At 44.5% G+C, this 266,907-nt stretch overlaps 6 protein-coding genes across 6 annotated transcripts in view; 2 read left to right on the top strand and 4 right to left on the bottom strand.

Moving 5' to 3' along the window:
• Positions 1-23,398: 23,398 nt before the first annotated feature.
• On the bottom strand, positions 23,399-50,480 carry ATG4C (autophagy related 4C cysteine peptidase). Its single transcript, XM_082483641.1, has 11 exons — positions 50,284-50,480; positions 46,807-46,937; positions 45,413-45,496; positions 44,520-44,753; positions 41,121-41,451; positions 39,058-39,128; positions 37,444-37,580; positions 33,715-33,793; positions 32,966-33,042; positions 28,539-28,658; positions 23,399-24,670 (listed from the first exon to the last, which is right to left on the bottom strand). Exons 2-11 carry the CDS (start codon positions 46,880-46,882, stop codon positions 24,500-24,502), a joined length of 1,380 nt encoding a protein of 459 aa, XP_082339767.1. The 5' UTR covers positions 46,883-46,937; positions 50,284-50,480; the 3' UTR covers positions 23,399-24,499.
• A 10,303-nt stretch (positions 50,481-60,783) lies between these two features.
• DOCK7 (dedicator of cytokinesis 7) lies at positions 60,784-167,817 on the top strand (the record flags this gene model as incomplete). The annotated part of the gene is made up of 49 exons (XM_082483646.1): positions 60,784-60,821; positions 70,682-70,787; positions 85,211-85,386; positions 85,583-85,651; positions 87,889-88,018; positions 88,125-88,337; positions 88,750-88,835; positions 90,975-91,041; positions 92,282-92,431; positions 94,382-94,462; positions 96,743-96,908; positions 97,581-97,723; positions 99,959-100,052; positions 101,578-101,740; positions 121,830-121,947; positions 122,542-122,612; positions 123,445-123,583; positions 123,782-123,883; positions 124,157-124,243; positions 125,004-125,235; positions 126,536-126,700; positions 127,618-127,787; positions 131,652-131,744; positions 132,962-133,051; positions 134,074-134,169; positions 134,273-134,413; positions 134,563-134,676; positions 135,717-135,887; positions 136,657-136,796; positions 140,350-140,519; positions 141,347-141,501; positions 142,399-142,581; positions 143,061-143,196; positions 144,397-144,493; positions 146,872-146,968; positions 147,483-147,617; positions 148,316-148,468; positions 149,606-149,764; positions 150,014-150,114; positions 151,073-151,265; positions 151,702-151,845; positions 152,794-152,925; positions 159,817-159,951; positions 161,350-161,439; positions 162,144-162,380; positions 163,540-163,683; positions 164,571-164,677; positions 165,737-165,904; positions 167,310-167,817. The coding sequence occupies 49 exons, from the start codon at positions 60,784-60,786 to the stop codon at positions 167,350-167,352; spliced, it is 6,390 nt and encodes a 2,129-aa protein (XP_082339772.1). The 3' UTR covers positions 167,353-167,817.
• Positions 103,862-112,445, bottom strand: ANGPTL3 (angiopoietin like 3; the record flags this gene model as incomplete). The annotated part of the gene is made up of 7 exons (XM_082483645.1): positions 103,862-104,043; positions 105,402-105,674; positions 107,547-107,642; positions 109,083-109,196; positions 109,975-110,092; positions 110,993-111,103; positions 111,948-112,445. 7 exons carry the CDS (start codon positions 112,443-112,445, stop codon positions 103,862-103,864), a joined length of 1,392 nt encoding a protein of 463 aa, XP_082339771.1.
• A 3,391-nt stretch (positions 167,818-171,208) lies between the features above and the next one.
• USP1 (ubiquitin specific peptidase 1) lies at positions 171,209-184,658 on the bottom strand. Its single transcript, XM_082484299.1, has 9 exons — positions 184,527-184,658; positions 183,990-184,228; positions 182,755-182,878; positions 182,288-182,395; positions 181,580-181,740; positions 180,368-181,086; positions 179,110-179,280; positions 177,745-177,946; positions 171,209-172,823 (listed from the first exon to the last, which is right to left on the bottom strand). The coding sequence occupies exons 2-9, from the start codon at positions 184,157-184,159 to the stop codon at positions 172,091-172,093; spliced, it is 2,388 nt and encodes a 795-aa protein (XP_082340425.1). The 5' UTR covers positions 184,160-184,228; positions 184,527-184,658; the 3' UTR covers positions 171,209-172,090.
• Positions 184,659-197,029: 12,371 nt separating this feature from the next.
• KANK4 (KN motif and ankyrin repeat domains 4) lies at positions 197,030-222,100 on the top strand. The gene is made up of 10 exons (XM_082484688.1): positions 197,030-197,083; positions 208,758-208,840; positions 210,271-212,229; positions 213,180-213,291; positions 214,694-214,924; positions 215,505-215,592; positions 216,016-216,235; positions 217,515-217,657; positions 219,257-219,457; positions 220,366-222,100. Exons 2-10 carry the CDS (start codon positions 208,825-208,827, stop codon positions 220,465-220,467), a joined length of 3,072 nt encoding a protein of 1,023 aa, XP_082340814.1. The 5' UTR covers positions 197,030-197,083; positions 208,758-208,824; the 3' UTR covers positions 220,468-222,100.
• A 9,997-nt stretch (positions 222,101-232,097) lies between these two features.
• Positions 232,098-266,907, bottom strand: part of PATJ (PATJ crumbs cell polarity complex component) — a gene marked incomplete at its 5' end in the record, with an annotated part of 149,132 nt that continues 114,322 nt past the window's right edge. Inside the window, 14 exons of the mRNA XM_082484225.1 lie at positions 232,098-232,290; positions 234,071-234,194; positions 235,898-236,001; positions 239,446-239,550; positions 240,666-240,788; positions 241,059-241,099; positions 242,638-242,755; positions 245,244-245,330; positions 246,492-246,639; positions 248,380-248,573; positions 250,582-250,665; positions 264,644-264,777; positions 265,374-265,491; positions 266,016-266,087. Of these exons, the coding sequence (XP_082340351.1) occupies positions 232,144-232,290; positions 234,071-234,194; positions 235,898-236,001; positions 239,446-239,550; positions 240,666-240,788; positions 241,059-241,099; positions 242,638-242,755; positions 245,244-245,330; positions 246,492-246,639; positions 248,380-248,573; positions 250,582-250,665; positions 264,644-264,777; positions 265,374-265,491; positions 266,016-266,087 (1,599 nt within the window). The 3' untranslated portion in view covers positions 232,098-232,143. The remainder of the gene's footprint in view (positions 232,291-234,070; positions 234,195-235,897; positions 236,002-239,445; positions 239,551-240,665; positions 240,789-241,058; positions 241,100-242,637; positions 242,756-245,243; positions 245,331-246,491; positions 246,640-248,379; positions 248,574-250,581; positions 250,666-264,643; positions 264,778-265,373; positions 265,492-266,015; positions 266,088-266,907) is intronic.

The following is a 266,907-nucleotide window of genomic DNA, read 5'->3' as shown; positions in this document are numbered from 1 at the left end:
TACAAGTCCTTCATCCATTTATTTGACTTTTCTGAATATTGCAAAATTACTCGCTTCACAACTGAAGGGAATTCCTGGGGTTAAATGGCCCCAGCACCTTCTGCTATTCCAACATCTAAACTAAAAAATACATCTTTTCACACTCATCAAATATTTTGCTATGATATTATATATTTGATCCAAGAAATGTCAGAATACAGTGAATATCCTGGTAATCTCAATAGGCATGCTCATCTCAAATGCATAAGTCCAAAATCTTTTTGAGTAGCATGGTCAGGTAATGTTTTTGCAGTGCAATTCTTTTAGCGATGCAGCAATCTATAAAGTGACATTAAATCAAAAATATCCCAGGGTGGAAAAAAGAGAAAATGCTGATGCATGACCAAGGTATGCTTTGCTGGAAAATACATAGCTTTTCTGCTATGAAGAAATACGTACAACTATTCTATATTTTTCTAGATTTTTATCTATAATCAGGTCTGTTGAATCTCAAATTTCTTTTTTATTGAAGGATCAGCTTCCAAGAATGCTCAAGTGAATTCAAGGTAAACATTTATATTTTTCTTTTTATAAAATGTTATTTTGTATTTATGTAAATTATTTTGTCATTTAAATAATCACCAAAGTATGATAATGTTTTACAGACTACTGTGAATAAAGGACATCCTTCTGAGGTTTACATTTTACACATCGGGTCCAGGATGAATTACGCTGTTCTTATGACATTTAAAAAAATCAAAATCAGTGAAATATCTGTTCTGCGTGTATAAAAAAGATATAGAGACTGAGATATTACTCTACATCATTTTAAAACTAAAGAGAAAAGTGTACTGGTACTCCAGAGCCAAAAATAAAAATAAGCAGAAATAAAGGCAGAGCTGATCAGTCTCATTTAGCTGTCTAAAATTAGTGAAATGCAAACAATAAATTAGATGCAGGATTTCAAGGAAATTGTATTTTCAAAATTCCATTCAGTGCTAAAAACTATGGGTTATTAGTAATAAAGCAAGCAAGATAATAAATTATTTCAGCATAACATAAAATTGCACTGTTAGCCTTAGAGCCAAGGAGGAAATTACAAACAATCTACCCAGCTTCATACGTTGGATAAGCAAATGAAACGCCCTAGCTGACCTATTTCTTTTTGTACAAAGATTCACATGATGTACATATTCTTTGTGATCCCTTCAAATTGCAGTGCTGCTCTCTTGACCAGGAAAAATGCAGTAACAAGTCGTACTGCTGATACTCTTCTCTCTCTCCTTTTTTTTTTTTTTATACACCTAAATGTTTTAGCAAATGGTACAACTGAGTATTCTGTGACCAAAACTGCTGCGCACAGGAAAAAAAAGGCGCAGTCAAGTCCGTATTGCTTCCATGTTAATTTGCGTTTATGTGGTTGGTTTACATATTATTAAAGCCACCCATCTGATCTATAATGGCAGCCCTGCTGACACTGTCTGACCCAGTTTGACAATCTGGATAGAAATTGTAGGGCTGGCTGTTCAATGTCTGTGACTTTAACAGCATTGCTTTGGGCCTGGAATCAATTCTCTCTGTTTACAGACCATTTCACAGCCCTTTACCTGCAACATCACTTGTGTCAGTCCCATAAATACTTTGGTGTATATAATGCTTGAATTAGCATAATGGTTTAGGCACAGAGCTTTAAGCACAAAGAAGGACATGTCAACATGTTCTCTTCACTTAAGCAATTAAGAGCCATTATGCTGCTTCAGTGGAAATATCATCAAGGTTAAAGACAATCCCAAACACCCCTCTAACCTTTTTATTCTAAGTCTAATAAATGAGGCATAGAAATTGAAATGTTAGTAAACAGTGCTACTTGCAAGCTCTTTTTGCATCATGTTTAATCAGACCTCTCATTCACCACTTGTGAAGTGTAAGGAAATGTGCGCGTTAAGCATGGTCACAAGTTAAGAGGATTATTTATCTTTTTGCAAAAGCTCCCCTCTCTGCAAAGCTTTGCTTTACATCTAATGTCAAGTTCTGAGTGCTCTGACATGGCAGCGTAAAAAAATTAAAGTAAACGTATGCATAGGTAACACAGACTGGGTCAGACATAGTAATTCTTGCCAAAATCTTTGTATGTGCAGGTGGGTATCCTCTGATTTTTTGGGGGTGTTTACTTCAGGCTTTGTATTTTTCTCTCCGCTACTTAGGAAAATGACGCAGTGGAAATTATAATGGCTTTATTTTTATTTTAAGCTGGCAAGATTCAGCTAAGCCCAGAACTGAGCTGCAGTTGCTCGTGTGTAATTCTGGTGAGAAGGAACCTAGGCCTTCTCATGGCTTGGTTTTGGTGTGGGTGGTGGTTTGTTTGGGGTGTGTGTGAGTTCATTCATAATACTCAATCCCTTGATTCTGCAGGCTTTGAAAAGTCTTAGGAAAAAGTGGGAGAGAAAGTGAGCAGCTGTAGCAGAGAGAGAGAGAAAGCTCTGGAAGGGAAAGGCCCTAACAGCGCAGCAACACTCCTACAGATGACCCTGCAGACAACAGAGTAGTGTGAGAGCAATCATTTCACTCTGAGGCTGCCCTTGTGCCTGAAGACAACAGAGTAACCACTTCAAAGCGTGGTGGAAGCAAGGTAACCTCTAAAATCATGATGACTCGAAGGGAAAGAATTGCTTCCCTTGGAAAGGTTGACTGGCACCACAGACCCCAAAATCTGTATACCCCCTCCTGCAGCAGCACATGCAGCCCACAGTGTGTCATTAGATTAGCTAGGCAGCCTAGCGCCAGCGTTTGCACCTCACAAGCTTCATCTTTAACCAAAATGGACTACTTTGGTGATCAAAAGAGCCGCTCAGCCTCCAAGCTCGGTAGTCTTGAGTTGGTAACACCCAGGATGCAGTTACCTCCGTGCTTTCCTAGACTATGTCTATCTACCGAGCACCCTCCTAAGCTAAATACTTCTTTTCCTACTACAGTATTTGAAGTATTCCATGTTGGGGAAATACTTGAGCTCTATTGTAGGCTAACATAAATGTTGGAGATGAAACAACTTTCCTTTATTAATGCTTTGATTAATTTTTAATTTTTTTATTAATGCTTTTATTAAATTTTAACTAATGTTTTGAGTCACTTCCCCAAATCTTTAGGAAAAAGAGAGTGAGTGGGCAGTGTGGGCTACCTCAGTTGTCTAAAGGCTGTAACAATTATATGGCAAGCACATGTGGTGGCTAAAAGCCAGGCTTCTCAGACATTCATTGCAGTAGTTGCTCTCCAACAATTACACTCTTCCTACTTGCACCTCTGTAGGCTGTACTCCTCTTAGCTTTCCTATCAGGAATCTCAGCTGGCATCTTGACTACTAGAAGCAACACTGCTGAACACCCAAAGGACCAGTAGTCAGTGGCAGCTCCCTTCCTATTACCCTAGGGAAAAGGGCGATGGTCCTGAACCGTCTAGCCGGGGCTGTGCTTAGCAGTCTCACAAGCTTTGTGGGCACAACAGAATCTGCAGAGTCTCAACTTAATTCTTAGAGCTTTTTTTTTAAAGCATATGATTTTTATGTGCTCCGAAGAAGACAGTTTGAACCACTCTAATTTCAGTTTTCAAGAACCTCACCATTCTCCAGGAGAACATGCTGAATTTTCGTATGGATCATCTCATCCCGCCTGCACCTAAACTCCATCCCCCCTCCCTACTGCCACTCCACGCTGAGATATGGCAGCAGCTGGAAATGGCTGTTTCACTCCAGAAGAGGTTTAAACAAATCTCACCTTCATTTCAATACCATCAGCTTAAGCTGCAAACCCAGAAGCCTGATGGAAGTGAATTGCCTTCTTATTTTATGCTACCCCCTCAGGACCATCCTGAGAAGATTGCCAAATTACAGCAGAGATTTCCTCAGAACGAGGCAGAGCTGAAATTAAGTTAGGCTCACTTGTAAAGAGATCCAGCTATGGTAACTTTATAATTGAGCCATTTTGTTCTGCTCTCCATCAGCTTCAAATCGAAGGACAAATTGCTCAGAGATAGCATAGGTTGCAGTTTGAAAACTGACAATAATAAGCAAACATTGCAATCTGATTTGATCTGCTTTCACTCCGGTGTAATAACTTTCTTTGAAGGTTGGTTTGAGATACATGGTAATGCCTGGAGGCCAAGAACTTGATTTTCTTCTTACAAGTTCTGTGCGCTGCAATCTCTGTACTATATATCAGAGGGTGCTTGGCAGCTTCTCTTGACTAACCATGAGTGTCATCCACATTCTTCAGGTGAGAGAATCATAGAGCATATCCAAGCTGCGCTGAGGCATCAGTGCGTAGCCATCCATATTTCATAAACCATGTGGTTTGATAAAAAGCTGCAGATTGCACGTGCAAGGTGTACAGGGGCACCGGGGAAGCTCCTGCAACAGGATTTCTGTTCCGTGTTCAGAACTCATGAGGCAAGTTGTGCTCCTTCCCATAAAGTGATGTTCGTCTTCCATTGCAAGTGTGCTTGCTCCCCTGTTTCCTGAAGAAAATAGGCTAGAGGAGAGTCATTTGGTAGTGTTTGGAGCTTGGATGGGAATAACTGTTTTACGGAGATGAGAGTCATACAGAAGGGTCATTGCACAAAGGTCTCTGCTTTCAGGAACAGAGGCAGTACATTATACACTCACCCGGTATGCTTCATACAGCACCTTCCAAACCCACAGCTAGTTAATAGTCCCTTTTCTCTTCTATGTTTAGAGCTACAAAGATTGTTTTTAGTATATAGTAACACTTTAGCACCTTTTGAGGTTCTCAAAGCAGATATTAATTAAGCTTCCTAGCACCTATGGGAAGGGAGTAAATAGCCCAATTGCCACTTTATAGAAAGGAAATGACTAGCCAAGGTCATCCACTGAGGCAGAGCCAGGAATAGCATATAGGCGATAAAACAAGAATTACACAGCTGCCTTTCTCCAAAGAAAGATGGCCCAAAATAAGAGCTCACCTGGACTTTTTCTCAAATTTGGGGGGAAAAATGGGCAAAACAATTTGTAAGAATTTTCTCATCTACACCACAAAATCTCTGTTACATTTTCCAGCCCTAAATCTGAATGCTCTCACTCCATCTGAGACAGGACCTGTGCTTGATGAATGAATACAGCAGATATAATGCTCCTGGCAGGAGTCCTTGATAAGTAATTTTACTTTTTTTATTTTAGCCTGATTTCCTAAACATATGGATACATGAAGATAATGTTAATTCTGATATGTTTTCTGTAGCTAAGTATTAGTCTCATTTACCCACTACAACAGCCTGCAATAGATCCAAAATGATGAATCTACATTATGCCTAGGAATTTCCTAGTTGATGAAAAAGAAGGCAATAGCAAAGGATTATGACTACAACTGCGGATAAATGAAAAGAAGGACTTATGAATGTATTAGTTTGCAAGTCCTTTCAGGACCCAAACAGTGTTGACCCATCCTCTACAAGTTACAAAGATAGAGCTGTATTTGCTTCCAACCAGCTGCTAGGATCTAAACGCCTTAGTAGAAATAAAAATCAGAGCAGTCCCTGCAACACTGTAGAAACTGCTTCTTCTGTTGTCTTGGGCTGGAAGTGGTTCGGTAGTTACTTTTCAGGGTTGTTCTCAGCAATGGAAATTGAAAACTTGAAACAGAATCCAGAGAACATTTTGAGCAATACAGCAGATCTTTGACTATTTGAAACTTACTCGTTAGAGCTCCATAACAGCAGCTGTGACTCAGATCACGTCTTCCCCTTCTGAAGCCTAAATACCTGCTGGTTGCATTCAGGTAGATTTACCATCTTCTGTGGGACCTACCAGAAGAAGTCATTCCACCCAGAAAGAAAGAGCAGGCATAGCCAGTAACGTTCTCGTTATTTTTTATCATCTCATTTGTCATTCAAACATCCCTGTCCACTTACACCCTATAAAAGAAATCCTAACTGAAAGCATCTTTGTATGTTTTGAGGCTAGAAAGACCCTGTGATCATTTAGCTTTATCCAGGCTTTAACAAATGCTGCCACAGATGTTTATTCCACTTTTTTTCTGCATGAAGAAATAAGGAGCGCTTTTACAAATGACACGTATGTCAATCTTCAGGTCAAAATACTTCCTGCAGTTGTATCCCAAGTAGGAGACATCAAGCTAAAGGCATTTAAGAATTAACAGTCTGTACCCAAGACAGGAAATGGAGTTTATAAAACAGGTGGGTGAAGACCAGCATTTACTTGCATCACATTAAAGCAAATCCATTTTTATTTTATTTCCTATATACTGACTTAGATGTGCATTTTTACCATAATCAGACTCTGCAGTTTCTGTAGGGTATGTGATATTTGCAGGTGGATTGGTATGGCCTGGTAGACCTTCGATGTAAGAAATGGTCCACCAGAGGAGAAGAAGGAGACACTGTCGAGACAATTCTGTAACGATCCACCAACTGCACCAGCCAAGGGTTTGTCTTTCCACCCTGAATCCACACATAGATCATAGGATTTGCCTGTAATGCCCTAAGTTGTACTTAAATACAGGGAAAAGTTAGCACCCGGTGCTGTAGGCAGTGACAGTTCTCTCGGTTTTTGTACAACTGCTCACTTGCATTGGTATTGCTATCCTGGGTGCGTATTAACCATGATTGAAACAACGCCCATTGGAAGTCTTAAAACCTTAACCACCAGTTTTACTTCTAAAATAAAGTAAACTGCCAAAAGTTCTGATAAAAGTGACAATTTATATTTTTAAGTAGTACGTCCGGAATTTTCCTATAGCTGTAGACAAAGGAATTCTTACCCAGATAAGTATAAGAGCACCAATAAATTTAAGGTAGCTTATGCAAGTTAGGCACTAATGAATGTCATCTTCTGTTTTGTCATGAAAAAAGATCTTTCTGCTGCTAAAGGAGACTGATTTAGATTATGAATAGCTGTAGTGATTTGCAAAAATGGCTCCAGAGAGATAGACTGAGATTCCATATACTCATGGCACTTGAGGTTTCTGCCCTTTTTGTTGAAAATTAATTTGTCCTGTGGGTTATTGGATTCTAGCTCAGCCAATGTATATTGCTCAGTCATCACAAATTTACTTAAAATTTAGTGGAGCTGAAGTTCATTCAACAAGACAAAAGTCTACAGTTGAAAGCTTCTGAAAATCTTTTTAAAAAACTGGCTAACAGTGTAATTGAAAGCATGAAAATGCTTTGCAGGTATCAATATATGGTTTATTATATTAAAGAGACTCTTCCGTTTCCTCTTTTGATGGTGAAAACAAATGGTTGTTTTACTGTCCCCATGAAGCAAGGGGCTTTTAGTCTTTGGCCCCATGCCTTGAACCCAAAACTTACTTACATTTCTAAAACGAGAAAAGGTGCCTTGTAACATATTCTACAGCTTGCCACACTACTTTAATTTGACACATATTCTTTTTTATGGAATAGGGAGAGAAACTCCGGTTATGAAATGTCAAATGTCTCCCCTTATATACTATCTCTTTTCTTCTTTTACTTTCCTCCCCCCCCCCCCCCCCCCCATCTTTTCTTTGTTTACCTTTGATGCATGAGTAGAAATGTTGCTTGTATTCTTGGAATCCCCATCTAGTTAGTGCGTTTACTTCCCAGGATTAAACATTGCTGATGCTGGTAAATCTGATGTCCCAAAGACAAATAGGTTAAGGTTAAAAAAGAAATCTAATCCTGTTCAAATCAGCAAGCTTCTTGTTTAAATTAAAAGGCTGTAACTAATTTGATTGATGGGTCCAAGTCATCTGTTAGCCTCCATGTTGGTGGCTCTGACTGCTGAACCACCACCAATAGGCATCCGGAGGTAAAGGTTATCCAAAATACAACCGCAGAAAGGTAGCTGTGGTGCAAAAACTAACATGGGCAATGATATAAGGAGGGATGATTAAAGAATAAGCAGATCTTAAATGTTCACAGGAGAGTGGTTTTTCATTAACTATAAAGGATAAAAATCTTCTTGAGGAGAAATAATTCTCCTTATTTTAAGCTTTATCGGAAACAGTTTCATGTCTCATTTAAATGATGGGGATTTTTAAAAAGAAAAATATAAAGGCAAATAGAACTGATGGCATATGGGAAAAGCTCATTTTGTGCACAACTACTGTGGATGGTTCCCAAGTAGTAAGTCTATAAACAGTTTGTTTGTGTTCTTTCTACCAGGAATTATGCTTTAAAGAGACAAACAAGAATTTAAAAATCAGTTAAAAATTAATAATAAAATCACTTCATACACATCTCAGTAAAATAAGAGGAAACATTCTGAATAAAAATTCGTGCACAGTCCAAATCTCTGCTCAGCTGGCTATTTTTTATGTTTCAATTTATTATTTTTTTTTATTCCCGGCTCTAGTGATATATCTGAATACAACCGATCAAGTTTAAGCCATGAGGCTCTCATCTCTTTGCTTGATGCACAAGGCTTATACAATTGCAAGAAATGAGATACAGTGCGATAACCAAATCATGACACAATGGACTGGAAATTTTAGATTAATAAACCTCTTTCGGAAGAGAACTAAATAACTTTTACAGTTTTATCTATGGCTATTTGTTTCTTTGAAGATTTATGGTCCTTGCAACAGATATGCATCTTTCACTCTTCAGATTAAAGGAAGATGATTTTAAAGAGGCTTCTGACTGGCATAATCTGGAATTGCAGATGATCTTCCTTTAAAAAAATGCTAAAAGTGAACTTGCAAGTCAAATGAGAATATCATTACATATGTCAGGGGGTTTGAGAAAAAAAACCTGCATAGAGCTAAACAAGATCTAATCTTTATTATCGCGACCCGGTGTCCTCAGGCAGCACTTTATCAGCCAGGTGCAATCTGTAATGCTTAACATGGAATTAAAACTTTTCATGCTGCTGCTGCTTTAATTGATTGATGCTAAAAGTTTAGAAACTAAAATCTAACCAGCTATTACAAAGCTCCTTTAACCAAGCCTTCTCCTTTGAAAGCGGGATCCTCAATTGAAACTGGCAGCCCACATTTTTAGGTTTCAAGCAGCTCTGTCATTCTAGGAGGAATGTGTCTGCCACTTCACACGATAGCTTGAGCTGAAAGACATGTACTTTGAATCAGAGAATCAATAGAACACTTAATGGACAATTAGGAGAACAGCTGTAGGACTGTCAAAGGCCCATCTGTACACAGCTCAAACAGCCTCCGCCTGGACAGGGCACGGAAAACACAGCTTACTGCCCCAGGGCACCCGCTCCCATTACAAAATCCCCCTTTCATTTCACATTTAATGTTAATATAGTATTCTTTTTTCACTACAAATTTTAACACGTGTAGAAAATTATGGAAATTGCTCGGGCCATTTGTCAACTTATATCATGTGAATTGATCAATAAATATCACCACTTTGTTGTTAATGTAGATAAATTTTGGCATTTAATTAAGCTACAGCGAAAATGTGGCCACTTTTAATTTCAGCAGATGCTACCTTTTCATCTGTAATACAAGAATACATTGGCAAATACAATCCAATCGCTAAATATTTATAGACAACATGACAATTCCTAAAAGAGTTATCATCAATGATTTTGGTTCTGAAACAATTAACATTGTTTAAAAGAGCTCATGTGGAAAGCTGAAATAAATTCTGAACAGCAGATTAAATTACGGCTACACAGATACATTGCATATATATAAAGCACATAAATCTACACACGTTATAGACATGTATGCCCACACTGATTATTATAGGAATACTGTCTATGGCATATATGCTCACAAACATATGTAAATTCTGATAAACCAAGATACAAATATGCATAAGTACTCATGCACTGCACATACATCTTTACAGATATCTCTATGATTTAGACCCGTACAGTGATATTTATCTTTAACGGAGCTGCTTTGCAAAAATGTAATGAGAGATTGATCTCGGGAAGTAACATCACAGAAGGAAACATTTCATACATAAACAGTTTATGTAGAATAACTAAGCGTTGACAAAGGCATTGTAGTTTATAATAATAAATGTATTTAACTTCTTAAAATACCAAGTACATTTCTAAACCACAATAATCAGGGATTAGCCTTTAAACTTCTGAATATTTTTTAAGCGCACACAGATTTGGCCAGACAATAAGAAACATAAATGAACATTTTAGGCTTTCTATATGGCCTTAGGGACCCCAAGATGAAATCCTGCCTCTGACAGCCAGAGGCCCTAGACACAGCACTCAGCAGCACGGCTTGACATGATAAACTGCTGTATCTCATTTGAGTGGGTAGGGGGAGGAGGTTGCCTGGTGGTGATCTTGCCAGTGCCTCTGGGGTAGGAACAGCCTTGAAATCCCATTGCTGGTTTTGCTATAATCCCCTTGACCAAGCAGGCTCCCACCCTGACCCGCAAATTTTGCTAAAGAACTTGCTTAGCATTTAGAGGAGAACCGTGCTGGCAGCATGAACTTGTGTACGGGAGAAACCACGGAACAGGGACATCAGTGGTGGTCACACACACCTAATCCTTATGAAGGACTCTTAGTAACTTGATGCGGACATCAGTCATGGACCTTGCATCTTCCCACACTCAGGCAATGAAACAGTCCTATATTCAAGCACCAGGCACATCGGCAGACATCCAGCATCCCATAAGTAAAATTCCTTTTGTTTGACTCCATTGTGAATTTCTCAGTTTTCACTTCTAGGTGAAATCATCTAACAATAAAGGGGGGGGGGGGAGGGGGAAGAGACTCACTCAGACACACCAATCATTTTAAAGTGGAGTTTCTGTTTTTGTGGATTTGTCACTGCTGCAGCATGTTTTATTTTCATGTTTCCAGAGAAACTGGTCAGCAGATATCTTGAAGTTGTTGGGGAGCATAGGGAAGAGGACTGGAATACTGTTCAAACTGAGACTAACTGGCTTTTAGCCGAGGATTTCCAATTCACACAGAGACAACAGGGAATCCAAATGCAGTGACTGTGGTTTATGTATGGTATTTGAACCACAGGGAAATATCTGGACAGTACAGAACATACTCAATAAATATGGAACATTCTAACCAAATCTTGAGTCACTGAAATTATCTCATTGGCCTTCCCTCTTAAACAGAAAGCTTTGTCTCAGCTGACCAAGGCTTGTTTTGCATTTCACAGCAAAGGCATTTACTCCTCCTGGACTGGATCAACACATGAGCTCATCAGTGCATGCCTGCGATTCCTGTTCCTGCCGGCACCACGAGGCCGCATCTCCTTCTGCCGAGAAGGAGCGCTGCTACGGAGGAGGTCTCACCACGGCTCCTGCGATGTTCCACCCAGCCTACTTGCGCATAAACGGGCTCTCCTGACGCAGCTACACTCCCAACACCCTCCTGTGGATATATATGTAAAGAGCCTGTGCATATGTACGTACAAACACTCACTTGTACGCAAGCACACACACAAGGAGGAGAGCAGTTCCTGTGGAGGATGATCCAAAGAGAGATGGTGATGCGTCTCCGCAGCTTCAGGCCAGACATTGTAACTTCTGTGTGACATGACACTGGTGAGTGGAGGGAGGCCTGTCCAGATGGTACATGCAAGTTACTTTTTTATCTTTTTTGTGACCTGGTATGATGGTGTGTTTCATGACAATTTTTTTTCTGGTCAAATTAGAAGAATTTTGAAGGACCTCCCAGCTTAAAGGTCTAAAAAAAATCTTGGTGCTGTCTGCTGCAGTTTACATTTCATGTACACCCATAGTGGATCAATGATGATACATGCTGCTAAGCTGTTTTAACACTCGCCCTTCCTCCCCATTTCTCTAGCAGAGGCAGTGAGCAGTGTGACAGGCCCCATCCCAGCCAGCGGCACAGCACCAAACCCCTGAACCCTGCCTTGGAAACTACGGCTCCTACATCACGCAAGTCAGCCGTGCCATAGAGTCTTCTTCATTGAAGTGAAAAATGCTTGAGAGTTTGAGACAGCAGTGTTTGGTTCTCAGCCTGATGGCCTTATAAGGAATATTTACCAAGTTTTTAATTATGAAGACCTAAACTCTAGATGGGAGGGAATGACAGTAGAATGAGCAACAAAAAAGTCTGCTAAATAATCTTTGTTTTTAAAAGATCTCAATAACAACAAATCCATTTGGCTGTTTCACCAGCAGAGCATTTTTGTGGGTGATCCCTATTTATCTGATTTATTAGAAATGCTCCATTGAGACACAAAGCATTTTTCTAATAAACCTAGAGGTTAGCACTATTGTTTTCAGTACAGCTGACCCTTGGATTTGCTGTAAAACCAGAATCATTAGAAATGCTCCATTGGTTATATTGGAGCATTTCTAATGAATCAGAGGGTCAGCTGTATTGAAATAATGTAAAATATCTAGATTCATGAGAAAAACCCCATTGAAATGCATGGAGCGTTTCTAATAAATCCAGATTTTAGTGGAGCTCAACCCTGAATCCATTAAAACGTTATGAAAAAATAGTTACCGAGCATGCACCTTAAGTACTTTTTTCTGTGTTAATCTCTCATTTATTTTAAAATGCGTTGTAAAAATAGCAAAAGGCATCAGTGAAAATTTGTTATTTAAAGTCTGCCGTTTCCTCTACTTACATATGAGCAGAGAGCCACTGTTGCCACCAGAAAGACAGCCCCTGGTACTTCGTAAGATGTGCTTGGCTCACGTTGCGCTGGGGCAGCTTCCAGGAAGGGGGACGCCCAGGCCCAGGGCTGGGAGCACATCGCACCGCAGCGGCGGCAGCACAGCCCTGCACTGACTGCGGCATCCCCGCCAACAGGCGCGTACCAAATGGGGGTGAGCAGCGTGAGAGTTACAGAGCTTCAGGTTGCACCTTTCTGGAGAGGAGCTGTTTGCCAAGAGCTCTCTTTTCTCAGTGTGGGACTTCACTGCAGGAGAGGTCCTAGTTTTCTCCCCAGCCACTGAACAGAGACTGGAGCAACGCTGGTGTCAGTTCCCAGTCCCCTTGTTCTGGGGTTGCTTTGAAGGGAAGGTCCAATTCCTTAGCTGGATATTTAAATGCCAATTTTCTATGGCAGCTTGAAGGCAGTTAATGATCATAAGCAGCAGGTTCATGGGTATTCTCTTCCCAGGAATATATTGTTCCTGACTCCATAAAGGGCCAGCTCGCTAAGAATAAGAGAAATGCATGTATGATGGAGGGCAGGTCAGAAGTGTTTGGCTTGCGTATCCCATGAAGGAAGCTGAGCCTGAAGTGTCTTATCCTTTACTGAATAATAGATGTAGAAGAGGATCTCTCTATATTTTCAGGAAGGGGCATCTTAAGTAAAAGCCTCAGTACCCGATACAGGTGTCATGCACTTAAGGCACGTCTCCCAGGGATGAGTTGCCGGGTACCTTGAGGCTTCCACAGTTTACCGGTGTAATTACTGATGGAGAGATTATGTTGTCTGCACTTAAAAAGAAATCACAGCCAGCTTTCCCCTGCAAGTTAGATGTTTATTCTTAATTTACAGTCACAAGGCCAGCAATAGAATGAGATTTTTTTTATTACCGCCAAGTTGAATTGGCTTTTTCTACCATTTTTACTCTACAATACTATTCAAAGCCTGGCGGACTTTCAAGTTTACTTTAAGGCAGATTCAACAGCTGTAATCTTCTAAGAGTGTGTGTCCTAAAGATGAGACGGTTTTGGCTCAATGCAATTTCAAACTTTGTTCTTGCCAAACAGCTAAATTACATATCCATGGCAGGTGACATCTGTAACCTGTTTGTCTATTCAACGTTGTGGGCTTGATAACTCCCTGAAAACTGAGGCCTTTGGTAATAAAAATTAGTTATTAATAGTACAATGTTATGGGCCAGAACATGAAAAAACAAACAAGAAGTCTTTCTAATTTATTGTTTTACAACATAACAAGAAGAAGTAAACATTGGCAAATTTATTTTAAGGGCACGCATGAGTCAGTCCCTCAGTGCCTCTCTTGACGGTCAAACCCCTCCTCAGAGCAGAGTTGAAGCTAATTTTGTCAATTTTGCAGATGAACTTCACGTGAAAGTTGCTGGGGCAAGTTTTCATGATGATGATGGCAATGATAATGCCCACTTCTCTCTTTTTTCAAAACTAGTGCTTTATTATTGCACCTCTTATCTTCCAGAATACTACTGCTGAAATGCAGCTGCTATAGACATGGCGCTGCATGTACCAGTCAGGTACAGCACTGGGGAAGAGTTTTGAGAAGGATTTGGATCAGCGACCCTCTGACAACCCCCTGCTCTCAGGTAACACATCTCAAAAGCTCTGAAAACACAGGCAAAAGGGATGTTTGTATTTATGGGTTCAGCCAACAGACCCTGAGTGAGTGGTGTGGCGTTCGTATACCTGATGCAGTAGGTGAAAGAGCTGGATTGATCGTGCTGGAATTCATTAGACCAACGTTACGTTAGGTTATTTTCTCCCTGGTGTTTATGATGACTGTCTGAAGGCAGGGTAAGAAGGCACCTGGAGGTTTGGGCATCGCTGCTCTGTAATCCATGGCGCTCTCTAGCCCAACTCCCAGTTTCAAAGCAATTGGAAGACATTGTAGAAAGCTTCTTTTCAGTTCAAGGGCAAGGCACGTGCCACTGAAAAACAGCAAACCAGTTTTGGACAAAGGAGAATCTCCTCTATGCTGTGTAACACCGGAACCTCCAATACCGCATATTGGTTGTTAAGGGGCCACAACGGTAGCCTCACCGGGGCGGTGAGCAGCAGGGCTGTGAAGTCCTCAAGCAGCTTCTCACTGTTGCAGCTTTACAGCCTACCTTAAATGTATTTCAGAATAGTTTGCTTAAAATTAAGCACAGAAAGACACTACATTCATCACATCTTCTTTACAAGGCTGTTCAAGGAACTAGGCTTGTGTGTGTCGTAGCGTTTTATAGCAACTGTCTTTCTATAGGTCCCCATGCTTTCAGCGAATAACAGAGAAGCTGGCTCGCCTCGCATGCAGACTAGGTTCTGTTTGGTTTATGAACGCATACAGTCAGTGTATCTGCAGTTTGTCAACTTATGGTGCTGTTCGTTTAGCTGCTCTGTACCTATACACACATATATACATAAAATGTGTATGAAAAGTATATTAATATAATTCTATCTCAACAGATTTAATTCTTAAATGCTACATATACTTGTTTAATCTCTCATTTTAGAAGTAGGAAAGGTTAGATTATAACATCAGGTTAGCTCTCTTTGAAGCAGGTAATAATTAAGTTGATTCACTGTTGCAATTACTGTCAAATCCCCCTTAATTACCACGGATTTTATAGCAGCTTCATTATACGTCTGCTGTAATGCATTGTGGCCCAAAGGAGAAGTGTTGCAGGAAATTCTGCATAGCATGTATAATTCTAACCTGCAGTTAAAGCTTCTAGTGAAAGCCTCTGCACTAAATTTATCTTTTTTTGACATTTTCCCCCCTATTATTTAAAGCAGTTGAACTGGAGTAACACCACTAAAATATACACCTAACTTCATAAGTGAAAATTGATCTCTTCACAGGTATTAGGAATAAAAATGGAGAAATGATAAAATTAGCGGTGAATTGTTCTTGGGAAACACTGCTCAGCGAAAAGGAAGAACGCTTCTGGTCTGGCGTCATCGGGCAGAAGTTTTCTACCCCATCCTGCAAATCACATACCCCTGAACAACCTTTCCTCGCTTGAGTAGTCCCGCTGAATACAGCTTTGAAGGTGGTAAGAATCTGACAGATCAGTCTGCTATACATCAGTATTTTCATCCATTGTGCATTTTACGTTTTATAAACTGGATTAGACAAATGTAAGGCACATGCACAACCAATAGGTTTGACAGGTTTTATTTCACCTGCATATTGAATGTGCTGTTACAGTATATTATAAAAATATTTGATGAAAATAGCAATTTGGACAATAGCAACACCTATTTTATTATCAATTATCAATCACACAAGAATTTTTAAGCAACTCTTCTTTAGAACTGACCTTCCAACTAACTTTTGTAACTGCACAGCCTCGTGAAACTGCTGCTTTATGGCTCATGTGTCACTGCTTGTTTCCATTGGAAAAATCTTTACAAATCAGGGTCTGTAAATTGAGCCTGCAACAGTTCAAAACAGATAACTGAATAAAGTGTCCCATGGATTCTCTTGTAATGAAGGAATTTACTCCACAGAATATATTAGATGCAGAAAGGGCTTCAGTGTCAGTGACACTATTGGCAGCTGTGTTAACAGTTAAGGAGCTGGCTTTGTACAGCAGTACAGTTATTAAATTTCTCCAGAGACCGTGACTCATTAATCAAATATTCATACATCTCTGTAAATACACACTGAACAGAGAATACCCTCAGAGTTGAGCATCCCAGCACAAGTGCTCTTTCATGTAACACTGACAAAATCCTGAGAACATGCGGTCATGTTTTGCATTTCTAATGCTGTATGTACTCTTTAGTACCCCAATTCCTAAAAACAGAACACAAATGTTCTTACTGATCGCAAGTGTTACACAGTCACAATTAAAATTGCTTCACTATTGCTTCATACCATCTTTTTAAAAGTGAAGACAGTGAATCAATTCTTCTGTTCTTTGTTTACCATCAGACAAGTAACTTTTTCCCATACGGATGGAGAAACCCAAGGCCATGCTCCTATTAATACAAGAATTTGTATTAGCATGAAAACAACAAACCACTGGTTGAACTGTGAAGGCCAAAGAACTTCATATATTTGCAAAGACACGAGCTTGTTGTATTTGACAAATACTGTATTTTGTGTTTCCACACTGCCATAAAACGGCACTTCTTCTCACCTGCTCCAGGGGAGGCACAAACACGTCTGAACTGAAGTTTTGACCTTGGTCAGGTTGAGATCACAGTTCAGAGCTGAAGCATCTCTCTGTGATCAGCTGAAGCTCTTCTCTATAAGCTTTTGAAAAAAATCAGTTTTCTGTTTGAACTCCCCATCCTAATGCATTCATATCTAGGACTTTGGGTTTGACTGTTGCAAGTTCTGATTTATAATTCTGATTCAGGCTCTCTGTGGGTTGAAGTAGTCAGATGCCTTTATATAGTGTTATTTGTAAATGGGGATTATCATATTGCTGAATGTAGATTTTTAAAATCCTGTACTATTGTGCTCTGCTGAACTCAAGGAGACAAGGGGATGGAAGGGAACAACCTGAGTCTGCAAGTCCAACCTCCTGAAAATGTGCCCGGCACAAAATCCCAAATGATCTTGAAAAGAGAAGGGGGATTTACAGATATATCCTGGAAAGAGGTGAGTCTCAGATTATATTCCTTTATAGTTTTCAGAGGCTGGGATATAGCATTCACCCCTGGAGCCAGTCCCTAACTGCAGATTTTGAGGGGAAATTTGTAAACTTGCACAACATCCTTATAGTCTGTATGTAACTTGCAAATGGCCCAGTTTAAGGATTGAACTCTGATCAGAAAATACTTCCTTTTTCAGTTCCCTTTCCAATAAATATAGGTACTCTAGCTTCAGCACCTCCACAGTTCCTACCACAATAACTTCAGTGCATTTTAATTTTCTTTAACAAGGCTTGACATTTACATTTTAAAAAGAAAATCCTCTCCTATATTTAATTAGGGCACCGATTGAGACAGGTTGGCAATAACCTCCCGCACTTCTGTATAAGACAAAACCCATGCCACCTTGCTCCCCGAGTCAGCATGTGCCAATAAAGCAGTTGTGGGTATATCTGCTGTGTGCCGTGCAGAAAGCAGCAGATGCCCCTTTCCTCTTGTCCACTTAACTACAGGGCCCCAATCCTGGGCATCCTACGGGTGATCCCACTACCCTGTGTGACCTTATCCACTGACCCAACAAGCTGCTGGATGTGGATAAATACCTGAAACGTTGACTTTAATAATGTTCCTTTGGGGCACAGGGATTCACTGGAAGGATCAGAGCGTAGGAAAGGAAGAGACGGAAAATAAGAATAATGTGTGAATGCTGAGCAGAGAGCCCACAAAGCCTTGGTTTTAACACATGCCTAAACACCCACCAGAGCTAGGCGAAAACAGCAAACATTTATTTGCACATCTTCTTGCATAAATAAAACCCTGCTGATTTGCTTTGATGGCATTTACGACCACATTTATTCATAAACATTAGAGTGAGCAAGTTTTTATTTGCAGGAGCGTTCATAGAAAACAAAAGCATCATGAATTCTGGTGTGAATAAATACCAGAGAGCTCTCACACGAGAAGAGCTTCTGCAGTCATTAAGTAAAGCTCTTTTTACTATTCACACCGTGGATTCAAACAATTACAGCTGCCCGTGAACTGCTTACAAACAGGGAAGGGAACTGTTTATAAAGCTCAGTTCATCCAATTAGGCAACAGAAACCATCTCTTGGAGGTACCAATCATAGGGTCAAACGATGATTACTCAGGGCTCAATCCTGACTCCCTTGAACCCTTCTTTACATCTTTTTGTCAATGCAAATAAGTTACCAGCGTTTTAAGGCCCCTTGACATCATGTTGGCAAGACAGTGGGAGGCTGTAACACCTTTGTGCTGCCAGAAAGCAGCTATGGGCTAACGGAGGCTCCAGCCGTAGGGATCGCATATGGAGCGTGAGGCTGAAATACTGCTGTGTGTTATACCTGCCTGTGCTCTGCAGCCTTCCGTGCAGGGCTAGGGAAATGCGCTCCACGCACTGGGAAGAAATGCATCCATACTCCCATAGTAATCAGCTGCAGGCTGGTAAAGGACTGTAAAGTAACCCGGCGTATTCTGCCCTCTTGGAGGCTCCCGGTAGCACAAGATGAGCTGGTGCTCCAGCCTCCCCGAACAGCCATACCACTTTGGATGGAATTGTTGCATAAACAGAACGCGGGGCGGGCTGGATTTCAGATATGCTGTTTGTATTCCTTTGTGGCATTATTGACCTTTCATAACTCACTGACAGTTGCTTTTCATTCCATCATTCCAGTTAAGGGATTGTCAATACCTCTGGAAATAAATCAGGTTTCTAGAGTGAGTCCATTTTCTTACTGTAATTAATGGCAAACAGGAGATCCCTTCCCTGCCTCCCCAAGAGCCCTGTGATGTCCTTCTGGCTGCCTTGTGCATATCGGAACTGCTTGCCTGCCTCTCATTGCCAACGCTTCTGGGTTTGGAGGGGTAAGTTAGAGAAAAAAAAAACAACAAACAAAACACAAAAGACTTCCTTACAGTAAAAAATTTGTAAGCCAAGGGCAAACCCCAAGACTGGAGCCTGTTGTTGCCTCTCTAGCGCAGCCGGGCAGTGGCACAGTCTGCCCATGGCCACCGCGCAGCCAGGCAGCGCTCAGGGGAGGAGGGGGACTCCCTCTGTCACATCCACACTCCCTATTTTCCAACTGCATTTTCATGCCGAGTGCAGATAAATGAACCTGGTGTTTAAGTGACAGTTAATGTGCATAGACCAACCACTTGTTTGCTGTTACTGCTTTAAATAGCATGTCACCATGCTAAATGTCAATCAATCAGGTGTATTTGCCACATATTTTTAAAAATGCAAGGTCATGTATTCTCCTCTGGGAGCCACTGAACTCGCCACGAACAGGTCCAGGCTCACATGGTCTTGCCTTGTGCAGGAACTGGGGAGGAGCAGGTTTTGTTCCAAACACGAAGCCAGCGTTGGCTTTGAAAATCAGGCAAGGGGATGCATCGCATCACCTCACCTCAACAGCAGTTGCCACCACACCAGTAAGGAAATACAGCAGCTGCCTTCATGTAGTTCTTACAGTTAGCTACTCACATTCTTGTTTAGTGGTGTCTCATTAATACTGTGGCAAAAACGTAACTGCCAAGGAGGACGTGCTTGGGGGACTCCCACCTAGCTGTGCTCGGGAGCAGAGCTGCTTGGAGACCTTCACGTAGCAAATTAGGTTGGCCTCAGTTTTACAGCTCTGCTGAAGCACGGGGGACTGGCAAGAGGGAAAACAAGTCTTCAAAAAAAGGCACGGCAAAGAATCAGGTCTGCTGGTAGCCACAGATGGGCACTAACTCAGTAACAGTGTTGAGTATCTTTCCCTTTCTAGGCCTCTGGAAGTTGGTTGACAATTGTCCAAGCTCGGTTTCCCTCTGAGGTCAGTTGTCTCTACCAACCTTAGTAATTAACCCCCTCTCCTAAACAGCCACTTTTCTGTTTCATGAGTCGTTACGGGGCAAAACCAGCCTCATCTCTCCTGAGAGCCATCGCTGAGGGTCTGCTGGCTTGTTCCCGGTGGAGTTAAACCAGCGCATCAGGTTTCTCCACCAGTCACACAGCTGTCACACACCAGTCCTTTACTTCACACCACGGGGGCTACCCGAGCTCCCAGTCCCAGTTGCAGCGCTGCTTGGGGAGGGACCGACCCCAACACCTGCACCAGCAGTTCTGGGTGTGGTGGGGTTTTGGTCACTGGTCATATAGAGGAAAGTCAAAGAGGAGCCTGAGCTCTCACATTAGTTCAAAAAATGGGGCCAATACCTTTGCTAGAAGGGGAAGGCAGAGTCCCAGCTCATCATTTAGAGTCTGGAGGTTGTGCCAAGCTAATATTAGATATTATAAACACACAAAGAAATGATCCTTCTGAGGAAAAATGCCAGAAAATTAAAAGAAAAGGTTATTAGGCGATTGAAAGCTCAGACTTTGAAAAAAGCCACTATTTGCCACCTTCTGGGGTCCGTACAGTCTGGTTCCGTCAGGCAAGCGAGTGATCAGCCAGTGATTTGTGGAAGTCCTTTAAGAAAACAGGCCACTGCTGGGTGTGTGAGTAACTAATGCTCATTTGGTTTGTGTTTGAAGGCAGCAGCAGCAACAGTGATGACACAAATTAATTGCACAGTTTTCAGGAGATAATGCAGACGAGGTAAAGAGAATTACTATGCGATTAACATAGTTTCCAATTAAAGTCCCCTGTAGTTACTGAAAAACATTAATTTCTAGTAACTTGGTAATTTAACTTGTGTCACCACTGTACACGAGTGCACCAGGACAATGTATGGGCTTGTCTATGCTTAAGCCTTGTATGAAAAACACGAAAAAAAAATCTCAAAATAGCCATTAATTTTTAACAACTATTTGTAGCAGGCTTCAAATAAAGCACCGCTGTAGTGAACTAAGGATTTGCTAACAGATTAAAGGACCAAAACCCAGGTGCTGTTCTAGCACTGAAGTCTTTCTTGCTCTTAGTCAAAAAAGGAAAAAAAAAAAAATCCAGTATTTAAGTAAACTCAGCAAAGGTGTTTCAACCATTACGGTTCTTTATCAACAAGTCACAGAAAGACCGAGACAAACGAAACTCTTTCGCCCTTCCAGAGAAGTTTGCTGTTAGGATGGCAGACTATATTTTTAACACTTACATACTGTAGCTCTTATATTTCCCTTAGACCATTTCCATTACAAGAATACCAAACCAAAGGTCTTTTGAAGAGCAGCTCATTTCAGGGGACACAGCTAGCTTAGGTGGGTACGTGCACATGGGATTTTCTACGGTACCCGACATTCAGCCAGGGCAGTTCAGGAAGAAGGAAAATTCATCCTTTAGTTCCCATCTCAGATAAAGCTCGAAGTGTCCTCAAGACAAGACACTGCTGTCCCGCAGCAGGACGGAGCAGCCCATGATGTACTTGTGAGTGTGCAGCAGACCAAGAGGTACAAAAGCTTAGACGTGGAAAGCACACAGAATTATCAGGCCTGAGCAGTTTTGGTTTCGTCTGATGACAAAATGCAATCAGCAAGTAGCGTCATTACCGTTTTTATCATGTGCATTTCCAGAACATCCGTCTCTTCTCCCGCTGCCTGTTCCAAACCGTCAGTGTACGGGGCGAGCCTCATGGGAAGAGTTGTTCCTTTGACATCTTCCCGATTGCCAGGCTTCTTCCCAGGCTGACGGCTGCAGTGGGGTAGGATGGATAAAGTCTTTCAAGAGAGATGTGGGTCTTTGTCTGTATGACTTGAGACATATATCAATGTTGTACAGTAACTTTCATTAAAAGAAATAAAATTGGGGAAAAAATGGTAAAAAAGAAACATAATTGAGGAAAAAGGTCCACTGTACAGCTATATATTTTTGTTAGTTTCACGTAATTCAGCACCATTTCAACATCATTACAAATATCACCCACTCCTGTGCATTAAAGCCTCTGAAGCTTATTACATTTTATTATTACTACAACAACAGAAGCTGTAAATGGGAAAGACGTTATTGATTTGATTCAACTAATCTGCTGAACGCAGGTTGTTTTACCGCGCATTTGTTAGCCTTTGGGCCAGCCTGGTTTTTAACCAGGGTTCTGGGTGAGACTATCACCCAGCCCTGTATTCCCCTGCAGGAAGCTTTTCCCAGAGCATCTTCTCCTTTCCCAAAGATTTCTGTCCTTTTACCGGTCCCTCAAATTCCTCTCCCCCTCACCAGTGCATACCCTGTTGCAAACCGCAGCGCTTCCCTCCCTCCCTAACCGCGCTCTTCAGCCATGGAGCAGCAAAGCCACAGAGCTACAAGTTAATCTTCCTTAAATCTGTCCCTGCGGGCTCCTGATCATTGTCCCTGTTCTTCTGTGCACTTTAATTAGTTAAAGCCTTCCTCGTGGAAAGGTGAGCAGAAAGGAGAGCACCAGTGAAACCAGATTATACCAATTATATCCCCCTGCTCTGTGACAGAAGCTTTTAACGCTGCAGCGTAGGATTGCTTTTATTTTTTTGTTTTAAATGGGAAAGCAAAGTACAACTTCATGTTTAATTTCCTGCCCGCTGCTACCCAAAAGAACCACTCAACTGTTTTGCATTATTTTTGCTAAAGCTACATTAACTTGTGCTTTGCTAAACAGGAATCTTCTATTTTCTAGCTCTCACTGACATTCACAATTCTCCTCATTTTGACATCTAAATTCCATAAATATGTTGTTTACTCCCTCTTCTGGGCTATTAATGGAAAATATTAAGCAAGATCAAGCCAAACACTCTCACATACATGCAGCATCTAAAAGTAATATTATGCCAATTATTAGTAGGATTCAACAGTGCAGAAGTTACTAATTTAGACAAATGATGTGCGGGTTGCTTTTTTTTTTTCCTGAAAACAAGTGAACACAATCTCATTTTGGCTTTTTTGAATATTAACTCAATTAACACATGCAAATGCATACGCCAGCACTGACACATACACATATTTGATCTAGTTCTGCCTGAAATGTATCTATTAGTCACTTCTTTCTCATAAAAGGGAAAAAGGTGCTTTAATGAATACATGTGATGCTTATTATTTGGATCGGCAACATTTGTGCCTCCTGTGCCTGAACAGCACTTAGAATAGGTTAACATTTGGTTTACAACACAACAATAAAATTTGCCTTTATTGCAAATAAACAGAGTATTCACACCTTACAATATTGTTTTAGAAGCAGGATTATATTCACTCTTAGAGAATCTAATATTAATATAAAAGACACATGCATTTAACGTTTTCACACCTTTTTTATTTTCCAAGCAGTGTTAATACGTATTTTAAATATTGCATTTTACTTTGTTAAAACATGAAACTATTTATGTACACTTGTTTGCAATCTGAGAACACATACCATCAAGTAATCATTTGTACAGTAATAACATGTATCAAAACAAACAAACAAAAAAATCACAGCCCAGAATTTTTAACAGCCACCCCCCCATTTGCTTTGATTTAAAAGCTGTGCTAACAGGAGAGAAGCCTCAACATTATAGTACTTGAAGCAGGAAACAAACACCGCTCTCTTCTAATAATTGTCTTTAGCTGCTTTGATTGGTTGCAGTTAATATTAATAGTATAACCTTTAAAAATTGTGGGGAAAGGTAATACTTTATCTTCACTCCTCGTATTAAGGCTCCAAAGCAAGCTTAATGAGAAACCATTATAAAATCATACTGCTAAATAGTATCTTAACTCACAATTCAGCCTATATAATTATATCAGTATTGCAACTGACAATTACTACTGATATATCAAACTTACCTTTCCTATGCTGTGCTGCTCAGGATGTGTGTCACGACTACAGCATTAACTATTATTTGGGCTTACGTAGCGAGACAGACGAGAGTTCTACCCTTACCCACATGAACACAGAACTCAAATTTTGCTTACAAACAGAAATAACACAGTCTCAAAACCTACGGATATGCGGCTGCAACATAAAATCCACATGCGTCTGGCAGCCTCTGCTCAGGATTTGTCCTGGACTGGCACCACATTAGGGTGACAAGTTCAGCTTTAGGGACTGGCCATGCTTTTTAAGAGGGCAAGACCAGGACGTAGGCACACTGCAGCACACCTGGCTCGAATCAATGCCTTTTGTCTTCACCGGCACAACAAACTCATCCAACTAGGAGTAACCAAAAATAATTAGCAAGTGCGTTTACAAATGACATTTTAAAGACTATTAACATATAAAACATTATCATCTCTATGAAAATAGACCAATTTCAGAACAAGCTTGCCTTTCGGGGGAGGAGGACACATACTTTTTTTTATTTTTTATGTTTTAAAAGGCAAGTGTTCTCTTGGACAGCTGCCAATAGTCCTGTGTAAAACATCCTTAAAGCAAGACAAACTCCTCCGTACTAAATCTTTTTAATCTTTTCTTTTCGTCCTCAGAAAAAAGGTGTTTTTCTTCATGGAGTGGACTGGAAGCAAAGTCATAGTCTCTGGAATGACCCTTCACAAAAGTAAACAAGGGATATTTCTCCTTAGACGAAGATTTCAGCATCTACAATGTAAAACACATACCAGATAAAAAGTTAATTGGAAATGAAGAAATACAGTAAGTAGTGATATTTATCTGACTGTGACTGCAAAGTAAAAAATTGCATTTTTTATTTTTATTATCATCATATTAAAACAAAAGCTTTGCACAATCTAAACATCCCCTCCTCCCGTTAAACAAACATTGACTTCCGTTTCTTCTTCAGGTAGCTGCTAATTTGATGCCTAACCCTGCCTCTCCTTCCATATGGATCACCTCTACCTGCTGTTTGTTTCACTGCAGCTGGAGCTCTCGTAGGAAGATAAAATACTCGACAAAATAGTTAATGGCCGTAACGTTCTCCTCAAATACAGGTATGAATTCTGCGGCAACTAAGCATCTCAGAGAGGTATTTTTATTGTAGAATCAGCGTCTACAATAATCAATGTTTTTATTAAAAGTTTAAACACATACACCTATGTAAATAAGCCAGTCAAGAGCACATGGCTACAACCAGATTGATGACAGTAACAGGCTGTGGTAACCAGGGTGCCAAAAATCTACATTTATAAATAAGAAAACTGAGCATGTAGAAAGCAGGTGGTGGGGAATGATAAATACTAAAACAGATCAGCAAAATACCTTTAATAGCTGATAAAAGTCATCCAAATACTGAAAGACATTTCAGCATTTCAGGCTGTTTTGGACACTTAATTGTTCACCGATTATTTTTTTTTTTAATAATATTTTTTAATGTCTTACCTGCTTTGAAAAATCAGCACAGTGATGCAATGACATGCAGAACTACATTAGCCTAGAGGTACACACTATGTGGAAGTAAAATCACTACACCTGATTTCATGAGAACAATTAATCTAAAACAGTACAAAAACCTAAATAGATCTTTAAACAGTAAGAAAAAAAGACAGTCAGGGACAGGTGGGTGTTTAAAAAAAAAAAAACAAAACATCACACTCACAGTAAAATCCTTGATTTTTACTGTGGTCTGAAATTTTCAACTTTATTCTAGTCTATTTTAATTGCATTTGGCTATTGTAATGTGAAACCTGGGTAAAAGAGCAAGGAGATACAGGAGAGACATGCACACAGTAATAACCAAAAGCAAAAGAAGAGTAACAAATAAGCATTAGGAAGAATAAAAAGTTTGTAAGACGTACAGTGGCTTTGTTTCTTGAGAAGACTAGATAATTGGATGCAAACCCTTTCATCTCCAGGGGCTGAATACAAGTGGGCTTAGTAGGAACAGAAATTGATAGCCACACGAAGGCTGTTCGCTGGTCTGTGGAGTGCACGGGTGGACTTAGGCCAGCTCCTAATTGCAAGTTTGCAACAGAAAACTCATCATGCATCCCAGGGAAGGCAGGGCGACTGAACAACCACCACACCTTTAAAGGTGGTCCCTCCAAATTGGAACAGAAATACACCTGCAGTTCCACTGCCCTTGTCCGTGTTCAACCCTCCCTGAAACCTCCTTTTCTACAGGCAAGTGTAACACCTCTCACTGGGCACTATGGGAGGTGATGAAATGCATAATGTAAACTGGGCAGACAGAGAAGTGCTTAAACAAGAGTCGAGTGGAACTTGGTTAAGATTACTGCAGTTATTATCAGGCTATATCTCACTCAGCGATCACAGATAATTTGAAACTCTAAAGAACTCGCAAGTTCTTTGGATACCACTGTGATGATTTCTCCAGAGAAGTTTATTGATAAATATCAGTATTTTTTAGTATTTCAGTGTTAGAGTCAGACTGCCACTGTTGTGGCTGCGACAATTAATTCTTTGTGCTGAACTGCGTCCAAGTTCAACACTCACTCAGTCCAGTTCTTCAGACAACTTTTCATTTCTGCTGAGAACCTGCGCTCCAAACAGTCCAACGCAGTTGTAGCCCAAGCAGACTATTTATTTGCTGTCATGGGTTTCGACAGGGAAACAATTCACTGCATTAGCAGAAAGACAAGCCTGGTACTAGTTAAACAACAATGTAAAGTAGCAGCAGAGGCTGTGGCCAGGAAAAGGCAGAGCCATCCCGGGTGCTGAGCAAGGCCAGGGCTTCTTGCGGACCTCCTGAATTTGCCACATGGCGTTGAGAAGCCCAGCAGGAACTAATGTGCCTGCTTGGTATTTGTGCTGGAAGTGCGAGACAGAAGACTACAGCCAGTCGGTAAATCCATCCTTCTCAATCCTTCTCCTTAATCTATCAGCTATTTAATTCCAGGTATTATTAAACTACTTAATGATAGCTGCCTAACTAGCAAGTACAGAAACAAAGGGTAACTTGAATGTGATTTGAACGGAGTTTCACCAATCGTTCCATTTGGGCCCGTGATTTCAATGCCCTAATTTCTCTATCATTCAATATATGGCTCATAAGGTTTATCCTCAAGTAATACAAGCTAAATCTTTTCTCCCACCTCTTCCTGCCCAGAAAAGGAGCTAGAACCTCAATGTTTTAGGCTAGCCTACATAGCGCACACGGGGAGTATACTGCAATTTATAGTTGAAGAGTTATCGCGCTCAAATTGCGAACAAAGGGAAAAATAAGGGAAGAGCAGGAAAAAGCAATGGATGTGAAAGATCATAGAATGTTTCTCACATTGTATTTGTATCCAAACTTTCCTCTATTTTCAAACTTACTGTGCCTGAAATATATTTATATAAAATAATGTTATTAATATGAAAGAACTTCTATCTAAAGTACCAGGATAATAGCTCCAAGACTTAGATCAGCCATGAGCATTTTCTCTACATATGTTCAGAAAAAGAAATGTACTTAATCCCAAACTTGAAAGAAAAGAAAGAAAGAACTTCCAATGCAACTGATTTTGTAGTTAGATTTTTTTTACCATGTTACTACATTATTTCTTATACACAACAGAACATGAAAACATGGAAGAATAGAAATGTCACTATTTAAACTTTCCATACATCTGTTGCTTAGGAACTTCTACTTCTTTAAATCTATTTTCTACCTCTGTGAAAATCAAAGAAACAACTTCAGCGTCAATCAACATCTACTAAAGATTATATACAATTAAATAAGGTATTAAGTTTAAAATCAATTTTTTGCTATCATTTTAATGCCACTTAGCAAGAGATTCAGAATGCTGTGCAAGCATTCTTTATGCTGTTGTGATAACCACTGTGGTTAGAATATTAATATTGTGACCACCTTCCGCTGCATCCTTTCATAGTCTTTAAAAAAAAAACAAACAACCCAAAACCACAAAACATAGTTATTTGCTACCACTGCTAATCCAACATATTAATAAAGCTGTACTTCATGCACTCACATGCTGTAATAAGCAAGGAAAATAAGTCAATTACATTTGGACCTAAATGCACTATACTGACGTTTTTCAAGTGGAAGGATGTGACCAGACAGATTTGCTGGGTGATACGTTCTCTGTAGACTTCAAAACATTGTCACCAAATCATAAACAAGCTGCTTTACACTGAAATGCCATCAGAAAAAGCACTAACGAGAAACCATGTACTATTTTGGCTTGCTTAAATTCTTCCACTGGAACCCCCTGCCTGCCCAGGGCCCGCCCGCCTTTTCGGCATTCCCGCCGGGCAGGGGGCAGTCCCGCCGCTCGGAGGGCCGCCGCAATATTCCCATTTCACGAGTGCCACCTCGTGGGCCCGCCTGTGCCAGCTCGGCCGCCCAGGTTCTCCCCTGCTTCTACCTATAGGTAAAATCGGATAAAACGAAAAGCCGTCTCGATTTCTCATGATTATAAAAGCAGCAATAAACATCAAGAGAATGATGTCTATTTAGAAGAGCGAAGCCGATTCTCTCCCCTTATCCATACACAGTACACACACGCCTTTCTGGCTGAAGAATCGATTTGGTGACTTCGACACCTACCTTCGTTATTTCTTCAGAAGCCTTCTCAAAGTCCTGCACAGTTCTACAATAAAATCCTATTGTGCAGCTCGGATCCATTTTTTTGAATGACATCTTTTTGGGAGAAGGACAGTGGAATGACTGCAAGTTTCAAGATTAAAAAACATGATACACGGTTAAGGTTGAGAACGGTACAGACCAATGCACTTGCTTTTTTTTCCACCAAGAGCTTTACCGTACAATCCCCTGTATCACTTGAATTAAAACCCAGCACACGCTTCTGAAGTTATTTCTTCCAACCCCCCCCAAACGTTCAAGTAATTCCGCTCCTCTCCCCATGTATAAAACCTCCTGCTGTTTACACTGTATTCCCCAAACTTGCACACACCACCACGCTAGTTTGAAATCTGTCAAAGGTCTGCCGCTCCGAGCACTACTTTATGAATATTCCCAAGGCATAGGAGGTGAATGCTCTTCTGCAAATTGAATTTGTAACAGCTTTTGCACTATCTTATAATTACTGCTTTACTACCACCGCCCATTGCCCCTTTCCCTCCCCCAGCCTCTATAAGAGAGACATAATGGAATAAACCGACCTCATGCATTTTCCTTCAGTAAATGAAATGGGTTAAAAACCCCACAAAAACTACAAAAGCAAAGGTATATTACAATAATCCACAAGTAGGAAAAAAACAAACAACATGCCCTCCGTTATAAATGTTTTTTTCCTAACGTGAAATCTCTTTTCAAGACAGATGATGCTGTGAACCGATACTCTCAGCAGCCATGCTATAAGAAAAACCAAACAAATACAAAAACCTCTTCCCCACACTTCTCATTCACAGGTTTTTAAAGAAAAGGTAAGTATATGCTATCTACCCTGACTACGTGTTTATTTATTACAGGAACTGGAGTTTTGGTAAAGCTCATTGTCTAATAACTGAAATTATTTCGTCACCGCTGTCTCTCAAAGGTAGTCTTCTTTATTCCGCTTCTAACATGCAGAACTACCCCGTCATCCGACCGCTATTAAATCGCTAACAACCCTGCTGCAGCTGCTCAGTAACAACTGCGAACACACCATGTCTGCACCGCGCTGCAACGGGGATAGCGCTGTACTAAAACACAGATTTTGTTTTTCATGAACTTCCCCCAGTGATCGATATTCTCCAGCGGATATTCTGTGCTATTCCCTTTCACGTTTACACGCAAGCCGTGCACAGCTCACAGCTCCTCTGGCACAGCGCCGGCCAGCACAGGACCAGGACAGCTTACCAACGCAACCGAACACCAGGACAGAGCAACACAGCTCATTTCTTACCAACACCAGTGTGTTCCTCTGTAAAGGATCGCTCACAACTGCTACAATCTAATTTGACTACAGCAACAGCAGCCCCTGACAGCTAACATCAAGCAGTCTGGATATTAGAAACCCTTTTTATCTTTTTTTTTTTTTTTTTTGCCAGTCAGAAAAGTCAATCTACAGAAGACGACAGTGCGTTACCTAATCTGAGAGTATCTGTCAGTGTAACAGTTTTACATATTGAAGTATATTGGTTCTTTACTTGTGATTACAAATCTAAGAGAGGTATTTCTATAAAAGCTCTGCTAGAAAATATAAGCAAAGATGAGAAGTTCTATTACTATGAGATTAATTTTAATCACTGTTTTTTCTCCTAATTCTGGTCAAATTTTATATGCAGAAATTCTATTTTGAATATTCATTCCTGAGTCATCAAATACATACATCGAACCCTGCCTCGCATACCACATTTCGGCAACAACACTGTAACTACAGTTGTTCTGTGCTGTTCAGGGCAGAAGTCTTAATGCTACACAAATCACTGTACAACAAAGAAGTGGGTAGGCATTTTTTTTTCCCCACTCCTCCAAACAAATGGATTCTGGAAGCCAATACAGAGTGGATTGATTTCCAACTTATTCTGGACAATTTGTCAATTTTGAAAATACTCCCTACAGATAAATCTAACAAGCAACTATCCACACTAAGAAAGCAATTTCTGTTTACTTTTGACATTTCTGGACAAAGATATAATACTATTAAATGCACTAAGCATTAAATTGCAATATATTTTCCGTCTGCAGAAAAGCATTAGGATGCGATCAAGCCAAGCTGGCAGCTCGCGTAGCTTCAAAATACATTTTAAAACCTTATTATTATTTGGAAATTCATATTAATGCCAGCCTGCAGCACAATCTGGAGGATTAGTCATAGGAACAGAAACCAAAAAGCTGTATATTTTTTGTAGCTTGCCCACCGAGCTACAGTGTGACCTTAAGGAAGTCACTTCAGCTCTGCTTCTTTGTGCTCTTCCTATCTTTTCTCTGGCTTACCCAATTAAACTGTAAAATCTTCAGAGAAGGCACTGTATTTTACTACCGTTATTAGCATAAACGGGCGAAGATCTTGGTTATAATCTCTAGCCGCTGCCACAACACAAATAAATAAGAGCTGGGGCTCACCAACTCTTTTTCCAAATATCTCAATGGGGTAAATCAAAGGCATCTCTAAAAATAATGAAAGTTTCTGTCTAGGATATTTTTTTTATATATTTTGCTGCTATGTTCTTTTTTTTTTTTAATTCATAACCCTCTCATTTTCTAGAGAATCTTATACTCCTACATTATTTGTCACGCCAATTAAAGCATCTTGTTAAGCATAAATACTGAAAGAAAAATGTCGTGTTTGCTTTACGTTGGACCTAGAGTTTAACGTTAGCACTGTATAAACCCTTTCATATATATAAGCATTTTTCCTAAATACTATTTGATGGTACTTTGATTAAGGTATTGTGATCAATTTCAATGTCTGTTAACAAATCTTTCTTTTCATGACAATAATAGACAGGACCATTGCAGTTCACTGTTCTCAGTTCAAGTTAACTCTTGGCTGCTATACAAAACAGAAGCTATGAAGATATGTAACTTCATTACACACCATTTGACTTACATTCTAAGGGTAAACAGTCAATATAAGACCACCTATTCAATTCCTCAGGTGAAAGTCCAAGAGTTGCGTATGACTCGCTTCCACTGTTTACAGGACTTTACTGCAAAACTAAGAATTCTACATTAAGTAACTAGTATTTCAGGGGTGATGGTGATACATACATAATCTTCTTCCTTATTTAAATGCAGTGTGTGTTTTCTGAAGCGGTGTTTACATGTTTAGGAGTACTTAACTTCACAGAACGCAATGGCATGAAGAACCACTACTAATAACCAACTCTGTTCTAGAGCAGTTGATGCTGTCCTAAGCAGTGGATGCACCCAGAGAGTGTTTCTACACTGACTGAAGAGTTGCTCCAAGGAGGCTGCATGTTCATGTGAAAGTTGGAGACAAGATCAAGAAGGAGAGTTTGTATGGATGGCACCGAGTACTTCTACTGTGAGTACTGTGGCTATTGAACACTTACTTCTGCCACTGATAATGTTTTCCCATGGTACCTGTAAATTGAGTTCTTTAATAACCTCTTTTAGCTCTATCTATTTTCAATGCAAGTTATTTGGCAAGAGGTTAAAGAAAAGGGAAAACACTACTGTAAACAAAACAAGCATGATTTTTAAGACCTAGGTGTAGCCTGAAAAGATGCATTCACTACGTCTAGATGTGCTCAGAAAGTCGTGGCCTCGAAAGGGGTCGGGGGGAAAGAAAGAACAAATGCAGCACCTACACTTTCAGACCTGTCGGTTTCCTGGAAACCACTATTCCATAAAAGTAGCTTGACTAAAAATAATAATAAAACTTGTTAAAAGAAACAGTTCAGAAGACTTGAGTAAAATTCTTCTAGTAACCACAAACTTCACTGATAATCAGCCTCAAAAATTTCCACTTGTATGAAGATAAAGAAATGACCTGCAAAATTGTTAGGAGCAGAAGTTACATTTAAAATGATAAGCACCTATTCCAGTATAGAAACATTACACATTCCTGGATCAAGAAGCAGCAGGTGAACCTATAGGAACTCTGATTCCAACCTGACAACAGACTCCTACTATTATTACAGTAATTCTCTCCATGATGTTGATTGCAACTTGAATTTAAAATAAAAGAAAAATGACCAAAAAGACGAACTAACAAAACCAAATCCAAATAACTCAGGTTTAAGTACTCCAAATATTGTCTATTTTCTTTGATGGAAAAATAATTAAATGAAGTGATAATCTATTTTTGAGGTTTTCTGTCATTAAAAAGAAATTGACGAAGATTAATGAACGAAGATTAATGAAGTAAAAATTAAAACCCCATATTGAGTTTTTAACCTCTGGTCATTTTTGTTGATTATAGGCCTATAAAGAAGGGCAGAACTTTGATAAATAACATGTAACTGTAAACCCATAAAGCTGCAGCTAGCGAGAACATCTCTAAATAATTAGTGTTTGATTCATATGGGAAGAAAACAGTGCCAGGTCTATATCCATACTACCTCAAGAGGGAAATCCTTTATGCTGACATCTACAAAAGATTGGCAGTAATGAGGATCCATGTAAATCAAACTGTCATCTACAAGGACAAAACAGAAGACAAGTAATTCAAAAAACACCTTATTATTACACTGCTTACAATCCAATTTCTATGCAGAACAGCTGAAAAAAAAAAAAAAAAAAGCCAGCAAGGAACTGCTTGCCAGGCTGATATTCATTGACTGAAGCATAGGTTTTTGCAGGACAGATTAACTTTTGCATAATCAAATATGCTTGTATAAGCAGAATTTTTATAAAGTGATGAGACTGTCATTTAATTTTTGGTGATAAAATTACTTTTACAAACACACAATTATATTCTGGAGTTTGCATATGAAAAATGTATTGTGCTACTTCATCCTGACAGGAAGAATATATTGCTTGTCATTTAAGCATCAAGTAACACCACTTAAACTAGTAAAAAGTAAATACGTAAATAAGAACTGCCAGATAGTAACAGCAAACGCTCCTGAAGTTCGGTGAAACAGATAAATTATGCCTTGTTTATGCAACAACGGAAATTAAATGTACATTCTACAGAATCCAATTACTATATGGGGTAAATGACAAATGACTGGACTTTGGTAGATATGATGAATTAATAAGGTACTCATTTTGCTATTTTAATCATGCTATTTCCCACTGGTTTGATATTAACTTCCTAACTCTTAAAGAAAAATACTGAAGAGACATAACATATTAAAACACTAACCTTGAAATCCAGCAAAGTAATACGACTGCTTGGGTTTGCCACCAATAATACCAACACAATACTCAAGGCTTAAGATTCCCTATAAGCAGAACAGTAAACAATTAGGACAGTATTAATCACATTAAAATATTTGCTCTTTCTCTACTGTTTTTAGGCAAATAACTTTGGTTTTGGGGTTTTTTTTTTGGTTTTTTGTTTTTTGTTTTTTGTTTTTTTTTTTTTTTTTGAAGACTGACTTCATGATTTTCTGGGGCTTAACTCAATTTTTAGGAGCTTACAACTGACCAAAGCGAAAACATGCCAGCAGATATTCCAGACAAAGTCCTCCCTTTTCATGAGATGCCCATACATTGAGAGAATTGGCAGTATCATTTTCAGGGAGGAGACAAAATGTAATGTCATACAAGTTGTGAACAGGTTGCTTGGTTAAAAGATACCAAAGTAGTCAGATTTACGGAGTTCATATACATTTACATTCTGTGGCCCTGGGGGTTCTCTTCTTTTTGCATTCAAATGCAGAGGTCTGTCTAGAATATAAACTTTTACATCAGAGGGAGAAAGGATGGTTGAAGTTAAGAGTGGTTACAAGATACAGCTCTAAAATCAGCAGCCCAAAATACAGGAGGAGAGACACACAACACCCCCCACCCCCCCCCCCCCAAGCCCCATAAATGTTACTGGATGCCGACTGTGAGGGTAGAGGAATCGGAGCCATCGGTATGTAGCAACTTTGAGAAAGAGACATTGCTAATATACCTAATGGGATTTAAAGAGGGACGTGGGGTGAAATACAGTAATCTTTTCAGTCTGGAGGTGTAAAGGAAGAAATAATACACCTGCAGCCACTGCAAAGCAAGGAGCCGCCAAGGACAGAAAGAGTTGGGATATCAGCCGTGGGGTACAGCCACACCAGTGCTGCCAGTGTATTTCTGTTCATCCAGGATGAAGAGAGTTGGGTTCTGTTATCCATGTGTCGGTGCTGGCACACAAACCTAGCAGACGCAGCATTACATAAGAAAATGTTGATTTTATGGATATACCTGCTAGTGCTGGGTAGAAGGATTTACCCATCCACTCACAATTTTGCCAAAGTAAGAACACTGCAGTAGTTTAACTGACTGCAATTCCTCTGTCACCCACGAGCTCTGGATGCAGTCACAGACTATGGACACCAAAGAAATCACCCTTATGGTTTCTCTATTGAAAGAAGTACCTAGCAAAGGAATGGAAGAAGGCACGGAGAGCTTTTGTCCCTCTCCCTTCAACATATTTCTACTCTTCTCGCTTTCATGAGGTTCTGTTTCTTAACAGGGCTCATTAGGATTTTTGTGAGTATTCAGTCTTGGCTTAACACAGTTCTCCATTAGTTATCCCACCAACTCCAGTGGGAGCTGACTTTTGCCAACATTAAGTACTTCGGAAAGCTGAGCCCAACTGTTCTAATGCAATTGAAGCCCAAGACCGTTAAATACTCTGAAAACTGAACAGCCTTTCAATGTCCATAAATCACAGTGCTTTTCTTGGGGCACTAGACAAGTGGTGGGTCCAAAAACTTGGATGCTGGCCCAAACAGGGACAGCAATCTGGAAGACTATCAGTGGAGCTAAAGTGAAATCTCCATCAGCTGGCAGTCATTATCTACATCTTTGCCTCTATGAGATCAGCCATTAAAAGCATAACCCCTATGTTATCATTATATAAGTAGGGAAAACTTCTCTCAAAATTATTGCTATTTCATGTACTAATAAGATCAAAGCTGTTCGAGATAAAATGTTCTCTGCGTAGTAATGCAACTAACAAAAACTGTTGTGCTCCTCACCTGAGATGCTAACAGAGTCAACTTCAGCAAGGTTTATGTGGGTTAAGAGAAAGTGCTGCCTATTTAAAATATGAATGAGAAGACTTTTTTAGAAAACGCTCCTCAATGGCTGAGCACTCAGAGCATTTAGGCTGATCAGAGGCAAAGGCTGAAAAAGCTATGGAGGACACATCCTCTGCCAGTGAAACAGAAAGGGAGCAAAGCTACTTAGAGTAATGAATAACTGTTTAATCTATGGGAATTTTCTTGTAGAAGTGAATTATAAAAAATTTATCAATTTTCATCCATAAATATAAAATCCTTTGTAAAAATTACCTCTTGTACTACATTTGAAAATCTGCATTTTTAACTTAAATCCAGACCCCCAGAAATTTAGTCACTTCTTGTGAACAGTCAAGCTAAAGATTGGAGTGAGTAATATATGCAATTGAAAGCTCTCTTATCACAGTCTCCATTATAAAAGACTGCAAAAGGCACTACCAGGCTTGGTAAATGAGCAGCAGAAATCACGCCGGTAAGGCCAGTTGTACAAGGCAAGCTTAAATAACGTGACTCTGCTGTGAAACCCAGTGCCACGCAAACATATTTTACTCTGGCAAAAGAGCGTTTTTGAGAGCTAAATTGAGAAAGCCTCTGCAGGGTAAAACTAGCCAGGGATCCGTCAATAATAAAAGCTGGCATTAAAGAACTGGAGTCACTTTTCTTTTGCTGAGAAAGCCTTATGAAAGTTGCAGAAGCAACTGTTTGTTAGCTTACAAACGAAGGCACTCTGTGTTTTCCTGGACCTGACTGATTCAAAGACTTTTTTGCAGTTAACATTGAAAGTAAAGTAAGGTTGCTGTAGATCATGTCTGAGACCACAGGCTTATCTTAACCGTAAGAATTAAACTTGTACAAAACCGTCTGAAAATACAAGGAAAAGAATCAGGAAAGAAAAACAATTTAATATTTCATTGCTAAAATAAAATGCTTCTTTGCTCTGTCTCTCCATGCCATTAAAAACAACTGTTTTCCTAACATTTTACAGAGAAGAGACAGTCACAATAAAAAAATTACAGACTCTCAGATTTTGTTCATGCTACTACTACACTTGTGGTATTTTAGAAATTAAATGAATTTAAAGACACAAACAGCAGCACGGAAAACGATAAAGCAGCAGGGCTAGGAGAACAATCTCTTCCCTAAGAGAAGTATTCTTGTGCTGAAGAGGCAGGATTACCGCGTGTCCTCAGGTGTTCACACTATAAGCAGAACCTCTGCTGAAAGAAAAAAGGGGACAGCATAGACTTTCCTCCCCTCTGCTTTCTCCTCGAGTTTTACTTTTCTCCCGTTCATTTTTATTTGTGGTAACTGCTTGCTACTCTTGCATCACTGTCCTTAGAACATTCATCCTAACATCCAGATAGTGAAAAAAACCAACTTGAAGTAGTGACTAAAGATATCAAAAAGTTATAACCCCTCTCTTAAGGGGAAGAAAAAGACAAAAGAAAATGGAAAGAACAGACAAGCAACAACCTTAAACCATTTGACATTTAAGAAAATAAGAAACAGAATAAGGAATTTGGTATATTTATGTTTTAAAATGCTGACTGATACTTAATATAGCAGAACTCTAATAGCATATGTAACTAAATTACCATTTGTAATTTAAGCCGCTGCATTAATGTCTTTTCAGGTAGCTACTTTAGGAGCAGGACAGTTATCACTGCTTTACCAAGGGACATCATGTGCTCTGCAATTATGCCTGATCTTGTAATAGGGAAATTTAAAATCTGTAAAGTCAAACTTTACAACCTTCAACTGTAAAATCACCACCACACATTTAATAGGTAGAAGATTACCATCGTGAAGTCGCTTTTCATATCACCTAGTCCTACTATTTAAAAAATGATTGAACTCTCATTTCATACCTTTACAAACTCTAAGTAGTCCATGTTTGTTCTCTCTCCACCGAGTCTCACAGGAACTAATATAATTACAGCTTTTGTGTCTGCTTTTCCAGAATCCATAAAAGAACATTGTCTGTCAATAACATCTGAACTGTAGACTGAAAGGAGACACATGCAAATGTTCATATTTAAAATACAATGCTTACCTTTTACAAAGACACACCTACAACCTGTCAATACTTAGTTTGACAAACTAAAACTACAGTCTTTCAAAATATTACTGTCCTCCTGAAATCTAACTCCTGAGTGGCTGACGAAAAACAGCGTTATGCCACCTTATTTGTAGCAATATTCTGTAGAATGGTAATGTGCTGCTGCTAAGATACACTGTCAGGAAAATGCAGAAGGGGTAAGTTAGGAGAAAACCAATAAATATTTACTCACTTGATATAAACTTCTAAAAGGAGTAACTTAAAACTTGAAAGCCTACACCTAACAGAAACATCTACATGTTAAAGGAAAAAAAAGACAATAATTGATTTTAATAAATACTCAAAGTTCACTGTCTAGAGTTAACACAACACAGTCACTGAAAAAGAATGAAAAAAATGTGGTACTACTGCTTATTCCCTCCAAGCTAAGAGAGATGCAAAAAATCATCACCAGAACAAAGAAGCGAAAAACTAATTGAATTTTAAAAGTTGCCACTGTAATAGTAAGTCAGGTGAAACTGGTTTGTAGTGTACGATTAAACAGTATCTCTTTAAAACCAGCTTGATTGATTACCCAGGGATGTCGGTCTCGTCTGTCCCATCCCAAGATCAGTTATGACATAACTAGAATTTCTGGCAGCTGAACATGGCTACTGAAGTAATACATTGTGCTTAGCTTTGAAAGACTATAGTCATTAGCGTAAAGTTTCACTACACATTTAGTTTATCTTGTCATCATTTTCTGCTCTTGAACATCCAGAGCTCTAAGCTCCTCTGCCTGTTATTGATTAGTTAAAATGCCACGTTGGCGCAGAAGAAAGATTACCACTGACTCGAGTTCACTATCCTGCTCACATCTTTGAACTCCAAGTGAGAATGACCTCTTACTATTCTAAGGGACTGGTGCAGTGGTTGTTTCCCCTCTAGAAAAATGGATAAGAGAATCTTGTGATGCAAAAGACAAAAAAAAAAAAAAAAAAGTAACTAACAAATCTACTCTAACTGAACTGAAGTATTTTGCAGTTGTTTGGGGGGGTTATTTTTAATAAGATGGAAGTTCTTACTAGCTAATTGCTAAAACAACATTGAAGCGTGTACAAAACAGATTATTAAGTGATTTAAATCCAACACAAAAAATTACAACAGGCAAATAGTAAGAAAAAGTTATCTTGCTGGATTTGGAATGCCACTCTTCCACTGTAAGATACCAAACAAGATACGTACAAAGCTTTCAAGTTGTGATGTCTGATTCTCAAAGAGAATAAACATCTGCATGTATCAAGAACCCCTTTGTCTACATAATTTCAATTTTGAGGATCCATTTTTGACTTTATTTTTACCTTTAGAGCTCTATTGTTACTTACTGAAAGGCATAAAAAGCATCTAAAATATTTGCAAAAATCTAGATAATCACAACATTTACCTGTACAATCCTGAGCAACATAGACTGTTACTCCTTGTAGCTCAGGGTCTCTTGCTTCTTCAACAGCTTTTCTAAGTACAAACACAAAACTATTTAACTCATCTCTGATTTTAAAGAAATTAACAGTAAATAAATAATTTGATTTTTAGAAACAGGTTGGTTTTAATTGTTTGCTGTTGGGGTTTTGGGGGGTTTGGGTTTTTGGGGGTTTTGTTTCTTTGTTTTTTTTTTTTTTTTTTTTAATTCAAGATACCTTCCCTTTCTGATACAGATTCAGGGGGTGGGTGGTGGGTGGGGTGTGTGTTTGTTTTTAAACACTGGATACCAAGATCCGGTGTATATGGCAACACAGTATTGCCAAGCAAAGATGACAATGTCTGGCTTTTTAGAAGAAACAATGAAAACCACACAAAAAAAAAAGCCCAAAGAACACATTAAATTATAATGAAATTTGTATTCACTACCTAATTTCTTTCTGTTTGTAACAATTTTCTGTCATGTACATTGGGATAACAAAGGCTAAATTTGCTGACAAAAATATTATTTTCATCTCAATAGATCTCTTTAGTTGACCTCAGTTCATCTAACTAGCCACAAATTAGCACCTCATGTCTATGGAAATAAAGGCTTGCACATAAAAAGCTGTAAGGTTTCACCAAAACTTTCAAAAAGATAACTGCAATACTAGGCTACCCTCAAAAGAGTAAGAGTAATGGACCTAAAAACTAAAAAGAAAATATATGTCGATAGTCTAAAGCATGATCATCAATCAAGGACAACATATGTAAAGAAATTAAACTGTTCAAAATAGAAGATTAGCCTTTGACTTCAATACCTGCTTGCATTAAATGGTCACTATCCCTTTATTTCACCATATATTTTGAGGAATCATTTAATACAGTCGTTCTCAAGTTATGAGAGAGCTATACATTGTTAGTGCTGCTGTGAGAGAGAAAGGAGATGTAGGAAAGGAACCTTTGCAGTCGGAAATCACCAGTGGGCTTGTGTTGAATGGAATTCTGAACCAAATCCTCCCACACCCCCTGCTCCAATTAGGTAAACAGGCTACTGTAATTTAAAGCAAGCAAGAAGAATTCTGACAGTTCCTATCATTAGAAAAAAAAAAATATAGAAGAAAACACGTGAATAATGCTAACCTCTCTCATCCTTCTATGCATTTGCATGTATGCACACACACCCCCCTGATTATTTCAGTACAGGTTCACTTAAGATTAATGTACTTTTATACTAAATACTGAATTCTTCTATTCATATATATAGATATATGCTATATAGATAGTATGAACGCTGAGTTCTGCAGCTTAAATGACTTATTAGTGATTCAGTTTATACGTAAACTGGAATCCACTAAGAGCATAAGCATATAAGGCTATAAAAAAACCAAACCAAACCAATCAGTAGTATTCAAAGAAATGGCATGTAAAGGCACATAGTATGGAGAAATTTGACTTTCGACTTTTTTTTTTTTTAACCACACTGAATGTCACAGACCCTTTACTTTTACTGTGATATAATTATAATATTAATAGTCCCATACATTTACAGTTTCACAAGAATTTGATGTGTGCAAAGAAATGCTGAAAACATCAATTTTAGCTCTGACATTTCATTACACTATCAGTACATTACAGCCCCCAGGTTACAGTATAAAAAAAAAAAAAAAATCTATAATGTTATGCATGTTCCAAGGTTGAAAGAGTGGTTAGTTTTTAGAACATTTCATTAAATGCAGCTCTACTTAAAACCCTCAGTTTGGGAGAAATACTTGGGACTTCTACTGCCCAAGGTATGGGAAAACAGGAATGTTGTTTTTTTCCTGAAATAAGATTGAACAAAGGCTGAGAGTTCTGTTTCTGCACCTACCGCTATTTCCCTTCCTGCCTGTGAAAAATCTCTAGAATTGCTACTAATATGGACATTTTACAAAGCCAATAATGAACAGTTAGATGCTCAATTAAGCTGAAGTAATCTCATGACACTTTGAAATGCTTCTCCTGTAATGTGTAAGGCATGGTAACAACAAAGAATAAAGGTATTTTTACCTTAAAATGTGTGCAACAACTGCAGGCCCGTACCAATCTCCAGCAATTTTTCCAGACTTCTTTCCATATTCTATTAGCTGATGTAAGCCAAAAGCTGCCAGCGGAGAGTCGCCAAACCAAGAAATTATTTTTCTATGATAAACTTCATTTCTCTTTTCATTGTCATCACAGTTTCTCTTTAATGTTCCCTGGTGATGATTTGACAGGATCTTGGGTTCCCTTTCTGCTGTAAGCGATGCTTCGAATGATGCTGTCAGCTTTTTCACTGTATGGGCTGTCCACGATTCAGAATCTGAATTGTCAATGTCCAACGCATCTGGCCAGACCCAGGCTGCAGCACAAATTTCAAGATGCATATTAGACTTAATATTAACTTTTTAGTATAATTAGCAAGGCACATCCCCTTCTCCCCCATGTTCCCCAAAACAGTAATATGTCTGTTAAAATGTAAGCAAAGAATTCAAGTGAAATATACGATGTACTTTTATTTTCTGCTGAATGATAGGTGAAATGAAATACTACTAATAGTACTTTTTTTAGCGGTTTATGCTATCTGAGACAGTAGGTCAGACTCCACGATCCCAGTCAGTCAAGATACACAAGATATACAAGGCACAGGTTAGAACTATCTTACATATAAAAAATATGAAAATTAGCTATTAAGTACCATCTAAGAAGTTTTATCCAAGTCAAACAAGCAGGTTCAAAAGCTGTTTTTATTTCTTCTGGTTTGTCACATTATTAAAAAAATAAATAAATAGACAAACCTGAGGAATTATTCATGTAAAAGCAAACACTTGTTCCTGCCAAAATGCCAAAGGAGATCAGCAGAAAAACAGACAAGATTTCTTTATTCACTAAGTTTGTGAATTCTTTACCTAGATTACAAGACAAACTTGTTGAAATATTATTCAGCACAGCATATACAGTCTGCATTTCCAGCGAAAGGTTTCTCTAACAATGCATCCTACACGCAGCATTCCTCTTACAGCATAATGGTGGTTCAGCAAATCTAGAGAACAGCAACGCTTCCCTTGTCGGATAATGGAAAAATCACTCCCACAAGTTCAAACAACTACTTGCAACACAGAGCATGTGAGGAAACCTCCGCAGCACAGTGACCACACTGTTAGACCAGAACGCATCCTGCAGTGCACATCCCAGCAGGCAAGGGGAAGGCTGCCACCTGCAAGCAAGGAACAAACCCTACGGATGAGGTGCTTTCCCTCAGCCAGTCAGATTTGGGTAAGCTCCTGGAGGTTCAGAAAGATGCCATTATCGCAGTGAGAGGGACCTTTCCTGACAGAGAGCAAGAACCGCAGCCCTCCTCGTAACTCTTACCGAAGTATCCTTGTAAACGTCTTTGAGAAACAAAGAGGAAGCACAGAGGCAACTATATTCTAATTGTAGCATCTAACTTAGGGTTCCAGTAGTGTCACAAGTATTGCTGGTAATGGCCATAATCCATGTCACCCACTCATTACAGTGTGACAGCCACCCCACATCAATGCCCCTCACCACAAGTGACACCCCTCTGTGAAGCCTCATGTTAATTTTTCGCTGCAGACCCAGGCAGACACATGCATAAGCTCATTGAAACATCACAGGCCTTGCTACTCCTGTACTGTGAGCTTCAAATTTAAGTCAGCGTCTTTAGCACAGGCATTTCAAAGTAAAGCTTACCAGTACCTTAATATCTAAAATAAAAACTCATTTACAACATCATTCAACAATATCTGGAACATTCCACGTAGCAGTGGAAGTGGAAGTAGTAACTGCAGTCAAGTTTTGCTTTGTAACAGAAACAATACCATTAAACTATAATGAAAACATCTCTGGGAAAAGAGTAAACAGCGATGAAAAACTTCACGGAAACACTTAAATATGTTTGAAAAGCTACCCAGACCTCATAAAAAGCTTTTCAAAAGATAATTCACCAGCTGTCAGAAGACTAGGTGATGAGAAAAGTACTCCAGAAAGACCATACATATTCCATTTTTCTACACATTTGGATTGCCACCGAAACACTAGCACTCTGGAATCACCAAATCACTTTCCAAATTAGGATGCATGGGGGACAGTGCAAGGAATTCTTTATAACCATGGATTTTAAAGATATAAACCTGGGGCTTTTTTGTTTGGGGTTACTTGAGAATGAGCCATTATGCATTCCTACTCACAGGTAGTCTTCTGATCAAATTTTTTTATTTCTTTAAATGTATGTATAACAAAAGCTGTATTTAAGGGATTTGTGTTCTCAGCAGAAGTATTTTCATACGTTCTGATATTTGCAATCAGTCAACAGGGATAATGTATGTTTTATGACTTAAATATCTACAGCAAAAGGAACATTCAGTAAGCCAATCTGACAGTTCGGTCATGACACTGCCAAGAAAGACGACTTTGTGATGCAGCTGGTTTGGGACTCTGTTCACAGCTTACATCATATTTGCACAGCGAGTACAAAGTATTATCAAAACAGGCTTTCAGAACTATCTTCTGCTAAAGTATTCCTGGGATCCAACAATTTGCTGAGTAAACAATACACTGTATTCTCTCTAACTAACATGCCTGGGTGGCATCAGGCCCATGCCCTGGATCATTTTGACAACAAGCAGCGGTGACAGGGCAGGACCAATTGTTTGAAAGGGGCAATGTGGTCAATTACGAAAAGTATGGAGAAGAGGATGGCAAGAAAAGGTGGTTAACTATGAGAATCAAAAATACCCCTATGCAGGACCTGGCTCAGCTTGGAAGAATGGGGAGGATGTGCACGCCTTCCGAGTCTCCTAAAGCTATTTCTTTAAAACAGCTGTGACTGAGGGAGGACTTTGAGATAGACAATGATAGGGAAAAAAGGGAAGTTCCTCTGTGAGTACTCGTGGGGGAAGGGAGGAAATGAAATAGTGAAAATTTCAACACTAAGAATGATGTATTGAAGTTAGATTAGAATCCCTCTATTAACTCAATATATGAATACTAGAAGAATTGAATAATGTAAAACTTTAGAACTGATAAAAGAACACCACTTTTGCCATAGCCCACAGCTATGGGCTGTGGAACCTATTTCCACACCTTGAGTTCAAGGAATGAGCAATATTCAAGAGAATCCCAGGTGTGGGATCACAAATTTTTGTGGTATTTTACTTCACGGTTAGCTTCGGTGGAGTTTCCAGTATCTTCCTTTGCCACACCTTGGTATTCCCTTTCTCAGAAATGGAAAGCAGGTCAGCTACATCACTGCTCTGATGGCATGCAACAATTCCAGTGTCAATGAGAGGAAGTCCAGAACCAAAACCAGCACGCCTTTTCAATTCTGGCTACATAAAGCCCATCACACTCCCTGCAGAACACCTGTGCTTATCATGCCAAACATAGAGCTCTTCTCTCGTAACTTACCTCTGCCAAGAAAATGAAGCATAAGACCTTGAGCCAGCAGCATTTGACCAGTTCTCAGCGTGCAACCCCAACCACAGTCTGTTGTTAATGCAGACCCCTTTATCTGAGGAAATTCCTCTCTGTAAGTCAGCCATATCCTAGAAATAAAGTCTTTACGAAACTCCTCAACATTGCCTGAAATCTCCGTGTTGATTTTATCAAAATTGGACCCATCTGTAGAGAGTTCACCAGATTCTGTAAGGCAAAGCACAGTTTAAGTTATAACTTCTGTTATTAGAAGGTAAGTAAAAAACATGCAAGCATTCTATTAGAAAAATGGGGCAAACTTGCAAAAGTAACAATCACTTCAAATACAAGAAAGGAAAATTAGAAGGCAAATGTAACAGAAATGTGCCAGCTGGGAAAAAAAAAAAAAAAAAAAAAAAAAAAAAAGAGCAATGCAGCCAACATCACTGTGCCAGTGGAATTGCTGACTTGCAAGTAAGCAACTGCTTCATTCACCTAAACGTAAATGGTCAAATAAAGAGAGATTCTTAGAAAACTGCATGCTGGAAAATGATAACGAAGGTGTTGGTGTAGTGACTCTTTGTACAGGTGTTGTCACTATTTCATTCAGGAGTTTTTAGAAAGAAATAGGTAAATGAAGTGAATTGCAAATTACAGCACTAATATTTACAGAAAGAACAAGACTTCAGTGTAAAATCTGAATAAAGCAGGTTCGGATGGGTTGCATTAGTGGTGGCGTTAGACATTTAAATGAGTACTTTCTAGGATTTTCATATTCACATTTTGAATTGGGTAATTATTAATGGTGGTCTTTCTAGAAGATTAAAAATATATCCACAGAGCTCCTGCCGAACAAGATTGGAATGAGTTAAGTGCTATGTACATACCATCAGTTTTGAAGTGGTAACATTTTCCCAGCAGAAAGACCGGAGAGTTTCTACTGAAGTAAGTTTTTGTTTTCAACACCCAACCTAAAACGGATGCAAAAAAATACAAATTTGTGACTAAAGTATTCCGAAAAGGAATTTCTAATAGCATCTGCTTAAGCCAAAGGTAACCCATGAAAGAGGAATATAGAGAAAATATACTGAAATTGGGTTTTGCTTTCATAAATAACAAAGGGTTTAATAGTTCTACAAAACACAGATTAAAGTTCTGGTTTAAAACTAACAATGTTACCCATATATGAATGTCTGAATATGAACAGAATGGTACTACTGCGCAGAAATCGTTAGGACACAGAAATGCTAACGCTAAGCTTAAGTTGTTTTGTCTCTATTGTGAGTTCATTACTGCATAGTTTGATTCTTGAGGTTTCCAAGTCCTATAATAACATACAGTAAAATTCACATATGACCACTGAAAATGGATGAAGAGTAGTGCTTTTCCCGTAGGATTAAACAAATATATTTCATCACAAAATTAAATTGCAAATTTCAACACAAAAAGAGTAGCATACGTTGTACAAATTCAAAGGGACAAAATTTGCTTTTTAGGTTTTGGCAATGTCCCCAGACAGTAGCTTTTTTCACTTAAGTCTAAATCCTATGGTGTTTTATATCCTAGGTCCATAGAGTTTCTTGAACTTTTCCCATGACATATAGGGTGTAATGACTACTATTCCCCTTTAGCCATGTGATAGCCTTAGAGAAAGTAGAAGAAAAGTATCTTTTCATCTTGCCAGACATCTCCAAGGCTCAGTTATGAGAATTAACAAAATTTATCAGAAGCCTGATGGTAAATCTGAGCAACCTCAATCCTAGAGAGAAACTAGAAAAAATAAGGTTAAGAACAGATTAGTGAAGGGCACACCTGAAAATCTGGTTGCTTATAAACAAATTACTGATGTTCAACTGTGAAAAAGTATGTTACTCAAGTGTATGCAGTAGATTCTTCAAGTGGAGTTTGTATTTCACACACCATCCTATTTTTTCCAGAAAGGTATATATAAAAAATAAAATATCTTTGCACAGATGAGTCCATATTATCCCTGTTTAAGAGTCTATGCAAATCTGGGGTCACGTACACAATGTATTTACCATTTTCAAAATAAGTCATTTAAAAAAGTAATTATGCAAATTTATTTGAAAAATGAAAAGCTAAACAAGTTTGCTTACTCAGGCTGTTTATTATATCAAAGTAAAAATGGTTTCAAGGGCCATATTGCATTTTTATTATTAATATTAGTTAAGTTTCTGAATCATTATCCCATTCATGTCAAGAAGTAACATTCCATTCATTTCAATGGAGACAGGATTTTACTGTTCAGTGTTTCACTTACTGTATTTCATGTTGTGCCATGCAGACATAAACTTTGATTTTATCTTTTCTACTTCATCTGTCCCTGTGGCCTCCATATTCAAATTCTAGAGAAAAAGCCATCGCTGTCTTGTAAGATGTTCAATTCCGCTTCTGTAAAAACAAAAATATAAACATATCCATGGGCACTGAGAACACAGGGTATCGTATCATCACCAGCCCACTTCGGCACTTAAGCCTAACATGACCAGAAACAGTAATAAACTTACAGAATCTTCCACTTCCAGGGACCGAGAAGCAATCACATGTTCCATGAATAAGTAATAAAAACATTTAATTCCAAATACACACCAATAAAATTACTATACAAAGCTAAATAAAATATAATGTTCTCCAACAGCTCTCTATTGCACAACAAACTGATCTATCGCATATAAACTGTGCTGGCATACGAGTACTCTCTTTCTAATTGGCAGTGAAATGAAGAGCTACAATGCATTTCACTAAATAAGAGTCGGTGCTATTCTTTTCTGCTGAATAGAATACAATAAGCACTTTTTTCCCCACATCAGGGTTCCTGAGCACCAATAAACAAATCTTGATTTTTAAAACAGCATTGGTTTCAGATTTCTAATAATGACTTTTCTAAGCCAAAATTTACATGCATTGGAGGAACTGAAATACAAAGTGCAAGATGTTTTGCTGTACGGGTACAAGGCAGAAAGTGCATAGTACTGAAAATGTGTATAGTAAGTGGCATAATTTTTTACCGAATTAACTTGCTAGATAGGTAACATCAAAAGATTAGCAGAATTCTGTCATAAAATCAGTGTTTACTTTACATCCCTTTGAATTATCACTTGCAGTGCAAAAAAGGCTCTCTTCTGATTTGATCGTGTTGTCTACAGTTGTCCAGCTGTATTACAAGAATGAGAGTGGTAAAATGGTGGTGAAAACCACTACAGTGCAGATTAATTTTGTAAAAACTGCTCACAAATTTTTGGGGGGAGGGTGCTGAAATGCACTGACTCTGAACTGCAAGACAAGACAGACTTTACCTTAAAAGCAACCTAAACTGGCAATAATACAGAAAGAATATATACTACCTTTATCCGTTTCTAAGAAATATGAGAAAACGGGACGGAACTCCCTTTGTAGTCCACCTGCACCACTCAGTAACCTGCAATTTGCTATTAATTGACAGAGCTCCCTTCGCTGCATGTATTCTGTGAATGGTTCACTTTAAAACAGTTGACACAGGTTTTCTTGATGATATTTGGTAGCCCAAACCCTTGTATAGACAGCTGAAAAATTAAGAGCTCCCTCTTCAACAGTACCTCTTGTGGGACATCAAAAGTTGATCCAGTGATACATCACTGCAACCTTCACCATATTTTTAGCTAAGTTCTGGTAACATCAGATGATGATGTGAATGAAAGTGAACTATCTCATGTAATTAATAAACTTGGACCAGGAGCACACACCATCACTGATGCTATACATACCCTCCTCACTTTAAAAGAAGAATCTAGAACTGTGTTTACTTTTCCATGTGTTAGTCCCACTGAATTGGGATCAAAAGCAGGACGGAGACTAAACCACGTTACTTAAAATATGCTCCCAGTGGAGAGAAGTAAGTAAAACCTAACCACTGATGGTGTAATTGAAGAGAGTGGAAGATGTCAGGGTGCCAATGTCTTCAGAGCCTGAAGGTACTCGCACAGATGCACTGCTTCTGGGATCTGTAGGTAGGGCAAGGAAAACAGCAATCTACTGCCCAAGCCATTCCTAGAATGTTTTTCTACCATTCCACTGTATAATTTCCTAAAAGTCTGTCAACAACTTTTTGACGGCTCAAGAGGCAATGTAAGCTCACAAACATGGGGGAAGACTGACATTTTTTTGCTAGTGAAAATAACAAATGCCTACAACCTGATTTACTCTGATTAACCTTGTGTTAAACTGGGTTTTTGTAGGGGGAGGAAGGCAATTTAAGGTTGGGTTTTAATTTCTTGTCTTTCCCCCCCCCTCTTTTTGTTTAGGAGAAAAAAAGGAAAGACTTTGCAGATGTGTGTCACTGACTCCAGCTGGCAAAGCTGGTAAGATTAACTTCTCCAGGAGGTGTGTTTGGTCCAGCCTGTCCTCACGTGATCATTCACTAACAGTCATTTATGCAGGGGCCACTCATTGCCTTAAAAGCTAATACCTGTAAAATCTCCCTCTGGCTAAAATTAGGAATGAAACAAACTCTACTGTTCCGAAAGGGCCTGAAGGAAAAATTATTGAAATGAGGAAGAAGCTCATTTTCCTTTAAAAGACAATGGTCATTGCAGCACATTTTTCTTCCATCCCGTTACATTTCTTCCTCAGCATTATGCTAAAGATGTGAAAAGGACTTCTAAGAAGAATGCTAACACAAAACAGGCACATTTATTCCACTGGAAAAAATGCAGGCTCTTCCCATCAACGCAGGAAGGTATCAGTAATAGTTCCACTGAAATTAATGGAACAGCATTAGGAGAAGGTCACAGGGACTGCGGATTCAAGCCCAACGGGCACAATGCAACCCCTGTTATTAAATCTAAAACTAATGGGTTTATACTGAAGTTGCCTCATTTAAGAAGTTATCTCGAATGGACATTACTGGGATGGTGTTACTCCACGGAGCGGCAGGACACACCTCTGAATGGAAAGTGAAGTCCTGTCCTGTCCTCTCAGAGCCCCCATTACCCAGTCTCTGAGGAGGGACAATTACAGCATGGTGGCTGTTTGTTAACAGTGATGGAAAAAAAGCTCCCTAACAAGAAAATTTGTTAATTTTCATTAACAGAAAAAACAAGCTAACCTGCCAATGCAACTATAACAAAAGGGATGAATGAAGTCTAAATGTGAGTATCGTTATTAATTTAAGAACGAAGACCCCTTTCACTTCCTTCCTACCTGGAGAGAACCTGAACTAGCAGCAGCGACAGCAAAATCCACACAGAAGTCCCGGACGGACAATAACGCCAAGAAGTCATTTTTAAGGCGAGAGTCCTTTCTAGCTGTAAACACACATTCACACGGTTAGAAATAATACTTTGTAAAGGGCAGGTGAAGAAAAACAGCTTGTTTTTTTTTTTCCTTCGTTAATCCTGAGCGAACACCGAACGTTTTACCCACGCAAAGCCAAGCCGGAGCCACTGGCGGAGCCGCCGCCTCCCTCCTCGCCCGCTCCCGCCCCGGCCCTCCGCCGCCGGGGAGGCCGCTCTCCGGGCCCTCCTCACACCGACTCCTGCGGGCTTTGTCCCTCCCGGCGGGAGGCGAACGCGGCCCCGCCACCGGCCACACCGCGGTTACCACAGCCCGGCCGGGAACGCGGCGCCGGGCCCGGGACGCCGCCCGCGGGTCCGCCCGGCAGCGGCCGCCTCTCTGCCGCCACTCCTGAGGCGTTCCAGCCCGCCCGGCGCCGCAGGTCGCACCACCCCCGCCCCACGTCCCTCCGCCGGCCGCCGCTCACCCCTCAGGGAGCCGCCGGGCGCTTAACGCTTCCCCGCTCCCGCCATGGCCGCGGCCCTCCGCGGCCGCCGTAAAGGGGGCGGAGGAGCCTCTCGCACGGCGACCCGCTGCGAGTCCGCCGCTTGCAGCCGTAAGGCGGTGGGAACGCCGCTTACTCGCCCGGTGAGCTCCGTGGCGCAGCCGACTGGGGAGCGGCCTCCCGCGGCTTCAGCCGTGAGGGAACGGCGCGGGACTACAGCTCCCGGTGGGCGCCGCTGTGGGAGCGGGCCGGGGCCGGCGGCGGGGCCGCACGGGGCATGCTGGGAGCTGTAGTCCGCCGGTGGGGCCGGGAGTTCCCTGTGGAGGGAGGAAGGAGCGCAGAGGAGGAGGAGGCCGGGCCGAGGCGGGCCGGCTCCCCCCGGCGGGACGGGCTGCGGCCCGGAACGAGCCCCCGGGAAGGCGGGCGGAGGGCGGGAGGTCGGAGGCTGTGCGCGGAAGGCCGTCCCCGCCGTCAGGGCCCGGCCCCTCACGGAGCCGCCCGCCGCCCTTCCAAGGTGGTTTGGGGTTTTGTGTTTGTTGTGGGGGTTTTGGTGTTGTTTTTGGTTGTTTGTTGTTTTTATTTATTTATTTATTTATTTTATTTCTGTCTTTTGACTCCACTACAGCAAAATGGTTTCAAAATCTCCAAATTCTCTGGAAAATACACCAGTAACCGCATCCCCTCTCAGTCTCCTGGGCTGGACGCACTGAGGGGTTTGGGGTTTTTTTATTCTTTTGTGAAGTATGTTCTTCGTTAATCTGTTTGTCTTAAGCTGCTTAAAAATAATCATTGGCTGTATCAGGAGCCAAGGTTTTTTTTTTAAAAAAAAAAAAAGTGCAGGATTTGGGAAGGATGTGACTTGAATTTGTTGAATGTCTGGAAGTGGCGTTACTGCCTAACATCCTACAGAAGGACGATGTCCCTGCGTTCTCCCTGTATTCCGGACTCAACAGCACAAGTTTGGGTTCATGCAGAAAGTTAGGTGGTTTTTTCCATTTTGTGATTTTACCGCCTTCTGCTGGTCAAAGGTGATCACACAGAGTTTAATTTTTTATAATTGACACAATTGTAGCACATGATCTGAAAGTAAGCTGCAGTACAAATGCCAATAATAGTTGTTCTGTGTATTTCGTGTTGGGTTTTGTTATGGCTGTGTTGTATTTCACATAGTAGGGTCGATCAGTAAAGAGGATCGTAGGTATTAATGTGCAAAGCAGAGGACATCTTGTTTCTAAGGTCTGGCTATTGGCTTGGAGTGGGGATGCAGGAGATCACCTTTCTAATCCTCCCCTTGCCTTTCAGCTGACTGTTTGCCCTTGCTAACAGCACTTCATTTCTGTGTTCCTATAAATTGGCAATCACAGTCCTCATCTCTTTTAAGAATCCTTCAAACTCTAGCAGCAAGCATCTTTGTATAGCAGAGCTATAGTAGTAACACTACCATGATAAAATTTAAAAAATCCTGAAGAATGGTCATATGTAGTTATTGTTCCTTTTCAAAACTGGAAAGGAGAGATGATACACAGAAAGCAGCACGCATGCCATATATGCCTTTATATTCCAAGTAAAGATAAAGATTTAAAAATAAAAAACATTTGCTGTTTGTACTAAACTCGTGAAAGACTGTTGCCCCACAGTAGTGGGTAATCTGTCAGTGCAAAAGGAAATGGGCCTCCTGCCTTCAGAATTTTATGACCTGTTTTAGGAGGAATAGTTCTTTAAAGTTTCATCTTTGCTTTTATTCTCAAAGACAAAGATGAATGTGCTTGTCTGTTTGTGTATGGTCTGGAATATTGAGAGCTGAGTAGCTAACATGGCTTGGATTTGGCTAAATGTTGAACAAAGAATTATTCAGTTGATCGAATGAAATGACTATTCCCTTGTCTGAAATCAGTTGCCTGCACCTTCCTGCTCTGAAATTTAATAACCATGCCCTGATTTGATAGGCCACACAATACGCCATTGGGATATACATTGTAAATCCCTCAGGCAATCAGGTTATGAGAATGAAGATATTTATTTTCTGGGTTTTACATCAGACAGATCATGCAAAACAAAGCTTTGATTGCAAAATAATTACTCAGGCAACCGTAAATAACTATCTGTAAAGAGAGGGTTTTCTTCACATTCACTAATTCCTATTTCTGTAGGAAAGATTTGGAGAGGGAGTGGGAGAGAACACATTGCATTCAACAAACTTCTAACAAATGTCGCAGAGTTTACACTTTCAACATTTTAATAGCATAAAGGCCACGCAAACCACCTTTGAGCTCTATTTGTGCTAAATTAATATAGTACTAGTAAGGAAATATTTAAAATGTGTTCATGGAAAATATAATTCGTCTTTGCTTTTTTAATAGATAAACCAATTGGGTAACACCAAATGGCAGTGTCAAGAAGACTAAAAATTAGAGAAGATACTTTCGGCTTTATGGATCTTGGAGACACCACCACGGTTACACAACGTTTACCCACCAAATACTGCAGAATGGTAAGATAACACTGAATTGGTGGGCAGCCAGGGGAATGAAGCTTCTACTCCCGTATCTGCCACTAGCCTACTAGATCACCTCTGGGAAGTCATCTAAGCATTCATCAATAATCTGCAATATGTTTGGAGAAGTCCATTAAACATTTGGCTGATAGTATGTGCTTTCTAAAACACCCGTTTGTCTGTTGTCTTAACAGGGCAGACCTTGGGTGAAGGAGCTATAGGGAAGGGAATTTTTCCTCATTTATTTTTAGGTTCATTTCCTAGGGAAGTAAGCCACCTGTGATCTGTTTCCCTCTGGAAAGTTTTGAAACCGCTCTGCAATTTAATCCAGTTTGTGGAGCCTCAGAGCTACTAAATACCTCCGGTTTTTGTGGAAATAGCTGCTCAGGTAAAAAGAGACCCTGGAATAGGGTAAAGGGAGAACACTGGAATCCAGGTTCTGTTAATTCTGCCGCTCACAGAACTACTTGTTAAAATAGGTTACAGCAAGGTTGCTTCCACCTATTTAAGAACAGAAAGCCTCAGATGCACTTGTGGAAGGGTTGCTTGTGCTTAGCAACACTACTGGAAATAGAATGGTTAGATAAATGATACAGAGCTTTATAAAGATGAGGAGCATTATTGATTAAAAACTAAAAGCTATGACAACTACTTAGTCTCTGAAGCAAATCCGTTACTCCAGGACACCATGGGTTTCACACAGAAGTCAGGATCTTCAGGTTTAATAGTCAATGCATGAACACTGTGAAGCACAGAAGCAGCATGTATGCTTGAGGGATCCTTTCAGGGAACAAATGATTCTCCCAAGCTGCTTCTTGAGACGATCCCACCTTCACGTACAGACTCTGACTACGCTGTCTGCTGAGGGTGGCCCCGAGGTCCTTCTGCAGACTAGACTCACCTATCTACCCAAGCCTGAATCTGCTCACATGTGCCTGGTATGGCGATCTGTCTATGGAAATAACTGTGGCAGTAATTTGTGCACCACCCTTTCAAGCAGTAATGCAGGATGAAAGGGACAGTGTAAGCATACCCCCTCACTAGACTGCTGATTGCTTTTGAGGTGTTTGTCTCCACTGATTTAGCTAGTTTGCTTCTGCTCATACCACTCACTCCACCCAAACCCAGATTTTCTTACTCTATCCCAGGATTAGGCTAGGGAAGAGGAGGCTCCGGTAGGATACCAGTAAGAATCTGTGCCAAGGCTACCCTTAATTTAAGATCTTAGTTAAATATCTGGAAGAGCACATTAATGGCATTTACAGAGTGTTAAACTGGGAGAGATTGAAAGCTGTATTCGGGGTAGAAACATAAACTACCTGAAAATGATAAACATGAGCAGAAATTAGTGGAAGCTCAGTTGGGAAGACTGCAAGTCCTTATCTGAGGAGATTTAAGTTCATGAATTCATCTACTAAAATGAAGAAATCTGAATGTAATAGTGCCAGGAGACAAAGAATAAAGGCAAAAATGAAGCAGACATTGAATAATGCCACATGAGGAAGCTGCAGAAAGGCTAGTGCAGTTGAACATTCAAATTTCCATTTCTTCCTCAAAAAGAAGTAGAAGTGTGAGTCTGGCCACCATTCCTGTTGCAGTGTCTGCCAGGCTACCCAGCTGCTCCACCTGAAGTCGTGGAGGTAAATCCAAGAGGAATTGAGGAACAGGGCACCACCGCTGCTTCCCCCATCCTCAAAGAGCACTGGTGCCTGGAACTGCCATGCTTCTCCCTGGGAGAGGAAGTGTGACCCTCCTGTGGGTCGGGCTCACAGGCTGGGAGATTTTGCTCTAGGCAGAATTTTCCACACACTTTGCTTTGCTTCGTGCAGTAGTTGATATGATTTGATTTGGTATCCAGAACTGCAAAGTATCTCCCTTCCTTGCTGTGAGGGTCCTTTGTGATCTTCAGATGTCTGGGATGAAGAACACCATTCCCTATGAAACTGGTCTTTGGAACTCTGTACTTGGAGCACTCTGGCTCTGCTTCCAGCTCTACTTTTGGTATGCCTGGCTTGAGCCATCTATAAAAGAAATAATTTGGATGTGAGGGATGTAGTGAAGGCTGCAGAGACTTGGAGAGTCCTTGCTCCTTTTTTACGCTCCTGGTTTGTCATCTCCTGGCAGAATCTGCGCACTGCATAAACGAGGCTGCTCCTTCTTGCTCTGAGAACACCAGCACCTTCGCTTTTGCCGAACATGTCTTGAGACGATAATTATGCTTGTACAGTTTACATTAACCATGTGTAGTTCCTTATCTTCAAAGAAACTATTTGCAAAAAGGGGCAGAGAAGATTTGGCCCTTAATGAATGTAATTCGTTTCACTTAGCTGCCAGTAGATGGCTCTCTGAATTTGCAGTCCCTTATTTACTACATTGTTTATTGAATTATGTTGGACACATATTCAGTGGAAAATATTTTCAATGTGTTTGCTTTGAGGAAGTTTACGTAAGAACAAGGAAGCAGTGGACCCAGTAAATAGACTGCTAATAAACAAGACACAAGATTGGTTCACTTTTTGCAAAATGTTTTATGGCTACAATCCAAAAGATTTTTTTTTTGTGCAGGACCTAATCTCATAACTATCAGGCTCAACGAGTTATATCTGTGTTCACAAGATGCATTTACCAAATTTGATTATAACCGAGTAAAATTTGTTCTCAATAAAAAAAGCCCTTTAGTCACATATTTTAAAGGATGCATGTGGTTTATGGACAGGTACCCTAGTGAACTAATGGAAACGCTTCTTCATTCATACCCCTTCAGTGTGAGAAATGTTGTTTCACAGATACACGTGTGTCAACAGAGCACTGTGTCTAGGCCATGAGCATGCTTAGCCCAAATACAGCTCGCAGGTGTAGATTCAGCTGTTAATTCCTCACCGTTTTGTTACATGGTTTATCAGAGAAGACTAAATGGTGACTTTCAACATGACGGTCTATGTTTTGATAAATTGCTGGGCTTTTCTGCCAGCCCCCAAATTAGCAAGGTAAACTAGAAGGGAAATGCAGCAGCTGTGGTGAAGACCCATCACCTTTCACAGTGTCCCTCAACTCCCAGTGTAGTATATGCTCAGTCTTTGTCCCAGTGGAGTACTAACGCACCCAGGACAAGTGAGTTCTACCACCGGAATATGGTGTAGAACAAGCTAGGATCCTTCTTTGCTTTCTAAAACATGAGGTATTACAATGTGTTAAGGCAGAGTAATTACTCAGTATCCTCATAATGCTGATAAAGTTCCAGGTTTTAAATTGGTTACTAGGAATATGTAACCTCTATCCAAACATTAATTTAAATTAAGCTGGGCTGTATGGAGCTACTAATTGCAGTGTACACAGTCCCTCCACTGAAGTTAGTCTTGTCTCCACCTTCATTCTGGGATACCAGTCACCCTTGAGGACAATACATATGCGCAAACAACTTTATGAAAAATAAGCAGCATAACACTCCTAACATCGCATACAATTTAGCCCTGATTTAAAAGAAAATAGTATCATTTTCTACTGCAAGTAAAATTTGCCACACAACAGTTGGGTTTGAATCAGAAGCAGCTGCTGGCTCCTAAAGAGATGCCTGGAGAAATTTTTTTTGCGGACTGAAATCCCACGTAACGGGTCTCTGTGTCCAGTTGGTCACATTCTCCTCTTTGCAAAGCATGAGTTTGTTTCTTCAGACAAAACACTTCCTTCCATTAATTCTCTTCACTTTTAAGATGAGAAAACAAGAGGCAGAAAGGTGACTCACAGTGCCTGTCAGTGGCAGCACTCACCTTAGTACTTGAAATAATACAGCGACGCCACAACATCAATCACACTGACTTGCCGGCGATATGGAGGCAGGATTTGTTGATACCGTGAATTTTAGTGTTTGGTGTTATTGGATTTATAATGGTAAAAGACTGCGTTTTTCTTCCTCACATTTCTTCGCTTTTTCCATGACTTCTTTTGGTTCATGCTGCACGCACTGCAAAATTTAGTCAAACTACAGCAGCTCTTGGTTCTCTTCACAGGGTCATGTGCACATTTCTGCCACCCTCAGTGATCTCTTACTAGTTAAAGTCATTGGCACTGGCTTTGTAGACTTTTGCTGGGCTGTTACTACCTGAAAAGTAGGGAGAAATATTTCTGTTATTTTTCTGAAATTCACTTGTTGATGTTGACTCTTAAATGAGTTGAAGGATTTTGTTCATATTTAGACCAACTATATGGAGAAGGCCTATTTCTCTGCAAAGCAATACCTTCCCACTGAGAGCACATAATATGTACTCTATTTGGTAGATATCTATTGTATATCCATTTTGTATCTTTGAATCGGAAATACATTTTTTTTTTCTTTTTGTACACAGATGTTCCACATTAGATAGGGTGGTGTCAGGGTTTTTTTCCATCTCTATTGATACTTCTCTAAATTTATGTACAAGATAACTAAGAAATAATTGGTAAAGAGGTGGGCTCATGTCTCCTGCTCCGTTTTAGCTCTATTGCCTACTGCAGTGAGAATGTACAAGTAGTGCAAAGGCCCTTTGCTCTCAAGGAGAGACTACTGCAGTAGTTTAAAGCTTGACTGCTCCCAGTTATTGTCCTGCTCTTCCAGCAAGGTTGTGGCCTTTCTGGCACAGGTGGCAGAGCAGGATGTGTGTCCCCACCTCAGCTAGCAATTCCAAACTCTGCATCCACGCACAGACTTCCCTTCCTCGCAGTTTCAGATGTCAGAGCACATCTGTCGGGTGCGGCTGAGGTGCAGGCACATCTCATCCGACTGCCCTTTCGTCGGTCGCCTCCAGCACAGAGGTGGGTGGGCAGCTGGAATCAACTCTGCCAGAGCTCCTCTGGCCAAGCTCTAAGCTGCTGAAGAAGTCAGGGAAGAGCAGGGCACTGACAGATGAGCAAAGGTGACATCCAAACTCAGCAACCAACTGCCTCAAGCCCCTGTGCTATAGACTTTGAAGATGTAGGAAGCAGCTGACATACGGCTGGGACGCCTGTGCAGGTGAGGCAGGCAGTATGGATGGGTGGTGGGTGGCTGTTTCAAGCTAAGCCATCCCTGCTCATCAGACAGAGACCTAAAGTTGCCCATGTTGTTATGGCATTTTGAGGTGTACGCTTGGTCTTTAAACAGCCCATGCTAACAAACCAGTTGTAGAAGGCTCTTAAACTATACGTAGCTTTGGTGGATTATACTGAGCTGACTTTGTGTCCCACAAATTAATCAACTTCCGTCAATTACTGTAACTGACAGGAGGCGAAAATGAAACCTAAAATCTGAGAGGTCTCTTGATTGCCCTTGGATACTCTGCGCTCTGTATATCAGGGCTTCTGGGGCTGGACTGCTCTTTGCACCTTCTGGCAGTGATAGGAATTTCCCTTTTCAGAAATGCAGGAATCACAGTTTCAGTATGAAAGAGTAAGGCAGTGACATTTTCCCTTAAGGCAGGACTAAATTAGCCCTCCTGCATCTCAGACTGATGCCATTTTGGAAAGGGAATTCCATAAGGGATGGGGGATGGGAAAGAGGAAACATTTCTGGTGGTCTCTCATGCTTAGCTCTGTTCTTGTAAGCACACACGCTATATATGAGAATTTATTTAGATCACAGAACCATAGAATGGTTTGGGTTGGAAGGGACCTTTTAAAGATGATCTAGTCCAACTCCCTGCCATGAGCAGAGACATCTTTCACTAGGTCAGGTTGCTCAAAGCCCCATCCAACCTGAGCTTGAACACTTCCAGTGATGGGGCAGCCACAACTCATGAGGATGTAAGAAGGTAAATAGCTCATGGGCTTATCCTGCCCACTCTGAGTGAGGGATTTACCCCGTGTGTAATTCTACAGGCAGGAAATAAATCAAGAACAAAAGGCTTTGTCTCGGCAGACGTTTCTGGGATATTTTCTCCCCTCCCCTTGGAGAAGAGCAGCCCTTTCTCGGGGGCATACAATTGGTCTTTGCTTTGCAGTGTCTCCATCTGCGTGCACGTGTGTGCCTGCATCTGTGTAACGCATGACAGCACATTTCTGTAGCGGGCCACAATCTTACCCGCATGGGATTGGCTTTATATAGGCAGAGAGTCTGATTAACTCCAGTGGGATTACTCACATATTTGCTCACATATATTTGCAGATTTCGGGGCCTGACATTCCCTGTGTAAACACATACAAACAAAAAACGCAGAATAATTATATGCAGCTGGAAATCGGCAGCTTCTGCTAGTGGAAAAACCGGTGTACTCAGATTGCAGTCGCCATGTGCTGGAAACATTCACACAATGCAAACAGATGGAATCGGATGAATTAACACTCGCTACTTTTGGACACTTCCTGGATTACTATTAATAGTTCTCTGGTTTAGATTAATGCACGGCATATGTCATGTAACATTGACTTTGAATTATCTGCTAGAATGTGTCCTAGGCTTAATCTTTTTTTGAAGTCCCAAAATAGGATTATTTTTTTTTTTAACCCTCTTCCCATCAGTGTGAGCACCTCAAATCAGAATCACGGAATGATCAGGGTTGGAAGGGACCTCTGGAGATCATCTAGTCTAACCCCCTGCCAAAGCAGGGTTACCCAGAGCAGGTTGGACAGGAACGCATCCAGGCGGGTTTTGAATATCTCCAGAGAAGGAGACTCCACAGCCTCTCTGGGCAGCCTGTGCCAGTGCTCTGCCGCCCTCAAAGGAAAGAAGTAAAGAAGTTGAGAAGTTTTTCCTCACGTTGAGATGGAATTTCCTGTGTTCCAGAAACATACAACACATTTACGGAGGGACTGGTAGTAACGACCTGTTTGGATGGAAAGATGGTTGTCAACACTATTCCAGCCATCTTCTAAACCACTGTTAGGGAGGACTTCTATTTGTGCAATCCCATGCACAACTACAGGCTGGGCAGAGAATGGATGGAGAGCGGCCCCGAGGAGAAGGACTTGAGGGTGTTGGGGGATGAGAAGCTCAACGTGACCTGGGAATGTGCGCTGACAGCCCAGAAAGCCACCCACATCCTGGGCTGCATCCCCAGCAGCATGGCCAGCAGGGCGAGGGGGGGATTCTGCCCTTCTGCTCCACTCTGGAGAGACCCCACCTGGAGTACTGCGTCCAGCTCTGGAGCCCCCAACATAGGAAACACATGGACCTGTTGGAGCGGGGCCAGAGGAGGCCATAGAGACGCTGCGAGGGCTGGAGCCCCTCTGCTGGGAGGACAGGCTGGGAGAGTTGGGGGGGTTCAGCCTGGAGAAGAGAAGGCTCCACGGAGAGACCTTATTGTGGCCTTCCAGTGCCTAAAGGGGCTCCAGGAGAGCTGGGGAGGGACTCTGGATCAGGGAGGGGAGCCACAGGACGAGGGGGAATGGTTTTAAACTGAAAGAGGGGAGACTTAGGTTCGATATCGGGAAGAAATGTTTCCCTGTGCGGGCGGTGAGCCCCCGGCGCAGGTTGCCCCGAGAAGCTGTGGCTGCCCCATCCCTGGAGGTGTTCAAGGCCGGGTTGGACGGGGCTTGGAGCGACCTGGGCTGGGGGGAGGTGTCCCTGCCCGGGGCAGGGGGGTGGCACTGGATGGTCTTTAATGTCCCTTCCAACACAAACCATTCAGTGTCTCTGTGATTTTTACCCTTTCTGAAGGAAAAGTTGGTGCCACGCAGGGTCTGACAGACCGAGAGCCCAGTCCCGTCGCTGCCGGCACTCGCAGCGCGGCAGTCAGCTCGGTGCCGCACCGGGTGGGGGTACGGGTGGCCGCGGGGCCCGGGACCGCCCGGGGCTGCGGAGCCGGCCCGGCATCGGGGCCGCTCGCCCCTCACCGCGCCCGCCCTCCCGCCCCGCCGTATGTCTGCGAGGAGCGGCCCCTACCCGGGAAGGGGGAGGAGGCGGGCGGGCGCGGCGAGCGCCGAGGGTGGGAGCTGAGCTGGCTGCGCCGCGCGGGTGCGCGCCTCCGCGGAGCATTACGGCTCCCATTCCCGGCTCCCCGGCGCTGAGGAGCGGCCGCGCGGAGCCCCGCAGCGCGGCCATGGCCGAGCGCCGCGCCTTCGCCCAGAAGATCAGCAGGTAGCGGGGCCGCGGGGTCGGGGGGGGTGCGCCCGGTGTCGAGCGTGAGGAGGGGCGGGCTCCCCGGCCCGGCCGGAGCGGGGTGGGGGGAGCGAACGGGCCCGGCGCGGCCCGCGGGCGCTCGGCGCCCCCACGGCCTTCGGGGCTGCTGACAGGGCCGGGCCGCGGCGGGGCCGGGCCGCCTCGCTGGGCCTTGTCGTGAGCAGCCCCCGGGCGGGCCGCCGGGCAGGGTCCGCCCAGGCCGGCGCCGCGGGGCTGCGGTTGCCCCCTTCTCCGTCCGCAACAAAGGGGTGGGGGATGCGGCCGGGTGTGTGCGCCGTGTCCGCCTCCCGCGGTGCCGCTTCCCTGGGGAAAGGGGGGAAGGGGGGAGGGAAAAGGGAAAAAAAAAAAAAAAGGGGGAGGAAAAGAGCTGTTTGGTTCAGCTCCCTGCGAACAAAGGCCGGGCCGGCGCATTGTGCGGTCCCCGCTCGCCGCACAATGGGCGGCCCCGCGCTCCCGGCGGCCCGGCGGGGGTTCTCCTGCCCGCGCTGCCCGGTGCCGTGCCCCCGTTCGCCTCCCCTCCTCTGCCGGCGGCGGGCAGAGCCCTGTCCGGGCGTACCTGGGAGCAGCGAACCTGCCTGCTCGCTCCCTCGCTGCCTGCAAAATGGAGAAGATAGTTCCCTTCCTTTTGTGTGGGATAACCAGCCGGTTAACGTTAGCACAGCTCCTCGAACGTGCAAAGCTGTTTGAGACTTGCAGCGCTAAACATCCTTCTGTTTTACAAAGTTTTGTGTTTGTTTTTTGTTTTTTGTTTGTTTTGTTTTTTTTTAAGAAGAATGTTTGTAGGAAATTCCCTGCTAATACCAGGTTTCTGCAGATCTATATTCCAAGTTGGGCGTGTGGTTCCAGGTGGGAACCACAGTTTTTCTGTTTGCAGCTCTGACCAGATAGCTTTCGTTGACCGTGGTGCCTCGCCTAGCTGTAACTAGCAGCAGAGCGAAAGTGGGAACCATCGGTTTTGCTGGTGCTATGCAGGAGGCTGTGGACAGTAGTGAAAGGAGTATCATTTTCATGCCATTGAATGAGAAAACTGTAGGTACAAATAGCTGCAGTTACAGAAGCTGCGATGGAGGAGGGTCACGGACAAAGAGAAAGGAGGTCAAAGGAGAAGGCTAGGTTGGAGGTAGAGGAGAGGCATCGATCCCACCCTGCTTGGGATCTGCAGACAGGGGTGAAAACAGCGCTCCTCTCTGTGTGGTTCTCTGCCAACTTTGATGTGCACCAGCCAGGGGTTAATGTGACAGATCAAGGTCTCAGGAATGGAGAGAACTGGGTTTGCTGCCAGACAATTTTTCCTGGTTCTTGATTGTAGTCATAGAAATAGTCACATGAGAGACAAGTACTAGAAGGGAGCACATAAAGAGTTCTGCAGGAAGTTGAATAAAATGGCCCTGGGCTTACCACTGAGGGTGCTCGCAGTGTTTCTGCCTGCGTCGGGCACTAGCTCGGTGCAGTAAGTTCATCAGACAGTAGCACAGATGTGCCACCTTTGTGTACCTTTTGATTTAATCCACTCAACGTGTTTTCAAACCAACCAAACGCAGCAGTTTGTGTGTGCAGGCAGAGGTGGTCTTTTCAACGGGTCAGATTCATTCGTGGATTTTACTGTTCATGCAGGCTGTGCCTGTGGAAGGACCCAGGTGGTCTGCAATGAGGTCAGCTCCTCCTGGAGCAGGGCTGTTGCATCTCCAGCTCTTTTACACTTATTTTATAAGAGTGCTGTATTTCTCTCTGGGATTTCCCATATTGTAGTGTTGCCTTCTGAGAAATCTCCAGTTCCTGGTTCATGGGCTGTGCATCCAGTGCATGTGAAGGCAAAAACTTGTGGGCAGAAGAGATGTTGTACCCAGAGGTGCCCAGACTGAGCTGTAGCCCTCCTTGTGCCAACACAGAATATGCTGCTGTGAATGTTATTCGTTCAGAGGATGAGAGATTCAAGCAAGCAGCATGCGGAAGTCCCAAGAGCTGTGTTGGTGGTTGCTGGAAGCCCGCCCCAGTTCCATTGTTTAAAGAAGAATAGATCCATCCCATTTTCACACTCTGCCCTCCGTTTTTGCTTATTCATCGAGGTAGAGGTAGCATTTGTCTTATTCACAGGAAATAGCCATGCTGCTCTTGGTTTGCCTGATAGCGTGTAATTCAAATGGGATGCAGTTCAGATCTACAAAGGTAAATTACTTTAAGACCTACCTACCAAACACATGCTGGTTATTACAGTAGTGGTAGAAAAAGAAACATGAGATTGGCTGTTCTGTTTCTTAGAAAGACCACAGATGTGGTCTTCACAGCCCTGATTTACTGCCTATGCTTTCTTCAACCAGTGCGGTGCACCTCAAGTGTCTATACAGAACTCCAGTGCCATGCGGTGTCTGTTTATTGCTACTGGAATCTTTAAATATTGGAGACAGCAGCTATCAGTGACTGCTACAGCAGTTTCAAAATATCTTTTTAAGACTCTCTGTTACAAGTATCTTTCTTATTAGGTCACGCTGCATTTTTATTGGAAGGTTTCCAACTAGAACAGATTTTTAGCCTGAACTTTGGCTATCACATGTACTTACTACTTCTTCTTGACTCCATCAGAAGAAACTCCTGAGTTAGACTTACTATAGTGGGTTAGTAATACCTGAAATCTTGCCTGAAATTGTTAATTTTTAATTGGAAATATATTGGTAATAATTTTTTTATTAAACTGTATTGCAACGTGTCCTTCTGCAGCATCATACTACTTCTGTACCTGCCTGTATGCTATTGTTTCCATCTCAGCGTAAAAACAGATGCACTTCTATTTAGTACCCCTGTTCAGCTCATACGGTGTTTGGGGGACTAGAAGAGAGTTAGCGGAAGGCAGCATCCACACCGGCAGAGATGAAGTTCACTCATTAAGATGTCTCGATAAAAACCAAACAGTCAATACGTTATTCCTGAGGAACCAGCTAAGCTGCCTGTTCACCCTCGGCAGGGTTGGGTGTTCGGTACCAACCAAGCCAAGCGCCGTGTCTGGCCCCTCTGGGTTTGTCCCCACTGCTGTCTCCACTGAGCACTCACCCCTTCACCTTCGTGCGCTTCAGATTCCCAGTTGCATTATCCCAGTACATTTTCTTGCTTGGGGCTGCTTGGCAGACAAATGGGATGTGGAAGGCTCACCAGCAGAAATGTCAGTTCTGAGTTCCTGAATGTCCCAGTAATGGAAGCGTGTTGTATCTCAGCATTCCAGTCTTTCCAGGGGCAGGCAGAGGAAAAAGTGTGCAGGCTTTTTAGAGTTCAAATACAGAAAAAGAAAAAAATCACCTGTTGAACATCACGCAATGTACACAGTTCAGGCAAACTCATGTAGCCTTTCATGCGAGCCCCTGTCTCAGTGCCTTGTCGTTGCTCTTGGACCATCCTGAGATGGCATTATCTAGGGAATCCAGAATGCTTCTTTGGACAGATCGTCACCATTTTGAAAGTGTCTTTCCTTGGAAAGCATTTTGCTCTTCCTTTACTGCTCCTACAGTTAAAGAGGATTTTTCTGACTTGAAATAACATACTTGCCTTACCCCCTACTCTAGGCATTTCAGCCTCATGCAAAGCCCAGAGTGTGATTTTTACCACTGGTATTTATTCTCTTGCTGAGAAGTCTCAATTTTCCTGTCCCCAGCTCTCAATGGAGTCTGGAGAAAATTGTTTTCATCCTGGTAGGTCCAGTCCCTTCCGAGGTGCTTCTGTGTGAATGGGAACCTCACGGTGCCATGAGATGCGGCTGTCTGGGGCTGGGGGGGGTCTTCAGCAGAGCCCTGGCTGAAGGGGGGTGACCCTGCTCTCAGGCATTCAGTGCTTTGGAAATTCCCCGTCATCCAGGGCTTTTACGTTGTATATGGACAGATTTCTGGAGTAATCACAGCTTGTCTTTATGGTTTTGAATCGAGGGGAAAACACTTCTGTTTGCTGCATTCAGAGCTAGTATCTTATTTCTGCTGAAGCTCCCTTTACACTGATGGGGTACTGTAAAAGGTGACTTGGGAAGACTAAATTTACATTTGTGTTCATTTAGAGCCCTTTTACATTGCCTGAACGATGTGTCAGGGAGACTGACAGCCGCCTTTGCCCTGCCTCAGGGTAAACAGGGATGGTGTGAAACCTGCACCCACTGAAACCGATAGCAAAGCTGTCACAGGCTTCCATGAGCACCAAATCAGGCCAGAAACGTAGTGGTTGCAGCAGGATATTCATCACAGTTTATTCCCTTCCCACATCCAGATGCCATTTGCATTGTCAAAACACTATCACAGATAATTGAATGTATTTTTAACAGAAACTTCAGAGCAGCTTTTTCCTGTTCTCCAAAAGTCACGTTGTCTCCCCCTGTTCAGCCGTTGTGGACGTCTCGTGGACATCTCGTCGACGGGAGTCGGCAGCGCTCTGGGAAGCCTAAGAAAATCTCTTGACCGCTTATAGCAAGCGAGAAGGCAGGGAGAACAGTTCATCTCTAGGGCTGCGCTACAAAGCTGCTTCTTTGTACGAGGCTTCCTCGTTTGGTTGGGGTTTTTTAACATGAGATGTGACTTTGATCTCTCCTGAAGAATCCAGACCTGTGGTGATTTTCACAGTAAGGTGTCTTGGGAGCTCATTCCCTTCGCTGCAGCCTGGGGGTGATGCTTTCAGCCTTAATAATCAAATATCAGAAGAGCACTACAGGCAGCGTTGTATGGTGTTTTCTGTTTTAATCAATGGTAAGGAAAAAGGGAACGTGTTGTTTGCTCATCTTCTGTGTTAATTTACAAACCCAGAGTTACCCCGCAGCAGTCAGGATCAGGCTGGGTATTTCCTCAGCTTCGGGTTGTAAATCAAACCCATTTCACTCAAAGGGGAAGGCGTTCGCTGCGAAGGAAACAGGAGGAAGGCTGCATCCAGGGCACGGCTGAGCTGGCAGGGTAGCTCAAGGCCAGAGCTCTCCCTCGAGCAGGTTCCCTCATCCACTGCCGTGCATACCTGGTGACTCACACCGTGGTTCAGGCCTGGATGGAGCCGTCTGTTCCGCAGGCAGGAGAGCCCAGGCGGAGCACGTAGGGACAGAGGGACAGGTCACCTCAACTGCCGCGGCAAGGTGGACGCTACCGGCCAGTGCCGTCCGGCTTTGGAAATTCAAACCCAAGCATAGTGGATATAGTAGGATAGACGCCTCCAGCCATGTGCAGAGTTATACACGAGTGAGCCATCTGAACAAAGAAGGATGTTTTCACTTTGAAAAGTAAACTAGGTAAATACAATTTTATCTGCTCCAGAGGGAACAAGCAGCTTCGCTATGGATTGCCGCAGATGCCTCACTGTACCAGGCTGTCTTTCTCCAGAGGCAAAGGCCCACTGGATGTAGAGTCACTGCACGTGACGCACAAGATGAAGAACAGGCAGGAGTAACTGTTTTGTAATTAGCGGGATGGGGAGAAACAAAAAATTTGCATTGCTCTTTCAAAATGGGGAGGGCTGTGGAAAAAGGCGACTTCCTCAAATCACTGCAGCAGATGATCTAGATGACTGTATCCTGACCCACCTTCTCTGTGAAAGGGAAGAATTCTTAACCTTGCTCGGCATAACTGCACAGGTCTTGGTCAGCCTTTTCTTGGGAAGGCAGAAAGAAGAACTGGTATTTTCAGTATGCTGCTTAAGCTTAAAAAAAAAAATTATTTTTGGTTTTGACGGGGTAGGCTGCATAGAAACAGAAATGATTTTTGTGTAAGGAAACATGGAAGTGCAAACAAATGGTTTCATTTTGTTATTTGTAGCTCAAAGTACTTTGAGAATGACCAGTCTTGTTTTGCTTTAGAAGCCAGTTCCAAGGGGATTTTTTTTCCTCTCCTTAGTTTTTTTTTCTGCGCGAACCTCATGCACACACAATAATTAACCAGTGAAGAAGGTCAGAAAGGAAGTGACTAGTGAAGATGTACTTTAAACACAGACATTCATGAGGCTGTGGGCTGTAATTAAGTGGAATGTTTGTCTAAGGATCCCAGGTTACATGTTGAATATCAGATAGTTATTAAAGAGGCGGGTTTTTGATTTGTCCTTTTAATGATCAAGAGCTTTAATGGCTCTTCTGTTCTGCCAAATGTTTTTTTTTTTTTTTTTATTTCATTTGGAGGCTATTTTAAGATTTAGTTCTTTTTTTCTGGTTGGGTTTGGTGTAATACCCTTTTTAACGTAGGCTGGTTTAGGAGGCATAGGTTCTAGTCAGAAGTAGTATTCAGGGTTATAACATAATATGAACTTAGTTGTCATGAATAGATGGCGTTTGTCATGGACAAACAGCTTTTGGAACTGGAGGAGGAGAAGGCAAGCGTATTGCCAGTTTCAGGGAAACTGTGAACCTCTGCGATGAAGCAGTGAGAAAGCAATCCTAAAAGTAGTCAGCTGAGGTGTTTTCTCAACAGGAAAATACTCATTTGGTTCTATGAAGCCCGGCTCAGGCCTTATGTGGAGTGAGCGAGCAGGATGAAACAGTGTTAAAAGGTGTGATTGCCAACTGGAACAAATGTGGAGACGGGCAATCAGGGGAGCAGAAAGCCTGTTGCAGGATCTGACCTTGCTTAGCTTTGCAGAAGGAAGGCTGGGAGGGGATCTGACCAATTTTTGTGAGTACCTTGCAAGTAGGAAGGAGTGGGAAGAGGGCTATTGAACCTGACTGATGGTGTTGGCACAAACCCAAATGGGTATAGATTACCCATAAATACACTTGGTGATCAGATTACAGTAGAAGGTGGTTTCTAAATGTCAGAAGCATGATGCTTTCCAGTAGGGGAAATGGTGTTCAATACATTTGTGAATGCAGTGATAGAGAAAGGTAGCCAACAAGAGCTGCGGAGTAAGTAGTAGTAAGCCTGCAGACTCCACTCAGGAATTTCGAGGTTTAGACAGTAGCCAGATCCTTCATGTGGGGAGAGGTTTGATTGGTAATTGCAAAAGCTCGAGAGGTAGGACCACTAAGACTTGAAAGTAATGATGGTGTCTTTGTTGAACCCGTTGGAGATTTTTCAGTTCTGACTTTCTGTGATCGTGCTTCAGGGCAATTTTTAATATCCAGTGGGGTTATTAATGGGGCAGCAACGTGGAGCTGCCACTGACGTACAGCACATGGTCACAAGCTGTGCTGATCAGTGCCATCCTTTTGTTGTACTGTGTTTCTCCCCCTATTGCATCGAATGACCTTTTCAGCGGGGTTGATGTCAGGCAGTGTAATAGCATCCATGCAAACTCATAGTGCCCCTAAGCAGCGCTATAATTCAGCAGAGCTTGCTTCTCCTCCAAGTTGGGGTAAAGTGCAATCGTAGCTGGAGTTAAGGGTGTATTGACAGGCTGTGCCCCAAATACAGCACAGCTCCCGGCCGCTGCAGAGCCGCCAACACGCAGAAGAAGAAAGGACCGAGACCCCCTCTGGAATCTACCACAGAGCATGTCTCAGGTTCATAAGGAGCCACCGCACGCCGGAGGAGCCGCACTGAGTAATATGGCTAGGCATCAGCTGTGGGATGGGTTTCCTCCTCTGGCTATACTTTCCATCTGGAAACAATGTATGTCTTGAAAACGGGGAAAGATTTTTAGTTTTTCCTGTGTTCTGCTGCGTGGCGAAATGTGGTTTCTGACTTTTCCTGCCAGCCACGCAGTGAAGGGCTCTCTTCTGCGTATCGTCAGGAATTACGCAAAACACACACCGAGTAAAAGATTTGGTTTAAAGCAGAGATCGTCTGCAACCCGGGGGCAAGCTTTTAAATCTTGTCAGCCACAGATGCGTAGTGTTTTCCATGCCAAGCAGCCATTTTAATACATTCCAAATTTTCCTATAAATGCTAGCAGCATGCGTGGTTTGTTCTTGTGTGTGGTGTCTGTGAGTGTGTGCGTGTGCATGGTGGGAGCAGGGAAGATGGTTTTTCTGAGGGCAATCGGACAGTCTGAATGTTGTCCATCCCCAGCAGGAGCTGTTTGGTCTGCTTTCAAAAGCCACCCTCCAGAAGTGAAAACATAGTCTCCTGTGGATAAAGGCAAACATGAAGCAAATGACTTCTTGCAGCCAGAATACCTAAAACTTTTTTGTTTTCCTTCTGCAGTCCACTTTTAAAAAACACAAAATGATGTTTCCTCTAGCTAATCTTACTCCCATCCTCTGGCCTAAGGAAACATCTGCTCTCCATGGTAAGCTTGGTTGTCCCACCTAGTTCCCTTTTAGATTTCTCTTCTCTTCCACTGAGATCAGTTGCCTCCACCTGCCCCCATTCCTGCCCACCAGCATTCTCTGCCACAGCAGTCCCAGAGCGAGGAGCCCACCCTGATGTCGAGGTTTTGCTCAGGGGAGGTTTAACCATCTTTACTTGACAGGGTTTTAGCAGCTCGTGCACCATGCTGATACACAGCGCGTTCCCCTGAGTGAGATCAGGAGTGAGTCTGTTAGCCATGACGCTGTTCCCGCAAAGATTGCTGATACGGCAGAAAAAAAATCACCCTGGCCAGTCCCGTGTCCTTGCAGCCTCTTCATTTATGTTATGCACTGGCTGTTGTCTCTCTGGAGCTGGGACTTTGTTCTGGGAGACAGAGCAGACCGTGGTGCTGCGGTGAATGACAGTTGGGAGCAGGTTTGTCACTAATAAATTGGTCAGTGACTCCTGGAGCAGAGCACTGTCGTGTTGGTGAGGTCCTGTAGACCAGGGCTAGTCAGCAGCTCTTCAGCAAAATGTTTTTTTGTGGAAAGAAGCTGGGCTTTTGGTTTGCTTTTGAAACAAAACCATTTCCATACTCAAAAACTTGGCTGTCCCAGCTCTGCTGCCGAGGTGAGCTGCAGCTCCATTACAAGATGGAGCACTGCGGATGGCTGTGTTAGGGCTTGGCCCGTGGCTGCTTGTTAAGACAGTCTTTGACTATTGGCATTTCCCTCTCTGATGTGCTCTTCCTTTGCTGAGATGTTCCCTTGATGGGTTTACCTAACTGTTGTGTTTTCAGGCTTACCAGTGACAACATGGCTCTTTGGGGAAAATAGAAAGCCCCAGGGGGCACAGTGTGGATTTTACCCTCCAGGCATGGAAGGACCGATCTGTGTTTTTCCTTCCTGGTAAGAAAAGTGGCCCAGTGGTGGGATTTGTCTCTGGCAGAGACCATAAGGCATTATGCCCTGCTAGCCAGTACATCACGTCTCCCCTCTGCTAGTCACCATAGACCCACCACTACCTTTGCCATGTGAAAGAGGAAACAGTGTTTTGTTCTGACCCGGTCGGTTGTGTCCCATGTGTCATTCCCTGGACGTTTCAACCCACCCTGCGTGGGACTGCTTTTCTGCCCCCGAGCTGGGTGTTGAAAGGGTTGGATATTGGGTGGAAAGTGGCTGCTGGTTCTCATCTCTGTGACTGCAAAAACCGAAAATAGGCGAGGGATGAAAATGAGAGAGCAGAGCGCAGGAGCAGATGTGTGACCGGGCTTGGAACCGCTGAGGGGTGCAGAGAGCACTGGATGAGAGCTTTCCTTGGTAGGAACTGGAAGGAGCCTGCTGGGAACAAGTTTATTTGTGCTCAGTGTCACATGCATTTTATTGCCACAGATGTGCACAAAAGAGCAGTTCACCAAAGGAAAAAAAAATGTAATTGCTGTTAAGAACGTGTATATGCAGCCTTGCGAGAATTTTGTGATTCTCTGGGAATTTAATATTCAAGGTCTGTTCTCGCCGGCCGGTGACACTCTTATTCCAACCAGCGCTCTAAGTATTTGGTTTCATTCCAACAGCAGTGTAAAGCATGTTTGATATATCATCTTCATTGTAATTCTTTTACAGAGATAATGATGTTTTCCCTGTCTCATTTCAGAACTGTAGCTGCTGAAGTCAGGAAGCAGATCTCAGGGCAGTATGGAGGGTCTCCCCAGCTTCTCAAAAACCTCAATATCGGAGGCAGCGTCTCTCATCATACAACTGTAAGTAATGCTTCAAACATGGAAGACTGAAGAAGCTGTGCATAGTTATTTTGATTACCATTTGGAAAGAAATTGCAGTGCTGACAGGTTGTTGGCCTAAGCAGTCCTGATAACACTGAGGAAAATAATTCCATGTAAAACCTGCTAATTTTGGAGGTCTCTATCTTGCAAGCCAGTTGGTGTGGTTGACAATTTGTGTTTCTGCGGAATCTTTGTAGGGCGAGGGGCTCCCTTGACCAGGTGTTAGTTGTTTTATCCAGGATTGCCTGGACTGGGCAATGAATTCCACCTGTATGTGTGGTTCTCTCCATGAAGAGCTCTCTGCAAGCTCATGCACTTGTAGCTGTTTTCTTGTTTCTTTTCACTCTTGAGAGTGGGACCACAGCAGCTCATCTACTCTTCAGAGGTATTTTAAATGCTATTGTGAAAGTTGAATGTGGTTATTCTTTGGGAATGTATATTTACTTACAAGTTTATGGTCTACTTTCAAGACCGGCTCAAGTGTGTAGGCTGTGTTGCCAGAATCTTGTTCTCTGAAATCAGATTTTCTTGCATGGCCTACCAGTAACCTTCCAAATTTATTCAGCGCGGTGATACAAATTTCAAGAGTTCAGCAAACTTTTTCAGGCTGGAACTGTATTTTTGGAAGTGTTCCTTTGATTTGGGTTGTTGCTTCGGGTCATAGCAGTTTCTTTTGCAGCAGTCAACTTAGAAAACAAATATTATCACATCTTGTTTTCTTCAAGGAGGGCTGATTAGGTCAGGCAGTGCTTGAAATGTGCCCTGAATTTGATAGTCTGTACAAACGTTGTGAATTTACAAGAATTCTTCCCTTGGTTTGGAGTAGGGTCCTGTAGAGTTTCCCCAGTTCATGTACGCTCTGTGTCCAACCTAATGCGGTAGAGCATTCTCATGTAGAGCACAAATGCATTCTTGGAGCTAGTATCATCTCAAAAGCAATCTCCAGGACTAAGTTGACCTCTAGCTTAGAAGAATGACTTCTCTACAGGCTGAAAGTTCATCTTTAAGGAGATCTGGCTGTGGCAGAGTCACTGGGGATTGAAGAGGGCTGGAATTCCTGTCATTTCCCTCTGCATCAGCTGTGTGAGTACAAGGAGACCAGAAGGATGGCTTTGTCAGCTGTGTGCCCGGCCTTAATGCTGAGTGAGCGCGAAGGAGGAGGGGTTAATGAGAGCGGTGTGTCCAGGGCTAATGCTTTATTGCAGCAGCGCTCTGTAGGGGTGTGGAGTGATAAAGCAAAGCCCTGACTTGGCAGTTCTGTATAGTCTTTTGCATAATCCAGTATTAGGTAATAGGGAGGGACCCCTGCTATTCCCAGTGTACACTGGATGGAGCACTCGGGGTCTTTGAATCCACTTCCCTGCAGCAATGGATAGCTGTGGAATAGAAGCCTACTTTTGAAGAATCCATTGGATGTCCGTCCCACAAGCTTCTGTGCCTCACTTGTCTCACATGTGGTTTCATCTTGGAACAAGTTGGCTGAATTGCCTTTCTGCTCCCCATTGCTTTCATAAAGCAAGATCTCGTCTGTGTACCTCTCCAAGCTGTTCCTCAGCCAGCCATATTTTTGATAACTGTTTTTCCTTGTATCACCTCCTTTTGCTCCGAATTGTCTCTTCTGCTTTTTCTTCCTATTTCTAAGGTTTTTCCATTCTGCCGTCCTCGCAGTGTGCATGCTGAAAGCTTCAGTCTTGTTGATCTTCACATCTAATTCTTAAAGCAGGATCAGATTTGTTGGTCACAGTATTGTCAGCCCTGCCTTCAGTTCTGGTATCTCTCTGCTGTGTTTTCTAGTAAATACATGCAAGAGTCTATAAAAATCCTGGAAAAGGTCATGCTAACTGTAAGCAGGCTCTGAGCCTTTGCTATCAAACTGCATTGCGTGATGGTTGATGTGATAAGCTCCTAGTTTGTCATATTAAATTCTGGGCTGAGCAGAGATGCCCTTCAGAAGCATGTTTAACATGGAGCGATAGTTCGTAGGAGATAGTCTGTAGGAAAAGTATATTTAGTTAAGTCATGAGTCTATATCCTGAGGCTGCATAATATGACAGCGGTTCGCTTGTACTGAATTTTGGGTTAATTTCTCTCCCTTAGGCATCCGTCAGAATCAGCTGTGCCTGCTTGTCCTGGTTTGATAACAAACATTATGCAGAGAGAAAGCATTACTGCTGTGAAGCTGAAATAGCTATTTGCTCTGGAAAAGTTCAGAAGTTTGTGTGTCATTATACTTTTACAGAGAAGAAACAGAAGGCCCCGAATCTGCATGGCAGTTTTGTGTAGCCATACTGGTTTGAAAGCCTAGTGTAGGGCGCATAGTGTGGGTTTAAATAGGAAGTTTATGCTAAAATGTATGGATATATTAATAATGCCATGTGACTGAGTTTCATGTGAGTATGCCATTTCACAGTGGCAGCAAGTTGCACTGTTGAGAGCGCAGCGTGGAACTGGAGGAATTTAATGATAATGATGGTGTGGTCTCTTCTATCCAGTGCACCTTGCTCGTCGTGTTGAGCACTTCCACAGATGGTTATGATCCAGAAGAGGTCCGCACTGATTCTCTGTTGACAGTTGCCAACAGTAGCTGCTTAGGGTAATTCGTCTGAGAGTCTTAGCACACGCGGTCTGATGGAGACATTTTTTATGGAGAAATGCATGCTTTTGTGAATGCGGGGCCCTCGGCACTCTGCTTGCTTCAGCCTTTTGTTTCTTGTTGACTGAAGCCGGTGCGGGGACTTTTCACACCCAACAGAATTGCGTGTGGTTGAACCTAAGGTAAACGCAAAAACTTGTCAGCTGAATTTTAGCAAGGCTCTTCCCTTTTGCTTCATGCGCAGCAGACGAAATGCTGCCAGAACTGTTTCTAATTTAGTATCTGGTAGAGCTGGGGAGAAGACACAGCTTTCAAATGACTGTACAGGAGTTTGTGGTTTATTATTGTCAGCCTCCACCCTTCTGCCACTTCAGGAGCAGCTGATTTTAATTGCACATTTCTCAAACCACAGATACAGGTCCAAAGCCTTCAGAGGCTTTTCCTGTATAACCTAACGTGCTGAAGTGGGACTCCTCGCAGGATGCAGTCCTTGCAGCACTGAGCTTTTATTTTTGAAATCCAGGACAGAAGGCACAGACAGTTTGTTACTGAGAAATAGGAGCTGGTAAGGTTGTAGAGTTAGATGAAGGAGATTTTAATTTTTGAAGTTACTTTTGCTAGTCTCTCTAAATCCACTGGTAAATCCAGTGTGTGTTTGCTCCTTGCTGTTGGTGTCTGGGTTGTAAGCCATGTGCTGCGCTCAACTTCGGTGCATCGAGAGGTTCCATACTCCCTCGTGGGAGCTGGGGCTTCTCGCCGCCAAACTCCTTGATTGAATGCACCGAAAGCAGGGAGCTTGCACTTCCTTCCAAAGAATTCCCCAGCATCTTGCAGGATGGGGTGTTTGCTTAGTTTATTTGATGAACTGGACTGTTTACTATGGGCTATTATAGTCCCTGGTGACTAACCACTTTCTTTTCTTTCCAAGTTTGTTTTTTCTGTTGAGCAACTCCTTGTTCTATGGTGCTTGTTAACTCTGTCTGCTCACCCTCTGTTGCACTGGTCATTTCTGCTCGTTGCTGGATGCTGCAGTGTGGCAGAGACCCCATTCCTCTCTCTGGATTCCTGCAGTAGTTTTACCTGGATGAAGCTGGATTGTGCATTGTCAGGGATTAGCATGAGTTACCTACGAAGGGACCCAAAGGTTTCTCTGAATTGGGATGTGAATGCCTTGCTTTGCTGTTTAATGGCTGCTTGTTATGCTGCTTTGGTGGAGGAAGAGCAGAATTTTGGTTTGTATCTGCAAATGGACTTGTAGTCTGTTTTTTCCCCTGTGTGTGCTGTCCTTTATGAGGGCAAATGATGTTATCAAAGGACAGAAAATAATCACTAGGTGGCTGGACCTCTCTTCGATTGTAGCCCAGCTGTTTCTGTGTTTTGTTCTACGTTCAGGAACTTTTGTTGCTCAGTGATATTTACATTTTTCAAATTAGATAAAATCTTGGATTTCTGAGTACTTCACTTTTGAGTGCCAAAAATAGTCCTTGAAATGTTTTTTGCTGTTGTCCAAAACTTTGATTTCCTTAGGAAAAGGAAATAAATTTTTCTTAATAAAAAAAAATAATCTTTAGAGGTATATTTTAATTAGAAGAGCAACGTTTTACAGAACTTGCAAATAAGCAGCATGGATGTATACTCAGTTATTTTACAGAAAAATCACAGCTGTTTCCAAAGGATCAGGGGTAATATATTCTGTTGGTGTATGTTACGGCATAGTTGAATGTTAGTATGAGGAGGAACACTGTTATAAGAGATGCTAATTAGTCTGGGAATAAAGGGGTCTGGATTCTTGGACGTGATGTGATCCGACCATGTCCGCTCTCAGCGCTCCATTTTCTGGATGTAAAATAAAGGTGCTGACATTTACATGTCTTTGTAAAGCACTGCCGGGTTTATGGGCATTATCTGGGCTAATTGAGCCTTTGTCTTGGATTTATTGGATGTCAGACTTCGGTTGTGTATTCAAAGATAGTATCTAATTATTCAGTAAGAGAATATAGGTTCCTTTGTACATTTTCATTGTTTATTTTAGCATCATTTAAAAGGAGAAGAAAAGATAATTTGTGCAAATGAATGGAAAACACTGCAAGGGAAAACATGACAGTATCCTATGTAGCATGGAAAAGGGCGTTTTGAAGTGTTCAGAGCCAAGTAATTTTATCACCAAAATCACTAAAATGAAAAGGAAAATGAGCCAAGTCTTAATGCTCTCTCAAAGCTGATTAAGGCTTAATAGTGACTCCCATTATATGTATTTCCTGGAGGTTTTGCCCTGCCTTGCTGAATGGTGGAGCCTCATCAGACAGGGGAGGATGGGAGAGGCATCCACATCCTCTTCCCTGCCTCCTCCCATTAGGGATTGCTCACAGTTAACTCCGCTCTGGTGCAGGCGCTCTCTTTAGTAGATTAAAACTGCTACGGACTATTTCTAAAATCAGTAGCGAGTCCTGTTGCAGAGGTCACGGGCATTTTATGGGTTGAGTTGGTTAGTCTGGTACCCAGTGAAGGGTCGCTGAGTCGTTTATCTGCAATAACTTAAAGAGTTTATGCCTTAGCAGAGAGAACTAACCTTAACGAAATGTTATTATACCAAGTAAATTTGGTTACTTAAACAAAGCATTTGCGACAGGCCTGTTAATAAGTAATCAGAATCTAAAAAAATGCCATTAAGTCCTGTTCTTTGTTTATTAGTTCGTTGTGACGCATCTTTTTCAGGAATAAAGTGCATAAACAAACTGATGCTTAGGAAACGCTGCTAATACCCTGAGCTGCAAAAAATTCTTAATATTGCATGCAAATTGCAACGTAAAAATTTTCAGTCCGAGTCCCTGTTGGTCTGCTTGCAGTCTTTCACACTCCTGCTGCCACGGTCCCAGCAAGCAGCGGAGGATTGGAAGACCGGCGCTTCACGATGCTAAATTACAGCTGCTTTCTCCTTCTCGTCCGCTTGCCTCCGAAGGCTCTGGAGAGCAGGCGCAGCGTGCTTTAGTGCCGGCTGTGAGAGCGCATGAAGGAGTAAACCTATGTCAGAGGACACGTGAGCATCTAAGGTGTAGGTGCGCCGCCGCAGTAGTTCCTTTGTATACACGCGCTTGCAGTCTTTTGCAGTCATCATGCAGCTTAAATGCATTATTAGCCTTTTCAGCGCTAAGCTAATCTGAATGAGACTCACGCCTCTATTCTCTGGGCTAGCGGGGTTGGGTGGACGCCCCCGGGCTTTGCACCAGCCTGGCCAACGCTGTCGCGGTGCAGGGACACTCGCCTGGCTCTGCAGGGCCAGCTGGGAGCAGCAGGCAAGGAGGCTGGAGGTCCCCTGTGGTCCCCAGAGCATCGGTGGACGGGCAGAGCCTGACTCCGTGCCGGCCGTGCCGCTGCAGGGGCTCGTTGCTGGCGTCTCCAGGCAGGGCTGCTCGGGTGCAGAGAGCCGAGACGTTGGGACTGTCTGTGCCCGAAGGCGGCTCGGACCTGCATGGTTTGGTAGGTGAAGCTTTGCTCCCCGTGAATGTGGCAGAGGCAGTAATTTCTTCACCTGGGCACGTGTACAAACCACTTCAGCTCCTCTTGTGCTGCTCCTGAGCTAAATAGCGTAGGCAGCTCTACGTGACGTCTCTGGCGTCTTCGTGTGTCTCCTGGTTAATCCATACATTGGATACATTGTCCACTGATAATTGAGACGTGACTGTGCCAAGTATTTTCCTCTCAGAAGAGCACGTGCGTTCGTGGTTACCACGATTCGGCTTGCACAGTCCAGAGCCACCGCGGTTTGCCTGTGTGAACCCGGAGGGTCTGGAGGGGTCCATCTCCACTGAGCAGATGTAGTGTTTCTGCCGAAAGTGGGAAGTCTGTGATTTTTCTGCAGTCTCTGGTCAAACTGTTTGGCTTTTTCATTTCTTTAATAATGGAGCTTTGATGTTTTTGTCGTTTCAGTCTCCGCGCTCTCAGTTTTGGTGCAGTTTATCAGATCTTTTAGATCAGTCTCAGCACTTGTGTTTTCTGTATCAAAGTCTTTGTGTTCTTCAAATACTCTCGGTGAAATTACATGATTCTTAGTCATCAAAGAAGATACTGTCTTTCTTCTTACCCATCCTTGGAGGCATAACTTGTGTCTTTCAGGGTTTGGTAAGAAATTGCTTTAGTATTCCCAGATAACTAATTAATCTCTGATTAATATTAATATTTCTATGCCCAAATGGCTTCTTACATTAGCAACCAGTTATAATAGCAAATAACCTAGCAATATTTGTACATAAAACATCTCACTGGTTTTCTTGCTGGCTGTTCCTTCTTACACGTAGGATCACTCTTTAGGTAGGTATATTTACAAATAAATCCTTTCATTAGAGGCTTTTTCCCTTTCAAGCGTTGTGATATTACGTGAATTTGACACACATTGCAGATCATTGGGCTTGTTTGTAAAAAGAATCCAGAACTTAATGCTAAATATTTTAAGATCTTAAAAATGGAGGCATCAGACTATTTCTAAAACAATTTTTGTCGTAACAGAGAATGCTTACAGAAGTTTTTGAGGCACGTTTAAAATTTGAAAGGAAGGACTTTTATCAGCTATTTTCTATAGTAATTACGTCTTTCAAAACACCATGCAAAAGAAGTAATAAGAGCTAGAGCAAAGCAGGAGATAGGAACTGCATTCCAGAGGCAGTACGCATGTATGTGGAGGTAACCACGGCACTTGATGGCTGGGGAGGTGCCATCCCTGTTGAGGGTTGGTAGCAGTCTGTGGTTGATGAAAAGCAGAGATTGCCTAGGAATCTCCTTGGTTCACTTGAATATTTCCATGTATTATAAATGCAGCCAAAAAATTAAAAGCAGGAGTTCTCTGTGCTCAGCAGTCATCAGGGTTATGAAATGAAGGGTATGGGTTTTCTGAAGTGTGGTAGGGGCAGCAGATGACTGTGACTCTTAGAATTTAGATCCAGCGATGACCATTGTTGGACTAAGTGTTTAGGTGAGAGAAAATGTTTATGAAAGTAAACCATGTTTTTGTCAGTGGTTACTATTGCACTGTTCATGTTTCAGAACCTCTTAGAGTGGCTGTGGCCTGTAGTTCATGCTTAAAAATAAATCCGATGCCTCTGTTTAGCAAATGTATTTCTTTAAACCATTACCTTCTTTAGCTTGCCTGAAAATTTTATTTTTTTTTAGTATGTTAATTTCCTGTGTTCTCAGATTTATCTGTCCTTCCTACAGTACATCAGATTTGACTCCTGTTGCAGTTCCCTGAGATACCAGTGTCCCTTTAAGGGTGCCGGGGATTTTGCTACAGCAAGAACAGGCCATCTGCATTCCTGAATGCTCAAGAAGGGAAGTGAGTGTTTGCCCTGGAGACCTAGCGATAGCTGGGAGAAGGCTGGCGCTCAGCTTTGAAATGTTAATCTGCCGCTTCAGTCCTTCCAAGATTTTGCCCAGGGAGGCAGTGGGTGGGAAGTTGGTATTAATTTAGAATTTGAAGCTTTGGCGCAATCTGTTACAGTTTTAGCACATTATAAAGTGTTTAATATTTAAGGAAGTATTGAAGTTAAGATGGAACTTTGTCCTACTTTCAAAATTGGCAAGAAATAGCACCCTGATTTTGAAGAAGCGCTTAGCCACCAAGTAAAAATAGTAGTCAGGATCCTCCCTGTGATGAGGAGCTCTGCAAGGTTAGTTTTTCAAGGTCCCTTATCGTATCCTTGCAGGGAATTTTGCTCCCACACAGGAGGCAGGAGGTATAACCTTCTAGGCTTTGCCATTGTCATTTTGACAGGGGCCCAAATTGTACTGTGATCCTCACAGAGACTGGGTCTCTGCCCTTGGGAATTATGCATCTTATTTTAAATAAAAGGAAAATTGGTCTTGGATTGAGCAACTTGGGTTCAAATCCTTGTTCTGCCAGATGCATCCTGCCAAGCCATCACGTCATAACCATTTCAACTGCCGTTGTGGCTCCCCGTGAGAATAAGCATCTTGGGAGGGCAGAGGTGAGGGAGGGAGAAGGAAATGCGAGGGACACGGTGCTTTTGACGGCTGTGCTGACATGTGCTAGCTGGAAGAGTCTGCCAAATCTTAGCTGGGACCAGTGTGTTGCTTAGAGCGTGTCCCACAAGACTGCTCTTGTGTTACTCAGTATGACACATATGAGTTAGGCAACAAAATTCTGGAATAGGACCTAGAAATATCCCCTCTGCCCAGCTGTTCGTGTAGGGGAGGGATAGGTTAAAGTCCTTCAGGCAAAAATCTGGATGCCTGTGGACATCAGGGCACACAGCAGTGATCTGCACAGGACTTCTTCTGTGCTTCTGTCAGTGTCTGTGAGATGGAGGTAATAATTGTCCCTTTTTCTGCCCTAGTTGCTACTGTGATCCCTTACTGAGCTTCCGCACAGTGCCCGGGAGAGCAGACCTTTCGTCTTGAGCTACTCGCGTAGGTGTAATTGGTTCGGTAAGGCGGCAACTGGAGGGGGAGGCTGTTCAGGCACGGGCACTTCGTGATGGCTGATTAAATGGCATGCTAATTAAATACTTATCCTTTGGTCGTTTCTTGAGTATGATTGAAACGTGCATTTGTGGCAAGTATCCCCGTTGCCTTCGTTAGTGAGGCAGCCCTGCTGCCGGTTGAATCACCTTGCCCTGCACACGTCTGCTTGCTGAGCTCCCTCTGAGAACGGCTCCTGCCTTCCCCGGCAGTTGTACAGGGGCAGCACTGCCGCTCGGCAAAACCCTGGTCCTTGGGACATGCGAGAAGTCCTGCTTGGCAGAGGGTCTGCTCTGTGCACGAGGGAGATGGTTGCAGTCATCTCTTCTCAGGAATGACATGATAGAGCAGGTCTAATACAAATCTGCCTTTTGGATTTCATTTTTTGCTTCCTTGGTGGGGTGGAATAAAGCCATGAGCGTTGCAGTGTGGTGCCCTGGGTGTAGCTTTCCCTCCTGTTACCCCTTTGCTCCTGGAGCTCCGTGGGTGAGATGCTTGGCTAAAGTAACTGGGGGTTTGTGTTAGCCTCCATGGAGTTATGCCATGTCCCCAAGCAGAGGCTCCTGCCCCTGTCGCCAGATTTGTGCAGATGCTTCTTCTGTAACTGATGATGATGATACAGGTAGGTGCTCAAAAGAAGGACATAAATAGGATGGAGACATGTTTCGGCTAGTGGTGCACTAAAACTACAGCAAAATACAATGTTTGCTGTCCAGAGAAGGACAAAGTCGATAGGAAGCGAAATTTTATTTTCAAGCTTTTAAGGGGATATAACAGTGAAGAATAACACAGCCTTGAAGAAGAAAGCTTGACTGTCCCTGTTGCAGGAGAGTTGTAAACCTTTGAAATAGGGTTTCGTAATGCAACTGCTGAGAGCCATAGCTGCAACGACGTGGATGCACCTATGGAATGTGTCTGTTAAACAGTTCATATAAAGCAAATCAATCCATCTGGTGTCAGTTAAGAAGCCGAACCGTGTGTCTCTGGTTGGGTTAAGGACATATATATGCAGAATCATTACTTGCAAGCGATGTGTTTGATTTGGGGTAATTGGGCTGTGTAAGTCTGCAAAAGACAGAGCCCCATTTGATTTCTTCTGGACTCTCAGTTTATCAGTACGTTGTGTTTGGCGTTTATGTCGGCAGGCTATGCCCCTTGTACTCATACCCAGCGGCCCCTTTCTCCCCGGGTAGTCTTACTCATTTTAATAGCACCAGAATCACACTTGCCCTGAGTGATGTGGCAGTGCCTGATCCTGGGATAAAGACTGAGTGAAAACTGCGTGAAGGAATTGTCTGAAAGGTTGTTCAAAATTCGATCTGTCATTACAGCTCACACAAAATCAAAGAGTATCACACAAAATCGAAGTGCTCTTCTAAAGAAAAAAGACCAGTAATCGTGTTTCTGGGAGCAGGCTTTCCTTTGCATATTTTTAGCGTGTCTTTGCCATTAATTTAGACTATTCCATAGTCCTGGTTTGGGAAGACAGTCAGAGCCCCGGTACAGCTTCGGTTTCTGGAGGGCCTTAATAAACTCGTCTTGCAAGAAACGGACACCCTGTCAGTCATTTCTTACAGTAACGCTCCAGTATTTCCCCGTTAGGTTTATTAGCTGGTTGGTGGGTGGACTGCACGTTTGCAAATACCTGACTGAAATCATCCCTGTGCCTTTGGAAGACAGATGAAGAAAAACCGGCTGCATTTCATGGAAGAGATGCCTACTGCTGCTTTCTAGGAGCTATCGGGAGGAATCCAAAAGGCTTTTCCTGGAAGCGGGATGAAGACTGCGTCGAGGATCGCTGTCTGCAGCCTGCCAGCCAGCAGGGCTGTGGGAGAGGACAGCTTTATAGCTCCTCAGCTGTTCCCCCATTTCTGTGGCAGCGGATTTCAAAACCTTTTAATATGCAGCTGGAAGTGAGCCTTGCTATTTGTGTGATAATCTGGAGATCAGCTGTGCATCGGAGCGGTGCACCAGGATCAGGGTGGAACTTCTGTAAGCTAAGGAAGTATCACAGCCCTGCTGGGCCAGGGGAGTCGGCGGTTGGGTGCCTCGTTATTTTTCCTGGTGCCACGAGGAGGTAAGCTGGGCCTGGAGACTCGGAGATGAGATGATAGAGCAGGTTCTGCTCCTCCATCAGTGGTGAGGCTGGGACGAGGAGGTTGGATAACCAGGTCTTTATCGGAACTCATCCGACTCCTCCGGTGTGTGCGTTTGATCTGATGGGTTCGTGTGATGATTTCAGGAGGCTTTGGCCAGGTTGCAGATAACACGGGAATAGCCCCTTGTATGCTGTTCTGTTCCTGGCCTCATCCACAACTTCAGAGGGATGCAGGAGGGAGGTATGTTTAAGGCATCAGCAGTGAGAGCCATGAGAAGAGCTGTCGAGGTTCAGTTCAGACACCGGGACACCAGTTGGGTTCATTTTGCTTTTGGTGCATTTGTTCATCCTTATTTCCTCCTCCTCTTTCATCACTTCTTCCCCCACAAATATCTAAAGCTTAAAATAATGTGCGTGTCTTTTATCTGCCAATAGTCTGACACGAAGTAGTTCCTCTTCATAACCATGAATTTATGTTTGGCCTGTTTACTCAGGTGCTAGACAGTATTTCTGGCTGCACAGATGGTGAGTCTAATACAGGCTTCTGGGTTTGACTTTTATGTTTGTTTACATCTTCATGGCACAATAGTTATCCGAGGAGACAAACTGGAAAATTGTGAAGAGTAACCTTGGGCCTAATCCAGGGATGTACGAAGGGCTTGGAAGGCCCCGGAGCGCAGAGCCGGGACCCGGTGGTGGACAGCCCCCCAAGCACTGCCCGCCTTTCCGGATCAGGGGGTTTTTAACTAGGTAGCCTGTTCCTTCCTCTGTTGTCCGATATGATGTTACAATGCTCTAGTTGGACAAGTGACATCTGAGATGTAGAATGCCAGGAATGGGGAAAGACGGCGCGTTTGGGGCGTTGGCAATCTCTGCCCTGTGTCTGCTTGGTCCTGCATGTCCCCTTCATCTCTGGGTCAATACAGAGCTTTTTTCGTTGTCTGTTGTAATTTTCTAATGTTTATCGGGATGAAGGGATTAGAAAGATGGGAGGGAATGAGGAAAAGGTTCCTCTTTGTTAGCCTGGGGAGATGCACAGGCTAATGAGTTCACCTGGATTGAAGCCCAACACTTTCATGGTCACCTCAGTTTAGCTGAGCAAACGCCCTGGATGGTGCCTCAGCTCTGGAGCTGCCAGTGTGGAAGGGAGATCAGCAGGAGGCCTACAAGTGAGTCTTAAAATGGTAGGCCTTAAACATAGGGTCAGTTAGGCAGCTTGAAGTCACCGTCCGAGGCTACCCTAACCCTCATTTGCAAGGAGTCTCCATTTCTGGGTTCTTACTCTTCTTTGGGTTTGAGGTTTATCGGTGGAGAGGATTATCTGCTCGCAAAGTAGCAGTAGTAGTACGCAGCAGCTCTTCTGAAAAAACTTGCACTCTTAGCAATTCCTCAATAATAAACTGTCACACTTCACTGCTGTGCGTTTTGTCAGTGATCTGGTGCCAAATGGAGCTGGGCTGTCTGTGTGTCAGAAACAGATAGCGCGAGGTGATGACATGTTAGCTGTAAATGCGGGAAAGCGCAATGACGAGTCCTGCTCATTGTGAGATCTGCGGTGATGAAAACAGTTAAAAGTATCTGTTCTGTATTTTCAAAATTCTCCAAATCGCATGCTTTAAGTTAATTTCAAGAGTTCGGGATTAGAAGGGGGGAAAAAAGTTATGGGGTCAGAGTTAAATAGATGATGGTGCATTTCTTGACACAGAAATTAATTTGTATCTTTTACCTAAATTGCAGTTTCTAGACATCGTATCTTTTTGGTGGACCAGATTCTTATCTGGCATAAAGGCATCTCGTCCAACTCACCTGACTTCATTGGAGTCACGCCATTTTTCTGCTGAAGGATTTGCCTTCTGCATTTTAAATAAATTGCAGTATTCATTGAAGTTGGCTGTGATAGGAGAGAATCTTTCAATACCCGCTGTGTTAGCCAAGTCTTTTTCCTTGAATAAAAAGTTGATTCATTTCAGAACTTTGTGGCAATAGAAGTTTAAAAATTGGAATTTGGGATTGGTATAGCAATTTTTCTGAGCAGCGCATTTAAAACTTAAGTAGTAAGCGTTCTTTTTAAAGTCATCTCCAACAGAAAACACGCTACAGGATACTTCCCTGTCCCACAGAAATCTTCTGGATGACAGGAAAGAGGAAGTAGTAGAGAAAAATTGCTGAATTTTGATCTGTTTTTGTGACTCATTAAACCACTCAGCCTCGCTGGGATGTGCCAGGGAATTCTAGGAAATCTGTCAGTTGCTGCAGAGACAAGTCCCTCAAAACTTGTTTTCAGTCTTTTATTTTCTTAATGTCTATGTTTATGTATAGCCTCAGCATAATGATCTCATATCAGAATATATATATATATTTATACAATATACATATGTAAAAATACATAGTTATGCAATGTGAGTGTGAATCCAGTTTATGGATTTTTTTTTTTTTTTCCACGTATCTAAAAAGAGCTCACTTTTTTCAGTATGGTGAGATCAGTACTACCAGTGAAATCTACTGTTGTCCCGCACGTCTGTTTGCTCAGACATTCCTTGGGCTTCAGGTGCAAGCTTTGTGCCCAGGAAAGGTGCCGTTTTATTTAGAGCCGTGTCCCTTCCTGGCGTGGGCACAGTCATCTTGGCACTAAAGGCCCTAATAATCAGGGAGAAGAGGTGGTTACCCTTGGACCTGTAGAAGACCAACACTGTGGTTTGTGTTCCCCAGAGAAGTGGTTTAATTCAAGTTTGAGAGTTCTGTGGTTTCCTGAGTTCGTGCTAAATCCGCCCCTGCTCTGGATTCCTGTCTGGGGGCCGTGCCTGAGGGTGAAAGGGTTCTTGCATCTTGGATCAGGGTGAAGGTTCCCTTTGTGATCAGAGCATGGTAAAAACAAATAGAGTAATACACATGGGGAAAAAAAGTGCAAAATTTTCTTTTGATGCAAACTGATGAATTGCTTGAAAATAGACGAAATCCTTTGTTTTTTCTCAATTTATATTTTTTTTTTTAGGTGATGATGGTACGCATCATAGAAATATCCAGGGAAATATCAGATAAAAGATAAGACATGAAAAATAGCTTTGTGATGTGTATTAGCTAAAGTTAACACTACTAAGGTTAATTATTGTCTGATGTTACATCAAGTTTCCTCAACAAAGCAGAAAAGCTGGTTTAAAAAGAAAGTAGAATATGTGCATGTGATTTTTCTTTTTTCTTTCACCTTGTTTTAAGACCTTTCCATCGCTTGTCTTTTCCCAGGTACCGCTTACAGAAGCAGTGGACCCGGTTGAGTTGGAGGACTACCTTATTACACACCCGATCTCAGTGGAGTCCGGACCTCTGCGAGACTTGCTTGAGTTTCCTCCCGATGACATCGAGGTTGTGTACACCCCCCGAGAATGTCGAACGCTTGTGTCGGCCGTGCCCGAAGAGAGGTAGGAGGTGACAGGGCGGCACCTCGCTCCAGGGAATGAATTGCTCTGCATTTGAGTATCTGCAAGGCTGAAGCCTGGATTTTTTGTCTCTAAATGCCTGAAAGAGTAAATACAAACCAAAGTGGAAGTATGTATGTTTAAGAAGTCATTATCATGGCTGTGATTTTGACGGTGTTTGTTTTTATTCTTTTAACAGTGAGATGGACCCTCATGTGAGGGACTGCGTGAGAAGTTACACGGAAGACTGGGCGATTGTGAACAGAAAGTGAGTTCTCCTGCGGGATTTGTCAACTGGATTGCATATTTAAATTTTTGCAGGATGGATAGCTGGTATGAGGAGGCTCACAAATTAGTGTCTGGGCTACTGATTCCATGTGCCCTGGCTTTTAGTTGTTCAGCTCAGCTGAACTGATGCTTTGTCTTTAGATGAAATGAGGCTTTGTGTTTTGAAAATTAGATCTCGGACGTCAAAACCCCGTGGGGCGTTTTTGAAAATCTAGGCCATTTTAGTCAACGGTTGCTCCTTTAGGGTGGTAGAGAAATTAGGGTATGCAAACAAGTAAAATTACTTTCGGCATTTGTTTCTTTCTTTGTTCCATGTCTTTTTAGCTCTTTTTAGAGAGAAATTGCATTAGTTTTGTAACAAAGTAAGATTTATGTGCAGTCACAACCACCTGGTAGATAAGGTGCCCTCTGCAGCTTTCATTTGTTCCCAAAGAGACTTGGAGAAAGTACATAATTTAAACAAATAATTTTTAGTATGTGAACTATCACAACATTTACCTAATGAGTTAACAGTTTAGAGAATGTGCATGCATTGATTAATTTATGCAGATTAGCAGGAAGGTTTCTGAGTAGCTTTCCTTGGAACATACACTCTCTCGGATGATTGAAAGTCTGATGACTTCAAGAGCTACTGTCAAGGAGTAAGTGATCCGTGTGATGTGCATCACCTACAAATGACTTGACTACAGCTACAGCTCTGCCCTTGTGGCAGTTGCTACAATTCACTGGTTTAATGTTGTCCCGAGAACCACTTCAGGGGATGCTGAAGATATGCTGTGCAGTGCTAAGATGACCTAATAAAAATGTGTTTTGTAATCTCATACCAAAAAAAAAACCCAACCCACCCAGAAAGAAACCCTTGAGAGAGAGAGAGATGCTTTATTAACTACCAGCCTTTGTGCGCAGAGTCTAGAAAGCGCAGTAGGCTTGGGCAATGTGACCCACCCAGCCAGCACAACTCTTGGTTTCTCAGCGACTTTCGCTGGTGTCTGGAATACCCGGCTGTGATTCCTGCACTGAGGAGGTTTCGTTGGAGGCAGTAGAGCCTTCTGTCCTGTGCAGATCAGCTGCAGGTTGCAGTCTGTGTCAGGGAAGGTATGACGCTAAAGATATCAGAGTTGCCTGAGTGAGGCGAAGGTATGCTGAGTGATTGTTGAACTGCAGTCAAAGGTTGTCTAGCCTCTTCAGAGGAGGAGAGGCTCTTCCATAAATATCCATAGCAGTTGTTACTTGGATCAAATCATGACACTGGTCTGGGTAGAAACAGAAGGGATACTGCTGGAGCAGGGGAAGAACCCGAAAGCCTGGCTGGGAAGGACTGAATTGTTTTTCAAGTAAGGATGGTAACAGGTTTCTCAGTCCATCCTATTGGATGGTTACAAGTGCTTTGGCTAGCTCTGGGGACGCAAAATCCAGCTGTTCTAGGTTTAGAAGAACATGACTTCTGATGTGCTATCCTTCTCTCTCCCCCACCCCAGGGGAAATGATGATTAATTCTAGTCGTGACCCCAGCACTACTTTGGGAACTGACTTAGAGAGCGTATTGTAAGGAGACTGTGGCTCTGGCCATATGCGTGTGTAAATATAGACACAGTGCCATTTGGTATCCAAAAATTTGTTAGTCAAAGAGATCTGGTCTTGTCAGCAACAGTAGACAGACTGTTTACTAGCAAGCACTCTTACACCCTGGAAAGCTCTGAAGGACCCGATTCTGCTTATAAAGATGCTGTAGGAAGATGCTCATTTTAGTTGAGGTCAAAGTCGTATGTTTTCCAGAGGTAGTCAGGACCTCTGCATTTCGTGCAGTCCTACCTGAAGTTGGTGTTTTGGTTTTAAAGGTATTAACACTGTCTGCTCCAAGTCAGTTCTTGCTCCAGCAGAACCACTGGCCTTCCATCCCTGTGTTCTTGTCCTGTTTTAAGCGTGGCTTCACAATTGCATGTTTTATGATGACCTTAATTGGCCATTGATAATACTTCTTTTGACATCACCCAGGGTTGTTCTATAGTTGAACAGAGTCACATTGTAGTACTGGAATATTGGTTGATGGGTTATTACCCGGCTACAGTGGAGGATGACTGGAAATACTGTTTGCAGAGAGCAGTTTATGCTTTGAGAGGACCCACACTGATAATACGGGGTTTGTTCTGTAATTCTCCTTCTGGGTTTGGGGTCAAAAAGGATGCTAAGAATGCATTTGAAATACTTTGTTTTCAGATATCACAAGCTGGGAACTGGATTTAATCCTAACACCTTAGACAAACAGAAGGAAAGGCAAAAGGGGCTCCCCAAACAGATCTTTGAGTCTGACGAAGCTCCAGATGGCAACAGTTACCAGGATGAACAAGTAATGTACCTTTAAAACCTTGCTACATAAAACCTAATTTATCGTCACATTTTAAAAGTGCAGTCCCTTTCCCATTATAAGTTGCTTTTAATTTGTTGAATCTCAGGATGACCTTAAACGACGTTCAATGTCGATTGACGATACTCCCCGGGGCAGCTGGGCGTGCAGTATTTTTGATCTGAAGAACTCGCTTCCAGATGCCCTTCTCCCAAACCTACTGGACCGAACCCCAAATGAAGAGATTGACCACCACAATGAAGATCAGAGGAAGTCCAGTAGGCATAAGGAGCTTTTTGCACTACATCCGGCGCCAGATGAGGTATTTTTATATACACATGGGCGAGACTAAAAAATATAGGATGTAGGGAACATGACAATTGTGTCTGCCATGGATTTAAAGGAGTTAAGATCACCTATGTTTAATATCCCCGAGAACCTTGGCTATTTTGCAGGTCACATGTTTTTTAGCATATTGTCTTGCCATAGATGCTACTTTCTGAAGATTGGCTTTCCTTTATGGTTATGCAATCCCCCATAATGTAGAAACATTAAAGGGATTTAATTTAGCGTCTTTATAGCTGCTGCTGAATGCAACATGCTGGTAAGCCTCGGATTAAATCAGTGCTAGTCCCTTCGAAGAAAAAAGTGATACGTATGTTTGATTCATAATGGTATTAGTGGTTTGTACAAGTGTCGTGTCTCTAAATTGCTGTTCCTGTGACAAATTTCAGGAGGAACCTATAGAACGACTTAGTGTCCCTGAAGTACCCAAAGAACACTTTGGCCAAAGACTCCTGGTGAAGTGTTTGTCCCTTAAGTAAGTATCACTCCAACAGGCGGCTGCCTTACAGAAATTGAGAATTTAAATCCGCTGTTGTATCCACGTGTGTCTGGAATAACTCTGCCGCCTTGTTTATTACCCTTGAAGGGATGTAACATTGGTTGGTTGGTCATAGGCTTAAAGGTTAGTTCTGTAAAGGATAAGTTACGCAGTACTGTGCATCAGACAGTTTTATCTTCAAGACTCTCTTTAGTGGTGTGATACAGAGTGTTCACCTTCCTTGGCCTTTCTCTGTGTTGCTTTTCAGCCAGTCTGTAGCTATACCTGTTCCATGTAACTAGCACGCCTGCTTCACTGCGCTCGTCCAGGGCTCTGAAGTTGGCCAGTCATTGGTGTTCAGCTCTGTAATGGGGATGCTTAAGTGGACAAAAAAAAGATTAAAAATTATTAAGCCTTGAAACATAAGGCAACCAAAGATTTGCCAAAGTTTAGGCTCAACAACCTTGAGTGTGTCCCTTTAAGACTGAAGACTCTATATACTTAGCAAGCATTAACTGGAGGAATAGAAACCTGTTAAACAAGTTTAATGAAGTGGAGCTCCTGAATATAGGGTTACCTGCAGCTGGTTCATTGCCTATAACTCTTCTCTAATAACACAAGGTAAAATTTTACTGTTATTCCCTTGGAGAAATAAAGCACAAAACTGATTTTCCACACTGCTGTATTCATCTTCTGTGTCCTCAGTTAGGTCAACCCTTCTTATTAGAGAGCTCCGGTTAGACTACATTGCGGCTCATAACTGAGATATATGTGTGGGACGTATCTCCTGCTCGTAGGGTACTCCAGGACCTAATATAGCCATAGAGATGAACTGATTTTGCAGCCTTTTATGAACTGGAACAACATAATATGCAGTAGCAGTGGAGCTTCCTCTCCAAAGGATGGTCTCTTTAGCATAAATAAGTCAGATGCTGGAAATTAATGATTTCTGCTATTAAAGCATCTCTTGCTGACTGTAAATTTATAGCAAATCTGCCCAAGTACATGCTTGTTTGTGTACCAAAGTAATCTCTGAAACTGTACTTGACAGTTGTGATAGCGAGCATCCAGGATCATGCTCTCTTAGTGGCACAAAAAGGCGTATGTAGTCTCTTCCCCGGGGAGAAGGCTAAGATGACCTAAGCAGGGTCATTTTCAGGTTAATCTCACCTTTGTTGCAAAACTAGAGAGAATACCTGTTTGATAATGCAGTCCTGTATGTTATTCTTCTCCCTGTTGGCAGGAAGAGTTCCAGGCTGAAAAGCTGAGAGCTCTGTGCGAGGACGGGGTGCCCCGTCCTGGGGGCGTCCCACCGTGGATCGGGCAGTAATTTCATGGGGAGGCTGTGCAGACAGGAGAATGGCATTTCAGGCCCTGCTCTCTTTGGCGTAGGGACAGGTTTTGAACATTTTTCAATTTCTTTAACTTCCCAGGTGATTTAGCAATAAGTTTAGCTCTATTTCGTAAGTTAGTGTTTTTGTTGGAAGTGTTTCAGTTAGCATAAATACTTGATAACCGTTACTCTGTAAGACTGACACCTTTCTCAGAGAGTTTTTGAGATACTGGTATTTTCTGACAAAAGTTAGGCATTGAAAATTGCCAAAATAGCTGTCCCTGACACTCCAGAGGAAGGAACTTTCTGGTCGGTAATGCTGAGAGGAGCAGTTGGCCATTTAGCCGTACCAACAGGTCAGCGTAGTAAGTTAGCACATAGGACAGCTTCTCAAGGTAGTCAGGGGAGCTAAGTGGTCCAGCTTTGCTCAGCTTTCAAACCACACTTGAAGAGGATCAAAACATTTGTAGAAGTATGCTTTATGTCCTGTGCCCCTAATCCCAACCGTTCTGTTGGGTCAATGAGTTGAAACGGCTTTTAGAAAATCCGGGGAGCACCAATGCGTGTCTTGGTGGAAGCGAGCAGAGTCGATGCAGAGGAAGCAGAACAGGAGAGGAACCGGGGGGAAATTGGGGAGGAAGACCTCTTTTCAGCAGGAGGGCGCCCTTAGGTTGGCTCAGCTGTTCCTGACATCTTGGCTTAACAGTGGTCAGGCATCATCCAGGAAGGGTTTGGGGAGAGGGTAGATTATTCTTTCTTACAAAATGCAAGTCAACTGACGTTATGTGTTTCTTTCTTTTAAGATTTGAAATAGAAATTGAGCCCATTTTTGCAAGTTTGGCTTTGTATGATGTTAAAGAAAAGAAAAAGGTAGGTTTTTAATTACTTGAGTGATGACATTTCCGCTAAACATTACAAACCTGTATTTAAAAAAAGAAAAAGGAGGAATTAATTCTGGAAACAAACCTTTATGAAGACAATGAAGACAATGACATACTAGTGGTTGGAAGAATGATGAAGGCATTTTATAAACCACCTTGTGTGTTCTTCTTCTGCTTAGTAACACAGTTGAAGTATAACCACTTTTCTAAAAATATTATCTAATATGTGAGTGCCTGAAATCAGCATATATATATTGTCCAATCTTGGCTTTCAAAAGTCTCTTCCCCAGGGAGACCTTAAGTAACTGAAACCTTTTTTTTAGATTAAGTTTTTATGACTTTCTTAATCTCTTTTTCATGATTCAGCGTAGTGTGTGTCCAAGTAACATTTTAATAATGCACAAGGAAGTCATACATGCTAAAATTGAAACAAAACTGAGCAGTCTTTTAAAGATCTAAGTTATAGGAAATGCAAAATACATTTATTCCCCTATTTATGTTCTATATTTAATATTTGAGGAGTCTCTTAGTTTTCCTAATTCAAGATATTAGCAGTAGTAGAGAGAATAATGTTAAAAATATGCATTGTGACATTTATCTCTTTAAGACTTGAATTTAATGCATTGAGTTTTAAGTTATGTAGATGAGAGTATGTGGGATATTATGTGAACTTTGTTTAATATTTAAATCACATTTCATAAGCCAATTTTATCATCTCATTGCTCTATTTTTTTTTTTCCTCTCATGTAGTAAGTTCTTTAGTGACCTCTGGTGTTGATAACCAGCTCACATTCACTTTGGCTTTGAAGCCTTGGTATAGTCAAGGATTTGGTGTTTCAGCGCAGAGAGCTCACTGTCTCTCCTTCGAGATGTGTTGGGTTTTTTTTTTTCTATGAATGATCTTAAAGATCATTTTCTATTTTGATACTTTGATATTTTCAATTCAGATAGCAATTGTGATTTCTAGTCCTGTGATGGAACTACCTACCTCACAGGAGGTAGAGGAAGTTTTATAGGTAGCGTGTATTGCTTGCTCCATTTCCTTTTTCCCTTCCCACTGTCTTGCCTTGATTTCTTAATGAAAAAGCCTTTTTGTTTTTCTTTCTATGCATGGTTTGAAAGGAGACAATGTTGTTAGCTTTTTTACTTGTCTGTTGTTTTTATGAAGAGTTTACAAAAAAAAAATTATAACTAATGCTTGAAGCTCTCCAACTCAACTTCTTCTATAGATTTCAGAAAATTTCTACTTTGATTTAAACTCTGAACAAATGAAGGGAATGCTTCGTCCACATGTGCCCCCTGCTGCTATATCCACGCTGGCCAGATCTGCCATTTTTTCTATCACTTATCCCTCTCAAGATGTCTTTCTGGTAATAAAGGTAAGAAATGCCAGAGAAATTTACATTATTATTGTCTCTTGTTTTCTATTTAAAATAAAATATGAACAAGTCTGCCTGACTGGTTGACTTCTTATTTACATTTGGAGACCAGAATTCCATTCTCAAAAGCGTAAACACTGACACCACAGAATCTGTTTCATTTCAGATATTCTCAGTATGTGTAGTTCCTTTGTAACAGAAACATTTCACTGGAGATACGCATTGTTGTATTATTGAGAAATTGAAAAAAGCACAAAGGTTTTCTTGATATAGAGCAGCTTTCTGGGGCTTGACCTTGGCTTTTGTATGAAACAATGTGCTGACTCCTTAAGATGACAGATAAGTGAGTGATTTAAAAATACATATTGATCTGAATCTCATTTCAAAAATGATATATGCCCTTAAGCCAGATTTTCAAGTGTCTTTAAGAATCGAAATTGCTAAGAGAGTGAAATCCCTAACTGAAATAAAGTGCCACATTGGTCACTCCTGGAATAAAGTATACAAAGATAAAAGTTATTTTCTCTTCTTTCGTTTGGTTCAATGAACACACAAATGTTACTAGTGCAGTTTGGCATTTGAATCAGGTTTTTTGGCTGGTGTCTGCATAAAAACCATCCTTTTGTAAAAAGGGGAGTTCAGTACATGCTTCCAGTTCACAGGGAGTGGTTACGCTGCCTGCTAGCTATGTGCTGTGTTTTGAGAACCCTCTTGACTGAGGTTTGTGCAAGTTCTTCATGAACTGCTTCTCACATGAGGAATAAGCTTTTAAAAATGAATTAGGCCTTTGTGGCACGATAAAACAGTCCGAGGTAAGAATAAGGCTTTCAGTAGTGTTGGAGCATATTCTGATCTCCAATTTTTGGTGTGATTCTCTGAATTCCTTCTAAAAATCATCTTTTGCCTGTGCACACATATTCACTCTTCTGATTTTTACAAGATAGGAGGAAGAGAGAACCCCGTATTTATGAGATGGGGATCTGACCGAAAGAGCTTGTGACTGCACATTAGTGCTCGTAAAACCAGTGATCTAAGAGGAGCTGGTGGCTTGTGCGATTTTTGGATTTGATGATGAAAAGGATATAGTCCGGGATAAATAAGACAGATGCATAGTGTGCCTCATCGGGTGAATTTTCACACGGGTCTTACTGGGAAACCACTTTTCAGACAGCTGAACAGCTCATAAACTCACCAGGGAGGGCAAGAATTGATGGAAGGTAGTTTTGTTCTTTATATTGTGGTAGCCTCTTGGAGTTCCACTGGTAGACAAGTATGAATGGCGTTTTATAAGCGTGGGAGAAGTTTAAAGGTATTCTAAGCTAATAGCAGCATGTGCACTGTCGCGGGCGTGGGAGGGAGGGCCGGGATGCTTCTGGAAGAAACAGTCTTCATGCCTGTGATAGGGAAGATACTTCTATTAGAAACTAAGTGTTAAGCAGTTTTGTGTTCAAGAGGCATTGAATTACTTGGAGACTTCAGAAGCAAACGCATAATCTTTGGCTAGTTTAAATTATTTCATTATTTGATTTGAAAACACACTGTGCTTGTTTTAGCTGAGTGCATCTGAGTCACCTTTCTGTGCTGCTGCAATAGGTCCTTAATATGGAGAACAGAAATAAGAACAGAATTCTGAAAAAGATGATGCTGAGGACAGCGTAAGATGTCTTTAAGACCTTAAAAATGAACTGAGAGTGTCTCTAGAATCGTTCAAACCAAAGTGACGTGGTATATGTTCCCTTTGAACCTATATCTTACACTTGTGATTCAGTTACAGCTGGAGATCTGGGAACTTAATGGCTCTAACAACTTGAGTGCAGTGCTTGTTCCCTGACTCACAAAGGGAAATCAAGCTTTAACTCTTGAAAGAATGGTTTTGCTTCCTAGTGTTTGTTTAATTTAACAATCCTTGCTGGATACATGTCCTTATAACGGTTCATTTTCCCTTCTCAGCTGGAAAAAGTATTACAGCAGGGAGATATTGGGGAGTGTGCGGAGCCTTATATGATCTTTAAAGAATCGGATGCAGCGAAGGTAAGACTTTTTTTGATGTTTTGATTAAATTTGGCTACAAGCACTTTAAGGTATTTTGTTGTTAGCAAATTCAACATAAATTGTTTTCTTTCACCTTGGACTTAGCAGCCATTGATACCGTTCCTGTTGTTAAAAGGATCCATTTTTAATTAAGAATCTAGTCAAATTCTAAAGGCCAAAGAAGAGTCCAAGACCTTGAATCTTGATGCCTTATTGGGGTGGAGTAGTTAAAGGTCATCAGCTTTTGTAGCTGACAGAGGAGATGTGTGGTTACCATCAAACTCACTCATCTGTGTTTCCCTGTCCCAAAGGATCAGCTGTGTGCTTATAGCTGGGTCAAGTGAAGGCAGTCTTTGATGTGAATTTGCAGTAAAATTTCAACTTTTCCATTGCTTCCGGACCTTAACCCCATCACAGTACCTCTGCCATCCTCTAGAAAGGTTATAAAATGGATGAAATATGTTAACAGGAGATTCTCCATCAGGCCTGGTTTTGAATTGCAGCGCATTTCTGGTTGGGTTTTTTTTTCTGCTATTTTCTGCTGATTTTTCTTTTTTCTTAATACTGTAAAGAAGGGCACACTCAACAGCAGGACGAAGCTGTCATTTTTACATATAGTAAGAGTAATTTTAAATTTTTATACCTTAGTGTTTGTTTTTTTCATTAACAATGTTCCTTTAATTCCTGCCTCCAACAGTTTGGGCATTGTCCCGTGTAGTAAAGTCCTGGGTGTTTTAAAGTGCAGTGGATGGCATGAACCTGCCCCAATTTGACTGATTCTTTGTCTTTCCTTTGCATGTTTAAAAGCAGCCTGTCTCCTTGCAGGACTAAAAGCAGAGGTTTCCGCACAGGAGAGAATGCCATCTTATTCCCTGCCGTTGGCAGCTGATTGCTCGTTGTAGTGTACGGCAGTCTGGGTGGGAATTGCAGGTTTGGTAGGTTCAGGAGCGGACAGGAATGCTGGTAGCAACTTCAGAATTCAATGGCACCTGGACTATAGCCTTTCCTCCACCTTTTCACTCACGGGCTACTGTTTGCTTTTCTGAAGTGCTTTCTTCAATACAACAGAGGTTATAGCATAACAAATCTCATTTTACTAGCAGTCAGAAGGAGAAATCTCTTAACTTGAGCTCAGTATGTTATTTTACAACTCCTGCTTGTAAGATGTGCAGGAGAGCTTGGAAAGGCAACCCTGGGTACATAGAATGTGAAGCATTGCTTATGAGACTCAGAAATGGTTCCTAATTTCTTGTACAATTGGGCTGAGCCCAGTGAAGATTAAAAGGTAATAGTGAGGACTGGAGGAAGGGCAGAACAGAGATGCCAGCCCTTCCTGTCATCGAGGCTTTCCATTACGCTTTTTTGAAAGGAGTTGGGATATTCGTTTGTTCCGATCAAACTCTTAACAAAGTTTTGCCTCCCTAAAGTTCTAATATATTCTTAGCTGAAGAAGTTCAATTTTTTTGTCTATCTCTGTCTTTATGTCACTGCACCACAATATGAAAAATGGATATGTTTCACCTCAGGTATATAGATAACAAAAGTGAAAAACTACATTGCCCGTGATCGCTAGGTTGACATTTACCTAGGTGAGATTTTGGAATTGGATTTGCGGGGTGCTTGGGAATGCAGGTGAAAAGGTGATTTTCCAAGGTCTTCTTCCCAGCAAGGTGCATAAGCCTGTCCTGAACTAGAAGAATGTGAGTAGCAGAGCGCTCTGGTGTTATCCAGCCCCCTGCCTGGGAACTTCTTAAAGGCCTGTAGGTAACAACCTCTCTAAAGCAAAAAATGCTCTTTAATATGCAGAATCATGGAAAAGTTATTTCTTAATCCTTTTTTCCCCCTCAATAAAACGAGTATGATACTGCTTATCTGAGGAATGTTTTCCGTTTGCTATGCAACTCTAGATGATCTGGGCACCTGCTGCATAAAGTGACGTTAAGAAAGACCATTTCAGACTTCACCGAGTAAAATTCAGCTTTTCTTAAAGGGGCAGTGGGCAGATGAGCTCACTGAGATTTGACGGGCTGTTCAGGAGGCTGAAGAGCATGAAGCCAACCGCTCTGACTCGCGGGCTGTCCTGTGTCTGGTACCCTTGGCCTGATGGCCCTTTTGTGAAGCAGAAGGCTGTTTGCCTGGCACTTAGCGATCCTCCTCTAGAAGGTGCTATTGAAGCACAAAATCGTTGCAAGTTAGACAAGATACCGATTTTGCTAAATGAACCTTTTTTTTTTCTGTTCCTCTCCTTTTAATCTCTTGGATTGAATATTTTCTTCACAGAATAAGGAGAAGTTGGAAAAACTGAAATGCCAGGCAGAACAGTTTTGCCAAAGACTAGGCAAGTATCGAATGCCTTTCGCCTGGACAGCCATTCATTTAATGAACATCGTGAGCAGCGCTGGAAGTTTGGAAAGAGATTCCACGGAAGTAGAAGTTGGTACAGGAGGTACAGTATCGGGCATCTGTGTGAGGGAATGTGGACAAATCCAGAGTTTACCGAAGTCTTGATACATCCCCCGTAGCTGCCATTTCTCCTTTTATCGCTTTCCTCCCCCTGCCCTAGGCCTTCTGATAGTCGTGGGTCATGGTTGAAATAAAAGAGAAAAGTCCACGATAACAAATGGATTTATCTTTCAAGGATTTTACAAGCAAACCATCTGTTATATTATTTAAAACCAAGCTTCTAAGACAGCGCGCGTTACAGGCTGATGAACATTTTCCAAAGGAGTGGATTAATCTTCGCGAACCACACAGCTCATCTGAAACTGCTCTTCAGCATCCCCAAAACTGCCAACTTCATCATCTTTCAGAGCAAGAGAAATACATAAATCTCCACACGATAAAGACTTTTATAATAGCAGTAAGGCACTGGGGTGAGGTTGCTGTGAGAGGAGCAGAAGTAGTCAGCTGTGCTTCATAGCCTCCTGATGCCTCAGGAGTGTGATTGTCTTAGCATAACCACCTCTTCTATCACGCTTATTGCATAATTTCCAAAAGTAGCAGCTATCTTCTTGTGTAGAAAACCCTGGTTGGAACAAAAGTATGCTCTTGGACAATTGTTTTTCTTCTTTTTTTTTTTTTTTAATTCCTCCCCCTTTTTATTTTATATTTTTTGAAGAACGTAAAGGATCGTGGTCAGAGAGGCGGAATTCCAGTATTGTCGGGAGGCGTTCGTTAGAAAGAACCACAAGTGGGGATGAGGCTTGCAATTTGACCAGTTTTAGACCAGCTACTTTGACGGTGACGAACTTCTTTAAACAGGTATTGTATGAAGCTATCTAATTAAGGAGTTGCTTCTTGGACAGAGTGATTTGATCATGTGAAATCAGCTTAGACCTGAATGATTCGTTTCTGATGCTTTCAATGCATGTAATGTCTGTTCCCTGATCACAGGATAACTTTGAACAGCATACAGTGGGTTTATTATATCAAGTGCTTAATTCTGCCTGCAGTGGGTCCACCGTCGATTGGTGGATTCTTTCAATAAATTTACTGTTATTACGTTATGTAATTTGAAATTATGAGCTGGTTCTGACTTGAATGATAATGCATCATTATGGCATAGTGACTTAACCGCTCCAACTAACAGAACTTGGTCTCCCCAGAAGAACACCAGTTTGTTTTGCTCCGTTTTTTTCTAACGTGCATTGGAAAAATCACTGCCCGGTCTTTTGGTAAACATATTTGAAAAAATGCTCATAGAAGCAAGTTCACAAAAACTGAGGATAACTTCTTTGGGTTAGTATGTGCCAAAAAGTATTCTGGATGTTCGCCCTAGTGTAAGAGTTGCTATCATGATGGTCAGTTGACTCCTTTGGTTTCATTGGGTGATAGACAATCCCACTGAACCATCAACTGGCTGAGAACCAGGTTCATCAGTGTGGTCTGAGGTTGTCATCAGTTCCCTGGATACATCCAGGGATGCCTGAGAAAACAGAGCATTTCACTTCTGATATGGCTTTGCTGAGTGGCAGATTTTCTTAGCCAGAGCTTGGGATTTTCCTGAGAAGCAGTAGAAAACATGATTGAACGGAATAAACTTTTTACTTAAGCTTAGAAAATGGTTTCTGTTCATTAATTTTTGCTAAGATTTGCTTAATGTCATATCTGGTTAAGGAAAATTGTTATTTCAATGTCACCTTTGTGTATAAAAAGGGATTTAATAGTGTACAACCAGATATCTTTTGGACTGATTTCTCAATCACTGGGAATACAAAGATTTAAATTCTATACATTGAAAGTTGGTTAAGCTCTTTTTGGTTTTTTTTTCTGATTGTTTTGGTTATGTGCCGCTTTCACTGTGGATAGGCATCCAAAGTCTGCTCTGAAATATAGCAGTGTAAATAAGGACAAATGTCATCAAGGGCATGAAGTTATCGTGGTGCAAACCATGTAAGTGGAGGGTGACTCACGCCTCTGCTGCTCCGTGCTTTCACGAAACTCAGTATGACCGAAATTGGGCTCTGCCAATGGTATCTCTGAGGTCTCGGTGACACAGAGCAGCGCAGGAAGTTCCTTTAACTTGGGAGGTTAATAAAATCCACTTCTGTAATGCATTCGCCCAAGATGCAGAAAGTAAGAAAAAGAATGTATTACTAATGTATGGCTAATGCAGCCATTCCACTGACCGTGTTCTGCAGCGCTCTGTAATACACACCAGTTCACTAAGCTAGTAATGAGTTACAAAAGCATATATTTATTTACTTTGTCGAAATTGTTTTCACTTGACAACTTTGAAACAGTTTGTTTTGTTAACTCGTCCTTTAAAAATTGCTGAACATTGATTTAAGATTTTAAGTTTCTCATTCCTCTGTATCTTTTTATTTTTTTTCTTCCTTTTCTCCCGTTGAGTACAATTAATTGAATACTACCCGGCGTTTTTCTCCTTCCATTTGCTTCTTTTTTTGTATTGTGATTTATTAACTTTATTATCAGATATCTTCTGCTTTTGGATAGTTAGCGGGTGGCAGAATCACATTTTCTATAATGTTTCTAAAATTAATGAAATTCTGAGCTACTAGAATGCGGCAGAAGGAAGACTGACGGTGGACTTCTTCCACTTCCCACCGTTTCTTAACACTTCTCCTGAAAAGTAACTCTTTTAGACTCACACCAAAGAAAAGGCAGAGGAGAAGGAATGAGGATCACTACCTGAGTGACGGATACTTTTTCAAACTATTATACTTGCTAAAAATGGGATATTTTGGGGAAATCTTTTAACAGCCATTCTCAGTTTTGAAAAAGATAATATTAATGGGCAGAGAAAAGGTTTTCGATGAGAAGTTCCTGCAGCTGTCATGATGATTAATAAGGAAAAAAGGAAGGAAAAAGGATGGAGAAATGAACAGCAATTTAGCATGTTAATCTTAACACCTCGTTCTGGGAAGGTACATTTTAATATCAGAGGAAAGAGACTATAGTATTAGATGGTTTATTTATTCTCTCGTGATCCTGAAGGGTTGTATAGATAACCATTTTCTTCCCAACATCCAACAGGAGGGCGATCGCCTGAGCGATGAAGATTTGTACAAGTTCCTTGCTGACATGAGACGCCCATCATCAGTGTTACGGAGACTGAGACCCATCACAGGTATTGAACGAGATCTGTTTGCCTCACGTGCGTTAAGGTGTTTGGTTAGGCCTTCCCAGTTGCCACCCAGTTCTTAGAAGTGAGCAGATGGAAAAAACCCGAAGAAGTCATCAACAGCAATCCCTGGTAGACCATGAGCACTAAAGATGGCATTTTGGCAGGATTTTCCCTGGTACGTATGCACATGCAGCTCCTGTCGTGCTGAGAGTAGTACCTGTGAGAAGAGGATGCAAACTCCAAAGCCGGTTTAAGGGCTGAGGAGCCTCTGTTTTCCTGAGTAAAACACCACTTTCTAGCTGAGAGGAGATCTCTCTCCTGACTCCCACTTGGTTAATAGGAACAGACTCCACCTCTGTTTGAGAAAGGGAAATAAAAAGGCTGGCACACCAGCAGTGAAACATCACTGGTCCCTGACCTGTGATATTCCTGACAATATTTACTTAACCTGTTCTTAAAAATCTCCAGCGACAGCAATCCTGCCGCTTCCTTAGATCATCTCTCCTAGCACTCATCTGTCCTTGTAGTGAGGTTAGGTATTAAGAAAACTTTGCAAAATTATCTTGCTGCAAATTAATCCCATTGTGGTCTGTCATGCCCTCGGGGCAGTTATCACAACCTTTCAAGTACTTGAATACTGTTATTAGTTCACTCTCACTCCTTTTGGTAGCCTAACCAATCTCAGGTTTTTTCAACCCTTCGTTGAAGGTTGTGATTTTAAAATTGTCTGTTACTCTCCGCTAGAGCTTCTTTAATCTGCCCGTGCTTTTCTTCAGGCACAGTGCTCTCAACTGGTTATGCTGCTTCTTTTAAGACCTCATGCCAGGCAAAGCAGGCGAATTTCTCCCCAGTGGCACTGCACTTAGAATGGTTGGCTTATTGTCACTGCTGTCACCCAGCCCTTTTCCACAGAGTTGATCCACGCCAATTATTTATTTTTTAATGTTTGTATGTTTGCCTTCTCCTTCTTAATGCAAGTCCTTTGCTCTTGCTTATGTTTCACCTTAGTGATTTGACGCCATTTCTCCAACTCTCCTGTCTTCCAAATTTTTACAATCATTTCAACCTCAGTGCCATCACCAACAATAAGTGTGTCAGTGCTGTCAGCTGACTTGCTAAGGAAAATATTCACTAATCTTGATGCAGATTAGCTTTCAGCAACTCCTGATGTATCCTTCTGGTGGTTTGATAGGCAAGATTCCTGATGAGACTTTGAGCATATTGTTTTTAACTATAGTTGGGCCTCACGGTGGCATTATCTAGACTGTATTTCCCCAACTTGCCTATGAGAACAGCATTTGGGACTTGATAAGATGCATGATTTATGTTGGTTCTTCTTAACTGGTACCCCAGACATCACTGATTCACTGTTACAGGTTTTTAACAAAACCACGTTGGCTGTAATTTATCATTTGTTTACTTATGAAATTAATATATAAGATATTAACCTGAAGAAACAAAACACGAATATGCTTTTTGATTTAAATTAACTTATACTTATTGTAATGAAGTCATTTTCTTCTTACAGCTCAACTAAAGATAGACATATCTCCAGCTCCGGAGAATCCCCATTACTGTCTAACTCCAGAGTTGCTGCAAGTCAAACTTTACCCAGACAGCAGAGTCAGACCTACAAGAGAAATCCTGGAGTTTCCTGCCAGGGATGTCTACGTTCCAAATACCACATACAGGTTAGAGTTTTGAAATATGTTGCACATTTCAGGGCCTGAGACTGGCAAGTCCAGAAATTCCTCCCTTATCTGATGCGTTGCAAAACTTGCTGTATCAGTAGATCTGCTGTGCCAGAGGCACAAAAAAAGGGTCCAGATTGACACAGCAGAAAATACACAGTTGTGAAGGGATGATTATATTTGCATAAAACCTGGCTGTGAACAAGAACATGAGAGAGGTTTCTCCATTTCCCGAAATTCACAGGGAAATCTAGTTGAATTCTTTTCAGTTTTATGTATTTTTTTTTTCTTTGTCTGTCTGCTACAGTCATTGTTCTCTTACTGTTTTTATTACTTTCTGACACTTCCAGTGACTTACTTTTTTTCTTTAAAGTGGGGGAAAATGTGTAATCCCTTCATTCATATTTCTATTTTGATTTAAAAGCAATTTCTTTGTTTATAATGCTTGAAAAAAAAATCTGAAGATCTGGAAGATAAGGAATTTTTCTAAAGTATCTTGGAAAACAACCACCTTTCTATAACTGTGCCCGGGCAGGGAGCAGATTTCTTTTCATTATGTACCACTGTTCATTTAAAGCTTTTTCACAGTATTTTTGAAGACATTACACATCTGAGTGGAATTGTCGTCTTCAGCTGAGTAATTTCACCAATTTACTCACCAGTAATTTACTGTTACTACTTGTTGTGAAAGTTAGGTAAATGCAAACCAGGTTTTTGTAAACCAAAGCTTACAAGAAAGAGTTTAGTCCAGTTGCATATCTCGTGTCTTTTCAAAAGATTTGTTAGTTAGTTAGTTAGTTACAGAGGTTGGACAGGTAAGTTAACATTACAATACACCAGTACAATTAAGCAGCACTGTGTGATCTCATCTTTTTAATAAATCCGTGAGAAGTAAAAGTATTTTTGGCATTTTTCTGTAATTAGTACATTCTGTTCACAGTTGTTTCACTCTGACATATTACAATTTAAACCCATTTTCTCTGTGGTTGCAAACGTTCAGATAAAAAACCCGTACTGTACAAGGGTTAGGTAAGATATACAAGTCAATATGACTCAATGTAACTGCAGAACTGGGGTCTTGGTCAGTCAACACTTCCACGGCCGGCCATCCACAAGCATGTCAATAGTCCTTATGCCATGGAGTATTCTGCAGCTGAAGTTAAACAAATGTGACTGTGTTCGCAGGAGCAGGACCAACACTGTCAGTAGGTTGTGCCTACTGAGTTTGTTGGTTGGTGTCATTGACTCCATTGGAGTTGTCCCACAGGCAATTGTATTTGAAAAGTGTTTTGTTGTGTGATTTAATTTCTTAGTTAGGTGTACTAAAAGGTCGCAAAGGGATGGCTCTGATTCCGTTTCAAACAAGAAGAAAAGACCTCTTAGTCGTTTCAGTAAGCTTTGAAACTTAGCTCTTAAGACCTAAACTTTCTTACTGAAAGTTAAGTTATTCTTCAAAGTGTGGTATGTAAAAGATTAGGCCTGAGCTGTGGCTTACTTGATGTGTGTGCACGCGTCCTAGCTGCGTGAGTACAGTGCTTCTGTGAAGATTGGCCTGAGCTACACTGCTGAAAATTTGTCTGGAAATACACAGAACCCTAAAATGGGGAGTTACCCATCTTTCATTTGCTCATAGAAACATTCTGCAACAGTAATGTGAGCCAAATATCAAATGAGATACTTTACGAAACAAAATTTCCTTTTTTCTCTATAGATTAACACCTAAATGTCTTCCATAGCATTTTGCCAGCCCTTCCTTCACTGAAACACTTTGTGTTCCCCACACAACCCCGAAATTAATGCAACAGCCTGAAAACCCATTCCTCTAAGCGATGCTAGCTAATGCACGAGTAGGCGGTCGATTCCTAGGCATTAGAGTTTCATCCTGGGTAGGGAAAAGCTCCATGAAGGTTACAGCACATTGACATTGGGGCTACGGGGAATGAGAATACTCACCAAACATACTGTAAGACCATCACAAATGCCTCAGGTTTATGTATTGAAGAACACACCATACAGTGTATGGATTTAGACCTGCATCTGTTGTTAAACATAACATGGACTTCTTTGATGTAGTAATGTTCAGTGTACATGTTCTGAATTAAAATGCATCAGGTTGAGCATTCAGTCAAAACTTTTTAAATCTGTGGGGTGTATCATTATTTTGGTTGACTTGAGCAAGTAGTATCTTCCTTTCTTAGGCTTCCAGTATAAGCCTTTTCTTCTGTCTAGTCTTCCTCTTGACCTTGGTGCGACGTATTTCCCGTTGAGGTTGGTTTCCTCACATTCACTGTGCCACCAGCCTCCTAAAGAAACATTGTAATGTCAGTTACCGTCGGTTGTACCTTAACATACCGCGCTCAGTTTCCGAGCAAACAGCTCCTGTTTGCAACATAAGTCGTCTTTAGACCAGTTCCAGCAAAAGGGACGATTACCCAGTATACCCAAATGAAATGGTGCTTGTCCGTATACCCACTTACAGTTGCAAGCCGAGGGCCAGCACAAAGATGATGCGCTCCCCGTTATTGCCTGCTTCACATAAAAGTAGTGGTGCATAGAAAACTGCACACGCAAATGCTGCCACTGAATCGGGACACCTACGAAGTTAGCTCCACACTTTCATGTTTCCCGTGACCCTCTACAACTGACTTTCTGATTTGCTGATGTTTTTCTCAGGTACAAATAGTTAAATCTCTGCATCTGCAGGAGGCTGAAGAGCCTTCAGTACACAAATTCTCTTTTTTTGTTGGCTGGTGTCCTTAACCACAAGCTGAAATTGTAAGCCCAGTTCTGCTTGCAAAGGACTGGCAGTGACTCTGTGCTAAAAATGAAAGTTTCGCACTTTGGAAGTCATTGGCCATCTGCTTTATGGTCACTAGAGCTGAGTAACACTCTCAGCATCGTTTCAGACATTAACAATTTTCAAGCCTAGAGTGACGTACAAAATGTTTGTTGCATGAAGCAGGTGTCTGGAGGGCAATTCTCTATCCTGTGGTTTAATCATTAATTGCTTTTTCAATTGTTTGCTTTTTGCTATAAACTGGCAAAACATAAAAGCTTCAGAAATTCAAAGAATTAGGAATCCTTTAACCAAATTATCTTCAAGGAGAAATGCCTTCAGCCTTGTGTCTCTCTTGCTCTTTTGAGAGTGATTATATCAAGTATACTTGACAAACAGCTGAAATCTGCCTTTGAATGGAAACTCGCTATCATACTTAACTTTTGGGTTGTGGCCAAAATGGAGTTGAGAGTCAGTTTGTCTTTCGTTTTTTTTTTTTGCAAGGAGTGATTAAACAATCCAACCTAGGGCTGCCACACCAGACCAGCCATCAGAGGAAGGGCTGCCCTTTACTTCGTAGCTCGGAATCTCATCCAAGGGTTTTATTTCAACCTGTGCTGCTCGTTCTGTTTCTGATGTTGGGCGTATGCGCAGCCTCACTATACTTTTACCTAACTATAAAATAGAAAGGCGATACCTCACTGTAGGACCCTGCTGTCTGCCAATGGAAGACATCTTCTGCCCTTTCCTGCAAGCGGAAGGATGCTGCTACCCTCTCTTTTCTGTAATTAGCCAGGCTAATATCAGTAACTGCCCACTAAAGCATCCTACCATCCTTCATGTAACGAAGGCATTCCCGTGTTAATGTACCCAGCCTACTGATACCTAGGTAGTTTTCTGGACAGTTGAAGTCATTTATTATGTCCACGTCATGGTCCACAGTTGAGAACCTCAGTTCTGTCTGCTCCGGCAGGGCATTGGGGATGCTCCCAGAGATCCGTGACAGCTGGAGAGTGTAGTCTGTTTCGGGGCCTCCCAAGCTGAACGCATACTCGACGTAACGTTTATTATCTTTCCAGTCCTTCAGCTCAATCCGTAAGATGTAGTCCCCTTGTTTGGTAATGGAGTAGGTCTTGTTCAGGCCGAGCCAGAATTCCTCTGCGAAGTTGTAGTAAATAGATGTTATTAGTATGGAACGAAGGCATGAGCACACTTACCGTGTTTTTCAGATCTCTAACCCCTACCTCCGATAGCCCATTCACCTTTAAAATATCAGTATTTGAAAATATGTGTTCAAATAAGCTGTGCAATGTCAGAATCGAGAGATGTCAGAGGTGAGGATTAGGGGACAGAAGTCACCGGGCAGAGAGTTAGTGGGGAAGGGGTTACGTGATAAACTTTCCCTAAAACCCCACATTGCTCACACTGCTATTGAATTTGTTTTTACAGATAACCTGCAGGTAGCATGTGTGAAAATATAGTATTTAAAAGGATTTATTCATTGCTTTAATTAAATCAATAATATGAGTCTTGGGGACTGTTGATCTTTTCAGAGGTCCCCTGCTACATTCTTTTTGTTTACCTCTTCTTAATTGCACACCGGTGATCAATAAAAGCAAAAGATATAAATGAACTGGAGCTTCTCTCTTAGCTTTCCCACCTCTTGTGAAACTCTGAGAGGGAACTCAAGACATTTAAAACATGCCTAATTGGAACTGTGTGACAAATGAAGCAAATGACATATATAAAACCTAATTGCAATTGTTGTCTTTTTTTAAGGAAAGAGCTGCAGAACTAAACTGAGGTTTCGATACCCTTGTGTCCCAAGTGAATTTAACTTGAGCATTTTTCTTTTGCTAGTATTCTTGATAATTAGTTTAATTAGTATCATAAATTATATTCATTAAGTAGCTTATTATCAGTGCTGCTGGTATCATGTAGGTAATTGCCACGTGTAGAAATAGTGCAGCTGAATGTGAGCACCATACACGCAGGTGGCATTTGAAGCAATAGAAGACAAGATGGTTGAGTAAAATACTCCCACAATTTACAGGTGAGGAGCAGTAGCCTGTTACATTTTATCACCTTAGAATACGCAGCACAGGGCTGAGTAGGACGTAGCCAAGAGTGATGCGATCGTCTGCAAAATCTTTCTGATGCTGAAAAGATGTGGCTTTGTGTTGGTGTAGTATATGGCAATTGCAGACCAGTCAAGGAGCAACTATAGCATTCAACGTGATCAGACAAACTGCACGGGTAAAAGTCAACCTCAGTTGTGAGCTACTGTCCCAAAATGCGGGAAAGGTTGAGGTATAGCAGCCTGTTACTGTAAAAGAGGTGGAAGTTAAGTCAATATTGCTGCCCCCCCGGTGAGGTTTTGATCTGTGCTGTCCCTAGAAAGAAAGAATATTTTCTTAACAAAAGTAGACTCATCTCATTGTACGACAAAAATAGGAAAAATATTCTGGAGGAGGAGGCAGTTGGGCAGCACTTGGTGCTACGAATTCTTTGGAATTGATGATTAACAGAGCAACGTGGGTGTTTCCTCACCCTATGCAGCCATGGAGGGGATTGGCCACCGCGTGGGGAAGCCGGAGGTGTCTGTGCAGGGCAGCACACCCGGCCGCGGGCTCCCTGCAGGTTGGAGGAATTGGTGTGGCGGTTTTAAGGGAAACAGGACAGCCGAAAGTTTGAGAGAATGTAGTAACAGAAACTTGTTGAGGTTCTGCGTTTGTGCTTTTATAAATAGTAAAATCTGGATAATTTAAACAGCATTTAGAGCATTCTGGCCTTGATCCAGCTAAAGTTTCTAAAGACACACATTTAAAGGTGTGTCTTTGAGAATTTTACTGAGTTATGTTTTCTGGTAGGTGCTTTCTGGTGTTGTACTAATTAGGTAAGCTGTTCAGGTCTGATTGCAGGTTTTGCCTGGTCCCATGTGAACACCTTTCAGTAAGAAGATTCAGCTTCTCAAATCAACTGATACAAAGAAAAGACAAAAAAAAAAAAAAAAAAAAAAGGCATTTTTACCATTGAGGTCACCAAAACCGTTTGTATAGGCATCCCAGGTTTGGTTGAAATCCAGTGATCCATCCACTCTGTTCTGGATCACAGTCCAGGAAGTGCCTGTGAATGCAGAAGGGAAGTAAGTCGCGAGCCCGGCTTAAGTGTTTAAAGCATTAGAGAGAAGATGGAAATAACTGAGACCGTCCGCCACTGACCCTGCGGGCTGCTCTGCTGTGGCTGCCCTTAGGTGAGCTCACTCTCTACTGCAGTGGGGAAAAAAATGGGTTTGCATTGAAGGTGGCTCCATATGAATCCCACTTACTTGTCATTTTGCAACAGACTTGAGTGCAAACTTGAGCTATAAAAGCCTCTCGGCTGTATAGAGAGCAGATGCTCGACTCCTCTTGGCCTTGGCCTTATTAACTGTCCCTGAGCGTGCTCTTGTGTGCTCCAATTTTGAGGTAGAATGATTTAGCCTAAATCGTCATGAAAGAAATTCCAGTGAGCACAGCTGATCGGAACACGGAGCCGTTCGAGTGTCCTCCACTACACTTGCGGTGACTCAGCTCACTGGACTTATTTTGTTAAGCTGCCTTCACTGGGTTTCATTTGTTTATGAGGGCTGAGAAACGCAAACACACCAAAAATGATAAAAAACAGATATGAAACATTGCAGAGATTTCATCAGATTGTCAGACTCTCTACTGATAGTGCTTGACCGCTGGGGCCGCGGCTCCACAGAAGGTATGAAGCGTTGGAGGTCGTGTCCACATTAGGGCTGCAGTGGGGTCTTTCTCCTGACCAGGTCATGACACCCTTCTTTCACCAGTTTCAACAAACGTAAGCAAAGGAGCTTTTTGCACGGGGCAACCCCATGCCGCTCTGTTTACACACCCAAACAAATCCCGCGGCCCTGCCGCGTTTGCATCAGCGTGGTCCCAGGCTCTCTGGGAACAGTGAACTGCTCAAACCATGTGTGCACTCTGGGTGGTGGCAGAAGGAACAGACCAATGGGTTTCTCGCAAAGACAGAGCTTGGGTAGGTGCTGTGGAGAATTCTGGACCTACCCGATACACAGCTACTGACTCACCCAAACATGATACAGGAATCTTGTCTCCAGGACTCACCCCTTTGGGTTAGTTTGGTATATCGAAGTCTCAAGCAATAACCCTTGTTAGTGAAAGAAAATTTTACCAAGGTATTTACTATTTACTGTTTGTTTTATTTGGAAAAGCTATTCATGGTTGCGATATAATGGCATTTCTAATTGCCATTTTCATTACCTATAACTAAAGGGGCTTGGGGTTTTTAATATACTTAATATGTCACATGGTTGAAAGTCCTTTCTTCAGTATAAACAAAAGATGAGTAAAGAATGAAAGCGATGTTAAGGAGACTTCGGGATATAGGAAACCTGAGCACAGACAGGCCGGTATAAGAACTCAAGAGGATACACGAATCACGATAAGTTGGTGTGTACTTTGGGATGACGCAGAGTTTTTTGGCTTACAGGAAACTACTTATGTGAAAATTAGACTGTTGTTAGCACAGCTGTCTTACCGAATTTCATTTCACAGTAGACATCGAAAGATTCTGAGCCGTTGGGCTTAATAGTGTAAACCCCACTGGACCGCGTGCCGCTGTTATAAAGAGCAGTGCAGTCAGGAGCGGCACCTGGGAAAGCAAAGAGCAGACAATCACAAATCCTGGTTTGGATGTGGTAAGTTTTAATCCAGCTTTGTAACTTAAATTTCTACGTGGGACAGAGCCAAAACAAAAACTAGAACAATCTTTCTGGTAGTTTTATTTTACAGTAAATTGTCATGAAATGGAAAAACTGCTTTAGGCTCGGTAGTACAGCTGCCAAGTTGTACGTAGGTTGGAGCACCCATATTTTTTAAGTTAGGCAAGGTTTCAATATAGATAATTTTGGGAAGTTTGCAAGGCCTAAGACTAGACTCTGGAAAATGGACTTTCCTACCCCCTGTAAAGTTCCCAATAAATACCGTTCCCATTGCCGCAGTTGGAAAGTGCCTCTCAACTTTAAAGAAAGCTCTTCCAAGTCTTAAAATTAGCCAGTGTGAAGTAAATCAGTTCCCTGTTCAGAGACAGAGCAAGACAGGCATCGGCAATGCCAGAAGCGGCAGTAAAAGGCTGGTCCCAGCACGTGCTTACAAGGGGTGAACGGAGGCTGAAGGCTGAGGACAGGATTACTGCATTATTGGACGTTGTTTCCGTACGTCACCCCTGAAACAAGTACACGTATAGTGGGGCTAAATAGGTGATGACATTTTTCAGAGCAAGAAATCCAGCAGCTCCTTCCCACAGCGCTGTATATAATGCGAGTCTTTTGCTTTTAGTCTTTGACTATTAAAAACCAGCGCAAAACTTTCACAGAGAATACTGCAAATGCAACGTATTGTGTAGTCGCGTCTAAGAGATAAGGTCTCACCATCAGATTTGTGTGTTACAGCCGTGGCGTTGCGCACAGGAAAGGAGATGGCCTCTGGTTCTGTTTGCTCCCCCGTGAAGGAGTTCTCTGCAAGTTCCTGGAGCTCTATATGGTTTAGCTGAGAGAACCGTAATTACAGAGTGTTAATTTCCCAAGGCTGTGAAATGATGAGGTTCATGTATCAAGCCAAACAATGTCATGCAGAGAATTATTTTTCTTGTGAATGTAATCCTTTAGAATACCCAATTTACAACATAAAAATAACTTTAGAACCGCTCTGGTGGATTTCAGTTGCACCAATGTCAGCTGCGCCGCTGCTCAAACAAGGTAGGATTCATGAGGTGAGTAAATGACCCATTCTCATGAGGTGCACCTTAATGGGCAAACAGATTTAACTTATTTCCTCAGGTGACATCACTTAGACAAATAATACCAACACCTAAAGAGCACAGAACCCACAGTTCCTTAGGCTGAAATGCATTTTCCTTTTATAGCCTCCTCTTAGGAATAAATTAAATATGAGCGTGTCAGTTATACCAGCGTTACGGTGACACATGTTGAACTGCAGAACATGGTTATTTACTCGAGTGGAATATTGGAATATTGGAAAAGAAGAAAAAGATATCGGAACAGAAGAAAGATATTGGAAAAGAAGAAAGAGAGAGAAAGTAATGATACCTAAAAGACCAGTGGAAGAACAATAATATGATAGCTAATAAGAGAAAAGAAGAAAATTAGCAGTCAGAAAAAGTGCAGCAGCCTGATATTGATGGACGGTAGTTCAAAGCTGTGTTCTTGGTCGTTGTTTGCCCTGGCCACAGCCCCCTGCCTGGCAGCACAGCAGTCTCGCACCCAAAAGGGTACCTGTTTGCGGTCAAAATTGTTTGTACCCTCCTCTACACCCCCAAGCTGTGAGCAGGAGGGATGGCTGACCTGAACGGAAGGTTGGGCCAGTGACTCCCTCAGTGTTAGGAGAGATGACAAATTCTGAAAAGCGAAATAGAGGTGGTTCCTGTACCTTGTCCTCCAGCTCCATTATTTGATTGTGCTGTCTGTCAAGTTGTACGTGCTGGTCCTCTACGATTTTGAGAAGTTGCTTGATGTGGTTATCCTGCTGCTCCATGAAAGCCTGAGGACAGGGAGGGAGGGAGGTTGTGGTTAGAAGCAGCAGAAGACCTTCACAAACTTTTGTTGTTATTTTCCTTCCCTTTTCATGTCCAGGACGATTATGTTCTGTGAAGTTGGCCCTTCATTCAAACTAAATGTATGCCACCGGTCAAAAAAGGGAATGGTTCCCAGCGTTTAGGATATTAACTTGGGGTTTGGGAGATCCAGATTCATCTTTCTGCTTTGAAATTAATATCTAGTATTTTCTCACACAAATAGCCTTATTCCACTTCTGCAAATTACAGTTAATAGGTCCTTTTCTGTAGGAAACCTTATACATGCCTAAATACTTGCATTGCATTGACATTAAGTCTGTTAACACTTGCAAGGTTCTTTGGTCCTGGAGGTCATATAGGTACTATAGAAGTACCTCTTTAAAGGTTTAAACTTCCTGGGTTTATACTGAGCAGACAGTTCCTAGTGCATTGATTTGCAATGAGCTGATGACCTACAAACCTATGGGCTTGCTAATCACATCGCTTTCCTGATTGCAATTTTTTTGATCGTTATTATTACTACAGAATTTCTTACAACTGATTTGCAAAAAAATACTGAAAAAGATAGAGAGGCTTATAACGTCACGATTTTCTCACTGATTTCACTGGGGAATTTTACTGCAAAGTAAACAGTATGTTAGATTAAGACACTGATTCTTTTAAGATTATCGCAGTGATTTGTTTCTCAAAATACAGGTAGTACTACAGTGAAGATGCAGGGAAGACATGAGCTTCTGTTGCATAACTACCGATAATAGCATTACAGTTTACTTGGCTTTGTGTGTCAGGGGCTTTCACAAGTCTACTTACTTTGAGTGAAGAAATCTCTTTTGTCTCTTGCACTGAAGGCTGGATAATGGCCAGTTTCGTGACTTTGTCTTCCAGTCCCCATACTTTCTCTTGCAGCTGGATTTTGTTTTGTATGAGGTCTTCAATCTTCGAATTCATCTCCTGTGAGAGATTCTTTATCTCTTCATTGTTGATTTGCAGTCTGGCCGTAGTTTGTCTGAGCTGTTCTTCTTCTTCTTTGATTTCACTGGTTTGCAGTGAGAGCTCATAAAAGGACCTATCAAAAATGTAAAGTTTTTGAAAGATGTCATTCATCTGCCCCTTCGTCTTATGGACAAAGTCTTTAAGACCGTGTCCGAGCTGGAGGAGTCCGTTGGCCAAGATTCGTACGTCATCTAACATGGCAAATCTCGACTTCGTCTCGGGCGATGCAGCAGAATCAAAGGAGGAATAATCCTTCTCAGCTGTAGCTGAAAGAGCAAGTGGGGCAATGAATAGAAAGACTAGAATGATTTTCATGTTTTCTGCCCCTGATACTCTTTGGTTGTTCAGGATGCAGAGACTTTTCCTACTAACAGTTTTTGCTGTGTGGCTGTTCTGGGTTGAAGAATTTGATCTATTTATACTCCTCTTCATTTTAGAAGAGGCAGACCAAGGAGTTGATCATTAAACTGGGTGTATTTGAACGAATGTAACCCCTCTTGAATGTAGGTTGATATCTGGGAAGATAAAACTGTGAGACGGGCATGTTGCTGATTAAACTGGTTCTGAACTTTTCCATCTGCCAGACCTTCTGTTATAAAATGTTATTGGTGACATAGTGTTTTTCACACAAGGCTTTTTAATAGATTAATTTTGGGTCATAATCTTGATAAGGGCCTAAATTGCTTCTTGTTTGTGTTGTATGAATCCTTTTATTGCCTCAGGAGTATAAAAGGGATTACCGTGCTTAAGAGCACTGGACGCTGTATTTCAGGTTGTGCATCTCCATGATAAGATGTGGAAGCGCAAAATATTCCCGGGTGATTCACACAACCCGATTCTCATCTTGTACCATTTTCTGATGTAACTCATTGTGCTGCAGTGGATTTACTTGTCATCTACTGCAGATTAAGTGAGAAAGAGGGAATTAGGTCCAGAGATTGCCTGGATGTGATTCTACTATGTTAAGGTTTGTGCAGTAATTTACACCATATAAAACTTATTTTTTAAGAGCTGCTTTCTAGACGTGGGTGAGATAAATAACACCTCGCTTACATTTCTCACCTTACCATTCTCCTTACGGTTTAAGATTCACACTACATAAAGCAAGTCTACAAGTACTCGGAAATAAATGTCCTGTTCTGCAATGGGTCTCTGCATGGGGGCATGTATGTTTTTTGTGTAGTATTGAAGTATAAATGAAAGGTATTTTTCTTTCTGGAATCACTCGTAGCAATCCAAGAAATCCATCCACGCATAATATAGTCTGTACTTTGGAGGGTTTTCAGGTTTTTGCTAGTTTCTTTTATGTTTAGTAATTCTTCCCCTCGACTTTTTGTTTTTATTGGTCATGTGCATATGCACGTATGATATGAAGCATCAATAGAAAAATTGTTGTGAAAATGAAGTTGTCTTATACGTTGAACTTCCTGTGTGATGAAAGGTTGATAATATGTAGGTAACCTCCCCACCCATAATTAAATAACGTGAAAATATTTTAGAACTCCAGTTAATTGGTGATGAATATTTTGTACCGGTATGATTTGGATCAGACTTACTGGAGTATCTGCACAAAGTATAGAAAAACAGCAGGAGCATGTGGATCACCAGGCCCGGCACCGGGAAGAATGGGGATACGTTCAAAGAGAATCTGCTGGCATAGAGTGGAAGCAAATGTAGGAATTATCCTTAAATACAAACAATAATCACTATTCTGTGCCAAGAAGCGGCACTGCATTTTCACAGCCCAAAGGTGCAGTTCTGTCCCATAAAAAAAACCAACCCAGAAATTTCTGGTCTTGCAAGCTGTCCCACTGCAGCAGGCATTCTTAAGGTCTTCATCCTTGTACACTGATCTTTGCGAATTCACAGCATCGTAAAGGGCTGTGACCAATCAGGAACTGTCTCGCAAACATAATTTTAAAACACCTAAGCAGTGAAACAAAGTAATGATTTAAAAATCCCTGAACACGGAGAGTTTTGAGGATTTGGGCCTGAGGTCTCAGCTCTGGCTGCACCATGCAAAGAGTCAGGGAAGAGGAGGGCAAGGACAGCTCTGGGCTCTGGATCAGAGCAGCCTTTGCTTCATTTAAATTTCAGCTTGTTGTCAGCCGGCTCTTCAGATACTTTAGCTGAACAGTCCTTTTGGCTTTCAGGACAGACTGAAGAGCTGCGAAGAGGCCTGAGATACGTGCAGGCCCACGCAGATACCGCAGTGCTCGCTTAGTTCAGCTCAATTCTCTGCAGCTTGCATTAAATCGGGTCAGAAGTGTGCACATCTAACGCAGAATGAATGGCTCCTACCAGCTAAATGCCCGTCTGGTTCTCTGTTGGTGACTTGGAAAGCCACAGCTAGCTGAGCCCGGCCAGCTGAGGCTGGGCTGTATGCTCGCTGTTGGTGGATGAAATGTGGTGGAGAAGAGTTATTTGCTTAATTACTCCTTTGAGCCTGGAAGGCTGTAAGCAAGCGAGGAGTTTGGTTATGGGCTTTTCATTATAGCTCCTGTGTGTCCATTCACTTGCTGAGCATTTATTTTGCACTGAATATTCGATGCATTGATGAAAACATGATGGCCTCTTTGTTCAACACAAGTCGCTCATTGGAGACTGACTGGATGTAAACAAGCATCCAAGAGGTGAGCAAGAGGTTGTTTTGGACCCCTCACCACAAGAAGGACATTGAGGCACTGGAGCATGTCCAAAGAAGGGCAGCGAAGCTGGTGAGGGGTCTGGAGCACATGTCTTACGAGGAGCGGCTGAGGGAACTGGGGGTGTTCAGCCTGGAGAAAAGGAGGCTGAGGGGAGACCTTATCGCTCTCTACAGCTGCCTGAAAGGAGGTTGCAGAGAGGTGGGAGTCGACCTGTTCTGTCAAGTAACAGGGGATAGCACAAGAGGAAATGGCTTCAAGTTGCTCCAGGGGAAGTTTAGTTTGGATATTAGGAAGAGTTTATTTACTGAAATGGTCCTCAGGCGTTGGAACGCGTTACCCAGGGCAGTGGTGGAGCCCCCATCCCTGGAGGTATTTAAGAGTCGTGTAGATATAGTGCTCAGGGACATGGTTTAGTGGTGGGCTTGGCAGTGTTAGGTTAACGATTGGACTAGATGATCTTACAGGTCTTTTCCAATCTAAGAGATTCTGTGATTCTGTGAAAGTGCTAAGACTTCTGCTGTGCCACAGAGCTCATGCCACTCTCAGATCTGCAGGTGAGCAGTGGGAGTAAAGTCATTTTGTGCCGAGAAATAAGAGGGAGTTAGGACTGTGCGTTTGTTTCTTCTCTGATGCGTAGGTACAGCCGTCCACAACCCAAGACCACCAGTGACTGCACAGGAGCATCTCACAGGTTGAAAGTTATACACGTATGTGTTATTCTGTGTTGGGAGTTGAGTCAGGTTTATTATGGTTGGTGCTGCTTATTCAATGGAAAAATATTCCACTGGCTTTGGCCAGTGGGGAGTCTGCTGTGTTCCTAAATGAGATGCTTCTCAGTGGTGTTGCAGTTGGGCTGGACGGGTGTGTCATCAGGCAGAGCAAAGTAAAAATATTCCAGTGATGCCGTTGGAAAGCTCAGTCTACATAGAGATGCAGAACTGAACAGGGACCTTGGCTAAAATGAAACACAATTTAATTTTTCTGCTTCTGCCTTTTTATCGGCACTTTATTTTAACTCCACATGTAAAAGTCTAGTAAGTAGGGCTCAAGTGGTGATCGTTATATTAATTCTTAATTTCATTGTGATAATGAGTGTTTATCATGATTAATTCTCTGACCTGCATGGCATAGGGCTTTATTCCAGCGACCTAGCTGTGGCAGTTGATGGCTTTCACAAGGGATGGCCATGAGGCTCTGGTCTATGGGAAGCTGCTCAGTGGAAGACTATCATGCCTTATAAAATTAGCAGTTTTTTCAGATTAGTTTCTAAAGAAACTCATCAAATCAGTATTTACTCAACCTTCTAAAATTCTGTTAGAGTGTTAGAACATTCAGGGTTATTCATGGGACAGTGACCAGCCTTGAGGGTTTGCATTGAGTCATCAATGTTTAGCCTGGAGAAGAGGAGGCTGAGGGGAGACCTTATCACCCTCTACAACCACCTGAAAGGAGGTTTTAGAGAGATGGGAGCTGACCTCTTCTCCCTGGTGACAAGTGATAGGACAAGAGGAAACGGGTTCAAGTTATGTCAGGGCAGGTTTAGATTGGATATTAGGAAGCATTTTTTCACTGAAAAGGTTATTAAACATTGGAATAGGCTGCCCAGAGAGGTGGTGGATTCACCATCCCCGGAGGTGTTTAAGAAAAGGGTAGATGAGGTGCTTAGGGACATGGTTTAGAAGTGGTGGTGTTTTTATCAGGGTAGGTTAACGGTTGGACTTGATGATCTTAAAGGTCCCTTCCAACCTCACTGATTCTATGATTCTATGATTCTATGATCATTCCTGCAGCGTTTTCTCGTTCGGTAATATCCATGGAAATGTATGAAGAGCACTTACATTGTATCTTTGTGGGAAGTTGTTTGGGTTCTTAACACTTTAACTCTGACAGGTTTGATAGTTTTTGCTTTGAATGGTAGACCAAATCCATCATACCCGACAACCCTATTAAACACTTCCAATGTTTGAAAAAGTAAGATAAGCATGTGTTTTGAAGGGTTTGTATTTTTTGTAGGGAAACTCATTGGAGTTTCACTTGTGTAGATGAAGTTTGGGTGTGGTTTTTGTCTGGGCCTGAAACCACTCTGGAATAGGGAGCAAAGTCCAGCCTCTGGCATCTGACACAGGGATTTTGGGGTGCAAAACTTGGAAGAACTGGTTGCAAAATTAAAAAAAAAAAAAAGTATAGACTTACTATAGTCCACTTCAAAGTACTTATATGGCTTTGGTTTTACAGGATTTCAAATGAAAAATTTTCTGTTGTTTTAGCTTCTTCTTACAATAAGTCTTTCTCAGTTTTGTTTCGAATAGTTTCGAATTCTTCCTAACACCATCACCCCCCAAAATCTTTATTCTTGACTTAGTCTTCAGAAAAATATAGGAAGTTACTCAATAAGTAGCAATGGCCGAGCAACTGGAGATCAGGCATTTTACCAGGTTTCTGCAGCTGGAGAAGATCCTGCATGTCACCCCGCACTGCCCGTTCCGGTGCCGCAGGAATGTTGGGGCTCAGCCGACGCGTGGTAACTCGGCACGCTACGGGAGCTTGCTTGTGCCGGGGCGCTGCTCAGACATGACACTGCCCTTTAGAAGGATTTGTTTTCCAAAGGGGAAAGGCAGTCAAAATGCCCTGATGTCAAATATTAAAAAAGCACAAATAGCTGCCAAGCACATTTCCATATTAATGCCAGTGCCGATAAAGTCAGGCAGTGATAAGGTCACTACAAAATGCCACCCTTAGATGTCACAACAGTCACAGAGTCCATCAGCAAAGCAGGACACAGGAAAACAGAGGGGAGAAAAACTTCTGGTATGATTAAACCGTAAGATTCAGGGGCTGTGGAAACCCTGAGGGGGAATCGTGCCTCTGAGAGCTGTTAGGCCCAGTCAAGAAAAGATGCATATAACAAACATGATCCTGAAGATCTTTCGTGCACCTGGGTGACCCTGATTAAATGGGCTTTAAATGATTTTTATAGTAGGAATAAAGCAAAGAAAAAGGTCTCTGGGTTTTACTGAAAAGGGAAATTTTCATAATAGTTGGACATTCCCTCTAAGAGTTAGGATCAGCTCTTAATGTTTTAATACCTTTGTGAAGGATTTTGGAAAATGGCTGCAATCACATTATATAAATATTTAGAGGAGGTCCTGGTGCCATTATTGCCGTGGCTTGGGAAGCCTTTACACTTTAGCAATTCATTTTATGGAAGTAAAAGTACTTTTGAGATCTTTTTGGGATAATAGTATAAGCTTTGCATACATTTTGCGTAGAATTTTAATAAAAGCTCCAGACACAAGTCCTGGGGTTTAAAGCCTCTGGCTGAAACTTTCATTGATAGAAATCTGCTGATAGTATCATCAAGAAGTATCTGTTACCTGGAAGCATAAGGAGTAGCGGTCCTTTTGTTTAATCAGTGTATGCTTAGCCTGGTTGTTGGTGTTGCGGTGTTACTTTCGTGGTCCCATCTCCTCCCTTTATCCCTTCCATATGGAATCGAACACTGTCATATGAGACCCTTCTGCGATCTCTGCCCCACCAGAAAGTTGCTCTCTCCTCTTGCTTCCCCCTGCTTGTGTATAATACAGGGCTGGGGTTGTCCTCTCCTGATTTCTGGAGACTACGTTGAGCGCCGTGCCACTTACTTTGCCTTTAAAAGCCCAGCAGCTTTGATGCCTGTCCTCTCTCCCGTGCACTGAGGCAGCTTCTACCATCACTTTGCACAGAAGTCTCGTTCCACTTCTTTCAGAGAATGGTGGCTCCACCTCTGGTGTCCTGCAAAGGCTACTGAGCCCAGGTATTTGTGCACACAAATAATGACATGTAATGAATCAAAGGAAAGCGGGTAGCAGAGGAGAAACTGAGAAGTCCCCCTCCCAGGGTGGCTGTTAGACAGGGGCATCGGTTCCTTCAAGACATTTGTAATGTTCCTATCACTTTTTCAGCCCTCAGTCTCTTTCGGTGGTTCCTGTAACTGTGCTTATGGCAGACAGGAAGATCTGCAGCTTATACCTATGTAGGGAAAGGTAAAATAGGATTTTTCATTTGAGGTCACATTCTGGTGTGAGAGCAGGGGAATTTTTTCCCCTCTCTGTATGTAAATTCTCAACAAAAGGATGATGCCTGTGATAGGAAACCCTCTAGAGAAGCTGCCTGAACAGGAGCAAGCATCCCGCTCTCCCCTGTCTTACAGGGGGATCTCTGCATCTGAACTCCCCTAAGCACCATCAGCTTCTTCCTAATGAAATGCAGGATAATTGCCCTCTGAGCCTTTCACGTGACAAGGGCTTGAAAGGCGATGAAGAGGGGACCAGCCTGTGCATTTCCTCCAGTGCTTGTCATGAATGTACCTAAAGCCCTGCCTGACATCCAACGTCAGCTCTAATATCTGCTCGTAGGTCTCTAGCACCCTCTTTCTAGAGCGGCATCAAACTGGTGAAGTGTCTCCTTTGCTGCCAGGACACCAAGCCCGAGCATGAGAGGTGGTAGGAGAAGTGCAAGCTTGGTGGAGGCTCATCTCTGCTATTCGGCATAAATCAGTCCCAAGCATAGGACTGCTTTTAATATAGGGATCCTGTAGCCTGGCTTCACAAATACATTAAATCCTTCTCTTAAGCACTAATAATACTTAATAAAAGTTTTATGAGCAATGTACATTTTAGAGTAAATTTTCTAAAATGAAAATGGATATGAAAGAACATCAAGGAGCAAATGTATTCGTGCCAGAACAAAGTAATTTAGTGGAGTCACAAAAACGGCACGGGCCCCCTCTGAAATAGTAAGAGAGCTTTGATTAGGCAAAGTGACCAATGAGGATGGGATTCAAAAACTTAATTCACCATGAAGGACTTGAAAGGGAAGAAATTCCCACGTGCCAGCTAAGCAGATTCCTCTGCCTGGAGGGGCTTCGTAGTGCTGCCCCGTACAGCCGCCTGGAGCCGTACAGCCGGACTGCTCTGTATAGGTGCTGACCTGGAGGAGGTACCTCCTTCTTCAGAGACTCTTAGAGTATTCCTTGGATGCCGCCAAGTCCTTGAGTGGGATGCTTTTGCCGAAACATTGACATCTAGTGCCGTTTCAGACAGCCTAGGGCAGCCCACCTTTCCAGCTGCTCCTCCAGGAGAGGACCCCGCTGCCCGCTGTCGGTGTTCAGGCTACCCATGGCATCTAAAAAGGCACCAGGTGGCTTCACTCAGTGACCAAATCACTGCCCTCCTGACAGGCAAGAAAAAGGTCTTTTTGTTTTCAATCTACCGTTTCCAGCGCTCTGTAGCGGCTGCTTTATTAGGCTTAAAATGTTGTCCTGCTGCGCTCCTCACTGCAGTTTTCTGTGCCCATCTGTTGTCTCTTGTCTCTCTGGGACAAGGAACAGTTGGAAACTACTTACAAATTGTGTTCAGATTCGCTGAATAGATCCCGGAGGAGGACAGAGGGGAAGGGAACCTCCTCTTTTACCTCCTGCCTTACAAGCGGGTTACAGAATTGGTTGCTTCAGTGTTTGGGGAAAATGCGACATGCCAGGCTTTTATCCCTAGAAGATGTAAGGCAGCGCCCTGAACCTCTCACCTCACCATCGGGCATCCCTCTCGGTCCCTCCTGTTGGAGCCACAGGAACCAGGGTGTCGGAGCGGGAATGATGCCGGTCTGGTGGGCAGGGCTGTGGGGCAGATGGAGAGGGCATTGCCAGGCTGACTTTTTAAAGATATATAATCATGCATACACTTTTACTTGTTTGGGGGCAAAAGAAGGTGTATTTCCTTTGAATAATTATGTTGAGTGGAATGGTTCAGAGGCTGTTGTCTTTTTTGTCTTTATAGGACCATGCAAGGGACTTTCTGTGGTACCAGTTACTTGCTCGTGGGGCAGGCGGGGACTTGCAGTGGACAGTTTTGCTCATGTTGTGTGAATCCAGCTTGCGCTTTGTCAGCAGGGAGTCAGGGCTAAGAGCACGGAAAATTGCAGAATTTTGCATCTTGTCACTGTTGTGTTTAAAGTAATCATAGACTTGGAGAATGCACCTGGAAGGGGCCTCCAAAATGTGCCCCTGGTGAAAGTTGAGGTTGTCTATAAACCGACCTGGACAGCTGTTTGCCTCACGTGTCCTCAAAACCTCATGGAAAATGGAGATTTCACGCCCACCCCGGGCAATCTGTTCTGCTGCTTAACTAGTCTTACGGTCAGAACATTTTCCCTCGCATCTCACCTAAATCTCCCGTGCTGCAATTTCAGCCCATTACGTCCTCTCGTATTCCCCGTGGATGTGATGCTCGCTTTATTACTTCGGTCTTGGCAGCAGTTCTTTGGATACCTGCGAGTGTTGTCATTACTGGTGGCCCTTCCCTCCAAACTGCACCCTCCTGGTTCAGTCTGACCATCCCCACTGTTTTCCAGAGCTCCTGACTATTCTCACTTCTCAGCTGTGAGTTTGTTGATCCCCGTCCTTCCCAAAATGGGGAAGTCAGGAGTGGAATTAGGGACCCCGTTCCATCTGAGTCATTGCGAGGATGGCGTATCTGCTGAAGGTACAGATACCCATTTAGTTTAGTCCGTTTTCAGAGGAGAGATGTAACCTGAAGTCGTGATGATGTAAGGAGATTTAAAAAAAAAAAAAGACGAAAAAAAAAAAGACAGGTCACAACAAGGAAGGAAGGACGGTATTTTAACAGAAACCACCACTCTGTGTTGAACAAATAAACACTTCTCAGTACTTTTTTATTCAAATATTTTTCTTTCCACTTGAACTTCTTGGATCATGGGATCACTGTTAAATTTTTAGATGTATTTTTCAAGTACCCTTATGAACAGGAGCTATTTCAAAATATGATGGCAGTTAAAAAAAAATTATGATTTTTGATGTCTGAAAGAAGGGGTCAATATCAAATTGCTTGTGTGGGTGTGCACTTATGTTGAAGAGAAGACCATCTGGCTAATGGAAAATGTCAAACCTTTGACTCTCTGAGTGTTTCCTTGGAGGTTTAAATAATAGCATTAATAAAGGTGCGAAGCCTCTCGTTCTCACACAGAGATGCTCACTTGATGCCTTTATTTCCTGCAGGAATCTTCTTTATGTCTATCCTCAGAGCCTTAACTTCGCCAACCGCCAAGGATCTGCCAGGAATATCACTGTAAAAGTCCAGTTCATGTATGGAGAGGACCCAAGCAATGCTATGCCGGTGAGGGAAGTACTTTGTGCTCCGTGTGAATGCTGCATGCCGATAAGGCAGAGTACACGTTGCAGTCGTAAAATCCCCGTGTTAAAGGCAACTTTGCTGAAAAACATTTCAAAACAACAAGTTCGGGGGAATACAAAATTACAATATTTCAGATCAAAGAGTACGTTTGTGTAGAGTTTGCAAAGTAACAACCTACTTAGGTAATATTTTAACCTGAGATGTTTGCAGTGGACATCCTTGTGTTTGGAATAGCATCTTTGCTTCCATGCCAAAAAAATTAAAGGTGATGATTACACTTGTGTTCAGGGCCAGAAGTGATGAGCACTTGGTGAAGGTCTGCATGAGGGTGGTTGCATTCATCGGTTCTTCAGCCATATCTGTGTACGTGCGTCACTGGGATTGTTAAAATTGTGAACTCTTCAGTGACTCAGTAAAATGTTAAATATAAGTGAAGGGGCCCATAACAAGCAGATGTACCTGTACACAGCTGCACAGACTCATGAATGGAGCTGTAAATGTCTCTGCGGGATTATGGAACAAATTCTTGGCACAGTTTTATAGGGGGGGTTCTGTGTTTTGTTTTCTTTTTTGCAGGTCATCTTCGGCAAATCTAGCTGTCCCGAATTTTCCAAAGAAGCGTACACAGCTGTAGTATATCACAACAGGTAAAACACATGACAGCTTGTGAAAGGACATGGCCCCATATGGATAGTATGATTTCCACCCAAAGGAACTTTTACCGGTGTGAAAGTGGAGTAACTCACCAGTGACTCTGTCTCAGTGTTAATTATTTAACAGTGACTATCTGCATAGCGCTCACAACAACTGCAGTGGCGGTTGATACTGTTGTGAGAGTTTTGCGATGAGTAGGAGCAGGAGTCTTTGTTTGCTCTGGTACAAATCAGCATTGTGCCAGGGGCTGTGATGCTGAGCACGTAGCCCCGCTCAGCCGATGCTGTAAGCACAAGCTTCAAGTTAGTAGTCATGAAGATTTACGTTATAAACTCATATTAGCATGTGCTTCGCTATTTTGCTGGAGCCTTTTAGACTTTACTTTATTTATTGGAAGTACTTGGTCTTGAAAGTAATTTCATTGCAGCTTGGTAAGGAGTGCTGAATCTGGCTTTAACCTGTTGATAGTCTTTTAGCTGTACTGGGGATGAGATGTACTGGGGAGAGAATCCTGTCCTGCAGGTTGGGGGTTGTGGCAGTCTCCACCTTGAGACAAGAAGAGCCCATCGCTGATGGGGAGCAGCGCAGCCCGGAGCACCTCTGTGAGGTGGAGGCTGCCACTTTCAGTTTTTGTAGACTGTAAATGCATACTCGGAAGTTTTTCCAGTCCTTGGTGATCAGAAAGCGAAGCTTTAGTCCCTTGGGATAGTCCATATCCTTCCTTCCTTCCAGATACTTTAATTCAAAGCATTTGGTCTCGAGCTTAAGGTAGTAAACAAGACTGTGTGTATTGATGACTCAGTTGAGGGTCTGGTCTCCGCACAGATCGCCTGATTTTCATGAGGAAATCAAGATTAAGCTTCCAGCCACTTTAACCGATCACCACCACCTGCTTTTTACTTTCTACCACGTCAGTTGCCAGCAAAAACAAAACACTCCCCTGGAGACTCCAGTTGGATACACCGTGAGTGTCTTTCAGTCTTTATGTTTTTCAGCACAAAATGTGTTCGTAATGCATTTATTTGCAATTTGTTTGGCATCACTGGCAACTCATACGCCGTTACAGAATTTGAGAATTTTGCGGTCAAGCCTGCAAAGTTCAAGAAAACCTTAAGAAGTGTGTGTTTTTGTTTTTTCTTTTGTTAATTCCTTCTTCTTAAAGTGGATACCGATGCTTCAAAATGGACGGTTAAAGACTGGTCAGTTCTGCCTACCTGTTTCATTGGAAAAACCACCACAGGCTTACTCAGTGCTTTCTCCGGAGGTGAGTTGTCCTTCGTGCTGAAAATCAGGAGAATACTTCTCTTAAAAAGTGAGAGAATGTATGTGTACGTAGAAGTGTGAGTGTGTATGTATGTGTGTTTTTAACTCGTAGGTTATTTATTTCTTAAATACTGTTTAGACGTGTGTGTGTGTGTTTGTGTGTGGGCGCGTGTGTGTTACCTGACAATAAAATGAAAAGAAACGGCAGCTGTAATTAGCGGTGCCTTAGCTCTCCTTTTGTCACATCCTCACCCATCTTTCTGTTAACCTGCAGGTTCCACTCCCTGGAATGAAGTGGGTGGATAACCACAAAGGGGTTTTCAATGTAGAAGTTGTTGCTGTATCATCCCTCCATACTCAGGTAAACGTTAAGAGCAGTCATTGTAATAAAAAGAGTTTGATAGTCTTTTGACAGTTGAAATGCTGTCAAAGTTGATAACTGTGAAGAGTATAATAATTACTTGTAGTGAAATTACGATCTCATTTTCAGTTCTGAGCCAGCAGACCTGTTATTCCACATTCTGCTGTGAGTATATTTGAGAAGTTCTGCTTAAAAATATGAGCAGTTTGGCCCTTATTCACTGGAGGTGAATGGCCAACGGTGTTTTCAGACCTCAGACTGTTGTGTTTAATACAACAGGTCTAACACACAGTCCAGGCATATGATGTTTTCTTGTCTTTCATTTCCCCCTCTGCCTCTTCTGTTTCTCCGTGTATTTTTCATCTGCCTTTCTTTGATCCGAAAAGAAAGATGACAATCATTTTGACTAATCATTTCAACTTTTGTTTTATTAATTTCCAGTATGTCATTTTGATGATTCTTGTGTATTTTATTTGTGCTGTAAATAGTAACATGATTTTAGTGCATTTTTGTCTGTTTTTCTAAGAATACACAGTCTGTGGGTCCTGTAGTTTTGCCTGACAACTTCTGAACGTTGGCTGATTTGAGTTAGACGTATGGGCAGAGCTCTCAAAGATGTTGAGTTTCTGCTAATTTTGTGTGATTAAATGGTCAGATAGAAGAGTGAAGGAGAGAATCCGTCTATGAGGTGCAAATCCATAGAAAATGGAATTACTTTTGGAGCTTCTTGCTGATTATTGTTTTTTTTACTTGTGTATAGGACCCTTATCTTGACAAGTTCTTTGCACTTGTCCATGCTCTGGATGAGCACATGTTCCCTGTGCGAATAGGAGACATGAGAATTATGGAAAACAACTTGGAAAATGAACTGAAGAGCAGCATTTCAGCTTTAAATTCCTCTCAACTGGAGCCGGTAGTGCGATTTCTTCATCTCCTGCTTGACAAACTGATTCTTCTGGTAGTAAGACCTCCTGTCATTGCAGGCCAAATAGGTATTCTATTTAAGTTTTATAGAGAATTACATAGCTGAAAGTTTGACACTTCCAATTTTATCATATTTATGTAGAAATAAAAAAGTCCATTTTTATGCTTTATTTTAGTGCCACTAATATACCACGTATCTTCAAAATAAAGCATGCTGGCATCCAGATCAGTGGCGGTATACACAGGAGCAATATTTAATACAAAGGTTTTCAAGAATGACTAGTAATTTGGTGTCCAAGTTGAGACACCAGAAAGGGGCCTGACTTTCACGAGTCGGATGCTCAGCGTTTTCTTAGCGCTGGAGCCTGTTAAGGTGTCTCCATACTGACATTCAGAAACTAAGAATTTCAGCCTTACTGGTCACCTTGGAAAATCTTGAAGTTGGTAAGATAAGAAGATACAGATGCTGTATATTCCTGTAGCTCTTGTGGATCTGATACTGTCAGCATGAATAATCCCTCCTGGTTTATCTCTGTTTTATGGCCAGTACAAAAAATCTCAGGTGAAAGTCAGGATTAGATCCTTTGTGTTTATAATAGCGGTTGGGATTTTTCGTAGGAAACTTGAGTTTGGACATAGTGGAATATAGGTATCTAAGGCTGCTGCTTTAAAAATAGCAATCATTTATTTTAGGAAGGTTATCTTTTGGGGGAAGAATTTTGCTTGAATTTTTATTCTATATTTTAAAACTCTCTCACTGTTTAAGTGTTCCGTATTGGTTTAATTTGTCTGTATGTAGCATTGAGGGCATTAGTGTATAGCTTTTAAAAAATAGGATTTGCAGTCTCCAGCTGCAGTCTGCTTCATCCCTAATTTATTTAGAATGGCTATCTAGAGCCGTGTGTAGATTTCTGTGTTCGTTTTTAGAACAGATGTTTTTTCCAAAGGAGAATGGAATCGTTCTTTTTGATACAGTTTATATTTTGGTTATGACTTAAATGAGGGAAAAAATTAACTGAGAAAAGTATGGTAAATATCCAAAGGATATTATCCATCGATTAAATAAGGACTTGATCTTGTCACTGTTGCAGTTGATGACCAAAGTTGGTCTGATTCCAGAAGTCAGACCTAAATTCATTAAACTTGTTATTAATAAAAGTGGGAGCTTATCACTGCAACACCTGTCTTCCCGTCAAGCTGTTTATTAGACCTAATTCACATACGAGGTTCAGTCTTTCATCAGAAACGCTTGCTATACTCTAACAGGCTTCACCATATATCCTTTAGAAGGTGGATGAAATGCACATTTAGGACTTGCTCATGGGTACTGCTGCAGTCTAAAACAAACTCCGCACTTACTACTTTCAGTTAACCTGGGCCAAGCATCTTTTGAAGCGATGGCATCGATCATAAACAGACTTCACAAGAACTTGGATGGAAACCAGGACCAGCATGGCAGAAACAGCCTTCTTGCTTCCTATATTTATTATGTTTTTCGCCTACCAAATACCTATCCCAACTCACCGTCACCAGGTAGCTCTTTTGTCATTTTCTTTCAAGTCACAGTTTGTTAAAAGCGAGCAGAAATTGCTTGCTGGCAGGTGCTCTTGAGCTCCCACTGCATAGCTGGTTCCCTGCCAAGCCCTGTTATTAACTTTCTTTATGATCCAGTGTGGCCATTTACAAGATGAGTTTAATTACAGTTAGCCATGTCAGAAATTTAACTATTTGATGATCTTCGGTGTCACCGCTGAAAGACCATGAGGCTAAACTATGGCAGAATACTGGGTTTTTTTAGTTTTGTTTTCTGCAGCAAGTTAGACAGATGTAGTACACTCTTGGCCTGTCATGTTTCCCAGTCTCCTTCACTAGTACTTTTCTACTGTTATCCAGTACCAGCAGAAGTTGAAACACTGGCAAAGGAATGTGAAATACTTGAAAACACATGTCTGGGTACAGGAGGGAAACAAATTAATTCCACCCCTGCTGAGAACAAGGGATATATGGGGGAAGAGGTGGTGTGAATGACAGCCACAGAAAACTAGGCTTGGGAAGGACTGTTGTGCGCAGCGCTCGCTTCTCGCATGGAGTGGAAAACCTCTGAGAGGTGTTAGGAAGGTTGTGTACTTAAAACTGTGCCCAGTCCTTGGGGTGGTTTTGGAGTCTGTGGTCTGGAAAATATCCCTTTAGCTAAAGACATACCTCACACTGGCTGCCTAAATCCACGGGGAGCTTCCTGCTTCCCAGAGAGCAGTGAATAAAATAGCTTTTTAATCCCATCCCTTTCTCCCTGCTGCTTGCCTTGGAGAACAAGGCATAGGGGAGCTTGCCTTACAGGCCAGACCTGCTGGTTATCCAAAGGGTTTGCTGCATCAGGCTGGTGTAAAGCAGCATGAGATCAAGGCTCTGACTGATGGTCTAATAGGATGTTCTGTTGTACAACTCCGTAGGTCCCGGTGGCTTAGGGGGATCAGTGCATTATGCCACTATGGCTCGATCTGCTGTCCGACCGGCAAGCCTTAACTTGAACCGCTCACGGAGCCTCAGCAACAGCAACCCAGATATATCTGGGACCCCCACCTCGCCGGATGATGAAGTTCGCTCAATCATTGGCAGCAAGGTACGCATGCACTGCGGAGGGTCTTACAGGAACTTCAGCATCTTTTATTTAATCTTTAAAGAAATAACGGGGAAGTTTTGGGGATATTTTTTTTTCCTATGAAAAGATGACCTTACTAATGACCCCTTCTCAGACTTTTTCTGGCAGTTGCTGGTAACACTATACGATAACACACTGAAAACTCCACTCCTTGAAAATAGTTACTGATCTCTCTGACTTGTTGGAGACCATCCTGGCAGTTTTAGTTCCCCGAGTGGGGTGGTTAGGGGCAAGAGCCCTTCTCGACTTGTCTCCCCAAGACTAGTTGGACAAGAATGGTTTTACGACCTCACTTTTCACATGGCCAGCAGCCATATCCCCTGACCAGCCCTGTTATGTCTCCCCAAACCTTGCGTCCCCCTAGCTTGCCACCCTGTGATCCCACTTACACCTCCCAAACCAAAACTCTTTCTCCTCTGCATTCAGCACTAACGGCTGCTCAAATGCTTTCTCTATCACTTTTGTCCAAAGCAGGTATCTCGCACACAGCAGGAATATTCCTCGTCCCCACGTGGGACAGAGTGGATTTTGGCTGGTTAGTGAGTGAGCCATAGTTCGGGCAGCTGGGTTGCAGTGTGAATTTATGGTGTGCAAACTCTGCACCCACACTGACTCCCCACACCGAAAAGTGACTTTCCAGTGTGGCCACATTAGTGCAGGGTCTTGCTTTGCCTCTTAAGGGCTCAGTATATGCATCTCCTGCAGAAGGGTCTGTCCCTCTCTGGTGGCTTCCAAGTCCCTAAGACTGCTGCGGTCCCAATTTGAGCACTTCAGGTTTGTGCCTAAAATAGGTGGGATGAACCAGGGTAAATCTGCTGCGTTGGTAATTCCCTTCCCTGACAGGAGCGGCTTAGCTTGTTTGGGGTTCTCTTTTTTTTAATCTTCAAACTGTGGTATCTTAGGCTGAGATAAGATGCTTTCCCAGCTGTGACCCTTCACTCTTCCAGCACAGATGAAGTCCTGAGCCCTTTCAGAGAGCTGTTATGTTCAATCCTTTGGAAGATCGGTGAACAAGTTTGTTAATAAAGCCATCAGCCTGACCAGACAGGCTTGACACTGATTGGTCCTGGGTTTTCTAAAAGCAAGAAAAACATAGTTTCAGAAAGAGGTTACCAATTTAAAATGAATAACAACATAATTTGCTGACTGGATAAGAGGCTGAAGAAGTGTGGGAAGGCAAATCATTATTTCTTACATCAAAGTTTGGACTTAGAAGTCTTAAAATATTTTAAAGACCGCTTCAATATCTTGCTAATTAAACAACCCTGACCTTTTGTGAAATGCCATAGGCACTAATGTGCATATGGAATTTACACAGGCTATCAGAAATTTAACACGTGCTGGCTTAGTGAATAATGTCCCAATACAAAATGAAGAGAGATTTTCTTCTAGAGATGTACTCCAGGCTTTAATGAAAAATCTATTATGTGAATAATTGTTAAGGGGAAAAGTTTCCTTTAGGGTAGTCTGAGCATCAGAAATTAAGCTCAGTCTGACTATACAGAATTTTGGTCGAATATAATTATTTCTGCTTGTTAATATCCATAGAAAAAAATAAGACGCTTTTTGAGATACTGAAATGAGTAAAGGGGTGCAAAAATTCCTATTCGGTTTCTCCAATTAATGACTTAACACCAAAATAGGGAACGTGCACTTCAAATTAGAACCTATCGTGGGAGGCTTTCTGTGTTTGAAAAAAAACAAATAGTGTTTTATTTTTTGATGGAAGTCTTTGGAGTCCAGTCCTGTATTGTTTTTTTATTGTAAGATATTTATAGGTTTGGTAAAGATGCTTTAGGTCTCCCTTATATCAGCTTCTTACTTAATTCTGAAAATTCAGTCATCCCCTTTACAGGGTTTGGAAGACTTCTCTTTATTTTCCTAATAGAAGAGGATTTAGGTCTGTCACTTATTTTGCCTTCATATGTGAATTGAGGCCACGTAAATTTTATTCCCTACTAAAGCAAATTTATTAAGCGTCTAAAAAGACCTATGATGAGATTTTACGCTTTAAGTGTTCCCGAAATGTTGGAGATGTGCTGGGAAAAAACAGAAAGCCTGTGGAGTTTCATTGCTCCGCCAGTGGAGTTTCACAAACATGTTATGCTCCTGCACAGATCCAGCTGCAGGTTGAACCCCAGAGACAGAACAGAATTTAGTAGCAGTTTTGTGAACTTTTGAGTGACTCTGCCAAGCAAGAGGCAGCTCTTGTACTCTTCTATTTTCCAAAGAGGGAAGAATCTTTCTCTTTTCAGATTTTTACAAAATTGTTTCTGCTTCTGCAAATACAGTATATGTTTAACTTTATTCTCAAAACCAGCGTGATATGATTAGAAAGCTTGTGAGCAGCAATGTGAGTGTGATAAAGGCGTTTTCAAAATTAGACCTGATTTTACAAAACATGAGCTTAGTTCAGCATTCTGCAAAGTCCTTTTGACTGTAATTCACTGTGAGCAAAATAAAGCATGTTTATGGGTCTGAGCAGGGTAGAGAGCTTTGATTTATTTCTTCCAAAAAGTAATTGAGATTAAAACACTCTCCTTATGTGTGTTCAGTATTTTTTTTTATTGGACATCTTAGGCAAAATTACGGCATTGCTGTACTCTGCATACGGCTCAGCAGATTAATGGTTCGGATCCCAGGTTACAGCTCTCATGCTGGGTTCAACCTTGGGGTGGATTTTTCTTTGCTGCGAGAAATAGATTGTTAGGCTTGGTGGACTTTGCAGCTGATGATAATCGCTGTGATGAAAAGGGCTGCACCTTTGCTTCATGTACTGGGAAAAAGCCCTAAGTTGGCACAAAAACTAGGATGAAAGCTCTCAGTCAGGTTTCCTTTGAAACCGATGCGTGGAATTTATAAGGAACTGCTGTTTGGTTGTGGCGTTGCAAAACTGCCTCCGATAGAGCCCATTCCTGGGACCCAGGAAAATCCACTGCATCCCACCGAACGTTCCTGACCTGGGAGCAGCCTGGGTGACAAACACAAGTTTAAATTTTTCCTTTTCTTCTTCCTTGAGCATCTTGAGAGGAGAAAGAAGCGGAGAGAGAGGAGGGATCCACAGTAATTTTTGCCCATATGATCCATTGCCGGTTTAGAATTTGGAGTACAAGCTAGGCTGAGCTTTTGAAAAGCAGGATGATTTTTCAAATATTTTGCTTGGCAAAGCAGGTTGGTTCCAGAAAAGGTATGTGCTCTTTCCTCTCTTTGCCACACTGCCCAGAGAAGATACCCAAATGTCCATGTGAAATCCTGTTCGCAGGATTATTCTGCCAGCAGTGCTGGATTTCTCTTCCGTGAGCAGGAAACCCTACGGGAGCCGACAGTCAGTCTCTTCAAAGTTTTTCAGCGTTTCCGTAGGAGCTTTTAAACTGCGGGCTAATACGTAGTCTACCTTAAAAGCACTGGAAACCGCAGAGAGCATCCTCCGTGACTTTCACATCTGTGCACCAGTTTTCCCCTGCCACGCTGTAAATCTGGGCTGGCTCCATCTGCCGAAGTGAATGGGTTTAAACCGGTCAAAGTGAGATTTTTCAGGAGGAGGATTGGTTTTGAACGTCAAGAGTTACAGTAGGACAGGTTGGACCAGAGCTGTCGACAGTATTAGTATGCTGTATGTGTGGGATGAGATGTAAAACATAATCCTCTGGACTAAAGTGTCTCAACAGACACCTGAGAATTCAGGCCGCTTTAACAGTGCTAACGGGTGATGTCTTTGCAGTGTACCCGGTTTGATTGCTTTGAAGGACTAAACTTTGACTACTGTGTGGCATGCAACATGTAATATTTCTTTCCTTTCCCAACTGCTTTCTATTACATGCCCAGGGTTTAGATCGCTCCAATTCCTGGGTAAACACTGGTGGTCCAAAAGCAGCCCCATGGGGATCCAACCCCAGCCCAAGTGCAGAGTCAACACAGGTGGTGTCTTCGGTAGAGGTTTTTCTGGCTTTGTTTTCCCTGATGTTTCCCTGTAGAATATCTTTCTTTCGGTGTATACTCCGGTTTTGGTGGTTTGGTTTCGTTTGTTTGGTTTTTTCTTTAATTATTTATTTATTCCTTGGAAGCTTTGTGAGTTTTATTTTATAAATTAGCATCTTCTCCCCTACCACCTCACCACACTGCATGAAAAACCTCAAAATGCGTGAACGTGTCCCCTTCTTTCGTTTCAGTGGTTGCTGGTCTGTGAAATGTAAATGCTGTGACTGCTTTTCTTTTCTTTTTTCTCTCTCTCTAACACTAGTTTCAGCTTCAAGTGGAGCACATTTCTAAGTGGGAACATTAATCACAGCTTCATAGTTTTGTCCATGTTTGCCATTTCTTTCGATGTTGTGAACCATTTTGCCATTTTCATCAAGCATTAAGTATTCATCGTCAAGTAATCCTTCATGACTGTTGAGTGGAATATTGTTAAACCAAAATTGGTACACCTGTAAAATTCTCTCTTAAAACAAGTAAATTTGGGCGCTGGAGCCAGTGACTCGCTAGGGCCGATTGTGTCTGCTCTGTGTTGCAAAGTATGAAAACTTAACAGCAGCTTCAGTCAGAAAGACTTAACTTATTTAGCCCCTGTTGCCTGCTGCTTTCCACTGCATGGTTGCCTTGAACGTACCTCTCAACTGTACCTCCTCTCGAGTTTATCGGTCTTCCAGAAATATTTAGTCTGAGTTCACTTGCGCTCCTGGCAAATTATTTCCATCAGAAGGAGAACTTCAGTAATTTTCTCATTCCCTGTGCCGGTAGCAGCGTCGCCGTGGGGTACACCCCCACGCGCTTGGTCTCTGGTAGATTGAGAGGTATGGACTGAAATGACAAGTATTACTTCCTTGATGTATGCATGTTGATAAAATACGATGATGAAAAGGTTTCATGCTTTGCAGCATTAAGTGTCTTTGTGCATAAGAACGTGCAGTTATTTAAGTAGTCTCTGTGTCTTAAAACAATAAAAAGTACTGTCATTTTGTTTAAACCGAGTCTGTAAATGAGTAAGAGTTTGAGAATGCATAAAAAGGTATAAAGACAGTAAAAGCCTACAGTTGGAACAGTATTTTTGTAAACGTACATTGTCCTTGAGCTGCAAAACCCATCCACAGCAAACTTTAATGTCCTGTCATCATTCATTCATCTCCACTCCGTAGGCTACGGATCGAAGTTGTAATCGTATGTCTTCGCACACTGAGACGTCAAGTTTCTTACAAACATTAACAGGACGATTACCAACTAAAAAGGTAGATTTCAGTGAAGACAATTGATATTGTGGGGCAGGGAGGTCAAGTCATTCTGAAAACATGATGCAATCTATTCTTTTATTTATAGCCTGATTTTTTCCGAGGTCATTAGGAACTGCTGTTGCTTAGCACCTCTGAATATCCAGGCTGTAGTGAATATGAAGTATTCCGACAGACTTGAATCGGGAAGAATGAAATGATCAGGAATAGCTCGTCTCATTTAATGTCCATAGTGTTTGGAGCCAGTTTATTACTGGCTTTCAAAAAATATGAATAGCGGCGTCTAGACATGTAAACGATACATTCTTGTGTGCAAAATTATAATGTGTTAGATGGCTGGCATTACGGCCGTGTGCCGAACTCAGTTATATAGGTGTTAAGCCAAAGTGACTCCAGAAAGTGAATAGGAGTTACTTCGAAAGCGCGCTCCCTTCGAGGAGACGAGATCCTACTCAACAATGTCCGAAAGACAAAATGCCTGACTTTTTGTGTAATGAAAATGTGCTCACTGACAACGTCCGGTCTGTGGGTTGTTCCTCCCGAGAAAAGAAATCGAAAAGCTGTTTTCTTAGCCCCACATTTCTTTCTTACTGTTTTTAAGTCCTTTCTCACAGTAAATATACATCTTTGTACAAATCGCTTTATATGTCCGCTTTTTACTCCTTTTTCCTGCGAAAATCAGACCAGGCAGAAAGGTAGACTTTTAAACTAAACTAATTTGAGCACCAAACTTTTTTTTTTTTTTGGGGGGTGGGCGGAAAATTCTTTTGACACTTGAAATTCAATTGTGGAGCAAGATGCTGTGAAACGTTTCTCACGTCACGTATCATACCATCATCCTTCATGGTTAGCTGGGGATTTCTTTAAGGGATGCCACCACTGCTGTCATGTTCCCAGTCACTTATTTTGCTTAACCTCATTGTTTGCCATACTTTCCATGGACCGTGCTACCATTTCTCATGCGGACTGTTTTGTGAGCTGATCTTGAGGCTCGGGCTAACTCTGGATTTGAATCTGTGTAGCTTTTTCACGAAGAGCTGGCCCTACAGTGGGTTGTGTGCAGCGGGAGCGTGCGGGAGGCAGCCCTGCAGCAGGCCTGGTTCTTCTTCGAGCTGATGGTGAGCAAACTGGAAATACCTTGCTTATTGTCTTACACTTCACGGTTTAAAACACAGACAGCCACAACTGCAAGTGACTTTGTTGTAATTTATATTTCTATAGGTGAAGAGCATGGTGCATCATCTGTATTTTGCTGACAAACTGGATGCGCCAAGAAAGAATCGTTTTCCTGAGCGTTTCATGGATGATGTAACTGCTTTGGTCAGCACAATTGCCAGTGATATAGTCTCTCGGTTTCAGAAGGTAATGGCAAACAATTAAACTGAACCCCGGTCGGAGCTGAGGCACCAGGCCTCCTGCATGTTGTTTGCTGGTGCCTGGACCGGGAATCGTTTGAAAACATACGGTGTGCGCTTCATTTTCTTTCCCGTTTTTCTTTTCCTTCTCTCTAGGATACAGAAATGGTCGAAAGGCTCAACACCAGCCTTGCGTTTTTCCTTAATGACCTGTTGTCTATCATGGACAGAGGATTTGTTTTTGCTCTTATTAAGACCTGCTACAAACAGGTGAATGCAGATAAATAATAGTATGACTTAACTGTGAGCCGTAGTGTAGCCTATTACTCTTAACTTTCTTTGGACAGACAGTAAAGTGTGGACACAGAATCCTGCTATTCAGATCTTTTTAGAGATAGCAAGGCATCCTCAGTGGTGATTTAGAGTTTACGCCTCTCTGATTACACTCTTAAATCTGGATTAGAAGTAACTCCCTTGAGTGAACGGACATGCAGCAGGAAGGAAGAATGATTCCCTCTGCTCACCACGTTCAGAGTAATTAAATCAAAAGTTAGTAGGAGTTTTTGTGAGAGAGCTCAGACTATCATGGTTTGTCAGTGGGTCTCAAGGACACACTGACCCTGTATGATCATATTGATCACCAAGATCCCCTTGCCACCCTTCTGAGGATGCAAGGTCGCCCCCCCCATAAGGAGGGTTCCTGTGTTATGCGTTGGGGAGCTTATTTGCAATGTTGTGGCAGGGAAATCGCCTCAAACCATGAAGTTTCGTTTGACTACAAACATCCGTGCTGACACTCTATAAAGGAGATGACGAGGCATCAGGAGCTTAGGCTTAGACTCATTTTTGCCGCAGAGCCTAAAACATTTTATATAAGGGGCAAGAACAGCTATAGCGCTTGAGCTTTCTCGCCTGCTGTATATTAGCCAACCCGCATCTTTGACCTGTTAATGCATCACACCGCGTGGTCCTGCTTCTCTCAACTCCCTACTGAAATCAATAGGATGTGAAGTACATAGTTCTTCATTTGCTTATACAAATATGGCTGTTCTGTACATCTTGTATTGATATATGTGTTGTTGGCTGCGACGTGTATGGCTCTGGGACATGTACGGCTCCTGCACATCAGAAATTTAACCTGTAGCACAAAGAAGTGATGTGGAGGTGACCGTTTAATGATATCAAGCTCTTCAGTTCTTGCTTTGGAAGTGTTTTTGGGGAGCAGTGGTGGGACGGGGGAGGAGGGGGTTCATGCTACATTTATGCTCTCTTTTGGTACTAACTGCAATTTTATGGGCTAAACTTGCCAGGTCTCTTCAAAGCTGTATTCCTTAACAAATCCGAGTAACCTGGTATCTTTGAGGCTAGACTTCCTTCGCATCATTTGCAGCCATGAACACTACGTCACCTTGAATTTACCCTGCAGCTTGCTCACACCGCCTGCATCTCCATCACCGTCTGTGTCTTCAGCGACTTCTCAGGTACGCTGTGAGAAGAATCCGTTGTGGAAACGCAAGCTGAGCTTTGTTCTGAGACTTAAATCACATGAGTCACCTGTATTTTCAGCCTCTGCTTGCTAATATTTTTTGGAAGTGTTTATTTAGAAAGCCGTTTTTCCTGCCACATAGGTTTTGACTTCTTTTGATCTTTTATTATTGAAAAAAGAATGCCCGTATCCCTGTCCTCGTAGTGACCATACACTGTCCTTACGGACCTAGTCCCCTCCTATATTGGACAAACGCATGAACATAAATGAGCCATTAAAGGAAATGCTTTGTCCAGCGTTACCCTTTTCGTACAAAACAAGGATCTTTCTAGCGCGCTGTAGCTTAGTCCTAGCCTGCTCAGAAAAAGTAATTTGGATCAGCAAGTGTGTCATTCAAGTGGATTAATTAGTCGCAAAATTACGTAAACTAAATCAAATTAAAGCCTCCTTCAGCCCGAATAAGAGCATCCATACCTGAGTTAAATATTTAACTAATCCACTTTTAAAGGTTATTTGGCTTAACTTCCCTAAGGTCTGCCCTGTGGGTGGGAAGAAAGTAACAACAAACAGAATTAAATGGAAGAGTTAGTGAGCTTGGATGTAAAGTAAGTAGGTGTGCCTAGATCCAAACAAAAAAGGGAAAAGGTTGTTTATGTGAGATTGTCTTTAATTCTGAAAACTGCTTCTAATGTATTTCATAAGCTTTGACTCTGTGTTCCAAGGGGCCTCATTGTGCAGCTTCTGAAACTCCATTTTTTCCACAGAGTTCTGGGTTCTCCACAAATGTCCAAGACCAGAAGATTGCAAATATGTTTGAATTGTCTGTGCCTTTCCGCCAACAGCATTACTTGGCCGGGCTTGTGTTAACAGAACTGGCTGTCATTTTAGATCCTGATGCAGAAGGGTAAATCTTTACCGTTTTTTTTTTCCCCCCAAGAGTTTTCCGTAATTCCAAGCAAAAGGTGGATGCAAAGCAAGTTCTGGCATGGCCAGAATTGATTTAAATGTGTGAGCTGAGAAGATAAGAAACCAGTTCTTTACGAATCCTCTTCTTTCTCCCTACGCCTCACATTTCTTACTTCCTTAGCCTTGACTCTGTAAATATGATTTCAGTCACATTTTTCCAGCTGAGAAGGGAAAAAGGTTCCTGCTGGAGCCCCCAGATGCCACAGGGGCGCTGCTGGAGCTCTAAGGGGAAAATAGCTTTTCTCAATTGTAACAAGAAAAAAATTTTCAACATTTAGGAGGTCTCTGTTGCTGATGGTTTTAAATGTTACGATGTATTTCGCCTGTGGTCCTCCCAGCTCTTTTTAAACATAAATTATGCATTGACGAGGCCCCTGCGGGTTACATAAATAGACAAATAGAGTCAAGCATGCAGAGTTTGTCGGTGACTTGCCTGGCTTGTGCAGCAAATAATTTTCTGAAGGAGGAGTGTAGCCTATAGTCCTGACGTCCAGTCTGTTACTTGTGTTATTTAGGGCTGTATTCTGCCTTGCCTCTTTAAAATGGGTTTCAATGGAAATTATTGATTGCTTCCACAGTCCTAAGTTCTCTTGCAGACATTTTTCTCAAGGTGGACTCGAAAATTTCAGCCGAGTCGACAAATGCTGATGATTCATGGTTAATTCTGCCCCTTTACCGAGAGGGCTCAGGAGTTAAACATTCATTCTGTTTCCTGTTGGAGAAGAAAGTGATGCCGTAAATTAGAATATTTTCTTGTATATGTGCATAACACACCGCAGTCCCATTTGTTTGGTCCGAAATGGAAAAAGCAGCAAATCTTTACCCATATACACTCTCTGCAGAAACCCGTTTCGTAGCGTAGGAACATCCTGCTCACTGCTTAGAAATCAGGTCCTGTCTCTGACTATATTTGCCCTTCTTCTTCACAAACTTTCTGTTCTCACCTACCCGCCTCTTGAGCCCTTTCACCTTCCTATTCTCAGCACTTAAGCTTGGACCAGGATGGTAGTCTCTGCCCAGCTGCATGAAGGAGCTATCAGCATGATCTTGCTGGTGCTTGCTGGGGAGACGGCTCCTCTCTCAAACCTTGTCTAGGTAGAAAAAGCCCCCGATACCAGTTCAACTCTGGAGATGCATTTTGAACAAAGCACGTGAATTTTGGTGGAGGCGTATACCAGTAACGCATTTGGTTTTTAATTTTTGAATGACTTGCAGTTTGCACCTTATTAGCTCTTCTCAGGCTTCAACCTTCTGCATTTGCCCTAGTAGATCCACCGTATAAAGTAAACCAGTCTGTTCAGATCTCCTTTTCCCTTGCCTGAAGACTTTTAACAATCATATACTATCATCAGCGGGTTATTAGTAGGGGGTTCAGGCGTGCCTGCCATTAAAACGTTTTGGCCACCATTGGAAAAGCTGAGAATTGTTCCCAGTTACATTATCCTGCAGCAGGAGTGGAGAGGGAGGCCCTTCTTGTTGCTTATTGTGTTAGAGCTTTGCCTTAGGTGATACAGAGCCTTAAATGTGTTCTGTCCTTGCTCTTTTTGCTCCATTAGCAAAATATGTTAAATTTTAGCTCACCCATTTTGTAAGAAGTCTTTGGACTGAGCTGGGCAGAAAAGGCTGCGGTGGCTGAAGGTGGTGCGTTAGATAGATCCCTCTGTGCTGTACAGTAACACGGTACGTTACAGTCCTCCTCCCGAGCACTTCCAGTCTACAGGAGAATGCAGCGTGCAGATGAAGGAAGGCGGCGGGACGTGACAGTTACAGAGAGTGAGTCCAAGCAGCTAGACCCTGAGCGGATTGTCTCTGCAAACAATGCGGTGGTGCTTTGGTTATTAACTCATACTGCTCGTTTCATAGCGCCCATGTTGCCCATATTGACTGATGTTGCAGGACAGAAGTGAGAAAATGGGAATTTGGCCCTCAGTATTCAGTGACAAAAGTCAGTTTTCCAAAAGTGTGCGGTGTTGACACAAATTCAGGCCAGGGCTGAGATAACAGAGGGGACGGTTGGAGGGCGGCAAGATCAATTTGTTGCATTATCAGCCAGAAAGATTAGTGGGCTGTATTTCCTCCTCTGTGCTATGGATCGATCCACCACGGTACCTGCTCTGTTCTGGAAAAGCGAGAAAGAAATCCACGTAGCCCTGGGTTTGAATTACACCGCTTTGTTTGGGTGTGTTTTCCCTATACACAGTTCTGTGGCCTGCAGCATAGTTTCCCTTGAACTGTTAGAAACACATCTTAGGTGCCACTCCTTCAAAATAATACAAAGACTTTTCTTTAACCTTAATCTGAAGGAATCGGTCACTTAAATAAGCATTTCCTAGTTTTTAAGGGTCTCACTAATTACCCAAACAAGCAATTGTAGGATCTCATTACGGCTTGATTGAAAAACACAGGAAAGACGTGTAGCTACAACTAGCTAGCGGCCTCCTAACCTGTAGTGGTGTCTTTTAAATAATTTTAAACCCCCAACAATCCAGTCAAAGCCTCTCGTCTTTTTTAACCAGAACTCAACTCTACTTTTCAGGTAAAGTGGATACTGCCTGAAATTCAGCACTTGTTTTAATACCTCAGGTCTGAACATTGAAGCTTATGTTTTTGCTGCTGCATAATGTATGAGCTTCCTTGGCTGCTTCATGCATGGGGTAAAGTTGCCTTCTTGGCCTGGTTTGCCTACGGAAGCAAATAGCTCCAGAGATGCCCGCTGTTTGCCCTGAGAGAGTTTTGCCTCTGTGTGGCGGCTGAGGGAACTGAAAGGAGCAGAGCGAGTTCTTGAGAGATTCAGGGGAGTTTGTGTTTGCAAGGCCCGAGCACCGAGTAGGCTCCCGCAGGGTGCCCTGCGAAAGGGGTGGTGCTTGGGCCCTGCCATCCTTTGCGTCTTCATAATGAGGAAGGCCTTTTTTTGCTCTTTTTCCTTCTACCCCTCCATTTCTTTGACACTTTCTATTCAGAATTATTGATCTGTCTACTGATTTGGTTGAATAATTCTGTGGGAGGTCGGGGAACTGAAGCGGAAACGTCCCGATCGCTTGATAAAAGCAATGTTCCGTCTTAGGAGGGCTTTTCTCTCTGTAAATGATGTTCAATAGAAACAAGAAAAGAACAAATAGTTTCACTAAACCCACTGTCCTCTCAAGTGTCTCTCCCTGTTTTCCATATTCTCTTCAGTTTTCCTAATGGTCTTTAGGAGACTCGATTCTTGAGCGATAGCAGGAGCTGGGGCTTTGTATGGAAAGTATGAAAGTGTTCACATTATATTGTGTGTGCACTTCCGCAAGATACTTTTTGTACATTTTATATGGCGTAGTGCAAACCCAGCCATTTGTAAAATGTATGGGAGATCAAAAAATACGTGTAATGGAAGTTTATGTGAAGTTAAAAATAAAACCCAGAAGTTTTTTTTTTTGAAGCCCCTTAGTTACAAAGTGTAGTTTGCTTTGAAGATATTAACTAATCTGTGTGACCCAACTCTCTTTTAACAGTTTATTTGGATTGCATAAGAAGGTCATCAATATGGTACACAATTTACTGTCCAGTCACGACTCGGATCCGCGGTACGCCGACCCGCAGGTAAAGGCCCGGGTGGCAATGCTGTATCTACCTCTGATTGGCGTGATCATGGAAACCGTGCCTCAGCTTTATGACTTTACAGGTATTTTATATTCTGTGCTTTCAGTATACGTTCATCTGCTCGCAAGACTTGAACGTTTGGGTTCTGAAATTGAACTACAAAGCCCTTTACTGTTGGATGAGATGGTTTCTATTTCTGAATCACAACTTTAACATGTTTTCGCATTCATTTCCTAAACTACACTTGCAGTGTGTACCCTCAATGACTGTTAACACTCAAAAGCTGCATTCGCCCGCTTGTTTGTATGAAGCGAAAAACGAGCGATGCCTTTTAGTTTACATCTGGCTGGCTGCTGCATACGTGTAGCCACCCTCCCTCTATGTCTCTGACCTGCTCAAAAAGTCACCCCACGTACTGTACAATTCTCACAACAATTCCAAAGGATAAGCAGAGTTCGTCTTCTTCCTCTCCATCAGCTCCGTCAGCTCTCCGTTTCAGGGGTGCTTTGCAAAGTGTCCTGAGGAGCAGCAGAGGTGGGTTATTTCAAACCAGGGCAGGGAGTCCAATCAAGAATAGTTTGGAATTTGGAGTTGTCATCTACGTCCTTTGAGTTTAATGACACAATAAAGCTGCAAGTAAGGATTTAGAGTGAAGTATTCAAAGGGACAAAAGGTCTATTTTCAGAAGGATTCTGGACACTGAGGTTGTGTGGGTTGCGTTTGAAAATTGTTGTTTTCTTTGCTTTGCCTGACCCCAAATAGTAATCCTGCTTAATTGCAGGACCCCGTGAGCGTGATGAATTTCAGTTTGCATTGCCAGACAGTTCAATGAAACTAGCACTGCGGAGGGAGGCTGGGGAGAGAAACTTGAATTTGGGGATTGACTAGATTGTGCGTGTTTCCCGGCAGAGAGTCACAATCAGCGAGGGAGGCCAAGCTGCGTCGCTGTTGATGATTACGAAAGCGAGGGTGGAAGCATGATAAGCCAGACAGTTGCCATGGCCATCGCGGGAACATCGGTCCCTCAGCTCGCCCGGCCCAGCAGTTTTCTACTCGCCTCATCGGTACAAAGCCATCTCTCCCTATTCCTTGACCCTCAATCTGTGTCAACAAGCAAATATTTACGCGTGCAGGTCCTGTGGGGCTGATCATGTGGTAGGGAATCATATCAGCCTGCAGCTGGGTGTTACACAGGGAGGCAGAGGGTGAAAGACAAGGGGGGAACAAATCTCGTTTGCATGTTGTTGTGCCTCTCTCAGAGAGGGTATAAGAGAATGCCAAGCGGGGATAAAAATCAACAAACCTCAGAAAATGGAAGACTTCTCTTTTCTGATAAAGGTTCTCTTTTTTCTGAAACAATCTGATAAAAGCTCTGTGAAGTGCAGCGGTCATTATGAGCTCTAAGCCCTAAGCAAAAATTCTCACCACATCTAAATCCCACCTAGCTGAAGACATAAACGGGCTGCTTCCCCTGTTCTCTGCCCAGGGAGGGAGGGAATCCTCCTGATTCCGGTAGCAGGCAGGCCCTTCCATTTCTTGCTCCTCCTCCCTTTGCTCCTGCATCAGGACCCTATTTTGCTGGGTTTTATGTGCACAAGTGAGATACTGATACATACGTGAGATAATGAATGGAGCCCCTCTGCTTAACTGTTAACCTGCTGGAGGTTCTTAAAGGCACCTTGAGGGAAGCGGGTATTTCATTCATACAATGTGATTATTTTGGTTCAAACTGCTGCTTCACTCTTGTGGTTTGACTATCTGTGGGCTCCACTGAGCTGTTGGTTGAGAAAGAGAAATGTGTATCTTCTCCTGGTTGTCAGTAAAAAATGTCTATTCGCCTTCTGTTCCTGTTTGGTAATTATTTAGGCTGGGGTGGTAGCTGATGCAGATCCTTTTAGTGATGACTGAAGTGTTTGGATGTGAAATACAGTGTGGCAAATGTCTTGACTTGTCTATTTTAGAGTGGCAGGCAGCACTCCACCTTCTCGACAGAGTCCAGCCGCAGCCTTCTGATCTGCCTCCTGTGGGTGCTCAAGAACGCGGATGAAAGTGTCTTGCAGAAATGGTTCACAGACCTGTCAGTGTTGCAGCTCAATCGCCTGCTGGATTTGCTTTATCTTTGTGTATCCTGCTTTGAGTACAAGGTACTGCTATATTGTTTAAACCTCCTGAAGTTCCTTCTAGGGCTTGCCGAGGAACTTTATACTCCTATTCTTTACACGACTGCAGAAAGGCATTTCCTGCTCTCTCCTAAGTATTTCCTGTATTCAGAATCCCAAGGCTGAGCAAGTCTCTGTGCAACCTCTAGCCTTTTTCCATGTTTACTTTTCAGCCGTGCAAGTGTCTGTGCCTTGTTTCACTTCTGAAGCAGTCTGTGCTGCTTGCCACTCATCTGGGAACTGCTGCAGGGAAAGGGGATAACTCTTGGCCATTTTGCTTACTATCAACAAGAGAGTTTTCTGTAGCGATGCTGGAGTCTGGGTAGATGATCTAGCCAGCAGCAAAACCTATATTCCTTTCTTGCTGTATGTCTTTAGACAGGAAAGATATTTTGAGTTGTAATGCTTAGAAAATATCCCAGATTGAAAGAATCTTCCCTCATGGTCTCATCTGAAACTTGCAGGGCAAGAAAGTATTTGAAAGAATGAACAGCCTGACATTCAAGAAGTCGAAAGACATGAGAGCCAAACTTGAAGAAGCTATTTTGGGAAGCATAGGGGCAAGGCAGGAAATGGTCCGAAGAAGCAGAGGACAGCTAGGTGAGTAAAGAAGTCTTCTGGGCTGTCCCCTTTTTCCGAAAACTGCTACTCCCATCCGCAACAATTACTTGCACCCATCCATGGTGTGAGATGATACTACCCATCAAGATTTTCAGACAAAGGGGCCCCGAGAAAAAGCTGTTGCAGTTTACAGCATGCTTCACTGGGTCTACAGAATTTCTACACTTTTCCTAAATAAACTCCCTGTAGATGGAACTTACCATCTACAGGCAGTTTGTTACTCAATTGCTTTAGTGTACGTGTGACAACATCTCATTTATGGGGTGTTCTTGCCTGAACCTCTTCCAGTGTAGTATCTTTCAGAGCCACCTTCTAGGATGTCCTCTGCAAGGATCAGAGTGGAAAACGAACTGCCTGATCTTGCTTTGATAGCTCTGAAAATGCCTGGCTATTTCTGCTAACTTAATGAGGCTTGAAATAGCCAGTGGTTGGGGTAACAAGCACCTTCTGGTGATTTTTGCTGTTTGTCTTGTTTGGGAGGAAGGATGGCCCAGGGGTCAGGACAAGAATCAGAACTGTGGTTTTGTCTCGTGCCAGCACGCCTGTGGCAGAGCAGATGTGAAACAGTCATTGTGGGCTAAGTTGAGTAAATATTTTAGAGCCATAACTAATGAATCACTTCGGAGAGATGGGGACCTTTGTATTTTTTTTTTCCTTAATCTGGCCTGATTGTCTTTATTGCTTGAAATTCCCCTGCCCTCTCAGCATAAAGACATAAAAGACTGTGAGGTCAGAAGGGGGGTCTAGGAACCGCCCTGAGAACGTTACTGTGTGCCAGTTGAGGACAGCACTACCAGAGTGCTGAGGATTGCCACACACAGGCTCCTTACGTAGTCCAATGAAGGCTCTTCTCTTACGAGCCCTGATAGCTGCCTCCCTGATTTGAGTGTCTCAGTTAGATCGATGGTGAGCTGGCATGTGGCAGCACACAAAGTGGTCTCCGTTGCTCATTGCCCTCTTGCATACAAAGCTGCTGCAAGTGAAGTTGCCTCTCATGCCACTCAGCAGTGACAGAATTAGGAGCCATGTTAACATCTTTCTTGGGTGAGTGCCACAGCCCTGGGCTCTTAAGGAGTCATAGTTTACTGTCACCTGTCACTTATGAACAAATCTAGAGTCGCTACCCATGCGAAAAAATTAGCATTAGATGACTGCTGTTGTTTTAATATTATCCTGCAGAGAGAAGTCCTTCTGGGAGCGCGTTTGGAAGTCAAGAGAATTTGAGATGGAGAAAGGATATGACTCACTGGCGTCAAAACACAGAAAAGCTTGACAAGTAACTCTGCCTTATCCTTCTACATTAAGAATGTGACAGTGCCTGTGAGAATGCAGGGTCTCTCTCCCCGTAGAAGGTCAATGGCAGCAGTCAGCTCTCATGTGAGCAGGTTTGGGCCCTCAGGCGGAAGAGGGCTGGCAGTGTGCAAATAGCTTGTAGTCCAACACTGCCCTATTTAACTCTTTGCTTTTCCACTGTCCCTTGCTTTCTTAGATTTTACAATGAGATATAAAGAGACTGATACAATCCATTACCTTCCTAAAACTCTGTAGTAAACTGTAACTTAGAGAGAAGTTCCATTAACAGTATTCACAGATAGCATATATATCTCACGTCATATTTCCTTTATTCCATAAGAGCATTCTGGAGTTGTCAAAGCTCGCTTTCCTTTCCTGTCCTAATCCATCACTTTGATTGTTTTTCCACATGTGCTGTGCTTTTAGAAGCCACAAACCAGCCAGGTACTGTAGCATTGGTGTGCAGTTCTTATAAATTGCCATTTTGTACATCTGCAGACTCAATCGTCACAGCATTGTTTGTGATGCTTGGCAGAAGTTTTCAGTGTGTGCGTGCAACTGATTGGAATGAGCCTCTTTTTGCTTATGACACCCATTTCCTTTAACGTGCCCTCTCTTGGTGTGGTTTGATCCGGAGGGCTCAGGAGTTGTGTTTGAGCTTCGCTGTGCACGTTTTCTGTGTCCTCAAATTGCAACCTGCAATCTCCATCCTCCCAGCAAAATAAATGTTCCTAATCCTAGGAAAGCGATCTCAGCCCAAGTGAAGCTCTGAAGAAACTGGAGAATGGGGTCTTCAGAGCCTGGGTGGAGGGCAGGCCAAATTTTACCCTGGAAGACATTGACAATTCCTGAAGTTGAAAGTACATCTTCACAGCTTCTAATTGCTTTGTCCAACACAACAATATAATCTCTTGTTATGTCAAGTACTGACTTTTTGTCCAAGACCCCAGTCCTGTTGACGCATTGGGAAAACCAAGTGACCGGTGTGTTTCAACCTACTAATGAAGTGGCATAGGTATAAATTTCACCTTGGCACAACTCCAGAGCTGTGGACAGTGCTACACCAGATTAAAATTTGGCCTGAAGAACTCATCAGTTCACTTCTGGCACTGGGTCTGAGCCCTCTCCTCTTCCCAGGAGGACCATACGTACATGCTGTGGACTACCCTGATGGTCAAAGGATGGTATCTCACCCCACAAAATAATCCGCTTCAATAACTCTACAAACCTGCTTTTTTAACCCATACTTGCTTACTGTGACCTGGGTCCATCGCACTCCGCTCCTATGGCACTGCAAGTGTGTCCTGCATGCGTAGGTAGAGTCTGACCCTTTGAAACCTGATAAGCAAGACTTTGCACATCGAGAATTGTGCGCAGCTAATTGCAGATGGTATTATTTTATATGGGGCCAGGCCCCGAGCCTTCATATTCTGGAGCCCGAAGAGTAGCTAATGAGCCTAAGACCCAGCTCGCAGAGGAAGCAGAGTGTGGCAGGGGAGGGTTGCGGCAATACGGGTGCCAGAGCCGAGTCAGCTGCCGTCCCCTTTGGTGTGTATTTTGCTTGGATTTTGCCGGTTCCCATGGGTCACACTCCTGCTGTGATTTGGCCTGGCATGAGTCTGCCGGAGGTGGCACCTGTGGTAGGACAGGCCATAGCCGGGCTCTTTAAATATACTACTGGGTCTTTGCCAAATGCGGCTCGTGGCACTGAAATTAGGTGGTTGCTGCTGAATTCCACCGGTGTGAGTGGGTGCATGAACTTTGTAAGCCTTTCCAGGAAAGTGAGTGCCTGGCGTATGCCGGCAAAATTGTGTCATTTTTCTTGGAGAAGAAGATATTCTTCAAGAACTGTAATCTAGCGTAGCTCCAACGGACAAAGATCGCACCTTCACAGTACGCGCCCCGTGCTACAACCAGTCTAGGTGCCGGGATCAACAGTGCAGATTTACTAGCTCGTGTAGCACCACCCTGTGTCCATAGCCTATAACATAACACCATACGTTCTGTTCCTGGTTGTGCTGTTGCATGCCTAACGATGCTACCAAACCAGTTTTGAGCTGGACTTTGATTCTAAACTGTTGCTGTGTTCCTGGGAGAGTAACGGAGTGTCAGAAAGTAGCGTGAGCTCTCCTAGCATGATGAACGTAAATCCCCTGTAAGTTTGTATTTGTAAAAAGAACAAGTCTTTCTTCCTGTCCTCTTAATGGATGCATTGAAATATCCCTGTAGTGTTGTCCGGTAATAAATATACGCTTTGTGACCGGGGGTTTTCTGCTAACGTGAAAATATTTTGGACTGGAAAATAGGTAGGTCTACTTCTTAAACAGAAAGTAATTTTATTGCTTTCTTTTCTCTGATTAGATCAAGGGCAGAGATAGAACATGAGGCACTTATCGATGGAAATCTTGCAACGGAAGCAAATCTGATTATTTTGGATACGCTAGAGATAGTTGTACAGGTAAGGGTGATAAGAAAATAGAGGTGTAATAGCATTATGATCACCTGGCCGGGCAGCATTTTGTTAAACAAAACCTTCCTGCTGCTCTTAACTGCCTGAATGCTGTCGAAACTGTTCAGCTCCCCTGCTGCAGCGGGAAGGGTGGTAATAACCTCTCCTAATCCTCAGCCTGAAACAGTCTGGTTTTACGTTGCAGTAGCTTCCTTCAGGCTTTTTGACAGCTGTTTGCTTTTTGTAGTATAAGAAGTGGTTATTCAAAAACCTCAGTAATGAACTGTAAAAACTTCCAAGCCCTATTTTAACTGATTCCTCTAGTTCTTCTCAAATCTGCCTCAAGTCGTTGGGTTCCAGGTCAGCCTCCTATATCCATGGTTAATTGGCACAGTGCAGGAAAGCTCCCAGGCTTCTTGGCCTTTTTTCGGCAGAGTTATTCTCTGTCTCTCTTACGCACACACAGACTCACACAGGAGGATAATTTTTGCTCATGCAACTCTTGGTTTACTTTTGACTGCAGACTGTTTCTGTGACGGAGTCCAAAGAGAGTATCCTCGGCGGAGTGCTGAAAGTGCTTCTGCACAGCATGGCCTGCAACCAAAGTGCACTTTATCTCCAACACTGCTTCGCCACACAGAGGGCTTTGGTTTCAAAGGTGAATTCTCTGCGGATGCTATTATATATCCCGAGCAGCACTGCTGAAGGATGGGGCTATTTTCTTCCTTACACTTCACCAGGCATTTATTATTGTGTCCAATATTAATTTCCAGGAAGTGCGGTCTGGTGGTTGATAAAACCTGACTGGTTTTCATTATCAGTAGCCATATTTATGCACTTTGGGTTTGGCATCTGCACACAAAGGTACAGTTTGCACAGGCTGAGTGTGGTGTGGGTTCCTGCGTGCACCGGTGGTAAGCGGGCAGAGGCACCTAGACAGTAGGGAGCACAAAGCACAGGTGGAATTTAAGCTGTATGAAATTCACTTGAAGTGGATTTGTTTTACTGGACCCATAATTTAAACAATTTCCCAGTTTCTATAGGTATACTGGGGGAAGCTCCAAGTTTTAAGCCTGAGGTTTTGGAACTGATCAAATCAGTGTAAAAGTATAGATGTAGGAGCAAGTCGCGGGGGTGGGTAAAATGAGTTGCCTTCCGGTGCTGCTAGTGAGTCTGCTTTTGCCTTACTGCAAAAGTGAAGTGACTCAAATTGGCATCATTCCCCTCAAAACGGAGGGGATTGGCCTTCCTGTAATGCCAGTGCGTGCTCATTGCTGAGGGTTGCCCTGGCCTTTTTGTCTGAGTGCTTGTTCCTCTCTGTCCAAGCACTAATTTTCTCATGTGCTGTTTTTCAAGTTCCCTGAGCTGCTGTTTGAAGAAGAGACTGAGCAGTGTGCAGACCTGTGCCTGAGGCTCCTGAGACACTGTAGCAGCAGTATCAGCACGATACGGTCGCATGCGAGTGCCTCTCTTTACCTTCTGATGAGGCAAAACTTTGAGATTGGGAATGTGAGTATCCTGCTGCACTTCATTAGGTTATTACGTGTGAACTGGTTGGGGACTGCTGGATGGAGCTCTGTGTACTCCTGTGGGATACAGGCTGTTGGAGGGCTTACCATTGAAACGAGCATGACATGACTTTGCCTAGCTCCTGATCTTGCAGTACCTCGCGCTACTGGCCGATGCATAGCAGGAGTATCCAGTCTCCAGTCAGAGCTGTACGCCCGGAATGGCTTTGCAGGCAAGCTGCCTCTCGTGTCGGTTTCTAGAGAGATGCAGAGTCCCGCCTGGAACATCCACTGCGAGAGTTTCCAAACCTGGCAGTTTGGAAGGTTTGCGTACTCTCCAGGTTGGACAGTTTGCACTCGAGGGGCTGTTTGGAGGGACTCCCTCTGCCTTCCTTTCGCACACCTCTAGGTGAGAGCAGAAACAGCCACACAGCCCTTTCTGTGGCACAGCTAGTATGTGAGTCCTTTCTGAAAGGGCTGTGTTAGTGGAGGTGAGTTAGCAATGCTGGGACTTTGTTTTCGTTCAGATCTTACCTCCAATTACATTTCCCATGTGGACTTCAAATTGTCAAGCAAATTCCCAGCCTTAACTCTTCCAGTTGGTACTTTGCAGGCAGACGTGTAGCTATGTATCACAAAGTGCTCCTCCAGTCATCTTTGCACTGCTTTGGTTACAATCCCCCGTGGTGAGTAGCAGAACTGGAGGAACCCACTGGTTCTGGGCCCAGGGACTGTTGGTGGATTGATAGCAGCGAGTTAACGGTCACTGCAGTCGTTAGGCTTGACCAAAGCAGAAGAAAGTGTCTGGAATGAAGGTTGTGTTCACGAGAGGGAGTTGCGCATCATCCTGTTCAGGGTGCTTGGGAGGAGAGCTGGGAGAAGGAGAGAAAACTAAAACTTTTGCAGTATAACCTTCACCTGGAACGTAATAACGCTGTTATCAGATTATGGAGTCAGCAGCATCAGAGGTTTAGTGTAACCACTGCTCTGTGACAGTCCTTCTCACAAAACTTGTGTTTTCTTTTTTGTATCAGGTGTCTGTCAGGAAGAGGGTGCAGTGATCAGAGCACTGATGTTGCAGCGGACTGTTGGAGTATTTCCAGGTTGTTGAAATATAATAAAAATTTCTCTGTTGCAGAACTTTGCCAGAGTGAAAATGCAGGTGACCATGTCGCTCTCTTCCCTGGTGGGGACATCCCAGAACTTCAATGAGGAATTCTTGCGACGTTCCCTGAAGACTATTTTGACATATGCTGAAGAAGATCTGGAACTTAGGGAGACAACATTTCCTGATCAGGTAAAAGAGAAGTAATGTGTAGTTCATTAACAGTCTGGTCTTAAACCTCCATCTGTAGCTGGAATTTGCATGTATTCCGTGAAGGAGGTACCTTTTTTTTAATGACCTAAGTACATAAAACTCAGGTTCCTGATCAGTTCTGACACCAAGGTTCGAACACACAAAGGTTCAGAGCGACTGTGGTCTGAACATAGCATTATGTAGCTCAAATTCCATTGCCAGTTCATTACAGCGGTATTTATTTTACAGGTCCAGGATCTAGTGTTCAACCTCCATATGATCCTCTCTGACACAGTTAAAATGAAGGAGCACCAGGAAGATCCAGAAATGCTGATTGACCTCATGTACAGGTAGAGTTTATAACCATTGCACTGTAGGGACAGTAGATGTCAGTGCTCCACGTGGTGTTTGAACAAAGCTTTGTACCTACTGCACTTCCTGTATTTAGAGTGTGAGGTATTGTATTGCTGTGAACTTTGATTACTTGATTTTTATTAGCAATTACTTTACTTTAAGTTCAAACCTGTTTTACACTGCTTGCCATGATTCACATTTCCCCTGGAACCAGCCCAGCTACTCGCTGTTTGCTTTTGGACTCAGATGTTGCACATTTGAGCCCTTATAGAGTTTGTTTTTGGAGCAGTTTCAGGTCTTAGTGCTCATGGACCAATACGTACCTGTCTGTTGTGTTTGAATGTGGTGTTGATACGTTTTGTTTGGCATTTATGTAACTTATCTTGGGTAAGAGGAGTTTCCATTCCCCAGCAGTCTCTGACAATCTCATCTTCCACCTGAGTAAAGACAACTCTCCCTGCTCGCATCAGGGAAAACTTAAGGATCTTCCAGGACCTGCTTGCGCAAAAGGCTTTTTGGTGGTGGTACATACGATGGTCTCCATATGCAAAAGATATTCCAGAGCCATGTTAAGATCCCAACTACCAAATTGCGTGGTGTTTGCACAAATGGTCCTGAAGGCTTCTTAGAAGACGGCAGAGGTTTTGTCATAAGCAACCAGGCAGGTCTGCTCGGATTGTCCCACATCTTTGGCTTACTACCTGTCTCCGAGTGAAATTCGAGCTTTGGTCGAAAGCTTCAGCAGTCACCCACAAAAGCATTCTGCCATCGGGGGGTAGCTGCGATTGCTTGCCTGCCGCTAACTGGCTTGGAAATCTATGAAGTAATTTAGGGTAACTTTCCATCTATATCACTTCTTATTTCATGTCTTTCTACATAGCCTAGCACTGAGGGTGGTTGTTATTTAAGCAGAAATAACTAAATACTAATCACGGAAGTTTTCTTTTCTATTAGGATTGCAAAGGGCTATCAGAATTCCCCTGACCTGCGCCTGACGTGGCTGCAGAACATGGCTGGAAAGCACTCTGAGAGGAGCAATCATGCCGAATCAGCCCAGTGCCTGGTCCACTCTGCAGCCTTGGTGGCTGAATATCTAAGCATGCTGGAAGACCGAAAATACCTCCCTGTAGGGTGTGTTACATTTCAGGTAGGAATTTGACTCTGTAACGCATTTTTAGGCTTTGTCATCTGGTGCTGAGATACTGAGTGTCTCCATGTGCCAGGTATTACTCTGCCTGTATGCTCACACTGCGCTTACTCTGTTGGTTCCGATCTAACCATTTCGTAGCGGGTGCAGTTGATGAAAGCGGTTCCTGTGATTAGTAACGTTAAGCAGGACAATACTGAGTAGAGCAAACAAGCACCTACTTAGCTTTGAACGTGTAGGTGGTCCAGCCTGGGTAGTTTAAGCGCGTGCTGAAGTACTGTGCTAGTTCAGAAGAAAATTAAAGAAAATGCACGTGAAAGCTGCCTCTTTAAAATGTTAGGGTTTGATTGAAGATCAGCTGGCTTTCAAAGTGTTGAGAGTTTTGAATGTTGTTTAAACTGAGTAAAAATATTTTGTGTACATTATATCTCCTCAGAACATATCTTCTAATGTTTTGGAAGAGTCAGCAGTTTCTGATGATGTTGTGTCGCCAGATGAAGAAGGTATCTGTTCTGGAAAGTATTTTACGGAAGCTGGTCTGGTGGGATTGCTGGAACAGGCTGCAGCGTCTTTCTCCATGGTAGAAGACTTTTAATTTCTTTACCTATCTTCTTCAGCAATCTTATACTGCTCAGCAATATGAAGGAAAATATTTTCTCTGTATATAACTCTATTTTAACCACTTAATTTGCATGGAGCAGTGGGAGTTTTAGTTGTTCAAGGCAGCTCGGTTTGCCCTCTGGAGTAAACTGTGCAAAGAACGGGATCTGGGACTGAGAGGCCTTTGTGTGTTTCCAGTGTCTTTCACTTCAACACTGCACATTTGGGAATTCACAACAGTAAAGAAAGGCTGTAATGTTCTTCCTCCTCTTCAGAAAGAGTGGGCTGAGAGCTTTATGTGAGCAGCATTAATGAGCTAGTAGTAGTGTATCCATCAAAACCCAAGGAAAGTGAGCGAATTATTTCCCATGACACAATGTGAAACATCATCCAGTGGGTTTAAGTAGAAGCAGCAACGACTCCAGAGCAAAGACCTAGAACCCCTGCGGTGGGCTGGCTAAGCCATGCCATGCAGCATCTCTGCCCGTGGTGGGCTGCATCCCCTCCCTTAGAGACATCTTAAGGAAACTTCACAAATCCCATCTCATGGAGTCCCAAAAGTTGGATGTAGAAGTCACTTAGGTTGAAGATGCACTAAATAGAATGACCTGTGCTGTGCCCTTAAGCTTTCGTATTCTTAGAGATTTGGTTAGGATCCTATTTAGCTTGTTGTGCTCTTGTGCGTATATCCATCTAAAATATGCCAGTTTTGATTATGTTAATAATCTCATTTATTAGTAGCAATGTGTAATGCAGTAGGCTCTTGGTTCCAAAGGTGACTGGGGATTTTATTCCACTCACAAATGGGTATAGTTTTTAAAAAAAGGTGCCCATTACATCCCATTACATACCCCATTTAAATGCTGGTAGTATGTATCATTCTTGCTGTTGAATTGATGGAGCAATCTGGTGGACTTTATTTTTGTAGGCTGGCATGTATGAAGCAGTTAATGAGGTTTACAAAGTCCTTATTCCTATTCATGAAGCTAACAGAGATGCCAAGAAGCTATCTACTATTCATGGTAAACTCCAAGAAGCGTTCAGCAAGATTGTTCACCAGGTAATGATTTGAATTTTCAGCTGCAATGTGAACTGTGAAGAAACTTCAAATACTCAGTGCAAATAAAAACTACCTGTTAAGGAAAAAACATTTTAATCAGATTACATGAGATTTGTCAAATAGTGATCCACAGTAAATGCGAGAATCGATAACAGGATTTTTTTCTCTCTGGACATTTAACGTGAGAAACATGAGAGATATCATATGCTAAGTTTCGTCGTAACTTTAGAAATACCCAAGAGTTAAAAATTCCAATCATCGGTCAGTTTATCCTTTCAGATGTTATTTTAACCTGTGTTTTGTATGCTATATTTCTGGGAAAAACACTGTATCTTGCCTTTAGCCTGGTAGGTATTGTTCAGAAATGTTGGGGTTTTATTTGTCTATTCATATGGTGGATAAATAATTAAAGGAACCTTTCTAAACTCAGATGGTGCAAACCCCACCAGCTTAGGTGCTGAGCATTGATGAGAGACATCAGAAGTTATCAACCCTCACAAAGCTCAACCAACCTCAGCTAAGCAGGAGACGAGAGCACTTGGCAACTCTCAAGAAGCACACGTTACCTTCTAGGAGAGGCCCGTCGGGTGCATGCCTTTCTGTCAGGGCAGGCAAGCGCTCGGCAGACCCTCCTCCAGTACGTGCCAGTGCTACTCTGAGCCCCCGGCCCCAACCAGCTCTCTGGTCGTGGGCTGCTGGGTACACCGTTTGTCTGTTGGTGTAGTTACCCTTATGCTGCCATCAGCTGCTCGGTAGATGTCAATTAGAGCATCGATTTCATAGGACCCAGCTGAGAGTCTGGTGGTTTTCTGCACGTTCTGGCATCGCCAGATTCCTGAGGTTAAGTGTAATGATAGAGGACAATCATTGAGTGTCCTTCAAGGCCAGAGAAGGCCGTTGTGGATGCATGATGACTTGTAATCATTGGAACCATTGCAGGTTTATGATACCTTACATTGATGGTCATGTTTTGGCCTTTGAAACTTTTTTTTTTGGTTTCTGTGACATGCGCTTTTTACTTTTTATTACACAGAGTACTGGCTGGGAGGTAGGTAACTCCATTTTAGTTAGTAAAGAACACTAATAGATTTTTCAGATGACTCACGCCAACGCTTGCCCACATGTGCTAGTTGTGGGTATTTCTGTTGCTGTCTGCTGTTAAAACAATTCATTAACCAAAGAAATACCGATAAACCGATTGTGGTTGTAGTAGGAAATTCTTCATAAGAAGCTGTAGGTAGTGCATGGATGCTGATGTGTTCCACTAATGAGGTTCTTTGGTGAATGAGCCACTGTATCATCACTAGTTTGTTTTTATAATTTGTTTATATTTCTTTTCATCAGCATTGACACAGAATATCATCCCTCCATACCATATTTTCACCCCACCCACAGGGGTCGATTTAAGCAATAATGCTCAGAGGTGCTGAAACACAAAAGTGCTTTACTGCGTGTGCAGACCGTAGCCCAGAGAATAGGCTGCTTCATTCTGGTCATTTAAGAACAATCAATTTGTTATGTAGCTGTTTATCTGGCAGGAAGATAGCTCGGTTGTCTTAACTGGAGTCAGTTTTGCTACGTCCATTTTTGTAGAGGCTTTTTGCTCACGTTTCTCCAACATACACCACGAGAACCACACATTTGGATTAAACATAGACAAAGCAGTCGGCTTCGTCCGCAGTCGCACACAGCAGAGGGAGTTCGATAACTCAGGCCCTAGTCCGGTCGACACAGTGGGTACAGGAGCGTCGAGAAGGCTCAGAAGACATTTTAAATGTTTTGTGACTATGATGTTACATTATTTGGTTAGCCTTCAGCTGTCCAGTTAATCTCCGCTTTCCTGTGAATCGAGCAACTCGGCATGGGCCATCTCGCTCCATGTTTCCACCACAGGAGAGCGTTGAAGCCCCCGCTTCCCGAACTGGGGCCAAGAACGAAGTTCTTTGGCATTGTGTGACGCAAATAATTTGGGCTGATGATGTCTGAATGTCAGTTTTAATTCCAGCCTAGCAAGAAGTGAAATTCGGTAGCCTAAGAGTAACCCCTAACGCTTAGGGGCTGGCCCTGTAAATCGTTTGCTTGTTCCTGTGAAAAGCCGGAGCAGATGAGGCAGCACAGCAATCCGGAGTACGTGTCGTAGGAGAGTAAATGATCTGTGTTCAATAGCCAACGAACGTGAAGGCCTGTGAGCATCTCTTTTGATTCGTCTGCCCCTAAATCGACCCCTGAAGAAAATCCTGTCATTGGTTATGATTCTAACATCACTCAGTCATGTTTTACTGCATGGTAAAAGACACCCATGGTTTCTGTTCTCGTCTGTCATCGTGCTCCTTCATTGCCACACTTTTTCTGATCTTTGTGCTTTGTAGCTTTCGGATTTGTTGCATGTTTTGCCCTTTTCCCCTTATTTTAAATACTTTAATTGATGCTCACCCTTTTTTATTTTAAAGTTTATTTGCTGCCAATTTGCTGCTTGTTTGTTTTTTGGAATTTCCCTAATTAAATACTTTCTGTTTTCTCCTCTGTCGCCCTGGTTGCTGACCCTACTCCCCACTCTTACTATTGTCTGTTGTGGTAAGTTCCTACTTGTGGAATTTTTTTTCCCCTCCCTTTCTCCTTCCCCCCCCCCCCTTTTGGTTTTTTTTTTTGTTTTTACACTGTGGAACCCCCAATTTCATTTTACCAAAGAGCTATGCCAACAGCAGGACCCCCCCTCACGTCACAAGGAAAGTAGTATTGCCAACTACAAGCGCTGAAGTATCCTGATTCTGGCACCAATGCATTGCTGAGACCTGCTTAAACATACCAAGCGGTGGGTTTTTCTGCTTGTGTGTTTTGTTCATTGAAGAAATGTTGAATTCATTCCTTTTGTTTACTTTCCAGTTAGGAAAGTTGTTAGGAAAAATCTTTTCATGCCATGCCATGCGAATTAAAAAATACTTTTAAAAGTATTCAGGGTGAGGTTGCCATCAAACAGCAGGACTGGTGCTACTTTCAAAAGATCGATATTGGAAGACTTGTAGTAGTTGGCAACACTGCGAAGGACCTTGGGTTAAAATTTAGCAAGAAAATAACAACGCTCAGTTTGGTAAAGGTAGTTGGATTTTGCATTCTGCACAGTGTGTATGAAGGAGTTACTTTTATTCCTACATACTTCGGGCTGACTCTGCCTTCAGGCAGCTGCTGCTGTGCCGGTCGTGGTGAAGAAAGCAGACGACCGCTCTTACGTCTTGATTTTTTCAAATATTGTTGGCAAAGCTTTTTGTGTGCGTGCAAGAGATAACTCTAAAACTTTATTCCCAGCAATTTTGAAAGGTATTTACCATGCATAATAACAAATCATGAACCTTCATAAATCATGATGGCTGTTATCTGCTCTGCCAGTTCTGTAATGGCTATTCAGTGTTCACCTTCATTCTCTTCTCCTCCCAAAGACCTATTATTTTTCATAAAATAATAGGAGATAAAATGCTTTTAATAATTTCTCCCTCATATCTGCATTTTTAGCTCTTTTCAGAAACAAGACCATGGAGTATTTTTAAGTTATTTTTCTGGTTTGGGGTACTGTGATTAGATCGACTTTGGTATTGGCTACATTTCAATTAAAAGATCCTCGTACAGAGCCGTCCCGTGTTCTTAACACCAGGCAAGAAGTTGACCTCTCCTAATCTCAGGCCGCTGGCAGCTACTGAATGTCTATGAGAGGCCCGTAGGTGTTTCCAGCCCCTTCCTACTTCCATGTACAGTTTCCCCAACATGAGTCACATTCGTTTCACGGCTGATGGATCCAGGGGTTTGTGGGGGAGATGTTTCTGCCTCATGAGGGGCTGACCAGTGCTCCTCGCTGCTGCCTCTTCTCCCTGGGATCCTTATGATAACTGAGTTTCAGCAACTGGATTTACCAGGAAAAGATGGTGCAGCTGGTCTTCATGACAATGAAACAAGTATGTAAGTTGGGAGCTGCTTTCACACGGGGGCACTGAATCTCACTGGACAGGGAACTGCTGGAGAGGGTCCAGCAAAGGGCTACAAAGGTGATGAGGGGATTGGAGCATCTTTCTTATGAGGAAAGGCTGAGGGACGTGGGGCTCTTCAGTCTAGAGAAAAGACGACTGAGGGGGGATCTTAGCAATACTGACAAATACTTAAAGAGAGGGTTCCAGGTAGATGAGAACAGTCTTGTTTCAGTGGTGCCCAGTGATAGGACAAGAGGGAACGGGCACAAACTGGAGCATAGGAAGTTCCATCTAACCCTGAGGAGGGACTCCTTTGCTGTGAGGGTGGCAGAGCACTGGCACAGCTGCCCAGAGAGGTGGAGGAGTCTCCCCCTCTGGAGCCATTCCAAACCCGCCTGGAGGTGTCCTGTGCCACTGCTGGAGGTGCCCCTGCTCTGGCGGGGGGTGGCACTGGGGGAGCTCCAGAGGGCCTTTCCAACCCCCACCAGTCTGGGATTCTGGGATTCCTTGCTACTACTGTTCCTGGGGCTTCCTAATGCCCCATTACTCTTATTTTATGCATTTAGTAAATGCCACCAGAACTCCTTACTAATTGATGCTGATCAACAGACGGCATTTCTTTCCTCACTCACTGTTATTTTTACAGCAACGTAAATGTACACTGCCTGTAACAAATAGGCGTCTGGGCAGGTGTCCACGTGGCAGATACCTTGTGGGGACCAGGTTCTGCAAACACTTCATAGCCTGAAAGTCACTCGCCAAGTAGGCAGGAAAAAACACATGAGGTAGAAGAGCAGCAGTGTGTCCTCCATCGCTGGGGCCTGTCCTGTGCCCACGGGTTGGGGCAGGATCCCACCAACTTCCACGTGGAGCGTGTCCAGGCCCTGTGTAAGGTTTGGGGAGGTGTTTCGTATGGCAGTTCCCCTTGGGCAGACACGGTGCTACCTTGGGAAGTGCTTTGAGAAAAGAGTCCTGGAATCACAGTCTTCTGCCTGTAACATTCAGGTTGAACTGAAAAAAAATAGCGCAGAAAGCTGGAAATGCAGAGCGTTGAGGGATTTTAGCATGGGTAATATTGTCCAAAACTGTGGCTTTGAAAAGGTAGAGATGAGTAAATTAAGGGTTCGGTGGACTGCTCGTTCCTGTGTGAGTCCAAGGGGACTGGAGAAAGACCGGGAGTCCAGGGACGTAGCTCCCAGGTGTTGCCAGATGGTACTTCCAGTAACACAGCAATAGCTTTGCAGCTGGGGGTCCCACCCTGGGCCGTGCTTCTGGGGATGGTGGGACAAAACCCTGTAGTCTGTGGTGGCAGGTGGAGCTGGATGAAAGGCCCTCTCTGAAGGAGAGGTGCTTAAAGGGACGGACTAGAGCAGGGGTCCACGGAGCCGCCCACACCACATGAAGCGTATGAGCAACTCCCGGTGCGACTCCTTGTTTTCTTAAATTTGAGCATGTTTCTATGCTCCTGCCAGAGCAGAGCCGGTGAATTTTGTATCTGTCGATGTCCCATGGTAAAACCAAGATGTGGCCTGCACGTATTGAGCAAGGCTGCGGCTGGCTCTGGTCACTTCAGCCTTCACTTCCACTTCAGAGCTGGGCATCGGTGAGCTTTGGCTTCCTGAAGGCGCTCGGGGTGGGCAGCAGCCCTCACCCCAAAAAGGCAACGCCGCGTCCTCCTGGCTGTGCCGGGAGTGAGAGGAGCCGAGCCGTGCCTGGGCAGCTCCTGCGTGACGCCCCAGAGTGTCCTCAGGCCAGGAGAAGGCGGTGGCTTGCCATGGCAGGGCTTTTTCCAGTCTCTGGAGTTTGCCTGAGTTTTTTTTATATTTTGGTTTGGCTTATTTATCCTCTTTGCCTTCCATAGATCATGGAGATCAGTTTTGCCATAGCAAAATACTAAAAAAAAAAAAAATAAATAAAATCATACACAGCAGTCAGGACGTCTGTAAGTGCTGTTTGAAACCAAACACTAGCCCAGATTCAGAAACATTGAGCGTTATGCACCACATCACTCTTTCTCACGAGAGTAAAGGTGAACATTTTAGAGTTTCTTGCTGAAAGGCATTTCTGGTTTGTGCATGCAGCGTGAGGTTTTTTTTAACAAAATCAGAGGTGTGATTTATTTTTAAAGCAGTTTTCTTCTCTCTCTCTCTCTCTCTCTTAATCAGATTTTCTTCATTACTTTTCCAGCAAAAATCTTTCTTGATTCTCTACTTTTGTTGCATTTCTGGGCCAAATTCACCACTGGCTCAAACGGAAGCAGGTACATGATACAGTGGAGTGCATCTGCTTTCACCAGGAGTGACTTTGGCCCTCCTCCGTTCTAGACATTAGTTACTAGAAGAGAACATAACACCTTCCAGCTGACATGCTGTTTTAGAAAGCACCTGCGTGTGTGTGTGCGTGTGAGCGAACTGGACATTGACTTCGGCCCAATCCTGCAATAACTTGAGAGTGGATTATGGGGGCTCTGGTGTGGGTACTTTTCAGGGGTGTCTGCGTTCCGCAGGCTGTCAGCAGCAGGACGTCCCCGCGCCTGTGCCTACAGGGCATGGACCAGGCTAAGGGGTGTCTGCACAGGATTTGGGGCGCCTGAAATAATTACCCAAACGAAGGGACTTGCCTTTGACTCTTCCTCAGGGACATCCGACACCTCCAGACTCCTCCTGGGGTGGGAAAAGTCATTGCAGGGTTGGGCTAATGGTCGTAACCGATCCATATGATTTCATGTTCGTTTATAATTTCATTGCTGCTAAATGCATTCATGCTGAGTTCCAGGTGTGTTTTTCTTTCCCTTCTTTCTTTCTTTCTGTTTATTTCTTTGTTTTTTAATTTCTTTTTTTTTTATTTTGCATAAATTCAGGAGCCTGCCTGCAGCCGTGCTTGGGGGGTCTACGTGTCTCCACACTGAAATAACCTTTTGTTTCTCCAAACCTAGGATGGAAAGAGGATGTTTGGCACCTACTTCCGGGTTGGTTTTTATGGAACTAAATTTGGAGACCTGGATGAGCAAGAGTTTGTTTACAAGGAACCCGCGATAACAAAGTTAGCTGAAATTTCCCATAGGCTCGAGGTGAGATGATTGTGGCTGACCTCAAATTCTGTCTGTGAGTGGCAGTTTAACTGTTTTGCGTCAGTTATTTAAGAGCTGTGCTGCCAAATTACAGAAGGTGGTGGAAATCGAAACTGTGGGGCAAAGCCCGCGCCGTGCCTCTCGGAGCCTGGTGCGAGGCTGAGCTTAGAGAAACAGCCACGTGGCAAAACGGTTTGCAGAGCGCCGTGCAGTGACCCGGAGCTGGGCCTGATGTCTCCTGTCCTCTTGCCGGTGCCACCGCTGCAGGAGGCGGGAGGAGTGCAGGGAGAGGAGTCCCACGGGTTTTCCCTGATCTTGCAGCGAGGGCTGCAGACCTGCGCTGATCATTTGGGAGTTTGTGGCATATCATACTGTGTTTTCATTTCTCTTCAGCCCCCCGGTGTAAATGGGGTGACCTGGGCTTGAAAAAAAGGTTGAGATGCCTTTCGGGATCCGACTTTCAGAAAGTACTGTGTTTTGCTGTCAGTTTGTTGCCTCCACATCGTGTTGCTCTCTCCAAGAGACTGAACCCTCTTAAGGTGGCTGAATTGCAGAGCCCCTGAAGTGGGACATCACGGGTCTGAAGTTTGTTTCGGCCGTGAGCAAGCAAAGGCAACTCTGATAAATCTAACCGGGGCTTGGGTGCAGCTCCAGGTACCACCCGGTGATCGTCTGTACCGTGTACTGGTTAGCCTGGCCTGGTTTTGTGCCAACTAGCCTGTGTCTAGATAATGTCTTAGCACAGTCTGGGGGACAGCGTGGGTCAGAGGCTGTTCCCAGTAAGCAGTGTGGACAGCTGAGGCCGTCCCCAGCGGGAGAGGAAGAGCGTTTGGCTCTGGGCCGTGCCATGCTACTTGTTCGCAGGGCCAGAGGGCGGACCGGGCCCTATTTTATTCACTAGAACAGATCTGATGTCACGTTGTTGCTCGCAACGATTCAGCTGCTGTCACGTTGCGCTGAAAGCAGCAGCGTTGTTTGAGGTTTAAGCGCATGAACCTGAGTTTGGAATCCGGCCATTCACCCAGCCCAGCAAAGCCGCGCTCTGATGCGGCGCCTGATTTCCAGGCAGATCCCGTATTGACCCCAGTTTCCAGTTGAGCTCCCAGGCAGACAGCGAGCTCAAATGGCTTGTTCAGAACCAGGCAGCGTGTGCGCGCGGTTGGAAGGCTCCCGAGTTCTCCTGCCTTCCAGGGCATTTGGCTTGTTTTTTCCTGTTGCCCCTGGAATGCGACTGATTTAATCCTCCTAGGTTCAGCGGATCACATTCAGCCCCGGCACAGCTACTGTTGGAGGCATGTGGGAGCTTCACCTCCCCTGAATATGCCTTTGTCTCTCCAACCCCCATCTCTCACGGCTGTGTCTGATCTTCCCTTTCTATGCATTTGCTCTTGATTGTAGGGATTTTACGGGGAACGGTTTGGTGAAGATGTGCTTGAAGTGATTAAGGACTCAAACCCAGTGGACAAATGTAAACTAGATCCTAACAAGGTAAGAACACAAGTACGGGTTTAGAAGTACAACTGGTCCTGAACGTATGCGAACGCGGTGCAACAAATCCTGCCCGAATTTCACCAAGTAGGCAATGAAATCCGTTTGCAGAGCGTCTTGTGACTGCTCAGGAGGAGACTTGGGGAAAATCATGCCAGCAAAGGAATGCAGAATTAGCCGTTTTGCTCCCTGCCCCAGGCCCTGCCCTCGCACTGGTTGGTGGGAAGGGGGGAGGCAGAAGGACAGCAGAGGCGCAGGCGGCGTTTGCCTTTCTCTGTAGTCTCCGCTGCGTGCAAGGAAGGGAGTCTGCCATTCACTGGCCTCTGGCTTTTTTGCAGCTGCAGCATTCTGTCGTTCTTGTGCCATGTCCGTTAAGCGTAGCAGAAATAAGAGGAGCGTGCCTGGGAAACAGGACTGTGGCTGAGGGCAGGGGGTTATCTGGAGAGAAAGGAAGGAAACGCTTCATGTGAAGAGCCTGAGAGGAGAGGGGCGGTCTGCTGTATTTTGTCCAGTCCAGAAACTGCTGAGCAGCTACCCCACGTCCCTGTCAGTGTGAGCCTCGTTTTTCTGAGTAAAGGCAAAAACCAGTTCTAGTTCTCCCGGAGGTGGCTTCAAGAGGAAAGAAAGCAAACTGGGTTATTGCGCTGCTAAAAAGCGGGGCGTAGGAGTCAGCTCACCGTGCCCACCTGGGTTCCTTCCTGCAGGCCTACATTCAGATAACCTACGTGGAGCCGTACTTTGACACATACGAGATGAAGGACAGGATAACTTACTTCGATAAAAACTACAACTTGCGGCGTTTCATGTACTGCACGCCCTTCACGCTGGACGGCCGAGCTCACGGGGAGCTGCACGAGCAGTTCAAGCGCAAAACAATCCTGACGACGTCCCACGCTTTCCCTTACATTAAAACCAGGATAAACGTCATTCACAAAGAGGAGGTGAGGACTGTGCTCTCAGGGGCTTCCTGTGTTTGAAGGGAGATATTATACAAGACTAAGGGAAGTGGATGTTGCCGAAACACATGCATAATGCATAACAGGTGCACAATGTATATGTGTGGTTTGATAGCACGGCCGCGTCCCGTCACACCGTCACGTTAACACAGATGCGCCCTCCTGGCCATCACTAGTCTACCTTTCCCCTCTGTTCAAGGTGCAGAAATTCAGCAGAGAGCGAGAGCAGACAAATTCAGCAGAGCGAGAGCAGACAGCACCGTCGTGAGCTGCTCTGGCTGTTCACTGCAGAGACTGTGCATGAGACCCCTTTATTTTGATTTTAAGAATGCCCTGTTTCTATTGGACTTTTCCCTGTTTTTACTCAACCTAAACTGAAACTAGACCAATTTAAAAATGCGGTACGCCCTGCCACCTGTTTAACCAGTGCATCCATCTCACAGCACGCAAGGGTCCTTGGGCAAGCTTGGCAGTAACGCAGGCTGCTCCTGTCCATTCTGCTTGAACAACGTGCTATAGAATCACAGAATGGTTTGGGGACCTTAAAGATCATCCAGTTCCAACCCCCCTGCCACAGGCAGGGACACCTCCCGCTAGACCAGGTTGCTCCAAGCCCTGTCCAACCTGTCCCATGGCTCTGTGTTACAGCTCACTTGCACGGCCTCAACAGACCCCCAGGCCAGTGGGGTCCTGAGGTCTTATAGAGAGGTTTATCCCAAAGCTGTGTTAACTTTTCAAGGGTAGGTAGGAACTGATGTGGTACCTGGGACACAATGAAAAATGCATTTTCCCGCAAGGCAGGGAACCTGTGAGTATTTAGGCACTGCCATGGTGCTGTAACCATGGGTAGTTGGTTGCGGTGACCGCAAGGGACGTGAGTCTGCCTCCTCAGAAGCAATCTCAGAAAGCTCTTGAGCACTGAGATGTAGAAACACATTTAAAAATCAAACTTTTTCTTGATGTTCCTAAACCCAAGACTAAGAGGATGCATTTCTGAAGTGCTTCTGTCCAGACTGTCAGTCCTATTGGTGTCCTCCACAGCTTCAGTATGCCACCCCAAAGTGACCGTGGTGTTTCTGAAAGCGTGTGTCTGGTTGACAGTCTCAGCCATAACAAGCGTCCTCTATTCTGGCTACTTGCATAGATCATTTTGACGCCCATTGAAGTTGCCATAGAGGACATGCAGAAGAAAACACAGGAGTTAGCTTTTGCAACCCACCAAGACCCTGCGGACCCAAAGATGCTGCAGATGGTGCTGCAAGGATCAGTAGGTACCACAGTAAATCAGGTGAGGATCGCTGTCCGAGTTGGAGACACTGGGGTGGTGCCTTTCACTCAGTGCAGTGGATGCTCAGCGTTGGGCTTTATTGCTAAATTACCTTGGATTCTTTTTCCCGTTCAGTCTGTGGGATGTGTTTAAGGTCACTGGTGGGTCTAGACCAGCTGTGCTCAGGGACTTTGCCAGTTGAGTAAGAGTCCTGAAAATGCCATTAGATCTGAAAAGTGGCTGAAAAGAGACAGCCCTCCTCCCCCAGTTACCTGCTCCTTCCTGGCATTCGCAGTGGTTTCTGCTGCCTTCTCCCTTACAAAAAAAAAAAAAAAAAGTAATTAAAAATAATACTTTCCCTTTGGTTAGCCAGGCTCTGGTGGGTGGAACTAGGAGTGTGTCCTGCTGTGGGTTTTGAATAAAATGGAAAGCAAAACCAGTGAATGGAGAAAAATTGAGGAAAAACTGAGGGAGTATGAGTAAAGCTCTACTAATGCACAGGCTGGAAAAAAATCAGCTGGAATTTCAAGTTCTGGGTTGAGTTTGCAGTGCTGGCTAACACTTCCTTGGTTCCCTCTGCATTGTTTAAACTTTGTCTCAGTTGTGAGTTGAGCAAACTTTTGTCGAGAGTCTTTATAAGAGAAAACAAATGTAGAATCTGTGCATTTTCTCACACTGTTTTCCAAAAACAGTTTTAGTTTTTAAAAAACAACAAAACAAGTCAAAGAGATTCAGTTGTCATGATGTTTGGTGATTTATGCCAGATTTACCAGCTGCAATTCTTCAAGATGGATTCTGTAAGGAAATGTTGCATTTTACGACCGTTTCTGTGTGCAAGAAGTTTCTCCAGCAATTGGATATGACAGACGGTTTCAAGAAACTTACTTTTTTTTCTTCTGCTCTTAAAGGGACCGTTAGAAGTTGCTCAAGTTTTCTTGTCTGAAATACCCAATGATCCAAAGCTCTTCAGACATCATAACAAACTACGCCTCTGTTTCAAAGACTTCACGAAAAGGTATGGAGTATTTTCTTCAAACTGCCTGACACGTGCCGTTATCACTACCGCACACCAGACAGGAACACGTACAGCAACACAGCGGATGTTGGGAGAGAGGAGTATTCATGTTATAACTCCCATCTGTCCAGTTTCCATATGCCGCTGTATTCCTCACTGCCCGGTTGGTTCCCTGTTCCTCTGGTGCTGCAGGTCCGTGACTTAAGTCGGATCAAGCGGCTGAAGATGTTTGGCTTTGCTGTCTGTCAGGAACGAATTAGTGATCGCAGTTCAGTTCTGAACAAGTGTTCCTGTTTCAGAAAACACAACTAGCCACTCTGGCACGAATGAACTCACAGCTTGGCAGGGTGAGGAGAAACTGCTGAATTGGGCAGGAGACCTAATTTCCTTCTGAAGTGAATTTCTCCAAACGGAGTGGAAGCGTGCTGGCAGAGTTCTCTGAAGAAATGTGCTGGCTGCTCTGCTTTCCTCTTGGGTAATGCAGACTGCAGTCTCAGTCCAGCATCACTTGCAAGCACCAAGGAATTAAAAAAAAAAAAAAAAAAGGAAATAAAAGTGCTCCGTGCAAATAGATCCAGTGGCAATGTAATTTTCCCATATGTAATAAGTGGCATTGATGATGCAGTTCTTTTCATACCCTTTGTTAAAATTACATCTTTCCAAGTAGAAGAGTTCCTGATGAACATCTCGTAGTCTGCTATTTATTAATCTTTCCTGGGGAGAGCAGTAGATCTAACTGTCTTTCAGTCCTGTTGGACTGGAAGTGGCTGTGTGGAGATCAGCTTTTCATTCCTCTTCTAACTGGAGAGTAAGTTGAAATAAAAACCGAGTTGTCACTCTGGAAGTGAAATGGAAATTGGAAATGTGACACCCTCTCCTTTCCCCATGGACACCAACCGGTTTAGCCAAGCCTTTGTTACCCAAAAACCAAGATGAGGAAGTATGTGTCATCCCAGGGGAACACAATGGATTTTTTTTTTTTGTACTATTAGATTAACAAATCTCTAGCAAGCAGCTCCTTTTTTGTGTGCCCAAGTTTCACAGGTTTTTGTTTTCTAGATGTGAAGATGCTCTGCGCAAGAACAAGAGCCTGATCGGTCCAGACCAAAAGGAGTATCAGCGAGAACTTGAAAGGAATTATCACCGGTTAAAGGAATCTCTCCAACCTTTGATAAACAGAAAGATCCCACAGTTGTATAAGGCAGTGCTGCCGGTCACTTGCCACAGGTGGATATTTGATTTTACTCTTTCAGCAGAGATAAGGAGGGTGTGAAACTGGGGTGTCTGATCTTCCTGGTCAACCTGTGGCATCTGTTTGTTTTCAATTATGGCTCTTTTGGCTGACTCCATCCCTTTCCCCTTCTGTCCTGACTTCAGAGCACATCCCCTTCCCAGCAGTTATGGTAGGTGGTGTTTGCAATGGTCCCTTTTTTGTTCCTGATCTATGACAATTAGGTTTTTTTTCATCCTACATCCCATTCTTTTTGAATTCAAAACCACCCTCAGTGTGTCAGGATTTTGCTGCTTGTTTGTTCCCAGTGAAACTGGGATGAGGAGCTTCAGGGGCAGGCAGGGTGGAAAACCCATCGGTGTTTCCCATCAGGTTCCCTCCACCTAATCTTTGGGTTGACGACCCCCACTGTGTCCCCTGTCACCAAGGCAGGCTAACGCAATCCAGCGAGACCGCCCTGGCATCCTGGGCTCACACCAGTTGAGGGGGTGGGGTTTTTTCTGGAAGGTTCTTTGTTAGCACCGAGCAGGACGGTGACGGTGCTGCTAACGACAGACCCTTTAGGAGATCGGTGTGAAGGTGGACTTCAGCTCATGTCCATGCGTTGGTTTAGGAGAATACAGCCCTGACTTTGAACCTCTGCTCCTGTAAGTGTTGTTCAGAGGTCAAGAGCAACGGGGAACGTAAAAAACGTTGTGAAAAGAGAAACTTGGCAAAATTACATCACGAAAAGGGCAAGACTTAGTGCTGGATGAAGAAGGCAATGAGTGTTCCCAGCTCCCATGGCAGTGCTTAGCGATATTTCTGTGGCTGAATTTGAAGTATTTTTCCGTCTGCTGAATAGCGCAGAAGGGTGCCCTTGCCTCGTTACTCAGGTTCGTGACGTTTTAAGCTCTCCCCAGCCTACGTACTGTGAGCTGGCTGTTCTCCGCAGGAGTCAGTTTTCACTGGCTGGGGATGGTGGGAGTACCAGTGCTTCCCTCCCCACCCGGGTGGGAACCTCACGAGCATGGTCGCGGTAATGATTTTCTAATCTTGTGAAATTCAGCCTGTGCGGGGAGTCTAATACAGGTATTCCGGGCAAATTCCACTGAAAAATTTATTTGAGTGACTTAAATAAGATTTCAGTAGTGCGGGTGGTTTGTGCTGCTTCTCGCCGTACACAGGAGTTAAACTTTCTGTCAGCTTTCGCGTCAGTAAACCTTGGGCAGTTGAATGGTCCCAGATACAGACCCAAACCCAGTTCATTTGAAAAGCAGTGGGTTAACGTCAGCGGACTTAATTTTTGTAGTAGGCAGCTGTAGAAAACAGTGGAAATGAAGTACAGATCCATTCATCTGACGAGGCTTCTTATTTCATCATGGAAAATATGAGCTCATCATTGTATTTTCTCTCCCTCAGAGACTCCTTCAGCAGGATGAGCCTTCGCAAAATGGATATCTAAACGAGTTAAAAACCAAAATAAAAAAGCACTTAAAATTAAGGTTTTGAAACGAAAGAGCCTTGTTATCAGCGCTGGGAATCAAAGAAGTTTTATTGTGAAATAAAACTTGGACTTCATCCTGGACATCCCACACACCTCTTCCTCCATCAAAGTGTTCAGTGGCCAAAAATCATTCTGAATTGTCAAATGTAGACTTATCAATGTTTGAAAAAAAATCATGGCAGTGGTATCCAGAGTATTGGTGATAAGCTGTAAACTTACCTGTTTTTTAAGGCATTTTTATGACTCAAAGGTACACTAAACGCATTTACCTTTATTTATAGTATTGCCTAATGTTAAATTTATTTACTTCTAGTTCATATATTTAATTTATATTAGGACCATACGCAAATGCATTTTTGAAGTTTTTAATGTAGTGATGATGGTTATTTTGATGGTACTATTAAATATGTGAATGTTTACACTTTAACTCCCTGTGCGTTGGACTTCAGAGCTCCCCGTCCTTGGGAAAAAGGTTCAGAGTAAGGTAAGTCTTACAGTAACATTTCTTAACCAAGTGGTGATTTTTTTTGTTACTACCCCTATCCTTTTTTCCTTTGTAACTCTGAATACCAATTGCTACAAAGAAAAATAATGCCATCTGTAGCCATCTGAAGAATAGAGGCACATCCTGTTAACACTTTACCTCCTTCGGTACCCGTGAAGGGGAGCTTCAGCGTGACTGCTGTGCGCGCGGTCGTTTCCACCAGTTAGGAAGTCCAAACAACACTAATCTCATCAGACCTTTCAATGTGCTGTTCAGCGGAGCACTATACCTGCGACCAGATGCTTTGTTGTCTTCCTTTTTCAATTTAAAAACTAATTTCACGGGGAAAAAGAACATAAAACTATGTCACAGTTTAAAGCTTACAAAGAAAGCATTCTTTGCATTGTTATTTATGTAAAGAAAAACATCTGTTTTACAGCAGTTATTTTGGTGGCTAACGCAGCACGTCAGGGAAACATCAGAATTGGAGCCGAGTACAGAACTCAAATCTAGTCCTTTATAGTTTTCCTCTCTGTATTGAACAAGTCCCTTGGAAGAGGTGGTATGTGTTTAAACAAAGGCTTACTCTCTATAAATACCTAAATAAGCATACATATGCATATATACATGTATATAGATAAAAAACCAAATTTGATAAACGTACCTTTTCATATATATAAAAATATAAGAAAAAAGATTGGTTTTATACATGAGCTTTTAAGATCGCAGACCGCTATACATCATCACTTCCCAGTTGTGAGCATTTGACTTTTGAAACCTTAAATAGTTTTTACCTTCACTTCTAACATACGCATTCCTGTATGTTAGACAGTGCTGGGGGGTGTTTCTTTGGGGTCCGTCCGTCCCCCCCCGCTCCTGTTTTAGCATCTGTAGCTGCAGCAAGTGCCCACCCTTCTGCATCAGCGGGGGGAGGGTTTAGGGTGGGGAGGGTCTTTTCTGTTCAGGATACTTATTTCAAGTTAGTAGTGGCTGCCTGTGAGCGGGCGCGTGGCAGGGTGATGGTACTCCTGCTGCGGAGCAGGGCTGCAAAGGACCGTGTCTGGGAGCCACCACGGGCTGTAGGCGCGTGGTCAGCCCTGGCGGGATGGCGCCCAGCGGGATGGATGGCGCCCAGCGGGATGACATCCCGCGGGATGGCGCTGCGGGGCGTACTGGCTGGGGCCAAGGGGTGTGTTGGGGAAGGGAGAACAGCGCTGCCAATTTTCGCTCCTTCGGCCGCACGCTTTTTTTATTCCAACAGCTTCACAGTGGTGGTGCTTTGTGATAGCGCAAGTGCGGTGCTCTTCTCAGGGTGCGGCTGTCTGTCGTGGGTTAGGCCAAACTGGTCAGTCTCTGACCGTTTGCCCTTGAACACCAGCGATCCTGAACTAGTTCTCTGTTACGGGTTATAACACGGGAAAGCCTGCATGGAATTCCTTGTATAAAGAAAAACTACTCCTCTAACCTGAGCCTTTTTTTTTTTTTTTTTTTCCCCCTCTGAGACCTTTCGAAGGCCTGCTGCAAAGGCCAGGGATGCTGCTGAGGCTTCGGAAGCTGTATGGGAGCCAGGGACTCATAATGGAAAATATTAAGGAAGGAGGGGGTAGCTTTGCGAGAGGTTTATATGAAGAGGCGTGCAAAATATTTACAAAGTGAAAAAGGGGAAACAAATCCCCAAAGCCATGAAAGAATGAAACCTTAATTTACAGTAGTCCTTGCGTGTTGTTTCTTCGGCTAGGAAAGCGTCTTTTAAAATCCAAATCCTTTATAAATATCCTTTGATTTTACTGCACGGCCCCACGTCAGCGTGGGTCCGTCTGGCTTAGCAGTACGTACAGCTCGACAGTTGTGTAGACCTCAAGGGAGGTGTGATGGAAAGCTCAGATTCAGCAGCCACGTTCTGTTTGCCCTTGCGGCAAACTACGGGCCATGTGCAATACAGGACATCGGTTACTGCGGCAAGTGACTCGGTGAGGAAGGGTGGCAAGTGCTTTACTCGAGTAAGTCTCCAAAAAACCCACCCCATGCCTCTACCCACGTACCGGAGGGAGGTTTTTTTCATTCAGCATATTCCAGCCCATCTGTGGTTTCTGTTCCGTTGTCTACAAAGACTGTTTCTCTCGAGCTGTGTGGTATGATGGAAGACAGCTGGGGCTTCCTCCCATTACACCGTAGCAAATATTTTGTTGAATATAATGGTATTTTGTTTCCTTGGAACGTTTCCTGCTCCTGCAGTTAAATGAAAAAGATAAGTCCTGGGTCAAGGGTGGAAAAAGAAGCTTTCATTTGCAGGCTGAAATTCGGCAAACCCCATACTGCAGGCAGGAAAACAATAGCATTCTGTAATGTGATTTGGCTACCCTTGCAAGGTAAGGTTACAGTTATTTTTTTGGTGATTTTTTAAAATGTAATTTATTACGGTGACAGGGCTTTGGAAAAGGGTAATTCCAGATTTTTCTCTTCTGTACAAGATAATTACTAGAGACATCTATTCAGCATGAGTTTATAAGCAGCTCTAAATTTAGTCCAGCCTTTTTTAGACTGCTTTCTATTGAAAACTGTTGCACTGGTTTCCATCGAAAACTATTGTTTTCTGTTGAAAATATTTCTTGAATGAGCTTTCTAGACTGAACCATATTTTAGTAATACACCATCATCCACGATCTACTGCAAAATCAAGGTCTGTACAAAAATCAGAGGTTCACCATAACATGGAAAACACTAAAGATGTTTTTCAGGCGTTACCTCAGTGTTTATACTACATTATAATAAAAGACTGTAAAAAATTTAAGTGTTGCAGAATAAACTAGACAGAGGTTTCTAGGGCTTTTCCTCTAAATAAATGGAATTGTGTTTGAAAAAGCGTAAATACATCCAGGAAACTAGAGCATACTCACATCTTGTTTATCTTTCCTCATCTCTCGTTGCAGCAGCGCTTCATGTCATTCCATCCATCCAGAAGTAACACTTATTTGATTTTGTGTCATATTTTTAAGATTTTAATTGTCTGCGGTTTATAGGATTCACCTGAACATTTTAGCATCTAACATGATTTGGGATTTTAATATCTAGTATTTAGTGCTAACCGTTCCACTTGTTTTTACAGTAATCTTAAGTTTCCCTTTCCCCTTGCCTGTAGTCATCAAGTCCCTTCAACTTAGGATGCGCCGTACAAGAATCAGTTAAAAACCGGAGAATGTTATTTTTTAAAGGACTTGAAATCTTCCATTTCTCTAAGATAGATACTTTCCCAATCTTTTTGTAACAGTGCCCAACCACTTTCACTTTCCCCTTTTCCCTCTCCAAACACAAAAGTCTGATCTAGTCATCTCAGCTGCATATCGTAATTTTTTTTTATTTCATATATACATTCTTAACAAAGCATCAAGCCAAATGCTTTCATTTTCCCACATTTCAGTGAGCTCCAAGTACAAATTAACTGTTATAAGATCACCACTAAGTTCCAAATCCACCCAAACAGATATGCATATTAGAGGGCTTTATTCTTAAAAGTACAAAATTATTTTAATTACACTACATGCTCCCCCTGTTTTTGAAGTATTAATCACACCTATTTACACTTTGCCCATTTAACACCTATGCAACAAGATGTAAATTAGACCATTCAAACATTTCTGTTAAGTTCAGTTCCTTCCAATACACTAAACAAGGTTACAAAACCCTTTTCTTGTGCTTCGAGTTGCACCGAGCAGTATAGAACTGGATAAGGAGAATGTCATCAGTAAACCACGCGCTTACCCAAAGACTAAATATGAAGTATTACTTCCCAAGTTACAAAAATACACAACTTCTGATGAAATTTGCTAGTTAATATACATTTACTCCAGAATATGAATACAAATAACTTTTATTAAAAAAAAAAAAAAAAGCTAATAATACAATAGGCATGTCTGAGACCTAGAATTGTGTTAAAACCACTACAGTGTGCTGCAGGCATCGTTTAGGAACTATACAAATTGGTATTTCTAAAAGGTAATATCACTATTCTCCAGCATAAAAGTTATTATGGGAGTTAAGTTCTATGTCATGGTTTGTTAATTCAAGTTGAGCCACTTACACCGAACAAAAAGACCAGAAACATTATGATCCAGTAGCTTCAAAAACAAACAGCTGCTTCTTCCAGGTAGCCTTGATGCAAATCAGACCAATAGGTGTATGCAAATCCCTAATATTTACAGTCAAAATACAGTATCACTCTACAATTTTCTTATAAAACAGTAGGTAAGGAGTCGATGTAGACGACGATGTCGGAGAAAGAGAATTCAGGAAGTCCTTTTCTTCTGTAACCTTCACTTCAGAATCATCAAAAAGCAACCACTTGCCTTCATACTCTTTCAGGCTCTGCAGTACGTAGAGAGCTTTGTTTTCGAGTCCACCGGAAGCGACACCGTTTTGCTCGCTGTGTTCTGCGCTGCACTCCGCGCTGCCGTTAGTACTGCTAGACTCGGGATTTCTGTTTTCAGTAACCACGTTAAGAAACTTCTCAGGGTTAGCTGGTTTGTTGTTGTACAGGTCACAGTCAGACTTGCTCTTCTGCCCCCCAAGAAGTCCGACTGCTTCCATGTTCTTTTTGTTCAGAACTTTACCCGGCTGGGCGTTTCCATTGACTCGAAACGAGACTTCACCATCGTCGTAATCTTCAGCAACAGTTCTCGCCTCCTCCTCATTCAGTGGTTCCGGTTTAATCATTTCGTACATTTGGTCAGTGATGAAGTTCCCCTTGTCTAACTCCAGGCTATTAAGGTCTGTAATTTTGACAGAAGCTGTGTAGTGTCCGCTGCTAATTGTAATGCCGCTGTGCATTACCACTGCAAATAACCCGTAGGTGTCATTGGTCGGCTTTGTGCTCCATTCCTCTAGTGACAGTTTGAGAGGCGTCAGTAAGGGAGTGTTTATCTTGGACAGTCCACCATAGCAGTCAAACCTTTAGAAAAGAGATAGAGTTAGACCTCTTGACACAACACCTCACAACAAATACCGCTTTCAGTGGCCCGTATATTGTGTCTATAGTCTTGCCCTTCTATTAAAAAGCCCTGGGTGACCCGAACGGGAGAAGCTGCTCGCCTTTCACCGTGCTTATCGTGAGGGGCTGTCCCCGGCAGCCCTGTTCAGTAAAGACAATTTTACAAGTAGGCGTAACGGTAAATCTTACAGCCGAGGAACTAGGTATTTTAACTATTTAACAAATTCCCTTTTTCTGAAATAGCGGCTAAAGTTAAGTTTTAAATAGTGATGATAAAAGGAGTTATCCTAATTGTTATCACTCCTGCTTCTCTGCACAAATACTTGCTTCTTCCCAGACACCGTCCTGCTTTCCAGGTTGAAAACCCAAACTCTTCAAACATCCAAGGCTGATGTAAGCAGGGTTGGTGTTTTGTTTTTTTTTTCCCAAACCTTTGAAAGAGTCATTTACTAAATAAAGGAATACAAATCTATTTTACTTTCAGGAAAACCGAGTAATTTTTTTTTTCTCAGATGATCTTACTGCACTGTAGTATACTGCCAATGGTACGCGATGGTTATCCAAGGATGAGTAAGTTACTAACGCTTTCTTATTACTAGGGATTCTTCATTAACTGTCCAATGTTATTCAGTTTTTTTAAACAATTATCCAGCTGATTTACTTTGGAAAAGCATCCAGTATTCCATAAATATTTAGCATTTTGTTCACAGTGCACAAATTTACAAGAGAAAAGTTTCTTAAGTCCTTTCATTACAATAAGGATCTCCTAAAGAGTTTGCAAAGAAAATAACTGTTGGGACTTTTACATTGTGTATTACTCTCCTGGAATGATTCTGATGTTACATGATTTACATATTACACCAGCCAAATTTAATTAACCCCTTCATATGACGATATGTTAGGGTGTCCTAATAGACCACAGTGGTCATTCAGTCTTGCTCAGCTGTTAGGGTGTTGCAGGGAAAGTTTTACAGGGTTTGTCTGTGTTCCCCTGTAAAACTTAGGTTCCACACAGCTAACTACTATTATTCAACTTGCATTTTATCATAAGAAAGAATGAATAACTATCTTTAATCCAAGGAAACTGTAGATATGGCATAGCGGTATAAGCATAATTGCAGTAAGAGTATTACTTTTGTTTTACTGGGTTTAGTTTTGATTCTGCTGTGCTTGTAAACATCTTGCTGATGTTGACAGCCATAAACCTTTATAAACATAAATACATTTACACACACACAGCTGTCCTCAGTCACTCAGGTCTAATTAACTGAAATCTCATTTTAGACCTAGGCTTACCATAAACATTTGACTGCACCAAAAGAAACACAAAAGAGCATATAATCAGAAATACTAAAACTTAAATCTTCTGAAAATCCCTATCAGTAGTAGACAGAAATAGAGATATTCAGAAGAGAGTCAAGAAACAGAGAAACTGCTTGCTGATACTCTAGATCAGAAATCCAGTTGCACTCAAGCACACTCTGACAATCATATTAACATAAAACATTAAAAAACAGGCTCTACCTTTCTTCTGAACGAGATCCAGCATCAGAAAGATTTGGAGAGGAGGAAATAAGAGAGGAAATCTTTTCCTATTAGCTTTTTGTTCTTCTTAATGATAAGAATCTGAAGACAGAAAAATTGCATGCCAAGTACGCTGCCTCCTCTGACTGATGCACAGTAGTTCATACACAACAAACTTGATTTCTGCAGCTACAGCTTTTGAGTTTTTTGGGGAACTTTTACCCACTGTACTGAATTAATACCTCAAGTTATTATAGACCTTTAAAGACTTATGCTATTTTACTGCAATGCTTTTAACACATAAGGATGTGAAATACTCCAGATAAAGATATCCATCTTTCTGCTTTCACTAATTAGCAAATGTGACTGTAACAAAACCTAAATTAAGCCTTTTAAAAAAAAAAAAAATAATAATCACCTGCTCTTACCTGATCCCATTTCACAAGACAAAAAAAGTCTCATTTTCTTGCCAAAAAAAGTCTCATTTTCTTGCCAATGTCACTTGTTAAATTTATATAGTAGAAATGCTTAATTGGGTGTTACCAGTTACACATTTCTTAACAGCTTCCCAGTCTGAGCACAAACGGCACACATTACTTTTTCCCCCAGACACACTTGCCAAAATAGAATTACTCATCCCCAGGCAAGCAGTTTTTCACACTGGCTGCTTTATTAAAAAACAAACAAACAAACAAAACCCAAACCACAACACTTTGCAGGCCAGCATCTAGAAAAGATGAAGCAAATCCCTACTAACTGCAAATATTTGCATTACTGTTCCCCTCTGCTTCATTTCTCTTCATTTATTTAAAACTTTGCCATCAGAAAACTCAGTCGAGCACAACTGAGAAGCAGACAACATTTCAAAATTTTTACTGGGGCTAAGAGAAGTTGTATGAAGATTGTTAGTTTAAAAATTTTAAACTTAAGGCCAGCGCAACAGCCTGTTTGTTAGTACTTTTAGGGCAAACCATTGCAGTCTCATCTATGAAGAGAGGAGTATTTTATACAATAAATATTACAAGTTTCCAGAAGTCAGCTGGGGGAAGCTCCATCAAAGCTCATGGCTCAAAAACCACCACAGGAGTGACTGGATACTCTGGAGTAAGCCAGTGCTTTCTTTACCAGCCTTGGCTCTTCCCCATTTGATTTGCAGCTGTGCTTTATTACTCCAAATCAAGACGTGTAGAAATGACACGGTTTTGTCCAAGATAAAACATCCAAGCCAAAATCTCAGAAACAACCTTCTAAGCAGTTTCAGCTTCATCACTGACTCCAGTTCTACATCTGATTTTTCCACTCTTACTTCCTTAACCTCTGGCCGCTAGCACTTGGCAGGAAATGTATGACATGATGCAGAGGACACATGAGGAATACCACAAGAGACTGGACTCAGTCTGACCCAGATATAGGTCCGAGTAGTTTGGAGCAAGGACCTGAGGATTGCCAGGACAGAAGAAGAGGTAAGTGATTTAGGAGATGGCTGGTTCACCTGCGTGCTGCAAAAACTTAAACTTCCTCATAGAAACAAAAAAGTAGCAAATATAGGAGCAAACTGAAGAAAATATTCAAGTTTCCTTTCAGGTAGACATCTCGGGTTGTATTTTTTTTTTGGAATAGCCCATAATCATACCAGGATACTATCTCACATCAAGGGCTACTCAACGTAGCATTACAAGTTAAGAAGTGTGCAACTTTTTCTCTGCCTTGGTGCAACAGTCAAATATTACGTAGAACAATGAGAAGACAATTTGCTATGTTATGATCCTGGATTTGTATGAAGAGATGTTAGCAGACATTAGGGAGACAGAGGAATTTTCCTTTATACTTTGTCAGAAGCTTAGATACTCCTAAAAACAAATACTAAAACCTGGCAGAGCAAGAATTCTAGTTTTAACAATCTTAGCAAACTACCTGTAAGAATGTCTTATAAGAATGTCTTAATATAAACCTTGACGAGTTATTTTACAAATCTGATTTACACTGACCACAGTTATCAGCGCTTGTTTATACAGCATCCTCTGACAAGTCATCTTTCAACTTACATTTTGTATCTGTATATTGCCAATGGTCCTATATGCTTCAAGTTCTAAAATATATTGGTGACACAAATATTATGAACTAAATTCCACGGAAGACCGTGCAGTAGACTTCCCGCCGGCAAGGTGGCTCTGAAGGTCTAAGGGCAACCAACAGGGAAACGCGAGCCACAGGGAACCAGGCAGAGGAAAGGCCAAACTAACTTGTGCCTAAATAACTTACTGTACGTAACAAAGCAGCTCCGTGTTAAGTCTGAGACCTACACCTAGCCATCGGCTCATAAAGCACACGGGCTGCAGCAGAGAACCGTGCTGATGCCAACCAGCGGGCTGCTGAAACCAACACAAGTTTTACCTTCTTCTGCTGCATCTGGCAAAGTTAATGCAGATAAGGAAAGTTATGTTTTAGTGAATACCAAGAAGAGTTGAAACTTCTAGTCAATCTAGCGTTACTAAAATCATACAGGCACTCTCAAAAACACAATGAATGGTGTAAAGTTTTTCCAAGGGATCTCAGGTGATATTTTATAGTTTAAGAGAAGCTTTTCCTGATGAAGCCTTCTGTCATTTTTCATCATTTGAATCTCAGTGGAGCAATAGAGTCTAGTGCAAGACGCTGTGCGTGAAGTGTCATGGCATTCCTTCATTTGTGTATAGTACTGTAGGGACGGGATGGGAAGTTGCTTGCGTTTTTTCCCCTCCCTTCCCAAAGGAAATCCCTAAGTACAAAAAAAAGGTAAGGAACACTCTCATAAGAATAATCTCTTTCAAAAAATAAGGATTCCTACAGTACATAACAAACTGCTCAGCAGTTGAACATCAGTGACATTGGTATTACTGTATTTTAAAGGATTTCTGTACTGTCTGTTAGACCTTTAAAGTTTATCTCCTGATTTTTTCCCCCAAATTTTAGTACTCGCATTCAGTTAGAGACCAAAGCACTATTAGCTGCGACCATAAAATTCAGTTTTGTTCTCGTTACTTGTTCTGCTACATCTGCCTCTGAATTCACACAGACAAGCAATATTAAAAGTAATGTTTTAAGAAACGTCAGGATATCAGGCTGTTGTAAGAATATACATAAACCAATTTTTAAGAAGTTTTGTGAAAGTATGTTCTCCTGGAGATAATTTCTGCCACTACTCGTAACAACAGAAAGCCTCTATGAAATTAGGGGCTGTGTCCCACTCATTTAAGTTAATGTCAATCTAGAAATTGCTTTTGCTTTTGGAAAAGTTACAAAACCTTTTCATCTCTTGTGATAAGTTTTCCCTTCCGAGAGCACACTGTTTCGTAATACAGTCAATCTGCATACTCACTCTAAGCCACTAGCAGCAAAGCACTTCAAATGAATTGTTATAACTTCAGGCATTTTATCGAATAAAAGGCTGCGTTCTGCTTCTGTGTAATGATGGCAGTTTTCGCAGAAATATTTATCCTCTCCCACAATCCTTTCCACTGACGCAAACTGTGAAATTGCCCATTTAAGAGTCTTCATTTCTGTTTTTGGCTCTGGAGAAACTATAGAAGAGAATCGTTATATTCACAGAGATGCTATTATTTACATTTCCAATGCATTCCACCAGAATAACAACAAAACAAAGTATGTCAAGACAAGACATGCTCAAAAATCTATCAACACTGTAAAGAACGCTCAATATGTATGAAATAGAAAATATATTCAAATGGTTGAATCATTTCAGGAAGTGATGAAAATACCACTTAATGCATATCATTACTTAAAATCTACGGTTTTCCCAAAGCTTGTCTTAAGATTGCATGTACTAATTCTGCTGCCATGTCTGGAAATTGGGTGCGTGTATTTGCGACTGGAATTTCACTCATTAAGGCGAACTTCCAAAATAACCAGAAAGTTCCCTTTCACTTTTTACATTTTGCTGCCCCTGACAGCCTCACGCTGCCGATGACAAGATCGCCTACGCTGTCGGTAGCATTTGACATACGAACACCACCGAACACACATTACTCTCAAGTCCTTCAGCAAAACGGGGAGGGCAAAAATAGTAAGTAAAATAGCAGTAAAAGTTGCTCCAAATTAAGTTCATGGGAAATAAAATTAATTTATTTCAAATTCCGAATTTCAAAAAGTATTGTCACCCTGCTTATTTTTGAAAATAGCTAAAAGCTACATATAGATCACTAAAATTTCATGAAAGACACCAGAGGACTAATATTTACAAATACGGAAGAAATAGGTAACAACAGTCTAAAACACTGAAAAAAAAGTTGTTGTTTTTTTTACAGTAGATTAACAAAAAAAAGTGCTAGTTTCTCATTTCTTTATTTTTGAGAAAAAATGCAGATATTTCTTAGGAAATGAAGAAAAAGTGGGAGACCTTCTCATCCAGGAAGAAAGGGAAAACCCAAATCAAAGAAAATACCTATTTATGAGCAAGAAAACGTGTATGTAAGTGAAGGATCGTAAGCACTCTGTGTTATGTGTTAAAAACTGAAACAATTTTAGTACTATCCAGATCTGTCTATATTATCAGCACTGTGTTGCCAAAGTCTAAAGTTAATCAGGACAAGAGATAACAGAACAGCCTCTAGTTTTAACCAGCACAAACAGGAGCAGTGTTCCTCGATAGCTACGGCACCGTCCTTCCTCAATGGCTGGCTGAAGCAGAAACATAACATCACAACCCTTGTCGCTGATTACTTACTTTCAGAACTCTCTTCGGTTTTAGAAAGTTCATCTTCTTGCACGGGAACACTGATGTCCTGAAAATCTTCTCTTCTTTCGGTAAAGCACTCACACTCCAAGCATCTTGTTCTCAGAACTAACTGGCCCTGGAACAGTTTCTCCACTAGTTCAAAAACAGCCAGTTCTGTACCTAGAGAAAGTATAAGCCAGATCACTTATCGAGATGCATTTTACTCAAAACCACTTTGGAACCTGGCTATCCTTCTTGGAAAATCACTGTGTTACAGGCATGGTTTTTTAGGGATTCCAGATAGGAATTAAAAAATAATAAAAGCAGCACTGCTTATCACATGCAATTTTCACAGCGTCATCTACTTGTAACTAAGTAGGGAGCCTCTTTCTCTTGGCCTTCAAAATTTAAGTTCTGTTTTAAGATTAGATTCTTGTTTTATACTTGAAGTGTGATGGTGTCGTGTTCTGGAAAGTTTGTCATCAACACACTGTCTTCTGAGTATGGACTGTCAGCCTCACGAGGAACATAGCACTTGTGTTTTGCCTGTTTATTCTCAGCCCTCCCCTCTAATACTTTCTGAACTTGTTGGCCAATTTTAGTCAAATCTGCTGAAGAAGCAGAGACCTCAAACGATTCTGCATTCCATCAAATCTTTATAAATATTGGTGGGTGGATCAGAAAGAAAGTTTGAAATTAGTTAAGTACTGAATTCACACTGAGGCCCTTCCCTCAGCAGTTATCTCGTTTCCGTGACACAAACAAAATCCACAGCTGCCAGCCAATTAGCATATGTAATACATCCAATGTCTTTTCTAGTTCCTGGGAAGGCTGGAAATATAGAAGGACTAAAGAATAGGGGGAGGAGGAGAGGATAGTGTTTGTAAAGACTTCGGACACAAATTCATAGCCAATGGGGTTTGATTCTGTTTGCTCCCAACAGCAATCTTCCTTTACATCTTGAATCCACTTGCTATTACTATTGATGACAAAATAAAATATAAACCTGGTAGTATTCTGACTTTTTTGGTTTTATATTGTACAGTGATTCCATACCTCTTAAGATCTAAGCTAAACAGGTCAAGATATAAAAAAATTATGAACATGTATAAAAATAAATTCTCTTTCATAAAAATCTTTTTCAATTCCTGAAAATGTAATTTTGTATTTAGAGAGCTCTGCTAACTACACAGGCCGAAGGCTGACTTTCCAAGCATAGTAATTTCTTAATCATGCTAATTTTAAGCCCATACGCTTGTTCACCAACCTTCCTTTTTTGGTTCTTTTTCAGTTCCTTTTTCATTATGGCTTTCCAGAGGAGATGCTGGTTCACAGTAGTCTTCTTTAATATTGTTACCATTTTCACACTTCAGAGATGACTCTTCGAGCTCACAGTCATCGTATTCTTTCCCTGGGTCTTTGGATCCCAAGTTTGTAGTTAACTTTCCTAGACTATAAAATTTAGACAGAATACTAGGCTGTTTGCATGAAGATTTTAACCAGTTTAATCTAAGCCGTGACTTCTTCTGTGTTGGCTTTGCACTCTCGTTTTCACTGGAACACTTGGCAATGGCATCGGTTTGATTTTCTAGCTTCTCTCCTGTTGCTTTCCTCTTTGACCTGGTTTGTCTTTGATTTTCTTCAGCTGCGATTTGCTCTTTGGATACTTTGGATTTTTTCTTTGCGTTGCCACCCTCGGCATCGCTTTTTCTTTTCCCATTTCCTTTGAGCAGCTTGTCTTCAGCTATCTCTCCAACGTGGCTGCTCGGTACATTATCCTCCTCCTCGGCAGGGTTGCCAGTTCCATTGCTCTCAGCATTCTGATTCAGTTTTTCCTCCAGCTTAGCTGTAGGCTCTTCCACGGGCAGTTTGTTCAATTCTTCCTTCTTCAGCAGCTGACATGTTTCTTGAATGTTACCCAGGATACACTGCAGAACCTCCTGGGCATCATGCTGCAAGTAGCCTTCATACATAGGGTTGAGCTCTCTATTAAAAGTAAAAGTAAATGAGCAAGGCAATGAAGACTAGTTACTCTTTGCTAACTGGCTAACCTGATTGGACATTTAAATTAGGGAGTTTAGATATAAAAGCAGGGGAGGATGCTCTCCAGGCCTAGAGAGGAGTCCTCTCTGTCACATACACGGGTGAAAGCAGCTACAGCCTTATGTACTTAAACACACGCTCAATCGGAAGCCAGTAGTGGTCTTTCTCAGGTCAATGAGAATACTTAGACAATTAAGGCTAAGTACTTTTTTAAACCCACGGCTGGATTTAAATTGTGTTGTTACAAACTGAAACTTTACTTTCAAGGTTGTAATGCCATAGGGCTAACAATAAACGTGAAAAACTGACTTCCTATAACGATGCCCCAAATTTAAGACCCTCTACCTCCCGCAAGTCTCTAATGCTGTGCTGTACTGTGCAGTGACCTCAAAACTTCCCGTGAAAATTCTGACAATGCGTTAAAGATAATTTGTACCTAAGGGTATTTAGTAGCCTTCGGGGCTGAGTAGCAAGTTCATCTGTGTATTTTTCTGGATTTAAGAGAAAGCTGGCTTGAAGCTGCTCAACTGAAAGAATCAATGAGTGCAAACTGCAGATCAGTTCGTAACTTGCCAGTGGGTCTTCTTTACAACTTCCCTGCAACAACAATATAAAAAGAATAAAAATACTTGCAGTTTTTTGACTGTAACAAGTTAAACTTTTTCTCTCCTGCCCTCACTTAGTTTTCTAACAGATATTTGACAGATTTTTTTTGTCTGTTATGGGAAGCAGGTGAGTTTCAGACAATATATTGCTCTTTTGCCAGTAGAAAACAAATATAAAAGCCAAACTAACTGTTTTTTTTTTTTTTAAAAAGACCCAAACCATCTTTGCCCAGACTCCAATTTCCATCCACTCAAAGTACTGCATCATAATTATCTTCATGCCAGAAGCATAGTGAGGTATCTTCTTGAATTTCTTCTGTTAAACTTAAGACTTGTGCTTACAAGTTCACAGACACTCTAAACACTCAAGTTTGAACACAAGTTCAAAACAACTCAAATGTATCTTTACCTGAAATAGCACTGCAGAAAACAATACTGCAAAACTTCTTACAAATAGAAGAAATCACAGTTAAATTTTCTTGGTGCGCAGCCTCACTCGCACAATTACAAGTAAAGGAACGTGTCGCGAGATATATTACCTTTTCTGCTTTTTGCTCTCCTTCATCCTTCAAAGATTCTTTCTTCTTTGAAATGATATTATATAAGTGTTTTACTCCAGTTTTAAAGCCAGGACAAAAATACAATACCTGAAAGCAACAGTTTACAACAGAATAATTGGTAAAGTAAGAAGTTACTCAACATACATATCCACATTTATGATCAAACAAGCTTTGCATCTCCCAAGGCTGCTGCACAGCAGGTGAAGGTGCAGGATTATTCATAGCAGGGAGGTGCCCGGAGTATGTAAACTGAAAAATTACCCAATCAAGGCAACCTACGGCGCGCACATTTCCTGCAGTATCATCTTTTTTTTTCCCCACTGTAATTAGATTCCCTTCATATTACACCCAGACATCTATGTCACATCAACCTACAAATCTAATCCACTTGTGCTTAACCAAACAAAAAAAATCATCTTTTCGAGGGCCCCTGAACATGACCTTACCTGAAGTACACTGTTAAGGTAACAAGTGTTACCCAGATTGTTCAAGCCCACAAAAGGCAACATGTTGTCTTTCTTCTCACAGCTAACAAGCGAGGGCGGCTGTGCTGCAGGAACAACCTGATCACTATTAAATAGAGAAAACGCTCTGTAAGAGACAATTGTTGAAAATGACTCCTTCTGGTATGCATCTCTCTCCTGGGTATCTACCATCTTAGAGCTAGCTTATAGAATTAATGACTAATATACACAGATCAAAATCACGTCAAAGTGTTTCAGAGAGTGTCCATGGGGCTGCTCTGGGCACTTAAACACAGACTGCTCAACTAAACCACTGTTCTTCAGCAACCTACATAAAACCAGGCAGGTTGACAAGAAGCAGACAAATCTGCTGTTACTTCAAAAAGTATTAGTGAGACCGACTTAAGGAACCAAAAAAGTTATCTTTAAAAAAATACTTTTATATTCTTTGTTCATTCGTAAGGCAGCGCTCAGAAAAATGCGTCTAGCAAATATTTTCTGTTACTGTCCCCTGCTCCAGATTCACATCATTTCATTTCTGGAAGCAAACCAAAAGGATAAAAACAGAGGTGGGGGGAGAACCAATGAACCTGGCACATAATATACAGTGATAATGCACTGCTCTGACACAACAGAACCAAATGTTAAAGTCTCCAACACAATTGTAATTAAGCATGATTAAGCAATTTTTCTCTTTCCTATTTAAATTTCTTCACTAGCTGCAATGAAATGACAGATTTGTTCAGGGTTTGAAATACCCTAATGAAAGGCAGTGAGCAGCATAATCAATTCTATTACTTGCAGCAGAAATAACCTTTAAAATTTTAAATTAAAACTCATTTTGCAAAAACCTTGCATTTTAACGTACTTTAAATAATTCAGCATCACAATAACTATCTTACATTAGCTTCAAATAAGGTAGCTTCTTCGTCATTAAAGTTTACGCCAGCTAAACATCCACAGTGCAGCACACTTGTTTTCTTAAAACTAAGCAGATCTAGAAACCCATTATAGTGAATAGCTAGTTCAGTTTGATTAACTTGGCTGAAGGGTTTATTTAGCGCGCGTTGAGGCGCGTACTTGTCCAAGAACGTACAACGGAGAGGAGCGGATGGCGCAGCGATGTTTATCCATTACATCGAACAGCCTCGCTGAGCGGCTGGGCTACTTTCACAACACCGCCAGAAACGCTTATTCAGAGCGAAAGCCTTACATACATCTCAGAGCCTCTGAATTCCGAACTCTTTTGCTCATTTTCCTGGGACTCGGTAAAATCCAGCGCTCTTTTCGCTTCCTTTTTTTGAAAGAGCTTCAGGGAAAGCCTGTTCTTCTTGGAGGGGCTCCCTCTCGCCGGCCCGCTGCTGTCACTCGGCAGGACGCCGGGCATCTTTCCTGGCGGGCAGGCGAACGGGGGAGGCGGCCGGCCCGGCCGGGGAGCAGCGCTCGGGGCTCACACCTGCCACACACACACAGACACGCACCGGTCGCCATTTACTTTTAGAGCGGGAAGCAGCGACGGCCCGAGCGCGGCCCCGCAGACCCCCCCCCTCCCCGCTCTCTGACAGCCGCCTACCGCCCGGCCCGCTTCCCCGCGCTGACCGCCCTCATGGGCCCGCCGAGGAGGCCGCTCAGCCTTCCCGCCCGCCCGGCGGGAACGGCGCAGCGGGCCCGGCCTGCCCCCCCCCCCCCCCCCGGGAGCGGGCCCGGGGCCCGCGGGAGCGGACGGCGGCGGCGACGGAGCCGCTTCTCCTCACCGCTACATGTCGGCACGGCGCGGGCCGCCGCCGCCGCCCGCCGGTTGCCATGGAGACTGCGGGGCGCCCCGGCGCCGCTTCTCCCCACCACGGGAAACTTGGCGCGTTTTCCGCGCCGCCAGGACCCGCGCCCTCACCCCTCCTCGCGCCCCGGCGCTGGCGGCCGCCCGGCTCAAACGCCGGAGCGGAAGCCGCCGCCGGCGCCCGCCAGGACGGAAAAGCCATGGGGACCGCCGGGGGTCTGTGTCCCACCAGCTTGCGGCGACCGAGCGACACCTCCGCACGGCGCCCGCCGGCAGCGCCGCCGCCACGCCTCCGCCGCCGCCGTCAGGCAATGCTGCGGGCAGCCCGCGGGGTCCTGCCTGGGCGCGCGCGGGCGCTGGTAACGGCCTGGCCAAAGGGCTCGGGCTGGCGAACGGGGGAGGGGAGGCGGCTCGGCTGAACCATTCCGCCGAGACACTCCACCACCACCACCCCCCCCCCTCCGGCGGCGGCGATGGATTGGTCCCGCTCGATCCCCGCCCATCCCTGCCTCCACCAATCACAGCGAGAGGCGCGCGGTGCACGGTGGCGCTGTTCGAGCGGGCCTGAGGTAACGGCTGGGGCGGGGGCTCGGACCCCCCCCCCCCGTCCCTTCCCGCCGCCGGCTGCGGTCGGTTCTCCCGCTCCCCAGCGCCGCCCCGGGCTGGCGGGCCTTGGCCGGCCGACACAGCGAAAAGCGAGCGGCGAACGGGGCTGGTACGCGCTGCGGGGGCGGAGGCGGGGCCGCAGCCGCCCCTTAGGCCGCAGCCGCCCGTCCCGCCGGCCTCGCCAGTCTCGGCGCCGCCCGTTGGCGGCTGTGGGCGGGTGGTGCGAGCGCCTTTCTGGCTGTCCCTCGAAAGCCCGCTTGGTTTTGGCGCGCGTGCCCCCGCCTGGCGGTGCGTGTCGCTGCGGAGGGCCGCGGCTCGCTCAAGCTCGGAGGGCGATGGGGGACGGTCTGCTCTTGCGGCCATCGGCGCTTCCCTCTGGCAGCGTGCGGGGCCCCCGGGCAGGCGGCTCCCGGGCTGTCCGCAGCTTGCCCAGCCGACACGGAGTTCCAGCAAAATGCGCTGGGGTTAATACGTTTCAGGATTCAGACCGCTCTCTAAATACATGAAAGAGGTGTATCACACGCTTTATGCCTTTTTTTTTTTTTTTTCTACTCATAAACCAAGGATTACATTCATAACTCCTACGAGATCCGAGAGAAAAAGCTTTACCAGCACAGCTATGAAAAATGCAATAAATCATAGTTTTCATTGAGGCTGTTAAGACTTCAAAAAATCCTGGTATAGGGATCAGTACGCTCACAAAAGATGGTTTGTGGGAAATACTGTAGGTTACTCCGTTCTGCTCTTTCACCTGGCCCCTGCAGAGAAGGTTTGCTGACGGGGCTGTACCAGAAGGTCAGTGGAAACCTTTACGTATAAACAATGTCTGAGTGACTCAGTCTGACAATGGCTGGGAGTAAATATGTTTATTGTCTGTCACATGTATGCGGTACCTATAGATTCATCACACCATTTACAAAGGCCCCTTTCTACAGAAGAGCTAAGACTTTTTTTTTTTTTTCCTTTGGCCAGGCTAATGATACGGTTTTGTTTTAAAGGAAAAAAATCTTTGACAGTCAAACTAATGAGAGGTTGTAAAATACATCTTGTTACCTCTGAAAATATATCAAAGTAAATTTCAGGCCCCTGTGACCCCATAAGTAGATGTTCTCTATGCTTACCCTAAAGAGAAGTGCACTTTTATTTTTTTAATAAAAAGAATGAAATATTTTAAATCTAATGTCAGTCTTGCAAGAAAGCGAACATCTGCAGAACACAGTATTGTTCTGTTTATGATGAAAGACCTCAATAATTCGTTTGTGGCTTAACTTGCTGTGAATTATGAGGTCCTGTCTTTACATATACAATGGCTTCCATATTTCACAAATTCATCTGGCTCTGAAAATTGCTCTTTATTTATTCCATATAAGGCCTTACATTTTTCACAGCTCTCATCTGGCAGGAGTTGGGCAGTGTGAGATGGGAGAAACATGATGGGGGCATTGCTGTAGTAAATATTTCTTATGAAACATACATTTCAGCTACATTAAGTGTATATACTATGTTGCTATGTAATTTGATATTGCCCCCAAAGGTCAGAAATCTTTTAAAGATTCATCTTTTATCTTGAGAACTAAGGAGCTCTCTGTAGCAGTCACAATTTTTAGGCACTAATGTAAAGAGTTATATTAAAAGAGAGGCCCGTTAAGCCAAAACACTGTTGTTTATTGCAATTACATCCATGACTCCACTGGAAAACTTTTGTAAAAGTTTGCTAAGTTATTCAGGAAGACATTTTATAGGAATAGTTTCCTAACCGACTACACCATGCCCAGACCTATGCGTTAGCACCCCTTCACCTTGGGCAGAGTTACCCCAAATTTGAGCACTCAGTACAGAGCTGAAGAACAAACTGCCACTGTTTTCCTCAAGTGTGCTGTCTGCTAAATACTGAAGCAAAGTAGGCAGCCACCAAATCATGCACAGTTGCCACAGGTGCATACCATTTTTCAAAAGGTATTAGTACTGATAGTGTCCTCTCCACATCTGTGTGTATTTTACTCCACTCCCTTCAGGCAGTTCCCTCATGATTTAGGTATGCTTTTTTTTTTTTTTTTTTTTTGTATTTCCTGTACAGCAATGTATAACTTTGCAATTTGCTGAGTAAAATATGTTAGTGCTAGAACAAAATTGGAAACCTAGTGCTTAGTCTAAATAGCGATTTTAAGGCAGTTTTATTTTGAAAAGTTCTTTGCAATCTTTTTTGGTGTTTTTTACATTACTACATGAATTAATTATTACTGTAGATCAATATCCCTAAAAATACATTTGTATTATGGCAGGAATTATATATACTCTGGCAGTCATGTACATGCTTACTACACATATTTTGCTTTCTCTTACAGAGTGAAATATCCTTGTATGGCCGTACACAGACAGGCCCATCACCCAGGGAGTTGAGGTTCAGTTTCTCAAGGTATATATTGATCTAAAAATTTATTTGCTTGACTAGTGAGATTTACAAAGCTCTGAAGTTGGCTGGATACTGAGCTCCCATTGAAAGCTGCTGGATTTCCTGACCTGAGTTCTGCAGTATGACATTTAGCTCCACTTAGCAAACTTAAGTTCACTGCAGTTAATAGACACTCAGGACTACAGAGGTTCTTTTGTATGAGACAGCAAGCATGTGTAAGGAAGTCTTATCCAGGTGGGTGGTGCTCAGAAGTCATGTAACCGCTTGGTTGCTTAATAATGTGTTTCATTAAATCTGCTTTACGTTGCCAGTTTGAGAGGACGGCTGAGGAGTCGCTTCACCGGGAGCTGGAAGGTGCTGAGCAATCAAGACCGTGGTAGCAAGTGAGCGGTGTAATGACAAGAATGAAATCTCTTCAGCGTTTGGACCTTGAATCAATAACAGACTGGAATAAACTCCAAGGGCAGGAGTCCAGTTGCTCCAGGTAGGCTTGTGTTCGATATGGCAGCGCGTCCTGACAGGTCTCAAGTCAAGTGGCATGACTAGGGCTGTTTATTACTTACCGCTATTGCATTTCAATAAAAGTCTGCCCTGTCAAGTGCGTGGTTTGCGATCTGCTTTAACAAACATGATAAAAGACAATTTATGTCCAAGGATTTTACAATCTAATTCCACACGTACAAGTGTTGGGTGAGCTCCAGGTGTGCTAGGAACACCACTGGTGACTTTGGAAGGCCAAGCTTCGGGTTTAAAGTTAGGCTTGGGAACATTTACAGGCTCATGGTTTAACTTTCAGGTGCAGTAACTGAGTGAAGGAGGGAAGGGAGACGTTAGCAGACAGTATTTTTGCAGAGATTGGAAGCGTACACAGCCTTTCCCATGGCAGTTATGGGGCTTTGTTCTGTGTATTACATTTTATTTGGCTAATGAAGTAGTCAACTCATTTTTAATAGGTATAATGATTATTTTAATCAACAAATGCATCTGCCACACAACCAATACATCAAGTAAGTACAAGACAGTAAAGTACCTCTCAGACTACTTAATCAGCACATGTTTGGAACAAACTTTGCCTGCCTTTTTTCCACAGCATGAGGTCTGTTTCCAAATGTGCCCCTTCAAAGAGGCTTCTGTGTCATCCTGTGATGAGTCTGTTGTGCAGCCCAGTAGATCTCAGTGTCAGGTCTTCTTCCTGGAGGTGTTTTACTTTTTCTACTGGTAATTTCATCTCGTTATGTATAAACCTTATCCTGCTCTAAATAATTTCTCTTCTTTAACATATTCACAAATTGCTTCCTAATTCCTCATCATTGCTATTTTGACCAAACCACACATACTTCATTTTTTTGTCTTTACTCGTAAGTTAGTTCTCCCTGACTTCTAAAGACAAAGTCAATATAATTATCAGAGACATTCTGGTTGAGTGATCTTCAAGTTTGCCCTCTGTCGTCTCTATGGAAAACTGTTTGTGATATGCAGAACATTGTATTTTTTAAACTAAATTTTATATTCATTAAAGCATCGGTTCCTGTTGATTTTAGTGTACTTAATTTTAGTTCTGTGCCATCAAATGGTGATTTTGAGGTCAGTGCAGTTACAGCATTTTAGAATTTGGTCCTTTAATCTTGTTCTAATTTGTTTTTAACCATTGAAAAGGACAGAGGAATTTTCAGGTGGTTCCTGAGTAGCAATCAACAAGGTGAAGAGCGGTGAAGTCAAGGAGATGAGGTTGGTTGGGTGGGAAGCCACAGGACAAGAAGTTGAGGACATGGCAGAGATGGGCTGCCCACACCAAGTAATCAAGACTGATTTTCTCATACAGGTGGCAGCAAGACTCGAACTGCCTTTGAAGTGTATGAACTGCAGTAGGAGTCAGGATTCACTCTGCGTATTTACTCTGCATTCCTGGAGGAGATTTCAACTCAGATGTCACAAGGTAATGTTGGGAGCATGAAATGAGGCCTCATAATTAACTAATTTCAACAAACCTTCCTAGGAAACCTGTTTTGTTAATGGACGGGGTGAAATCTTAGCTGCAATTCCATCAACTGATTGTTTTCTTTAAAACAGTGCAGCCACACCCCTGCCTTTGCTTTCTTACACAGGTACACATGCATACATCAACTGCAATTACAGCCCGGGTAATCACTATATCTGAAGGTTTATGGCACACAAAGCTCTCCAGGCAGTGTCACCACTTGGCATACCCAGGACAGCTTGGTTAGCCGACTCGTGACTCGGCATTAAAAAATACTGGTGAAGCCGTGATTTATTTTTAGGCAGCAAATACAGTAGAAGCAGAAGCTCCCGTCATTGGGAAGCGGCTGCACCCACCAGCCTGACACGGTGCCCTGCTGCCCGAAAGGCACCTGCGCAGCTCTGTCTCAAAACCGGCCATCCGGCAGCCTCCCTTCCCACCTCGAAAGCTACAGGAGAGAACCTTCAGCTTAGTGAAATCTCCTCTTTACCAGCCTTTCACCCTCTCAAATTTTTATGCACCCTCCTAAAATACGTCTCCCTGACACTACTTAATGCAGGGAAATTTTTCCAGCAGGAAAACGTTCTGTTTAAATGTAAGGAAGTGGGGATTATTTTTTTTCTGTATCTCTCCAAAAATAGAGCAACAGCTAATTAAATATTTATGGAGGCTTAGCACACTCCATAAAGGAACTGTTGTTTAGAAGCCTCCGAAGCTCAGGCTTCTTACAGTAAAGGAGTGTTTCAAATACAGGCCAAAGAGGGAGCAGGTGCAAGAGGCAGTGATTGCATACGTACGGTCCTGAGACTCTCAAACATGCAAGATTAAATTATGTCTAATACTATAGACTTCACAGCCATATGTTATAAAAATAGCTGCACTGGGAAACTAGAAATCTCTATAGACATACCCAAAAATAACTGTATGAAATGCCTAGAAAGAGCAGATTCCCTAGAGGTGGGATTTCTGGACTCTTGGAGGAAGTCTCCAGTACAGAGCACTATCCCCTGCAGGAAAAAACCCCAACAACCTCTAGCTGTTGCTGAATTACAAAAATTATAGCAACTTCCAAACCCTGCACCCATATCAGCAATAGGCCTATAAATCTGTCAGGGTTCCCGTGTTGTCAGAATTATTCTGTGATTTTTGTGAACGCTGTGCAGATTGTATGCAGACAATGCGCTCTTTCAGCAGTGTTCCCGCCCCAGTCGCAGGGATCACCCGGGAAAGGTCTGTACCCTACCCTGGGCTCTCCGCGGTTCACATTAGCAAAACCTATTTTGTTCTTGAGGGATACGATTCTGGGTCAGATGCCCTACGGCAGGAAGGGTGAGAAACCATTCACAAAAATGAGAATACTGACTATAAAATGTCAAGATAGGAGTGGCTTCAGGTAGAAGGAATAGAAATCAATATTTAGGGCTCTTATTGTTTGGTGATCCGCAGTTCATGCAAGCTCTGCCCCCTTTCACAACCAGAAACACAGGAACAAATTCTCTGACTCACTTTACTACACTGGAAAGGGTAACTGAGTCTTCCCACAGCAAACAGCCTGGGACCTTCACAAACCTTCAATGATTCCTACTTGACAAGCTACATCTGCTTTCAGAGGATCTCAGATAATTCATAACCCATTATTTAACTTTGATACTGTTATGTCAAGTGCACGTGGGAACAGTTTGACCACTGCAGAAATAAAGTCCCTTTGACAGCGGTACCTCTCCAGGGCTTTGACTAGTTTCTAGCAGCTCAGGAGGACGAGTTTGTGCGATTTGACATCAGACCGAGGGGGTGAGGCAGCAGCAGAGCTACTGTCTCGTATCAGGGGTGGGATCTTCTTCACTGGATCATGCTAACATGGATCACAGAGCAACTTCATGGAACAACCCAGAGGAGAAGGGCACCCAGGAGGGAGTCAGGGAGTTACTCCAGCTCCAGTCTCTCCCATGTAAAACCTAGCCCAAAAGCTTGACCTGCGTGGCCGGTTTTTGACTAAAAAGCTTTAGATTAGGCATCCTTAAAGATGCGGACTTCAGGTCAAGCAGGAAATAATGAATTAGAAATTGCTACGGTTCTGTAAATTCCATGGTAAAGCCTGCAATGAGCTCCTTTTCATTTCAGCTTCCAAAAAGCAAACATCAGCTTGGAGGTCTGAGCCACAACCCATGACCTCAATGCACAAACCATGATGTGCTCCTCTGTGTTGGAGAGTTTATCGGTTTTGAGATGGAGATGTATAGCTCCTGATACTGCAGGCAGTATGCAGCCTTAGCTCTCATTTATCTCTCTCTTCGGAGAAAACACAGTTGGCTGTGGTCTATGAACTTCTAGAGCTGCACACGCATCTATTCTACCTAAGAAAATAACAGTAATTACACCCACAATGTAGAGATAAAGCAGTGTACATAGTTCATAAGAATATAAACGTGTGGTTCTGTACACTGAAATTCTGCCAAAGGCAAGATGGTTCTTTGACCAGGTCTGAAACAAAACATTTCTCCACAGATCTCTTTGAAAGCTAAGTTCTGTAGTGCAGAAAGAAGTGATGTTGTGTAAGTGGCCTCATTGCATTGTTAGAGGTGTTTTCCCCATACTTTGTCTGTCTATGCATATTTTCTTCCACAACTCACAGCCTACCCCTCAGTTTAATAGAACATACGGGTCCACAGCTTCACCAGTAGCAGAGGCAGTGCAGTTTTGCATTGTGGGCTGGAATTCAGAGGAGAAGCCAGGTGCTATATTGCAAGCCGGGATTAAAATACAGTGAAATCATAGAATCATAGAATGGTTTAGGTTGGAAAGGACCTTGAAGATCATCCAGTTCCAACCCCCTGCCATAGGCAGGGACACCTCCCACCAGCCCAGGTTGCCCAAGGCCACGTCCAGCCTGGCCTTGAACCCCTCCAGGGATGGGGCCTCAACAACCTCTCTGGGCAACCTGTGCCAGTGCCGCACCACCCTTAAAATGAAAATCTCTCCTCATCTCTGCTCTTAGGTCAAAATACCATCTCACAGACCTGTAACTCACTTCTGGAAGCAGAAACAGGAGGAAACACAACCTACACATTCTTGCACCATCTGCCGGTAGCATCTCCGTCGAGACACACCTAGAACAGGTTTTACAATTCTTCTCAAACCTAGATGGATACGTCCACCTTTAGAGACATGAGACCACCATTACAAAGCTTCAAGATTCAGGTGAGGATTTGCTTTTTAAAAAAAATCAAACCACAGTTGGTTCTCCATAGCAGAGCCATTTCTGCAAGGTTTTTAAGAAATTATGTAGCAAGGCCTCCGTGACTCCCAGCCTAGCCACATCAAGATGGGAACTGCAGAGCCCTTTGAATCCCTGCAGGGCAGGACAGAGCAGCCTCCACCAGCTGCTGTTGCAGTCAGTGGGCGCCAGAGCACCTGAAGAAGAGGTCTAGCCTCTCCGGCCCCATAGCCTGCTCTGCAGATGGTTGTGGTCGAATGTCTCATCACCTTCCAGGCAAAGCCTTTGGTGTGGATGGGTCTGTGCTGGCCCCGCAACAGCGCTGTGCCGGGTTATGTCCCCATTGGAGAGACATTCCCTCTGAAACTGCTGAAAACGCTCAGCTGAAGGATGGGATCCAGTGATGCCGGTCAGGTTCCTTTCCCATCCCAGAGACTTCATATATGTTAAAATTGAACACCGTGCTTTGTTACTGTCAAAGACATCACAATGTGAGTGAAATGAATGAGTCACTCAGGTAAAAATGAAACTTTAATAAAGCGTTTATAATGTTAAGGTGTGTAGGAATAGATCGGTTCCTCCTTTCTGCCCCATCCCTTACTACAAGAAGGGGCTGTAAGTGGTGGAGAGTGGTGTCAAAGAAAACAAATACCTCCTCATGCAGGCTGCAGTCTGCTGAGTTACAGCTCCAAGAAGACACAACATTAAATGCCCTTGCTTGCCTTTTAAAGAGGGTTGGAAGTTTTATAACAAGTCCATGGGAGCCCTGCGGAGCTGAGGGGTCACATTTCACCGTTCAGGCTGGAGGATGGAACCGCGGGAGACTGGGGAAATGGTCTTCTCTAGGTGCAGCCCATCAGGAGTGTTAAGAGATATGTTGTCCCTGAGCCATCAGGCACTAAACCAGTATAAAAGCAGAGAAACTCCCAGCATGGTGGGTCAGCGTGAGTTACTCAGACCATCGCTTGGACCAGAGTGACAAATCCCATGTGACTAAAAGTCTAGAAAACCGAAGCTGAGGCAGAGAACAGCTGAGCATCTCCCTGTTACGTGTGTATGTGTTCTCTCTCCTGTGAAGAGCTTCATCACAGTAAGCCCAGGGTCATGAACACACACATGCCCACTCCCTGGGTAGTTGTCGCGCTCAGCTGTCGTCACCAACACGGGCACACCAGCCTGTGCTGCTGCCAGCTGGGTGAGGATGTGCAGGCAGAGTGGGTCTGGTCTCCTTCACCCAGAAATCAGAGCTGCAGCTCATCACCCTCAGTCCTTTATTGCATTCCTCTAAAATCAAAATACTCCACGTTCCTGGCACGTGGTAAAAGCCAGCGCCGTATACACACGGCGTGGTGGTCTCATTTTCAAAGGTCAATATTGCGACAATCATGGTAGGGTCCACAAAACCTTCCCAAATTGAGCTACTTTGTTAGGTTGATATTTGTAGCACCCAGATACGTCTTGCAGAAGCATTTTGCCCCGTTCACGCTACTGACCAAAAAGTGACCGTGGCGGACTGTGGCCATGCCAGCCACGTGTGGGTGGATGGGGCAGGATTTTAGCGTTCGTAGCCCATACAAGGCAGCGAAGGGGGAGCAGTTTGCAGAGAGTCTACAAAAATGGATGTTGGCACAAGCATAACATCGTATAGAACAATAGTGATTTTGTACTGCGTTTCCAAAAGGACTCGATCACATCAGCCCCTGGCCCTGTCACTGCAGGCTCTGAACACGACATCAACTTTGTCTTCCTCCCAGCATGGGGCAGGAGCCTCACCCCGCTCCCGCCTGTCTGCTCCGGGGAGCTGCAGGGAGAAACCCCCCTGCAGAGCAGGCGAGGGCAGCATCTCTGGGAGGAATTCATCCCACCACCGGAGGGAAACCTGCTTCCCCAGGGAGTCCCTTCACCATCCAAACCACCATCCACCCTCAGAGGGATTACAGCCAGCTAGGAAGGTCTGGTCCCTGTCTTAAAAATCGCACGTAAGAAAAGCTAAATCGGGTGGTGAGAGACCGTAGGAAACCACGTTGTTCTTGTTCTTTTCCCATCTTGTATTGACCTTTGAAAATGAAACCACTTTAATCCCGAACTGGTGGCAGCCCTTGGGCGGGATCTGACTCACAGCATTTCGGACGGCAGGGCTGACCTCTTGCCGTGGAATTTCACCTAGTAATTTCTGTGGCAGAAATAAAATCCTCCGAGCGGGTTGTCTGGCTTCAGAAGTAAATTTAAGTGCCTGTGGCTTAACAAATAAACATTCTGAAAGCGCTTAATGACTCACAACCTCGCCTAAGAATAGCTGAACTTTGCAAGACCGAAACACGTAGCGGAGAATATGGCCTCTGACACTGCCCGAGCATGGAGCTGATGGGTGCGGTGGGAGAGGGTGCGACTACACCGTGGCTGCATTCCTGTCGTCCCCTCCCGGCTGCTGGCAAGCCACATCTCAGAGGCTTTTTCGGCCATAGCCACCTCGGAGCTCTCCTCCGCAAATTCACCTAATCCGATTTTAAACAATTTATCGTGTTTCATTTATACTCCCAGCAAAGCACTCCTCGTTTATCCTGGTTGTTTGAAAGCGCTATTATTCTCTTGGCTTAAAGAAGGGGGTCACAGAAGTTTTATGCGTATACATGTTACACTTTGGAGCGCCTGACATTTCATAGAAGAGAGATTCTTTGTCTTCAAGTTATCGAGCAAGTAAAACCTCAGTGACTGAAAAGGGGAACTTAGTTTGATTCTCTTTGCTCAGAAGTGGGTTTTTTGGTAGTTGTTGCTTTTCTGGGGCGCACTTGCAGAAGTGTGTGCTGTGAACTGCCACCGCTTTACTTCTTACCCCCCCACGCTCACTTCTTAGCGCTTTAATCTAACCCCAGGAAAAACAGAACAAAACACGAGTTCAGCTGCATGTCTGCAACCACAAGAGCTTCCTGTAGGTGCCCGAAGTTTCTGTTGCAAAAGCCTCGTCGTTGTCATTAAGGCTCAGGGATTGTCATAGCTTTGGGGATGAGCCTAAGGGACGGGTAGTGGTTTAGCTGCACCGTCCCAGGAGCAGCAGGAGAAGGGCTGTGCCTCGAAGGCCGTGACTGGACATCAAAGTAAGTTTGTTGTTCAGGAACGGGAGAAGAAAATAATGTAGGAGTCGTCTCCTGCCTCCACCAGCCGGTAATGCCAGAAAAAAAGTCTTTCTGATATCATGGTCCCTCTCTTTTGGGCCCTGCCAAAATCACCTGAGCAGGGGTTGTCCTGATGGCACGAAGCCCGAAGGCTCCCCTGAGACACGCTTTTCCCCTGATTCTGTGATCTGTTGTTAAAGTTGTCAGGAAATGTCTTCCTCTCGTTCAGCACGTGAGCCCCTCCCGTGGGACCGAGGGCGGACTGAGCTGAGCGCCGACCCCGCTCTGATTTACAGCATTTCCCACCCGGAGAGGAAAGATATTTGGGCTCCTCTTGAAGGATGGGGAATCACAGCGGGCTGCAGTCGTCCCGCTGGATGCTGAGTCCACAGCCCCGATGGAGGACACGGGGCCACCCCCAGCATTGCTGGAGCCACTGCTCTCCCACGCTCCAGAACAGCCGGGAGCAGGGCCGGGGTTCGCCTCTCTGTCTCAAGACAAGCGAAATCAAAAGCTTCACCTCAAGCTGACGGTATTATCGCAGGTCACTAAACTACTGATTTCTGCCTGTTCCCAGAGCCTGGAAAAGAACTGTCATTACAGCGACTTGCTGCAAGCACGTAGGTGATGAGCACGTAAATGACACGGGGGAAGGAACACGAGGAGGCTCAAAACCTAAAACTAAAATGGCATTTTCTTTACATTTTCCACACGGTCACATTAAGGTACGAGGGAGCGATGTAAACCGGACCGCGTCGAAGGGCTGAGCCGGAGAACAGCTGGTACAAATACAGCACAAGTTCTGCAGCCGCGGCCCGTCCCTGCAGATTTCCCCTTCCCACCGCCCTTGATGTGCATCTGTGCAAACAGGATGAGCCAGAAAAGTACAAACAAAGCATTGAAAAGAAGAACCGGGGCACAGGGCCGCAGTCATAAGGAAAGAAAATAAAACAAAACACCAAAAAAAAAAAAAAAAAGTGGATTTCTGCCCTCCCACCGCAGCCTCTCCTTTTGGCTCCCGCTGACGCTCCCGCAGCGCACAGCTCCGCTGCCCCCGGGCCCCGCCCCGCCCCGCCCCGCCCCGCCCCGCCCCGCCCCGCCCCGCCCCGCCCCGCCCCGCCCCGCCCCGCGTCCCCGGGCCCCGCCCGCCGGAGGCAGCGGGGCCGCCGGCACCGCTGCGCTGCGCCCTCCGGGCTCCGCCGCTCCGCAGGTACCGCTGGGGGAGGGAGGGCGGGTCGGGGAGGCGGGGGACCGGGCGGGGGGAGACCGGGAGAGAGCCGGCCCGCGGCGGGGGCGGTGGATTCCGGCAGACCGGGGGACCGCCGCCTTCCCCTGCGGGTGGCCGCGGAGGGGTCCTCCTGGGAGGTGGTCGGGGGATGCGCCGGGGATCCTTAGGGGGTGCGCCAGTGGGTGCTCGGGGGTGCGCTGGAGGATGCTCTGGGGGTGCCTCAAAGGGTGCTGTGCAGGATGCTCTGGGGGACGCTTTAAAAGTGCTCAGGGGCGCCCCAGAGTGTGCCCCGGGGGTGCTCAGACGGCACCTGGGAGCACTCCGCAGGGGGCTGAGGGGTGCGCAGGGGTGCCAGACCCCTCGGGGGCTGCCTGGGGGCAGCAGCAGCCCTGAACCGTCCGGGGCAGGAGCGTTTCCAGTGCACCCCAGAACGTGGCTGGGCAGCGGGGAGAGGGCAGGAAGGCTGCAAGCCCCGACGGGACCCCCGGATGTCACCGTGTGAGGGCTGGGAAGGGCCTCCAGGCTGCGGGCGATGTGGCGGAAGGCACCAGGATCCCAGAGCAGCCAGAGTTGCATTTAGCCTCAAAGCTCAACCATAAAACCCTCCCCAGCTGTGAAGATGTGGTTCAGCCGAGCCCCAGCTCAGCCTCCACAGCCGAGCACGGTCTCGGGCGCCAGCTTCCAGCCTCTCCCCGTTTCCTTGCCGGCTTTCCAGCCATCCGGACGCAAAAACTCTTGGCACCGTATTTCTGTCTCTAGCGAGGTTCATGCTCCGGTTCCCTGAGCCGCGTGTCCCATGGGGCTCGGCCGCAGATCTGGTCCGGCTGCCGAGCGGGGCCAGGCTGAGCTCCGGCTTTCTGCATCCTCGGCGGGGCCGAGAGAGGGGCCGCTCCAGCAGCGCGTTTGGCAGCGAGCGGAGGGACGGGCAGTGCCTCTCCTTCGCAGGCAGCATCGCCTTTCCTCGGCGGCGGCCGCTGCCAGGGCATTTCTGAGCAACCCAACTCTGCCGGGACCAGGCGTGTCCCATGCAAGCAGTTTCGTCAGCTCTCGGCGTTCAGCTTGTGATTTCTCGCAGACCGAAGGCAAAGACGTGACGGGCTCTGACTCCGCTTTGGGAGAAACCGGAGGGAGTGTCAACAGGGAGCTGCTGCACCGGGGTAGAACATTGCCTGAGATCTGTGTGGAAGAGGCTGGATAGTCCATGAGAGGATCGGTGATGGCAAAAAGTGAGTTAAATAGTCTCAAATACAAGTCCGAGTAAGTTCAGGACGGGGGAAATCGTGGTCTGGATGCTGTGGGTATGATGTTCACTGTCCAGAGATGGAAGTGGGACTGTACCGTACAGGGTTATCTCATTTTCGTCACAGCTAGGGGATGCGCCACCACCGGGACTCCTTGGTCCAGAGGCTAAACCAGAAATCAAATATTTTAGCTGCATGGCCCAAATGAAGGCATTGAGCACCCAAAAACATGGCATGTGCAGGGTAAGGATAGCGACCGCAGTGAAGGGCAGAGACAAGGGTACAAAATAATCAGCATTTGCCTTCATACCTGTTTTGCAGTCTTCCCGCTGTTTTGTGTTTTGATTTGGGATGGACTTAATGGAAAACGTTGATGTCTTAAATGATTCCTGAAATGGTAAATCAGAGGAGGGAGCCCATAACTTCGGGTTTATGATTGATTACTTGTCACTTCGACTGTAATGTTTCAAGAATAAATTTATGTGCCGAAGTGACAGCCAGCCTGATGAGCAGCGACCTGGTTGGGGCAATCTGTGATTGAGGAGGGATCAGTTCATAGATTTATTAAAATAATCCTGCAACTGGAAGATGAGCTGGGGGGAGCCTGTTGCTGTTGTGGATGCTGCCAGTCTCCCGGTGCAGTTTCCAAACCACTTGTGAATAGGAAAACCAGGGCCACGTTGGGCTCCTTTCTGGAAAGTCTGGTTATGGAGAAGGTTTTGTCTCCCGGGTGCAGAAATCACCTCCTCGTGCAGTGCTGGGGCTGTCACGTTCCTGCAGGAGCCGGCCAATTCGGTGTCACAAAGTCTCCCTTCGTCCTCAGCTAACTGAAATACCCCCCCCCCCCCCCATATTTAATTGCTGCTGAGGAGGAGTGCGCTGTTGCTTCCCATCAAACAGCCTCTGCGCCCCTCGTCGTGGGTGCATTTTGGGAGGAAGAGGTTTGGTCTCAAAACATCCTTCGCATCAGGAGCAGTTTTGAGATTCTGCGAGATGACCGGGGTTAGATGAATACAAGCTCATTCACAAGCTCATTGCCAATTCAGGTCCCTCCCCCCTGTGGTTTTACAGCTGCCAAATATTCTGAAAGTCACATTTTTATGTGTGTTACACAGCAATTCTTGGGTCTTTTCAAGGCAGCTTTGGGAACAGCACCAGGGGTGAACATGGCCCTATTTGTTAGAGAAAAAAGTAAATACTGAAAGTTAGTGTATTTTCCATTCTGTGTCCTGTGTGACAGGGGTTACGTGACCCTGCCTTGCTCAAGAGCAGTGAGATGCGGATTTCGGTCAATAAAGCCCTGACCCGGGCTCGGGGGCGCGAAGGAGCCCGTGGCTCAGGGCAGAAATCCCCAACCGTGCACATTCACACGCTGCCGGCACGAGGGGAGAGTGGTGGGGAGGAACCGGCAGCAGAGAGCTCCTTCTTCAGCCCTATTTATTTAGACCTCGGTGGAATTAACGTTTCCGGCGCTGTGCCTCGGGAAGCCTCGAGTCCTGCACATCTCAGGCTTTAAACAGCACATGAAAAAGCAGTTATTTTCATTATTATGATAACATGCTGCCAAAATGGACAATTTGGTGGAGCGAGAAACATGAAATATGGTGAAAAACCCACCCGCACGCAGTGGCTCCCATCTTGCAAATGTGTTTGTCTTCAATTCATCGTTGCAGCCAGTTCCTCTGTCCGTCAGGGTTGAACACGAGTCTCGGCACAAGCGAGAAAGCTGAAAGCACACCAGCAACGTGTGGCCCGAGCTTGGGCAAAAAAATGGAGGAAAGCCCCCGTTTCCTAAACCTTCCCCATAACCTGGGTGAGCAGGTGGGAAACACGGCTCCCAGCATCCACGTGGAAATCACCGGCAGAGGAGGAAGGCGGCACCTCCACCCCCTCCGTGGTCCCAAGTCAACATGGAGTGTGGCTTCAGGTGACCTGAAAAAGAATGACTCCTGTTTGAAGAGGTTTTTGAAAATGTTGTGAGTGTGATCAATCCGAGTCATGTTGGCTCAGGCAAGAAATTGATATAAAATGGCCCTGTGTCTCCAGGGAGGACTGCCCAGGGAAGACGAGAAAAACAGCCCTGTAGAAAATAGGGCTTTCCGACAACCACCTGAAAGTCCCTCTTTCAGCAGGAGAGGACCTGTGTTGATGACGAGACCTTTATCGGGGTCAGACAGGACAGACCCTGAATCGCCAGTCAGCTTTCGCAACCACAAATGCACTTTTTGGAGATTTCTCAGGCTGGTGTGTTTAGGAAGCCCTGTTTGTGCATCGGGGTGGGTTTTTCCAGTTCCACAAACTCTGGTGTTTGATCTCTCTGTAGGCACCGAGGAGATCAGCCACGGCACAGCACCCTTCCTTCCCTGTGCTGCCCCGTCCATCTCGTGTCTCAGCAAGCAGCCAAGCAAGAGCAAGGTGGAAGAGCCTTTCCCAGCAAGCAGGAGCACCTTAGTTTGATGGTTTGCCTCCACACCCAGCTTCTGAAAACACCCAAAGAATCCTGTTTTTCCTTAGGAAACGGAGACATTTCCATCCCAGCTTGGGCCAAAGCTCTAGCTCTTAAGTGGGATGAGTGCAGGAGCCCCAAGGGTGCACCAAGCCACGGACAACCCCCTAGTCATAAAGTTGCTACCAGCTTCTTTGACCACGTGGAAGTTATTCAGTATCACAGCAGCAAAGCTTGACCTGTCCCAAGGTCAAGGAGATGGAAAACAGCAGCTTGGAAGAGACCAGAAGCCAAAGGAGGGCTTCATTAGTTCCCCTCCCTCCAAAAATTTGTGGGATTAAGGCAAAAAGAGTAAACATTAGAAATGAGGCACTTCGGATTTTTGTCTGCCTTCTGCCTGTGGAGCGCCTTCAATTCATGGCTTTAGGTGGTTTTTCTGATCGCCTGGCTCTGGGAAAGGAGATTTTAGGGAAAACACCACAGTTTTCAAGGCACAGGATAGAATCAAGAGAATCGTCCAAAGCTTTTGTAAGACTGTGGTTGGAATGAGCTGAAGGTCAGTTGGAAAAGAGGTTATCAGAGGAGGGGATGAATGTGATCGTTTTCCCCTCCCGGTGAGCCATAAAAGAGGGCGAGAGTCTGGATATCTGATACCTCCAGGTCTCGTCCTGCCCCGTCTCTAATGGAAATGCTGGCAGGAAGCTCACCACATTTATTAAACAGCAATAAGCAGCTTTAATAAAATCAGTATCCGCACAACTTTATTACTGCCATTTGAAAAGATGCCTGAAATGGCTGTTTAAGTACCGCCGGCTGCCGAGGGTTGCACAGTTATGCTGAAAGCGATCTTCTTCTTTATTAAGTGGTGCTGGGTTAATTATTCAGGTTTCTTGCGAACCCGCTGCTCTCTCAAACCCCCGTGAGGCTCCGCATGCCTCCAGGATGTTTTCCATGCGAGCAGCCCCCGGCTCCAGCCCCATCCAGCCCCTCCGCTGCTTTGTGTAAATAATTTTGCGGAGAGGGTGGTGGCTGGCAGAGGGTGGGAGCCCAACCTGGACCTCTCCATCGATGCAACTACAAGCTGGTGGGTTGTAGAGGGAACTCGTCCCTCCCGAACACACACAAACTGCTTCCAACTCCCAGATCTCCTCTCGAGAAGCTGAGGGAGCTTCAGCCTGGGGTGCAATAAAACGCTGGGGGCAGCGCTGTAGGCTACCCATTGCTGTAGGCTACCTATCGCCGTGAGCCATATGCCAAAAAGTCATCTGCTGGCCCTGGGACGGAGGGTGAATTTTAAACAGGCACCTGGACTATGCGGCATTTTGCTTTCAGAGGGGTTTAAAGATTTACATCCCTTTTCTCATCATACCTTTTTACCTGCTGCCTCCACCACCACTGCTCTTCCCATACAGCAACTGGTTTTGCATCCCCAAATCTGGTCCTGCTCCACTTTGGGATGTGCAGTTGGGTAACACCAGCGCAGAGGGATGCCTGCCCAGCAAGCGCGGTGCTGAGCCATGCGTGGCTGCAGGCTGCGCGCCGGGCTGGGACGGATCCAGCTCGCCAGCTTGCCTTTCTGGATGCAGATGGGTTTAGAGCAGTGAGCTTCCTGGGGCTCAGGTGTCGGCTGGTCTCCCCACTTTAATTTTGGGTCTGCTCAGCTGCCTTCTGCCCCCCGCCAGGCAGCACGGACCAGCCCAGCATTTGCCCCCACCAGCTCCGGTCCCTCGAGGGATGCCGTGGGGCGCAGGGCTGCTGGCAGTGATGGTTGCATGATGCTGAATGCACCTAGGAAGGTGGTTGTTGGGCTCCCGGGATGCAGATCTCTTACGGCAGAACCCCTCTTTGCTCTCACTTTGGAGCAGGTCCAGAGGAGGCCATGAAGATGCTGCGAGGGCTGAAGCCCCTCTGCTGTGAAGACAGGCTGAGAGAGTTGGGGGTGTTCAGCCCGGAGAAGAGAAGGCTCCGGGGAGACCTTAGAGCCCCTTCCAGTCCCTAAAGGGACTCCAGGAGAGCTGGGAAAGGGACTCTTGATCAGGGAGGGGAGCCATAGGATGAGGGGGAATGGTTTTAAACTGAAAAGGGGAGATTTAGATGAGATATTAGCAAGAAATTCTTGACTGTGAGGGTGGTGAGCCCATGGCCCAGGTTGCCCAGAGAAGCTGTGACTGGAGGTCACACCCTGGAGGTGTTCAAGGCCAGGTTGGACGGGGCTTGGAGCAACCTGGGCTGGTGGGAGGTGTCCCTGCCCAGGGCAGGGGGGTAGAAATTTTTATCTTCAAGGTCCCTTCCAACCCAACCCATTCTGTGATTCTATGATAAAACCTCATGACAGCTTCTTTCAATGCAAACCAGGACTTTAAACTGCTTTTATTTAGTTATTTGTTTAATCCCACAAAGTTTTCAAACTTTTTTTTTTCCTCCTGGAAGGAAACTCCTTCCCGTGCCTGTGCCAGCCGGCAGCCGATCCCAGCCCACCGCCGTACAGCGGAGATCCCACCCGTGTGGATGTCCCCAGCAGACTGGAAATGGCTTATTTTTCTTCCTTTGCAGTGAAAACAGAATTGAAAAATCTGTACAACAAATATTCCCTGAGAGGCTATATTTATTCCTGGTATGTCCACTTGCAATAATAGCTCGGCTGGTTGTTGTGCAATCCAGCAGACCGCCTGGATGGAGCAGGTTTGGATGTAACCCTTTGGGTACCGAGGGTGAGCTCCGTCCGTGGGTGCATACGGGACCGTGCGGTGGAGGGGAGCCCAAACCGGAGGGGGGTGTCGGGTGAAGCCCAAACCTGCCCTCCTGCAGCAATTCTGCCTGGGGAGAGGAGGGAAAGCAGCCGCTTTGCCCATCGGCCCAGTGAGCATCCAAGAAGGGCAGCGGTGGCCGTGGCAGGGACTGATGGGATGGCTTCTGCGCCGTTTCATGGCCGTCTGTTTCCTATCATCCGTGGGAGCAGCCTGCAAAGCGAAATCCCCCCCCGACAGCTGGTGTATAACGTAAAGCAGCAGCAATTTTAGGCCATGACCTCAGTCCTCATGCTTGCGGGGCGACCTCGGGCCATGCCCAGGTGAAACCTTTCCCCATTTCCCGCCCTGCATCGGCCCCGTTGGGCAAAGCTGTCAGAGGCTTCATAGCTCCAAGCACCAGCCCATAATTAATTAATTTGCGTGTTTAGACTCCATCCATCCATAGTTCCCGATTAAAAGCTTATTTAGGGGGACACAGACTTTAAGACCTTCTTCAGGTCCGTGGGGATTACATCTGGGAAAAACTGTAGGTCTTATGTGTGTAATTGCAATAAGGAAATGCTCCAAATAAAAGCTTCCTGCTGGGTCTTTCCAGTGGGAAAATGCAACAATTCTTTTAGGCTTACTTTAAAATCAGCGCCATATAGGAATATGTATGTTTTTTCCATCGTGCTGCTTTGTCAGCAACAGAATATGCTCAGAAAAGATGCACAAGCGTAACTAAGCCAGAAGGATTTGACAGAAAATAAGCCAACGTGCTCTTAAGTTTGTTTTGAACCCCAAGCTCAGTAATTGCTTGTGAAAGCAGAAAGCTGACAACACCGTGTCACAGCCCTGTGTGGTGTGGGATGCTGGAGCCGCGTGGGAAAGGCGGTATTTAATGGGAAAGGCGGCATTTAACCGGCTGCTGAAATGGGGGGGGGGGGGAATTTTTCATTCCTCGGGTAAGAAGTTAACCCACCCGTGCCTTGGGGAGCACTAGCGAGGAGGAGCTGCTGCCGTTTCTGTACACGTCCGGGCTATTTTGCTTCTGCAAAGGCCAAACTTTTCTGCTTTTCTTCAAACTTAATCTGTTGAAGTTACATGTAGTAGCTGCAGGAGCGCAGTGAGCTGCAGGAGTGCCAGCAGCTCTCTTCTGCAGGCAGAGAGTAATGAGATGTGGGTTTTCCTGCTAACATGAGCATTTTGGTTGTGCTGCTTGTTAAGCGATGGGAAAGATGCTGGCGCCGCTCTGTGACGCGAGTCCCTGGCGAAAGCCCCCAGCAGAGCCCCCGGGTCCCAGCAGGATGTCTCTGCTTTCCAGGAGTTTCTTTCCCAGCCCTGGAAGAGGTTCACAGCCCGGCTGCGGGGCCGCGGGAAGCCGGGCAGGGTCTGAACCCCTCCACTTTGCAAACGTGAAGTTGTTGCAAGTTCAGTGCAGAGACTGAGGTTTTTGGTTTTTTTTTTCCCCGTTGCCAGCCCGGGGGTGCAGCAATCCGGGATGCCCGACAGCAGCCCCAGCGCGGGGGCTTGGGACGGGCTCTCTGCCCATCACCGAGCCGCACAAAAGCACGCTGTGTCTGCTCTGCAAGCTGCCCCCATGCCTCGAATTTGAAGTTTGCGTTGCTAACCCTGCTGCAAAAGGCTGGAGCCGTTTATTTGGAGCATCCCACCGGCACCCACAAGAGCCCGGCGGCTGCCTGTCCCTCCTTGCAGCCGCCGGGGCACGGCACGGCACGGCACGGCACAGAGAGACACGCACGGCCACCTTCCCACCCCGTCTTGTTCAGCGTCTCCTGGGGACACGGCGGATGGATGGGAGCGACGTGAGGGGCTGGAGCTATGGGGAGAAGGGTAGAGGGCCGAGGGGCTCTTTCTGCTCCGTGCGTGGGAACGGGGCTTCGGCAGGATTAATTCTGGACATTGAGACCTTCTGCGGCTTCTACTAACGATGCCGCCTTTTAATCGCGGCAGCCGCTTGCGTTTCCTTGGGAGAGGCGCTCAGCAGAATAACTAATGCGTTCAGCCTGGGAGGTGCAGCATGCGGAGGGCGAGCTCCGGCGGCAGCCTGCAGCATCAGGTATAATACAAACCGTGTCGTTAATAATTGACTGTCTTTTCAATAATCTTTCCTGATAAGGGAGGCAGCCCGGAGACAGCCCAAGCAGCGCTTGGCATTTTGTGTTTTATGGGAAAGTTATCTGTGCTCTGGAAAGTAACTCATTTTTGTACAGCAGGCTCGAACTGTCCTCGGAAAGGTCATACAAGAGCAACGGGCTGCTTTATTAGAAAATTAATCCCTCTTTTGTGCTGCTTCTTTTAAACTTGTATTTGCTTTCTGAGCAAGGTCACTGCTCAGCTGACCAACTTTTTAACAACTGGAAAAGGCATGTTTGCTGCTCCGAACCCTTCGCTGCCGGCTCTCATCATGGGAAAAGATGCTTTGGAGGGAGGCAAGCGCTTCTGCTCCCCGATGGGCTTGTAGGGGGGAGCATGAGAAGGTAACACGACAAGATGCTTTTGTAACGATAGTTTTTCCTTTCACCACGAAGTGCTAAAGCCATTGCTGCAGTGCAGGAGAACGCGACAGGCAGAGCTCAAAAACCCGTTGTGTTATAGCTAATGAGAGTGTGCTAACGTGCTGCTCAGCAGGGATGAATTATCTTCTTATTTATAGGCACAGGGTTAAACGTTTCCAATTTAAAATTACTCGCAAGATGCTCTCGGAGAATGGAATTCATATATATTTGTCTTTGTGGTTCAGTTAATTTGTTCTTTAAATCTTCCGGGGTGTAATGCTGCTCTCCTTTCTGCTGGCTGGGCTGGCTGGGGGAGTGGGCGGGCGCTTACATTGCCTGGTGTCCTGGTTTAGGCAAGTGGGACAGAGTAAGAGAGGGGTTAAATGTGACTGTAAAGAGCCAGTGTTTGAGACGGGGCTAGTTAAAAAGACAGTGCACTGTCCCTGCGGATGGGCTGCCCCAGGGAATAAAACCACTTCGCCCTGTGCTGTTGCCTTCTCGTGTATTTGCCTTCTTGATTTCCATTTCTGTACGTATTTATTTCTGCCTTGAGAAAAGCAATGTAATGTCATGCAAGGTAGAAATCAGCAATGCTGTGCACGCGGTGATGTTGCCTGCCTGGAAAGGAAAATAAGTATTCTTCAGTTTTATTCAATAGAGGAAAACTCAGCAAATGTAGCACCCGACAGAGGGTCAGCGTAACAGGTATTAGCAGGATGGGGAACCACCTAAAAGTACTGCTCTGCCCCGAACTGTGGGCCGGACCCTGGGCGTACAGGTACGCTTCTTTTGACAGATCCCTTCAATTTTTTTTGCTCGTTTGTATTAGGGACTGGCATCAGACAGCACCCGCGGGGTCCAAGGAGCCGCGGTTTTGGCTCAAAGCCATCCACCCCACGCCTGAGCTGGCCTCGGAGGGGCGGCGGGAGCACATCAGCAAGCTGGTCGGGTACATTCAGCATCCCTTTACGAGGCAATTTTGAAGTAGATTGGTCAAAAGAGAAAAGTCGTAGTATCATTTTGGGCCACAGAGTTGGGACCCAGCCAGCTCATAAATGAACCAAATAGATGTAATTATCTAGATATTAAACAGCATCCTCTTCACTGGCTTTCCCCCCTGTCTAAATAAATTACCTAGAAGAGTGAAGTGTAGCTGGTCAGACTGTAGATGGGATCTGTAATTGACTGTAATCAAAAAATTAAAAAAAAACATTTGAGAAAGAGGTTAGCGTTCGTTTTGGCATGTGCTGTTTATTGGCAGAAGGAGACAGAAGAAATTACCCTTGATAGAAGTGCAGTTAATTGGAGAGCACATCAGGAGGCCACTGGTCAAGGTGTTTCAGAAGCTCACGGGGCGTTGGGTGGGCGTCAGTGTTGCTGTCTGGCCGCATGAGCGGTGAGGAGGTACCAACCCTGAAGGAGCTTTTGAGAGTTTTGATGTTCTCCTTGGGTTGGGACCCTCCCAACTCTCCATCGGGGCTATACATTGACAATAAACATGTCTACCTGATTGAGGGAACTAATTGTTTCTTTAAAAGGTTTTGATCTTTCAGATCAAAAGATCTTTTGATCTTGCCCTATGATAACAATGCAGCAGGATTTTACTTTGCTTTCCCACTGGTCTTTATTGTAGTTAAACCACGTCATGTCAGTGCGTCTAGAAGACAATATCTATATATCCTAATCTGTACTGCATATCCAGTTATCTTGCCAGATAAGCTGTTGTGGGACCATCTCTGGCCAGGAACCAAATGAGATACTTGAAGGAAAATCCTAAACAAGTAACCTACTCTCCAAGAAACCCCCACTTTTCGCCCCGTAGCAGGAATTAAGAAACAGATCTTCTCACTCTGAGCAATGTTGCCCTTCTCGTGCAAGTCAGGAAGCCTCCTACAGTGATGTCCAACTGCCTCAACCTCCTTCGCCCTTGCCAGCCTCCTCCCCGTGTCTTTCTAAAGGGCGTGGAAGAGAGAACCTTCAACAAGGACTTTCCTGGGTAGTTCCCAGCCTTAATCTCCTCTTACGCTCCAGGAGCGTCTTACCTGGGTCCACGTGATGGGAAAGAGCTGGAGGGCGATACAGACCAGGCTGGATGGGAAGTTCACGATGTAGGCTGTGGTAGATCTCCACCTAAACATCTTCCCTGATATGAAAACATTTTGTATTTTAGTGCCATTTGGCGAAGGGTCTTCATAACGGTATGGACATGCTCTGAAATAATGGGTTTCGTTTGAACAAGATTTAACATCAATTTTGAATCTTTTGTTGTTAGGGATTTAAAAAAAAAAAAGGTGACAAACCAGTCATTTCTGTGCATAGTTTATATCCCTCGCTGTTTTCAGAGACGTTATATTATGTTGGCTATATCCAGCTTACAGGAGTCGATGAAGAGTCCCTGTGCCATCTATCTCCAGCCCAGTAGAAACGATCCTAAACATCTCTCCTTTCTCTTTTGCAGTCAAAACCGTCTGTAATGCAGGAGATGTTTTATAAGAGCCAACTACCTGGGATGTGTCTGTGAAGCACAAGTTGTTGCCACTGGAAAAGGAGCTATTGATTTAAGCAGCTTGAAAGTGCTTAGCAGACACAGTCGGGCTGCAGAATGTGGGGGATCGGAGGGAGGCGGCCTGTGAAGAGGTGTAAGGCTTTAAGGAGAGATTAACTTTGCGTAATTGAGCTTTTTTTTAAATTAAAAGTATCTGTTTTTTTTTTTTTTTCAAGGGTGAAGCGACTCATCTGCCCCAGCGTGTCAGAGGATGCTTAACTGACGACCCGAATAGACCACACCATGGAGAAGACAGATGGTATGGAGGCGACGGGATGTTTGTTTGCTCATTTGTTTCTTGGAAAAAAATACCCCAACCAACCCCTGGAGTAATTTCCTTTCCAGAAGTACTGTAAATAACCTGTTTTCTATAGATATGCACTCGGGCCAGGAGATGAAAAATGCATCGTTCATGTATAATGCAGACTTCTTAAACCACAGCAAAAACATGGTCACAGCTCTCAGTGCAGCTCCTATTTGTCCTCCCGTCCTCTGCGGTGCACTGGTGGGACAGATCTCCTCTGCTCCCACCGGCCGGGCTTTCCCCTCATGCCGTATTCCCCCGCGTGACGTTTTCCCTCTGTCATTCCTCTGACTTTCACGTGCCGCTTCCCGTCAGAAAGGCGGCTGCATCTCGGTGATGCTCTGTGAGGAGCGGCACCCGAAAGCTGTGCCAGATTCTCCTGGTCCCCGCGCAGCTGCTGCACCAGGATGGAGAGAGAGGGAGCAGCTGCGAATCGTACCTTCTCCTGGTCGAGCTGCTCCTCCTCGTCCTCACGGAGCACGGCGTGTTTGCTCGGGGGTGCAAAGCAGCCCAAACCACGGTCATTTCAGGGACTTGCCGCATAAAGAAAAACGAGCAGTGATGCAGGGGTTTAACTATTTAGACCCGCAAGGCTGAAATTTGGGGGCCGTGAATTTTGTCAGGCGGGATCTGACTGCATGAAGGTGTGTTAAACCAGAAGGCTCGGGCTGCACGGCCGGAGCCGCGGGGTTTGCCTGCGACGGCTGGGTGGGCAAACACGCTGTCACGCATTTCGTGGTGATATTCCTCAATTAAAAGCCGTGCTGGGTGCCGTGCAGCCGGTCACCTTGGGAGGTGTTTTGCATGGATGCAGCTGTGTAAGGCAGCCCCGGCTGGCACTGTCTGGGTCCGGCCTCTGCCCGGTGCCCTATTCATCATTTTCAAGGAATAATTTGCGACCTGGTGTTTGCAGACGAAATGACGCGATGATTTTCCTGCTTGGCGTGCGCGGCACTACCTACGCCACCGAAAAGTTAAAACCAAACCAAAAGCCTTGAAAAAACGTAATTGTCACAGATTGGCTCCACCTTTGCTGGATTTATTATACATCAGGCAGCTTTTTATACTGACGCAGACATGTAGCTCTGCCTGCAAAACCTGCTGATTGCTTAATTGCCAATTACAGCCATGATTTCAGCAAATTTTCAGCTTCCTCAGTGCAACAATTACCTGATTCACCTCCGGAAAGCCGGATCGGACCTTTGCACGTGTTGCTGCGTCTCTGCGCAGCTTCACCACGAGCCTCCGCAATGCCGAGCTGCAGCCCCCTGCCTGCCCGAAACTGAGATGACAAAAGCAGTAACATTTTTTCCCCTGCTCCAAACTTATTTTTTTGTTAATTTTTTTGTTGTCTTCAATCGTCTCTTTTCTTTGGGTTGTTTCAGCAAACGGCCAGCCACCCAAACCTGACGGGGAGAGGGAACCGCCCCGCAGCCTCCCCTACTCGGTTGAGACACCATATGGCTTTCACTTGGACCTGGACTTCCTGAAGTACGTGGATGACATTGAGAAAGGGCACACCATCAGAAGGGTTCACATCCACCGGAAAGCCAAGCAGCCGAAATTCAGCACCCTGCCCCGAAACTTCAGCCTGCCCGAGAACGGCTCCCGTGGATGTGTGTCCGCTCCCAGCAAGAGCTGGACGGCGACCTGCTCCTTCCCCCAGCGAAAGGCATCCCTGGGGGCGGAGGAGACCCCCAGTCCCCTTCTGCCCGACGAGCTGACCCTTCCCGTGGCCGATGAGCCGAGTTACCGGAGAAAAGCCCTTTTGGCGGAGACGTGGCGGCAGGCGGAGCTGGGGCGGCAGGAGGATGAGCTCCGGGGGCGGCCGCAGCTACTGCGAGCCTCCAGCATGCCCGCCGCTCTGCCGCCCGGCCAGCCCCCGCCGGGGGACGCACGGGTGCCCTCACCCCTCCGGCCGCCTCCCCAGCCCTGCCAGGACCAGAGCAGCTCCGAAAGCACGTTTCGCCCCACGCTGCGTTCGCCCAGTTCCGATGGCATCGTGTTAAATCTCCCCCGGGAGATGAGCTCGGAGCAAGATGTCTCCTTGGGGCAGAAGGAGCATCCTGGTGGAGGCAGCCCGGGGCTGGTGCAGATGCAGCCCCCGTGGCAGAGCCAGCATCCCGCAGCGCCGCAGCTGCAGGTGGTGATGGAGAGTGGAGGCGAGGAGGGCGATGCCGCCGACGCCAGCGGTCGCTCCGCCTTGGCTGGGGGTGAACCATCATCACCGGGTGCCCTCCAGCTCGCAGAGGAGAACACAAACCCTGGGGAAGGGGAGTTAAGGGTGAGTGAAATCCCTCTGAATGTGCTGAAGAAAGCTGAGGAGGAGAGTGTCCGGGCTGGAGAGAACAAGGAGAGCTGTGGTCCTCAGCCTGGTGATGCTGGAGAGCCCGGCGGGGTCGCTGCGCTGAAGCAGCAGATTGCTGCTCTGGAGGAGCAGCTGAAGAAAAAGAAGGAAGAACTTGAGCAGATCAGGGCAGTGCTGGAGCGGCAGGATCATGAGATCAAGGAAAAGGAGAAAAGCATCAAGTTACTGGCCAGCTCCAAAGCTCAGCTGGAAGAGAAGTTGCGCCGGGAAAACACCAAAGATGCCATGCCGCCGTCCAGGCAGAGCAGCGGGGCTTTGCAGTGCTACGATGCTGCGGTGAACACCGACCTCTCGCAGGTAGCCGGGGCCAAGCAAGCCCACGATAAAGGCATCAACGTAAATATCCCTGTCGCCACCAAATCCATAGGATGCAGCGTCCGCAGAGCAGACAACATGAACGCGCAGGCGATGGAGCTGGGTGCTCGGAGAGATCAGGGACTGGCAGATGCTTGCAGCGGTGTCAGTGGAGAGGGACCCGGACATTTTGGTGAAGCCGACATCGAGGCTGGCCTTCATGCACCGTGCTTCACCCAGCTGAAGATTGATGAGCACCTCAGCGATGACAATCAAAACCACAGGAATAACTACGATACCCAGGGTCTCGCTGCTCACGCGGTGACTGCAGAAGGCTATCGAGGAGCAAGAATTGGCTCAAACACAGGAGAAAACAAGGCAGGCTTTGGCGAAGCTAAACCTCGAGATGGGCTGGAAGAGGAAGGTCCACCTGACCACGAGGACCTCCCTGCTGTTGACCCCATCGGCCAATACGTAAAAAAAATCCAGGAGCTTTTGCAGGAGCAGTGGCTGTGTTTGGAGCATGGCTACCCTGAGTTAGCGAGCGCTATTAAACAGCCGGCCTCCAAGCTCAGCTCCATTCAGAACCAATTAGTTAATTCCTTAAACTCGTTGTTGTCTGCCTACTCTACGCAAGGGCCCGCGGATAAGGAGAATTCGAACACACACTATCAGCAGTTGGGTAAATAATATTGGCATAGGTTTCAAAGTGTCTGGGCCAAATCTCTTCCCATTTATTCAAGTGTTGAGCAGGGGTGGTGCGGTGGAGCTCGGTGGTATAATTACTCAGATCAGAAATAGCCCCTCCTAAACATGTATGGGAACGGGAAACCTCTGCGCGTAATAAGCTATGCGACCTTAAATAAAAAAAGCAAACAAACCATGTAGGAGCTGATAAAGCTGTGCCTCAGTTACATGCAGGATCAGCTTCCAAAAGTGGCTGTACTTGTGGCTATTCCATCAAATAACCATTTTTCTTAATTGGATTGGACATCTCAATTTGCAAGGATATAGGACTCATGGGGTAGATCAGCATGAAGTTCACCAGAACCAAAACCAAATCAAGCTAACTGAGCGACTAGGCTGGGAAAAGACCTGTTCCCACTCACAGCTGTTCATCTAAAATAATTTTAGCTTATATGAAGATAAGAATCCAAACCCGAAGGCTCCCTGTTTACTGTCGGGGGGGCTGGCAAATAGACGAGTGACCTATTACTTAGAAGCAATACGTGTGGGACTGTTCAAGCTCCGATGGAAAGACTCATCCATGTAGCATTATAGGAGATGTATATAGAAGACTTCCAATACGTTAGTATTGAAAAAAATAAAAAAGAAAACATTATTACAAAAGTAAAACCTACTTATATTCATAGGACGCGCATATAATTCCCAGTCACTTTCTTTATGTTCCCAGTCACTTGGAGATGTTTGAGACCCGTATTTTAAAGGTGGCAGGGCAGGTTCAGAGTGTGACCACGTGCATCGGTAGTTTTGCAAGACCTAAAAAGCATCTCCTAAGATGAACTAAGATGCTTACAGTTGTCATTTGTAGTTTGTTGGTAGAGGTTGGGAATAATCATTGATAATTATGGCACATCTGCTTAATTAATCTATTATTTTGTATTTTGCTAGAAATATCTCCAACCACAAGTCTTAAATCTATCATGAAAAAGAAAGGTTATGGTTTCCATGCAGGAGGCAATGGGACCAAAAAGAATCTTCAGTTTGTTGGGGTAAATGGTGGGTAAGCATCCGTTCAGAAGATAAAACTGCCTTTTAACATGTGATGTCCTCTGTATCGCTGAAGTCATTCTTTTTTTCCCCCTCTTTTCCCCTTCAAACCTCTTGATTAAAAGGCCATTTGAAATGGAGCCTCTTTTCTCCCTTCTTTAATCCAGCACTGATAACCTGTAAGGAACCCTGTAGAAAAGAGGTTGGTGTTTTCAGCACAGCGAGGGACACCCTGGGGACTGACACTCTCTGCACACCCATCTTTTGGGGCTTCATCCAAAACCCAGCTGGGTCCGTGGGAGGATTCCCAGTAACTTTGGTGGGTTTTGGAGGAGGACAGCTTTGCTTGGGCGGGCACGTTGCCACTGGCATGCCTCCATGCTCCAGTGGCAGCCGTCAAAAGTTGGTTCAGGGACTGAGAAAAGACTTTTTCAGTAAGTAAGGAATTATCTCGGGGTGAAGGAGACCCATATTTTAGGTTGTGCTCCAACACCCAGTTCCCTGTCTATCCAACAGCTAACATTCTTTGGCCTCCGAGCTAACTAGGTACAAGAACATGTGCTGTAGATGCCTCTCTAAGAGCAGCACTGGCACATCTTCTACCGAGGAGTACGTGTGCCCGCGTGAAGAGGGCAGGACAGATTTCGCTGTCCCTTCGCTGGGCAAACAGCTGTGTGTGCAAGTTTGGATGCTGCTTTCTGCTGACATACGCTTCTCTGACTTCCCAGCTCGATGGCTACTGCTGTTGGGTTCATCAGGTGTTACTCACTCTTGTTGTGCGGAGCTGCTCCTACCAACAGTCGCTGAAATGTATACAACTTGTAGCAAGTAGAGGAATCTCGACTAGTTTGAGAAGAGTTTTGGGATCCCTCAGAGTGAAATGTTCTGTCTCATGGAAGACGTAATTTTTATTAATACTTTTGGACAACCAGAAGAGAGGTCTCTCTAGCAGGGCTGCTCGAATGGTCCATGCTGGAGCTGCAAACACAGTTTTTGTCTAGCGGTCCTCAAGGTTGCCCACATGCGCCTGTCCCACCTTGCCACAGGGTCTGTCTTTCTCACGGCTCCCCGTCTGTGTGCTGGCAGCTCCCAGCAGGGAAGGGGCACACAGACCTTGCCTGGCCACACTGGGGCTTGTGTGACAGACGTCCCTCCAAACCAACCGAGTAGTTCTTGAAGTAACCTTGCCTGCTGCTAATTAACTGCTTCTATCACGCTCCTGCTGTTAAAAAGCCAAAAAAAAAAAAAAAAAAAGACTAACCCCAAGTTTGGCTGCGGCTCTAACCTTTTAACTTGCGTAAAAATGGGCTTCATCCAAGGCCCATTGGAGTCAGTGGGTGTCTTCAATGAGTCTTGGTCAGGCCCTGCGGTTGCAGATCGGGAAGGAGGGAATAACATGTGGTGTCCTCAAATAGCTACGAAACGACTTCAAGCGAAGACACAAGTTGTGAAGACAGCCCATCGGACGGGGACGCGGAGAGCGAGACGGAGAGAAGAGCCGATGATTTGGAGCCCACACAGGCGAAAGCTGGAGGTGAAAGCGAGGGGGCTTCATCGGGGACCTCCTCGCAGGAGAGACGTGAGGACGATGACCTGCAGGAGCCGTCAGCAGAAGCAGCGCCTTGCCCTCAGTACAAGGCTGACAGGTAACCAGACAACCAGACAGTGATTGAGCTTTCCATCTCATTTCTGAAGCCACGGGACGCACGGCACTGCATTCGGTCGCTCCCACAGGGCTGGGTTTCGGTGCTTCATCTGCTCCGTGAAAAGGCACGCTGACCTCTGTAGACGCAGGAAAATGCTTTAAAGAGCTAAATATTTTCTGAGATACTGCAGAATCCAATGGGGATTGATTCAGGCCCTACGCTTGACTGTGGAAAAGGTGGAGTGAGTCATATTTGGTGAGAATTAGCTCATTTCTCCCCTCTCAAGTAAAGTTTCTAAGTAAAGTTCTTCGCAGATTCAGGAACAAGAGGTTTTTCTCCCCCACTTTAAGAATTCTTGTAAAAGATGAAGTTGACCATACAGATCTGGGATTGTGGACTTAAACACTTATTTAAGTGCTTAACTTTGTACCTAAAATCTGTGTCAGTGAGACAATTTGTGTCCATAGAGTTCAGCACTTAATAAGTTTGAACATATTCTGACCTAAACTGCCATATTCTCCTTCCTGCTTTGATGCCTCCTCTGTCTCTTGATGGATTTACAAAAGTATTTTCCCTTTAGATGCAAACCCTCTGAAGATTTCCTTGCCGACTGCCAGCTACTCAGCAAGCACCTCTCAGAAATCGGGACCACAAGTGACCAGCATCTGGTACAGATAATTTTCAATCCTTTCAGATTGCGTTTCAGGCGCAGTTCCTGCTCGCTGTTACGTCTAATGGATAAGGTTATCCTGACGGTGCGTTGCAGGCTGTGCCCTACCGAGCCATGGACAGCTTTGTGTGGGGGATGAGATGATCTCTGAGTCAGTTTTAGAACAGCCAAAAAGAAAGGAAAAGGGAAAAAAAAAAAAAAAAAAAAAGAGGATGAAGGCTTTCTCTGCTTACTCATTCAAGTTACCACAGGAAATTCCTTTCCCCCTTCAGTTACAGCAGTAATCCCAAAACCACAAGTTAAATACCGGGTGGGTGATGCCAGAGCGCAGGACAAAGTGGTGCGGGGCAAGGAGCTGGGACAGCGACCGGTTTACAGGATGACTGCCCCAGGAGTAATGGCGAGACCTTGGTGTTTTCAGCAGCACGTCCTGAGCACCGTCTGCCAGGAGTGGTTCCGGGTGTCGAGCCGCAAGTCCTCTAGCCCGGAGGTGGTCGCAGCATATCTCAAGGCGTTGGGGGCCATCCAGCCCCAGCTCCTGGAGATGGTGGTGAACCTGGCTGACAGGAATGGCAACACGGCTCTTCACTACAGTGTTTCCCACTCCAACTTCCCAATTGCAAAGCTCCTGCTAGACACAGGTAGGAACAGCCACTCTCTGCTCAGCCATGTTTTTTGTTGGGTCTGGGTGTGGAAGTTACTTTATGTCGCTCTTGTCCGTGGGACACGGTTCCACAGGGAATGACCAGTGTGCAGAGCCAGATAATGGGGGTCCATCAATAGTCCCAGACCTGGCAAACAGGGAATGAGGTCCAGGGTCCTCCCAGGGATTTCAGTCAGGAGCAAAAGATGTGACAGAGGTGAAGCTGGCCACCAACTACAACCTATATGCAAGGGAGCCATCCAGGAGACAAATGTAAAGCCAAGGTCCATCCCAGATACAAGCATGAGGCCAAGGTCCACCCAGGAGACATGGCTGATCCTCCCAGCATCCTCCCCCACAGCTCGGCCCTGAGCCCGTAGGTGTGGGCAGGAGTTCCAGCTGAGGCTCCTCAGGGACATTAAGGCTTGTTACTGCCCACAGGGCCCTGACGCATCTTGAGGACTTTGCAGTCTGACTTTGGAGAGGGCTCAGGGTCCCCGTGGCCAAGGGGTGTGTTTTGTGGCCCTGGACCAGGTGGGATGGGGTGGCTCCCCCAGCTTCTTGTAGCAGCAAATGCCACATTGTGGCTCAGAGCTGGAGGATCAGACCCCTGAGAGCATAACAAACCCCACAGCGCTGCAGAAAAACTCCATTTTAAACTGTTGAACTTTCAGCTCGTGTCGCAAAGAAAGAAAAATCTCAGCTGAGCTTGTATGGGGGGGGAAATGCACACGCGCTCAGCAAGAATAAAGGCACTTTGGTCTTTTCTCACGGGCCAGACAATCTGTTAAATGTTAGGGAAATGGCAGATTATCATACACATCTATAACCCAATTGTTGCTGCAGCCGTGCCGGGAGCTGCGGTGGTTTGTCCCTTCCTGCCGCTGAGTGCCCGAGGTGGCCGGGTCCCCGGGGCAAGGCTGGTCCCGAGCCCCGGCCCGTCAGACATGGCTCATTTTATAATGCTCAAGGCATTAGTTATCCTCCCCCCCTTTTTTTTTTGGGTTATGGTCTTCAAAGTTAATTGAGTTAAGCCCAGCAATTGTAATTAACTGTAGCAATGCGTAGCACCAAATATCCTTCGATGCTGTGCTTACAAGACGAGATATGTAACGCAGATAAATCTCAATCCTGTATAATCATGGAAACTCCTGTTTCTCGGAATGTAAGAGGCTGCATGTTTTATAATTCCCTCTTTGCTTCCCGTTGGCTCGTCTCTCTCCATCTGACTCATCGTGGGGCTGACCCCTTCCCCTGCGCGGCGCATCGCCCGCCAGGCGTGTGCCGCCTGGACCTGCAGAACCGCGCCGGCTACACGGCGGTGATGCTCACCCCGCTGGCGGCCGCCGAGACGGGCGAGGACATGGAGGTGGTGATGAAGCTGCTGAAGGAGGGGGACGTCAACTTGCGAGCCGCCCAGGTGTGTCCCTGTAATTCTGCTCTTTCTTTGAAAACCGAGCGCGGCCCCGTGTGGGATCGTGGCACGGCAGAGGGCAGCGGGTATTAATTTGGCAAAGGCGTCTGCGTAGTGACTCCTGCTGAGCTTGTAGTACGGCCATCGCTGTGCGATGCCAGTTCAGGCCGTGGCATCATCGTGTCCCCATAGAGACCTCAGGGTGGGGCGGGATATGATTCGGGTTCCTCACGCTGCATGTGCAGCGCCAGGCTGGGACTCGGCGCCAGACCTCGGGTCGGAGTTGCTGTTTCCCGGGAGTTCCAACAGCAACCTCAGCTCAGCTGCAGCGTGGCCACCCACCGGCTCCCTGCGAAGGGACGCAGGAGCTGGTTCAAACAAAAAGACAAAAGGAAAGCTGAAAATTTTGCAAAACAATTTGCGTGAGCTAAAAATTTAAAGTCTGAAGAAGTGATACCAGGGGGGAGCGGTGCGGGGTGGACCCCCGGGGTTTGGGATTCCCAGGTTTGCTGGTGAGCGGTCACTCATCAGTTACGCGTTTTGGTCTCAGAGATGGCAGTGCCCTCATCCAGCTCTTCTTCCAAACAGCTGTAAAAGTTAGTCTAGACCTAAGTTAAACTGCCCAGGAAGGTCAGGGGGACCTTTGGGGGCAGCTGGGAGCCGGGCGGTTTGGCCATGCTGCCGCAGAGACCCTCCATGTGGCCATGGTGCAAGTGGGCAGCTCTCTCTCGCACCGGAGCCCCGGTGTTATTTAATAATAATATGCAATAATAATACGAATTATTGTGATATATGTACTATGCAATAATAATAACATGCAATCAGGCCAACCGTATCCTGGGCTGCAGCCCCAGCAGCGTGGCCCGCAGGGCGAGGGAGGTGATTCTGCCCCTCTACTCTACTCTTGTGAGACCCCCCCCAGGAGTACTGCCTCCAGCTCTGGAACCCCCAAGATAAGAAGGACATGGACCTGTTGGAGGAGGGCCAGAGGAGGGCCATGAGGATGCTCTGAGGGCTGGAGCACCTCTCCTATGAGGACAGGCTGAGAGAGTTGGGGCTGTTCAGCCTGGAGAAGAGAAGGCTCCAGAGAGACCTTATTGTGGCCTTCCAGTCCCTAAAGGGGGCCTACAGGAGAGCTGGGGAAGGACTTTTTACTGGGGCATGTAGTGATAGGACGAGGGGGGAATGGCTTCAAACTGGAAGAGGAGAGATTTAGTTGAGATATGAGGAAGAAATTGTTGCCTGTGAGGGTGGTGAGCCCCTGGCGCAGGTTGCCCCGAGAAGCTGTGGCTGCCCCATCCCTGGAGGTGTTCAAGGCCGGGTTGGATGGGGCTGGGAGCGACCTGGGCTGAGGGGAGGTGTCCCTGCCCAGGGCAAGGGGGTGGCACTGGATGATCTTCAAGGTCCCTTCCAACCCAAACCATTCTGTGATTCTGTGATCTTATTATATTTATGGAATAACAGCTCATTATTATTATTATTATTATTATTATTATTATTATTATTATTATTATTACTATTATTATAATATATAACGTTCTGAATAAGCAGGACTGCAGAAGGTGGTGGGTGAGGGGTGCTCAGCCTTTCCCTCTGCGGTTGCAGGGAGGCCAGACCGCCCTGATGCTGGGGGTCAGCCACGAGCGGGACGACATGGTGCGAGCCCTCCTCTCCTGCCAGGCCGATGTCAACCTGCAGGACGAGGAGGGGACGACGGCCCTGATGGTGGCCTGCCAGCAGGGCAACGCCGACATCGTCAAGCTCCTCTTGGCCCAGCCCGGCTGCCAGGTCATGCTGACGGACAAGGTGAGGCTCCGGCGCCGTGTTCGGTCCTGTACACAACCTCACATCCACCAGGCAGGGAAAGCTCACGCGGGGTCAGGTTTTACAGGCAACAATCCCCAAATGGTGTTTTTTAAGTGAAGAAGTACAATTTTGGTCCACTTTCTAATCGGGACCACTTTTAGGAGAGTATCCCTGATTTTGGTGCTTGCTGTGCAGCGGATGGGGTGGCTGCGGCAGCATCCCGCATCCCAGTCATAGACTGGGCAGGAGCACTGGGGGGAAGAGCTCAACCTGGTGTAAACCGAAAAAAAAAAGATGAAATCCTGGACATCTGGAACCAGCAGAGCTTCAGCTCCAAGAAATTGGCAGGAATTAGCTCTCCCCTGAGAACAGATGCCTCTCTGGGGGGATGCATGGGACGGGGCTGGGCTGGGAGCCCCGCGGCCGGCTGGTGGAAATCTCCTCCCACGTGGGCTCACAGCGACGGGCCGCATGGCTGCATTTATGGTTATGTGACTATTTTCTAATTAAACCAGGACTTGTCTTAGTCTCATATGACTAAGACATGCAGGAGGGCACCAGGACCAAGGGAAGGCACGGCTGGGATGCGGTTTGTGCAGTTGAGATTAAGCCCCAAAAGACCATGAGGAGTTTTGCGGGACGGTGACTCATTTTAAGGAGGGATGAACTGCGGGAGAGGAGGTTTTGGGGGTAAATAGCTGAGTGCAAAGCAGCCCGGGCCAACCGCTCGCAGGAGCGGGGAGGAAAACTCATCGCCAGTGGGCAGGTTGACAACAGCCTCCCTTGGCAGTGGTGGGGCCAAGAAGTGGAGGCGGTTGAGGAGGGAGCTGGGCTTGTTATGGGGCTGGCTGGGGCGAGACGACGCGGGGATCTGGGCGGTAACGTCTTTGCCTCCTCCCTCCCCGCAGGGCGGTAACTCGGCCCTGTCGCTGGCCCAGCGCGCTGCCCGCGGGGACATCGCCGCGCTCCTGCGAGCCCATGTTGAGCAGAGCTCGTCCCTCTCGGCGTGACCGAGTCGGGAGAAGAAACCGGGATGGGGAGTGGGGAACAAACAGCTCCTTCTTGTAACGGCCCCGCTGCCCGCTCGGCGGCCGGGAACACTATCGCGGGTTTCCATACGTACCGGGGGATGAACCCCGTCAGTCATCTGCATATGTTCCCCACGTCTAATTCTCCTCATTAACCTGCTTACACCCCCCTAATCTATGCACGTTGCCACAAATGATTCCGAACTCTCCTATACACTCATCCTCATATAGATTTTGTAGGTGAGTGACCAAAATGAAGGAGAAAAGCACATTAGAAAAAGCAATACTTAGTCTTTTGTAACCTTAGATTATGGTTGTCCCTTTAATCGACTACTTAACTGTAGCCCATTTAACTTGTAAGTTTGTGTCCTAATATTTATTATTAGCTCGTCTGTACGTAGCGGCAGGCAGTGATTATTCAGTATATGTAACAACAAACACAAGCTGGATGGATTATGTAAAGTATAAAATCCTATTTATGTTTGCTTATGTGGGTCTGATGTAAGAATTAAAAATTAATGCTCTAGGAAAATATTTGAGTATACCAGACCCAAACACACAGACATTGTTTTGCCTCTGTTCAGAATTACCATATGGCTCTTATTTTTCCTAATTAAGTTTGAGCTAACGGGGAAGCGTAGCCCATTGACATGCACCGTGCATCCGCACAGGCGGTGCTCAGGCACAGCGGATCAGGTTCTCCCGAACACGGCACGAGGAGATCACAACAGATTCCCATCCCAGGATGCGCTAATGTTGTCCAAGAGTTCTGTGGAGCGACTTTGCTGGCAGATGCCTTTTGGGCAGACACCTGCTCTCCGCTTTCCCTTGCGCTCAACTTTCAGATGCCCAAACTACTCCCACGTAAAGCCATGCTGTGGTTTAGCTGCTGGAGTCGGCCGGTGCCAGGGTCTCCCCCGCCACGGAGCACCCACAGGGTCGGTCCAGCATCACCTCAAAGCATACATAGGACAGACACTTTGTTTCTTAAATCCCTCTGCTGCTGACAAAGAGGGAGGGATGGCTCAGGTCCCACTTTTCCAAACATCTTCACTCTGTCGTTAAGTCGCGATGTACCAAGAAATGCCATTTCATGAGGCTGTGCTGCACCTCTGTAGGCTTCCATGGACCTGGATGCCATCACCAGTTGAGCTGGTGCGTAGCACATCATCATAAGCCCAGAGCTGCTTGCCATCACTAAAAGCAGATCTCCTGAGTCAGCTAACTGCTTTTCTTTTTTTTTGTTACTAAGCAGAAGTTAATCCTGGACAACTTTGGTTGCTCGTAAGCCAGTTCACATCACCATGAAGTCTCTCCTCAGCTGCCTTTTCCCCTTCCTTCGTATTTGCCATACGCGGCAAAGCCCTTCCTGAGAGCCCCTGTCCCCGCTGGGGGGACACTTACCGCCTCGCAGGGAGGGGAGGGCAGCCCCTGCCCTCTGTTTTCCACGGAAATCTGCTGTCTGCTCCGTTTTCTTCGCTTTCTTCACTTTTTTTATTTGGAAGCGCTCACTGTCTCAGATGCCTACCTTTTGCTTTTTTCTTTTTTTTTTTTTTTTTTTTACCTCTGTCCCCAAATGCAGTTACCTCCTTTCTGTATAAATAAACTCGAGTTAATCCTTTACCAGCGTCGGCTCCTGTGCCTGTCCCCACCGCGGTGCTGCTCTCCTGGCGCCGGGCAGCAGGGATGCTCTGATGGACAGACAGACAGACAGGCGGGGAAGGACAGCCCGTGGTGACTGCACATACCTGCACATCATTAAATCAGTCATTTTTGAGATGTTTCTTCAGGTCAGTGACCCCCACCCCCCCCAGGAGGTCCCGGGGCCCCGGATCGCCGCACAGACCGCGCAGGGTGGGGTTTGGTTTTTTTTTTTTGCAGGAATCCCCCCAGTTTGCGTTCCTGGGTGCTGAGCACTGGGTACCCGGATGCAGCGTGAGCACCCATGGCATCGCCGCCCGGCCCCAGCTGCAAACGAGAAGAACCGTAATACCATTTTGTGACAATTTCCACGGAGAATTTTTCCCCCAACAGCTCTGGAGCCACGCTCGCGGCGAGGAATTTCACTCTGCCTCTCGCTGCTGCCCAGAGGGAGGCGGACTTTCTGGCTTCCACGTAATAAATGTGGGAGATTTTCCGCTAAGGATCAGGGTGGCTTTGGGAAGCGCCCGCCTCCTCCTGCCTGCGGGATCCCTCGGGACATCGAGCTCACCATAGCGCAATTTGGGGACAGGGCACGTTATTTTGGGGCCGTGCTGCAGCTCTGCAGCGAAGAAGCACCGACTTTGCTGCCTTCCCTCTGCCCCCCTCCGCACCCCCCTCTCCCACCCCTGCAGCCCAGGCTGGTTAACTACATCCGCGGAATGTTTATTTTCATTCCTTTGCCTCATATTTCCTCTTTTTCCCTCAACCCATCTCCCCGGGGAGGAGCGGCTCCCACGGGGTGACCCCCTGGAGCAGCTCCTCTGCTCACGTGGAGCCCGAGGGGACCACGGAGGGTTCGACGCTGCCCTCGGCATCTCCCAGCGCGCAGCATCGCCCTGTCGAAGTACCGGGTGGCACAAAACCGATGATAGAAAATCGTCTGCGGGGACCTCAGTGCCACGCAGCGCCCAAGAGCCAGCCTTAATTTATATATTTTGATATCACGGTAGAGATCAAACTAAATATAGGCAAGCAAAAATACATCCCCAGTGGGAGCGCTGCGCAATACAAATGGAGACAATTAAGTCGCAGCAAGGAAAGAAATTAATCTAATGATCTTTATGGGCTCACCATCTAGGAGCTGATTAGCTATGAAGGGAAAGAATGAAAAGAAACTCAGCTGATCACGATTTTTCCACTCTCCTCATGGCCATTTCTAGTGTCTCCCTTTCTTTTCCTGCAAGGAGGGGAGCAGGGACTCCGATGGTCTGATCTGAAGCACCTCCATGGTCATGAGGAACCATATCGCTCTGCGTAACCCTCAGTGTTCACGCTGGGACTGAAAAAGGGATGAATTCCAGCAATTCTCTGTTTTTTATTGATAACCTCCAGGGAAAGCCCTCCGCCACCCAGACATTGTCCCCTGACCCACATGCAGGTGAGCCCGTCACGTGTCCCCGGGGATGCCGGGATTGCCTGAGCACGATGCTGGACACCGAGCACTTCGGTGGCAGAACAGGGATGGGAAAGGGGGGATGGCAGTGCCAAAGGGGAGATGCAGAGGAACAACAGCCAACTCCACCCAAGGTCTATCCTGGGGAGAAGGGAACCCCGGATGCCTGAAAACATTCCAGGCCAGGTTGGACGGGGCTCTGAGCAACCTGATCTAGTTGAAGATGTCCTTGCTCATGGCAGGGAGCTTGGACTAGATGACCTCTAAAAGTCCCTTCTGACCCAAACTGTTCTGCGATTCCATGCTCTGTGCCTGGAGACCTCATCTGCAACCAGTCGGCTCCAGCTCCATGGCAAAAGCAGATTTTGAAGCAACCGTACGAACACACGGCACCGCTTTTCCCCCAGCTGTGCCCTGCACCCGGCCAGAGCCGTGGGAGACCCTCTCAGCCCACCAGCCCCGTCTGCGCCTGGATTGGTGGCGACACCCACGCCAGATACAACACACAAAAGAAACAGCCGGGAACTTCCCCCCCTCCTTGCCGAAAACCAGATGATCCCACGTTGTTCCTCCCACCGCTTGCGGGAGCGACGCCTCCCTGGGGGCACCAGGGCTGGAAGGCAATATCCAGAAATTTTGGGGGGGACACACACACACATGGAGAGGCGGCCAAGCTGTGCCCCTCCCTGGAGCAGGAGGGCCCCCGCGGCCACCCCCGCGCTGTCCTGACATCAGCCGTAAGATATGCCAGGAATGAAAGCGCCCGGGTCCGTGGCGAAACGTGCGGTCCCTGTGATCCGTCAGACCCGGACAAAAGGCTGCCTTGTGCTCAGCGCCTGCGTCCGTGGGGTGGGAAAACCATCACGGGTCTCGTGCGAGGGGCGGTGGGGCCCCCGCCGGGGGAAGAAACGCAAAGGGGGCTCCGTCCCTGCTGCGGGGCTGCGGATGGTTCCTCGGCATCGGCGTGAGACCATCATATAGTGCAGAAAAGGGGATGAAATAACGGCAGTAATTTGCTAATGTCATCCTCGTGCGGTAAATATCCTCAGCCCGTGGGGCAGGGGAGGACCCTGCTCCCTCTGGTGGGGCCGGGAGCCCCAGGGGGGACAGCAGGGCAAGAAATGCCCCTGGGCATCCGAAACGGGGCCGTGGCCGCGTTCAAAGCACAAGGAGGGCACAGACCGCCTTGAGCCCGATGCGCACACAGAGCCCCATGGATGTGCTGAACGCAACCTCCGCGGTTAATTAAATTAACGGGCCGTTCCCAGGTGGTGGGGACGTGCCTTGGCTCAGCTCCTGGGACATCTGCGGGCAGCTCCGGCCCGCTGCCTCCCCGTGTGGGTGACAACTGGGTGCTGGGATGAGCCTCTTGAGGCTTAGCACCGGGGCAGAGGCAAAACCAACGCCCGGCAGCTTTCTCAGTTCCGAGGGAAAGCATAAGGAGCCAAACACAATAAATTCTGCTTTCTCTTTCCTCTCCCCACTCTCGCCCACGCGGGCGGCAGAGAAAATCGGCACCTCTCGGTTTATCACCCAGAAACTGCCCCATCAGCGGCTTGGAAGGTGTCAGCTCAGTGACTATCAGCAGAATTTAAGATTCTTAGAAGAGACGAATGTCTCGGCAGCAAAGGCAGATTTATTTGCTGCAGGGGAATGAGCTGCCGCAGGGGCAGCGACAGCATCTCTGCTTTGGGCTGAGTTCACCCCCCCTCGGCGGCCCATCCCGCCCCCCCAGCGTGGTGTGGTGTGGAGGCACCGCTCAGCCCCACGTTCACCAGGGACGGAGGACAGTTCTCACAGGGCCGTGATTTCCTTTCCTAGAAATCTCTCGTTATAGCACCCAGATGTCTCCTTTTATTTTTTTTTGCAGCACCCACCTGTCTGCCGGGGGAAAAGGCAGCTCTGAGCTCTGGGAGTGCGGTGTTCCGGGTCTGGGCTGAGAGGATGGAGCATCCTCGGAGCATCCCTCGGGGCAGCCCCTCCGTCAGGGCCCACCGGGCCCAGGCTGAAGGCAGCAGAAATACAATATTTTGTCAACTGCTCCATCTAGTGCCATTTCAGCAGAAAAAGCCGTGGGAGCGCAGTGGCCGCGGCGGCTGTGGCCGCTCGGTGAGGATGCTCCAAGTCCCCACACTGGTCCAGCGCTGGTGACATCCATCAGCCGATGGCAGCCGCGCGCAAGGGGAACAGGCTGCCTCCCGCGTACGCTGCTGGGCGGGATGAGAAGAAGGATACCAAAAGTACTGATTTCTTAATATTTGAAAACGCTCATCGGGAATACTGTGTTTCCGAGGGCAGATATTTCCCTGAAAGGGTTAATAGTCTCATTTTGAGAAAGATGAGTGAAATATGAGAAATGGAGCAAAGGCTCCCGGTCCGCAACGTAAGAGCGGATTTCAAAACCCTGGCAGGGTGGGCTCCAGCCACGGAGGAGATGAGGACCTGCTGCCAACACGCCACCGAGACCCCGGCCGTCACCCAAAAACTGTGCAGAGGAAATCTGCCATGGAGGTGATTAAATGTCATGTGGGCAGCAACAGGTCACGCGTTACCCTGCACAGGGTAACACCACCGTAGACAGCAACTGTCCCCGTTTGCTACCCCACTCTGCGACGTAAAAACCAGCAATATTGTAAAATGTTTGCCCACATAATAATAATTTGTTCAATTTTAGCTGCTTCCCCCAATCATAGAATGGTTTGGGTTGGAAGGGACCTTGAAGACCATCCAGTCCCAGCCCCCTGCCCCGGGCAGGGACACCTCCCCCCAGCCCAGGTTGCTCCAAGCCCCGTCCAACCCGGCCTTGAACACCTCCAGGGATGGGGCAGCCACAGCTTCTCGGGGCACCCTGCGCCAGGGGCTCACCACCCTCACAGGCAGCAATTTCTTCCTCATATCTAATCTGAATCCCCCTCTTCCAGTTTAAAGCTGTTACCCCTCGTCCTATCACTCCACCCCCAATGCAGCGAGTCAACTGGTTTTGTGCCCACGAGGAGCTGCACGCCGATTCCGGCTTCTCCGCCAGGAGCACTAAAACACCCGACTAAGGAATAAACCCCTCTCTGAGGGGCACGATCCCCCACCCCCACTTCTCACTGGCTGAAGTTGCTTTCCGCCCAGCGGCCGCAGACACCACACCAGTACATCCTCAAGCAGAAATCCTGCAGAGAATCCGGGGCCGGGACCAGCCTGTAACGGGGGCTTCTTCCAGCCCAAACGCAGCCGGGAGCAAACAACGCCCCTCTTGAAAAGTGATTGTTTTGGCGCTAACGAAGGCCTTTGCTGAGCAGCATCACTGCCGGGGGGTGCGCGAGCCCCCCAACGGAGGCATCGGGCTCTCGCGCGGGGGTCCGCCCCGGGAGCTGCGGTGGGAGGAGAGGGGGTACCGCGGGGTCCCGGCTCGGCCCCGGGGCCCGCACACACACAGCTCCCGGCAAGCGCTGCGCACGGGGCCGTCGGTCCTCGCGGTCGCCCCGTGGGAGCTCCCAGGCACAGCGTTCCGCTCTCGCCATCCCCCCTCCGCGGTGAGATTTGTGCTGAGTTTGCATTTTAGGAGAACCACTGCACAGAAGCATCAGAGTGTCCTTCGTCTTTGGGTGGGAACAAGTCTGTCCGGAAAGGCCACGGGGCCGAGAGGGGACGGGAGGGAAGGATAGCGCGTTGCTGTTTAGGGGAATTTATTTGCAGCGCCTTTTCTGCTGCACACAAATGAACCCGAACCCGCAGCAAAGAGAGCGCCAGGAGAAACCCACCTTCTACGCTGACGTCTCTTTTCAACAGACGTTCCGTCATACCTGCATGCCCGAGTGTTAAAGAAGAAGAAAAGGGGAAAAAAAAAAAAAAAAAGCCAAGAAAGGGTTTTATGAAACAGAAGAGACTGTTCCCATTCAAAATGCAAACAAGTAACCTTCCCCAAAAGTACATTTCCTTCAGGAAAAATGAGACCTTCGAGGACCTCTTCTTTTCTGGTTTTCCTCCTTGCGGCATCTCGCTGCTCCAGGTGGTAAAAGCGGCTGCGGCGCCGCGCCATTTCTGGAGAGAAGACCCGTTTCCCAGGAGGTGATGGAAAGGATGAGCCGAGCGCCGCAGGTCTGCGCCCTGCCCGGGGCATCCCGCAGGGGGAGTGCGGCAGAATGACCCCATGTCAACGTGGTTTTAATTGGCACAATTTGATTAGGATGTGATTTTTCGTTTTAAACCGGGGGGTTAGAGAGGCGCAGCGCCCCCGGCAGGGGCTGCGCTGTCGGGAATGAAGGGGTCGTCATGCTGCCACCGCCTATTTTCCTTTTCGTGCGGGAATCGGGAATAAACTCTGCTCCAACCAAACCAGACCTGCGAAAGCAGCAGAGACCGCGGAGCCCGCCGGGACGAGGCTGGAGCCAAAGGCAAGGCGATGCTTGTTCCTGTGCCGTTTGGGATGCTGCAGAACACGGATCTCTGATTTGTTGCCATCCTAAAAGGTGCGGCTGTCACAGGACTGTGGGTGTTAGAGAACAAAATGTCCATTGCTGCTAAAAGGGAAAAACAATGACCGTGACAGTGTTTAACTGGAATGTAAATACAGCTAAATTATGGATGGAGGAGTGTGAAACCGTGGAGAAAGATGATAATGGAATTATATATCAATGCTCAGCACAACTGTAAAAACTAATGTTTTATACATGTGTAACGTTAAATTAATTCATTCCAGTTCTTTCAGGTGAAGGTACATTAACTGCTCCATCTCGGTATAATCATATTACCTCAACAAGCTCTCTATATGTCGTACTTCCAGGGCGGTAATCGCCATTTGATTAATTACAGGGAATTCAGAGGCATTACAGTGATTCCTGATGCAGCAGCGCAACGTGACGGAGTCCCCCCCGGGGCTCCAGCCTGAGCTGCTCTCCGCGCCGCCCACCCCTCCACCCCCACCGTCCCCCTCGCTGCCCCAGCGCCATCCCGGCCTGCAGCCGGCGGGCGCTCCTCAAGCTCGGCGCTGGGCAGCGGGGACGGTGCCGGGACAGACGTTGGGCCCTTGGCCATCTCCCACGGCGGGGAGGACACAGCAAGGGCCAGCGCCTCGATCCCAGCCTGCGGAAGAAGCGGAATCACGGGCATATGCGGCCCTTTTCTTTGCAGCGTTAGCCAAGAAATGCCAACAGCCCCAAGATGGCTCCTGGTGATGTCTAAGATGTCCTTGATGGTGTCGCTGCAGACTGCAGGTTATTCCAGGTCTCTCCAGGTGTGGAAGCTGATGGAGGGACTGTGAACAGCACATGGCCCTTTGAAAAGAAAAGGCTCTAACAGCTGAGTCCTCAAACCAAGGCAGGAGAACGCTTCCCACCCGTACGTATGAGTCGAAACGGTGGTGAGTGGCACCTCCAAAGGGTTGCGAGATGCCTACAGCACGGATGCTCCTCCTGCAAGCACGCTTCGTGTTGACTCGGATTACTCCTGGCACAAGACCGGTCACTCAGCACCTTCGTCTTCATCCCCTTTTTTCTCTCCCGCGGTTTTGCTGCCTGCGCACCGGATCCTTGGTTTCTCTACTGAGCCCTTTCTCTTGGTGCCCCCCTGGTTCAAATCTCCTCCCCAAGGCTCGAGCCATTCGGAGGGGCAGCCAGAGCTTTCTGATGGAGGGCAGCTGTGCGCGGGAGGGCTCCCTGTCACCGTCTCGCCCGGGAGCGATCCCACGACCTGGGCACAGAGCCTCGGCCGGCTGTCACCACCGCCCGCTGTCACCACCGCCCGCTGTCACCACCGCCCGCTGTCACCACAGCCTTCCACCACTCCTACAGCGACCGCCGCTCCTGCTCCCGGAGAAGGGCAACCACGAGCCCCACTCGGACTAGAAAACAGACACCTCACGCAGTACATTTGGACAGTGACTTCAAAAAATAAATAAATGCACAACTACGTATGTAAGCGAGCTTTATTTAGAATCTTTGAAGTCATAAAATGTCTCATTTTTCTGATATACGTAAACATACAATCAGGAGGTTTAATTGCTTTTTCCCTTGCACAGAAATAAAGTTTTAAACAAACCAGAACACCTCAACCCAGACAAGCGTAATGCAAATTTAATTATCTAACTTGGTCCTGTACATACAGCACCACGCTCCTCCGCACGGTCACTGGTTTATCAATTAGTTGCAATATAATTTTTGGCAGTAATATATTCAACACACAAAGTGCAAATTACAAGAAGCAGAAAATGTTCTCTCTCATTCTGAGCAATGAGAAGTGCAAAATAATCTCAGCCCATAAATTCTATTCTTTATGTGTATGAACAGTATGTGCATAATGGGCTAAGAAATAGCCGTGTAAAACTTCATAGATTAACTGTGGCAACACCTTAGAGTAGGAATGCAACGGTTATAAAGCCATAATCAGGCAGAGGAATCGTTACATTTTGCTCATAAATTCCATACAGTATTTTTGAGGGTACCTCTTCACATTTCACCTACCTGCCTGCCACTCCTGCGTACCTTGGATACTTTCGCAGCCAAAGGCAATTTGTTAAAAAGTCTCCAATTTGCTACATCTGGACATACTTCTGTGCGTCTGCAATGAAGGTTCCGCCAACGCTTCACTCGGCAAATCAAATACTACGGCGGGAATCCATTGAAAATGTGAAATCTCTTCCAGGCACTATGAACGGAATACCCACTAATCGTTCCAGCAGGCTAAATGCACTTCGGGATTACCTACATTGAAAGAAAACTTTCCAATGAAATAAGGCAAACCGTTTGAATGCGAGCCAGTTTGCTTGTTTCAGCGGGGTTCCTCTCGCGTCAGTACCTGTTCTTTCAGGTAAAATGGGAGAATACCCACTGCAGCTAAAACATACCGAACGCAGCACTTTTAACACAAACCCCTGTACTACTCCGTTATTATAGTACAGATTTGGAATCTTCTTTCCATTTCATTCCAGGGATTTTTTCACATAAAACGAGCAGCCAATGTCTACACTCCCCCCCTTCCTTTCGTTTCTCCTGGGTACATCATTATTATAAATTATACCAAATAGTCCAAATCAGTCCGGGCCGCCTCCTCTAAAACCCTACCGCTCCCCTGGACAGGAAGATTAAACCACGCCGACTTGCATTGCCATTAATCTGCCTGCCAAATTCATTTTGCGAAATCGCTGAGGCTTCGGCCATATAATCGGCTGCAGGAACGGCCGCGACACGTAACGGAATCGCTAACTTTTGGCTGCTGAACGTTCCTGCATCCCACCTCCACCACGCGGAGCAGGCCGGGCCGGGGGAAGGCTCCTCGGGGGCTTCGGCGCGCTCTCGCCTGGCTTCGTTTTTGGTTTTTAACCCCCCCCCCAAAAAGTAGTCGGTTGCTTCGAGTGAGCTGTCCGACTCGCCGGAGGGGGCTGAGGAACGCCGTGCCCGGGAGGACATCATCGTAAACTGCCGCAGCCGTCTTCCGCGGCGATGGTCTCACCACTGCCCGGTATTATTCCCTATTATCCAAACTTGAACCCCGGCAGCCCCGAGAGAGAAGCATCCTCTGTGATCCGTGAAAGCCTCTTCCTGCACTATCTGATCCTGGGGAGACCCTCGGAAATGCAAAAGGGTTTGCGGGTTTGGATTAACTTCATCCGGCCTTAAAGACGACGTGCAGAGGGACTGCTCACCATCATTACGAGAATTACAGGATCGCGTTGCCGAAGCAAACTTTTGTCTTCATTAAAAGTTTCAGGATGAACAATTATGCTGCAACTTGGCACGACGACGACGACGACTGCCTTTGTACGCAACATGCCTGGCATATATCAGCACATTTCTTCTTCTTTAAAAATATAATTAGACTAGAACGAGATACGCTGCCGTTGTTCATGCTGCCTAAATATCTGAAAAGGCTCAAACATTTTAAAAGCCTAAAAAGATAAATTTCCCTCTCCCCTAGTTTATTTTTCACGCTAAAGGCTGCAAATTGACACATCACAGTAATTACCTCTGACTAACTTCCACAGACCGACCCAAAGAGATAAACATGAGAAGTTCACATTTGACTATCAGACTTACTGTGCCGAGCACAAATAATTTCCCAGAGGAGAATTTGATATTTCATCATTTGGAACAGTGGTAATTTAATTACATTGCTAATGTTTTCTGGCATACTTGAAAGGACAATTAGCATAAGTAAATCATGAGCGAGATGACAAGTCACTCGGCATTTATTTCTGCTCATCAGATGAGATCAGGCGATGATCTAAATTCTCTTTTGCGTGCGAACCGCTTCCAGGTGCAGCGGTTGTAAGTGGGGCTCAGGCTGGCGGGGATAAATAAAGTAAAAAGGATACCGTTCTTTGAAGTTTCTTCGTTAAACTTGTCCAGAGAAACCTCGAAAGCCACCAGAAGCAGGGGAGGGGGGGGGAGGAAGGCTGATAAAGGCGGAGGGCTAAATGAAGCTCGAGCTGCGCGCTCCCCTTTCTGGCAATGGGGTGAAGGCTGATTCCTTTTCGCCAGGGTTTGCTTTACATCCTGCTCAGGGCTCAACAGTATTATTACAGCTCTACTGATGTTCTAAAATAATTGTATTTATCTCCGCGAGCGCAATGGCATTCACGATAACACCGTTAACGTTACGGTTCCTTTCTGGCGCTTCAGGATAGCTACAGCTTGCTCATGAGTAACGCCTTCCAAAGCTTCCCCGTTAACCGCTAAAATCTGATCGCCGCGCTTCAGTCTGCCATCGTCCGCAGCTGCTCCCTGCAAACGGCAAAGCGAGTCGTTAGCGGCCGGCAGCACGGAGCCCTCCCGCCTCTCCTAACGCTGATGGATGAAATGAGGAGGGATGCAGCACTGGAAATCCCGCCGTAACTGGGTGGGGAACGCGGGAAACGACAGTGGGGAAGGTTCCCCCTGAGGGCGTCCCCCACTGCCCATCGCTCACCCAACCCTGCCAGGTCCGGGGCAGCGCGGGCAGGCGATACGCCCCTGGGAAGAGGAGAATCGGCTCATCCCTGAAAAAACACGGCAGTGTAAAGGCTGGTTCTGGCTTTTGTGATGGTGGGGAGGCTTTTTAAAGCAGCATTTAAACGTGCTCTGCACCCGGTGCTGAGAAACGGGTTAAAATGTGGGGAGGGAGAGGGACGCAGAGCTCACGCAGCAGAACAGCCCCAAGCCCCGGATGGAGCTGGGCTGGACTGAAGGTCCTGAGAAGCTCCCCCTGAGCTTCAGAAATGGCTTTTCTCCTCCAGAAGCCTTAGTGCAGCTCTTCTGTCTACATCCCGAGCCCTGCCTTGCCCAGAGGTCGACTCCTGGGCTTCGTTTCCGCTCCACGGCCCCACCAGCGACTGCAGGGTACTCTAGCTTCAATTTAGGGTTTCTCAGCTGTGCTCACATCTAGGAACTTGTAAATCTAAGCATCAGTTTAAAGACACAGTATCTGCCCACGCTAATAATGGAAAATTGTAAAAAGACCAGATATTTGCGGTTTGAGCCCCGGAACTGCAGGAGCAGAGGAGACATGACTTCTACTCCAACTTCAGATGAAGTTTTCTTAGTTATGCCATCCGCCCTGCCAGAAGCGCCGACACAAGTGACAGCAAGTAGGCACAGCCAAGCAACTGTGTGTGACTGACTTCAAAGTTACTTTATGGAAAGTATCCCTAATTCCCACTGTTTTTTTTTCCTCCCCACCATTTCCAGAACCCCCTTCACATGGACGTATCTCACTGGCCCACGCCGAGCACATTTCTAGCAAGGGGGTGGGTGGGAAAAGGGGCCACTTCTCCCTCTCCACCAGTGGCCATCCTGGGGCTGTCTGCTTCAAGGCTGGGCTGTACTAGGTTTCTTCCTCAGCCTTGGTGGCCAGAGCTACTGCTGTACCTGCCTGGGACCCCAAATGCCCCCCCGAGACTCAGGGTTGGGGTCAGAGATGGGCCGAGAGAGCCGTGCCGCGAGCGGCTCCAGCGCATGGGAGAGGAGCACTCATGGAGAGACGTGAGAGAGAAGCTGGAAGCAAGGGAGAAGAACTAGAGCCAGGACCGATGTGTAAGCCAATTCATTATCAAGACACAAAGTACGGCGTTTTGGTCTTTCGGTGTTTTTTCTCCTTGAGGTGACTATCTGAGCACAGGAGCTTATCGCTGGTTTTGCAGCAGAAGCTCAGCCACAAAGATACAGCATCTCTGCAACGGTCTCCTCGCCTGTACAGTGGGAAAAGCCGTGCCTCCAGACCTCTTGGAAGGCTCTTTTTGATTTACAGATAGAAAACCGCCTTGTAAATATTTTAATGTATAAAAACAAGTTTCCCAAGTACACAGAGCAATTTTGCTGAGATAAAGTATCTTGTTTCAGCCATCAGTAATACGAAATATAAACAGAAGCCGGCTGTGAGTTCTCGGTCCACTTACTCACACCAATGTACTGAGACAGTACAGTTTGCTTCCTGCTACGTAATATATTATCCAAGCCAAATCTCAGGTTTATTTTTAAAGATAACACACAAAAAGGGAGAAAACGGAAAAAAAAAAAAAAAAGATACCTTGGCAAATATAGTCTTGACATAAATGGGCAGGTCTCCATGGGGACTTCCATACCCCCCTACAATACTAAATCCCAGTCCATCTGAGCCTTTCTCCAAAGTAATAATCTTAGGCTGAGGTGCTCTGAAAACACAATAAATATCACTTAGAATAGCAATGTCTGTCTCTGGGGACTTTATGCAGAAGGAACACTTACGGAGATATTTATCTACCACGAAGTTTTTCATACAGTCACAAAGCACGACTCTCGTCCTTGCGCTGAAATACGCTCCTGCGCAGCCCGCAGCTCAAACGCTGTTCCGTGTGCTTCAGCTCCTCCCTTTGAAGTTACTTATTTTTAATAAGAGCTCAACAAGAGCACTTATCTCTGATGCAGCAGTGAGACTCCCTTCATCTGCAGTCGCTGCACGTACGTGAAGGAGACTTTCCTTTCTCACCGGCCGAGCTGTCGTCTGTAGTCTGCATAAGTGGCAACTGCAACAGCTTCCTTACAGCACGATTTTACTTTATGACTTCAGAGGAACGAGCCTATTTAACCGACTTGTGTTTACAGTCGCAGCTCTGCTGCAGGCTCTTCGGGCTGTTTTCTAACAACTTATACTTGACCTACATGCCGGTACCCCGTAACCCCAGAGGCGGACTCCCGAGAGCCCCGTCCCTCACCCAGCGCATCGCTTAGAGCCCGAACTCTCTTCAGGGGCTTTTACTGTCTGCATTGAGCAAGGGAAGATTTTCGGTGGAATTTAGACCACTCACACACATATCTATCTATCTCTCCATCTCAAATTTGAAAAAGTCATTTCTACATATTTAGGAAGAATTATTGTGGACAAAAGCTGTGGGGCGTCTTCCACCTATATGAGGGTGCCGCCCATGATGACTAACACCCAGCCATTCCTTTTCATTCAGAATGAGTGCGTACACCTACCTCATTCTGCTTCCTATTTCCGTATTCAAATTTCCCTACTATTTTGATATGGAAAGAGAATACAAATCCTTTTGTGAAGTAAGCAATTTTCCTTTGAGAGCAGCAATAAAAACAGTATCTCATATCGTAAGACTAGAAAATGCAGCGTAAAAAGCTTAACTTTTATACTCAAAACCCCCTGAGGTAGGGCAGCAACTTGCATCTCAGCTTCTTATGATAAATATAACGACTCAAAGAACGAAAATGAAGAACATAATGAAGCTAATGAACCAAAATGAAGACCCAATGAATTTCAAAATGATAACTGGAATGCTCTAAGCTGCCCTAAAAAGCACACGATGGAGAATGATGCATGGCCATGGGAGGACTAGATCTCTAACTTCCATCACCATGCAGAAAATTTTTTAATCAGATTTTTTCGAATTGTAAAGCTAAAAGAGATTCAAAAGACAAAGGAAATTCTGGGACGCGTTTTGAAAACTTGGTCTCTGATAGCGGGCTTTTTAGCACCTCTCGCCTTAGTCTGCCAATGACAAATCATTTCAAATTGCTACAATCATAACTCCTTTCAGGCAAGGAAGCCAACAGGCAAGGGCGGAACTATCATGTCAGCATAACACATTAGAAAAGAAAGGAGATAAGGGCTTTTTTTGAAAAAATGTCCAGAACTAGTGCTTGGAAACACATTTTGTGCTCATTTACCCAAGCAATTTCTGTCACCAGGTGAAGATGGACACGAGTCCATAATCAGCTTGGAGAAGGTCACGGTTTTCATCTTAAAGGTGATGGAAAATTAGGGAGAAACGCAATGGGAGAGACCTCCTTCACCACCCTGGGCTTTTCCCTCGCACGGTGCATAGAAATCCACCTCAGTTATGCAGGCTAAGCACAAACTTACTCGGGATCTTCCGAAGGATGCTCAGAAGAAGAGTTAAGGTTGCATCCCGCAGACATGCTCTCCAGCTGGGTAGCGATGGCACTGATGTTGGTGTCAGCCACAACCTAAACAGAAGGATGCAATGAAACACTACGTCTGTTCACTTAATACCAAAACCATCTTGGCTAATTAGGTAGAAAATAGCTGATACATTAGGAAAATCACTTGTTGATGGCTTTTCTTCAAACAAATTTCAAACGCAAGTCCTACTCTCTTAAATGTCCTATTAATTCAAGACTTTCAAATAACCGAGTTAACAGCAGCCACCTTTCTGGGGGTTAAATGCCAACTTTGCTCTGAAGCTTTCTCTGGCCTTTCCTCAGATGTTGAGCAGAAGGGAACCGTCTTTCTGGATAAGCCAGAGAAGGAGGTTACTTTGTCAAGGAAATAGGTACGTCTCAGAGTCACCACAAGGTGTCCGGGATTGGGCTTGAAAGTAAAGGTCTCCCACAGAGAGCTCCGAAGCCGTTAACACAATACAGAGATCCACGGGACTATCAGGCAGAGGCTCTGAAATATCTCAGGTTGGTTTTTGGAAGAAATTGATCCTTAGTTTCAACTTTTCTTCGATTTCTAGAGTGAATCCAACAAACGGGACTCTTAAACTTCGCAATTCTGGCTCCTGTATTGTTCTGAAACCATCCCGAATTCCCACCGCAGAGCGCTGACCGGAGTCAATGACGTTTTGACAGGCTGTGGGGCAGCAAACTTGCTGAGGCTTTTCAAAGCAACCGAATCAACGATGTGTAGGCGAGGTACAAAGCCAGCTACGGCCGCACTGAGGAGACAGGTACTTGCACGTTGAGGTCTGGGGTTGGCCGTTCACAGGGGTTCGCCCTTGGACGGACGAGAGCTCGCAGCTCGCGGCCCCACTGGGATTTATTGAACACGAAGCGACAATGCCTGCTCTAGTTTTTTTTTTTTTTAAAAAAAAAACCCTTTCGTTGCATGCTAATTTTCTATTCTTGGCTTTTTCTGGAAAAAAAGTGGAGGGATCCACTAGGAAGTGTTTGGGATTTTAAATATTTACAGCTGAAAGGACATCAGTTTCCTAACAACTACATGCTGCGGTTATCCCCTAACTCCATCTCCTTGTGACGAGGTATTCTTCTTCGCTTGACCTTTACTGTACAGTGCGGGAGTTCGCCTCAGAGCCAGTGAGAAATACCCAGTAAGTACATTTTCAATATTTCCTCTAGCTATCTACGGCCTTATTTTATCAAAATTAACAGGTACTTTTTCCACTCCTTACTGTGAACGTGGCTTAAGGGAAGCGTACCTTTTCGAAAGAAAAAAAAAATCCGTTATATAAATCCCCTGTTTTAAATGAACGCTCACAATTCTTCCACAACAATATTTCCCCTTTTCTAATCAGTGGGAGCCAAGGGGGTGGTAGCATTTTCTAGGGAGGAAGATTAGTTCTCACGCAAATTTTGCATCCCAGGACTCAGGTTCTCGGATGCCCTAAATGAAGGGGTCCGGCAGACAAGAGAGCAGCGCCTGGCTCAGCCAGCAAAGACACCGTTAAGTTTTCCCTCCCGTTGCAGCAGGCGAAAGAGCGCCAGCCAGTATTTGTCGTATTTCGTTGTTAAATAAAACGAGGGCAAAATAAATCTATATTCAAAAATCTTCAGTTGGCAGTAAGAACGTATCAGAGTTCAACAACCTTGTAAAAAAGCTTCCCCTTATCTCATTACTACACCTGCAGAAAAGAAATTAAATTAAACCACAGCATCAAAACAGCCGAAAGGGATGATTGTTCCCCTGAGACCCTAATCTCCCATTTGCAAACAGCATTTGCAAACTCCTTTGCCATCCTTCCCAGGACGGACTGATAATAAGCCTTTCCACACCACTGAACGCAATTATCTGACCTTTCAAAGCAGTTTGCCATGAAGTGGTCTAACCCGATAATAAATAGAATTACTTAATGACACATCAGTCACGATTATCGCAGCGATAGGATTATTCCATTTAGATTGTTTTAATAGAAAAAAAAAAATAAATAAGGCAATCCGGCGATCGAGAAGTACCTGTGGTTGGCACGTAAGGTAACCGTACCGCCACGCTTATGGCAGGGCTTCGACGCTACTCCCCGCCGGTATTAAAATATAACATCCCACCTTCGCATAACAGATGTTTAATAGAGGAAAAGAGACTCTGTTCTGTCAGAATAAACCCGTAGCGTCTGTAAAAGGTATTAAGCCCATTTTAAGTCTGACAGCAAAACTGCGGAAGAAAAACCACCAACCGACAAACCCAAAGACATTTCCAGAAGAACCTCTTTGCTTATGCGAGCGACCAAGTGACAGCGTGCTCCATCAGGAACATTTTTAAATACACGATGAGGTGGAATACGCTGTATTACAGCTTTCAAGATTAGCAATTTTGGGTTCTGCAGCAAGCTTTCATTTTCTATTCAGGGAATACTGTTGACATGAAAAGTGAAATTACTCAACGTTAGTAACAATATGATAACTATAATTTAACAGAAAATCCTCAGCTGGTGTATATCTGTGTATTTCCTTTGACTTCAATGGAACTACACAAATACACCATCTGCTCTGGAACCGGCTCATCACTTACCAGGTCAGCAGTTCACGGACAAACAAAACCAAGAATAAGCAAGTCTAAGACTAAGTTTATTATCATTGCATTTCCTCCCCCCCCATTTTTATAGCCATACTTGTGTTGTAACGCAAGCATGAAGCTTGCAAAAATCTCTCAAGATGCGTTCCAATCCAATATGCGGTGATGATAAAGAAAATTAAGAGTAGATTTTAGTGGTATGTCTTTAGCTTGTTTTCCAATTGTTACAATAATCCTGCAAACGAGTAGTATTTTGAATTCTCTCTGGCAAGTATTTTTCTCATTTCTTTGTGTAAACATACAAATAAACTAAAGAGGAATATACCGGCAAGCAGCGATTAGAACCAAAGTGGCAGAACGCGTCTCCCTTTTAGCCAGCGTATAAACGTGGCGGTCATAACACTGTTTCTCTCTCGAGTGTTATTTTTCATTACCTGTAGAATAATCAGTTCTAGGCAGCACCATCTTAATGACGATGCTATCATGTTTACTAAACGCTGCTACCATTTCTTTCTTCTCCCCCTTTCAAGAACAAGGAAATTAACACCGTGGGCAGCTTGGTCACAGTCTAGTTGCGTGCACGCACACATACGCAACACACATAATTTCTTGTTCCTAGTTAACTTCAAATTAAAAAAAAAACAAAACCAACTTGGAAGCTTGTTGATTTATCATGTATAGCAATAAGTTATTTTGTTCTCTTTGTTACGCTTTTATATAATCATGCTCACAGCCTGTATGAGTGGCAATAAAGATTTTTTGAATGAAAATCATTTCTCGCTTTCATTCTGCGTAATTCCCATCAGCAAGCACCCTGCAATTCTGTGATGCCTTGTGCCAGTGATGCTTAGGTTTTTTTTTTTTTCCTGAATGCCATTTATCTACCCTCATGCAGCTGCATGTTCAATTTATCACCATACCTGCAGGATAATGCTCCCATAAGCATTCTTTAGTAGATTAACCGCATCTGCATGAGACAGCCCATCCAAAGGTTGCCCATTAATACTGACAATCCGATCTCCAACCTAAAAGTACAACAGTAATGGAAAATTACTAGCATTAGGGAAAATTAAAATTAAGAATGCTTAAAATTCCTCGTGAACTTGGCACTGCACAGTCATGCTTCTCTTTTGCAGGATCCCTTTTGTGAGAATTCTGCACTGCTAGTGATCATTTACCGTTCTTCAGAGCAAGTACGATACGTTTTTTTTAAAAATAACAATGTGATCAGAGAAACAAAGATGGGTTGTATTTTACTATTTCCGTTTGTAAGCAGAGAGAGTGAGATTTTCACCGCTGTCCTCCCATCCAGAAAGGATTCGTCTGTGTCCGTATGCGCAGACAAGTTCATATTCTTACAGACTGTGTATGCACACGCTGAATGCAGTATAGGAAAGCACTTCTGATATTAATCTAATTAACCTACATGATTTCTTCTTCTTATACACAAAAATGATCTTGACCCTGGCACTTAGTGCTATTGTGTAATTCGGTTGGAGACATGGCATGAATGTAGCAGCACGTACTAACGAATCTCATGGGCCAGAGCAATCCTATGTATCCGCATAATAAGTTTTTTTCAATAATAATGATTCCTTGAAACTCTCTGCAAGACTGAAAGCGTTCACTACGGTCATTCCTGGAAACCCACATATCCTGTGGGTCTGACAGAAGTGCCTTATTTGGGCATTTCTTTATAAGGGCCTTGAGATCAAACAACTAACCTCCCATCTGGTTTTTACCTGGTTTGAGCTCTAAATGATGCCCAGTCTGCAGTCCCCCGAATGCCTGTGATTGCCAGAGAGCATGTTGCTGCCCTCCCTGGGTCTGGATGAACGTATACATTCAAAGACCACTGCAAAGGCATTTATGTTCTTTCTCTTAATGTCACTTTTCCAATGTGGGCAACAATTGCCAGTATCCCAAGACGCAATATAATCAAAAAGGGAAGAGAAGGGTAGGTTTGGGTTTTGGTTTTTTTTGTTTGTTTGTTTGTTTGTTTTGTTTTGATATAAAAAGAGGCAGAGTAGTCTATGAGACATTATCAAAGTGATGGCATATACAGAAGCGCTTGAGGCTCCTTCTCTGCAGGGCACATGGCAGATGAAATAGGAAATATCGAGAGGACCCCTCTACTCACTCTGAGTCTTTGGGTACGTGCAGCCACACCACTGGCTTGGATCATAGCAATGAAGATGGGAATATCTCCTAATGGACTTCCCTTCCCTCCTGCTATACTGATACCAAGTGCATCATTTGGTCCCTAAAACAAAGCAAAACAGCACAACATTTGCAACTGGAGCAACTCACAGAGGTCAGTGTTCAGGGCATAGCGCTAACTGGCTCGTTTGATTTATGGAACAGGGAGCAAATAGGTTTGACAGACCCACGCATCCTCACACACGCAGGCATACATCCAACAACCTATTGCAAACATAAATAACACAATTTTACTTCTGAGAAACGCTACTAAAATTAACAACTTCAGTTAAAGGTGTCAGCTTTTTGAATTGATAGAAAATAACTCACTGACCCTTGTTATCTCCACAGTCCTTGGGCCCATATCTGCTCCTACTAATAAAGAAACAAACAATTAGCTTCTGTAATTAAGAGATAATATAATTAAGAGATAACGCTGTCAGGTGACAATGGTCCCTTGCTGCCTAGTCAGAGTTATCACCGAGCAGAAGCGGAGCCTTCCCGTGCCAAACCAGGCCGTGCTGCTCACATGAGGAGGACAGGATTTCTGTTTCACCCAGAGATGAATACGGACGTAATCACTCCGGCTGACGGATGCCACCGTGACGCCCATTGTAGCGCAGCCGCTGCTCACCCCGATCTATTGAATAGCAGCACTCTGCCCGCCTGAAGAAAAGCCCTATTGTGCCTTTCACTCCATTAAAGATTGGCTTATTATTCATAAATCACAGTGTCCCTACCACAAAGGGTAGGGCACGCGGCTGGTCTGAGACTGTTGAGGTTCCATTGAATTCCTCTTCTAATTTGTGCTGTATTAGCAAATAATAGACAGCCAGGAAGCCTGGCTGGCATATATCTAACCATGGGACATTTACAAGTACTCAAAAACAGTAAAAAAAAGGAAAAAAGAAAAAAAAAAAAAGTGATGCGTTCAAGGAATCATTTGAACTGGGACTAAACAGCCTAAAAGCTGATGGGGCAGTGCTGGGCTCTGCTATACCACCCCCTAATCCTACCAGCTTTAATTAAACTATTTGATTATTTGATATTTGATTATTTGACTATTTGATATTTCTAAGGGAGGCAGAACTGGTCTCTTTCAAGAGTCGACAATTGTAAATAACACAGATCGGTATTTCTCAGCGCCACGCACGTGTGCTGGTGCAGGTATCTCCTCCGAGTACCCAAGGCAGCGGGGTGGCTGGGGGGCAGCGGGGTGGCTGGGGGGCAGCGGGGCGGCCGAGGGGCAGCAGGAAGCCCAGCAGTGGGGACGCTGGACGAGGGGACGCAGACGTGCATTCTCAGCGCTGCCGGGCCCTTCAAAATGGCACAAGGAAGGCTGCCCAAAAAGCCGCCCACCTCCTCCAGCGCATGCAAACTGGCAGAAGAAACATCTTCTACTTCTGCCCTCGGTCGGACGTGAGCAAAGGTTACCGCGTTCCGACACGGGGCAGAGCACACAAACGCACCGGCTCTCCGCAAGCTACCGCAGGTTGTAGATTTAGCCCTTGCTAAATCTGCACTTTGCAAACTGAGCATTGTGACTTTCTCATTACAAAACAGCCCTTTATACGCTCAAGAACAACAAAGATATAAATGAAGTGGTGGCAGCTTTATTCCCTGAGAAAACCGTTTCTAACGCGAGAACCTTGCCTGTGCTAAGCCTCCGAGGAGGGCGCGGGGGAATAGCAGGGAGCAGGAATTCTGCGCTTAAAACAGAGGAGCCATTACTCTACTAGTAGACATAAAAATAATGTCATTTGCTGGAAAGTGCTTGGGTCTTAAAATATCAGTGGTACGTCTTCGGGGAGACTGAGTAGGAAAACCAGAATGAAGTATTCCATTTGCTTTTAAACCAGCACAACTACAAAGCAAATAAGACGCAGCTATGCTGACAGCCGCCCAGGTCGTACCTGAGTTTCTCTGAGACGCATCTGCTGAAGATCTTTTTGTGCTGACAAAACTCTGTAAAGTAGAGAGGACCGGAGCGAGCGCAGGGTGGAAGTGGCTGTGGACGCTCTGTTGGCTCACCTGAAGTTAAAAAGAAATCAAAACCTGTGAGTCAAACCCAAACGTTAACTTTAAACCAGTTCCCGCAGCATACGGGCGCAGCTGTGCTCTGTGCCAACCAGACTGGAAATACCGCATCGGCCACGCAAGCGCAAACCCCTCCAGCTTCATTTCCAAAGGGGGAACCTACCCAAATCCATCCCCAGGCTGCGGGCACACCCATAGCGCTGCACACCTAATGCGTACGGTGTTCGGGTCTTCTCTAGAGAGCACAATGAAATTAGATTAATCCCCCTCGTCTGCTTATTCCCAGTGTGTCTCCGAGCCTGGGGAGGTGATGGTCGCTGCTCAAGCTGTTCTCCCATAGGATAGGGATAGTGCTTACACCCACCTTGTTACGCAGCAGTAGTCTACAGGCTTTGCTATTTTAGCTGAACATACTGCCTGATTACAAGGTCCCCTAATTGAACCTGCTCCTCTCATTTGACCAAGCACCTGCTCTTCCTTCCAGAGTTACATGCCGGGTGGAGGCTGAGATGCCCCTGTACTAAAGCTGACAAAAGGGAGAGCCTCCAAAGATAGCTGCTCCTGCACGTTACCAGTTCTTGGCCGTCTACTTCCAGCCCTCCTTTTCCCTGTCTCCGTATCTGGCTTTATCTTCGGACTCTGCCTCTCAAGAAAACATCATTATCAATTTAGGAAGTGCGTCTGAACAAGAGGTTTCACCGAGGGCCAGACCTTTTCAACTAAGCTGCCTTACGCCAAACAAAGATCTGGTCTATACTCCTCCATCCACAGCAGAGCTTTCTCCCTCTAAATGCATTAGGCGGTGAATCAAAAGCTCTGGCAGCATTTATCCGAACTGACCGGCGCGCAGCTGTCAGTGACGAACAACAGGCAGAGCACAATTTCCACCTCTAGTTGCCAATTCATGGGTCAGTTAACATAATTTGCAACGCGCGTGAAAGAAATCACTGTCCCGCACCACAAGGCTTACGTTTCTACCGTTAAAGGTATGCAACGGACCAAGAAAAAAGCCAAGTGAGGACAAAAGTTCTGGATGCTCTTGGCCAGCAGCTTCTAAAACGTCGCTCGCAGTTGTGCAAATCATTCAAGCTGATTCGCCGTATCATCTGCCAAGATTTTTATAACTCTTGGAACGGTTTTGCTGAGAAACATTTATTCAGTTTTCAAAATCACCAAGTCACTTAGGAGCAGTGAGATGAAGGCTCTCAAATGGCTCTGCATTAAGAACAGCAATTAAGATTTCTTATATTAAAGGGAATGCAGAAATTACTAGGTTCCTGCAAAAGCCTCTTACGCTACGAAGAAAGGGGGATGACGCTGTTCGATTTGATTTTCTACCTAGAATTACGTTAGATACTATTGCGTTTTGCTTCCCTTTCAGCTAGGAGTTTTACACGGTAAAACTGGGTGGATAATTTTTAACCGGCGCTTTTTGCTCACACTGCTCTCGCTTAGGCTAGCCCTTGATACGGCCACCAAAAGAAAGCAATACTCAAGGCTGCTGTCTTTACTTAACGCGATCAGTATCGTTTTCCTCCGCTACTTCATCTTCCCTTGCCCGCTGCGTGCGGTGCAGAAGTTTCTCCAATGATAGTTAGCCAATATTTTTAAAGCTGGGCTTAGCCCAGCTGTTCCCGCAGGGCTACGGGCTCTTTAGCCCTTCCTGACACTTCACCCACCCAGAGAGCCGGCTGGATCACTCCCGCCCTTCAGCAAGTTAAGAAATCACAGCGCAGGAGTATGATTTTGGCACCCCTTTTGGGGTTGTTCATGCACGACATCAAGGACAAGCCGCCCCTCCCGGGGACATTGGCAACTGAAATATCACGGCAAAGCTGTTGGTCTGCGGAAGGAGAAATCCGTTAAAAAAAGTTTTCTAAGTCATCTTGCCTTGTTCTTCCTCCCTCGCAATACTCAGATTTAATACCAACGGTATCAGTGTCTGAGCTGATTGGGGGGCGCGGGGAGAGGGGAAAAGCCCTGCACTGATTGAAAAATGAATTGTCGTCCTCGCTTCAGGTAAAAAGCAAGTGAAGCAGGAAATTGCTCTGTGTTTTCTTTGAGAGGAAAGCAGCTCTCGTGTGGTTCTGCCATAAGATAGGCAAAGATACAGTTCAGTTTCATTAACTCATTTTGATTGACAAAACAGCTGCAGAAAATACATTCAGCATTTTTGCAGGTCTAAAAAAAATTCTGGGCATCACCATTTGAGAAATATATTACATATTTTTTGTGTGTCTCAGGAAGACGCTCCTTAAACAACAACAACAAAAATATTAACGAGCTCTTCTACTTAATCGGCATTTCAGCATGACACTTACTTTGCAGTCCTGGACAGAAAACTATTGCGATAAAACATTTTGTCCCACGCCCTCAGCAGTAAGCGTCTGTGGAAGGACTGAGCGTCGAGTGCATGCCTGCGCACCGTCCCCGTGCCCTGCCTGTCACAGCTCCATGTCATACGTATGAATTTGTCACTAACCTGACTGTTTTGGGACGTTTTCCGTGATGATAGCCATGATCCAGCTCGCAATCTCCCGAGCTCAAGATGCACTAGGCCTTGAGCACACTTGGAAAAAGAATAAAAAATCACAACGTACGGCATTTAAGTACACACATAATATTTCACGCTCTCCTGGGGAGAAATATGTTTATATTCAGCACCACAACCCCATGAAGAAAGCCCCAAGGAATGCTCCAAACTTTAACGTTTGTGTTTGTACAAAAAGTGCCCGTCCCTGGATTTGGGTTTATTCTGAAGGTTTATCCCGGTTGCCGGAGTCAGTACGAATCTTCCCATTGGCAAACTGGAGGTGGGCGATTACTCAGTAAAAATAAACAAAAAGGTCCCAACTCCGTAACTGACGTTTGCCACAAACAACGCTCATGAAAAACACTTCAGAGGAAAAATGCTGGAGAAAAGGGCAAATTTAACACATGTGCGCTCAACTTAATAACATCCCCTCCTATCGCCGATTTCCAATTCTTAAATAGGTAAACTGTTGGCCGGGTACCAACCCTGAATGGAAAAAGCCAGGAAATAATTAGCCTTTCCTTTCAAGAACAAAAGAAATCATAGGCAGAAACACCAGCGGTGACGGCAGGGAAAAAGGCCTCCTCTCCACACGCAGTTTTGAACAGAAATGGGTCTGCAGCATCGCTCCCGCCTGTCCTTTCGGCCTTGGTAGGGGCTGCCGGGCCCGGGAGCGGGACGGAGCAGCGAACGTCAGGCACCGGCAGCCAGGCCGCCCCCCGCCCTCTCCTCTGCCCCATGCTTTTGAACGGAATAAAGCAAATTCTCCCGGACTGCACAACTTCAGAGTCTAAAATCACTGCTGGAAGACGGAAAGCTTGTGCAGCCGCAGATTTATCTGCCATTTTATAGCTGCAGGTCAGCACGGCAAAGCCAAAGGCATCTTATTCCAGTTCCGATTTGTACGCCTCTCAGGCTTCCAAATATTTTTCTACCGCATGAAACATACGGTCGCATTTTCAAATAAATGCCTAAATACCACATGCGCCTTTGGTTTCCCACCTCGTATCGTCCCACTTCTAAATAAACATCGAGAAGTGATTTTAAATGAATCTTCCAAAGTTGCTTCAGGTGAAATTCCTGTCTCGGTAATCAGTTCGAGCTGTCCCGTGTATGTGTAAATAGCACTTGCGGATAATTACCTTGCGTAGCGTCAGTAACTGCAATTCAATGCCTTAAAATGTATTTTGTACTCACCTTTAGTATAGTGGCAACAGTCTCTTGTGAGGCATTTCTCATATCCTCTCCATTTACAGACAAAATCTGATCTCCTTGAATTAATCTTCCATCTAGGTCTGCAGCTCCGCCTTTAACAATGTCAGAGATAAACACTCCACTTCCATTTCTAACAATGCAAGAAGCATATGGCTAATTACACAATCCAATATTCTTTGGGAGACCAATTTAGATTACTTGCATTTAAGAGACATCACAAGAAACCTGTGAGCAGAGGAAGAACTGGTTTTACACCCCGTTCAACCGTTTTGAGTGTAAAAACCCCCCGAGTTTTAAAACCAAGGCATGCTTTGCTCTATTTAATGCTGTCTTTCCCCTCGAACCGTTCGTTCCGACTGTACGATCTGTAAAGATTCACGAAAAATACCACTTGTGTGAATAAAAAGCCGAGGGTCGGTCTAAGATGGCGTTAAACTACCTCCTGATACGCCCGAGATGAATTAGGCAGCCTCGCATACTTTTTTCCTCTGGTCCCCCTAAAGGTTCAGCTCGGTTGCTTTCCGACAAGCCCGGAGGCCCCCGCCAGAAGAGCGGGGAGAAGCCTGCAGAAAAGCCTTCTACAGTTCGCACAGGAGTTCTGCAGCAGAAAACCCAGCCTTGGGCGGGCAGCGAGGGGAGTGTGTTTATTTCTCAGCTCCAGGCTCCTGGCAGGGGACTCCCCTTCCCGGGGGCCGCAGGAGCCCTCTGTGCCGGGCCCAGCTCCCGGGGCTCGCTCGGGGCTCGCTGGTGCCGGCTGCGATGCCAAGATCGGGGGTTTGGTATCCTTCCCCCCGAAGGACACGACCCAACCGGAATTGCACCCGGCTATCGTTTAAGCGCCTTCCAAAATCGGGCTGCCTCGCAGGTGGGAGTCCCCACAAGCGAAGCACTTAGCAATAGTACAGAAAGTTTTGCACAGAAGCAAAGGCGGGGGGGGCTGGAGACTGCGATTACCATCTGTAGGGTAATTTACATAAGCTAAATTAATTACCCAACCTGCAATCTGCTCACAACACCTGGGTTAAACGTTGCCACTCTTGTAAAAAACTGCCGCGGCAACTTTACTGACCATACGCGGTCAGGATAACGACACGATGATTTGTAATTGAGAAAATAAATTTTTTTTTTGGCAATGCGGAAAAGCAACCGTGTGACTCTCACCGCACCAGCACTGAACGAGCGCTCACCAGTGTCATGCTGTAAATCTCTTCTAGCACCGCAAGATTAAATCTCTCAGCGCTCTGGTTCGAGTGATCTAATAGCAGTGGTTTAGAAATACATCGGTAAAGAGTCGTCACATTTTATTAAGCAGCTGTTACCTACCACCGTATCTCAGATCCCGAGTGGTACCCACACAACTGCTGTCTACAGCGTCGGACAGTCGCTTCGATACTGTTGAGGATTTGGGTCTAACGCTCAGCCTCAGATCTTCCACTGACACTGGTCCCTTTGAACCCGAGCAGGAGCTAGATCTAACCCGCAAATCCATTTTCAAAGGCAAATCCTGGTATCTGGGAATAGGAAGGTTTCTCTCCCCGTTTCGAAATCACAAAAGCCACCACCAGGGCTCCCAAGCCCCGAGACACGGCTACGCTCCCGGTTCTGCGTGTGCCCACTTGGCCACGCGTGCCCTGTGCCAGGAGCCCTCCGGGCCAGCACCAGCCTTGGCTACCCGGGTGCGTCGTCGTTCCGGTAGAGCAGCCAGGACCACAACCCCACCGCATCCCTGAAGAGGTTGAGATACAAAATTCTGTTCCTGACAGAGTTTTTCCCTTTATTTCACGTTCCATTTAATGGCTACAGCTGTTCATACGGCAAAGAGCAGAATATTTCTCATATCAAGCGCAGTGTGACCAGGAGACGTTCTTACCGTTTTCCAGCTATGCTGAGCCCTAGTCCTCGGCCCGTTTTCTTTTGTATGTCTACATAGAAAATCTCCAAGTTTTCTTCATCTTTGTAATGCGCTTCGTCTCTATAAACAACCAACTGCACCTTCTGGGGCGTCTGTCTCAGCGCAGTGATAGCTTCTTCATGGCTGGCGTTCCGCAGATCGATCCCGTTCACCTGAAATAATCAGTGTTTTCTTTCCAAACGACACGTATAAATGATCTTTTCATCCCACCCTACCCTTGTGTGACAGGGCAAATTTGTCAAATTGACACCCCTCGGCACTGTAATTTAGTGCTCCCATTTGCAGAGGGCCGAGCTCCCGGATCGCCCACCGAGTGCGAGTTCGGCGCTTTGCGCCGCTGCCCGGAGTAAATCACAATAAGCAAAACATTTTGGCTTGTAAGTTTTGTGGCTGTTCTTCCCTTATTTTTAAATGCTGGAACCTCAGACAATGCTCCTTTCTTACAACTAGACAAAGCGGGACCCGCTCCTTTGAGCTTCCTATACCTCTTCCTGCCCCGATTCCTTCTCCCCCAGTTTCCCCATGCCGCTGCGCCTGGGGCAGGAGGAACCAGAGCCACGAGCACATGGCCGCGGCGAAGGCCAGGCAGGACATCTTAAACGGTTATTTTGCTTTGTTCCAATAGATGGCACACAAGACCGCTCCTGGAGCACTCAATTACATTTCTCTTACGAGAACCCGAAAATGTTTTAACATTTTAGTAATATCAGACAGAACAAGAAGTTCTGATTGAATGCTGAAGTATAAAAAAAAAAACCCCTCGCTATTGCAACTTGAAACTTAATCTCCTAATTTTGCCAAGCCTGATCCACGGACGCCCTTTAAAGCGTTCGCCGATATTCTGTTGACAAAACCCTTTTGTTTGTCAATAGCAAAAAATATCGATGCTTAACTATTTCTGAAGTCTCCTTAGGAAGTAACATGAACTGTAACTGAATAACAATATAACCTTAATCCACTTACATAATATAATAACTTATAAGGCAATGAAAATATTTCTCAGTATTTCTACTTTTCAGTAGAAAAAAGTTATTCGGTATTTCAAAGTTATAATCATACTTGATTTTACATTAAGATAATTAAGCCTAATCTATAGTAATTGTATTCTTTTGTACTAATTCTGCACACATTTATTTCTATACTGCGTTGGTATTCTGTTCTCGACACGGGCATCTGCGTGTACTTTATCACAGTAATCTGAAAGTAATTCAGTCATCTCTTTGATTCATTAGTACAGCTTTTAAAAGCTGAAATAATAACAATATTATGGCACACAAACATTAGCACTTTCCTGTTGGGCCAGAGAAGAATTAATTAACCTTCCCCATTTTTATCCCCTAATTATTGCGCTCTGTTAATACACAGCTATTTATAAAACGAAAACAACATTCGGCCCTAACGCTAAAAAAAAAATATTTTCAATGCAAGAGCCGTAAAGACAACTCCCCGAGTACCCCTCGCTATTTTTCTAACCCTACACACCAAAGCCTTAATGGCCATGCTGGGAATTTGTCCTGATCCGAGGGCGAGAGAGGCGGCCAGCAGCTGCGCCGAACCCCTGCCTGACGCAACCCTCATTCGCAGACCAACGCTTCTCTCTTAACCCTTTCCCTCCTCGGCTTCCGCGCTCCTCTGCGGGGGGAAAAACCGCTACGTTTATTCCCAGGAATAATTCTGGGTGAGGAACGGCGGCCCGGAGGAGCCGGGAGCTGCCCCGGCCACGCCGTGGGCGGGCACGGCGGGGTTTTCGGCGGGGCTGCTCGCAGGGATGCTGCGGCCGCCTTCGCCTTCGCCTCCTCGCCGCGCGTGGGGCCGGCTCAGCGCGGAGCCGCCGGAGGGGCGGCGGCAGCGCCGGCCTCCGAATGAAAGATTAAACAGATGAATAATACTGAGCTATTGGACATGACAGCTGAACTATGTAATTCGAGACCTGCCTCGCTCAATTAAATTTAATATATTCTCAATTTGTACCTTCAGTTTATATGAATATATAAGGAAATAGGGATTTGTCAGGGTGTTCGTAGTGACGGAAAAGAAGCGTCACGTACAGATCCCACTCAATGATCTCTATTTTGCCTACAAGAAACATACGCCGCGTTGAATGCAAATGCCCACGACGAAGGTACGAGGGAGCACATACGCCCAGAGAGACTCGTTTACCTCCAGAATCTGATCGCCGGCCCAAAGCCTGCCATCGCGGGCCGCTGCCCCTTCTTCATAAACTTCATGGATCACTATGGCGTCCTGCGGGAAGAAGGGGGTGGCGTGAATCCTCCCTCCCAAACACCCCCCAAAACGGGCAGCCACCACCCACCCCACACAGCCCACCCCTCCGCGGCAAAGGGGTACAGCGCTCCGTCTCACGGCAAGCAAGGCTGTAACACAGGTTTGCCTTTTTTTTAAATATTTTGGGAGAAGAAAATGTACTCCTGTAATCAAACTACAGACAGCCGGTAAAAAAGGATTTGGTTATCACTTCAGGGTAGTCTTGCCCAGGGCTGCTTAGACTTCCATCGGTTTTATACGTTGGCATCAGCGGTATTGAACTCAGTGTGAACCGCTGTATTAATATCGTCTACTTTTTACGATATTATTTAAAACCAGATTCTTCGGAGCTATGAATATTTTTAGGGACTTGGCATAGATCTCGGCTTTAAGCAAGAACTGAACGCCTTGCGGTAAACAGCGCTGGTTAAATCTGTAAGAAATGAAATCCAGAAGAAACGAACAATGGCAAACGTTAGTTTATTACTGAGGTTGGAAAATGTAGGCAGTGGCAGATGTAGCTTCGGGGAAGGTTTCAGTGATTTAATCTTATTGCCAGCAATAGATGTCCCTAAAGAAAAAGCATTACAAAGAACACACTGTTCTCTTGCTGGTGCTTTCCCTTTGCATTGTTCTGGTCTCTTTCTTTTTTTTTTTTCTCCTCCCCGAAACGAATAGGTGAACATCCTGCTGCAGTGCTTCAGCCGCGGCCCTGGCAGCTAGCAGGATGGGTGGCTTTACTGGGCAGAACGCGCTCCTGTCTCCATCATCACCAGCAAGCACCCAGGAACGCCTTCACTACAAACTTGAGAATGGCCCCGGCAATTTTCCATTAGATACGTAGAGATCGGATAAGCCATTCTCAGACACATACACCCTCCAAAAAACGCTACGGCTGTGAAGCTCCTTCACCGGTTTGACGTACAAGTCAACGAGGAGTCAACTTTCTGCAGTGCGGGCAACAACAGGCGGCGAGGTTAGCAGCGTGCGAGCCCCGCGGCGCACCGCCTTCCTGCGGCAGGGCAGGAAACAGCTGCCGGGGTAGAACAAAGTACCTCCGTGTTCCGAAAACACTGTTAGATACTACGTCCCTCATCACCGAGTTAACTCCCCCCGTGTTGCCTCGCGATCCCTTCCCAGCACACGTGGTGCGCGTCGAGCAGAAAGAAAACGCAAATGCCCTGAAGCGAACGCTCTGATCAAGACAACATTGAGAGCATTATTCTCTTTCATTCCCACTACACCTTATTTAATGATGTGGACTTGTATCTGCAGCCGCCCCGCTGCTGCTGGAGCACAGCACCACTGCCACGAGCCTCCTCTTTGATACCCAGACACCAGTCACTGCAGAAAGCCCGGAGGATTTCAATCGCAAATGGGTTACAGCCGATACAAGCGTCCCAGAGGGGGGGGGAAATAGATTTCAACCTACATAAAGGAAGGCAAAATACTACGAGCTGTGTACCAAGGTAATGAAGAAAATCAAAAGAATGGTTTGATTAAAAAAAAAAAAATATAGATTTTTATATATATACATACACGCCGCTGGCAGCTGCAGGGTTTTCTTGAAATAACTGAAACAGCTATTTCCAGTGGAACAGAGTAACACGAGCACACCCATCTCGGCAGCGCTGCCACAATCCTCTGCTACGTGTCTTAGCTGTTCCCTCAGTTGTGGGGTTTTGGTTGTTGTGGTTTTTTGTTTGGTGATTGTTTTTTTTTTTTTTTGGGGGGGGGGGGGGGGGGGAGGTTACCTTTGCTTTAAAAACGATCACAGAACTCTAAGTCAACACAAGAGACTTTTGCCTGGGTGAAAGCCAGGAAGGTGAGAGTGATGTATATTTTTTCACCTGAGGCTGATCACGGGTAACTTTGAGAAAAAGCTGAGTCTGCGGTTTCGAACTTCCACAGCACGCTTCGCTTCTACTTTTTTAAGCGCTTTACAAAGGAAGGCATTTAGAAGTGGCCAACGAGATAACACAAGACATCAACCAGCTTGTTAAGACAGCAACGTTCAACCAGGACACACCGGGGCAGTGGGTGAACATGAGGTTGGGCAGACAAATGGCAACGTGCCCGTGTAACAGCAGACCGGGCACGTACACAAGACGGTCAGATCAAACACTTTCAGACTGTATTTAATCTGATATTTCTTAACCTCTGAGCAAGGAGCTTTCAAACACGTTTCTTTAAGTTTGTTTTCCATCTGTGGTCGCTTGAAAAATGGTCAACAAGCTGGAGTTACCACCTCTTCCCAGTGCTGCCTCGCTAAACGCAAAACCGCACATACCTAACGCTCAGATTCAGGAACCGCTGAGTGTTATCGGTTTGAACAATCTGCATCATCTATTTGAAAAGGCAACAATTCAGTATTACGCTGCGGTTCCTGCATGTGTTAGAAGCCAGACCTAGAACTAAAAATACATATGGCACAAAAAGGTACATTCCTGTTTGGTCTCTGCCTACCCCAAAGAAGAAGGAAACATCTCACCGACCTGCCAAAGCCCCGTTTTGCTTAACTAGTTTTTTTTTTTAAAGTAGCGTAGTTCAGTCAGACTTATCAAATTGATTAAAAACAGAATGAAGCAACGCGTCCACGATGTACTCTAAAGATTTTTAAACAGTCCATAAGCATAAATCTGAGAGCCTTCCTTAGCTTATAAACGATGATAAAGAGACATCTTTCCTCTGATACTTCTGGGATCAGCTCAAAGTACGTTTAACCCAGAAGTAATCTTTTTCCACTGGATCTAGTGGGATCTGGATAAGACTCTGTTAGTTTTGATCACCCATGACAAATCAGTAAAACGGAACTGTTTGATGTTAGCGAACATTTTAGATGATACCGATATTTGCAAGAAGTTTACGCAGTGATGAGATGCAATGCCGTGCTCCAGCCACCTAAACTAAGCCCTAATCTGTAACGACTCTATTGACATGCGACAGATTTAAGCCGTCATACCCGTCTCAGTCATCAGAAAAAACCCTAGGATCTACTTATTTATTTAAAGCATTTATTTAAAGGAGAGGTTTTGGGTACTGGACGTCTGCAGCTCACTAGCTTCCAATTCGGTTGCATCCCTGACACCTCTAGGAGTCCAGGCCTAAATAGTTCAAAAATCAATCAATCGAGGGAGGAAGGGAAAGCGGCGTCAGCGTTCAACTAGAGGCTGTGAATTCACGCTGTCTCTGGACCTGGACAGGTTTTCACTCCCATCCCTCCCCATCCCCTTTCAGGACCAGTTTCACAGAGACCGTGGCAGCCCATGACACAGCCTGGCAGAGTCACGGAAACTGCTCGTGCAGAAGGGGGAAGTGAAAACACTCTCGTATCAAGAACATGGTTGTTTAAAGAAAGATATCCAGCTGCTGAAAGCACAGATTTCGTAAGCTTTACAAGTACATTAAAAAAGCTGGAGCTTTAATCATTGTGTATTTCAACCAAGAATGCTCCGTGAGTCTGGCACCGTTACGCACACCAGGAATCAATGCGAAGTTGAACACTTCTGGTATGGGACAGAAGGATGCAGAATGCAAGTCAGGCCATATGAACGGCACTTTAACCTGCTAAACGAAGTCCACGCTTGCAGGTGCAATCCTTGACTATCCGACCATGAAAACACTGAAAGACAAAGTAGAAGGAAAGCTGTCTGCTACTGCTGAGGTTGCCCAACGTTATTGGCTGAATAAGGCTTAAATTGAATATTGAAGGGTTTGCAGATCGACGCTACGGAGCTGAATGCACTGATACTATCTATACCGCACGGCTAAAAATACCACCTGCAAGCCGGATTCGTTCCCAAACACGGCAAGAACATACGCGGTTGGTATACGATAGGCACCAAATCTGTTAACAAGTGGTAAAGTTTACCAAACCTGCCCCGCGCTACATTAGATGGTATTTTCTGCGGTTCAGATTTGAGCTGTGGGACAGCTACACCCCGCTCGCTCACCGGCAGAACGCCACCGGGATTGCGCAGCCTCTCGAGCACGCGAGGGACAGCTCTCGCACCCACTGACAAAAGAGGTTTTGGCCGCCAAGCAGAAGAGCTCACGGAGCCTCTGGGCCAACACCTTGAAGACCAATGCTGGTGCAGAGCGGGTGACTCCCGAGCAGCGGGCGCAGGGCAACCGTACAGAAATCAGCGCCCAATCTGAAACCCACCTCTGGAAAATACAACTTGTGAAACGCGCACGGTGTGACCTACGTTGCATATCCTTCTACCTAAGGGAAAGGAATAGCCCTGAACTGCTGGGGAATCGGATCTCAACTCTGCCCCCAGCTACGGATATATTTCTGCCTGATATTTAACAGCTTCGGAGAGCGTTAGGGGAAGGGTATCGACTCACCCATCAGCGGAGAGCACAAATAGAAATGCTCATGTTAAGAATTAAATTCAGTGAGAGTGACAGCTTAATCTTTGTATCTTAAATGTCAAAGAACCGGTGTGGGAGAGACCCCAGGCAATGAGCACGTAGCACCGTCTTGATTGAGCCTCTGGGAGAAAGGCAGTAAAATCAGCTTCCTAGTCAGGAAAATCACCGACCAAGCGAACCTTAAAAGCCTGCAGGACCATAAACAGTGGTGGGAAAGTCTCTCAAGCTGTCTGGCTTTAGGCTTGGACTGCTGACACGTTTTCTGCGAGTTTATAGCATCTGAGGCAGTCTCTTTAGCGGTCCTTTTCCTTTATGCAGCCGTTCTGCAGAAGGACAAGCAGCCGCTTTCAACGCAGGTGCCCTTTCCCAGGGAAAATCAACCCCCCGGCTATGAAGTTAGTTGCAACTGTTGGGAGTAGAAGGTGAGGGAGTAAAAGGGCACATGGCACGAAGGAGGCTCAAACACGAAGTACCACGGATATTTTGATGAAGTTGTATCATGTGACCAAGGGCGGAACAGTTGGCGAGTGGGGAGATTTCAAAAGAAGCGGAGCAGAGAAATCTCCACATGCCTGGTGTTGGCTGGATTTGACAAGGAAAAAGGTCTGAATTTTGGCAAAGAGGCTTCTTGCATAGTCCCGAATTGTCCTTATTTACTGCAGATCATTCACAACAAGCAATTTCTTTAACCGAGCTAACATTAACTTTGTTTTGAGTTTTATCTTTGCTGCACTATTTCAGCCTAAAAGACCCAGCCATTAATTGGATAGGATCAAAGGCGCTTGACAGAAGTAAGGTCAACCACTACATAGAGGACTGCAATAATCATCAGAATGACAGAATGACACCAGGTAAGATAGTTAGAAATTAGTTGTTTGAAAAATCCCAGACCATGTTTTCCAAGATCACAGAATCACAGAATAGTCAGGGTTGGAACGGACCTCTGGAGATCATCTAGTCCAACCTCCGATGTGCATTTTAAGGTGGAATCATAGAATCGTCTAGGATGGAAGGGACCTTTAAGATCATCGAGTCCAACTATCAACCTCACACTGCCAAAACCACCACTAAACCACGTCCCTCACCACCACGTCTACCTGTCATTTAAATACCTCCAGGGATGGCAACTCCACCACTTCCCTGGGTAGCCTGTTCCAATGCTTGACAACCCTTTCTGTGAAGATATTTTTCCTACTATCCAGTCTAAACCTCCCCTGGCGTAACTTGAGGACATTTCCTCTTGTCCTTGGGCGAAGAGATCGACCCCCACCTCACTACAATCTCCTTTCAGGCAGTCGTAGACAGCGATAAGGTCTCCCCTCTGCCTCCTTTTCTTCTGTCTCACGATGTCTCATCATGAGACAAAAAATCCCCCAAACACTCCTGAAGGTAGAACCCAGATCCCTCGCTCCGTCCGCTAGCTACGAGGCTGTCTCTACCACCAGAGCATCGCCAGCCATTTGTCCCGGACCAAGGCAGCATCACACAGGGAAAAGGTACCTGCTCCCAGATAGACACTCCTGAGCACAGACAATGACACTGAAAGTCCAGGTCAAAACAGAGACACTAGATTTTGGGGAACCCACATGGTTGGGCAGTGCTAGAAGGCAGGCAGGGCAAACTGTTGGAATTACCTGAATTTTACGTGCCTGTATCTCAGTTTGGTCTGTAGTAAGGTGAGCGAATCTTACTACTAACCATAATTATGTATTTGGCATAGGAAATTAAGCTTTCTGCATGGATTAGAGTACTTTCCCGAGGAAGCAAAGCAGTGAGCTACATCTAGAACAACATTCAGGAAAAGATGTTTTCTGATTTAGTTGACAAGTTGTGTTTTCCTGAGCATTTCCACCAAATTTCCTACATAGCTACAAACGTTACACTAAATTAGCATTTATTAAAGATAATAAGGCTACAAAGGTTTTTGCTGACTGCAGGATTACAGGTTTATCTCTTTCCCAGGGCAAGTACAACATCATTAGTTACCTCCTTTTCAACTTTTATAATACTTTGTCCGGAGTAGTAAAATTGTCATTTCATTTTTACAGGCTGGTTCACAGATAAAGTAGAAACCAAGTAGTTGCGCAGTGCGTTTCGCTGAAGAATTAGCCCCATGTAAGAACCTCTCAGTAGTTAAAATAAATCCAGCTGCTGGTTACTCGTAGGCAGAGGAAATTACAAGAGTTATGTTACGATCTACGATCTTCCATCCGCAGATCTAAATGGAATCGAAAAGATAACGGTTCAGCAACGAAGGCTGAAGGTCAACGCCAAGCAAATCACTTGACTTCTTAAAGGGGTTTATCTAATGCATCGTGCTGTGCATACCTCCTCCTAACCCTCAGATATTTCGCAACTGCTGCATTCGCAAACCGTTAACAGGCACCCAAAATCCTAAGCCAAACACTACTGTAATAAAACAGGCTATATAATGTAAAAATGTATTACCGTGTTAATGTAAAAATGCTTTACATTGCATGACACCGAAAAACTTCTCCACTCAAGGTCAAAACAAAAGGTCTGTTTCCCATTTAAGAACGAGCCCTTGCAAGAGATGGTGTCCACTTGCCAACTTTCATAAAAAGATTAATCCACAACATCAATATGAATATAATTTTTCATACTAAAATACAGATTTATTTTAAGGAAGTGGATAATATTTGTATTACATTTTATAGGCCCCTATAGTTACATCTGGTCCTTATTTATTTAAATTTTATTCAGCTCGCATAATATTTTTGCTTACAGTTATATTCTCTAAGATCAGAAAAGCTAAAACCTGAAAATTCAATGGCGCTATTCATTAACATTCCTTCGGCCTGCAGTCATAGACATTTGCAAGCTCTCCTTTGATTCTGAAATAATAAAACTAAGGTAATAAGATGTTTAGTGTAAAAATATATGACTTAAGTCAGAATGATAGAAAGAGCTATGTTTCTATGAATCACTTGCCAAAGCAAACCAAAGTTTTTCAAAAAGTATACACGCTCATTTTAGAGGGAATAATAAAACACAGAACTACATATTAAAATGTTAACTCTCTCACTCTCATTATTTTATTAAATAAAAAGAATATAAAAATTCACAGTGCACAGTGCATAACACAGGTTATAAAGAACGCACGAGATCCTGCATGTGTATGACACAGGAGGCCAAAAGCCAGCGGTCTCAACCAGCGGCAAGCAAGATACTCCTGAAGTCCCTTCTGACGCGTCCTACTGCTTTTGTATATTGTTAGCTTAAATTTGACGGTTGATTTACACTCCTGGAAGACACCAGCTTCTTCAAGCGAGGCACTGCTACGCAAGCCAGCCGTACAGTCAGCTAAAGCCTCGCCAAAGATCCATCAAATACAGGATTTGCAAAACTTACTACTCTCATTCCCATGTACTCCTCTACAAAGCAGTTTGGTTTTTTCCTGCTGTTGTGAGCTAACGGCCTTCTGGAATGATGATGAATCCACCAACTTCATTTTAACATTATTCAACCAAGAGACAAAGCAATTCCTCACAATTTCAAGCTAACTGCATTTACCACTCTGTCATTAAATTGCCTTCTGTTTTATAAACGTGGGTGACGGTTAAGAAGTGATTGCATTTTTTTCTCTCCCAACCGCAAACTCTTCCTCTACAATACCCAAGCCACGATTAAAAACTTTGACTTCTATTACCATTTTTCATTCTATCGTTCCATTCATTGTGCGACAGACTTAACAGCAACAGTTATCTATAGCCAATATATTGCCGAAACCCTCCTGAGGCCAATATATTGCTTTTCATTTGCATTACAAGGTAAGCATGTTCCACTGAAGCAGTTGCAGTCTTAGCTGCACTCGATGACTGTCTACGCAGTCGCTTAGACCTCGGCTGTCTATAACCGATGAAGTTATTTTTGCCCGAATCTAAATATAACTGAGGTGGGAGGGAGGGAAGAAAGCTCAACCAAGGGAGAACCTGTTTGTTTAGTAACACAGAAGTCACAACAGTCCACGTGTTTAGGTAGGTCCCCCCCCCCACTGCTGACTGCCGCACGGCACGGAACAGAGAGATCAGTCTTGGCTTCGGCATTTGGAGCAGCCCGCTCTTGGCAGCGCGGAGATCCTAGCAGGGTAATTAGCCCTCGCAGCTCCAGGGGCAAACGTCGGGTCTCGAACAGCTGCAATTTAAAGTCACAGTTTTCTTGATTATTCCCTTGCCCTTCCTTAACAGATGGGGTTGATGCAAGGTATGACTCACCTGCACGGACAGAAGGAGTCTAAATATTCTTCTGTCAAACTGCATCCCCACCATCACGAAGGTCGCCGGCGCTGCCGCGAGCCAGAAAGCCTTCTGGGCTAACCGAGGGCATCAGAAAAGCTTTCTCCTCTCCGACTCCGGCGTTACCAGCTCTCACACCAACTAGTGTTAGCTGAGCGCAGGCATATTCCGTTACTTTTTGGAGCATTGCTGGTGTTCCGGTTCCCTGGCTTTGTGGATCACTTTATTTTACAGATGGAGTACCTTAACGTTTGTTAAACGCCTTAAAAACGCTTTTTATTAAAGCCAGCCGAAAGCAAAAGTAAAGAAGCTTTTATTTACCAAATTCAAAGTAGACAACCCACTATAAAAATTCTGCAGAAGAGGTCTGTTGCCGTTTTCAATAAAAGAAAGGCACAGGCTAAAGTACGCTTCTTTTCTTTGCTTTTATGTAAGGTTCAGACAATGAGTGCCTCCTCGCTACTCCACCTCCAAAGAGCCCCTAAGGGTTACGGCTCCTGCAATCTTTTTTCCTTTTCTATCCCAGGTGCCTCTTCAGTACTTAATTGTGATTTGAAGCCCCAGCTGAGCCTCTGCGCTCTCCTCCCCTCCCAGGGCTTTCCACCTCTGCCTGGAGGGAATGTCCCTCTACCAGCCTCCACCAGCCCTGAAACCGCCGAATCCCCTCCGGCGCGTCTGAGCGTCTTAATCACCCAGGCAGCAAATACAGAGTCAATAACTACCAGTAATCAACTCAACCATTGCTAAATTATTCAGCTGGAAGCAAAACAGTGCTCCCATCAACTCAGAAAATGTTTGCATCTTAGAGCGATGCTTTTTCCGCGTGCTGACAAGAATAAAATCCCTGTAAATCGACAATCCTCTTTTATAGAGAATGGCCCCTTGCGAGTTGCTAACCGGACAAGACATCGGCAGCATTCCCCCACTCTGGGGTGATAATGGGGTTTGGATGATTTAACCCCACATGCCATCTGGAGGAGTACCAGGACGCCTTTTTTTAAACAGTTCCTTGATGCCCTGTTCTCAGACGATTTAAGAAGAAAACCTCATCGAAACTTTCTTGCAGAACAGTTTCAGAGGAAAAAAGCCCATTACTTGAAACTAAATTATTTGTCTTGAAACAACTTATGTGTGAAACAAAAGCAGAATAACTGAGGAACGTTTCCTAAATTTATGGTGAACGACTGGACTAGCCGGTGCCGTCAGTCCTGTACCCCGCAGGGCCGGTTATTTGTCCCGGACCCGCACGGTCCCGGGCTGTGCAGCCTTGGGCCAGCTGGCCGTGCCAGCGCCGGCCGGCTGCCGTGAACGCCCGAGTCCGAAAGCTCAACTCCCCGTCTCACTGAGAGTCACAGCTCATGCGGGCTGCGAGCCGGCAGCCCAAGCACGCGGCGAGCCGGCAGCCCAAGCACGAGCATCCTGCCCAGCGCTGGGGTTTGCACCGCCGGCGTCGCCCAAACAGGTCCGCCGCCTTCATGAACCCCGGGCGTCCCGCGGCTGGAGCAGTTCAGGCGCCCTGGGAGCCCCGGCGGCCGCCGAGTGACAATGACATCCCTGTCAGGTTTATGGCGGCTATTAGCAGCGGTGGAGCTGACAAACATTTATATCTCATTCAGCGACTGGGGGGACGAGAGGGCAGGACGGTGTCCTGGGGAGCAGAGTTAGAGCCTCAAACCTCATTTTGGGATGTTTCTAAAAACATGTTGTTTGGTTTTTGTTTTTTTTTTTTTTTTTTAAATTCCTACTCTGAGGTTACTTTTACAAGTTTGATTGGACTACAACCAAAAAAAGTCTTCTCACAAATTGAAAGCCCTGTACTTCAGCCAGCTCCACTCCGCAGTTTAATTGCTTTAAAGCAGAGGCCATGTGTTGTGTTCTCTCAGGGGTACAGGGGAAGGTGAAATGAAAGACAGTGAAGAAGAAAAAACCAAAATAAATCCACCCTTAGAATAAAACGAAACAGGACTGCTTAAGGGCCATCGCAGTCTAAAGAACAACAACATGAAGACAACTCTCAAGGACAATCCCTCCTTCCCTGCGCCTTTTCTACAGGCACGTCTTTCCAGCTGATGCTCTCCTGCCCCCCTGAGCGCCCAGCCACAGCCCTGCTTACCATCCACGCGACTTGAAAGCTTTTGCAAGTGTAACGGGGACGGTCACCTTCTCAACAAAAAACATTTCGCGGGGGTTAAGACATCACTTTCCCACCTCCTGAAGAAATGAACCTCCCTGCTCCCAGGCTGTATTTTTCAAGTCTCTACTTGGCGATTTCTGGTGAGATTCTTAAGGTTATGACTTAAAAGTTGCGCTCTATATTTTATTTTGAAGCGGTGCGTCCCTTTAGCGGGTTGCCAGATTTATTATTGCGAAAGCTGGAACAGTCCATCGTGTGTTTAAGCAAGATCCAAACCACTCTGAAGTGAGCTTTCCCATCGCACGTGAGCTGCTGTTGTGCGTCAGCGTTGACTACCAGCGTTGACTCAGTTAAGCGTTTTTAGATCAAGTGCATTTTAATGCCACATTGAGGAGGCCCTTATACTCTGGCCATCGCCACCTTACGTTTGGCCAGTTCTAGCGAGGAGCAGCCTCCCTGTATCCCCCGTACTGATAACTAACTGCTGAGATCCTAGGAACTGGGGCTCATACCCTTCATCGTTTTGTGGGCACTTACACGCCTGCGCAGGTATGAAATAAAGATACCCCAGTAGAAAAAGGAGGGGAAAAAATGGGTGTTCGTGACTCGTTTTCTCAGAGGACAAAAAGGTAAAAGCCTCTGCAGCTGTGCAGCACACAGACACTGCTCCCGCAGATTCACCCCTATTCTGCCTTTTCTCGTCCCCGATGGAGCACATTTCCACGGTCCCGTCGGGGCAACTCAGCTCGATCGTCTGCGTGCACCATCTCAACTACAAGTGTACGAAAGACAGCGTCGCTGCTTCACGCTTGCGGGGACAGGCCACAAATGGTGCCGCTCCCATTCTTTCTGACTTTGATCTGACAATTGTCATTTCAAAAATAGCTACAAATCCAAACCCAAACTGCTGAAGCCACTTATAGCTTCATTTTAATTTCTCTGCGCTGCAGAAAACAGTGGGTCTCGGATACACAATTTCTGCCACACAAGACCTTCAGAAATTATGAACTTCTGTGGCACACAAGAATAACACATACATAAGCGGTGAAGCTGTAAGTATTATTATTTGGTCCTTTTTAAATTATTTGGCCCTTTTTAGAATACAAAAGATGCCCATCACAAGATACAAGATGTGTCCATCACACAAGACACATCACTCAGCTCCCTGTACCTAATTTTGTTATATTTTCGCTCTAGTCCACAAAATCCAGAAAGACAGAAACCGCCCTACAGTCCCGAGTAGTATTTCCTTTCACCCCCTCATTTTGTTACGTGACCTTCACTTCAACTCTTCAACAAAAGGTTTTCTGCCTTCGTGGCGAGAAAGTAAGGCACCGAAACAATTTGGGGGAGATCAGTAGTACAAAGTAGACGGAGCGATGATGATCCCACCGGCTAAAGACCCAACCCTGCCTACCTGCTTTGAGGAGAAGGGTTTGCACGCACCGTTTTGGATAAGCAAGTTATGGAGAATGCCAGAGAGGGTCTCTGCGCATGGAAATGATCAGATTAGACTGTGGTCTCCCGAAAGCAGCTTGTCTCCTATGAAACAACATTGCTTACCTTCGAATGAGCAGATTCAGAACTATGAAAAGAAAGAGGGATTGGTTTTGGTAAGTCCTGCAACGCGAGGATCAGAAATGTGGGAAGTCGGACCTCCCTCCCTTCCTGAATTTCACTTACTGCAATCGAGTGCATAGATTTTTAAAATAAATTCCTAGGAGGACACTTTAATGAATAAACTAATGAAAGTATAATACTTAACCAAAACCACTTACTCAAAAAAATAAAATCCTTTGCATTTTTCTCATCTGCTCTGTAAAGCAGATATTTATAATTTTCATTTATTTATATTAAAATCTCATGAAAGACATGTACCAGATTGCGTCTGACAGACTGCCATGTATTATTTCCAAATTCCAGTTAAATGAAAAAGCAGAGAGACGACTAACACTGAACTTCTTATTTGAATTTACCCGACTCTGAGGCGCTTGACAAAAAAGGGACTGGGTACAAAACAGCACACGGCTGGACAGAGCGAAAACCACAGAGGTTGATTTAAGCCTTCCACATAACTCAGATCTATCTCCATGCAAAACAGAGCAATTCATTCAAACTCTACGCAACCAGAGACCTGGATAAATGGGACCAAAAGCTGAACCTTTTCCAATTTCAGCTTTAATACTGTAAAAGATACAGCCTACGTTTTGCAAAACAACACTTTCTTTTACCTTTCAACTTTCTCGGCTTTTTTTCTTCTTTTTCTTGGTCTGGAAAAGGATTACTGTATTGCAACCGCCTGTAGCTGCTGACACTCACAGCACTTCATTGCTTAATGATGCACCACCCTGGTATTTTCGGGAACAACTGCATGTGACAGAGCAGCTCTATTGCCTTAAGTGTCTCTGCGGCAGGGGATTCGGGAGAACCCAGTAAAGACACCTCTGCAGCAGACTTGTTTACTGAAAGAACTGAATTTGACATTTAAAAAAACAATCCGACTTTCTGTTATACCGTAACGTAGGATCTCTTAAATGGAAAGTGGACAGGAGATGGCAACGGTAGAGGCAGAGAAAGGTTTAGCGTAACTAACTTGCTGAGTTTACACTTTAACTGATACATTTTAATTTAGCTGAAGGTAATTTTTTTTTTTTAAAAAAACAACATATCCAAGAACAAGACTAAGCAAAAAGACACAGAAAACAATAAAAGATTACCTTTGTTTTACCTCTTTTCAGCAAAGGCTTTTGCTGGCAGGGAGATAAATCACAGTTTGTTTAAGCAGCTACTAAGCATTTATGCTCTCAAGACGGAGGTGTTAACCTTGCCGAAGCAGCTCTGCCTCCGTGACTTTAATTTCTAGTCCAACCATTTTGGTAACTTCCCTGCTTGAAACTCTTCATTCACAATGGTTAAAAAAGAAGACATATTTGTAAACTCTGACCGTAGCAGAACGCACTACTGGAACTCAAACCTTTCAATTTAAACAGGAACAGAAAACAATCGATCCGATAAAAGGCAACATTATCAATTTGTTATTGGAGATTATAGTTGCTGGTTTCTCCTCCCTGTACCGAACAATTCAGCAGAGAAATTATACATTAATGGCATCATTAGTTTCCAAGTTTTCTTTGTCTTTGTATCCTATTCTTTAACAGAGACAGTAAACATCAGTTTACCAGAAACTCACCAGTGGGGTGTCTTTCCCCCCGACGATGCTGAGCCCGAGGCCTGACCGACCCTTAGATATCTCTATAGTCATCTCCTGCCCTGGAACTATAGGACACGTTGCTGGATCCACAGGCAGTGGAGGTGGAAAGACACCTAAGAACATGAAAGGATAAAGAAATAAGTCACGCTATTCAAGGAGAAAATGAAAACCATCAAAGGAATCGTATGAGAGCAAATAATTTAAACTCTTGTATTTTGCTCTTCACCTTTAGCAATCTAAATCGAACTAGAAGGCTATTCTGAGTCACTTCTGAAGTCTTTAAATCAGAATGACTCTAGAGTTCTGGGAGTAAATGTTCAGAGCAAATGTCTGGAAGGACATCTAATTCAGTTATAACCTATATAATTCAGATAACGATGGCAAGGTGTATTCCACTCAGGACAGATAAGGCCATGTTCCAGCACCATGGAATGGATAGGATGTCCCAGATTGCCTTTCCTTCTATTTTAATTAAAAAGAGGAACACGCATTCGTACATAAAAGTCAAGAAAAACTAGCAAAGACACCTTCAAGCTCTCAAGAAATTGTAAAATGAGACAAAAATACAACCACTTTATAAAATAAAACAAAATGGGTCATTGGATGTTCAAAGAAAAAATTACAGCAGAAATTGTATGGACAAAATATCCATGCTGGGTTAGGGCACTAAATATACACTATCCTGGTGAAAAAAATAACAGATTCATACTACGGCTGGTCACTTCTGCCTCTGGAGAAAGGTAAGTAGGTGCTGGCACCAGGGGTATCTCCTGTAAGCTGACTGGTACTTTTGTTGAAGATTTGGATTGCTTGATCTGGTTGAGGACCTAAAAGCAAGGCAGAAGCAAAAGAGATCAGTTATCAATCACAGAAAGGCATGGTGTGTGCACAGTATCATTTGTTGTGGATTACTGTACCTTACTAAATCCACTAAGTCGACAGTAGGGAAACAAGCAATAAGCATAGATGAACTGAAAACATTCTCTTCCTAAATAAATGGAAAATCAGGATGTCTGGATAACTGTGCTTCCAGAAATGCTTATGAGGAAAGTAGGGACAGGACTTCACCTTTCTCAGTTGTGCCTCTCATGCCAAATACTGTGGGGGTTTGATTTTGGTGGTTTTTTTTTGTGTTTATTTTTTACTTTTAAACAGCAAAGAACATGCTTGACCTTAGCCTGTGTGACTATTTCCACATACTTAAAGAGGCGCAAGTAATTTTTTTAAGTTTCCACCAAGAAAATGATTTTAATGTCTCCCCGGTTAACCCATTCCCCCCCTAAATCACTCAATCTTCAGCTAGATCAGGGCCCCAGAACCCCTCCTTATCAGTTAACATAAACACACGTACATTTTCTGGGAGCTGCTCCTCCACTTCCTGCTGATCTGCCACCACTGGTTTGTCAGCTTTACTTTTCACATCCTAAAAAGTCAAAAAAGAAAGTGAGGTGTATTGAAAATGTCTCATCATCTTAAATAAAATAGCCTCCAAAACTCAACATGACGATTCTAGGCAAACAGCGATATTTCTTCATGTAAGTACATTTGTATCACAACACAAGGCTGAAGCCCAGAATTTGAAAGAGGAAAAGCGAGTATGAATGTAGGGAACATCCGGAATTACTAAAAACACACCCGACAGTTTTGAAGGCATACAATGTAAGGAAGGGATTTGTTGGGAGATTATCACGCATGGTCTACATTGTTCCTGAGCAGTAAGAAGCTCTAAAGAAGGAGGGAAGTGTGTCCTCCGGGGTGACGAGGAGGGCAATTCCCGTGCGTGGGAAAGCGCGGGCGCCTGCGTGCCGAGCCTCAAGCACGCAGGTACCCGCACAGACCCTCTGGTGCCTACAGCAGGAACGGGTTCAAAGTCATCTGTTCTCCCCTTCCCCCTCCCCTTTTCAGTAGCCCTCAGCAGTACTGAGCACGCTGCCAGCACTTAAATAAAGTAACCGCTTAAAATGCATCATCCGGCCTCATTATAAATATTTCAAACAATGGCACTTCAATCACGGGCTCCACTTCTTTCCTAATTTCTTTCCACACCCTTGCAATACACAAAAAAATATTTTTTCGCACCTACTTCTACAACTGCTTCCAGACAGTTACAGTGCCCTCCCCTGGTTAGCTCTTAGCCAAAATGAGGCCACATCGCACTATTCGTTAGTTATCTCGCCCCATGTTAAAGAAACACGATAAACAGCCTAGTTTTCAGAAGAGCTGAGTACCAACTTCAAAAGACA

The sequence above is a fragment of the Vanellus vanellus genome, assembly GCF_965231255.1.
Source record: "Vanellus vanellus genome assembly, chromosome: 5".
Classification (NCBI taxonomy): domain Eukaryota; kingdom Metazoa; phylum Chordata; class Aves; order Charadriiformes; family Charadriidae; genus Vanellus; species Vanellus vanellus.
This window is presented reverse-complemented; position numbering and strand designations above follow the sequence as displayed.

Excerpts from the sequence above, each read along its gene's own strand:
- USP1 (XM_082484299.1), bottom strand. The coding sequence starts at position 184,159 with ATGCCCGGCGTCCTGCCGAGTGACAGCAGCGGGCCGGCGAGAGGGAGC. Across the intron at positions 182,879-183,989 it reads GAATTCAGAGGCTCTGAGAT|TGATCAGGTTGTTCCTGCAG; the intron begins GTATGTAAGGCT and ends TCTATTTAATAG. Across the intron at positions 182,396-182,754 it reads ACCTTAACAGTGTACTTCAG|GTATTGTATTTTTGTCCTGG; the intron begins GTAAGGTCATGT and ends TGTTGCTTTCAG.
- ATG4C (XM_082483641.1), bottom strand. The coding sequence starts at position 46,882 with ATGGAGGCCACAGGGACAGATGAAGTAGAAAAGATAAAATCAAAGTTT. Across the intron at positions 45,497-46,806 it reads ATGGCACAACATGAAATACA|GTTGGGTGTTGAAAACAAAA; the intron begins GTAAGTGAAACA and ends CATCCGTTTTAG. Across the intron at positions 37,581-39,057 it reads TGTTGCTCAGGATTGTACAG|TCTACAGTTCAGATGTTATT; the intron begins GTAAATGTTGTG and ends GTCTCCTTTCAG.
- KANK4 (XM_082484688.1), top strand. Across the intron at positions 212,230-213,179 it reads CACACACTATCAGCAGTTGG|AAATATCTCCAACCACAAGT; the intron begins GTAAATAATATT and ends GTATTTTGCTAG. Across the intron at positions 213,292-214,693 it reads TTTGTTGGGGTAAATGGTGG|CTACGAAACGACTTCAAGCG; the intron begins GTAAGCATCCGT and ends GTCCTCAAATAG.